General features: G+C 41.9%; 1 protein-coding gene and 1 pseudogene across 1 annotated transcript; one reads left to right on the forward strand and one right to left on the reverse strand.

Moving 5' to 3' along the window:
• Positions 1-31882: 31882 nt before the first annotated feature.
• On the reverse strand, positions 31883-194292 carry LOC126260416 (coiled-coil domain-containing protein R3HCC1L). The gene is made up of 9 exons (XM_049957745.1): positions 194135-194292; positions 80617-80769; positions 80199-80345; positions 72487-72623; positions 65607-65733; positions 54348-55692; positions 35168-35417; positions 32326-32562; positions 31883-32229 (listed from the first exon to the last, which is right to left on the reverse strand). Exons 1-9 carry the CDS (start codon positions 194290-194292, stop codon positions 32165-32167), a joined length of 2619 nt encoding a protein of 872 aa, XP_049813702.1. The 3' UTR covers positions 31883-32164.
• Positions 127012-127128, forward strand: LOC126261409 (5S ribosomal RNA; annotated as a pseudogene).
• Positions 194293-288358: the final 94066 nt, after the last annotated feature.

Genomic DNA, 288358 nt, shown 5'->3' on the forward strand with positions numbered 1-288358 from the left:
AATTTTATTTATTTTAATATTGCAGATGAAAGACACTTGCAAACCAAAAATACTTAAGGAAATTACAGTTTTATTGTGCTCAGAAACTGGTCATCTTATCCTGCTTCAGTGACCTCGAGCATGCTCGGTCATGTGCATTTTCTATCATAACCAAAAAACAGTCACAGATGGAACTGTCTCTAGTTCTCCTTCCAAGTCACCTTCATTTTTGGCACCCGGAACAGCTGAAATTTCAACATTAGTCGGGGTACTGCAGACTTCCTTATGATAATGTTGTAATGTTTGAAAAAATCTGTGCTAATAATCAGTCAGATATTGATAAGATTTGAAAGTGGTGCTTTAAATGTTCAAAAATGTAAAATTGTGCACTTCACAAAAAAAAAAAAAAAAAAAAAAAGTTGTGTCCTATGATTAATACCAACAAGTTACAGTTGGAATCAGTCAACTTACACACATACCTGAGTGTAACACATGTACATGTTATAAGACTCAGTAATAGAGTGCAACTGTTCAAATCATAAATCTATCGGTATCAGACTGAGATTGCTTACAAATCACTTGCGTGACTCATCCTAGAATATGGCTCAAGTGTGTGGTATCCATACTAAATAGGACAACAAGGGATATTGAATATAAACATAGAAGAGAAGCATGAATGGTCACAGGTTTGTTTGACCGGTGGGCAAGTGTCACAAAGGTGCTGAAGAAATTGAACTGGCAGGTCCTTGAAGATATATGCAAACTATCCCAAGAAGTTCTACTTACAGTGTATCAAGAATCGACTTTAAATTATGACTAGAAATTCACTACAGTTCTCTACATGTCGTTGCCACAGGGATCGTGAGGACAAAATTAGATTAATTATAGCATGTGTAAAGGTATTTTGAACAATCATTCTTTCCACATTGCATACATGAATCGAATGATAAGAAGCCATAATAAATGGAACAGTGGGAATCACCCATTACCATACTCTTTACAGTGGTTTGCAACATTTGGATACAGATGTAGATTGTCAAAATCACCAGATGTCCTATTTTCTCCTACCTCTCAAACTTCACAGAAGCATTCCTGCGAATTTTGGAAGGTAGGAGATGAGGTATTGGTGGAAATAATGCTGTGAAGACAGGTCATGAGTCGTTGGGTAGTGCAGTTGAAAGAGCACTTGCTCGTGAAAGGCAAAGGTCCCGAGTTTGAGTCTCGGTCCAATACACAGTTTTAATCTGCCAGGAAGTTTCACATCAGTGAACACTCCAATGCAGAGTGAAAATTCATTCTGATCTACAGTATTTCCTAATTCCTATTACACATTTTTAGCACAGAGGAACTATATTCACTTCATAAGTATTCTCTTACATACATGTACTATTTGACAAACAAAACTCAAATTTGTGTCATTGACAAATGAGTTGAAGTTCTTCAGAGATGTTTGTATAGTGAAGAAGCTTGGTTTTCACAAAGTAGACGAGTCAGTCTTGTGGGAAAAGTTAATGTGTAAAGATTTTTTTTCAGATTTTGTTAACGAATTTATTGTAGCAGTTTGCAGCTCCATTAAACAAAATGGAAAATAAGAACCTGGAGTTCACTAGTCTGCACCCCCAATTGAAACAGACAATTCACCAGCCTCTTGCATTACCGACGTGTGGAACCACTGAGCTAATGAGACGCTGCTGGGAGCTGGTCTCTCTCATCTGAATATTGTTCACTGAGCCTCAGAAGAACAGTTGTCACTTATGTGAAGTATGACAATCCTGTAGTCCACAAATTAAATGTTCTGCCTCAGTGTCTCTTCTTACATGAGGATTGTATAGCACAAGTCAGCGAAGTGGAAGGGAATTCTAAGTGAATTTAGAGGAACAATCCAGAACCACATACGGAAGTAAATGCAACATCACAAGGTTGCCAAATATTTGCAACCATGTTGCCAAGTCTTAAGTTTGCTAGGGACAGATATGTGGTGAACTGCTTGTGGTGTTCGTCTCACACGGGCTCAGAGGGTATGCACGAGCATGTTTAGCTTTTATGCAGCATTACCATCTGACACTTTCTAATGCCGCTTTCAGGCTATCTATATTTAGGGGTTCATTTAGAAATCTAGAATTTGTCATTTTTGAAGCTTTCTGGCGTGGAATGGAGATGTTAATAATCATGTTATGCAATTTCTGCACGGGGACAGCAAAGCTAGTGATATTAGTTTTCGCTTATGCAGCGTATGGCATCTGAAATGTTGAGACACACAATTTTCCATCACAATTGCAGTTTCCTCAAAATAAAAACAAATAAAACACCTATTTTACAGTTTGTGATAGAAAGTAATTGGAAATCAACTTTAAAACACATCATAAAACAGTAAGATATCAAATACTTTGCACCTCGAAATCGACTGAGACTATGTGCAGTCAAGTACCATGTACAAATAGAATTTTATGACTGTCATGAGAATGCCGGAGTATATTGATGGAGATGAAAGCAGGAAGAAACACAGTCAATTAATTATTTGGCGCCATACAGTAATCAACTGATTTGAGGATTCATAGAAGAAACTGAAAATTATGTTAATTAGTGCAGAAACTAAACTGTTAGTGGGGGCAGTGTGCAGTTCTGTGCCTTCACATCCATACCTGCAAGGGTAGTTTGATAAGTCTCCTATTAAAAAAAAAAAACTTTTGAAAAATAGGCTCTGCAAATTCTGCAAAATACTTGTTGTCTGCAATTATCACTTCCTCACTTGATGAAAATATCTTCTCAGCAAGCTAAAGTTTCAAGTTGGGAACAGGAAGAGGTCACTTAGGGCTAAGGCTGGTGAATAGGGTAGATGAGGAACCAATTCAAAGCCCAGTCCATGCACTTTCGCAATTGTCATCGCTGCTGTGTGGGCAGGTGCATTATCCTGGTGCAAGACCACTTTTTCTGTTTGCCAAACTTGGTCTTTTTTCGACAAAGTTTTAAATGATCCAGCTGTGAAACAAAGTAGGGTCCAGATATGAATTTGACTTTTTCCAGGTAATCTATGAGGGCTATTCCTTGGGGACTGCTAAAAACAGTGGCCACCACCTTACCAGCTGACAAAATGGTCTTTGCCTTCTTCAGTCCACTTTCACTAGATTTTGTCCATTGTTTTGGTTGCTATTTTGCTCTGGTGTGAAATCATGGAACCTGGTTTCACCAACAGTCACAAATCAGCGCAATAGATCTTGCGGATTGCGATTAGACATCACCAGACATTCTGTTGAAATGTTGCACCAGATATGCTTTTGGTCGAGTATGAGCAGTTGCACCACCCACTTTGAACACCGCTTCTTTATAGCCAATAGTCCACATAAAATATTATGCACTCACTCAATTAAGATGCCAATAGTTTCAGCAATCTCACAAATTTTTATTACTATGTCATGGATTTTGTCAATGGTTTCCTTTGTGGTGACCTCAGTTGGTAGGTCAGTGCAGGTTTCATTTTTCATACTTGTCCAACAATGTTTAAATTCATTAATCCAAGAGTAAGTGGCCTTCAATGACAGTGCAGAGTCAATGTGAACTTCATCCAGTCTTATTTTGATTTGTGCAGCAGCACAGTCCTTCAAATGAAAATGTTTAATACATTACAAAACGTGGTTTTCTTAATTTTCAATCAGTCATCACACTGGCTAGTTCAGACAGCTGTCAACAATGAACTGTTTGCTGTACATTGTTGAAAATCTTTATATGATCCTTGGAATAATCAAGAATAGCAATCAGAAAGCGACAGCAAAAATATTCCATTTTTTCAGGGAAATTTACCAGATTGTCAAAGCATCCTCATATAGTACATACTAACTCGCCTGTTGATTACTTTCAGAATTCTACCTTCTTTGTTGATCTCTAAAAGATGGAAATAATCCAAATCCTTATCAGTGATAGTTCCTTCGAATCTTCCCAGTGACTTTTTTTTGTGTTGTCGCTTGGTACTGATGAAGCAGACCGCTATACCTGTTCAGCCAGAACATTATGACCATCGACCTACTATTGACATAAACCTGTCCAGGCGATAGCAGTGTCGCCTGGCAAAGAATGACTGCTAGTCAGGCAGACTTACAGTTCATGTAGTATCAGTGAGTATGCTGTATGTGTGTACAATGGGGAAGGCATGCAGTCTATCTAAGCTTGACTGAGGGCACATTGTATTGGCCCAGAGGCTCGGCATGAGCGTTTTGGAAATTACACAATTTGTCAGGTATTCGAGGAGTGCTTTGGTCAGTGTCTTCAGCATGTGGGAAAACCAACATCAAACCCACTGATGTGCTAAGCGTGACTACCCATGTCCTGGCTGTGCTAGTTCACGTTGTTTCAGGGTTCCTCCTGCAGAAATCAGCGTCATTCAGTGAAGCCTATATATTCCGCACTGGGCTACCCTTCATCGGGATTTTGCTGGTTGCTGGGTTAATACCTTCATCGGTTTTCTGGGCAAGGACAAAGCCACATCCTACCTCCTTCTGTTTATGGGTGAGTGTCATTTGTAATGTTTGCCAGAAATTTGTCTTGGCTGGCTGCAGTTTGTTTGAAGGAGTTTGGTGCATGCCTTCTACTTGCTTTTCATTTTCAGATGTGCGGCATTACTGCATTTAATTGGTGATTATTTGAATGATCCCCTAGCAAGTACTCAACTCTCTCCTGTGTGGGAATTGGCCTATCTGTTTATAGTAATTTTTTTTTAATATAAATTTGGGTGCCCAATTTTAAGTAAAAGTTCAAACTGTTGTTTTCTTGTGATTTTGATTTTAAGGCCTTGTGGCTCAATTGTAAGTTTACACTTTATCTTGCCACTGTGTAGAACTTAAGGAAGGAGAGCCTCTTTAATTCGTGGCAGTGACTTGGTTTTTGCAGTCAGCAGTAAATCGCCCTCCTCACTCTTTAGTGGAATATTTTGTATGGTACTCAATACTTGCATTAGATTTAAAATATAAATAACCTCCGATTCTTGGTTACTCCCTTGTTATAATCACTCTAAATGTGATATCTTTCAGAGTTGCACCAAAAGATTTAGTTTTGCTTTATCCTTTCACTGTTAAGGGAATATCTGCTATACATGTTGTACATCCATTTACTCTCACTTACCTTGTTGTCGCTGGGGTTGGGGACCCAAGGTCTGGGCCAGGGGCTGTCGTACAGTCAGCAGACTTGTGCCCCGATCTGACATCAGGCTGTTCAGTTGTAATTCATTAATATTTAATGTGTTTGATCTTTTGTAGTTCTTTTAAAATTGTGAATCATCAACAAATCATCAAACAATCTGATGGTGTCGCCATGGGGAGTCCTTTGACTCCCCTGATGGCCAATCTTTTCATGGAGGATTTTGAGGAGAGATCACTCGACTCTGCCACTTTTAAACCGACAGTATTTTGGCGGTATGTTGACGACACTTTTATAGTGTGGCCTCATGGTCTGGGCTGTCTCCAAGAATTTTTACATCACATGAACTCCATACATGAAAACATAAAGTTTACCATGGAGATAGAGAGAGATGGTTGTCTGCCATTTTTAGACGTCTTGGTGCGACGGAAGAGTGACGGCACACTTGGTCACTCGGTGTACAGAAAGCCCTCTCATACAGACCTGTATCTACAAGCTACTAGTTGCCACCATCCAGCATAAACAATGGGCGTTCTCAAAACCTTGGTCCACCGTGCCCATACTATCTCTGACGCCGACAGTCTTCAAGCGGAACTGGAACACCTGCAAAAAGTATTTTTGAAGAATGGCTTTTCACCTAGGCAAGTGAACAGAGTGATGAAGACCTACAAACGACAGAACAAGGAAGAGGAAGAGGCCTTCAGGTCGACTGTTTATCTACCATTTATTGGGAATATTTCTTCACAGATAGGCAGAATATTGAGAAAGTATCAAGTGAGAGTCATCTTTCGCCCTCCTTCCAAAATTTCATCACTGGTGGGATCCGTTAAAGACGACCTGGGCCTGCGTAAACCAGGTGTTTACAAAATTCCGTGTGAATGCGGCAAATCATATATAGGGCAAACAACACGAACTGTGCAGGAACGTATTGTGGAACACCAACGGCATACTCGCCTTCTCCAACCCACCAAGTCCGCAATTGCCGAACATTGTATTTCCACAGACCATTCCATGAATTACAACGACACAAAAATGTTGGCCCATACATCAAACTTTTGGAGCTCAATTATCAATGAATCTGTGGAAATAAGATTGTCTGACAATGAGACTCTCATCAATCGAGATAGCGGTTATCAGCTGAACTCTGCTTGGAATCCTGTTATAGAGAAACTTCGTAGTCGACGTAGTTATCTGCATAAAGATGGAAATCGACCTGACACCGATACACCAGGCTTTCACAGTGGAGGGCGCGAGGCGCAGTGCACGGAGCCGTTATGAACGCGCGAGCTGAGCAGCACATGCGCAATGTCACCTCAGAAGGCTTTAAATAGCGGAGCTCAGCGCGTACTCGCCAGTACTACTACAGTGGCATTCACCTGAAGATGGCCAGAAGACTCTGCGCCGAAATATCGTGGCAGGAAGTTATTGATATCCGGCAGTTCTCCCGTGTATTTATGGAAGAATCAGTACGCCAGGAAAGCTTTAAACATCACACATTATGTTTACTGCAGACAGGCTGTATCCATGTCTTGTCATACACGACTAGAATATCAGGAATACCACCAAACTAATGAGATGATACGGATAATAAGTCATGGTTATAGAGTAGATACATGGAGGAAAATGGAATTTATGACTATTGATGCAGAAAAGAAACAGTAGAAATAAGCAAATGTGCACTTACACACTTTTTCACTTCTGGATCTACCATAGGTAATAACGGCTAACAACCTTTTTCATTTCTTCTGTGATCTATGGTAGAGTAGTCAAAGAGGCAAAAATTATGTAGAATGGCAATTTGATAAGAAACTCATCTAACAAAATGAGATCTACATGGAGAGTTATAAAGAAAGAAACTTGTAGTTCAGCACCAAAGGAAATTAACACTAGAAGGCTCAAAGATCACAGACCCAAATTCAGTTGTGGAAAAATTCAATGAATACTTAATTTCACTAGCTGGAGACCTCATTTAGGTACACTGTCAAGGACCAGTCTCAAGTTTCTCCAGCAAGTCAGTGATCTTGACTGCTTCTATGTATGTTTATGAAACAAACCCCAATGAAATTATAAGTAAAATTTAATCATTAAGCAATAAAATGTCAAGTGATCTTGATGAAGTACCTGATTTCATATTAAAAGCATGTGCTCACCACATAGCAAACCCCTTGGCAAAAATTTTCAACATATCTTTAAAAACTGGTGTATTTCCAGATATTTTTAAAATAGCAAAAGTTTCACCAATGCTAAAAAAAAAGGTTGTTCTGAAAAAATATCAAACTACCAACCTGTGTCACAGTTAAGTTCCTTGTCAAAAATTCTATATAAACTCTTCTACGGCAGGCTTTTAAGTTTCATAAATAAATATGCACCTCTTACAGTACAACAACGTGGTTTTCGAAAGTCTAAATCTACACAGACAGCAACTTTCGAATTCTTAGACTGCATTTTAAAATCCCTTGATCAACATAAATTAGCTGCAGGTATTTTTCTAAATTTGTCAAAAGCCTTTGATGTCCTGGACATTCTGCTAGAAAAATTACAAATACAATGAGTAAGAGGTGTAGCACATAGCTGGTTGTGTTCATACCTAAAAAACTGCAAGCAGAAAGTATCACTTAAGTATGAATTCAACAAAATTAATAAAACAAGAAACAATTCCTTTTTTTCTAGCAAATTACCAATAAAATATGGTGTACCACAGAGCTCAATCTTAGGTCCACTACTCTTCTTGATTTATGTGGACGACTTAGTTGAATATATGAGTCCCACAAAAACTATCCTGTTTGCTGAAGACACCAGCATATTGCTCACTGGATCCAGTCCAGAAACCTTGCAGTCCACAGCAGAAAGTACTATGAAAAGACTTTCTGAGTGGTTCACAAAAAACAAACTCATTATAAATACTGAAAAAACTGTGTGTGTCGATTTTCATTTAATTCCTCCAACTAATCAAATGTCTATTCAAGCACAATTAAAAAAATAATCCCCTAGAAAATGTAGTTGTCACAAAATTTTTGGGTCTATGGGTTCAGCAAGAATTAAAGTGGTACACACATATAAATAACTTGTCTAGAAAACTATCATCTGTGTGCTACGGCCTAAGAATTTTAAAGGCTACAACAAGCATAACAACAGTACTGCAGGCATACTATGCACAGTTCCACTCACTAGTCCGATATGGGATCGTTTTTTGGGGATACTCAACTCACAGTGTAAAGGTTTTTAGAAGGAGCTTTAAGAATAATTTGTGGCCTTAAAAAGATGGAGTCCTGTAAATCCCATTTTACTGAGATTGATGTTCTAAATGTTCCAAGTTTATTCATTTATGGCACTACCTTGTTCACTAGGGACTACCCCCTGAAAACAGGCAAACTGATACAGAACAAAAATGTACACAACTATAGTACCAGAGGGAAATCAAATATACATCAAAAATATCACAGAACAACCACCTAACAGAGGAGCATAATTAACATTGGTGTAATACTATACAATAAGATACCAGAGGAAATAAAAAATGCTACTCATCCAATATTTAAAGCTAAACTAAAGCCATTTCTAATAGAGCACTGTTTCTATTCTGTCAGAGAATTTCTGAATATGTAACAAAGTTAATTGTAATAGGTACCTATTTTTAATTTGCCTTCTCTTTTGCTAATACTATGTATTATTGTAACTTATCTTTGACCTGTCCAACATCAATTGTAAAATTTGTGCTGCGTGATAAAACTGGACCAATAAAAAATAAAATAAAATCATATCTCATCTTGCTTGATACCTAGACGATGAACAAAATACAGATTCTTGTCACTGATAGTTGCTTCGGTTCTGTTCAGACACTTTCTCTTGTTTTGTTAGTGATATAAGTTGAAATTACAAAGCAGGCAACTAAGGTCACTGCTGCAGGATTGCCAGGAGATGTATCAAATGGAGGATTAAGATTTGTCAATTACTTATATCAGTTAGCAGCTCAATTAAAGTAATAGTGAAAGAAGGTGAGAAGATACAGCTTTTGCAGCAAAATTGGAACTGATTTTGAAATTAGCTATTGCTTTAGATGATGAGCACTTTCCAGCTATATAAGCAACGCATTGCTGCAGTAAACACTCTCTCATTGCCATAATCATAGATGAAGTACATAGTTCACAACAAGAAAGGTGAGAGCAGGGGCAACTTATGCAGGAAATGACCTTTTTGGAATCCTAAAGTTTACTTTGCTAACCTAAAGTAATATCTTAAATGGGAATTATTCAGAATATTTCACTGAGCTGACAAAAACAGGTCAAGTGAATTTAGCAAGATCAGTCAGTCCCTCAACTACAAATTACTATTATGACAACGGAGTTGCCAAAACAGTGCCTTACATATTGTAAAGCCTTGACTAAGCTAGTGGCAATAAGAATGTGTTTTCAGAGTTAGAACTGTGCGTGATCCATTCCGGAAATACTGTCTAGTGTGAGACAATGTGCTACATTGTTTGTCCGGATCCCATCAGGCATGATCCCAGCTACGAAAACGCATTCTTCTTGTCACTATCACAGTCATGACATTGCAATGCCATGGGCATTGTTTGACAACTGTGTTGTCATGACAGGGATTTGCAGGTGTGAGACTGATTGGTCCTGCTTATTCAGTTGACTTTTTTTGTCATCTCAGCAAAATACATTCATAATTCTACTTAAGATACCACATTGGGTTTCATGCATAAGCTACTCATATTCTCACTTTTCATGTTGCAAGCTATTTATCTCAGCAACAATATACAGGGTGTTACAAAAAGGTACGGCCAAACTTTCAGGAAACATTCCTCACACACATATAAAGAAAAGATGTTATGTGGACATGTGTCTGGAAATGCTTAATTTCCATGTTAGAGCTCATTTTCCATGTTCTTCCACCAACGCTCAATGGAGCACGTTATCATGATTTCATACGGGATACTCTACCTGTGCTGCTAGAACATGTGCCTTTACAAGTACTACACAACATGTGGTTCATGCACGATGGAGAGCCTGCACATTTCAGTCGAAGTGTTCATATGCTTCTCAACAACAGATTCGGTGACCGATGGATTGGTAGAGGCGGACCAATTCCATGGCCTCCACACCCTCCTGACCTCAACCCTCTTGACTTTCATTTATGGGGGCATTTGAAAGCTCTTGTCTACGCAACCCCGGTACCAAATGTAGAGACTCTTCGTGCTCGTATTGTGGACGGCTGTGATACAATACGCCATTTTCCAGGGCTGCACCAGCGCATCAGGGATTCCATGCAACGGAGGGTGGATGCATGTATCCTCGCAAACGGAGGACATTTTGAACATTTCCTGTAACAAAGTGTTTGAAGTCACGCAGGTAAGTTCTGTTGCAGTGTGTTTCCATTCCATGATTAATGTTCACATAACACATTTTCTTTCTTTGTGTGTGAGGAATGTTTCCTGAAAGTTTGGCCGTACCTTTTTGTAACACCCTATATAATGAGAGAGTGTTTACTGCAGCAGTGCCTTGTTCACATAGCTGTAAAGTGGTCCCTTTCTAAAACAGTAACTGATTTTGCAGCAAAAGCTGTATCTTATCACTTCCTTTTGCTACTGCTTTAATTGAGCTGCTAACTGTCACAAGTAACTGAAAGATCTTAGCCTTCCATGCCATATGGCTCTTGGCAACCTACCAGGAGTAGCCGTAGCCGTAGCCATCAGCTTTGTGAATACCAGCTTACATCACCAAAGAAACAAAAGCAAGTGTCTGAACAAATCCAAAGCAACTTTCAGTATTTTGTTCACCACATTGGTGTCAAACAAGATGGGATAAATCATGGAACCAATGAATAAGCTTTTTAGTACATTACCTATGGCACATCTCGAGGTAAAAAAAGTGTGAAAGTGCAAAACTGCACATTTGCCTATTTCTTCCATTTTGTTTGTGCATCAATAGTCACATTCCATTTTTCCCTGTGATTCCACAATTTAATGTACTACTCTGTAGCATTGATATCCATAATATATAGATATTTTGGTGGTATAGTTGAGTTCTAGTTGTTCATGACACAAGATCAGACTTAGATACAGTCTGTTTGAGGTAAACATTGTATGGTATCTTACTGTTTCTAGATATTTTGGACAAGGACATTTTGCATACATTTCTAGTTTTGTTAAAATAAGCTTTTGCCTTGAGCCAAACAGGATAAGTGTGCAACTCAGTTGTATTTTTCAGTGGTGTGATCGGTATAATCTGCAGTTGGTTTGAAGCTGTCCCTTAGACTGGCATCGGTAGAGGAGCTCCACTGTGGACTAGCTGGGGAAGGCAGTGAGAGTTGGTGCTGAGTGATCCTGTAAATGCTCACATTTTCTTTTCATATTGACGAAGTAATCTGAATAGTTATCATGTTTACATAGTATTGATACTGTATACTTTATTTTTACTCTAGGAAGGTAATTCTGTGCTTAAATTTCAACTGGTTTTGAATTTCATGTTGTGAACTGTCTGCATTAACTACCACCAGAACAATGGCAGAGAGCTAAAGGAAGAAGTGTCATGTTTGCTCCACGGCACCATGCTTATCTCATGATCTAAGGCAGGGGTAGTTGCTGGTTCAGATCTCATTGTACTACCCATGTATATTGCTTCAGTTTTTATTTCTCTGCAAATAGCCAGAATGGTAACAAAGTGCTAAGGAAACCTTTGCATTGTGGCAACTGAATGATTAGCCTATTTTTATTTTTGTCAACCTTCTCCTCTATCATTACTATTGTTGTAGTTATTCATTCACTCGCAAGAGCTTTCCTTCCGATCCCTAATTGGTGCCAATGCAAATGACCACTGAATCTGGAAGAAAGGAATGTTGGATGTTTCGCCATGCAGAATACACATTTACCTTAGCGTCTCATTTCCAGGGCAACAGGAAAAGCCCAATAACAAAAGATGAAATGGAAGGCTGGTGGCGTAGACAGAACTCTGCAAGAATTTCTGTTGATTTCATAATGTGATGATGGATAAATTCATGTCACAGTATATTATTCAACATTCAAACAGGGTAGTATGGAATCTGCCACTGCTAGAGAGAGCTACAAATTTGTGACCACAACCATGGTTACCATTGGCTGAGCTGTTGGTTGTATTGTTAGAACTGTAAATGGTAGACTGTGTTTGATAACTTTTTTCTGCTGCTGTTCGAAATAAATAATTATGCCAGTGGATAGATTATGGATTCTTCTGCTTTAATTTACACAGTACATAAACTTAACATGGGACTTCTGAGTACTCATGTGCTTGTTTCACTTTTGACATTCAATTCTGTATACAAGTTATAAGCCTTCTGGCATCCTCGATCAAACACCTCTTCAGAACAGTCACAGTGGTCTCCTTTACAACAATCAAGCAACAACACGCAAAAGAAGTCAGTGAAAGATTTAAAGGAACCATCGGTGACATGGATTTGGATTATTTCCATCATATAAGGACCAAACAAGAAGGGAACATTGTGAAAGCAGTGAACAGGCTAGTTGGTAAGCATTACGTGTCGATCTCAAGGTGAAAAACATATGAAGGCGCAGAACTGCACAGTGCCCACATCTACAGTTTGTGTGTTAATGAACGCAATTTTCCATTTCTTCTCTTCTGAATCATCAACTAATTAGTTAGGTGTGTTTCTCCTTGTTTTCATCCTCATCAACATACTTCTGCCTTCTTGTGATAGTTATGAAATTCTATCTGCATGTGCATGTGACTGCACAAAGACACAGTCAATTTCGAGGTGCAAAGTGTTTGATTTATCTTACTTTTTTGTGATATGATGGGGATGGTTGATTTCCAATTACTTTTGTCGAAAACTATAAAATAAGTGTTTTATTTGTTTGTATTTTGGGGAAATTGTAATCATCATGGAAAATTATATACCTAAATATTTCAAATGCTGTATGCTGCATTAGTGGAAATTAATATCATTAGCTTTGGTATCCCAGCGCTGAAATTACAGCATTGTTAGCAGCCCTATTCCACACCGGGAAGCTTAAAAAATGAGAAATTCTATATTTGTAATTGAATGCTTTAAATATAGATAGCCTGAAAGGTGACATTTGAAAGTGTCAGGGGGAAACACTGCATAAAAACTAAATGTGCTCGCACATCCCTCTGAGCCCATGTAAGATGAGCCCATTAGGCATTTCACCAAATAGCTACTCCTAGCACAGGTAAGACTTGGCAATATGGTTGCCAATATTTAGCAACCCTAAGACATTGCATTTACTTCTGTATGCGCTTCAAAACTATTCTAAATTCACTTGGCATACCTTTTCCACTTTGATGATCTATGCTAAATAATCCTCATCTAGGAAAACACACTGAGGCAGAAAATTAAATTTTTTGACTCCAGGAATGTCACACTCCATATAAGTAACAGCTGATCTTATCTTTAACATTGTGTTATAAGCAGTGATCTCTATACTACCTGGATGTTGAACTTCAGCTGCATGAACGTGCCAGCCATAGATACTCATGTTTTGTTTCTTACCAAACTACAACATAGCTGCTACGAAAGTCATTAAAACACGAAAAGAAAATACATTCTGATTCCGCTCCCACATCAGCCTATTACATCACATGTTGACAAAGGTCAAAACAAGAGACAAGTCTGCAATTCTTTGTCACATACAGACCAACGAAAATTTGTGTGCCAAACTACTACATGGTGGATGATGCAAAGCACATTGATCTGCAGTCACTCTGCAGGTTTATACTCAGAGACCAGACTTCTACATCCAGATTGTATAAAGATCACTGGTAATGAAGCTCAGCAACCAATGCTGCCATGAGAGAGGCCAACTCCCAGCAGTGTCTCATTAGCTCAGTGGTTCCATACATCTTTTGATGCAAGAGCAGCATGAGTAGTCTATTTAAAGGAGCTGCAAACTGCTAGAATAAATTAATTAAGAAAATCTGAAGAAAATATTCACACAAGCTCACCTAATTAAGCTGTGTTACTATCATAGACTTATGAATTGTATCACACTTCTTCATTATACAACCATCTATGAAAAACTTTGGCTTGGCTGCCAATGACATAAATTTGAAGTGAAGTAGTTCCTCTGTGCTAAATATGTGTAGCCGTTTGCTGAAACCAGTGTTAGCAACCTCCTTCCACCCTGGGTAGCTTCAAAAATGGGCAGTGTGGTTGGTCTGAATGTAATTCAATACCATACATACCACTTTCGATCAGCATTAAGTCCTTCCTGAATCCATATGGGGACTTTGAAAGGTGCAGTGTGCCTGCATTGTTACAGATCACATACTGCAAGGTATTAACACAATTTATTGCATACATTTACCATAAGATATGAAACAGCAACAGTAAAATTCATTACCCCACAGTTACCCACTGTGGCTTGATGAAAACGTACGAATTCCTAACGAAAAATTGTATGAAGGAAAAAATATGAAATATAAAGCAATTAATTAATAACATTGAACAATGTAGTGAGGTATTCTGATTGGATCATAAAATATAAAATTACAAGTCTTACTAGTGTCTTGCATATTGGTAATATAATACTCATCATATGAAAACGATCTCTGCCATGAAACTTCCTGGCAGATTAAAACTGTGTGCTGGACTGAGACTCGAACTCGGGACCTTTGCCTTTTGCGGGTAAGTGCTCTACCGCCTGAGTTCGAGTCTCAATCTGGCACACAGTTTTAATCTGCCAGGAAGTTTCACATCAGTGCACACTCCACTGGAGAGTGAATATTTCATTCAGGGGTCTCTGCTGCTATCGTGTGTGAAATACGAATCAAAAACATTTCTTTGTGGAGCATCATTTAAAAACATTAAGTATTTTATACTTTCCAAAGTGATGAGAGGTAGCTGATGCTTTCAACACAGGGCGAGGGAGCACAGTTCAGCCACAGCAGTCGCTGCTGGGTGTCAGCAAGTGGGTCCTGGAGAGATCCGTCTCATGTGGCGTTCAAAGGCAAACAGTATGTCAAGAAATCTGATGCAAAAATGTTATTAGCCAGAACTGTTATTACCGATGTGTCAGAAAGATTAAGTGAAGTACATTGTAGCTGCATTCAGGACTTCAGCATTCCAATGAAAGACACTATAAAAATTTAAGCAACGAGCGGTTTTGACTGTGATACATTGGTATAAAAAGAGGCACTGTTTACCACTAGACGACAGGTGTAGATGTAGCAAACACCTTGAACGGAAGAAAACAGCTGCTCCAGGAACTGCCGCAGCCTACAATGTTGCCAGATTGTGCAGACAGCCGAACTTACGGCATTTTCAGTGTGACTATGTTATTTGCCCCCTTGCAACTGGTGTGGACTAAGACTGTGGGAGTCGGCCTGGTTTTATGTTAAAGAATGTACCTAAAATTCATTCTGATAATGAGACTTTGTATAAGGAAACAGATGTTTAAAGAGTGAAGAAGGGAATGATCAACTTCTAGCATGTCTCCACCCACCCTTAATGCTGGTATTGCCTCGTCGGTGGCTCCATTTTTGGGTAAGTCCGGGAAAGATGTTTCTGTCTTGTTTGATAGTTTATATAGAGCCATGAAGTTAACTAACTATAGTAGCAAGCAGCTGTTAAGTGTGGCTCGTTTAAAACTAGTAGGGGATGCTAGAACATATACTACATGCAACACAAAGTTGCAGGTTTCTCAGTCCTTCGTGAACTTTCATGATTGGTTAGTAGATCGTTACAGAAGGTAGAATACTTCTAGGTATTTTTGTGAACAACTTAATGGTATAGTGCAAACATTAGGAGAACAGATAATTGCTAGACTGTATCAGAAAAATCAGTATTAATACATATGAGTTCATGGATGATGATCATGCCAGTAAGACCATTCTGCAGGAAGCAGAACTGCAGGCACTTGGTGCATTTTTTTGCAGTCAACCACCCGAGAGGTCACAAAATGTGCACATAGAAATACCGAAAACCTTGGGTAAATCAGTAGTAACTACAGCAGAATTGTCTGAAATGGACTCCGTAGCTGGGCTGAAGAAGAAGCGAGTAATTTTTACTACTTCTGTGTTACAGAAACGGCTCTCCAGGCTACTTTAAGAGGTTTTGTAGAAAGCCACAGTGTCAAAAGTGCAAATAGGTGCAACACTCCATTCATAAATGTCGGCAGGTACGTGGAAGATGGAATTGGATAACCCTCGCACACCTCCATTAGATGGTAGAGGGTGGTGTGACCAATGCACAATGCTCCCAATAAATGTGACTGCGGGATGCCCCTCTGCAAAATCAGTGGCAGACAGTTGTCTATCCGGCAATGAAAGGGAAGATTGTGTAAGAGTAATTTGGTGTGTGAATTTGAATCCACCATGTCATAGACTAAGTGGTGTGGGTGGTAATAGTTTTCATTAGCTCAGTTCGGCATTGTTGGATTTCTGAGTGAGCTTGAGAAACTCCCGGATGTGTGTGGAAGTTCTCCCTAGCGCAGGCATAAGCATAAGCTGCATCGTTCTTGGGCTGAACTTTCTAGTCAAACATCATACCAAAGCTGATTTACAACAGTGCATAGTGGAGCTAGACAGGACATTGGTTCTTTTATAGTAAAACTGAAACAGTACAAACTGTCACAAGGAACACCCGAGACTTCGGATAAGCCAATTAAACTGCGTATACAATTTCTTGGCCTCAACTATGGGATACAGGTACAGGAAGGCTGCTTTAGATAAATGTAAGAGTTAATATGTCAATTAATACTTTTTGTGTAGTAGAGCCCTTGCCAGATAACAAAGAACTGGATTAGGCATAGTTTTTCATATGAAGTAGTTTATCTTTTGTGCAGGAAATCGACAAAAGCTGCTTAGTGCTCATCAGTGTAGGGAATTTTGGTTTGGAAGACATGAACTATCAAAAGTGTTCTGATAGCCAACTTAGAAGTGTTACAGGAAGACGAATTGAAAAGGGATTTCTTGTAGAATATATGAAGCCAGGACAGTCTGTCAGTGTAACCACACCGAGGAGAAAGGTGTTGCATCTGAACAGATGTGATAAGATGGACATGGAGAGATTATTGGAAGAATATGCAAAATTATTGTATGCTAGATCACTAGTGCAGCACTCAATTCCTACCTGTGTACAAAAAACCGTATTGGGTCCTCTCATCACCTACAACTGGTGATGGAGGAGTTTACTGATCAACAGCTGCAGGACAGACTTATAGAAGACAGCACCAGTCCCTGCTTAGCACCATCTGTCATTAAGCCAAAGAAATATTTGGATGGTAAGAAGGCTTATACGTTCAGCTGCAGCTACAGGTGTTTAAACCAGCCAACAACAACTGACGCATACCCTATGCCGAACATTACAGAGGGCTTTCAACACTTATGGGCAATGCCATTACTTTACCGCCATGGATTTATGAAGCGGGTACCACCAATTCGGAATTCCCCCAGACGATTGATCTAAAACTTCATTTTTGGTCCCATTTGGTAATTTCCAGCATCATTGGATGCCTTTTGGTTTGGAAAATCCACTGGAAATTTTCGAATGCTTATAAGACAAGGTGTTATGGGGGTCTGAAATCTAAACAATGCCTTTTGGTTTGGAAAATCCACTGGCAATTTTCGAATGCTTATAAGACAAGGTGTTATGGGGGGGTCTGAAATCTAAACAATGCATAAAGATAGCTAAGCCAAATAGCCTGTTGAAACCTTCTTTCTTGAAGTTGTACGGTGTCGCCATCTAGCCGCAATAATGAAAAACTCACATCTCCAGCGATATGTAGCTTGTGCTTAAACCTCGCATCTCCAGTAATCGCCATTGTTAGTGTGCAGGGCGAACACATGCTCCGAGATTAAAACGTTTTCCGATCTGATAGTAACCTTTTTGACTGACAGACCGAACACTGCTTTATTGCTACAGGTACGTGTTACTATTTCTAGGTATTTATGTATTGTACAAGGCCTGTTCAGAAAGTAAGCTCCGACTGATTGCCAAATTGAAACCACAGTGAACATCAGAAATGTTTTACTTGTAACAATTAGCTACACCTTTCAGCTACTTCTCTACATAGTCGCCGTTCTGACTTAGACTTTTGTCATAGCGTTGTACCAACTTTTCAATAGCCTCATCATAGAAGGCAGCCACCAGTGCTTTCCGCCAATTCTCCACGCTAGCCTACACCTCGTTGTCTGTGTCAAAATGTTGTCTTCAAAGACAGCGGTTCATGTGACCAGAGATGAAACTCAGGGGGAGAAAATTGCGGACTGTATTGTGGGTAATCTCACATTTCCATTTGAAAACGATGCAGGAGCATCTTCATTGCCCCTGCAGAATGCGGCTGAGAATTGTATTGAAGAAGAAACAGCACGACAGTTATGTAATGTTAGCTGCATAGCTTCAGGCGAAATTTCTCACCAGGCCCTCGTACTTGGCGGCAGACACTATTTTCTAGACATCTTTACGCACTCACTGCGAGCTCAGAAATGAGAAGAGCGACGTGATGCTAACTGGGGTTATACTAGAGACACTACCCAACACATCTGTGCAAAGCTTTATCGGATTTTCATAGTCGTTTCCATTTCGCGACCGATCGGAGCTTACTTTCTGAACGCCCCTCGTATTTTAATATAAAGAATTAATAATGACCTCGTTAAATACAATGTTGATTTACGAGTTTTTCATCGCGCGTAAAGCAGACTGCACTCGGTACATACGAGGTTTTAATTTTAGAACTTTACAGAATCCTCTACATTCTACAGTAACTACTTTGTTTTCAGCTATGGGTAAAAAAAAGTAAATTCACTCTTCACCTTGTGAAACAAGCCGACAACGGGTCATATCGTATAAAATCACCGGAAGAAGATTCTAGTCAGGTTCCTCCTTGTCCTGCACCAAAAGAAAAAGTATACCTACAAAATGAAGGTGAACTGTAGTTTATATTGTAACGTCAAGTAAGATCCTTGTTTGAAGTTGAGGTGATTAAATTATTTAAATACTATTGATGACATTATTGTTTACACTACAGATAATGTGGAGAAAGAAGCCAATACAGAAGCGAATTCCACTTCTGAGTAGGAAGGTCTTTTCAAACACAGCAGCAAGGATGATATCTCCAGTGGCAGTAGTGATGTGTATTATCCAGATAAAAACAAAAATGACCATAGCAGTAACAACAGCACGGAAGACGACGATGACGAAGTTGATGTGGGAGTAAAAAGAACTAAGCAGTGCCGTAAAAGGGAAAGTAATCAATCACTTCAAAGTTTGCAGAAAGAAAAACGTATGAGGGGACAATTATTTAGGAATGCAAAAAGATGAGTTTGGCAAAAAGAGACCAACAATGAGCAGAAGTAGGAGGGAAATGAAACCACGATGTACTTGTAAACATTATTCCTTAAATCGGAACAGGAATTGCAAGGATATTACAGAAGAGCAGAGACAGATAATATTTAATCATTTATGGCAGGATATGTATTGGGGTGAAAGAAAATATTTTGTTAGAAGCTACGTCTTCTACGTTCCAATTAAAGGACACAGAAATAATTCAGAATCTAATAAATCTCACCATTCTAACACACTATATTACAATTTTGTAATAGGACAGAGAAAAACTGTCTGCAAGACTATGTTTCAAAATACTTTGTGCTTACGTGAATGGAGTGTCAGAACATGGGCATCTAGTGCATCAAGAACGCTTGCAGAAAGGGCCTCAAATGCAGGAGAGACCAACGAAAGTTTCAAGTGGACGACAATCAGCATCAGATTATTTTTTTTTTTTTTTTTTTTTTTGCAGAGTTGCCGAATCTGGAATCGCATTACTATTGTCGTTCTTCCACAAAACTCTACTTGGAACCTAACTGGTAGAGTAAATCATAACTACATAGGAAATATAATAGAATTTTGCAAAAAAAAAAAAAAAGGAGGACAAATCCCAGCTGCATACAAACAGTTCTGTGAGGTATTCGATGAAAATAATAACTTATTTTCACCTAAAAAGGACCAGTGCGATCTTTGTTGTTCTCACCAGACAGGCAATCTCTCAAACTATGAATACTCTTTGCATATGGCCCGAAAAACTGAGGCAAGGGAAGAGAAAAATAGTGATAAATTAGGACCAGCTAGAGTGTCTACTATGGACATTCAAGCACTTCTGCTTTCTCCCAGACTAAAAGCATCTGCACTGTACTATAAAAGCAAACTAAAGATCCACAACTTTACCATCTATGATTTAAAAAGTAACGATGGTTCCCTTTGGCACGAGAGTGAAGGTGGACTAACAGCTTCGGAATTTGCCAGTATACTCGTGCATTTTATAGAAACGTACGTCCAAAATGATTCAGAAGCTATTTTCTATAGCGACAGATGCACGTACCAGAATCGAAACTCAGTCAGGAGTAATGCACTGGCTCATCTCACCAATCAGAAAGGCATTATAATGGTGCAAAAATTTCTGGAGAAAGGTCACACTCAAATGGAGTGTGATTCTATGCACTCCACCATAGAAAGGAAGTTAAAAAACAGACACATTTTTACTCCTGCTGGCTATGTAGTAGGTTGTACTACCGCAAGACAACGTCCTAGACCTTAAGTTGTCAATTATTTGGACTACATGTTCTTCAAGTCCTATGATAAACTCTCGTTGAATTCGCCTATTCGGCCAGGATCCAAAATTGGTGACTGATATCCGGTGTCTCAAGTATGATCCCTACGGAAAAATGGAATATAAATTAAAATTCAGCAACACACGGGAACCACTTCCAAGAAGGATGTCAAACATACCCAGCTCATTTACAGTGCCCCCTCTCTACAGTTCACCACTAAAGATCAGTGCAGAAAAGTTTACACATTCGCAACAACTAAAGCTGGTCCTTCCTAAGAATGTTCATTCATTTTATGACACACTGCCTCACATTTGTAATGAGAGAACATGTCCGTGCTTAAAAAAATGCAGCCAAAAATAAACTTGTTTACAGCCACCTATGACTGTGATACTAGCAGTAATAGTAACAATAATAAATGTTAATAAACCGCACAGATGTTTACAGTAATAATAGTTTAAAAACATTGTCACAATGTTGTTAGCTTTAATTAGACACTGTAATTTATTAACATCCAGATTCCAATATTTTGATCGATGTGAATTATTCATTTCATTTTATATCTGCAACAATGTATCATTACACACAAATAATGCATAGTTTAAGTAGGTATTTATTTAAACAAATTTAACATTCATTCATTTCAATTCTTAACCGCGCACTTGTTACATGCCTCTTATCTCCATCACTACCAAAAAAATAACTGTGAAAAACTCGTAACTCCAAAAACAGGCACATAATTTGAAGTGCATAATAAAGTCTTATGTACCAATGACCAGATCCATATAGTGTAGCAGAAACCACTACATTTGACTAATCAGGTCTCCATGTGATTCCTGTAATTATTTTTTTGTTCCTCCACTAAAATTTGACCTATTTGAGTTACGAGGTTTTCATTGCCTAGCGATGATATGAAACTGCATTCCTTGCACTCAAACAGCCAAGATGGGTCATCAGCAAATCCCATTACAAAGGTTACCTGAGGCAGATAGGCCATTCCCAATTATTGGACTGGTCATCTATGACCCCTTCACACAAATGCCACTAGGAAATTAATCATTTGTCAAGTTACTTATACATGTTTTAGTTACATTCTTATGAGGTCATCAATACGGTGGCATTTGCAAATATCAAAATACATTTAGTTTTCAGTAATACAAGGAGTAACTGAGCACCATCAATAATTATGAAGTCTATTTTAGTAAAAAAAATCTTGTTGATTTATAAAAGCACTTGAAATTTCTTATGTATATTATTTTATAATACATCAATGGACTCTTAATCTTTCCTGCTTTAAAATTTGTTAGGTGAATACAGACACATTTCAATTAAGATTTTTTTTAAATTTTTGGTTTGTTTCTACTAAAATATTTTGGTGACTCTGGCAGCTTATTATACTATATCAGCTCATTAATGTATGGGCTCCAGTCTGTCATTTTCAGTTTAGTTCTTTGAAGTAGTTACTTTAGTTGTGGTGGTGTTGTATAAATATCACTATATTTAGTTACTTCAGTTTTCTGAGAGACAAAAAAAGTTCCTACACTCAGTTTGCATCCAGTGGTGGTAGTGTGTGGACCGTCTCGTTGCTACTTTGCTTTCTGTGACATGTTAAACTATGCACTGCAATTGAAAATCCCATCATTTGTGAGGTGCATTCTGTGATTAGGTTTTTGTTGGCAAAAAAATTGAAATTTATCATGGCCTTTATGATGCATATGGAAAAGCAACAATGAGTAGAAGACGGGTGAGGTAATAGGCACTGATTTTAGAAATGGCCATACCAGTGTTTACGATGATGACCACAGTGGTAGGCCTAGCCTTGAAACTGGCGAACTGGTGATGAAAACCAACGACAAAGTTTGTGAAAATCATTGTTTCTTGGAACTTTTGCATTTTCCCCAAATTTCACTGAGTTTGGAGCATGAAACTGTAGCTAAGAAGCTTAGTTACCACAAGTTTTGTGTTAGGTTGGTTCCCAAAATCCTAACACAAGATAACTACTGCCTGCAGCACTGACCTCCTTCGAAGATTATGAGAGAAAATGGTAAAGAGTGGACCGACTTAATATTTACAAAAAATGTGAGTGTAGGCTTCAGTTTAGAATGGCACTTCCCCTCCGGGACTCAGCATTTCCCCTACAGTGCCTTCCTGCAACCCCCATCACTACCGCTCTCCCCATGCATTCCCTGCCCTCTGCACATCTACCAACCATGGTATTCCGTGCAGACTGTGCCAAAGAGCTCGCACGGTGTTTTGGATGGGAGGTGTTTGATCATCCACCATACAGCCCAGATCTGGTGTTGAGCAACAACAACCTCTTCCCAGCAATGAAGACAAGGCTCACTACACGATGCATAGATACCGACACTGAACTGCATAGAGGTATAAGCCAGCGGTTGTAGTCACAAGTGGCAGATTTCTACAGAAACTGTATTGAAAAACTTGATGGATGGGTGCCTCAATTTGAATAGCAATTATTTAGAATAATATCTTAAGAGTATACCTCCAAAATGTGTATAGTAAAATTTGGTTTTTCCATATTGTCAGTTTTTTATTTCAGAACCTCTGTTACTTTCTGGCTAGCCCTCGTATTTGTGCTGTATGAAGACTTCACGGCAAGAATCTTTGTAGCCCAGTACACATATAATCCTTAACCCCCTCTTTTGTAGCAGCAGTACTCTGATAATGTGTACATCTGCAGCACAACCCTGTATTTCTATGTGATTCGGTAAGCATTTCATTTTTTAAGAGAAAGGCTGTGAGCTGTGATAGGATAGCCGTCCCTACTGTTGTTGTTGTGGTGGTATACATTCCAGAGACTGGTTTGATGCAGCTCTCCATGCTACTCTACCCTGTGCAAGCTTATTCATCTCCGAGTAAATATTGCACCCTACATCCTTCTGAATCTGTTTAGTGTATTCATCTCTTGGTCTCCCTCTACAATTTTTACCCTCTACGCTGCCCTCCAATACTAAACTGGTGATCGCTTGATGCCTCAGAACGTGTCCTACCAACCGATCCCTTCTTCTGGTCAAGTTGTGCTACAAATTCCTCTTCTCCCCAGTTCTATTCAGTATCTCCTCATTAGTTATGTGATATACCCATCTAATCTTCAGTATTCTTCTGCAGCACCATATTTCGAAAGCTTCTATTTTCCTCTTGTCTAAACTATTTATCGGCCATGTTTCACATCCATACATTGCTACATTCCATACAAATACTTTCAGAAAAAGACTTCGTGACACTTTTAATCTATCCAGGTTAACAAATTTCTCTCCTTCAGAAATGCTTTTCTTGCCATTGCCCGTCTATATTTTATATGCTCTCTCCTTCGTCCATCATCAGTTATTTTGCTCCCCAAATAGCAAAACTTGTCTACCCTTTAAGTGTCTCATTTCCTAATCTAATTCCCACAGCATCACCCGACTTAATTCGACTACATTCCATTATCCTCGTTTTGCTTTTGTTGATGTTCATCTTATACCCTCCTTTCAAGACACTGTCCATTCCGTTCAACTGCTCTTCCAGGTCCTTTGCTGTCTCTGACAGAATTACAATGTCATTCGCAAACATCGAAGTTTTTATTTCTCCTCCACGGATTTTAATTCCCTCTCTGAATGTTTCTTTTGTTTCCTTCACTGCTTGATAAATATACAGACTGAATAACATCGGGGATAGGCTACAACCCTGTCTCACTCCCTTCCCAAGCACTGCTTCCCTTTCATGCCCCTCAACTCTTTATAACTGCCATATGGTTTCTGTTGTTCGTTGTTGTGGTCTTCAGTCCTGAGACTGGTTTGATGCAGCTCTCCATGCTACTCTATCCTGTGCAAGCTTCTTCATCTCCCAGTACCTACTGCAGCCTACATCCTTCTGAATCTGCTTAGTGTATTCATCTCTTGGTTTCCCACCACTATTTTTTTCTACGGAATTCGAACTGATCTTCCCCAGGGTTGGCTTCTACCAGTTTTTCCATTCATCTGTAAAGAATTCATGTCAGTATTTTGCAGCTGTGACTTATTAAGCTGATAGTTTGGTTATTTTGACACCTGTCAACACCTACTTTTTTTTGGGATTGGAATTATTATATTCTTCTTGAAGTCCGAGGGTATTTCGCCTGTCTCATACATCTTGCTCACCAGATGGTAAGAGTTTTGTCAGGGCTGGCTCTCTCAAGGCTATCAGTAGTTCTAATGGAATGTTGGCTACTCCCAGGACCTTGTTTCGACTCAGGTCTTTCAGTGCTCCGTCAAACTCTTCATGCAGTATCATGTCTCCCATTTCATCTTCATCTTCTTCCATTTCCATAATATTGTCCTCTAGTAGATCACCCTTGTATAGACCCTCTATATACTCCTTCCACCTTTCTGCCTTCCCTTCTTTGCTTAGAACTGGTTTTCCATCTGAGCTCTTGATATACTTACAAGTGGTTCTCTTTTCTCCAAAGGTCTCTAATTTTCCTGTAGGCAGTATCTATCTTACCCCTAGTGATATATGCCTCTACATCCTTACATTTATCCTCCTTTCATTTGTCCTATCCCTGCTTAGCCATTTTGCACTTCCTGTCAATCTCTTTTTTGATATGTTTGTATTCCTTTTTGCCTGCGTCGTGGTCACCTTTGTGCTCATACGGCAATGACTACCAAATCCACCGGTTAGTCCCTCAACCGTTAGGGGTACAACCCAATGGGACTCTGGGCAAGTAAGGCTAGCAACCTGCTTCCCTGGTACTTTAAATATGATGCTGGCAACAATCAGAGCAAAATGCCTCGGACCTTTGGAGGTGACGGAGTCCCACCTCTAACTGACAAACCAGGGACTCCTAAGATACGACTTGGCAAACAAATGGTAATGAGATGGGGAGCTATTAATATCAATGGGGGGCTACTCTGGGAAGAAGGTAGAGCTGGCAGAGGCTGCAAGTAAGATGGGGCTGGACGTTTTAGCTGTTAGTGACATTCGGGTAAGGGGTGAGGAAGAAGAGGAAGTGGGAGAATACAAGGTCTACCTGTCAGGAGTCAAAGCAGGAATAGCACAATGGGGTGTACGGCTTTACATCAGGAAAGAAATGGAACCCAGCGTAGTTGCAATAAGGTATGTAAACGAACAACTGATGTGGATAGATTTGACAGTGTCTAGCAAGAAAATTAGGATTGTGTCAGTATATTCAAATTGTGAAGGGACGGATCAAGATAAGATGAATAGTTTTTATGAGGCACTCAGTGATGTAGTTGTTAGAGTAAAGGACAAGGACAGTGTTCTGCTCATGGGTGATTTTAATGCCAGGATTGGAAATCGAACAGAAGGGTATGAAAAGGTATAGGTAAATTTGGAGAGGATATGGAGGCCAACAGGAACGGGAAACAACTCTTGGATTTCTGTGCCAGTATGGGCTTAGTAATCACAAACTCCTTTTTTAAACATGTGAACATTCACCGGTATACTTGGGAAGGCAGGGGAACAAGATCTGTCATTGACTATATAATAACAGATCAGGAATTCAGGAAGGCTGTGAGGGACACACATGTATTCAGGGTATTCTTTGATGACACTGATCATTATTTAATCTGCAGTGAAATTGGGATTGTGAGGCCGAAAGTGCAGGAGGTCAGGTCCGTATGTAGGAGGATAAGAGTGGAGAAACTTCAGGATAAGGAAATCAGGCACAAGTACATAACAGCGATCTCAGAAAGGTACCAGTTAGTTGAATGTAGTCAATTACAGTCATTGGAAAAGGAATGGACAAGGTACAGGGACACAGTACTAGAAGTGGCTAAAGAATGTCTTGGAACAGTAGTGTGTAAAAGCAGGATGAAGCAAACAGCTTGGTGGAATGCCACAGTCAAGGCAGCCTGTAAAAGGAAAAAGAAGGCGTATCAAAAATGGCTACATACTAGAACTCAGGTAGACAGAGAAAGTTATGTTGAAGAAAGAAAACAAAGCCAAACAGATAATTGCAGCATCCAAGAAGAAATCTTGGGAAGACTTTGGAAACAGGTTGGAGACTATGGGTCGAGCTGCTGGAAAACCATTCTGGAGTGTAATTAGCAGTCTTCGAAAGGGAGGTAAGAAGGAAATGACAAGTATTTTGGACAGGTCAGGAAAACTGCTGGTGAATCCTGTGGACGCCTTGGGCAGATGGAGGGAATATTTTGAAGAGTTGCTCAATATAGGTGAAAATACGATCAGTAATGTTTCAGATTTCGAGGTAGAATGGGATAGGAATGATGATGGAAATAGGATCACATTTGAGGAAGTGGAGAAAATGGTCAATAGATTGCACTGCAATAAAGCAGCTGGGGTGGATGAAATTAAGTCGGAACTCATCAAATACAATGGAATGTCAGGTCTTAAATGGCTACACAGGATAACTGAAATGGCCTGGGAGTCGGGACAGGTTCCATCAGACTGGACAAAAGCAGTAATCACACCAATCTTTAAACATGGAAACAGAAAAGATTGTAACAACTACAGAGGTATCTCTTTAATCAGCGTTGTGGGTAAAATCTTCTCAGGTATTGTTGAAAGGAAAGTGCGAGTATTAGTTGAGGACCAATTGGATGAAAATCAGTGTGGGTTTAGGCCTCTTAGAGGTTGTCAGGACCAGATCTTTAGCTTACGGCAAATAATGTAGAAGTGTTATGAGTGGAACAGGGAATTGTATCTATGCTTTATAGATCTAGAAAAGGCATATGACCGGGTTCCTAGGAGGAAGTTATTGTCTGTTCTACGAGATTATGGAATAGGAGGCAAACTTTTGCAAGCAATTAAAGTTCTTTACATGGATAGTCAGGCAGCAGTTAGAGTTGACGGTAAATTGAGTTCGTGGTTCAGAGTAGTTTCAGGGGTAAGACAAGGCTGCAACCGGTCTCCACTGTTGTTCATATTATTTATGGAGCATATGTTGAAAACAAGAGACTGGCTGGGTGAGATTAAGATATGTGAACACAAAATAAGCAGTCTTGCATATGCGGATAACTTAGCTGTGATGGCAGATTCGATTGAAAGTTTGCAAAGTAATATTTCAGAGCTAGATCAGAAATGTAAGAACTATGGTATGAAGATTAGCATCTCCAAAATGAAAGTAATGTCAGTGGGAAAGAAATACAAACGGATTGAGTGCCAAATAGGAGGAACAAAGTTAGAACAGGTGGACGGTTTCAAGTACTTAGGATGCATATTCTCACAGGATGGCAACATAGTGAAAGAACTGGAAGCGAGGTGTAGCAAAGCTAATGCAGTGAACGCTCAGCTACAATCTACTCTCTTCTGCAAGAAGGAAGTCAGTACCAAGACTAAGTTATCTGTGCACCGTTCAATCTTTCGACCAACTTTGTTGTATGGGAGCGAAAGCTGGGTGGATTCAGGTTACCTTATCAACAAAGTTGAGGTTACGGATATGAAAGTAGCTAGGATGATTGCAGGTACTAGTAGATGGGAACAATGGCAGGAGGGTGTCCACAATGAGGAAATCAAAGAAAAACTGGGAATGAACTCTACAGATGTAGCAGTCAGGGCGAACAGGCTTAGATGGTGGGGTCATGTTACACGCATGGGAGAAGCAAGGTTACCCAAGAGACTCATGGGTTCAGCAGTAGAGGGTAGGAGGAGTCGGGGCAGACCAAGGAGAAGGTACCTGGATTCGATTAAGAATGATTTTGAAGTAATAGGTTTAACATCAGAAGAGGCACCAATGTTAGCACTGAATAGGGGATCATGGAGGAATTTTATAAGGGGGACTATGCTCCAGACTGAACGCTGAAAGGCATAATCAGTCTTAAATGATGATGATGATGATGATTTAAAACCTGGTTGCTAAACCTCTGCCTTACCATTATATAATTATCTGTCCCTAATATTTAACAAAGGTTGGGGATTAGCGTTATCAGTCCATAATTAGAAAACTGTTTTCTTCCTTTCTTATGAACTGGCTGAATTATCGTTATTTCACTGACACATTTCTTTACATTATACTAGACGAGTTTGTCTCAACATTTAGGTCTCCAACAATACTAAGGTCAGTGCGACATGTTTTCCTAATTGCTCTGGTAAGTCTATCAAGATACTATGACATATCAGTATTTGATGAGCGACACATTCGAACAACTTTGCATTTAGCAAATTTGAATGCTGAAGACATGCTGTGCATTTGAGCTACAGGATTCTGCATTACCAGTGTGTGTGGTCTCCCCCCTATACTGATTATTTAAGGCTGAGATGCCTCATTGCTTTGTCCTTCAATTCCTGCTCTTTTGCCAGAATAACTTGCACTGCCCCCCCCCCCTCCCCCGCCCAAGAAAACTCTTTCTCTCTCTACAACAAAATGTTAAGATATATGAAGTTCTTTTACAAAAAATTCTACAATGACAATGGACAACTGCTTATAAATTTTGTTGAATTAACTCAACATACACCGTGTTTTTAAATTCAATGTATAAAGATATATTGTGTAAACCTTGAATGTCCTGGGAGTTTCTAAGTTTCTACACTACTTCATTTAGTGAGAAGGCACAAAAATCGGAAAGTAAGCATCTGAATATTGTCAACATATACAAGTTATTTTCCATCTCTGGATTTGGTTTTTGTTTAGTACATACTAATGTCTTAAATTTTGTTGCAAAATATTGTGTCAACCTTCCTCTGCAGTTCATGAAGGTTGGTAATTCTTTTGTATGAAATGTTAGGATACATGTTTTTCATGTGTATCTAGTTTCTTGGCACGCTATGTACCTGCGCAGTAGATCACCTTCCTTTGAGTGTTCCCCTATAAAACCATTCGGGCAATGCATCCCAGTAAAGGGTATAGGATTCTTGACATCAGGTGTCTTCCTCTTTCAGCTTTACTCTGTTATATTGTTTTAGTTTCTACATCTTCTCACACCACAACACATGAACCTTTATTATCAATGTATTTATACCACTTCTGGTATAATTTTGCAGCTCTATGTACAGAGGCAATGGAGCTTCAAAGAATTTAGGAGTGGTCCACTACAATATAATCAAGTTTTAATTACAAAATTAGAATTAGTTTGACTTTTTCCCACTTGTCTTCCTGTGCCACATAGCTTGATTGCCAAGTGACAGACACTGAACTTTTCCTGCAGTTTTGATGTATACAAACCATTCCTACAAACAGTACCACATGCAGTTCTTCTATATCTACATCTTCCCCCAACTGTATTATTTGCATAAATTTATCATTTAAAGATGTTTCCAGAAACCTCGTAAGTACACCTCCTTGGAGTAGCTTGCATTTATCCAAGTATCTGCCAGTTCAGTTTCTTCAGCACCTCCATGACATTCTGATCAGTCAAACAAATCCTCTCTTCTCTGTATACATTCAATATCCTCTTTTAGTCCTATTTGGTAAGGCTCCCATGTACAAGTGCAATCTTCTGGGATGAGCTGTACTAGTGTTCCTGCTTAGTCAGACATCTGCTTTACCTATAACTGTAACCATATCTAAGTGGATAATATTACATTTCTGAACATAAACTTGAACAGCAAGTACTTGATTGTACTCCAGATAGTAAGCAAAATGCAAATGCTTTTTGGAAGTCAAGAATTCTGCATCCATCTGACCGCCTGGATCCATGGCTTTCAGGACATCCTTTCAGAAAAGTATGAGTTTACTGTTTTATGGATCACTTCTGTTACATATATGTGAAACATGTCTGGATCTGAATACCAGCTGCCAAAACAAAAACCTGATTTACTCAAAAAAGGACAAGTTGCCCTTTCCAGCTTTGACATTACAGACCAGTTAACTGCCACAGGCAAAATTCACTGCAAGATGCCTGAACACTGTACTGGAATTGTTCCTAATTTTGAAGAAATTTTATCTGCTGGTAGACGCAAAGTTGTCACTAGAGTTACATATCTTCAAAAGCAACACAGAACACTGTGTACATAATTTTGTTGACAATTGGGTTGTTCAATGATTGCTAACTTTTCACTCTAATCATAACAAGACAATAGCAATTAACCTTGTTATACCTCAGATCATTACATTAACAATGATAATTCACTTTTTTTTTTGCCTTGGTGTATGGAGAAGAGCAACTTATGTCAGTCATTATGAACATCAAGATGTCTCATATTAAAATATCATGTTATACAACAATTACCTAGTTGACACTTGATGTTAATTTATCAAACCCATGTGTAAATGGGTGAGAAACAAGTTTTAGTACTTACCTTAGGGAATTACATTTTAAGAATCACCAATGGACAAATGCATATGCAAAATTATACCAGCTTTTGAAACAATTAGTTCCTTCCTCAGGAAGGAAAGAGGGATAGGTTGGGAAGGTTCAAAACAAAGATCAGGTCACTCGGACTCCAGAATGAGGAGGACTCACCTGTTGTGAGGAAACTGTCAGCACTTGGGGAAAGGTACGACACTACATCTGCAACATTCTGATAGTTAACAAGTGACTGGCATTTCTCTGGTGATTGCAGTAATACAGGCAAAGGGAGAATTAAATGGTTGGATTGTAAACTGAATTCTGCTCCCTTGATTATGGAACACGTATTTTTGTCATTATGAATTGCTTATACATACAGGAGCTTTATCGGCCATACATTTACGTAACAGTCGGCGGTTCACCAGTTTTGTGGGTAGGAAAAACTTGAGCTGATTGCTGTTTCAAACTTTTCTTTTATACCAATACATCTGAACTGAAATATCATTGCCATCAATATACAATGTAGTGTATGAGAACAATATAATTAACTGGCAACATTACAGAAATGTCTGCCAATACCTTCCTATATTTTACATCTTAAAACTCTGGTCCCTGGTTTCTTTTTCTGAACATTCCCCACTGAACAGTGGACAACTACACAGGCGTTGCTTGCATTTTCAGCATTATTGCCATATTGTGTGAATTCAGCTTTTCACAAAACATATGAGCAATCAGATGATGATATAAAAGACAATGCATATTAACGTGATTCATTCTAGTAGATTGTCCTCCCTTCACCCATACGGGGCCATTTTAGGAATTTAAACCTGCAGTACAAAAGACCGCAGGAAGGACAATAGCTGCTTCAGATTCCATTCCTTAATCTTCAACAACTCTGCAGTAAATATCCAATTCTATATTTATTGTAAATATTTGAAGCTTGTTTATACTGGAATCATGTAACATCTGTTCCAAACAAAAATGTATCAAAATTATTTTATGTCAGGTGTAACAATCAGAAGATGATGCTACTCAAGTTCCAAAATATTTAGTAAGAGCTTCTTACAAAATATCATTGCAGTGAACAGTTTTCATTGATTAATGGCACTTAACAGGTATCATTACCTGCCTCTCAGTAAGGAACATCACTGCATAAATTAACAATATTATTATTATGTAACTATGAACTTCATTTTGTTACATTCTATACAACAGTGCCACAACTCTGAAGAATAACTATTCAGTAAAAACATGTACATGAATTTAGCTTTCATATTAAAATATTATACAAAAATATTTTCTGTTATTTGTCACTTAGTTTGCAGAAAACGTTCCTTCCCATATTTCATCTCTCTGTTTTGCTGCTAACCGTTTCTTCTCTGTAACAAGAAAAAGAATCTTCCAGTTAGTATTATCTATAATATATGTGTGTTTACATTATATAAATTTCAACATACAGCACTCATATTCATTACCTCTGGCCTCCCTTAGAAGTCGTCTTTCAGCTTCACGCTCTTCTCTTGTAACATTTACTTTGACACCCAAGGCTCCAGTAACCAGACGTCGAGCCAGTGCAGCACACGTTTCTGGCCTTACTTTGTAAGGCTGAAGGAATTCTGCTGATCGCCGTGCCTTCATTCGTGATTCATGGCTTGCCTCTCTCAGTGGACGAGTTTTAACAAAGGGATGTTCTGCTGCCAAAACTTCAGCAGCTGTGAAAATTACAGCAAACTTAAAAGAGTAACGGAACACAGGGCGATCAAAAAAGTGACATTACAAAGGTAGAATAAAGATACAACTTTAAAGACATAACTGCCTTTTTCACTTCAAATAAAGAAAAAATAATTAGTTTAATTCTTGCAAGTGATGCTGTGTATCCAAAGGACATAAAAGTTCTTGTCCTCAGACAGATTAAAATTGTTTGAAACAATGATTAAAATGAAAGTTGATCTGTGATAAGTATTTCATTTTAAAGGGTTTAACCTTACCAAATGTAATGTAATAGTAGCGTTCACTGTCAACTCAGTTTGGAAGGGGCGGTGGCGGAAATTTCCAACAAGGGCAACCTAGGCAATACATACTGGGCAGTTTTACTCAAACTTTCACTACCAGAGCCGGTGTAGACAGTAAACTATTAACCAGACAGGTAGCATACTTTATAGAAATGAGGTTCAGACTGTGCACTGCAGGATTTGCATTGTTAGTAGTGTTTGTGCCTCAGTGTGCATTACAATTGCAGATAAACAACAAGGAACTGGATAAGGTGAAGAGGGCTTTCCTCGCAAAACTGCTGTATCAAAACAACAGCAATAGTACTGCTGCTCTTCATGAGTATCATGCATCGAAGGAATACATATTGGTCCTCTTTCTGCAATGAGGTTGAAGAACACGATTAGGAAGTTTGAATTAACCGGCAATTTAGGAATCGCTCCTGGAGGGGGGGGGGGGGGGGGGGGGTCTGACAGCCAATTGTGTCACAAATTGTTGAAGTTTCTGTTGCCACTGCTGAAAGTGCTGGATGCAATGTGTGATCTTCAGGCAGTGCATGAGCTATGTCATGACAGCTGAACATTCCATGGACCACCATTTAAAATAAAAAGTGCCGCAAACAACTGTGGAAGACCAATGACCTCAGCAGTTTGGTCCCTTAGGAATTCACAAACACACACACACACACACACACACACACAAAGAAAGAAAAAGAAAAAACTGTGGAATGGCATCTCTAGTGCGTTTCCAGGCGGTCTTAGATGCAGGTGGTCATCACACTGAGCAATGATTATAACATGGAATGTAAACATGAGCTGTAATTAACAAATGTTGCCCTCTCATCTGAAAGTTAAAATGTGTATATTTCTATGGTTTATTCATTATTTCTCTTCCACCCGTCCTTACAAATGTTTCCAACAAGTTTCATCGTCCTACAATTATTTGTTTTTCATGGGGGCTTCCTCAAGTAGTGAAAGTTTAATTACAACAACCTCGTGCATTAGTTGTGGGATAATGGACAGGGATTGTAGCAGTTACAGGTTAAGTAGATTAGGTGGTGACAACATGCTGGAGGATGGCTATTGCAAACTAACCTGTGAGTAATAATTTTCTTGAGTAGTTTTAGTTACATACACTAAAAAGTTTTTCACTGCACTGAGCAAATGCTGTGATTGAAATTACAATTTTTAGGTTCCATAGAGTCAAATACTTAAGAATAGTGAACTCTGATGATCTGCAAGCTGCTGACAAATATGCGGGTGGCTCTGATTTTGGTACATTGTAAAATATGGTTAGAAAAGTTCTAGCAAAATGTTAGTAAAATGGAGTAAAAGAGACAACTCACTAGATAGTAGAAGTGTTAGGTCGTCAACACGCACAATAAAAATGATGAAACCTTTGCTAGCTTTGGGACAAAACAGCCCATGTGCATGCCGCACCCCCTCCCTTACTCCAAATGACAAAATATGAAAAATGGAGCACACTAAAGAAGTGGCATATGTGCTTCCAAAAGATTGCAAGAAGGGTGGTGGCAGGAGAGTAGTACAATTGTATATTTTAAGAGCGTAATTTTTTTTATTCAGCCACTGTGAGACTTCCCAAAGGAAAATATAGTGGCAGTAGAAATAGCTAAACAATTTTATTTAAAAAACAAAGAAATGTTTATTGCTGCAAGTCTTCAAACAATCCAAAATCAACTGGTAATTAACAACTTATTAAAACAGCATGGTGGATCTCTGATTAATGCATCTGCCTTTGTGGATATTTCTATCAACTGAAGCATCCATGCATGTCTCCGATTACTCACTCTAATTCATGACACCATAGATCTCCAACTAATTGTGAAGGAGAATTGGAATGAAAAGAGCAACACAGAAGCAATTTGAAGCTGTGATTTGATCTGTGAGGCATGTTCAATTAACCATTGTAGATTTTCAGTAATGAGACAAGCCATGTCATTTTCCTAACAACTGGCACTATTTTGCAAGTTGTAAAACTGGTGAGGTCATTTGGACAGGCAGACTATCATACAATCCCATAACAGTGTAGCTATTGTTGACTCAAAAACATTATATATTAACCACTGGTATAGACAGGCATCAACACTGTAAATATGGTACCCAAAGACATGTCAATGAGATGTTAGTAATATTATTATTTTCTCTGTTTTGAAATTTTAGATCAACAGGTTTTGAACATCAGTAAATTAATAACGAAATTGAGACAGGGCAAAATATCAAGTGGTGGCCATTTTTCATACATATAACATTTTGATAGACAGTTTAATCAAGGAACAAACCGTAGTGGTAGCCAATTGCCACTACTTACCAACAAATGAGCTGCTAAAAATTCCTAGTGCATGTGTATTATCAACCCACTTAATTTCAAAGCCACCATTTTTATAAGGAGAAAATATGGTGACAAGATCTTCCGTTTTAAATGCTGCTGGAAAATTATATATTTCAATAACATGAGAAAATTCATCACCAGGATCAAGAATAATTTCTGGCTTATTTTGGTAACCATTGTAATCAGACTTGGGCTTTTCAATTTTCACTGAGCCAACAGCATTTGTAATCTGAGGATCAAAAACAAAAGTAAGTATGTCACTTTTGTCAGAAAATTTAGAATTGTTAGTTTATAACTAGGCATTGTAAAAATAGTCAAAGAAACTGAAAATACAACAAATACAGCACTAAAACACTACTCTTAACACGTTTTACCTAATGTTACTACCCCTTAGAAAATGCTTTGCCGGCCGATGTGGCCGTGCGGTTCTAGGCGCTTCAGTCTGGAACCGCGCGACCGCTACGGTCGCAGGTTCGAATCCTGCCTCAGGCATGGATATGTGTGATGTCCTTAGGTTACTTAGGTTTAAGTAGTTCTAAGTTCTAGGGGACTGATGACCATAGATGTTAAGTCCCATAGTGCTCAGAGCCAAAATGCTCTAATCATATAATGATAAAGTGTTTGAGCTTCTTACATGGTGAATATAAGGCTCAAAATTACTAAAAAAGAAGTATAAAATAAAGTTTGTAGAAGTGCGCGTATGAGTGTGTGGGAGAGGCGGGGGGGTCCTTGGAGTTAACCGCACTCAACGGCTAGGTTATCAGCAGGGGAGTGAAACTCTTATGTGGGACTGCCCATAACATGATGTTTGTTTGCTTCCGTGCCACTTGGAGTGCTACAAGCTTATCAGTCAGTCATCTTGCTTTCCTATTTTCTTCCACGTTTGTTCTTGTTTCATAGTTAACAGAACTGGCTTCATCACATTGTACTTCTCATTACAACTTCTTGTGTGTATTGCTCTCTTTTTGAACTGCTTTGTAAATATGTCCTCATATACTAATTGTGTTCTGCTTGCATTGTAATTGGGCGTGGGAAATGATTCCATATAAAACAGAAGCTGCTTTTGTTGCATTGTGTTCTGTGGATTTGTGTGTATTTGTTACTGCTTACATGCCTGTGTGTGAACTGCTTAATTTAAATGCACTGTAAGTTCACTGATTTTGTTCTTCTTTAATTCTGTTTGCATTTACTTTCCATACTTTCTCGCAATTAATGGAAAACTCCACGTTATCAGGTTTTGTCAGTATTGGTATTCAACTTTATTACATCCTGTCATAGATGCCAATGATTTTACATGTTATTAACAAGTACTATAAACAATACATATTAAAAGAAGTCAATGAAAATTTCGGTGGGGACCGTTAAATGTGAGAGTACAAAAACTGGACGAGAAGAGATGTAACATAGAATATGAGTAATACACTTACAATTCAAATAAATTGAGCAGCTCAGACACAGATTTGTTAACAGTAACAAATAGACCTGAGTCCACAGAATACCATGAGACAAAACCAGCTTCTGTTTAGCGTGGAACAAAAACAAATATGGAATCATTTATCCCAACCAATATTATGGATGTGAGCACAAATTAAGCAAAATATGGAGCAAAATATCTGCAATGCAATTCAAAGAATGCAATACACACAAGGAGCGTGTAATTAGGAACATTATTTCCACTTGATAACAAGCACAGGGTCAAAATTTCAATATTAGGTTTTACAGCTTAACACACTTTCCCACCAGACTCACCCATTTAAGCATACATGAAAAATATTATCATCTAGTACTCTTAAGACACAGCCCAAGAATATAGATAGTTGTGCCTTATTTTCCCGAATTTGATGTCTACTGCCAACCCACTTTGAGCACTGTCAGTCCCTGTTTCCTTACCCTAACATGGGTCTTGCAGTGCTATTATTCTGAAGTTCTATGGTCATCAACACCCTTACACATATTAAAGGATGAATGTAGATAAAATAACTGACACAGTTGTTACACAGTGCGGAGGAAACCTATACAACACCACTCATTCACTCACTCCCACCTCACTCGCATCGATCCACACACTCAGTCTCTCTCACAAGCTACAAGAAAACAGAGATAGGAGAAAGGGGCTATATATGGGATTAAAACGTAAGTAAAATGACAGAGGAGCTAAAAGTAAGACACAGGGAAATGTGACCAGCTGACCACTTATGAAAAACATGGATGAGCCTGTCATCTCGTTAATACATTAAGAACATCTCATAATTTTAGGAAACAAGTTGGACATATCACAAAATCTTAAAACTTTAACCAAATTCATTTGAATATCACTTAAAATAGATGTCAGACTTGTCAGAAAATCTGCCACTGCCTTCAGGTCTGAAAATAAAACACAGTGTAATAAAATGTGATCTGTAGTCATATGCACCACTGGAGGGTCCTCTTCCCAAGCAAGAAGCCACATGTCATAGGGCTGTGGCCTAGGGAAAACAAGTGGAGGACCTCGTCCTGTCTGCATGGCTGGAAGGAGGCACACCATAGCCGCATTGTGCACTTTACTAGATTGAGCTTATTGCCGCACTTCCAGCCACACATCTTCCAATCAACGCACGACTCTACGTCAACAGTGAGACAATAGCCTGCAGTGGGATGGTACACTGAACTAAGTGAAGATCACAACATGCCTCTTTGGCTGCTACATGCACCCTTTCATTCCCCACAAAATCCATGTTTCCTGGCACCCAGGAGAAAGACACCTCCTTCCCCAGCCTTTGTAAGTGGAGAAGGGCATCATGAATATCCTGGACTACTACGTCGGCTGCATACCAGCAGTGCAGAGACTCATCGGCACTCAGGGAGTCTGAACAGATGAAGAATTTAGCAGGCATGGCACAACTCATCTGCTCCAGTGCCCTCAGGATTGTAGATAATGTGGCATTGAATACAGTGAACTCTGGAGGAAACCTCGAGGACACAACTGGGGAAAACAACAGAGCTGTCAATGGAATCCCTGTTTAGACCCAATCATGAACATAGCCACATAGCTCTAGTGATAATTTGAAATGTCAAAATATCACACTTAAAACACAACCAGGAGCGCAGTCTCTCCTGTACGGCATGAAATTTAAAATTACTCTGGGCAACAATCAGTTAAAACTGCAGATTTCAACCTGTACGTGCCTGACACCAAGGGACTCCAACACAAGCCGCACATCGCCAAAATAACCTCACTGCCCATGGAAGACTGGTAAGGAGGCGCTCTGTAGCTGGATGAGCAACGGTGTAATTGCTGGTGAACTGGGAGTGGAGAGCAATGCACACATATGACACAAAATGGGGAATTGCCGTTGGATGGTAAGAGGCGGTTCATCAGCCTCAGCACACAGATTGGGTACAGGGTTGGGCCTTTAAGCACCCATGGACAACCTGATCCCTTCATGGTGAATAGCATCAATTATGTTCAGGTAAGGCGGCCTTGCTGACCTGTGCACATAATTCAGTCGCAATCACACAAATACCCTACAAAACTGGAACAGATTTGCCCTGTCCACTCACCAAGCTCTGGGGCTAAGACACTTCAAAATGTCCAGTGTCCTCTGGGCCCTTGCCTTCAGGTGTTGACAGTTTGGAATCAAAATTGAGGTCCAAAAAAACCACAGAGCATCATTAAAAAAGAAGAATGGTGTTCTACAAACACAATTCCAGTAAACTAAAAATACAATGAGAGAGTGATTAAAATGACCATGCAAGCATGCACGTACACACAAAATGCAAATGTGCACACACACACACACATATTTCTTTGCAGAAATGTAAAACCAGTCTTTGCAGCCCACTCCTCCAACCACTTTAGTACAAGCTACGACTGATGAGTTGCTGCTCTGAGGAACACCATCCGCCTGCTAAAAACTATTCAACAACAAGTCACCAACTTGGTACCGAAAACAGCGCTTTGATAAAGACCAAATGAAAATGGGCCAATGGCCACGGAAGACCTACTGGTGTCGCTGCCATAGAATATTGTGTCTCCAAGTAGTGTCATATGCCTTAGTGATGTCAAAGTATATACACAAACAATGGTGTTTACGTAGGAAAAGCGGCAGCAAAGCTGCCCCCACCAGCAGAGTCAGGTTGCAACAGTGGATCAGCATCCCATGAATCCACACTGAGACCATCTTAGGAGCTCCTTGGTCTACAACATCCAGACCAAAGAATGCATAACTATTCACTCCAAGGCCTTTCCTACACAGTTCGTTAAGGCAACGCTGCGGTAGCTACTGGGACACATTTGGTCCTTTCCTGCTGTATCGGATTTGGTCATGACCAGGCGCAATATCACAAGCCACAGACAGTGCTGACTCCTGCTCCCACAAGGAGAATAGGCAGTTGTAGAACTTCGAACTGTTGGACTTGGAAGTCCAACTCACCCCTTTCCATGGTGGCATGGTAACAACAGAACAATGGATCCTGGCTCGCAGTGACAGCACTGATCACACACTTTTACTTGATCCCTGAGCAGAAGGTGTTGGGAGCGGAAGCTTGCGATCAGCTCATTGCACATTGGCTGCTGGGATGAGCCTGTCTTCTTTTACCAGATCCAGGAGCTTATAGCATATAAAAGAAATGAATGGATAATGGACTAATGTGCCACAGAAATGATATGATAATTTATGGCAAGTGGCTGGAACGACCAGGTACAGCCTCTTCACTTAGATTTGTAAATACATTTTACAACCATTACACAAAATACAACAGACAGTGCTACACTATTAATATCTTTACTATGGCTACTTATTGTTGAAGGTGCACAATACTGTTGGGTAGCTAAAGTTGGCAATGAGCATAAATATTTTGAAGCAGCATGAAGTCAGCAGAATTCCACCGATCATAGAGACGATAAGTTAAAAGTGTGTGACCTGCAGTCATTACAAAATGCTCTGCTGTCTGGGCGATGTCGCCAGGAGTTTTTTGGAGACACCAGTTTCAACAACGTCACTATAAGTAACCAACTGCCTATATTGGAAATCCTCCAGACAGCTTCCCATGCTGTAGTTGTCAAGCAGAACAGTTGATGGAGTCCAGGAGAAATTGTCATCACCTTTTCTTGTTCTCCTTGAGGACGCATCAAGCGTTGGCTCTGCTAAGTGAAAGTCTGTGAGGTTTTCTGATGTTAAGCAGTACTTAAAACAGTCGCACCCACACGTCTGACCCAGATTACTGAACTGCACTCGTCAGTCCACCAAAGGACAGACAGTCTATATGACATGTCAGCAGCCTGGTGTAGTACTTGCGTGATGTGGTCCACCCAATCTTGGATGCTGTCAAAAAGTTCAAATACAGACAGCTGGTTGAACACAGTCCAGTTGGCTCTGCTGATTATCCAACATGGCTGAATACTTTCACGGAGAGCTTCATCCAGCAGGTGAAGTGGTCAATGGAACGAAAGTCATCTGTGACTTCCCACTGAGTCCACAAGGGCTAGAGAGCTAAAAGAGAAGTTGATGGCTGAGGATGACCCAGTAGCACAGAAATGGGTGGGAATTGTTGAGGATGTCATGAGGCTCTCCAAAACCTGACCCCTGGAGCAAGTACAGGTCGAACCCCACAATACATTATGGCCACTGAAGTCTTCCAGTAGCAGAAACTGTCGGGTAAGATCCATGAGAGCCTCAGAGTCTATTACATCTTGCGGAGGTAAGAACAGTGCCCAAGCAAGCAGTGATCCTCTGATACACATGAATTTCAATTACAACTGCTTGTAGGTCTGTAGCCAGGAGGAGAATAGCGGAGTAGTGTGTGTTATCTACTAACACAGTGACTCTTCCCCTGGCCCTATCCCAGTTGGGTCATCCTTGCAATGGAAGGTACAGTCCTGTAGTACAAGGGGGTACCAGATGCTTTAAAATGTATATCCACAAGCAGAGAAGCACAGGGGGTGCTCTTGTGCTAGGAGTTTCAATTCTTCCACATGGCGGGAACCCATTGATGTTCCACTATAGTATGGGAGCCATTTATCATAGGGGTAGCACTTTCACCCCATCTTTCTGATGGAGGGGTGGAAGGGGGGGGGGAGAGGAGCCCACAGTGGGTGGAGGTTTGGTCTCAGGGCAAGATGAGTGCCCCAGGCAGACATCAAGGTCCATCGGATCTGAAGATGAATTGCGAGAGATTCAGAGCAACATCGACATAGTCAAGACTGCTTACTTCCCGCCACTGTCAGTGACAGATTCTTTGCCTCTGACTTCATTTTTTTGCTTGGGAATGCTTGGGAGACAACTACTGAAGTGGTGGTACTGGCAACATTGCACTGCAACATCAACCTTCTGATGTTCTGAGGGGAGGTATGGGTTTCTAAGTAACTGCTGCAACACAAGTTCATTGATAAACACAGGTATTAGTGCTGACACTAGTGACCTCTATTTGTGTAGCAACATTGGTGTTCAGAATTGGCTGTTTAAGAACAGAAGCAAAGTAGTGAACGTGGGGGGCAGCATGGCCTTGTACACCTTTCTGGCCTCATCATACGGGATGTGCTTTGTTCTTCTACCTTCTGTTCTTCAAGATATACGCTGCAATCCCTACACCAGACAGAGATTTTCATTACATTTTGGGTCAACAATGCCTTCTTTGGCACATTCAGGTTTATGTTCGTCTTTGGGAAGATTAACCAGATCCCTGCTCCAAACACTTCTACTGTCATTCAAGGTGATAAGGCGCTCAGTCTTGCTGGCAAATCCCCAACACTTTTGGCTTTCTGTATGTTTGTCACTTTTTGGGAACTTGAGATTTCGACCAAGTGTCCCATTTCGCAACCACTTAAGCAATTTCAATTCATCTGCAATCCCCTCTAAATCCCTTCGAATTTGAAAAGGCGAGACATTTTCAACCTGCCATCTTTGCTTTTAACTAATAAACACATTCTAACTAATAGCATGCATTTTGTTACTATGTACACCAGAGTTCTGAAATATTCCTGAGTCTGGATGAATCGCTACATAAGACCTTTTATTAGATTTGGTACCAGTACTGAGGAGGGGGACGGGGGAAGGGGGGGGGGGGAGCAAATTTCGAGTGTTTCACCTCAGCCTCACAAGCAGCTAGGGCTGTAAGGGTCCACCCAGACAGAGCTCCACTTGCCTGAGTAAGCATTATACAACTGAAGTGCAGCAGTTTCCTCAGAGGCTACCTGCTAATGATTGTTCTACCTCAACAGCCCTACATCTCATAGCAAGCAACACACCTCGAAATCAAGGGATTTTTTATATAGGTTTTTACCCTCCTTGCAATCTCGGCGGCCAAGCCAAGATCCCCATTCCCTGTGACACACACCGTTCCACCATCAAACCACACACTGGTTGCTGAAGCGTGCCCAGAGTTTACTGTAACAGAGGACTCACGGCACTTACCAGTCCCCAGCTCAGGAGCATCAGTGTTGCCAAACCCCTACCCAGCAAATGAATGCTGAGACCCTGAGGATTTTGTAGAAGTGCTGCATCCAATGTCTACAGGAAAAGATAAGGGCTGGGGCTCTAAAATCTAGCAAAGATGCAAAAACCCAACCACAACCATAATTACAAGTATAGTAATCACAGCTGGTGATAAACCCAATCACACTGGCTGTACAACATTCGAGCTGGAGGGAGGGAAGGAGCGGCGGCAGCAGCAGGTGGGGGGAGGAGAGGGCACAAGGAAAGGGATGCGGTCAACTAATAAATGTATCATGTTAGCTGACAAACTGATTACAATACAACAGTATCATGTTAGCTGACAAACTGATTTCAATAAAACAATCACATCAGACTGGAAGTGGTTCAACTGACTGTATTATGCACATCCACGGTGTATTGCCCAAGTTTCCATGGCAGAAGATACTGATATGGCTTCAAGGTGAGAAAATTTGTTACCTTTCATAACAGAATTTGATAGTTACAGACAATTAATATTAGCAGTTTCTTATAATGTAGAAATAAAGAAACCGCTGCTGTTCAAATGAGAGGTTTTGCTGCCTGCAGGCATCTGAATATTGCACATTTCTCTGAAACCTTTCTCCTCCAGAATTCAACATCAGTCCAAAAACTAACCTTAACAATGTACTATCCTGTAAAAGAAAACAATGTGTGTGTACTCCGATTATTACGTCGTGGTAATGTTATCAACTTGGTATTTTCTGTAGTAAGTGCTTTGCTATGTGAAAATCAGCAGGGCAGTGTCAAGAAAATGTAACATGAACAAAGATCATGAATAGTTCACGAGCTTCACTTAAAAGATGTCCAAATACATATCTCAAAATATTAAAGAGGAGGATTTAATGGGTAAAATATTTTGTAGACTATTTGGTATGCATCACATGCACAAATTTGTTGTAGAAACAGATAATCAACCACTTCAGTTGTGAATAGTTTTACAGGTTCAAAACAATGACCGCTCTTGGGTAATTATAAGCCCATCTTCAACTGTACAAGAGCGGTGGTGCGTGTGGCCGCAGCACACACTGCGGGCAGGTGACTGCCACATGTGAAGCCGGCTTCATGTGCAGCGGTCACCTGCCCACAGCCTGGTGTTCACAACGTACAGCGGCCTAGCACCCCACCATTCTTGTACATCAGAAGAAGGGCTTATAACTGGTCATGTTTTTGAACCAGTAAAACTATTTACGCTGGAGCAGTTACTTATCCGATTTCAATAAGAAGCTCAGCTGCAGATGTCCTACCTCCCAATTCTTATACAAATTTATTTTCATAGCAATATGGATGTAGGTTGCAGAAGTTACACCGTGATGAAGAGCTCTGCAAAGGATACAGTAGTACGACGAGCTGTTTTGGTCTGAAGACGAAGATGATCATCATGACAATGAAGACTACTACTACTATTACTATGCGGACACTAGTGTGTGGCTGTTTTGCTCTATGGTTGCTTAACATACTGCTAGCAGTCGAGTCTGTATCACTGCTTTTACAGCTCTACCAACTTATCAAATGCCTTGTGTATATTATACTATGTTTTGCATTGTGCGTTACTTGTTCTCTCATTTTGAAGTGAGTGAAGACACTACTCTAGTTTTATCATGGGGTTCGAGTACGGCTCCTGTGACCCCTAAAAGGAAAGGGTTGTTTGTAATAAGAAGTGGTGCTCATAAAATGCTGTGCAACAAAGGGGGGGGGCTGCTGAGATTGTCTCCTATGTCGTTAATATAGATCAGACACAATAGAGGGCCTATAACTCTTTTCTTGGGGAACTCTAGATATTATTTCTGTTTTACTCGATGACTTCCCATCTATTACTATGAACTGTGACCTTTCTGAGAGGAAATTGCGAATCCAGTCACACAACTGAGGCGATATTCTATAGGCAAGCAGTTTGGTTAGAAGACACTTGTGAGGAACAGTGTTGAAAGCCTTCTGGAAATCTAAAAATATGGAATCAATTTGACATCCACTGTCGATAGCATTCATTACTTCACGAGTATAAAGAGCTAGTTGTGTTTCGCAAGAACAATATTTTCTGAATTCGTGCTGACTACATGTCAATAAATCGTTTTCTTTGAGACACTTCATAATGTTCGAACACAATATATGTTCCAAAACCCTACTGCAAATCGACATTAGTTATATGGGCCTGTAATTCAGCGGATTTCTTCTATTTCCCTTTTTGTATATTGGTGTGACTTGAGCAATTTTCCAGTCTTTAGGTACGGATCTTTCTGTGAGCGAGCGGTTGTATATAATAGCTAAATATGGAGCTATTGTATCAGCATACTCTGAGAGGAACCTGATTGGTATACAATCTGAACAAAAGCACTCAGTATTATTTCGGATGACGTTTTGTGCCTGCCGCCAGATTTAAATGTATAATTTTTCCAGCATATCGAGGTAGATTGAAGTCACCCCTGACTATAACTGTATGAGTGGGGTACCTGTTTGAAATGAGATTCAAGTTTTCTTTGAACTGTTCAGCAATTATATCTTCTGAGTCGTCGGGGGTTGGTAAAACAATCGAATTAATAGTTTAGTCCAATTGTCACGTATAACCTCTACCCGTACTATTTCGCAGGAACTATCTACTTCAGTTTCACTACCAGGTGAACTACTTCTGACAGCAATAAATATTCACCACCAGCTGTATTTTCTCGATACTTTTAGATCATTTGAAAAAATTTCAGCTTAACTTATTTCCAGCTTTAGCCAGCTTTCTGTACCTGTAACTATTTGAGCTTCACTGCTTTCTATTAGGGCTTGGAACTCTGGTTCTTTCCCAACACAGCTACAACAATTCACAACTACAACACCGAAACATTTCTACATGTACCTTACTGTGATTTACCTGCCCCCTTTTAGATGGACGATCTTTCTGTGGTTCCCTAGGACCCTCTAACCTAAAAAACCGCCCAGTCCCTTCCACACAGGCCCCGCTACCTGTGTAGTTGCCTCTTGTGTGCAGTATATAATAATAATAATAATAATAATAATAATAATATTGTTGCTGATACGCCAGTACTACAGGTACCAGAAAAACACCCAAAGATATAGAAAAATTGAATCAATTGGAAAGTATTTCATTTTTAGTGATCGTTTTAGAGTCAATCGAAATATCATTGGCCCAATCAATGCTGGAGTCATCTATGCCATATCAGTTCTTTTTTACTGACGTTAACGGCAAAAAATGCAGATAAAACTGATCTTTACAGCACACAGAAAAACCCAAACAAAAAATTTAAATTTAATGATCATGCCATTCATAATTTTATAGGCACATGCTTCATTAGCTTTTTGGCTCCTCTTTTCTCTGTTTGACAATATGAAGTCACCAGACCCTGAGAATTTATATCATGACAAATCGTACAAAATTAGGCCTATCACTGTCCATGTGAATAGAAAACATCTCGACTGCACTGAGCAAGCATTTGTCAATTGATAAACAAATTTTTGTAACCAAAGCAAGGCACAACATGAAGACGTATAAGAAAGACAAACCACATAAATAGAGATATAAACTCTTTGTTTTATGTTGGCAAATGGGGTTTTCACACAAAACTGAAATCTACAGTGGGAACAAAAATAACTTCAGAATAGATAATGAACGATATATTGGAGCATCCAGAAACTTTGCAGTTCGCCTCTCAAGGGAAATTCCAAGGGACCAAAACTACAAGATCTATTTTGACTTCTTATATCGATACGGACCTAGTTGCATATCTATTCAAGCTAGGGATTCAACGTGTAGGAATGGTACAAAAGAATATAATAGTAAACTGTACATTCCAAAACGAAAATGAGGTGAAAAACAAGTATGGTGAGTGTTCTAAGGACTACAGTACTATCATTGAAAAAGTGGACATTTCCTCCATTTTGTCTGTTTCTTGTATACTTTTGGCAGCAAGATGGAAAAATCTGAATTGAAAAGGATTGACAAACAGGAGAGAGAACACAGAATAGCACCATGTCCTGTTGTTGTAAATGGCATATTTCCCTTGCAACTTAAGTTTTATTTACTTTTTTCCTCATTAATTTTTTACTGCCACAATATTATTCAGCAGTAGTGGGAAACAGTAATATTCTTTGTTTGCGTTTCACTTCTTACCAGTCACAATTACAAAAAAATTTTAGTGAAAACTTAAACAACAAAAAATTCCCAGAATTCTGTAAAATTCGCGGGATTTTTGCTGTTTTCTCCTGGATAAAAAAATTCCCAAGTTTTTCCTAGATTTTCCAGTTGTCACAGGGTATATACACCCTGTAATAGTATCATTTTCTATGCTGTACACAACTGAGAAGTACATTTCTGTTCCAAGCACAACTTTCACTACAACATATTTTATTTTCTATTTTTGTCACTGTCTTATTTATGTGTCTGAAAATCCGTAATGAAAATCGCAAACACATTATCATCCAGCCCTTCTTCTCCTTCATGCCAAACATAACATACAATTGACCAAATAACAACAACTGGCTTGGGTTGCAGATACTAGTTGTATTGCTTCTATATCCATAATAAATATACAACACTTTCCTACTTCAGCTGCCTTTTCATCATTTGAATTGTTCTGCATTGTCCTCTCTTTCTTCATCTTCTCTGAAATATTACGTAACATTAAGAAAAATAGAAAGCACATTCATTTTTCTTTAACTGAAATTAACCAACATTACGTTCCGTTATTTCTTTTACAAATTAATCTCTAAAAGCAACTGGTTAAACATTATTACTAAATCAAATAATTTTGAATGCTCTGTACAATTTACTAAATGTGGAAAATGTGGCTCAAACTAAAGATTACCTCTAGAGACTCAGCAATACTGGGGTGGCAACTTGAGTATTTCATCTAAAAATTTACAAACACTTTCTTTCAGTGTATTACTTCCTTCTTTCCAGTACCTTCCTGTTTTGAAATAAGTATCCTCTTTATTCAGTTTAACCCACCTGGTGAGTGGCCATACATCAATTCCTAAGGTTGAAAGGAACATTTCTTTACATAGGGGTAACATATCATCTTATACTTTATAATTTATACCTAAGATGACCTTTTGTTCCTGATTCTCTTACTTTGGTCTTTTTGTTTAACTTTTTTCCAGTGAACCAGTGTAGCACAATACACTTGCCATTGCTCGTAACCCATGTTGTTGTTGTGGTCTTCAGTCGTGAGACTGGTTTGATGCACCTCTCCATGCTACTCTATCCTGGGCAAGTTGCTTCATCTCCCAGTACCTACTGCAACCTACATCCTTCTGAATCTGCTTAGTGTATTCATCTCTTGGTCCCCCTCTACGATTTTTACCCTCCACACTGCCCTCCAATACTAAAATGGCGATCCCTTGATGCCTCAGAACATGTCCTACCAACCGATCCCTTCTTCTAGTCAAGTTGTGCTACAAACTCCTCTTCTCCCCAATTCTATTCAATACCTCCTCATTAGTTATGTGATCTACCCATCTAACCTTCAGCATTCTTCTGTAGCACCACATTTCGAAAGCTTCTATTCTCTTTTTGTCCAAACTATTTATCGTCCATGTTTCACTTCCATACATGGCTACGCTCCATACAAATACTTTCAGAAACGACTTCCTGACACCTAAATCAATACTCGATGTTATCAAATTTCCCTTCTTCAGAAACGCTTTCCTTGCCATTGCCAGTCCACATTTTATATCCTCTCTCCTTTGACCATCATCAGTTATTTTGCTCCCCAAATAGCAAAACTCCTTTACTGCTTTAAGTGTCTGTTTTCCTATTCTAATTCCCACAGCATCACCCAACTTAATTCAACTACATTCCATTATCCTCGTTTTGCTTTTGTTGATGTTCAAGGTATATCCTTCTTTCAAGACACTGCCCATTCCGTTCAACTGCTCTGCCAAGTCCTTTGCTGTCTCTGACAGAATTACCATGTCATCGACGAACCTCAAAGTTTTTATTTCTTCTCCATGGATTTTAATACCTACTCTGAATTTGTCTTTTGTTTCCTTTACTGCTTGCTCAATATACAGATTGAATAACATCGGGGATGGGCTACAACCCCGTCTCACCCCCTACCCTACCACTGCTTCCCTTTCATGTCCCTCGACTCTTGTAACTACCATCTGGTTTCTATACAAATTGTAAATAGCCTTTCGCTCCCTGTATTTTACCCCTGCCACCTTCAGAATTTGAAAGAGAGTATTCCAGTCAACATTGTCAAAAGCTTTCTCTAAGTCTACAAATGCTAGAAACGTAGGTTTGCCTTTCCTTAATCTATCTTCTAAGATAAGTCATATGGTCAGTACTGCCCCAGGTGTTCCAATATTTCTACAGAATCCTAACTGATCTTATCCGAGGTCGGCTTCTACCAGTTTTTCCATTTGTCTGTAAAGAATTCGCGTTAGTATTTTGCAGCTGTGACTTATTAAACTGATATTTCGGTTACTTTCACATCTGTTAACATCTGATTTCTTTGGGATTGGAATTATTATATTCTTCTTGAAGTCTGCGGGTATTTCGCCTGTCTCATACATCTTGCTCACCAGATGGTAGAGTTTTGTCAGGAATGGCTCTCCCAAGGCCGTCAGTAGTTCCAATGGAATGTTGTCTACTCCGGGGGCCTTGTTTTGACTCAGGTCTTTCAGTGCTCTGTCAAACTCTTCACGCAGTATCGTATCTCCCATTTCATCTTCATCTACATCCTCTTCCATTTCCATAATATTGTCCTCAAGTACATCGCCCTTGTATAGACCCTCTATATACTCCTTCCACCTTTCTGCTTTCCCTTCTTTGCTTAGAATTGGATTTCCATCTGAGTTCTTGATATTCGAACAAGTGGTTCTCCTTTCTCCAAAGTTCACTTTAATTTTCCTGTAAGCGGTATCTATCTTACCCCTAGTGAGACAAGCCTCTACATCCTTACATTTGTCCTCTAGCCATGCCTGCTTAGCCATTTTGCACTTCCTGCCAATCTCTTTTCTGATATGTTTGTATTCCTTTTTGCGTGCTTCTTTCACGGCATTTTTATATTTTCTCCTTTCATCAATAAAATTAAATTTCTCTTCTGTTACCCAAGGATATCTGCTAGGCCTCATCTTTTTACCTATTTGATCCTCTGCTGCCTTCACTATTTCATCTCTCAAAGCTACCCACTCTTCTTCTTCTACTGTATTTCTTTCCCCCATTCCTGTCAATTGTTCCCTTATGCTCTCCCTGAAACCCTGTTCAACCTCTGGTTTAGTCAGGTTACCAGGTCCCATCTCCTTAAATTCCCACCTTTTTACAGTTTCTTCAGTTTTAATACACTACATAACCAATAGATTGTGGTCAGAGTCCACATCTGCCCCTGGAAATGTCTTACAATTTAAAACCTGGTTCCTGAATATCTGTCGTATCAATATATTCCTAAATCTCTGTCTTATCATTATATAATCTATGTGATACCTTCTAGTATCTCCAGGCTTCTTCCATGTACAGAAACCTTCTTTCATGATTCTTGAACCAAGTGTTAGCTGTGATTAAGTTATGCTCTGTGCAAAATTCTACTGGGCGGCTTCCTCTTTCATTTCTTACCCCCAATCCATATTCACCTATTATGTTTCCTTCTCTCCCTTTTCCTACTATCGAATTCCAGTCACCCATAACTATTAAATTTTTGTCTCCCTTCACTATCTGAATAATTTCTTTTATCTCATCATACATTTAATCAATTTCTTTGTTACCTGCTGAGCTAGTTGGCATATAAACTTTTACTACTGTGGTAGGTGTGGGCTTCGTATCTATCTTGGCCACAATAATACGTTCACTATGCTGTTTGTAGTAGCTTACCCCCATTCCCATTTTTTTATTCATTATTAAACCTAATCCTGCATTACCCCTATTTGATTTTGTATTTATAACCCTGTATTCACCTGACCAAAACTCTTGTTCCTCCTGCCACCGAACTTCACTAATTCCCATTATATCTAACTTCAACCTATCCATTTCCCCTTTTTAAATTTTCTCATCTACCTGCCCGATTAAGGGATCTGACATTCCACACTCTGATCTGTAGAACACCAGTTTTCTTTCTCCTGATAACGACGTCCTCTTGAGTAGTCCCCACCCGGAGATCTGAATGGGGACTATTTTACCTCCGGAATATTTTACCCAAGAGGATGCCATCATCATTTTACCACACAGTAAAGCTGCATGCCCTTGGAAAAAATTACGGCTGTAGTTTCCCCTTACTTTCAGCCGTTCACAGTACCAGCAAAGCAAGGTCTTTAAGGTTAGTGTTACAAGGCCAGATCAGTCAATCATCCAGACTGTTGCCCCTGCAACTACTGAGAAGGCTGCTACCCCTCTTCAGGAACCACACGTTTGTCTGGCCTCTCAACAGGTACCTCTCCGTTGTGGTCTCCCCACCAACGGCAAGGTCCATGGTTCAGGGGGGTGGGGGGGTGGGGGGGGCTATTTGATCAGAATGTTTGAAATGTTTTACTATATTTCTCCTCAGATACTGAAGAACATGTTCTCTTCTTCCTTGATTTGCAACAGAATTTTGATAATCATAGTGGTCCACTTTCCCTAGGTCCTTTCGTTATTTCAATTTGGTCTCCTTTTTTCTTATCAACAGCACTTCTATATTCTCTCTCTTTTGGGATCAACTCTCTTCCTCTGCTTTCTAGAGTTAAGTACAGATCATGTACTTCTGAGACATACGATTCCTCTGCTGTGTAGTTTCATAACTTGTACCAAATCTATAAAAACCCTGCCTTCTAAATTATTTACATTTAAGTTAGTAGATACTGTAAGTTCATTTGCTGGCGGGAAAGATGCTCGCAGTACACCTGGAATGTCTGAGCATGAAAATATGCCAGATATGACATCATTATATTCTGAACTACTTACATTTAAGATTCTAAAACTGACATCTCATTTGTTGGTGAGAATGATGCTGGCAGTACAGTTGGAACTTCTGAGCAGGAAATGTCAGATAACTGTACAGCCACCTTCAACATTCTAGCTGCCCTTGATTTGGAGTTATTTACTTGCCTTTGAGTTTCCTCCAACTTCAAGAGCCAATATCAAGAGAAACCTCCAGAAAATTTGATGACTGGAAGTACAAATTATACAATATGTGCTTCTGGACCACACTGTACAATTATTATACACCAGCAGCATGGTATTACTATGATCTACACAGAGAAGTGTCTACAAAATTAAAGTTAAGATTTGGTACAACAAAACAAAATAAGATCGAGAAAAAATAACACAATTCAAATTTAAGTTAGCCTTGTTTTTGTTGGCGAACTCTGTTTTATAGTTAGCATACCTTTTTTTGTGTTCTTACTGAAAATAGCGTACTTCATTATTTGTGCGGTTATCATTTTTGGGTGGTCTATTTAATCTTCTGCGCACATTAGATAATAATCTGCACAATTATTAATTTACTGCGTATTAATTACTACACTGAAACACTGTTAAATTACACAAAGAATGTTGCACAGTCACCAGCAAACTCTTAATAATTATTATATTGGCACTATGAAGGAAGTGTAGGAAATATCCAAGCAGAAGGTTTTGAAACTTTGCAATAGGAGGGTAATCCCAAAAGTAAGTTCTCCTATTTTTTTCTATATACATAGATCTGTTTATTTCTACAATGGTTTACATCAGTTTACAGCTTGAACATTTAGCTATTTTTCGACATAATCACCATTTCTGTTGGTGCTTTTTTGTTTTTTGTATGCCCATGTCATACCAGCTTGCCACCCTGTTGTTCAGAAAATTATGAACCTCTTCTTTCAGCTCGTCGTCGGAGCTGAATCACTTTCCGGCCAAATGTTCTTTTAACCTAGGGAACAGGTGATAGTCACTGGGCACCAAGTCAGGACTATAGGGTGGGTGGGTGATTATGTTCCACTGAAACTGTTGCAGGAGATCAATGGTTTGCTGAGTGATGAGTGCGCGAGCATTGTCATGGAGAATGTGCAAGCTCTTGCTCAACATTCCTCTTCTCCAGTTCTGAATTGCCCGTTTGAGTTTTTTCAGAATATCACAGCACGTGTCAACGTTAATTGTGGTCCCAGTGATTCAGCTCCGATGACGAGGTGAAAGAAGAGGTTCATAACTTTCTGAACAGCATGGCGGTGAGCTGGTATGACATGGGCATACTACAACTGCCACAGCGTCTACAAAAATGCATCAACAGAAATGGTGATTATGTTGAACAATAGCGAAATTTTCAAGCTGTAAACTGATGTAAACCATTGTAAAAATAAACAGGTCTATGTACTTATAAAAAAATAAGGGACCTTACTTTTGGGATTACCCTCGTAGAAGAGCTAAGCATACCTACATGGGCTTTTTCATCTTATCTGAGATACATTTCTTACCTTGTAGAAAGAACCAATTCAAAACTGACAATTTTTGAGTTACGGGCTTTTGCAATCTTAACAACAGTATGCTTTGGCATTTGAGGATTCATTGTCCATACACATACCTGCCAACCTCCAAAAGCAAAAAATCAGGAGACTGAGTTTTACAAACCAAGAGGTAAAAATGATCAAAAACCATGGCTTATTTTCAGTATAATCCCAAGACAATTGATGTTAAGTCTTTTTTTCTAGACATCACAAAACCATATAATGAATAAAAAAAGACAAATGAAAGCACTAGCACTACCTGAAATGTTGATTCCATATTCTTATTTGTAGCATAGCCCAGGTAATCGTCATTAGGTTGTGATGTTCTTGGTTTAAAATAAAAAAAAAAAAAAAAAAATGTGTTTGCATAAATCAGTCTCCGCCATATTGTTTTATGACATACACATAAAATTTGTGCAAAAATAAAGCATTTCAGGGATTCCGGACATGATTTCTACTGATCACAAAAATGTTGAGTAATAAGTGACTTCATTTCAGCACAATGACAACAAACAAATATGCCCAAACAGAGTTCAACATTGAACGATATGAGTATACGTTCTACAATATGTGCAGGAAATACGAAAAATAACAATTGATGTACAGATTATGGATAACTTCCCGATTTTTAGAAACTCTGATTAAAAACAACTAATGAGTAAAGGACTTCCGACCATGGGGGGGAAAGGCTGAAAATAAATGTCTTAGGTTTGATGATAATTAGCTAAAAATCAGGAGAAATAATGGAATAATTGCGAGGCGGAGGAAAGTGGAAAGTTGTGAATGTGGAATGTTTGCATTCATGATCACTGGTGACATTTGTGGCAGAATGATTAATAGATAATTCTATCATGCTTTCATTAAAGAAATCACATACAGATTCATCTCAATTTGTCACGAGTAAATCCTACTGATGCCACTTCACTCAACACCCGTGGCTGACTTTGAAAGGAGTTTCTAGTATTTAGCAACTGTATGGTGAAAATAGTATAGGTAAAAGAATTGACAACTTTGGATACCCCCACCACATACAAACACATGAAAGGTGAAATCACCTGCTAAAGTTAGGACATGTGTGTACCAACAATATGGAAACCACACCCAGGAATGAAAATGAATGAATACAGTTACTTGCAGTCTACATACAACTTCCTTCCTTTATATCTTTCCACTTGTACAAACCACTATTTTAATGCACTGTCCCACACAGTTTCAATACAAAATATTATCAATCTGTGTTTAGAATGCAGCATATATATTAATCTGCATAAATATTTTAAAGTAACCTTAAGTTATAAATATTTAGTATATCTCACCTCCTCAATGAGTTTAGGATCCAGACAGTCACCATTGTCATCAAACATCATTTCCCACGTGCATTCATCAGGATTCAGTCTCACTTGTGTAGGATCTGTTGACACGGAGTTGTCAGCTGAAGGTGTAATTTGCTCAATTTGTTTTTCTTGAGTTGTGGGTCCAGACATATTTCCAACACTGTTGTTACTACCTGATCCCTTTGGATCAAGTGATATACTTGGTTCAAGCAAACTGTCACTGTTGTCTGAAATAATAAGCACATCAGACAAGACACTGCCCTCTGACACAGCAGCATTCTTATCTACATCCTCCACACTGTCCTTTGCAATATTGGCATTCTTGTCTTCTACCTGTTCTTGAGGCACTTTCTGGAAGAATGAATTTTGTTCACTTGTATTGCTACTTGTTTCCAAAGTTGGTTTATGTGAAATGTCTTCCACTACACCCAAGTCCCTACTTTCTTGCCCCAGACTACAATCTTTCATATCTTCTTCTTCTTCTTCTACTGATCTCTCCCCTACATTTACTATACTCTCTTCAACACTGTCTACATTTTTTGGTGAGTCTAAATTAGGGGGACATATACCAACTTCAGAATTTTCATTTATGATGCCTACACAGTTTGAAATATTACAGTCGCACAGTCTTAACGTCCTATTACAAGTTTTACAACAGTCTTCCACTTCTTCATGAAAGTCAGCCACAGTTTTAGCACTTTCCAGTACTGGTTCACTTACATTTTCAGCACATAAACCAGATGTGAAATCTGTTCTGCATCCACTGATCTCACATTCATGTTGTTCTCTTTGCACTTCATCACAATGGCAACAATCTTCTGCTAAACTGTTGGTGTGAGTTCCGGGGACCGCACATCTACTAAGAATCTCAGCAACGCACTCTACTCTTTCCTCGTTTTGACTCTGGTCTGAAATTACTTCTACACCAACGTCCCCACAAATGACTTGATCCCTTCGTTTACTGCTTCTATTTGGAGTACTTCTATCAGCAGCAGCAGATGATATATCAATATTTGTTTCATAAAAATTATCCACATTTTTATTATTGTTCTTGTTATTAGAAGTAATACTTAGGTCCTTTCTTTCATCACTGGCAGGTTGCAACGGCTGGTGGCACGAAGATTTATCATCAAGTTGTTTAGTTTTAGATGGTGTCCGACGAGAATCCTTGTCATCACCAGATTTCTTTGTGCTTGAAGGCTTTTTGTTTTCAGCTGGTGTGGAACGTAATGCAGCTGGTGACCTTTCATTATGTTCTGGAGTTGCAAGAATTCGTTTTGCTCGAGGTACATAAACCTGAATATCTGGCCTACGTTGCTTCGCCGGCCTGGAAATAAGACTGAAATGTTAATGACAATGCAATTAACATCACTCACAGACTAAAAAATGTTAATTTAATTGTATACTCTACTGAAGAACAAAATGCTGAATGAACTGTAGTAAATTAAAATGCCAGTCTCAGTAGGTACCCAATCAAAGAGGTGATAACTGCCAAAACGGAAAATTAGGGAAATATTTCAGATTCCTCAAAAATGTGTTTGGCGGCTTATTAAATTAGGATAAATGATTTTACCATCAAATGTGCTGTACTGTAAATAAAATTTTCATTAATGATATAAAACAGATTAATCACTCCTTTTATCAGTCCTGTCTAAAAATGGATGAGATATTTATTTGTAAGTGATAGTACAAAGAGAGAGACATTTATGTTGTCATACACATCAAATACATGAACACTAAGAAACAACGAACTGGGAAACTATATTTTCAGTATTTTTCTAACAGTACAGTAATTTAAAAAAAAAAACCATGTAGTTACCTGTTCATATTAAGGCAAGGAATCATGTTTCTTGCTCTCAGCTAGACCAGATCCTCAAATCACAATATGAGTAACTTTTTTTGCTTACTAGATAGCCTGTTCTGTGAACTGGGAAGCTTTATAGCCCTTTATTTTGATGTACTCTTTCTGTATTTCTTTACTGGCTCCAGAAAATCTGCCCTCCTCAAATTCACATTAAGGATTTCTGTGATTCAAACTATCAGTAATGGAGATTGTGAGCTCACAAAACATTCTGAGCTTCCAAGACAGATGTATGGCCATTGGGCTAGTAATTAAATATTGGTGTACAATACTGTGAAAATAATATTGTTTTTATTCCATCCTGGATTTTCCACTGTTTAGTACTGGTTTGCAGCCATACATTTTTCCGTGAAATGGCTACTTATCATTCTCTTTTGTAAGACAGCTAAAGCAATTGTGTCTGCTGTAAACTATACCTGGCTCAGAATAACAAAGTGACTGACACCTAGCTGTTCACAGGGCTGCTACCATAGCCAACAGCCAATCAGAGAATGTACTTGGTTACACCTGCTGTTTCATTCATGATTGTCAAATCTCTCTGCTTCTGCAGGTAGTGGATATTGCAGCCAGTTGCAGAAGACACTCACAGCCAGTAACAAACAGTTGTGGACCGTTTCAGTGTGTGCTTTGTTTCTCTGTGTGGCGAATTTATTTTGCGTTACAGAACATCTGAAGCTTGTAGTGGAACTGTGCGAACAAGTGTGATTGCTAAACGGAAAGTTCAGTGATTCATTCACGTATTGTGTGGTTACACACGTGAGTTTGTGCACTGGGTGCGGGAATATTTCTAGAAAGACAAAATATTGTAATCAAAATTTATAAGGAGAAACACTGTGCAGAAGAGAAAGAGCCTGGTTCATCCAAACTGCAGACATCCGAAAAGAAGAGGACAACAGAACCACGTGTAAAAAACTTGGAGCCTTTTAACAAAATGCTGTTTGTCACCAAAAAGAACTTCCAATTATAAAAAAGCTGTGCGTTACTGTTCACAAGGCAATTCAATGGCAGCAAAATATCTTTGGTAATGGTTGTCAGAGCCCCCGGTTTTCGGTATAAAAAAATTAATGCACGGAAAATTATAATGGAGAGATGACAATGTAGTGTGGTGTTGTCAATTTTTAAGAACTATCGTTAAATGCAATGTGGCTCAATGAAACCTGGATAAAGCCTGGTCATTCTGTTAAAAAATGCTGGACAGATGATAGCGTATGTGGAACTTCTGCTGTTCCAGTGGAAAAGGGCACAAGAATTGTCTTGCATGCTGGAACTGCATCTGGTTTGGTACCTACTTGTCTCCTCATTTACAAATCAAGGAAATCAAACGAATAGCTTGAGGAGGTGAACCATGATACGTTTTCTGAAGTGGTTCAAGAGGTAACTAACTACTGGGAAACTTAAATCAGACATCTGTGATTGCAATGGGTAATGCCCAATACCATTCAGTTATTAAAGATAAAGCCACAACAATGGCAACAGAAAAAGCCAACATTGTTAAATGCTTAAAACTCCACAATGTGAAAATTCAGGACGATTAATGCAAGGTAGAGATCATGAAAATATTGCATAAAAATAAGCCACAATTTCAACAGTATGTTGTTGACGCAGTAGCTAAAGAAATTGGCCATAAGGTTGTTAGGTTTCCACCATACCACTGTCACTTTAATGTCATCGAAATGATTTGGGCATAAATTAAAAATTACATGCCAACAAACAACAGAAGCTTTACTGTGGTAGAAATTCCAAGACTATTAGAGGAAGCAGTGGCACAAACAATGCCAGAGAAATGTTTTACATCACACAGAAACCACTGTTAAAGAAACATGGAAAAGTGAAATGACTGTCGAGAGTAATATAGAAAATGTAATTCCAGTGGTTCGTCCACGGACCATAGCTCCAATAAAGAGAGTGTCAAGGAAGTGATTCTGAACAAAGTGGCATTTACCCTTTGCCTTCATTGGTGTTTATTTTTTTATCTGTATTTCTTATTTTTGACTGAATGGTGTGTACTGCAGTTGCACAGTAAATCTCATCTCATAATTAAGGAATACTCCTCTGCACAAGTACGACACTCTGCATGCACACTACAATGATTGGTAAGTACTCAAGCAGTTTATATTATTACAATGGTGTTAGTTATTGTATTTACACGAACGATTCAGATCCATTTTAACACCCCTTACATATTAGATTAGATTAATACTAGTTCCATGGATCATGAATACGATATTTCGTAATGATGTGGAACGAGTCGAAATTTCCAATACATGACATAATTAGGTTAATTTAACAACATACTTAAGTTAATATAACAACTTTATTTTATTGTGTGTGTTCCCCCCCCCCCCCCCCCTTCTTAATTTATATCCAAAAATTCCTCTATGGAGTAGAAGGAGTTGTCATTCAGAAATTCTTTTAATTTCTTCTTAAATACTTGTTGGTTATCTGTCAGACTTTTGATACTATTTGGTAAGTGACCAAAGACTTTAGTGCCAGTATAATTCACCCCTTTCTGTGCCAAAGTTAGATTTAATCTTGAATAGTGAAGATCATCCTTTCTCCTAGTATTGTAGTTATGCACACTGCTATTACTTTTGAATTGGGTTTGGTTGTTAATAACAAATTTCATAAGAGAGTATATATACTGAGAAGCTACTGTGAATATCCCTAGATCCTTAAATAAATGTCTGCAGGATGATCTTGGGTGGACTCCAGCTATTATTCTGATTACACGCTTTTGTGCAATAAATACTTTATTCCTCAGTGATGAATTACCCCAAAATATGATGCCATATGAAAGCAATGAGTGAAAATAGGCGTAGTAAGCTAATTTACTAACATGTTTATCACCAAAATTTGCAATGACCCTTATTTCATAAGTAGCTGAACTCAAACGTTTCAGCAGATCATCAATGTGTTTCTTCCAATTTAATCTCTCATCAATGCACACACCTAAAAATTTGCAATATTCTACCTTAGCTAAATGCTTCTGATTAAGGTCTATATTTATTAATGGCGTCATACCATTCACTGTACGGAATTGTATGTACTGTGTCTTATCAAAATTCAGTGAGAGTCCGTTTACAAGGAACCACTTAGTAATTTTCTGAAAGACAGTATTGACAATTTCATCAGTTAATTCTTGTTTGTCAGGTGTGATTACTATACTTGTATCATCAGCAAAGAGAACTAACTTTGCCTCTTCATGAATATAGAATGGCAAGTCATTAATATATAATAAGAACAACAAATGACCCAAGACTGACCCTTGTGGAACCCCATTCTTGATAGTTCCCCAGTTTGAGGAATGTGCTGATCTTTGCATGTTACGAGAACTACTTATTTCAACTTTCTGCACTCTTCCAGTTAGGTACGAATTAAACCATTTGTGCACTGTCCCACTCATGCCACAATACTTGAGCTTGTCTAGCAGAATTTCATGATTGAATATGTCAACTGAATGTGAGTCACTCTGAGTACTGTAGAAACGGTGCACTTGCTGTTGCTTTTGTTGAGGTATAGAAATAACAGCAACACAGAATCATTTTATACATGGGAGTATGTTTGTTAAGCCACAAGGATATAACGAACCTGTAAAGTGAACTCATTACTGCACATTAAAAGGTGGCGTGACAAGATAGTCCAGTGAAGAACTGCACAGCTGTTACTGCTACAGGCACTGGCAAACTGATATCATCGCCTCCTTCCAAACTCAACTGTGCCTTGCTGTCAATCACTCTGTTATTCTGATCCAGGCATACTTGTAACTGACATGCGAAAGACACACACATTCTAAGATTAGGATCACACCACCACCAACATTTCGCTGCTGGATAAATATCTCCTTTGTAGTTACTAATGCACTACAGCCTTTGGCTACACACATCAATGTCACTCCTGGATTTTGTTCTAATGTTGTGTATGTACTTTCCATTAAGTTGTATGTCATTTTTCACCCCCTTGGAATCTGGCATAGAACTTCTTTGGTCTATCTACCATTCATTTGCCTGGCTATGTGTCATTGTAATAATGCTCACAATTATTTTTTCAACACCAGTTTGTTCTCTTATCTACATGCTGCTCACAGTACGCACCTCTCCATTGCTTACTGGGCAATCCTCAATCTTCGCATCCTTTTTCACATTAAAAGTCCATGTCTCAAGTCAAAACTATTAATACAGAAGATGCCAGAACCTTCGTTTTATCCAAGAGAGAGAGAGAGAGAGAGAGAGAGAGAGAGAGAGAGTTTATTGAGCAAGCACTGTACCAGTAACGGAGCTTCGTGTGTAACAGAGCAGAAAGAATCGATGGTAGCACAGGGTTAATAGGTTGAGACCAAAGCATTGATTTCATGTCCTAGATGTAAATGTATGGCTACAGTTTCTGGCCACTAGCGAGATGTCTCGATGTCCACCTTATCATCCTTTTTACTGCACTTCCAACATACCTTAGCACATACATAATTCGGCACAGACCATAATTTAAAATAATATCCCCTTAAAGAAAGATACTATATGCACACTAAGAAGACTCTTGACAATGTCACTAACAGGAGTTGCAGCACTGAAACGGGCCAAATGATGCTGACCAGTACTGACCACTTTCTGGTCACTGCCTAAGAAACAGATAAATACTGTGTATACATGTGTATTATCTACCATTTGCAAATAAATAAAATGCGAAGGTAACAATTGCTGTAATGCTATCTATAACTGACAATGAAATGAACTTATTAACTGAAATCAAACAATGGAAAAATCCGGGATGGAATGTAACGGTAACAATTGCTGTAATGCTATATATAACTGACAATGAAATGAACTTATTAACTGAAATCAAACAATGGAAAAATCCGGGATGGAATGTAACAATCTCTTTTTATTTTTATTTCTCTCCTTTCCGCTACTTACCCCCTCCCCCTTTCTCGCCTGCCCTCCATCTAAACTGCAACACCTCACTGTCCGCCACTCCCACCGTACTATCCCTACCCCTCCCCGCCCTAGCCTCCTCCTAACTCCCCCCCCCCCCTCATCACCACTCTCACCATGCACTGGTGTTGCCGCTTGCAGTGTAGTTTCAGCTCTCTGAGACTGCAGATGTGTGTGCAAGTTGCGCTTGCGTGTGTGTGTGTGTGTGTGTGTGTGTGTGTGTGTGTGTGTGTGTGTGTGTGTGTGTCTACTGCTGACAAAGGCCTTAGGCCTTAATGGCCGAAAGCTATGATTGTGTGAATCTTTTTATTGCGCCTATCGCGACTCAGCACCTCCGCTGTATTATTAACTGAAATGTTAGATACCATATTTACTTGAAACTAAGCCGCACTCGAATCTAAGTCGCACCTGAAAAATGAGACTTGAAATCAAGGAAAAAATAAATAAATAAATAAATTTCCTGAATCTAAGCCACACCTGAAATTTGAGACTCGAAATTCAAGGGGAGAGAAAAGTTTTAGACCGTACCTCCAAATCTAAACAAAGTTGGTGCATTGTAACATGAGACACAGTTTATGCCGAATGGATGAAGATGCAGCTACCCTTCCTTTTTCATGAGCTTGATCTGGTTTGAATCAATTGCTTTGATCTGATAAGTGCCATTCTCTTTGTCATAGGTGTGAAAATGCATTATTGTACTGTGTCATGCATTGTTTGTCGCATTCTGATAATGAGTGTTTATGACCTGTTGCCGCTCGTGGCATGACTTGCCTTTGTGCGCACTACCACTTACAATAAAAAACCCAGAGAGACAGAGAGAGAGAGAGAGAGAGAGAGAGAGAGAGAGAGGAATTGTCTCATTAGCGAAACAATCGCAATGGCAAGCGACTGCTATTTGTTGTTACTTCACTGCTGCTTTCTTTGATAATGACCAACAAGAACCAAATAATAGACTGTGTATGATAGAAGATGTTCTGAATGAGAGTTGGCGAAAATTTTTCTCACCTTAGATTTAAAAATCTAGTCAGTTGCCATGTTTAATTTCTGACTGTATCACTATTCAGCATAATAATAATACAAATATAAACATGACATGATATGTATATTCCTCTGTGTTTGCTGTTCTCTCACTCTAGTTTCGTAGTTTATTAGGCAGACAGGATTTAAATGAGATAGCAGCATACACGAGAGAATACATTGCGTAATGTTTACATTCATATTATTCTTATGGTGGAGAGAATACTGCATGTGATTCACGATTCATAAAAGTTCCTATTAGCAACCACCTCATCACAGGTAGGAAAAAATTCAGAATGTAGAGTTGGTCATATTGACATATATCCCAAACTGTCTTGTAAGTCATATTTTCATAGTAGATTTTTAGTGATGACTTCAAATGCAGAGTGTATTGTTGTTGTCTTCAGTCTGTAGGCTGGATTGATGCAGCTCTCCATGCTTTTCTATCCTGTGCAACGCAGAGTAGCAACACTTACAGAATAAGAATAAAAATAACTTAGAAATCAAATGCAGAAATTTAATGCTGTACTCCGAAAACCACCCAGTTTCGTTTGCTCGTACAATTACAGTTTTTGGAAACACTTTCGATCTCGGTAAAGTCTTTTGCTTGAAATCTATGAATGGGGTAATTTATGTCAATCTGCTGTGCAAGCAAGCATGACGGACATCCGCTGTTTTTCACCCCATGATGTAAGAACACTTTCTTTCATTTGGCATCAACCACATAATTTGATGGCATGTCAAAATATACGGGAGTTTGGTCGGCATTTCCTATCTGACCAAGAAGATACTGCTTTTCTGTGCACCACCTAATTATGAAGCGCTGAAATTACACAAGTTTTTCTTCATAATTTTTCGGCTGCTTCTGTGCAACTGAAGTTCACCTCCGAAATGAAAAACCCCAGCGCTTCATTAACAGATAAATCCAGCTGCGACTAGCCTTAAAATTTTTGATTTTTTGCTCTCTGGCAATGTCACGTGCCTTAATTTTTAAAATTTCGGCCTTCACAGACAGGAATTTCTGATGCTGTTCCTTAACAAATTAATTTTAAATCACTTCTAGTGCATGATATCGTCCACACTTTGGCCCACTAAATGCTTTCCTGCTACTTGGACTTTAAAATAATTTGTCTCTCTGCAGTCGCCATCGCCTGACGTTGCTCTCATCACTCCCGTATCGCAGGCCTGCAGCACGATTAGAACTTTGTTCCGCAAAAGAAAAACTCCCCTCTTGAATTTGGTACTATAATGAAAGCGCTTCATTATGGTTCACTAACACCAACAAGCACTTCACAAAATTCCATGAAGTGATAGGTGCTGCTATGTGAAATCTTAATGAGCCCCAGCGTATCAACTCTTGCAACAATCCTAAAGGCTTGTGCAATGTTGGTATTTTTGTGTAAAGAAATTTATTTCTGTTGCTACGAATATTTGAAAGGCTGCTACATTCGAAGATGAACAACACAGAATTTCTATTTACTTCGTTGGATAATGTATGAAAATGCAGTGGTCGAAATTCGGGGCGGAGAAAAAATCTCGTCTTCTAACTTTTTTCTTTTTAGGTTATTTACTGACGCAGAGGTTTTGGCGCCAGTATTTATCTTTGTACCTGCAAAGCATGTCTGTGTAGCACTACATATATTCCACGGCAGAAGTTAGTTGTGGCGGCACCTACCAACATTTCTCAGAACTTTGCAATCAATTTTAAGCCGCTGGCGGTTTTTTGAATTACAAAAGCAAAACAAAAAAAAAGTGCAGCTTAGAATCGAGTAAATACAGTATACTAAACACAGATGTGACTATGAAAGTTGGTAGCAATTGCACATCACAACATGTCTTTTTCCAATTTCTAGCTATTCTCCTACTTCCCTCCACTACCTTGCTGAGTCTTTTGAGTTGCCTATGGAAAATGTATTTATATTCCAAGCAAACATAACAAATGTTACATAAAAATATTGACAGAACAACACTGCATCAAAAGACAGACTTAAGAAAGATGAATTCAAGTTTCACATTTATGATAATCTAGATGAACTGTTTCTGTGTTTCTCTCAATGACTACAAGAATTCACTTTTTGTTCACAGTACATATACGGCTATCAGTAACATAAAAATAATTTTGAAAGTGTCAGTGGACAAAATGTGAATAACCAGGAAATTCCCTAATGCATGTAAATACCAGTGATATGCATGTACAAAACTGGTGCTGGGAAAACACGTGAGGGGGGTGGAAAGTACCATCTTACAGTGACAATAGCTTCATTACAAGTACCATCTTACAGTGACATATGGATAGCATTATCAGATGAGGCAATAGCTTCATTACAATGTACAATGATGATGTACCATAGTTTCCAAGTAAGAAGGTGTTCAAAAATGAAGTTACAACATTGCAGTCCACAAATTTGTATGTTAAGACAAGGATTGTTGCTATTTTACTCATTCTAACAGAATGTTGAAATGTTTGGTTCTTTGATCACAAAAACAATCTGGGAACTGGTTTGTTGAATAATACCTGTATCAAGTCACAGTGGTGCTCCAATACATAAGCCCAAGATGAAGACCCAACAAGAGGGATTTGTTTCACAATCACACATCAGCACATGAGTACAAAATAAATAAATAACCAATCTACTTAGCCAGATTTAAAAAAAAGGAGAGAGAGAGAGAGAGAGAGAGAGAGAGAGAGAGAGAGAGAGAGACTCCTCCCTTATAACCCTGATGGTGTCGCAAGAGACTTGAAGCTTTTCCCAAATGAAGACTCGGTTGACAGCAAGCTGTCTTATGCCTCCTGATGGCATGGGACAAGTATTTTGTACAGGTGCTAGAACAGAGTTTCAGAAGGAGAAGGTAAGAATGATATTGTAATGAACTTTTTTTCCAGTGTTCTTCGCTAGAACCAAATTTTTTCCAGTGTTCTTAGCTAGAACCAAAGTAACATAACAGGTATGGCTGAATACAACTTCTATCACATGAAAAATGAATATTACATAATCTTGTATTCACAAAGAATATATACTTGTGTATGATTAGCCATACAGGCTGCAAACAGAGAATAATCTGTTGCTTAGAAACAATTTCAAATTTTGCTTGTATTATTCAATGTGCTTGGACATGGCTTCTACTCTTTAGAGCTCATCATGACCTAAGTATGCTGCATGCTTCTTACATACATACTTTCTTTCAATAAAAACCCATTGACCAGTCATTATCCAACACAAATTTCAGTCTTATTTATTACAAATTTTTCTTATGCCTTCTGAATTATCTAACTGACAAAGTATAAAAAATATTCCTGTAAAATTGTTAGAAAGAATTATCTTCCATTTTCATTAAATATTTTATCTGTAACAATTATCGATACACTCTTGCTATATCATCTATATTTGTTAACAGGAAACAAACTGCGGAACCACCTATCATTAGTGCACGGCATACCTGAGTCTCTCTGCCTTTTGAACAGGAACAATCTCTGGACTAGAATCACAGCTTGAGACCTCCAAGGCTTCATTCCGTTTGCGCAAAGCAGGTGGGCGGTATATATTTAAAGGTGCACTGGACCTCACTGAAATTTATTTTAAATTTATAAAGTTAAACAAGTACTACACAGCCAGACAACTGATGTATCTTATGATTTCTTTTGTTTTTTTTTTATTATTAAAAAAAGCTGAACATATTTTATGGACTATAAAATGCAACTTAACTTTTAAGAATTTTTTTAAAAAGCAACATTTTTTATCATTAGACTGAAAAAACGGATTTAAAAGAAAATCTTAGTTTATGAAATTGAAATGACCTTTTTTGCTCGAGTATCATGTCGTTTTTGGAAACCCAGAATCCACTCTGTAGGAATCAACATGGATTCCGGAAACAGCGATCGTGTGAGACCCAACTCGCTTTATTTGTTCATGAGACCCAGAAAATATTAGATACAGGCTCCCAGGTAGATGCTATTTTCCTTGACTTCCGGAAGACGTTCGATACAGTTCTGCACTGTCGCCTGATAAACAAAAAAAGAGCCTACGGAATATCAGACGAGCTGTGTGGCTGGATTGAAGAGTTCTTAGCAAACAGAACACAGCATGTTGTTATCAATGGAGAGACGTCTACAGACGTTAAAGTAACCTCTGGCGCGCCACAGGGGAGTGTTATGGGACCATTGCTTTTCACAATATATATAAATGACCTAGTAGATAGTGTCGGAAGTTCCATGCGGCTTTTCGCGGATGATGCTGTAGTATACAGAGAAGTTGCAGCATTAGAAAATTGTAGCGAAATGCAGGAAGATCTGCAGCGGATAGGCACTTGGTGCAGGGAGTGGCAACTGTCCCTTAACATAGACAAATGTAATGTATTGCGAATACATAGAAAGAAGGATCCTTTATTGTATGATTATATGATAGCGGAACAAACACTGGTAGCAGTTACTTCTGTAAAATAGCTGGGAGTATGCGTGCGGAACGATTTGAAGTGGAATGATCATATAAAATTAATGGTTGGTAAGGCGGGTACCAGGTTGAGATTCATTGGGAGAGTCCTTAGAAAATGTAGTCCATCAACAAAGGTGGCGGCTTACAAAACACTCGTTCGACCTATACTTGAGTATTGCTCAACAGTGTGGGATCCGTACCAGATCGGGTTGACGGAGGAGATAGAGAAGATCCAAAGAAGAACGGCGCGTTTCGTCACAGGGTTATTTGGTAACCGTGATAGCGTTACAGAGATGTTTAGCAAACTCAAGTGGCAGACTCTGCAAGAGAGGCGTCTGCATCGCGGTGTAGCTTGCTCGCCAGGTTTCGAGAGGGTGCGTTTCTGGATGAGGTATTGAATATATTGCTTCCCCCTACTTATACCTCCCGAGGAGATCACGAATGTAAAATTAGAGAAATTCGAGCGCGCACGGAGGCTTTCCGGCAGTCGTTCTTCCCATGAACCATACGCGACTGGAACAGAAAAGGGAGGTAATGACAGTGGCACGTAAAGTGCCCTCCGCCGCACACCGTTGGGTGGCTTGCGGAGTATAAATGTAGATGTAGAAAATCCCTGAAAATCATCATCCGAACCTCCTTTGTCACCATTGTCCTCTTCACTGACATCGAGAGTGTTAGTTATGCTGTACTTCTTGAAATAGTTCACAATGTCTTCTTTCACTCTAGACAACTGTTTCATCCACTGACATACTGGTTTGATTGTAGGTTGTTTTAAAGCTCCCTTCAATGTGAATTCAAATTTGTTTCAACCATCACCCATTTGTTCCATTCCTCTCTCATTTACACTTCAAATGGTTTATTTATTGAGACATGAAGAAGTTGCAATTGTGAAGTAAGTCCTCCCGGAATAAAAGCAAGCTCTGCATTTCACTGTCTCAAGTTTTTCTTTCACAGAAATCTTCCAATGACTACTGACTGATCTAGCACAAGACAACTCTTCTTCAATAGAACACCTTTCATTCTCTTCCACAGTCATACCAGCCTCATTAATCCGATCCTCGTCATGTACATGAACAACCACCTGGCGGTATCTCAGGATGTTGTGGCATTGTTTTGCACTTGAAAATAATCACTGGATTATGTTTAGTACCGTCAGCACAACATGAAAGGACAACAGTGTAGTGCATTTTTCATGTCCACTAGTTTTTTTAGTTACAATTTAACACCTTTCATGGCAACAGTTTTGTTACTCGGCACATCAAAAATAAGAGGAGTTTTGATCATATTAGCCACTTATCTTAGTTCCGCACTGGTTTTCTTTCAATGTTGTCTAATGAAGCAATGGAAAGCTAATATTTTCCTCTTCATACTCTTGTGGCATTTTCTGAGATATTTTGGTTTGCACACAAAGTCCATAACACTTCATAAACATGTTAGCACCAACCAACTCCATTCTTCAAAGTCTGTTTAAGTACCACTGTAGTACTAGCTTATTTCAATACCTTTTAATTTTGGCCATTTTGCATTCAGGTCTCTATTTGCACATTTAGTCTTCCTCATTTTTTTTTCAGTTCTTCTTTACTAGCCTACCAATTGCAAATGATGTTTTTCTGTTGGTGGAGGGCCAAAATACCACTCAACTGAACTGTTTCCATGTTGTTCTGCATGTGCCATTACTTTCAATTTATAGCCTACATCATATGAATACCTTTCATTTTCTTCCATTATGAACCTAATTACTAACAAAGATATTGTACTGTTACCTATAATACAAATAACTTTCAATTCAAGTTCACTGGCTCCGTAGACTGCAATGACAGGGTGGGAGGGAGACAGTGTTAGCAAGCTCAAAAATTGGATATTTTTATATTAATTTCAAGTATAAGAGATACCTGAATTTTGGAGGCAATTTAGCAAAGAATTCAGGAGGCAATTTTTCAAAGAAAAAAGTGTGGCTCTCTGAGCACTATGGGACTTAACATCTATGGTCATCAGTCCGAGAGAGAGAGAGAGAGAGAGAAAAAAAAAAAAAAAAGTGTGTCTTATAGTCTATAAAATACACTAAATGAGGCAGTTTAGAATTTGGAATTAATGGGATATATTTTAATTCAGCCAAAGATTCAGTGGATACAACAAGCTGCTGAAATCGATAATAGCTAACCTTTAAAAAAACAAATGGAATAATAAAATCTGCTCACTAATCTCAATATAAGGAAGGTCATAACAATTTATGTCAATAATGTATGCAGTATATTTTATAGCTTGTAGTTATCATACAAATTACAGTACAAAGAGAGAGTGGCAGCACATGAGAAATATCAAGGAAGGTGAATTCAGAACTCATAGCAATACAATAATAAATAATTATGACAATACGAACTACATCATTAGATATGACAAACTCCAGTCTCTGGAGGCAAAAAATAGGCACCACCTCTTACACACACTTCAGTAATATGCTAATGAGCATTTAAAGTGTAAAAATACATAAAATTTCTGCAATACACAGGACATGTCGTTACTCCACTGTTATTTATTTTTTCAGAGTTGAGCAATACAAATTGCCAGTTGTAAAATACGTGCCATGAAACACCTAAGACCCCAGCCACATACGCAGCACTTACTGGTCATAGCAATTACTTCTGCCTTACATTTCAGATTGTTTCCTACTTTGTAGAAATTGTAAGTTGCAACGGAAAATATGTTGTGCCACTGTGTGTCTGATTTACTGTTTTTGGCCTCTTTGACAGTCGCGTGGCCTGTCACGTGACTCTCGCTCCGCCTACTGCTCGAGCTTCATCTGCCTCCTGCACTCAGTCTGCCCGTGGCGTCTGTTTTAAGTAGTTGACGTTTTGTCTGTGCGTCGGAAAATGTTGAGTGTACAGAAAGAACAGCATGTTAACATCAAATTTTGTTTCAAACTAGGAAAATCTGCAAGTGAAACGTTTGTAATGTTACAACAAGTGTACGGCGATGATTGTTTATCGCGAACACAAGTGTTTGAGTGGTTTAAACGATTTAAAGATGGCCGCGAAGACACCAGTGATGACACTCGCACTGGCAGACCATTGTCAGCAAAAACTGATGCAAACATTGAAAAAATCGGTAAACTTGTTCGACACTTTCCTTGTCAACTCCTGTTAACTCAGACACTGCTCTGATTGTTAAACGGCGATCTTGTCGAACAAGGAGGCTTTTTTGTTCATGTTTAGGTAGGTTTCAGTCAGTTGCAAGCATTAAGTGGTCAGTGACTGGTGCTTCAAGTACGGAAGACTTTTCTGAGTGAGATTATGTCTTGGAATAAGCTAAGTATCATTTTTTATCGCAAATTATTATACAAGTTATGGTTGATTATAATGTTAAAAGTACTGACATTTATGTTAATGGTTATCTACAAAATGCAATTCTTATTTTTTGTGGCTCCAAATACAGTTTTAATCTTGTACTGCACATATGTCACGCTAGGCAAAACAGTGAAAATAATGATTCATTCTCTTTAGCGGTCTATCTCTCCATGAGATCCTGGTTATTCTTGAAGGGGAGGAAGAAGATGCAACAGATTTATTTATTGAACCTCCTGAAGCTAAAGTGGATTCGGATGAAGATTCTGGGGAAGAAGATGGGGGAGGAAACGTCGATAATCTTGGACCAAGGCAACTCCAGGCTGGTGAAGAAGTGGTTTTAGCAAGTAAAAATAGGTTAGGTAGTGAACCTGAGATTAATTTCTCTCCTGATGATAAACAAGATGAACAGAAAAAGCCAAAGATCTTAAAAACTGTAATCAGAGATTGAGAGAAGAAGAAGAAAAAAGAGGGGGTGGAGTGCTTTGTTCAAGAGTTGCTCAGATCCAAATATAATATATTAAGAGATAAAAGGTTTTCTAGGAATTCTAATTCTTTCGGGCTATAATCCTTTACCTAACAGAAGATATTACTGGGATTCTGGATTGGACATGAGAAATGAATTAGTCCACAGCACGATGAGAAGGGACAGGTTTGAAACAATGATGAGACTCATTCACTTGTGTGACAACACAAAAATAGATGCTAATGATAGAATGTGGAAACTTCGTCCATTAATAAATATGCCAAGAAAAAAGTTTGCTCTCCACTTTCAGCCTGAGGAAGATTTGTCTTATGATGAGAGCATGATAAAGTATTTTGGCAGACATGGATGTAAACAGTTTCTGAAAGGTAAGCCCATTAGATATGGGTACAAAGCATGATGTCTAATTCTCTTCCTGAAAGGAACAAACATCTTCCCTACAGGTTTTATTTTGACAACCTCCTTACATCACAAACATTGTTGATTTACCTGAAGCAACGAGGGTTTGGTGCAACTGTGACTATTCGTGAAAATCGTCTGCCTAAAGAGTGTCATCTCATACCTTCTAACACTGTCCAAAAGGAATAAGAGAGGGGATTTTTATTACAAGAGCAGCAAGGAAAGTGAAATAATCATGCTAGATGGCTAGATAATTCTACAGTAACAATTGCTTCCACAAGCCATGGTATCAGTCCACTCAGCACCATTGCCCAATACTCTAGACAAGAGAAGAAAAGACTACTTGTACCTCGACCTAATGTAATTGGAGAATACAACAAAAATATGGGAGGAACTCACTGAATGGATGAAAACATCATGCTAGATGGCTAGATAATTCTACAGTAACAATTGCTTCCACAAGCCATGGTATCAGTCCACTCAGCACCATTGCCCAATACTCTAGACAAGAGAAGAAAAGACTACTTGTACCTCGACCTAATGTAATTGGAGAATACAACAAAAATATGGGAGGAACTCACTGAATGGATGAAAACTTAGCGTTATATAGAGTGAGTGTCAAAGGAAAGAAATGGAGGTGGCCAATTTTTACATGGCTTCTAGATATCTCTGTACATAATGGGTGCCTTCTTCCTAGAAAGACTGGTATAAATATGCCTCAGCTGCACTTCCGGCGCTACATTATGAAATGTTACCTGACTTCCAATGCAGCAGTACCAAGAGGTCCTGGACGCTCTGCAGGTAATTCCAACCAAGGCAGAGTACTGCACGATATTAGATATGATGAAACAAAACATCTGGTAGCCATGGTGCCACAGAAAAAAAGAAAACGCTGAGCAGCGGAAAACTGCAAAGGAACCCCAAGAACAACATGCTGCAAATGTGATCTTGGTTTGTACATAGAATGTTTTATGCCATATCACAGAAAGTGAGTGCTGTCGCCTGAACTTGATGTAAATCACATACAGTATATTGTTTTACTTGCAGTCATATATTCTGCCTAAAATGTATGTTCTGCCTAGTGTGACATATATGTTACGCTCTTTTTTGTTTCAATTATTGATTTTTTTGTTTTGATTGTTGGATAGCTTTTCTTTGATGACAATAAACACATAAATATCTAACTTGTAGAAATAGCAGAAAAAAAAAAATTCAGGCTGAAATGGGTCAATATCGTGCACCAAACCAGCAACGTGTCACACAGATAGGCCCAGAAGAAAAACCGAATTTTAACTTTGTTTTCTGAGGTATTCTCAAAAATGTTTGTTACGATAGCCGAAACTGCAGGGGCCATTGTCATGGCATCTGCAACTTTGTAGATGGCCCTTTACAGGGGCATGCTGTTAACAGGCTTTCACTCAAAATGAAACACAGCACTGAGATTAATGTATCCATGAGGGTACACTGGTAAATACATAAAGGTACTACAATAAGGCTCAAACAGACAGAAACATACCATAAAAGTATATTATACACTCAACAAATTCCTCATAACTATACATGATTTTTAAAGTAGTCTACTTTTGACTGTAAAACTTCGTTATGTACTTATGTAACAACTACTTGATATTTTTTCTCATCAATAATATGTATATCAAACTGACCTTTCTTGGTGGCAGAAGTGAGTATAGGAGCACCTTCATCACTATTTGTCAAGTGTTGTCGGTCTACAACCATTCTTCCTGTATGGTTGGACAGACCTGTCACCGTTGGTTTATCTGAGGCATTTCTTTCTAGCTTCCTAAATACAAACAGAATTAAATGATATATAAAATTTATGAATTTATGGTCTGAAATCAATGATGCTATAATATCTTATGTTTTTAAAAATGAATTTTGTCATGAGTGACAAACAGTAACTGAATTAAGTTCTTGTCTACTGTGCTGAAAGGAATGCAATTCTACTCCATGGACTTAAGCACTACAAAGTTGCTATGTTAACTAACCTACACAGACAAAATGTGTCAATATTCTGAATTACATGCTGAACATGATTTCTTGTAAGGCACAAAGGAAGACTAGGATTTAATGTACAGGTGATAACACAGTTGTCCGAGATCTAGCACAAGCTCAGTTTGGACCGGTGGATATCGGCAGCAGACTTAAAATCAAAAATAATTAATTTTCAATTTTTGAAACTACAATATAACTAGATAGATAAAAAAATCTACTTGCTAAGTGGAGGCAGCGGCAAGAGGAACACAATGGCCCTCAAGAAGTGCCGACTTCTTATGCCCCTTTCTTGTGGGGATGGACCAAAGAACAGGTGTACCAAACAAACCCACACACTCTGAATGAATTAGAGGAGAGGATCACGTCCTCAGAAATTTGCTTGTAACTTTTCTGTAGAAATCAATTTATAGCATTCCTATAAGTTTACATTGTTTTGTCAACAACGCATGAGCATGTATGCAATTGTAGTGTACTACATATATTCTCTCAGTCATGAGAAATGACAACTTCTTCCACGTGCAAATATTCATTAATAAAAAATTTATGGACATTTAAAACAACAGTGTGACTGCTCACCCACCTTGTACATAGGTTAAGGAAACCTGAAAGCTTTCGAAGCCAGTAGCTCCTCCTTTGGCAGAAGGGTTGAAGGGGAAGGAAGAGGGATGAAGATATTTCGAGTCTTTCCTTCTTATCCCATCCGGTAGGTCTCCCCTGACCCAAAGTTCTGGATGACTTTCCAAACCCTCCCAATTTCCTAAACCTCACCAGTCTTACTTCATCCCTCTTCCTTCCCCATCAAACCAGAGGAGTAGCCATTGGCTCTGAAAACTTGCAAATTTTCTTAACCTTTCTATGGGTGTTTTCTCCTGCTGCCTGTTGGTGAGTAGAGTTTTTATCTATCCAGTTACATTAGATATTCTGAAAGAAACCAATCCGCAAACAAAATATAAATTGCCAGGAAACTGATCTCTGCTGACCCCAAATTGTTATGTGAGAATGAAATAAAAGACGAGACAGATTAATATTTTTAAAATTCTCAAAAAATTGGCTATTCTGTTGATTCAGATAAACAACAGAGAGAAGAGTGTCATTCCACCAAAGCAAAAACCAAGCTCACCAAAAATTAAAAAAAAAAAATAATCCTTGATTATTGTAGGCAAATTTGTTGCAGTGGAGTCAAAACTTGGATACTCTCCATAAAATACACATGGGAACACAGTAATTCCATTGTAATTGGGGATGCAAACCTATGTATCTGTTAATAAGAAAGCAAGTTCTTGGCCAACAGTTTCAGAAAACAGGTTTTTACAGAATGCTGCCATAATTTTTTTTTGCAATTTTTTACTTATATAGTACTTTATTACTAACAAGTAAAATTTAACTGTTGGGCTTTAAACGCAAAAATGCCTATTAATGCATTCAAAACACTGTATATTCTATTGTCCCTTTCTGTAACAGTAAAACAATTAAGTTTATATTATTTAAAAAACACTAATAATATTTTCAATGCAGGTATGTTCCATTAGTAAGAAATACTAGGGGAAATCACATAACAGACAAATAATCAGCAAGATTTTAAGCTTCGAACTAATTTTTTGTAACTTGTCCTGTTCAATCACAGCTTGAGACTGGTTCAAAGGCACATAGTAGATGTTTAATTATGCCTACTATTAATCAACTTCAAGTTGCTACTTTAATAAAACTAAAAGAATAAATTCAAAACCTTCGTACAGTAAGTACTATTTGAAATTTATCAGGCAATTTACTAGTTAGGCAATTTATTAGTTCTACAATTAGAAATAGGTCTATTGTTCTTAAAGTAATACTGTTCTATTTCAAATTAGCCTCAAACATCAATCAATTTCAACAGCTTCATTCTTCATTTCATGCAGCACCAGACACTCTTCCTGTATACTGTGTGGATGCCCCACCCCTGTACAACAACCTGAGTGCATTCCATCAAAAAGTCAATTACACACTTCACAGAATAATTTCTCACAGTAGGCACTGATGAACAAGAAGTGAAATTCATTAGAAAGAAAATTGCAAGCAACAAATTTACATTTAAAGCTGATAGTGTCAATACCACCATCAGCTTTGACTAGTGACATCATCATGATGGAAACACCACTATTTCGCCCTTATACAATATGACAACCGTGACGTCACACATTAATAGTGCAAACAGACAAAAACAATGCAAAATATATTCAACTCGAGAAAAAGCAACTAACAGAACATCTGTCGTAATTAGCATTGGTAGTTAGGGGGTTTTGGGCGGGGGAAAACCAAATATTCAACAATCTTAATATTATGGGCATACCAAAATAAAAACCTGCGCAAAAATCCAAAATTATCAAAAATCCACAATACCCCAATACAAGAAAATGGAGACAGAGTGAACTCTGAGCTAGCAACATAGAAATGAATCTGCAAAAAGAAAAACTTGTATCAGAAATTTCACTTGATCTATATGGTGCAAACATAACTTGACTAAAACAGTGAAAACAGACTCCAAATCCCAATCACAATCTTAATTTATCTTTATTAACTGCCACTAACAACAGAACCCAGAAATTCATTAGAAAAGTCAGGAATGAGCAGCAAAGGCTTCTCGAACCAAGAACACCTACGAACAGATTGTCATGACACACAACCACATATATTTGTCCCTGTTCTGCGAAGCAACAACTTTCGCTAATTTTGTAATTTCAACAAATATGTAACCTCATATATTCAGACATCAACCAACACAACTGCAAAACTTACTAGCAGTCACCATACTGTTGTGCATACATTGCAGCCATTACAGCATACAGCTGGTTGCTGCTAAACTTTGTATTCTTATCCCTAACAAACAAACAAAAAAACTAAATTAACTCTTCAAGCAAGAAACTAATCATTTCAAAGCCAAAAACAATCTGTAGCCAATGGCTACTGACATTAAAATAATTTGTAAATCTACAAGTCAATAACAGTCGCTGCATGCAACAGCCTCTGAATAGAGGGTAACCTGATTAAAATAATTCACTAAATAATCGCCAAACACTTAGTTCCGATATGGATCTCGACAAATGGCACTTCACCAGTCCAATTACTCACAAACATCATTCAAAAACAATTTTGTTACATACACATCCAACACCAGAAATCATCACCACATACTTCAAAATGCCCTCTTCACACACAGCCTGTTGCAAATACACCACACAACCATTACATCACTTAACACAACACAGTTATTAAGTAGTCAAAGCTGATGATTTGTTCCACACTTTTTGATTGACCCTACTCCATGGGTACCAAGAAGTAATATTCTACAAATTCTTGATATGTCTTATACTGACTATTAGTGAACGTTACCAGACACAGACATTCCAATCCATTTCATACGGCCAGTTCTCCTTTTTTTTTTTTGTTAGAATGTCCTATTTTGTTATTTGTTTGTATATGAAATCAGTATTTTACAAAGAAAACAGATTAAAAATAGCTTGTCCTGTTAGCCCTATTCCGTCACAACGTTTGTTCCATTCCATCACTTGAAGAAATAATTTTACTATTAAACTAACAGAAGGAAATAAAGAATTATTTTAATACAGAATGGGCTACTAACTACATGCTCAAAACATTTCAGAACCCAAATGGGTGTAAATTCACAGACTTTTTATACTATATTACCAGAGATGGATTTTATATTCTGCCCTAGTCCTGCTCTGCTAAACATCTATTTTGCTTATTTACACAATACTAAATAACATTTATATACTTTTATTTTACTAAAATTATATTTAGGCTGATACCATTTTATGGCCACAGAAAGATAGCATCTATTCAGTATAAATTAAATTTTAGACCATAAACCATGTTAAAATGTTACACACATGTCCCAGTCCATGCTCCACAATAATGGTCAAAAAAAAGAACTCACACAAGCTGACTGGCACATACGAATCCAATGTTTGTATTATGCACAAGCCATTGTGAAATCATTTAAAATAATGATTACGATCTTCAGGGAAATTAGAATCTGAAGATTTTCTCTATAAAAGTAATTCATAAGAGTATTATAGGAGACATCTTCAAATAATGAAGTTTCCTCCATGTCCGACATACAAGATCAACAATGACTGCACACTACCAGGTTTGCCTAATGACTGTGAGACATGGCCTTAAAATGCAAAAACCAAATTTAATACACTGAGGTTTGCTCACAGAACAATGAAGTGATATACGTTTTGAATATTTTGGATATACAAGAAAACAAATGAGTCAAAATGGAGTAGAAGATGTATAATGATGATGAAATGAAGGTTGGCATGACATGTAGGAAGATGACTGGCTTGTACACAGACCTGATAAGTACTCTGCTGGACTCTGTGACATAAAATAAGACCAAGAAGAGGACCTAATATGTTGGACATGTGGCATTAGAAACTATGCAGGAATAGCACAGTTGGATGTAGCTGAATACTTGTGATGATGCCGGTAATGGATGTCAAATTGCTTATGATAACAGTAAATACAAATAGGACTTTATGACTTTTTGATGTCATATATAATTAGGTGGTCTGTCAAAGAACATATACAAGTGGCCAGCTTAATTCTACAAAGTAATATAACTTTATCTGCAATTGAGACAGGTTTATTACAATAGTAAAAAAATTCAGTTACATTAATACAGAACTGTCAACGACAAGGTGACTTGGAGACCTTATAATTATTCCAAGTTTATGTATGGTAAGTGTGCATAATAGGCTATGCAGTAAAATAGTATTCTGAGATTTCTCTCTTTTAGGCTTACAATAAAATATTTAAAAAAATTGTTTTGTAATTTTAATCATTCATAGAAAACTGTATTAAAAATGAACGAATGTTAGCAACAAATGTTTCTGTTGTAAATAATAAATAGCGGAACCATTCACAAAGCAGGGTTTTCATGTCATAATAAGATGTATATTATGTTGTATTTATCGCACTCAGCCTTTGGTGTATGACAGCTTTACCTGTACACTAGAAAATGAAAACCTGAACCAAATACACCACAGTCACACTTAGAAAAAGCAAAAGAAGTAGTCTATAGGATGCACACTGTAGTGCACATTTGTCTTTTCCAAAAACACATGGCCAGTAAATGAAGCAAGCAATGAAGCACAATAATTAAAAGTGATGTAAACAATAAGATAGCGGAATAGCAAAACAAATGGATAGACCATGCCATGTGAATGGAAGTTGGTAGCTTATCATTAGTTTCAGTATTCAACAATATCATTTGTAAAAAGACAAAAAATGTTAGGTTGATTAAAGAAGAGAGAGACCAAAGACGCAAATCAAGCATATAAAGCATACAAAAGAGAAGACAACTGGCAAATTCTTACTGCAGATTGAAACAATATAATGACATAATATATTCTATGAGCTGAAGAGAGTGTGTGTCTAAATTATGATTGAAAGGGGTGCAGTTTTCATTTAGGAATACATAAGATATGCCTGTACTATGATTATTATGAAACAATGAACTTTGGAAAGGAGTTAGAGCAGAAACAATATTGTCCTCATCTGCCTGTACATCACAGCAATGTATAAAGAAACAACATGTAAGTATTTTGCCACACTTTAAAGTTATTTACTTAGTGCTGACTTGATATAATAAACTAACTTGATGAAACTTATTACAACTATCATTTGTTTAGCACATCTAACGTCATTCTCCAAACTGTAAATGCCAGAAAATACTGGTGCAACGTAGCACATGTCAATTTACTGTCGAATATATTATTCTATATGGGCCTATACAAGCTTCAAATGGTTCAAATGGCTCTGAGCACTATGGGACTTAACTTCTGAGGTCATCAGTCCCGTAGAACTTAGAACTACTTAAACCTAACTAACCTAAGGACATCACAAACATCCATGCCCTAGGCAGGATTCGAACCTGCGACCGTAGCGGTCGCGCGGTTCCAGACTGTAGTGCCTAGAACCGCTCGGCCACTCCGGCAGGCTACAAACTTCAATTGGAGTTAAGTAGAGCCGGCCCCCTTGCAATTTTCATAGCTTGTGTACAATTTATGTTGACCTTATATAAACTAAAATACAATTCAGAGGTTTGTCTATTATTTAATATAGCATTTTTAATTTCCCTTTCAGTTTCAGATTTTGTAACTAAAAGTTTATTAAATGTTTGGTAAATTTATACATTGGGCTATGACACAGGTCAATCTATTATGTCTGCACAAACTAAGCTGAGACCCTGAGCAGCAGCTGAAGAGAGCTACCATAGAGGTATTTCCCATTTACAGCTGGTGCCATCAGCCACTGCGCTGAGTTTAATCTCAACCTGACAAGGTAGTAACAGAAACTATTTCACATTCACTTTTGTTGGTTGTGCCAACTCTCAACCTAGAGATTGGTTTATGCAACAGACAAGTCCTTCCCACCAGCCAAGATTTCAAGGTGAGGGTGGAAGGGGTTGTGGCTCTATCACACTCTAAATCAAATTTAACATCCCGGAAGACTGACCAAGGTAATGCATTCAAATGCAACAATAATCACACATGTAAGATTAATGACAAGGCAATATATGTTTCTGAAATCTATATGCCACATAGAATCAGAAAGATAATCTACTTACCAACAGACATACCTCTAAGTACATACTCAATGTTCATTTTGTTAAAAAAAGCAAATAAAAAGAGAATGGTTTGCCTGTAATACACTGCAGAAGCTACTTTTATTTAATACATACATCAAGATTTCTTACCAAGCCCAACTAATGGTGTTAACCTGGACCAGCCAATTCCAACAAGGAAGATCCTGGTGGGATGTCAACTGAAATAATATAGTAGTTGTTGTTCTGCAAATAACTTGCCAAGAAACAATCTCTTGTCAATGACAATGACAATTTAAACAATACTAATTCTCTACACAATTTTTTAATTGGATGCTACAATATCAGGTCCCTGATGGAATCACATCTAGTCAGTATTCAGCAGGTTAACGATTTAAGTAAAAGATGCATGCAAATTTGGTAGAACTACAGTAAACAAAAGGGTTAACAACTCTTATTTTAGAGAAAATTTTTTGCTTTAAGTGAAACTACACAGTCACTGGAATGAATGCTTATAGAACACACCATAATAAAACTGCTCTGTTTCCCAAGATAGTCCATAAGCGAAATACAAGCACCATTTTAAAGTATCAAGAAAGAGAAAATTCTGACTAGAACACTTATTTCATTCATTTTTAGATACAACTGTAGCTTGGTACAGAAGGGTTAGCTGCACATCTACTCATTTAAAATACAAAAGAATAAGAAGAAAAGTCAGCGACCAACCTGGATGAAAATGTTTACATCGCGGTTTACCTGATTAGATGTTCCTGGAAGCACACGACAGTTCTTCTTGCCAAGCCTTGTCCGACTGAGAAGGTTTTCAGGTTGGTGTACGTTTCCTCGCACAATTTGTGGATTAAAAACCGCCTGTAGTTACTGACCGGCGGGAAAATCAGCACGCTGAAAGAGAATCGAGAGCAAAAGTGGTTCAACGCTTGACGTAAGTACTGCAGCGGGCTTCGCTTGCACTATGAGTCTTTCACTTTCTCTTTCGTGCAAGGCGCTACGCCTCTTCCTGCTCCCCACTATTTTATCCCCTCCAGGTAAACTTCTCCCTCCCTGTCACTCGCTGTTTTTGTTTCAGAAGAGAAGCAATCAAAATGTATAAACCAAACAAAAGATCATTTTACGCAAATACACTCGCCGACAATACTGCTCACAGAAGACATACCTTCGCTGATTTTTATGTGTCGTAACGAAGTGCTGCAGATCTGTTGTGACATTATGAACGAATTCGTTATCTTGTAGATTGAGATATCTACCACCCACTGTGTTATCCAGCTTGGCAAACAAAGTTTTAACTACTCTTAACCACCAAAAACATCAAGCCACTAGCATTCAGTACCACTCACGCAACCACGACCACTGACGTCACGCAGTTGACAAATGAATAGCGCCTCAGCAGTTTGCGACATTTACGGCGACCAGCGATCCGGCGAAGTGGCGCGGAGTTTCATTGATCACGTGTCATAAACATGTTATTGTTGGTGTGTTTGTTGATATATAAACACATAAGTCTTACTGGAAAATGGTTTTTGAGTGAAACCGACGCACAATAAAGAATAAACAGTAGTTCAAGGTGTTACATAATATCATGTCTACTATTTATAAAAGTTATGGAACACAATCAACAAACAGTATTTTATATTATTAACTAACGATAGTTGTAGCCCATAAACGTTTAATTTATAGTTTACTGCTTTACTGCCAATGGCATTCCTTACAAACAGATTTAACCATCGTTGGTATATCTATGGGCGGAAGTGTGTTTGATTAGCGAATTTGCTTAATTGAAATATTTACTTCGCTGTTGCGGCAGCAGTTAATGCCATATACAAAAGTAAAACCAGAAACTTATTTGATATTTGGCAAATTGCAACTTTTCTGAGAAATAGTGTACTATAACTGAAAAAATTAGACGAAGTGCTTAGTGATATATTAAAATGTTCCGGTGTCTCATTCTAAGTAATGCACTACAGAGCCTGCCTTCAGCAGTGACTCTAATAATTATTTTATTGAAATTATTCAGAATGATTTCAGATTTACATTATACAGTACACGTAAAGTAATTACGATATATTTTTCGGCAATTACTCTCAGGTTTACCATAAGCAAACAATGGAAACATTTGTTCTGTAGCGTAATTGTCACGGCAATGTTTCTCGTGACAGATTTTTGTAAAGTGAAAAAAAGTGTACGTCTGAATATGTGACGGTACTGAGCCAGCGTTATTGGCCCTAGCAATACCGACCCGTTGTTTTATAACGTGTATTGCCAAAGTGAGGGGTGGGGATCGTACTTAACGCCCACTCTAAAAAAATTAAAAAGCAAAATCCCATATTTATTATTAACTTACGTTAGCAATATACTCTGTGATAAGGTACAGGGGTGTAAATAGGGAGCAGAACCTGAAAATATGTCTTAGCACACGCTCTCAGCAAAAACCAACACACCCTCATTAGGAAAAAAAAAAAAAATACCCAAGGGCGGAATGGGAGGGGGGGGGGGCACTTTATGACTACTAGCAACAAAATTTTAAAAATACAAATGTCGTCAATTACTGCTGTTGACATTTACTCAGGAAACACGTTTTAAAGAGATACTGATGTGTATGTTGGGTCCTAAACGTGAAAATATTGAAAATGATATGTGCTGTGAACAGTTGTATCTATTACTAAAACTTACATTGTTCGGTTACGTTTACCTGAAAAATTAAAAGAATTTTTAGAATCTGGTCGAAGACTTGACTAAAAAACAATAAATATTTTCTTCAAAATTTTAATATATAAAGTATCTGTCTAGATTATTGTATTTCAAAAAGGTGGACATAAAATACCCTCCCTCACCACACCCGCGCCTAGATTACTATATTTTCAAAAGTTTGGGCTAGCGGGTATAACGAGGACTAATAATATGGTGAAACTGCGTACTTTAAATGATAACGAGACGAATGAGATTGGCTCCAGCTCGGTTTCCAGGTACGAAAGCTGAAAAATTTACAACCAAAATGCAAAGTAAGGTTCGTCTTTGGAAATTACGTTTTTTCTACTTGCTTAATGTACGAGGGCTATATGGAAAGTAAGGTCCGATAGGTCGCTAATTGGAAACGACAGTGAAAATCCGATGAAGCTTCACACAGACATGTTGGGTGGTGTCTCTAGTATGCCTCTTAATGTACGAGGGCTATATGGAAAGTAAGGTCCGATAGGTCGCTAATTGGAAACGACAGTGAAAATCCGATGAAGCTTCACACAGACATGTTGGGTAGTGTCTCTAGTATGCCTGTCGATCGTGTCACGTCGCTCGTTTCAGGACTGAGCTTATAGTGAGCACGTAAAGATTCCTAGAACAATAATGTCTCCCGTCAAGTACGGAGGTCCGCTGCGAGGTTTCGCCTGATTTTATGCAACCCCACATAACGTACCTGTCATGCATTTCCCTAATCATGACAATTCTCGGCCGCAGATAGCATGGACTAAGAGGACGCCCCTGCAACGTTTTAAGTGTGAAGTGTTTGATCGCCCCCCACACAAACTGGCTACATGAACCGCTGGCTTTGAGCTGCGAAGGCTAGACTGCAGCGTTGAAATGCTCTTCTTGTTTTCGTGCCGCTCACACATAATAACAGTTTGGCAGGAGCGGCAACCGGCGTGCTGCACAGGTCCTTGCTGAGTCGTGTCACATCAGAATCCGGATTCGCCGCAGGTCGGAGCTGCTGTTTGCACCTGCTGGCGTATTTGACTGCTGTGTGTCAGCAACGGCGGGAGGTAGCTGTGTCTTACCGCGCTATACATGGGAGCTGCTAATGACATTCCGGCCGCTGACACAATATGATAGCTAATACAGCAGCGGGCCAGGAACACGGACTGATACCTCTACGATACCTGGGGCTCCTGCTGGAATTACCGACTTTTCGCAGGTAAAGGCACAGTAAGAGGTCTAACAGTGTAGCACAGCGAGCTGTAGTCTACGACACGTCGTCAGATGAATGGAGGATGAGTGGATGTAGTTGCATGTCATTTGCCTGCAACTAACATGTATTCGGAGTCCACCCATATACAGGGTGATTCACGAAGATATGCAAATATTTTATTATGTTATTCTACAAGTAAAACATTTGCATATTTATTTATTATGTTATTCTACAAGTCCCCCCCATGAACCATGGACCTTGCCGTTGGTGGGGAGGCTTGCGTGCTTCAGCCATACAGATGGCCGTACCGTAGGTGCAACCACAACGGAGGGGTATCTGTTGAGAGGCCAGACAAACATGTGGTTCCTGAAGAGGGGCAGCAGCCTTTTCAGTAGTTGCAGGGGCAACAGTCTGGATGATTGACTGATCTGGCCTTGTAACATTAACCAAAGCGGCCTTGCTGTGCTGGTACTGCGAACGGCTGAAAGCAAGGGGAAACTACAGCCGTAATTTTTCCCGAGGACATGCAGCTTTACTGTATGATTAAATGATGATGGCGTCCTCTTGGGTAAAATATTCCGGAGGTAAAATAGTCCCCCATTCGGATCTCCGGGCGGGGACTACTCAAGAGGACGTCGTTATCAGGAGAAAGAAAACTGGCATTCTACGGATCGGAGCGTGGAATGTCAGATCCCTTAATCGGGCAGGTAGGTTAGAAAATTTAAAAAGGGAAATGGATAGGTTAAAGTTAGATATAGTGGGAATTAGTGAAGTTCGGTGGCAGGAGGAACACGACTTTTGGTCAGGTGATTACAGGGTTATAAATACAAAATCAAATAGGGGTAATGCAGAAGTAGGTTTAATAATGAATAAACAAATAGGAGTGCGGGTTAGCTACTACAAACAGCATAGTGAACGCATTATTGTGGCCAAGATAGACACAAAGCCCATGTCTACTACAGTAGTACAAGTTTATATGCCAACTAGCTCTGCAGATGATGAAGAAATTGATGAAATGTATGACGAGATAAAAGAAATTATTCAGGTAGTGAAGGGAGACGAAAATTTAATAGTCATGGGTGACTGGAATTCGTCAGTAGGGAAAGGGAGAGAAGGAAACATAGTAGGTGAATATGGATTGGGGGGAAGAAATGAGCACGCATCTCGTGGTCGTGCGGTAGCGTTCTCGCTTCCCACGCCCGGGTTCCCGGGTTCGATTCCCGGCGGGGTCAGGGATTTTCTCTGCCTCGTGATGGCTGGGTGTTGTGTGCTGTCCTTAGGTTAGTTACGTTTAAGTAGTTCTAAGTTCTAGGGGACTTATGACCACAGCAGTTGAGTCCCATAGTGCTCAGAGCCATTTGAACCATTTTTTGGAAGAAATGAAAGAGGAAGCCGCCTTGTAGAATTTTGCACAGAGCATAACTTAATCATAGCTAACACTTGGTTCAAGAATCATAAAAGAAGGTTGTATACCTGGAAGAATCCTGGAGATACTAAAAGGTATCAGATAGATTATATAATGGTAAGACAGAGATTTAGGAACCAGGTTTTAAATTGTAAGACATTTCCAGGTGCAGATGTGGATTCTGACCACAATCTATTGGTTATGAACTGCAGATTGAAACTGAAGAAACTGCAAAAAGGTGGGAATTTAAGGAGATGGGACCTGGATAAACTGAAAGAACCAGAGGTTGTACAGAGTTTCAGGGAGAGCATAAGGGAACAATTGACAGGAATGGGGGAAAGAAATACAGTAGAAGAAGAATGGGTAGCTCTGAGGGATGAAGTAGTGAAGGCAGCAGAGGATCAAGTAGGTAAAAAGACGAGGGCTAATAGAAATCCTTGGGTAACAGAATATTGAATTTAATTGATGAAAGGAGAAAATATAAAAATGCAGTAAATGAAGCAGGCAAAAAGGAATACAAACGTCTCAAAAATGAGATCGACAGGAAGTGCAAAATGGCTAAGCAGGCATGGCTAGAGGACAAATGTAAGGATGTAGAGGCTTGTCTCACTAGGGGTAAGATAGATACTGCCTACAGGAAAATTAAAGAGACCTTTGGAGAGAAGAGAACCACTTGTATGAATATCAAGAGCTCAGATGGCAACCCAGTTCTAAGCAAAGAAGGGAAGGCAGAAAGGTGGAAGGAGTATATAGAGGGTTTATACAAGGGCGATGTACTTGAGGACAATATTATGGAAATGGAAGAGGATGTAAATGAAGATGAAATGGGAGATAAGATACTGCGTGAAGAGTTTGATAGAGCACTGAAAGACCTGAGTCGAAACAAGACCCCGGGAGTAGACAGCATTCCATTAGAACTACTGATGGCCTTGGGAGAGCCAGTCATGACAAAACTCTACCATCTGGTGAGCAAGATGTATGAGACAGGCGAAATACCCACAGACTTCAAGAAGAATATAATAATTCCGATCCCAAAGAAAGCAGGTGTTGACAGATGTGAAAATACTAACGCGAATTCTTTACAGACAAATGGAAAAACTGGTAGAAGCGGACCTCGGGGAAGATCAGTTTGGATTCCGTAGAAATGTTGGAACACGTGAGGCAATACTAACCTTACGACTTATCTTAGAAGAAAGATTAAGAAAAGGCAAACCTACGTTTCTAGCATTTGTAGACTTCGAGAAAGCTTTTGACAACGTTAACTGGAATACTCTCTTTCAAATTCTGAAGATGGCAGGGGTAAAATACAGGGAGCGAAAGGCTATTTACAATTTGTACAGAGACCAGATGGCAGTTATAAGAGTCGAGGGGCATGAAAGGGAAGCAGTGGTTGGGAAAGGAGTGAGACAGGGTTGTAGCCTCTCCCCGATGTTATTCAATCTGTATATTGAGCAAGCAGTAAAGGAAACAAAAGAAAAATTCGGAGTAGGTATTAAAATTCATGGAGAAGAAGTTAAAACTTTGAGGTTCGCCGATGACATTGTAATTCTGTCAGAGACAGCAAAGGACTTGGAAGAGCAGTTGAACGGAATGGACAGTGTCTTGAAAGGAGGATATAAGATGAACATCAACAAAAGCGAAACGAGGATAATGGAATGTAGTCAAATTAAATCGGGTGATGCTGAGGGGATTAGATTAGAAAATGAGACACTTAAAGTAGTAAAGGAGTTTTGCTATTTGGGGAGCCAAATAACTGATGATGGTAGAAGTAGAGAGGATATAAAATGTAGACTGGCAATGGCAAGGAAAGCGTTTCTGAAGAAGAGAAATTTGTTAACATCGAGTATAGATTTAAGTGTCAGGAAGTCGTTTCTGAAAGTATTTGTATGGAGTGTAGCCATGTATGGATGTGAAACATGGACGATAACCAGTTGGGACAAGAAGAGAATAGAAGCTTTCGAAATGTGGTGCTACAGAAGAATGCTGAAGATAAGGTGGGTAGATCACGTAACTAATGAGGAGGTATTGAATAGGATTGGGGAGAAGAGAAGTTTGTGGCACAACTTGACTAGAAGAAGGGATCGGTTGGTAGGACATGTTTTGAGGCATCAAGGGATCACAAATTTAGCATTGGAGGGCAGCGTGTAGGGTAAAAATCGTAGAGGGAGACCAAGAGATGAATATACTAAACAGGTACAGAAGGATGTAGGTTGCAGTAGGTACTGGGAGATGAAGAAGCTTGCACAGGATAGAGTAGCATGGAGAGCTGCATCAAACCAGTCTCAGGACTGAAGACCACAACAACAACAACAATTCTACAAGTAAAACTAAAGAAAATATTTCAAACATCGGACCGCAAATGTTTAGTTACTGTGTTACTGGTAATAAAAGATTTTGCCTGAAATTTAGCAACTTCGCTATTATGAAGCCTTCACTAAACTCCACTAGGTTAAAGTAAAGCACGATTTCCATTTATTTTGTTGTTATTGGTCTGGTGAATCTAATATGAATCTAATAAAACATGCCCCAGACGTGTATCTGCAGTAGTTTTCCAGAACATGAAGAGAAGCAAAGATTATTATCCAAGTAAATTTGTTTACTTTCCATTAAGAATGTAGAAACGTTTATGTCATTGTTGGCAACCGTTAGTGAGTTGTTTCAGTCGTTTCCTAACATTGAAACGAGTAAGTTTTCTGGATTGTTCAGTGAAAGAACATATAACAACAGTGTATTTAAGTGAAGCCACTTAATAGCTGTTGTAGTTTGTAAATTATTTATGAAATAGGTATGCCTTATTTTTCCAAAATTAAATTCTCTACCATTTCTGTTGAAAACTTTGTGCAATTATCTGGAATTTAAAAAAGAAAAAAAAAATTGGGCCAAGTAGTTAATAAATTAAAAATTTTACGAAATTACGTCTCTGCTTCTGTGGATTTTGTGGAAAACTACTGCAGATACAGGCCTGGGAGTTGTTGTATTAGATTCACCAGATCAATAACAACCAAATAAATGGAAATGGTGATTTACTTTAACCATGTACAGTTTTCCGATGACTTCATATTACTAAATTTCAGACAAACTCTTTTATTAGCCGTAACTCATTAACTAAACATTTGCTGACCTATGTTTATATGAACTTTTTTCTTTAATTTTACTTGTAGAATAATATATTGAAATATTTGTATATCTTCGTGAATCACCCTGCATAATTTCGTTTTAAAAATCTCTCAAGGAAAACGTCGCAAAGATTCCATGGAAGAGATGTTGCCTTTGAGACAGTCTTGTCGGTCTTCATTAGCAAATGTTTTACAAATTACAAGAGATATATAGACGACTTTGTGTCGTTTCCAAGGAAAACCACGAGGACTTAATCTCATTTCGTCCACCATCAACGTATTTACAAGCCTGTAATGAGTATGACATGTGTTAAACTACTTCACAGTCCACACAAATGTATGTATGTTCCACATCACCTCCTCAAACAATAGACCGATTTAAACCAAACTTAGCCCGCATCTCGTGGTCGTGCGGTAGCGTTCTCGCTTCCCACGCCCGGGTTCCCGGGTTCGATTCCCGGCGGGGTCAGGGATTTTCTCTACCTCGTGATGGCTGGGTGTTGTGTGCTGTCCTTAGGTTAGTTAGGTTTAAGTAGTTCTAAGTTCTAGGGGACTGATGACCATAGCTGTTAAGTCCCATAGTGCTCAGAGCCATTTGAACCATTTTAAACCAAACTTAGCCGGCCGAAGTGGCCGTGCGGTTAAAGGCACTGCAGTCTGGAACCGCAAGACCGCTACGGTCGCAGGTTTGAATCCTGCCTCGGGAATGGATGTTTGTGATGTCCTTAGGTTAGTTAGGTTTAACTAGTTCTAAGTTCTAGGGGACTAATGACCTCAGCAGTTGAGTCCCATAGTGCTCAGAGCCATTTGAACCATTTTTTTAAACCAAACTTAGTATACACATCACTTATTGTCTGGAAAGAATCGCTGTGGGATAAGAACCACCTACTTATCAAAGAGGTGAGGGTTAAAAATCACTGTAGCACACGACGCGCGAATACTCGTACTTTATGCATCCAGTATTTGAGAAGCGTTGCACATAATTTCAAGTCTTTAAGGGGCTCCGGAACGCTCTATACTTGCAATGTTAAAATAACCTTTATAAATTACATCTTTCCTCACAAAGTATTTGAGGTAGGAAGTTGAACTTTTTACAGATTATTTATTGGAATATGGGCTACAACTTAACACAGGGATTTTACAAAATTTTAGTTCAGTTATTAAAGATGATTTTTTTTCAATTGTAATGAAAATTCACAACATTTTTTTGCAATTTTTTATTTATATATTCAAAAATATACAGTTTTTTGGAAAAAGGCTGTGTTAAATTATGCAGAAGGTACTGTGTAACATTTACTGAAAGTTTGAAACAAATATGTTTGGAAGATCCTTAGAAAACATGTAATTAGTATGAGAAAATAAAAGTTTTGGAAATCGAGCGACAAAGATTGGATTAACTTTTTAGTGCATTCCAGGTCCATAGGATGGATTATCTTCATCCTCTGCAAACTCCTCTTCCAGCTTCCTCTTGTTCCTCCTCCTGTTTACTCTTGCTTGTATTTCTAGACTCTTTACAGCCCTGTCTGCAGCCCGAAGGCGTTCCTTGTCTGAAGCAAGCATCGCTCGTACCATGTTAGAACCTATCTTCATTCCCATATTTCTAAATACCTTGCACCTTACAATGTTGCCATCATTGAAAGTCGCAACAGCATCATACACACCAAAGTGAAGTGTTTCTATTCCAACAAATACAGTCTTGGGGATTCTCGACCATATAACACTATTTACACTTTCATTGGGGTTTTGAGTTTCTCCGTGAATACACTTTTTCAACAGTTCAGGTGCTGCTAAGTCTCTGAAAATAGGTTTTATCACCTCCATTATTGCATGAGGCAGACTATGCTTATGAGTGTACACTTCACCAGTTAGCAATCCTTTGTTATATTTACACCAACTGTCTTCTTCTTTGGGACACAAGCTATGTTGGGGATTTTCATCGTCTTTATTGTTTACAGTAATAACACATACCTTTGGCTTTCCAACATTTCTCCTTTTCTTAAAAGCCTTCAGAGGATTTCTAATAACTTTACTTTTACTCATTATTATACTTCAACAAAACAGAGACTCAAGAAACAGAATTAATTACGAATATTTTCGAGATAACGACAGAGTAAATAAACATGAAACAATCGACAATCACACCAGCGATATATATTGAACCATCACAGGTTAGCCACAACACATACTTTATCTCACATCACTAAAATGTACCTGATGAACACGGACGTTAATAATAACACCATTTGACAGCAGTTTAACAGCGCCACAGTGGGTCACGCCCATGTAGAACACATTTCAAAAAAAAAATTTAAAAATAGTTGTAGTCTTCGGAATTGAATAAATTATATATCTATTAAAAGGTAATAGTCTGCAGATTCAGAAAACGCAAAAAAGTAAAAATTGAACTTTTCATGATTTTGAGCCTTTCCGGAGCCCCTTAAGAAAGTCTTAGAAAATCTGAAAATTCTAGAAAATCTGGAAAGGCTCAGTCTTGATATAGTAGGGTTCAGTGAAGTGAAAATGGAAAGAAGACAAAGATTTCTGGCCTGATGAGTATAGCGTAATATCAACAGCAGCGGAAAATGGTATAACGGTATTGGAATTCATTATGGATAGGAGGGTACGGCAGAGAGTATGTTTCTGTGAACAGTTCAATGATAGAGTTGTTCTTATCTGAATCGACAGCAAACCAGCACCGACAACGATAGTTCATGTATACATGCCGACGTCGCAATCTGAAGATGAAGAGATAGAGAAAGTATATGAAGATATTGAAAGGGTAATACAGCACGTAAACGGAGACGAAAATATAGTAGTCGTGGGGGATTGGAATGCAGTTATAGGGGAAGGGGCAGGAGAAAAGGTTACAGGTGAATACGGGAGAATACAGGTAAATACGAGTTCGGTTATAAATTTCAGCTAGTCATATTGGAATAGTCTGTTCAAGAACCACAAGAGAAGGAGGCATATTTGGGAAAGGCCGGGTGACACGGGAACATTTCCGTTAGGTTACATCATGGTCAGATAGAGATTCCAAAATCAGATAATGGACTGCAAGGCGTATCCAGGAGCAGATATAGACTCAGTTCACAATGTAGTAATGATGAAGAGTAGTCTGAAGTTTAAGAGGTTAGTCACGAAGAAGCAATACGCAAAAAAGGGGGGTTCGGAATTACTAAGGAATGACGAGATTAACTTGAAGTTTCCTAAGGTTGTAGATACAGCAATAAAGAACAGTCACGTAGGTAGTACAGTTGAAGAGGAACGGACATCACTAAAAAGGGCAGTCACAGAAGTTGGAAAGAAAAACACGGGTACAAAGACAGTAACTGCAAAGAAACCACGCGTAACAGAAGAAATACTTCAGCTAATCGATGAAAGAAGGAAGTACAAAAATGTTCAGAGAATTTCAGGAATATAGAAATGCAAGTCGCTGAGGAATAAAATAAATATGAAGTGCAGGGAAGCTAACACGAAATGGCTGCATGAAAAACATGAAGACCTCGAAAAAGAAAAGATTATCGGAAGGACTGACTCGGCATATAGGAAAGTCCAAACAACCTTCGATGAAATTAAAAGCAACGGTTGTACCACTCAATCTGTACATCGAAGTAACATTGATGGAAATAAAAGAAAGGTTCAGAAGTGAAATCAAAATTCAATGATACGACTCGATGAAGACTTTGTTACCCTGAGTGAAAACTAAGAATTTCTGTATCTACTGAATGAAATGAACAGTCTAATGAGTACAGAATATGGATTGAGAGTACATTGAAGAAAGACGAAAGTAATGAGAAGTAGAAGAAATGAGAACAGCGAGAAACTTAACATTAGGACTGATGGTCATGAAGTAGATGAAATTAAGGAAGTCTGCAACCGAGGCAGTAAAATAACCACTGATGGACGGAGCAAGGAGGACATCAATAGCAGACTCGCATTGGCAAAAAGGGCATTCCTGGCCGAGAGAAGTCTACTAGTATCAAACATTAGCCTTGACTTGAGGAAGAAATTTCTGAGAATGTACGTTTGGAGCACAGCATTGTATGGATGTGAAACATGGGCTTTCGGAAAACCAGAACAGAAGAGAATTGAAGCATTTGAGATGTGGTGCTACAGACGAATGTTTAAAATTAGGTGGACTGAATCGGAGAGTATGTGGAAAACACTTCAAGGAGGAAGGACAGGATGATAGGGCATCCTATAAGACATCAGGGAATAACTTCCATTGTACTAGAGGGAACTGTAGAGGAGGACAGAGATTGGAATACATCCAGCAAATGATTGAGGACGTAGGCTGTAAGTGCGACTCTGAAATAAAGAGGTTGGCACAGGAGAGAAATTCGTTCCGGACCTCTTCAAACGAGTCAGTAGATTGATGACTCAAAAAAAAAAAGAAAAAATTCCTCTTTGACAATCCCCACAAAAAGATGGAAGGAAAAACGTTTATCGCTTACCACATTTTACGCTGTTCATACAGTAAAACTGCCGCCTGAAGCATAACGTTTTAATTTATTACCTCTCTGCTACTAACGGTATTCGCGAAACAATTGCAGACATTATTCACGTATGTCACTGAATGTACTGGCAAAATTATATCATTGTATGACACATAGTGCACGAGATACAAAGTCATATACATTGATCTACGTGAAAATGAAAATGCAAGGGAAAACTCGCTGGAGACACGGGTGAAATTTGTGTACAAATATGTATGAGATATGTAAAACATATTTGGCATGTGCGTCTGTGGGCACAGCCAGAGTAAAACGCCCATCCTAAACCCGTGGAAATTTTCAATCAAATTTGGTATACATATTGGTTACGACCTAGAACGAAATACTGTGGCGGTAAGAACCATCAGCCTCCAGTTGGAGTGGGGGTGGTAAACACGGAGATAGAAGGGGGAGAAGGAGACAGACAGACAGAGAGGGGAAGGAGAAGATGGGCAAAGATAGGAGGGAGATAGAGACGGATTGAGCGAGGAGGAGGAGAAAATGGACAGAGAGAAGGGAGAGCAGGAGGTGGACAAAGAGAGGAAAAAAGAGGAGATGGATGGAGGGCGGGAAGAGATGGCATAGAGAGGGAAGAGGAGGATGTGGACAGAGAAAGGAAAGAAGAGGGACAGGCAAAGGAGGGACGAGAAGATGGGCAGGGAGAGGGGGTAAGGGGAGATGGAGGTAGAGGCAGATTGAGCAAGGGGAACGAGAAAATGGACAGAGAGAAGGGAGAGCAGGAGGTGGACAGAGAGAGGAAAGAAGAGGAGATGGACAGAGACAGAGGGCAGAAGAGAGGGAAGAGGAGGATATAGACAGAAAAAGGGAAGAAGAGGAGGTGGACAGGCAAAGGAGGGATGAGAAGATGGGCAGGATGAAGGGGTAAGAGGAGATGGAGGTAGAGGTGGATTGAGCGAAGGGGACGAGGAAATGGACAGAGAGAAGGGAGAGCAGGAGGTGGACAGAGAGTGGAAAGAAGGCGGAGGGCAGAAGAGATGGCATAAAGAGGGAAGAGGAGGAGATGGACAGAGAAAGGAAAGAAGAGGAGGACAGAGAAAGGAAAGAAGAGGAGGTGGATAGGCAAATTAAGTATGAGAAGATGGGCAGGGAGAGGGGTAAGAGGAGATGGACAGAGAGAGGAGGAGGAGTAGATGAGCAGAGAGAGGGAGGAGGAGGAGTAGATGAGCAGAGAGAAGGAGGAGGAGGAGGAGGAGATGGAATTATAGAAGGTTGGTATAAATACATATACAGGCAACGTCGGGTGCTCAGCTAGTACTTACATAATTTCCAATGGTTGTCATATTATCTTCTTCACTGTAATGTCTGTCTGTAGGCCACACAAGTCGAAACGGTTTTAAATTGCCGTCTATTTCAAATCTTTGTAGAAGTCCGTCAGCCTTAATTGCTGACTTCTTTCTTGTTTTCCCATCGAAGTTTAAGACTAATCGGTCAAACTGGTGGCCGTTGTACTCTGCTTCTTCTCGAAGACTGTTTTTACTAATGATTAAACATTTGAATGAACTTTTGATATTAATGTATTTCTCCTTCGGTTCCATCCTTGAGTGACATTGTCATCTTCCTCTGCAGTTCCACATATCTCTTGGCATATGCTTCTTATCGATGCATTGGTTCAGTAACAGTTGTAAAAGTCTTGAAGCTTTTGGTTTTCAGATGTGCTGTCCTGAATAAAAAGCCAACCATCATCCAACATTTCCAGGTGATGATATGCTCCACACATGCTGAACACATTCTTATATAATGGTGTATTTGTTCGTTTCCGTTATACGTAGGAACAAAGCCGCACCACTGAACCTGTTTCGACAATCATTGATTAAAATAATTGCAAACTATAATTTCTATTTCAGGAAACAAACTTCTATCTGAGTGGATGGTAGCAATTTCTAAGTTCATCACGGAGTCGCGAGGTTCCATCCAAACACGTTGGTTTTAATATTTAAAAAGAGATTATATGTTTCTCGCTTTCTCTTTGGAAGGAAAACATAGTGTTTGTTTCCTCCCAAGAACTTCTAAGATCGGCGTGAAGTATAGACAAGATTTTCCCTTTTCGCTGGCAGACACCAATATTCTCTCGTTCGGTGACCAGTTGCCATATGCAGCCGGCCGGGGTGGCCGAGCGGTTCTAGGCGCTACAGTCTGGAACCGCGCGACCGCTACGGTCGCAGGTTCGATCCTGCCTCGGGCATGGATGTGTGTGATGTACTTAGGTTAGTTACGTTTAAGCAGTTCTACGTTCTAGGGGACTGATGACCTCAGAAGTTAAGTCCCATAGTGCTCAGAGCCATTTGAACCATTTGCCATATGCAAATAAAAAATTGCTGCCATCATAGATCATGAAATTATTTTCTGGAAAGAAAACCACAACAACAACAACAACAACAACAAGAATATTACTACAGAATCGGTCGGATCTTGCGTAGGTCCCAAGTATTTTATCCTAATGCGATGCACCTAGTGTTTCGCACTTCTATGTGATGAGAGGGACAGGCAAAGGAGGGACGAGAAGATGGGCAGAGTGAAGGGGTAAGACGAGATGGAGGTAGAGGTGGATTGAGCGGGGGGGACGAGAAAATGGACAGAGAGAAGGGAGAGCTGGAGGTGGACAGAGAGCGGAAAGAAGAGGAGATGGACAGAGGGGGACCAAGAGATGAATACACTGAACAGATTCAAAAGGATGTAGGTTGCAGTAGGTACTGGGAGATGAAGAAGCTTGCACAGGACAGAGTAGCACGGAGAGCTGCATCAAACCAGTCTCAGGACTGGAGACCACAACAACAACAACATGTGATGATATCGATGTTAATGAGCTGTGGCCTCGACTGAAGAGCTGCTGTACTTCGTCAACGTAAACTGATGAAACTGTAGTAGTATTTGTTTCTTTTGCAAGCTTTTTTGCGCTTACAAAATTGTTTCGTATTTCATTTACTGCTTCACCTGGAATACAAGCAAGGCTACCTTCGCATAAAACTGTCATATTTTTAGTGGATAGCATTTCTTTGCATTCGTTCTTTATAACGTTTACACAACGCTAGTAAACTACATCTTCTTTGTTGGTATAGTCCACTGCATTCTGAGCCCGTTTTAAATTAAAGAAAGCTTTCCTTTGGTGGTCACGGTGAACTCCATCCTCACAGCATCTAGAATTCGGAACGTTACTTGCCGGTCAGAGATCAACTGCATTACCGAACTCTGGGAAAAACCAAGTTCCACAGCCGTCTGTCCATAAACTGGTGTGCAGACTGGTTTCTTAGCCCCAGTGATTCGTCGCAGGTAGCCATGGGCAGGCGGGGCCCGCTACCTGAAGTGTCCTGATCTCCACAGACGTGTCACAAAACGGAAATGAAATGATCGTATGGCACTGATGGCCGGAAAACCCACCTGGGGTAGTTCGGCAACCGAGTTGCAAGTTTTTTCAGGTGACGTCACAACGGCCGACTTGCGTGTCAATGATGATGAAATGATGGGGTCCTCTGCGAGGTAATCAGACGCACTGACCACTCAGGTAAGGAGACGAACAGAAATGTCAGGAACTCGGCAGGAACCGCAGTCGCTGCGGCCAATCGCCCTTGCCTGTGTGAGGTTTCTTGCCTCTGATAGCCCCGGCCATCGGCTGCTGCGTTATCAGCACCGCCAGACCGCATTCTGCCTGACCAGGCCTTTAAGGAAAGTATAGTTTGAGTTGCGCAGAGCGACGTACCGCGAAGGAGTTATCCGAATGGAACGGAAGTCGATGTATGTGACGTACATGTGCAGACAAACAAAATGATTACAATTTCACATAATTACAACTGGGTAGTGTGCTCAACAGAAAGAGCATCACAAATTGAGCAAGCAATCACGCGTTGACCTACCTCTGGCCGTCATGCAAGCCACCTCTGGACCTTAGCAGTTAGTCGGCTTGGCACTGATTGATAAAGTTGTTTGATGTCCTTCTAGGGACACTGTGCCAAATCTGCCCAATTAGCGCGTTCGGTCGTCAAAATCCCGAGCTGGGATTGGGGAGAGATCCGGCGACCCTGCTGGCCAAGATAGAGTTTGTCAAGTATGACAAGCAACAGAAACTACCGCCGCTTGCGGGCGGGTATTATCCTGCTGAAGTTTAAACCCAGGATGGCTTGCCACGAACGGCAACAAAAAGGGGCGTAGCATATTGTAGACATACCGCTGTGCTGTAAGCGTGCCGCGGATGACAACCAGAGGGCCCCTGCTATGAAAAGAAATGGCACCTTAGACCATCACTCCTGGATTTCGGGCCGTATGGCGGACAACTATCAGGCTAGTATCCCACCACTGTCCAGGGTATCTCCAGCCACGTCTTCTCTGGTCATCGGGACCTGGAATCTCATTGACTGGAGTAGAATTGTCTTCAGTGATGAGTCCCGCATCGAAATGAGACCCTATGATCAGCGATTTGATTTCTTAGAGTTATCATTTTTACTGCCGAACACAGCCTCTGCAACACATTTCTCAGGATATTATAACTTTAATATACAACTAAAAAGTTTTGTCTATCTTTTTAGATTTGTGTTAATGTGTAATTTAGGCGTGATGCTATATTTCTTAGAAAGCTTTGGATCAAATGTTTTTTTAAATTTTTTATATACGATGTTAATTACTACCACAAGACTTGCTAAAATAAATGCGAAAATAGTGTGACTGAGGTTGGCGAATACAGGTATCGCCTTGTAATTCGTGTTAATCACTGGAAACCGAAGAAAGTGGGGCCTCTGTATGCATATCAGAAGATCCGTTGATCTGAACCGCAGTAATATACACTAACAAAGAACGTGAAGCACCAAGAAGGAGAAGGGGAAACGAAATTACCCACACGGTTGACAGGGTGCGAGGTGTTCTTTCAGTCATTACGATATCAAGTCAAACTTTCAAAGAACTTAGTAATGTGAGCCCACTACCAGTATGACGTAGCTCCCCCCCCCCCCCTCCCCCCTTGTCTTGCGCGGATTCACTGATTTAGTTGGGAAGGGTTTGGTGAATTCTTTGTATCTTCTCCTTAGGCAAGATGACCAACAAGTGTTGTAACTGGTTCTTGATTGTATTGGGATGGAGTTGACATCCGAGATGGTCCCACACATGTTCTATCGCCCACACATGTTCTATCGGAGCAGATATGGGGGTCTTGCTGGTCCACACCATGATGCCAAGAGTAACAGCGCTAACACCACAGCGCCGTTTCCACCATTAAGCAGACTAGGCGGCCGCATAGGTCGGCAAAATTTTAGTGTAGAAAATAGTAACTTCAAATGAAACAGCGAAAAAGTTGCACAAATGTATAGAAAAAGTGAAGAAGAGTAAAAATTAAAATACCGAGTTTTCAAAGCATACGGAATAGTTACGCAAAAACTCTTTACTTACTTTGACGAAATTAGATGCTCAGAATGATGAGATTTATTCCTCATTCTAAAAATATTTCAATTAAAACGGAAAGGAAATAACACCACGACTATTTAAATGACCTAGTTTTATGCCTAGGCATGTCTCCCATCAGTATAGCCTAATTTCTAAAGTCAACGAAAAATTCATTCGTGCCAGAAAATAGATCCACACAATAACTAGTCCATTTTCCTGATTTAAATAAAATAAGTAATTGATGCTGAATTTCGTTGCACTGATGTATTCAGTTGAGTTCTAGTTTAAAATGTTCAACACTTTCTTCCTATTTCAATTACTTTGGGAAATTTCAAAAACTGAAGATAAAAAAATAGGAAGTGAAGGACATTCGTTGTTCTCAATCATTTTTAAAGGAATTGGGGACTTAGCATGAAAACTGAGGACTGTCTCCAGAAATTGAGGCCGTCTGGTCATTTAAAAGTATATTAGGAGATTTGCAGTGTTGTGCCGCTGGTGTATGTGCTGTGTGTGTGTGTGTGTGTGTGTGTGGAGCTTATGGGTGCTCAAAGGCGAGGTTATCAGCGCGCTTACACTCATTAAAACAAATAAATGTGGATAAAATCTCTTAAAATTGTACGTATTGAGCACGAAATCTAAAATATGACGCTCATTCACCCACTCCCACCTCACTCGCGTTGAGCCACACAATCACACTACCTCACACTACTGAAGGCAGCTGTGAAAAGGGTGGAAGCTGCTACACCTGGGATGAAAACAGATGTAAAACCATAGAAGACCCAAAAGAACCACCCAGGGTTATGAAACTGACTAACCGCATAAAAAAATAAATAAATAAATAAAAAAAGCATGGATGTTCCAGTCAGCCTGTTAACACATAATGAATTGTGTCTCTTGCATGTTGATGGTGGTGGTGGTGGGGATATAGGGGAGTCCGATAGCAGTAGAAAATTGGGGGCATCATTTTTCAATTCTAGCAAAGGCCGCAAAGCACCTGGCAACGACCCTGCAGAAACACAGTATTGGAAATTATTTTTACTTCCAATACTGAAGTTGTTATTTTCACAGTTTATCCTAACCCCACTATTATTATTAACTACAAATATCATTAAGAAGCGAATGTGTGGCCACATGAGAGTAAGAAACCCGAGATCGTCAGAGAGACTTCTGCCTAAAGAAAAATAAATATTTTTGTTGTACCTTAGTTGCATTGTCTCACTACGCTATTCCGTGAGGAAAAATGGAGTATATCTATGCAAAATACCCCAGCAATACCGGCTCCAGCTGCACAAAGTGAAGAAGATTCCAAAGTTCAAAAGAAGCAGAACTGAGCATTTAGATTGACTTATCCGTGTGCTAGTACCACCTCAATGTGTTATCCATCTGGATGCCTTGCGATTACACAGAGTTTCATTTAGTGTGTGCCAACAGATCTCTACTTCTGGTACCCGTGAGTCATTTTTTGGCCTAAAATTGCATAGAAACTGATTTTAAAAGTTAAGTCGTTTGCTGTGAACCAGTTGTAAACACGTAGGCAGTTCACTCTGCATTAAAGACTGTGCAACAGACTGCAGAACGGGAACTGTGAGCTTTAGGTTCAAAGTATTTCGGAGATGCTTGGGGAACTCAAATTGGAATTACTGGAGGGAAGGTGACGTTCTTTTCGAAGAGCACTATCTAGAAAATGTAGAGAACCGACATTTGAGGCTGACTGCAGAACGATTCCACTGCCGCCAACGTACATTTCGCTTAAGAACCATGAATATAAGATTAGAGAGATTAAGGCTCGGGTGGAGACCTATTGATAATCTTTCCCTTCGCTCTATTTGTGAGTGGAACAGGAAAGGAAATAACTAGTAGTTCTGTAGGGTACCCTCCGCCACGCATCTTACGGTGGCTTGCGGAGTATTTATGTAGATGTAGAAAGTACACGCGCTAGCTGTTTGTGGAAGGTTTCGCGAACATATGCCAAGGTCTCCTCTTGAACGACTTCGTAAAACAAAGAACACCTCGGCCAGCCGGGTTGCGGACCCATACGAGGCCGTTGCCTTGGATGTGGTCCAGACTGCCATGGCCAGCACAACAGAATACGGGAGATTAAAGAGCCGAAATACCGCTGAAACACTGCAATTCTACGATCACCGTTACACATTACGAAGAAACGTAAGATTAGCAAAGAAAGCGAATGCATCATAGTTATGTTGGTACTACTCACATTGTGTACAATGTTTTACTACTTTATACCATTAATCTGGTTAGTAATGTCGCACTGCGTTTCGAGTCTACGTTCATCCACAGGCGGTCATTCAGACTACGTCACCATTGATTTACAGTTTTCATGTAAGGAGGTTTAAAATAAATTAGGGAACTGCTCTGCTTTATACTTTTGATGCTTCGTAAAGTAAATTATGAGCTTATTCTAGTCCATCGTTACATTATTGGCTCTAAGCACTATGGGACTTAACATCTGAGGTCATCAGTCCCCTAGACTTAGAACTACTTAAACCTAACTAACCTAAGGACATCACACACATCCATGCCCGAGGCAGGATTCGAACCAGCGACCGTAGCAGCAGCGCGGTTCCGGACTGAAGCGTCTAGAGCCGCTCGGTTACAACGGCCGGCATCATTACATTATTCTAGAATCTCTATGATCACTTGGAGATAATACATGCATGTGCTATATTTAGTGGTCGAACCTCTTTCCTTATCCGCGTTTTGCTTCCTAAAATTTAATAAGGAATGTAACCCTACCTTGAGCAAACGCAATTTTTCTTGTTTTACTACCCATACATGTTTCAGAGAAGTTTCTCCATCTTCAGCGGGTTTTATTTATTATCTGTTGAACAACATACGAAGAATTGACGCTTATGACATTTACCAATTTTTGAGATTATAGTGTTTACATTACAATAGGTATCGACAGAAATATTAGCATGAAGAAGAAATATTAGGTTGGTGCCTAAGTTCTTAGCGTTTTTGTTTTACATGTTGGTATTCCGGTTGCTACGGGTTTATTTATCGACTGTCATTTTTTATTTGTAGTTCAGTGTTGCTATTTGAGTTTCCATATTGTCATTTTGTCATTTGGAGATAGCTATTTGAGCTGTGAACGCTAGAAAATATAGTCCCAAGTGGAGAAATCGTAAAATTTCCGACATATTCTTCTGTTTGAGTTCAGTGGAAGAATGACAGCAGCGGAGGCAGCCAGAAACATTTGCGCCGTGTACGGGGATAATACCATTTTAAAGAGCAAAGCAAGAAAATGGTTTTCTCATTTTAAGGAGGATCGTTATTACATTAGGGACTCTCCACATTCAGGAGGACCCTCGCGGTTTGATAAATAAATAGCGTGTGACGAGGGCCTCCCGTCAGGTAGACCGCTCGCCTGGTGCAAGTCTTTCGATTTGACGCCACTTCGGCGACTTGCGCGTCGATGGGGATGAATTTATGATGATTAGGACAACACAACAACCAGTGCCTCAGCGGAGAAAATCTCCGACTCAACCAGGAATCGAACCCGGGCCCTGAGGATTGACAGTCTGTCGCGCTGACCACTCAGCTATCGGGGGCGGACCGCGGTTTGATGAAGATCATTTCAAAAAATGGTTCAAATGGCTCTGAGCACTATGCGACTTAACTTCTGAGTTCATCAGTCCCCTAGAACTTAGAACTACTTAAACCTAACTAACCTAAGGACATCACACACATCCATGCCCGAGGCAGGATTCGAACCTGCGACCGTAGCGGTCGCGCTGTTCCAGACTGAAGCGCCTAGAACCGCTCGGTTGTATGTGTGTTGTTGTGCCTCTCTTGCTCTGCAGTTATTATTATAGGGTGCCAATTATTGAACTGTATTGAACTATATGAAAAAACGTACCGACCATTCTTATCCTGCATCATTACTGGTGACAGGAAATGGTGTCTTTATGCTACTATACGGAAAGGAATGGTTGAGCCCAAACAAAGCAGCAGCTCCCCATACAAAGATCTGCGCATCTGGTGGAACAGTGGCAGTGTTGTGTACTACGAATTGCTTCCCCGGGGTGTAACCATCACTGCTGACATTTATTGTCAATAACTGGGACGTCTTGTACGACGCAGTTCAAGCACAACGACCAGGAAGACTGGGTCAAGTGCTGCTACTCCACGATAACGCCCGTTCGCATTCTGCCAAGCTGACAAAATACGCTATACAGGAGTTGGGTTGGAAATCATTAAAAAAAATGGCTCTGAGCACTATGGGACTTAACATCTTAGGTCATCAGTCCCTTAGACTTAGAACTACTTAAACCTAAATAACCTAAGGACATCACACACATCCATGCCCGAAGCAGGATTAGAACCTGCGACCGTTGCTGTCACGCAGTTCCAGACTGAAGCGCCTAGAACCGCTCGGCCACTCCGACCGGCTGAAAGTCATTGCGCACCGCCTTATTCACTTGATCTTGCGCCAACATATTTTTATCTTTTCTGCTCTCTGTTGAACAATCTTCAGTTAACTTCCTTTACGAATTAAAGTGCGCTCCGAACATGATTCTACGACAAGTGATTTCTACAATCGCGGTATGGAAAAGCTATCTCTGCGTTGGCAGACTGTTGTAAATAGTGAAGCAAAGTATATTATTGATGACTGAAGTCTCTGTCATGTGTACTTATGCACCAACCTAATATGTAACTTATACCTAATATACTCCTTACACCTTACACATGTGCGTCTTCACATGTCCGTTTGGTATCTGCAGCACAGGAAATAATTACGGCTCTGCTGTTAGGCCTTCATTAACTTCTGTTGGCCAGTTTCGGTTTTTCATCGATAAGGCTAAGTTTAGAGTTTTGTGTATGAGCCTGTAGTCCATTCTATGTAGGTGACTGGCGACCGTAAAGTTGTAACCACCGCTTCCTGAGGGTATCTGCTATCTTTTTCTGTAACTGTGATTTTTTAAATCAAATTCCATTTTCCCATTTTGATTTTATGAGAAATTTCCTTTCTTCGTTACCAATAATTTTTATTTTGAATCTGCTGCCAGTTATCATGGATTCAGATGTGTAAAGAACTTCTGTTTTAGCACCTGTGTTGTAACGTAGCACTTTTCCTTTTTGTGATATGGATTTTTCTGTTGTATTTGCTGCACGTGCGTTTTTATGCTCTTTATAGTCTTACAGTTGTGCTGTATAAAGTGACCGCTGGCAACGTATCAAATTTCGTAGTACTGTATGGACTTTCCAAAGTCCTCAACGAGATTTCTTGATGCTGTGGAGATTGAAAATCGGTCAAGACAGTTTCGTTGCACAGTTGCTGACACTCATCACTGGTTGAATTATCGAGTTCGTTATAGCCTACAGTATATGTGAGTAAGATCAAATAAAAATACTGGGAAAAGCAACTGTAATCAGAACCCGGATCGTCCTTCCATAACTACTAAGGCGGACTGGATAAAAATTGTTACAGGTTCACCAACAAAAAATCCACAACAACGGATAATAAAAAAAATAATGTGCAAAATACTTTGACTGTAGGACTAATGAGTGAAAAGCCATGCCGAAAATAAAGTGTAAAAGAAGGAGGTGGATGTGATGTTACTAAAACTCTGGACTTATATGCGAGAGGAAAAAGTCTCAGCTACGCCCATGGATACGAATGAGCGTATGATGGGATGGTTCCTTTGAACAGGTCAAGACCGAGTTCATTCCTCGCTCTTGTATAAATACTTCACAGAACTGTTTACGCGTATGTTATAGCTTATAATATTAAGCATCTTACGTTCAAAATACAGCTCATATTTATACTTGTGAGATGTATATCAGATTTTAAGAGACGAATGAGTCTCAAAAACTGAATATCATGATTTACCTTTTTTTGATTAGATACAGAAAAATAAAATACACTCCCAACCATTTACGAAAGAATGATTTGGTTAATTTGAAAGTTCCCAGTGTCTTTCGAGTTTACACTAGTTATTTGGCGCTGTACATTACACGTCCCACCGGCAGTTCCACGTAACACTTGTAGCTTCGCGAGTACGAGGTCGGAGCAAATTGTGTGTAGGCCTACCTACGTGAAAAAAGGTATTACGACTGTCGTGTGTTTCATTTATATTTTATCTCTTTTTTTCACAGGCGTGGAAAGAGCGCTGCTGTTCTAGCGAACTACAGCAGTCCTGTGACAGTGGGTAGAAAGTCCAGCTCCAGGCTTCAGTATCGACTGGGTCGCCTGGTGAGCGCCAAACAGGTTCCGACGTGGTGTCGTAAGAACCAAAGATAATCTATGCAAGCAGTATTGAGCAAGATTAGTTCCGCAAAAGGGAGAGAGACTTAACCAATGGAAAGTGAATACCATAAACAGCAGAGTACATAGACGAGTTTCTTTTTTCGCCATTGCTGGTTAGCCGTAAAGTAAAGATGCAAGTCTAAAAAACATGTAAGGAAACTTATTGGTGATCACGCTGAGCTTGAAAACTAATTTCAAAGCTGGTTCCGAAGTATCAACAAGTGTTACGATTTGGTCTTTTTCCTTTGCCTTTTCTTCTTTTTGCGCAAAGCAGGAAACCGTGGTGGAATTCTTTACCAGTTCTTTTCTATATCTTGCAAAAATGTAATAATAAGTGCGATAATATGGCTGTGAATTTCAAAAGGGAAGAACTGACGTTTATGATGAAAGGAAATGGAGGCCATTTGAACTCGCTGATGAAGTCATCCGCAAGACTGATGGAGATGTTCGAATCCACGTTTAACTATCAACGAATTTAATGAACAATCGCTAGAAATATACTTAAAAAACTGATATAGATGCAAATAGAGGCAGATTAAGTTAACGGAAATGCCTGTTCGTATATTGCGCAATAGCACAGGAAGTGTTGCAATCCAATGCGTGAGTGGTGCAGTGCTTAGCACACTGTAAGAATGCGTTTCAGATCCATCCTGATTTAGGTTTTCCGTGATTTCCCTAAATCGACAAATGCCGGTATGGTTCCTCTGAATGGTCACGGCCGATTTACTTCCTCATTCTTGAAACTTTCTGAAGTTGTACTCGATATCCAAATAACCTCGATGTTGACGTGACGTTATACCCTAATATTCCATCCTTCTTCAGGTGGGAAGTTCCGGAGCACCCATGGTTCACTCTAGTTCTCGCATCAAGTAACTTTCAATTGTTATCGACGTTGAAAGAATACGCAAGTGGACTAGGTTCAATAAGCGTTGATAATTTGTTTGAGAGAGCAGGCGGAATATTTCTGTGACGAAATAAAAAAGCGCGATGCCAGTCTCATAAATGAACGCAAATACGAGGTGTGGAAAACTACTTAACTCTATGTTGTTCGGTTCTGGCGCTGCAGTCCGGAACCGAGGGACTGCTACGGTCGCAGGTTCGAATCCTGCCTCGGGCATGGGTGTGTGTGATGTCCTTAGGTTAGTTAGGTTTAAGTAGTTCTAAGTTCTAGGGGACTTATGACCTAAGATGTTGAGTCCCATAGTGCTCAGAGTCATTTGAACCATCTATGTTGTTAATGTATGTCATAACAAAAAGAAATTTATTGAAGCGTAACACATACATCGTGCTTTCTACATTTACTGTACTACCTTCCTCGTTAATCTTCACGAATAAGACTCTTCTAATCCAATTAAAAAAATCAGATTTCAGATCTAAAATCAATTACAGGGCTTCGAAAATTGTAGTATTTATTTATCTGCTATAGCTAAGGGATTACACAGATTCCGTCAACGAATTGTGATTTTTTTGAAGAGAAATATCCCCGGCTATCTGTGTGCATAGCGCCGTTACTTCTTGACCTGGTCTTTCGTGCAGCAGATGATGGATGGATTTCTACTAGGAGTAACTACGCCTTGCCGTATGATATGGTCTCGTACGTGACTTTCCTCTAGCGGGGAACGAGTTCAGAGAGGAATAAGTGTGCCCAATCAGTTCTAAATGTGATTTTCCGGGAAGATCTGATACGCAGCATATCTTAATGAAAACGGAATTCTTCAGCTACCTTCTGGATGAGAATCTATAGGAACGCCACTAGGAACACAAAGGTTGTTGACGGACGATTTTTGTCTTTTGCAGAGCTCCCACTTTCTCTCTTTCTCATATCTGGCATGCCCAGCACACATACCTCCTACTATAGCTTCTGTAAGCCGCGTGCTGCCACCAAAGACTGAATTAACAAGCACGAAAAGCAACACCTCAGAAAACAGAAAAATCAAAATGAACATCTCTAAAAAGAGAAAGATCATACCGAGCACTTCCGAAAACATTGCGTTCTCCAATAATGGGTTGATGACTCTTAAAAAATTTCCACAAATGTAATAAAGTGCTTGCTATTAAAATTGCAACTTCAAGAAGCGTAACTAATACAAAATTTTCCGTTTTGTGCTTATACGCTGTAATAGGAAGAAGACATGGTTAATTGCGTGCGTAATTTGGTGGCATATAGGGTTCACAGCGGCACCATCCCTGCTGGGCATTGAGTCTACGTCTACATATACATGAATGCAGTGCAGTTCACTATTAGGTGTCTGGCAGAGGGTTCATCGAACCACTTTCACACTATTTCTCTACCGTTCCGCTCTCTAACAGCGCGAGGAAAAACGAACACTTAAATCTTTCCGTGTGAGCTCTGATTTATCTATTTTATTACAATGGTCGTTTCTTCATATGTAGGTGGGTGTCAGCATAACATTTTCGCATTCGGAGGAGAACGTTGGAGACTGAAATTCCGCGAAAAGATCTCGCCGCAACGAAAAGCGTCTTTGTTTTAATGACTGCCATCGTAACTCGTATCCGTGACACTGTCTCCCGTATTTCGATATAACACAAAACGAGCTGCCCTCATTCAGAACGCCCTTCGACGTCTACCGACGACACATCAGGAACATCAATAAAATTGTGCGTGCCAATCTGAGACTGACTGTCCAAAGGTTGCAGACGAATGGAACATTTCAGTTGGATCATGGTATGAAATCCTGACACAGCATCTTGCGACGCATCGTGTTGCCGCAGAGTTCGTCTCATCACTCATGAGTCAAGACCACAAAGGCCTTCACCTCACAAACTGTGAATAGTTTTTGAATTGCACAAATGAGAATGAGATGTGCCTGAAGAGAATCGTAACTGTTGATGTGACGGGTCTATGGTTATGATGTTGAGACCAATGTTCCACCTTAATAATGGGTCGGGAAATGTTCTCCAAGACCAAACAAAGCTCGTCAGATCAGGACAAATGTCAGAGGCATACTGATAGCTTCCTTTGACTTTGAAGGATTAGTTCATCATGAATTTGTGCCACAGAGACAAACTGTTAATCGATGGTACTGTCGGGACGTGTTGTGATGCCTGTGAGAAAATGTGGTAGCGACCCAAAATGTGATGAGATAATTCATGGCTCCTGCATCATGATAGTGCCCATACATTCTACATCTACATCTACATTTATACTCCGCAAGCCACCCAACGGTGGCGGAGGGCACTTTACGTGCCACTGTCATTACCTCCCTTTCCTGTTCCAGTCGCGTATGGTTCGCGGGAAGAACGACTGTCTGAAAGCCTCCGTGCGCGCTCTAATGCCTCTAATTTTACATTCGTGATCTCCTCGGGAGGTATAAGTAGGGGAACGCAATATATTCGATACCTCATCCAGAAACGCACCCTCTCGAAACCTGGCGAGCAAGCTACACCGCGATGCAGAGCGCCTCTCTTGCAGAGTCTGCCACTTGAGTTTATTAAACATCTCCGTAACGCTATCACGGTTACCAAATAACACTGTGACGAAACGCGCCGCTCTTCTTTGGATCTTCTCTACCTCCTCCGTCAACCCGATCTGGTACGGATCCCACACTGATGAGCAATACTCAAGTATAGGTCGAACGAGTGTTTTGTAAGCCACCTCCTTTGTTGATGGACTACATTTTCTAAGCACTCTCCCAATGAATCTCAACCTGTTACCCGCCTTACCAACAATTAATTTTATATGATCATTCCACTTCAAATCGTTCCGCACGCATACTTCCAGATATTTTACAGAAGTAACTGCTACCAGTGTTTGTTCCGCTATCATATAATCATACAATAAAGGATACTTCTTTCTGTGTATTCGCAATACATTACATTTGTCTATGTTAAGGGACAGTTGCCACTCCCTGCACCAAGTGCCTATCCGCTGCAGATCTTCCTGCATTTCGCTACAATTTTCTAATGCTGCAACTTCTCTGTATACTACAGCATCATCCGCGAAAAGCCGCATGGAACATCCGACACTATCTACTAGGTCATTTATATATATTGTGAAAAGCAATGGTCACATAACACTCCCCTGTGGCACGCCAGAGGTTACTTTAACGTCTGTAGACGTCTCTCCATTGATAACAACATGCTGTGTTCTGTTTGCTAAGAACTCTTCAATCCAGCCACACAGCTGGTCTGATATTCCGTAGGCTCTTTTTTTGTTTATCAGGCGACAGTGCGGAACTGTATCGAACGCCTTCCGGAAGTCAAGAAAAATAGCATCTCCTGGGAGCCTGTATCTAATATTTTCTGGGTCTCATGAACAAATAAAGCGAGTTGGGTCTCACACGATCGCTGTTTCCGGAATCCATGTTGATTCCTACATAGTAGATTCTGGGTTTCCAAAAACGACATGATACTCGAGCAAAAAACAGATCGACGTCAGAGATATAGGTCTATAGTTTTGCGCATCTGCTCGACGACCCTTCTTGAAGACTGGGACTACCTGTGCTGTTTTCCAATCATTTGGAACCCTCCGTTCCTCTAGAGACTTGCGGTGAAGCTCCACGTTTAAACGCAGCCAAAACCTCTCAGACAAACAGAAGCTAAACGATGTCAAAGTTAGCGTAAGGAGGGCTATGCGTGAAGCGTTCAGTGAATTCATCCCTGTTGGTGCGCGACTATTGCACAAGAAAGAAATTACTGTGCTGCCCATCCGCCGTACTCTCCACACCTAGCCCCGGCGAACTTTTTTTATTTCCAAAGTTGAAAACTCCGTTGTAAGGACGAAGATTTGCAACGACAGACGAGATAAAAGAAAATCCACAGACGGCGCTTCCCGAAGTCGAGCAAAGGGCATACCAAGACTGCTTCCGGAAGTGGAAACGGCGTTGGGAGCATTTCGAAGGAGGTAAGTGCAGAAAAATTTTGTAGACAAAGTTCCGGAATTTTTGGAACAGACTTGCTATTGTCAAATTATATTTCACAAAACCCAAATAAATTCTTGTCGTGGCTGTTAGTGGTACCAAAAGGTGAAGTGAATGAGACAGGAACTGAAATTGAGTGTAGAAAACCTAGCAAAATTGCCCGAATTTAATCCTCGTCCCCCTGAAAAGATGGGTGAAATAAGTGTTAATGTCAGTGGTGTTGAGAAACAGCTGAAATCGTTAAAACTGAACAAAGCCCCAGGTCCCGATGGAACCCCTATCAGATTCTATACTGAAATTGCGGCTGAGGTAGCCCCTATTCTAACTATTATCTATCATAGAGCCCTCGAATAAAAAAAATTTTGCCAATTTCTTGGAAAAAAAGCGCAGGTCTCACCCGGCTATAAAAACAGTAGAAGTCGTCCACAAAACTATCGTACAATATCCTTGATATAAGTTTGTTGTACAATTTTAGAACATATTCCGAGCATTTGACTCAGTATCACACCTAAACTTATTGGGTTATCAAGTGAAATTTGTAACTGGATTAAGGACTTTCTGGTAGGGAAAACGCAGTGTGTTATCTTGGATGGAGATTCCTCATCAACGTAGCAGTAACTTCGGGTGTGCCCCAGGGAAGTGTGTTTGGATCCTTGCTGTTCATGTTGTACATTAATGACCTTGCAGACAAAGTTAATAGTGACCTAAGACTTTTTGCAAATGATGCAGTTATCTATGAACAAAGGAGCTGCATAAAATTCAGTCAGATCTTGATAAGATTTCAAAGTGGTGCAAAGATTGGCAACTTGCTTTAAATACTCAGAAATGTAAAATTGTGCACTTCACGAAACGAAGAAAAACGTAGTATCGTATGACTATAATATCAAACTGCTAGAATCGGCCATCTCATGCAAATACCTTGGGCGTAAAACTCTTTAAGGATATGAAATGGAATGATCATATTAACTCAGTCGCGGATAAAGCATTTTTTTTTTTTTATTTTGTGGTAACGTCTTATGGGACCAAACTGCTGAGGTCATTGGTCCCTAAGCTTACACATTATTTTTTAAAAAAAAAAAAACTCTTTATTTCACAATACATTATGATACATTTCAACCCACTACCTTATACAATTAGTGGGTCCTAGTTGATACAGTTGAGTGTTAGTACTACAGCTTACTCTTTATTGGTTTTCTATTGCTCTCACTATGGGCACTACTATTTGTCTTCCTATGTTATTTTATTCTACTTATGCTAAGCTACTTCTACCTGCAGCGTTACAAATGTGCCAGCAGAATATAAACCTACGTTGTTGGCCCTGTTCACCAAGCTAATCCTGGTGAACGTGCCCCTGGCACCGGGCTGGCCGAAGTTGTAGATCGCTGCAGCACTATTATTTAATATAATTAATATAATTTACCCTAACTTACACTAAGAACGACACTTACACCCATGCCCGAGGGAGGACTCGAACCTCCAACGGGGGGAGCCGCGCGGACCGTGACAAGACGCCCTAGGCCGGGCGGCAATAAAGCAAATGGTGGTAGACTTCAATTTTTTGGCAGACTACTAGGAGAGTGCAAACAGTCTACAAAGGGAACTTCTTACAAATCACAGTTCTTCTGGAAAACCTGGAACTCTCAGGGAATTACATTTCACCCGGAAAAATCAGGGAAATCGCAGAGAATTTCAGGAATTTTGTAAAATCTCAGAGAATTCTATCTTTTTAACGTAGCACTGGAATTTAATTATATGGAGCTTTATAAATCACAAAGTTTAAGGTGCTTAACATTTAAAAGCGTGTTAATTATTTGAATATTAGTCCATATAAATTATCGATGTTGAAAAACCGCGGCCGGCCGTTGTGGCCGAGCGGTTCTAGGCGCTTCAGTCCGGAACCGCGCTGCTGCTACGGTCGCAGATTCGAATCCTGCCTCGGGCAAGGATGTGTGTGATGTCCTTAGGTTAGTTAGGTTTAAGTAGTTCTAAGTCTAGGGTACTGATGATCTCAGATGTTTAAGTCCCATAGTGCTCAGATCCATTTGATTTTGAAAAACCGCGGTTAAACTACAGCCGAGAGGAAAGAGATGTCGTTATTGTGAGATGCTCAATCCCGCTCCCCCCTCCCCCCTCCCCATCTCCCGCTCACCGTGATTTCTCAGGAGCTTCTGGAGCTTCTTGTGACATCATCTTCCTCCCCATACCTGGAAAATTTCTTTTTTTTACAGGTATGAGTAGCCACTCTGAGGAAACACGCGGCCTAAATACACTCTTTTTTTCTATTTTTAGGCAAAAAGTAGAACGTTATCAGGAAAACTTAGCCTACTTCCGAACCTTATTTAGCTTGGCATTCTTTACGTAACAGTTGCCGACTGGGACGTGTTGTGATTGTGGTCTCGAGTGCTGTCGACACGAACCGATCTGCAACGTGAAATGAGAGGCCTCGTTATCGGATATGGTATCTGAATTGTCAACACGCTGGGCGCTTGGCCGGCCCGTGAGCAGAGGGGAGCTGCGAGTTGGCAGCCGGTACGCGCCGCGCCTGGCCACCGAGCGCCTGGAAGTGGGTCAGCGCAGACGGCCTTGCCGGCAACTGCGGCCCGGGCCTTGTGGGAGCAGCCAGCCCGCCGGCCGGCCGGCTCTTCCGGAAACGTCGGACAGTCACGCGCGCCGCAGCGTTCACTCTCTCCGCCACTGGACCGAGCGGTGCCGAATTACCCGCCGACCTTAACGGCCTTTGTCGCCGTGACTGGATCCTAGCGGGCGAGCGTTCTTTCGTCCGCACGTTTGCACGTACTCTTCACTCGAATTCTGCATCGTGGTATTCATTCCGAAGACTGGGCTTAAGGCGGTGAGAGGAATTCCTGAGCATCCACACTACACGGCACGTCAACGTCGAAAGAACGTTGTGGCGTTACAGCTAGTTCATAAAATACTCACCAGAGGCGCTACTTCGTAGTTTCCTGGTAGATTGTCTTAAATGACGAAATTTAGTTGAAATAAGTCTGCAATGATTGATGTTGCACTTGATGAGGAACAGAGAGCAAAAAGAGTTTGGGTTAAGAAATCGAGATTGTGAAGAAGAGTTCCACGCTCTTTACAAGGAGCTGGGAGTTATCGTTCTGTAAATATTTCAGAATGTCTAAACAACAGTTTTTTACACGTATTAAGCAAGATACAAATAAAAATTACGAATAGAAATTCGAGATTAACTGACTAATCACACCTGGACAGAAACTGATGGTCTGCGTTCGGTATGTCTAGATGGACCATTTTGTGTATCTACATCTAAATCTACATGGATACTCTGCAAGTCACGTTTAAGTGCCTGGCAGAGGGTTCATCGAACCACCTTCACAATTCTCTATTATTCCATTCTCGTATAGCGCGCGGAAGGATTGAACACCTATATCTTTCCGTACGAGCTCTGATTTCCCTTATTTTATCATGGTGATCGTTCCGCCCTATGTAGGTCGGTGTCAAAAAATTATTTTCGCATTCTGAGGAGAAAGTTGGTGATTGAAATTTCGTGAGAAGATTCCGTCGCAACGAAAAACGCCTTTCTTTTAACGATTTCCAGCCCAAATACTGTATCATTTCTGCGACACTCTCTCCCATAATTCGCGATAATACAAAACGTGCTGCCTTTCATTGAACTTTTTCGATGTACTTCTTAAGTCCTATCTGGTAAGGATCCCACACCGCGCAGCAGTATTCTAAAAGAAGACGGACAAGCGTAGTGTAGGCACTCTCCTTAGTAGGTCTGTTACATTTTCAAGGTGTCCTGCCAATAAAACGCAGTCTTTGGTAAGCCTTCCCCACAACATTTTCTATGTGTTCCTTCCAATTCAAGTTGTTCGTAATTGTAATACCTAGGTATTTAGTTGAATTTACGGCTTTTAGATTAGACTGATTTGTCGTGTAACCGAAGTTTAACGAGTTCCTTTTAGCACTCATGGCGATGACCCCACACTTTTCGTTATTTAGGATCAACTGCCACTTTTCGCACCATTCCGATATTTCTTCTAAATCGCTTTGCAGTTTGTTTTGACCTTCTGATGACTTTATTAGTCGATAAACGACAACGTCAGCTGCAAACAACCGAAGACGTCTGCTCAAATTGTCTCCCAAATCGTTTATATAGATAAGGAACAGCAAAGGGCCTATAACACTACCTCGGGGAACGCCAGAATGTGAATATTTACACGCTGCAGTCTGGAACCGCAAGACCGCTACGGTCGCAGGTTCGAATCCTGCCTCGGGCATGGATGTTTGTGACGTCCTTAGGTTAGTTAGGTTTAACTAGTTCTAAGTTCTAGGGGACTGATGACCTCAGCAGTTGAGTCCCATAGTGCTCAGAGCCATTTGAACCATTTTTTTGAATATTTACATATATTTCTGCTACCTACTGTTCGTCGTTAATTTACTACAAATCTTATTTTAAACTTCTGCATGCCGCATCAGCTGTACTTCTGGTTTTTATTTTCGCTATCCCACTGGAGAAATCTTGAATAAAGCCCACTGAACAAAATATGTATCGTTTATTTAGCAAAGGATTCCTTCAGTGTGTAAAATAAAATACTTTAACTTAGTACTGTCTTACAGTATATATTACGACCTTTTCGCAATAGCAGTCAGTGGGGGCTACTTTCGTATTAGTTGATACTGTTAATGTAACAGGTGTCCGCCAAGAAGGTTACGCTATGACCTGTCGAAACATTCTTCCCGAGAAGCCTTGGCGTGACGCTGATGTGACGTGTCGTGTCGATGACTGTCCACTGACGGCGTGTGTTGATGCCACAGCCGGCCGGTCTGACCGAGCGGTTCTAGGCGCTTCAGTCCGGAACCGTGCGACCGCTACGGTCCCAGGTTCGAATCCTGCCTCGGGAATGGATGTGTGTGATGTCCTTAGGTTAGTTAGGTTTAAGTAGTTCTAAGTTCTAGGGGACTAATGACCTCAGATGTTAAGTCCCATACGTAATACATGTATAGAAGGCAATGTCCCGATTGGAGACTCACAATCGCCCAGCTCAAACCACTAAGGATAGAAACTTTAAATTTGCAGAGGGTGGCCGGCCGGAGTGGCCGTGCGGTTCTAGGCGCTACAGTCTAGAACCGAGCGACCGCTACGGTCGCAGGTTCGAATCCTGCCTCGGGCATGGATGTGTGTGATGTCCTTAGGTTAGTTAGGTTTAATTAGTTCTAAGTTCTAATGACCTCCGATGTTAAGTGACATAGTGCTTAGAACCATTTGAACCTTTTTTTTGCAGAGAGTGTTGACCTTTTACAAAGTTCCACCCCTAAAGGGGGGTGAAATAGGGATGAAATGTTTTTTTTTTAAACATGTCGCTATTAAGGCAGTTTTGAAACTAGACTTAGTAAATCGGTATTTGGTTCCTCGATCAGAAATAAAGAAATAGGTTTTTGAAATTTAGCCCCTATGGGGGCAAAACAGTGGGTCAAAATTTTTCTGAAAATAAAACTTTATTACAGAACTACTGCAACATTTTTAAAGCTATGAAAATTGGTAATTGACTTCCCGATCAGAAGTAAAAAAAAATATGTTTCTATGTTTTGGAAATTCAATTCCTAGGGAGGTATTTTATGACACATTTCGTTACGAAAGCATTTTTACAGCTTAGTCTATGAAAATTTGGATTTGTCTTCTTGGTTAGAAATGTTTCACTTTTTTTTGGAAATTGGACCCCTATGGGAGGTGAAATAGGGGATGAAAGCTTTTATGGAAATATTTCAGTATGCAAGCATTTTTTAACATAAATCTATGAAAATCTTTATTTGGCTCCCCTGTTAGAAATAAAAAGATATTCCTTTCATTGTTTTTGAACACTCAATTCCTAAGGAGATGAAATAGGGCGTGGGGGGAAATGTTTTATGAAAAATTTCATTGTGAAAGCGTTTTTAAAGCTATATCTATGACAATTGGTATTTGGCTTCCCAATCAGAAATTAAAAAATGCATGTTTTGCTGTTTTTGGAAATCCAACTCCTAAGGCGGTGGAATAGGGCCAGACTGATTCACTGACTCATTTTCGCCCAGCACAAAATGCTAAGGGTACAAACTTGAAATCTGGAGAGGATGTGGACCTTATACTGTAGGCATCGGCTAAAAATGGATTGTTCGAAATTCCACTCCTAAGGGGGTGAAATAGGAGATGAAAGGCTTTTTGAAAATATGTATTTTGAAGCTAGAACTACGAAAATTGGTATTTGATTTCTCAGTCAGAAATTTAATAAATGCGTGTTTCGGCATTTTTGGAAATTCAACCACTACGCAGCTAAAATAGGGAAAAAAAATTTAAGAAAATATTTCGATGTATTACAAAAATTTCAACAGCAAAGCTATGAAAATTGGTATTTCACTTCTGGGTCCAAAAGAAACTCCCCTTGAACAGACAATGAAGGCCCAACAGTACCAACCGGCCGCCGCGTCATCCTTAGCCAAAGACATCACTGGATGTGGATAGTTAGACATAAAGAAATATGTGTTAGGGGATGAAGTATCTATGGAAATGCCACCACAAGAACGGCATGATTGACAAAAACCTTGGACTCCACCCACCAGATTCGCTTTTTGGTCAGCAGTACATTGGGCAAAGGCCATGCCTCTAAGACTTTATTTAGCGTGAAAAGTTTAGAAGGTTTTGCAATTTATGAACAACGTAAAAATTCGATTAAAGTAAAAGAAAGAAGTCTGTGCAGGCGAAGCAGCGGTCGCTAGGCTAGCACATAATAAAATGTATACGAAAACAGTGCCAAAGGAAAAGCACAATAATTGTGATATAAAACCTTCTTTGAGGGAGGTCTTCAAGGTAAAATGTCATCGAGACGTTAGCACATGAGTTACGCTCCTCGTGGCAGCCAACGTTAACTTGGCCGGCCTTTGCAAAGTGGTCAAAACATTGAGAGGAGCTAGTCTATCGTTTGTCGATGCGGGAAGTGAAAAATTTAATTTTTTTGCAATTTCTTTCGCGAAATGTAAATTAAACAACAAATACTTCATATAACATCTAATTATATTATAGCTTGACTACGATGTAACGGATACTCTACTAAGTCTAGGAAAGTAATTATCTTTACAATAATTACAGGTTTCTTTTGAAAGATAAGGAGCTAACAAAGAGATGGGTAGCATGAAGATAAATGTGCACTGCAAAAAATAAAAAAAATAAAATAAAAGACGACGTCGATTTTGATCCGATGTCGGCATGTGCCATCTGGGGGAAAGTAGACGTACCGATAATTGTTTCAACGTCGTCCGCAAACAGGTAGCGTAGTGTCATAGCTACCAGAGGGCCATCTGTGCCTACCCTCTAATATGGAATGCTAGAAGCCGGAAGTCTCAGTGTGGTGTAAACGTGTGAAGCAAGCAGGAAACCATGCCACGGAGACGCACTCGTGCCTTCTAGAGCCAAATGAGCGAGTTTGAAAGTGGTCAAATCGTGGCCCTCCGAGTGGTAGGATGGTCCTACCGCACAAGTTGGACGTGTTGCGTCACATGTGCAACGAGGTTGGTATCATCATAGAATGAAGGCTTTCATGGCAGGTGTTGTCATCACTTAATACTTCCGGTCTGAGGTGCCGTGGTCCATAGATAAGACTCTCTCCTGACGTTTCGCCTTCGACTGCGGAAGGCATCCTCCGAGGACAATCGGCGAACTGCAACGAGAGCACGAATGAGCGCCGTATATGTAAGCCATCCAGAGGGCGCCGCTGTCAATCACGTGACGTCGGCTGTGCTGTGATCTCTGTAGAAACATTCTAACCAGCACCCAAGACATAAAAGAGGGGTGATTAAAACATTAATAGACAGGGCCCACAAAACATGTGAACCAGATCACTTAGAGGATGAGATTGAACACCTTAGAGTGACCTTTAAGAAGAATGGGTATTCCAACAGAGAGATAGATCGTGCGCTACGTCCTAGACTGACAACCAAGCCGGACGAGGATGGACACCAACCCAAGGGGAGAGTGTTCTTACCATTCATCAGTAAGGTCACTGATCGCATTGGAAAATTTTTAAGCAAGTACGATGTGGAAACTGTTTTCAGACCCACCACGAAAATAAAAGAATGTTTAAGATCCGCAAAAGATAAACAACATCCTCTAGCTACACTAGTGTCTACAAAATTCCGTGCAGTTGTGGAAAGGTCTATATAGGCACAATAAAAAGAAGCGTCAATACCCGTCTGGGCGAACATAAAAGGAACTGCCGCTCCGGACATATCGATAAATCGGCTGTAGCGGAACATGTGTTTCAAGAAGGTGATCATGAAATAAAGTTTAGTGAGACTGCCGTCATAGCAAAGACGTCGCATTATTATGCGCGAATGTACAGAGAGGCCATTGAGACTGCCAACACTGCAATAATTTTAATAGAAAAGATGAAGGCATTAAGCTGGATAAGATATGGATGTCAACATTTCAGCAACAGCGTGACAATCGATTAGTTTCAATTGCGGAAGTTGGCAATATCAGAGATCATAGCACAGCCGACGTCACGTGATTGACAGCGGCGCCCTCTGGATGGCTTATATATACGGCGCTCATTCGTGCTCTCGTTGCAGTTCGCCGATTGTCCTTGGAGGATGCCTTCCGCAGTCGAAGGCGAAACGTCAGGGGAGAGTCTTATGTATGGACCACGGCAGCTCAGCCCGGAAGTGTTAAGTGATGAGGTTGGTATCAGTTGTCACATGAAAATTCTCGCACCAATAGACGCAGTTCTGGACGTCCACGCAGCACAGACGTTCTACAGGATTGTCCTATTGCAAGGACAGCAGTGGCAGATCGTGCAGCTAGCACAGCACGGATAAAAAAAAGTGGGTTGTGAGCCTAGATGGGCCAACACGAAATGTACAGACACACACACCGCTAGCTCTTCTTTCACTCACGCCGTTGCCTCGAAGTGCCGTCAAGTGGCTTGGAAGATGGAGTGGAGCGTCGTAGTCCTCATTGACGAAAGCAGATTCTGCCTACACGCAAGTGATGGTCGTTTGCGCATACGACGTAGGTCTGGTGAGTGCCGTCTCGTACATACAGGTTGGCCCCATCCCAGATGTTGTGGTCTGCGGTGCGATAAGCTACAACTCCCGTTGCACTGCCGCTGATTCTGCAAGGGACGCTATCCAGCGCTCGGTACGTGCAGAATGTTGTTAGACCTGTTCTTTTGTCGTTCTTGCAACAGGAAGGTGAGGTGATGTGTTGTTTCAAGGATAATACTCGTCCACACACTGCTCGTGAAACTCAACGTGCTCTGCAAGACGTGCATAAATTCCCTGGCCTACGCCATCTCCGGATTCGTCTCCAATCGACTACGTGCGGAATATGTGAAGTGATTCGTGCGACTCGTCAACCAACAACTCCACAGAATTACGTGAACACATCGAACAGGCGTGGAATAACGTATCACAGGACAGTGTGTGCTATCTGTACGATCGACCGATGCTGGAGTCGGCGCCTGAGTCGTCGCCAGTGGAGGCTACACCACGTACTAATATGGGTGTTTCACCATGAGTCGATACCTGGTACCTCAGAATCGCTTGCGCTGTTGATCCGTAAATGTAATCATTTCATGTATTCCATATGCGCTGTTTTAACAATAAATCTTGAGTGAACTAGAAATCTGTAAAAGGGTATACTAATTATTTTCCAGCAGTGTACGTGCAATACAAATGGTCATAGGCGCCTTTTGTCTAAGGCAGTCCCAGCTGTCTTTAATTTTCCGGAACATTTACAACAAAAGAAGAAGATAAAATTTTTCTACCAGCGCCGAGAAAGCGAACTTTTGACAGTTTGGAAGATACAAACTTACCATGTGCTACTGATCACTACTTTAAAGTATTATTAATGAATGATCAGCAACACATAGTACGAAAGCCCGTAATTTAAGTTTTCAAAAGCGAAGCAGATAGCCGGCCGCGGTGGCCGAGCGGTTCTAGGCGCTTCAGTGCGGAACCGCTCGACTGCTGCGGTCGCAGGTTCGAATCCTGCCTCGGGCGTGGATGTGTGTGATGTCCTTAGGTTAGTTAGGTTTAAATAGGTCTAAGTTCTAGGGGACTGATGACCTCAGATGTTAAGTCCCATAGTGCTCAGAGCCATTTGAACCATTTTGAAAGTAGATAAAATTGCTTAGGATGTGTGGCACACTAGTTGATACCTTTTACCCCAGAAAATACGGCAGCTCAATTTCCCTTAAATATGGCGGACTTGTAGCCCCTATTAAATTTAATCTCGTTGACGTCAATCAATGCTGAGTTTTTCAAACATAAGAAACACAGACAATTTTGATTGCGAGAAATTACTTCAGCGCGAAACAAATACTTCGAATTACAATTTTGATCATCAATCACAAATTAATAAAAGAAACATTCCTTGGGAAGAAAACGAATCGAGCGAGTGTCGTGAAAATAAGCTCTACGTCTGTAATGAACACTATGACACACGGCACGAAGTAAAAAGAAATATTTGTCTTAAATAAATGGTAGCTAGTATCGGAAAATACATTTTACTTATATACAGGGTGTTTCAAAATGAACAAACGTTTTTTAAGGCTTTCTAGCATTTATTACATTTAACTTATAAATAACACATCAAATGAAAGAGCATCTAAAATAATTTTTATTACAAGTGTTCAATGTGAGCACCATTCACACATCGAATCGATAGACGAGTTCTTCCCAAACCTTGATAAGTGTGTCTATTTAATGGTTGCAACAATGCTGTTTCTGAGGTCGGATAGATCAGCTGATAGCGGAGACACATGCACATGATCCTTTGTGAATCCTCAAAGGTAAGAATCACATGGCGTCAAATGGTGTGTGAACATGAAGCTCTGCCATCCAGCACCTTGTGGCCAATCCAGTGGTCGGGTATGATGTCGTTTAAACATTCGCGTACTGAGTTATATCAGTGAGATGGCGCACCGTCTTGCTGCCAAATAAATTTCTGTGATTCAGCTTCTTCCAGCTGAGGGTTCAAAAAATGGTTCAAATGGCTCTGAGCACTATGGGACTTAACATCTATGGTCATCAGTCCCCTAGAACTTAGAACTACTTAAACCTAACTAACCTAAGGACAGCACACAACACCCAGTCATCAAGAGGCAGAGAAAATCCCTGACCCCGCCGGGAATCGAACCCGGGAACCCGGGCGTAGGAAGCGAGAACGCTACCGCACGACCATGAGCTGCGGACCCAGCTGAGGGGAAAGAGTCATAGTTTTAGAGCATCAAGATGAGAAACATCAGTTACAGTTGCTTCACCGAAAAAGTTGAGAGCAGTCTCGTTGCAATTGTACCATCTCGTGGGGATTTGCTCCCAGATACACACATTATTTGTGTACATATTTCCATTTAGGTGAAATGTCGATTCCATCACTGAAGAGGACACGATCGAGAAAATCTTCATCGTCATGCAGCAAAATTTCATTTGCGAAGTTGGCACATAAATCGTAACTTTAAACAACTGCGAACGGTAAGGACGAACTGATTTCTTGGGGCTACGTGTGAAACATTCTTGCTCGTTCAAGACGTTCCTTGATCTTCCCTTTGCGCAAGGTTATACAAACAAATCTGTTTCAGTTTCTCTTTGGTTTGATGTGTTAATTATAATTATCAGGTGAATGTAATAAATGCTACCAAGCCTTAAAACCCGTATATTCATTTTGAAACACATTCTATATAAATATCGAAAACGGTTTCATAACATTTTGTGAAGAAACAGTACACCTACATCTACAACTACATTTATACTCCGCAAGCCACCCAACGGTGTGTGGCGGAGGGCACTTTACGTGCCATTGTCATTACCTCCCTCAATCAATTGAAACCTTCCGTTCCTCTAGAGACTTGCGGTACACGGCTGTTAGAAGGGGGGCTAGTTCTTTCGCGTACTCTGTGTAGAATCGAATTGGTATACCGTCAGGTCCAGTGGACTTTCCTCTGTTGAGTGATTTCAGTTGCTTTTCTATTCCTTGGACACTTATTTCGACGTCAGCCATTTTTTCGTTCTTGCGAGGATTTAGAGAAGGAACTGCAGTGCGGTCTTCCTCTATGAAACAGCTTTGGAAAAAGGTGTTTAGTATTTCAGCTTTACGCGTGTCATCCTCTGTTTCAATGCCTTTTTATCATCCCAGAGTATTTGGATATGCTGTTTCGATCCACTTACTGATTTAACGTAACACCAGAACTTCCTAGGATTTTCTGTAAAGTCGGTACATAGAATTTTACTTTCGAATTCACTGAACGCTTCACGCGTAGCCCTCCTTACGCTAACTTCGACATCGTTTAGCTTCTGTTTGTCTGAGTGGCTTTGGCTGCGTTTAAATTTACAGTGAAGCTCTCTTTGCTTTCGCCGTAGTTTCCTAACGTTGTTGTTGAACCACTGTGGGTTTTTCCCGTCCCTCACAGTTTTACTCGGCACGTACCTGTCTAAAACGCGGAAATCACAATAGACAGTACGAATCAAGAAAAAATATTTGTCGTAAATAAATCAACGCTGGCATCTAAAATACATTTCAACTATGTAGCTCAGGTGGAGACTACGATAGCCAACACAAATATATGCATCAGTAGTAAACCGGAAAGGTTATTCCACAAGAACTTTAACAGAATGAAAACGAACCGAGTATCATAAGAAAACACTTCAGTTGTAGTGGAGACCACGACAAACAGTAAGAATTTTAAAAACAATTATCGTAAAGAAAAACACACTAATAATCGACTAAATACTATTAGATTGCTCTGCAAAACTTAAGAACGAGATAGATAAAATGACGTAACGTATTAATTACTTGGTGGAAATGAATGAAAGTGCGAGAGTATGTTCCCAGGGGCTCTCAGTCGTGCAAAGAAAGTACGCCACGTGGCTTGAGGTTAGCGTGACCAGCGCCAAATGGGGGGCTGGCTCTGCAACACGAAGCAGCTGAAGGAACGGCAGAAGACTGTGTTATTCTGCGATGACTGGGGCACTGTGGTATGGTTCTTCAATACAACATGGACCGGAGACAACATCTGGATGACTTTCCACGGGGGAGAGTCATCGGAAAATAGGAAGAAGTGTGACAAGTGCTGCCCAGGAGTGCGGAATTGCTCAGAGCATTGATTCGCGTGGATGGGGAGCCTTCCAGACCACAGGCACTGCCCGAAGGAGACCAGCTGGTCAGCCACGTTCAATTACAGGATCAGATGAGCGCTACATTGTGCAACAGGCAAGAAGCGACCCACGTAAAACAGCGGGTGCGAATGCAGCCTCATTTAACTAGAGTCCAGGGCACGCGACCTCACGCTGCACAGTGGCACGACGACAGCAAGTGTGTGGTCTCTTTGCCCGACGACTGGTACCTTGGATTCTGTTGAAAGCTGCACATCGGCGACACCGTTCGGTATGGTGCCAGGAGCAAGGGGAACGGATCAGCGAGGAGTGTGGTCGCGTGTTGTTCTCGGATGAGAGCAGATTCAGTCTGAGTAGTGGTTTTGGACGTACCCCATTTGGCGAGAGGTGGGAACACGTAATGCAACCAGAAACATTGTCGAACATGGTCGTTTTGGAGGTCCAGATGCTACTGGTTTGAGAATGCATGCCGGCCGCGGTGGTCTCGCGGTTCTAGCCGCGCAGTCCGGAACCGTGCGACTGCTACGGTCGCAGGTTCGAATCCTGCCTCGGGCATGGATGTGTGTGATGTCCTTAGGTTAGTTAGGTTTAAGTAGTTCTAAGTTCTAGGGGACTAATGACCACAGCAGTTGAGTCCCATAGTGCTCAGAGCCATTTGAACCATTTTTTTGAGAATGCATAATGTTGCATTGGCATACTGACCTCTACATGTACATCTACACGGTTACTCTGCAATTCACACTTAAGTGCCTTGCAGATGGTTCATCGAACCATTTTCGTACTACTTCTCTACCATTCCACTCCCGAATGGCGCCTGGGAAAAAAGAAAACGTAAATCTTTCCATTCGAGCTCTGATTTCTCTTATTTTATTATGATGGTCATTTCTCCCTAGGTTGGTGGGTATAAACAAAATATTTAGGCATTCGGAAGAGAAAGTTGGTGACTGAAATTTCGTAAATAGATCTTGCCACAAAGAAAACCGCCTTTGTTTCAGTGAGTGCCACCCCAACTCGCGTATCATATCAGTAACACTCTCACTACTATTGCGCGATAACACGAAACGAGCTACCCTTCTTAGCACTTTTTCGATGTCCTCGGTCAATCCTATCTGGTAAGGATCTCACACCGCGCAGCAGTATTCCAGCAGAGGACGGACAAGTTGATGAAGGCTGTCTCTTTAGTGGGTTTGATGTATCTTCTAAGTGTTCTGACAACAAAGCGCAGTGTTTGTTTTGCCTTCCCCACAATATTATCTATGTGGTCTTTCCAATTTAAGTTGCTCGTAATTGTAATTCCTAGGTATTTAGTCGAATTGACAGCCCTTAGATTTGTGTGATTTATTGTATACCCAAAATTTATCGGGTTTCTTTTAGTACTCATGTGGATGACCCCGCACTTTTCTTTCTTTAGTGCTAATTGTCACTCTTCGCACCATACAGAAATTCTCTCTAGATCATTTTGTAATTGGAATTGATCGTCTGACGAGTTTACTAGACTGTAAATTACAGCGTCATCTGTAAACAATCAAAGGGGGCTGCTCAGATTATCACTAGATCATTTATATAAATCAGGAACAGCAGAGGGCCTGTAACACTACCTTGCGGAACGCCAGATGTCACTTCTGTTCTACTCGATGATTTACCGTCTATCACTACGAATTGTGACCTCTATGAGAGGAAATCACGAATTCAGTCACACAACTGAGACGATACTCCATATGCACGCAATTTGATTAATAGTCGCTTGTGAGGAACGGTATGAAAAGCCTTCTGGAAGTCTAGGAATATGTAATCGATCTGAGATCCCTTGTCGACAGCACTCATTACTTCATGGGAATAAAGAGCTAGCTGTGTTGCACAAGAATCATTAGCACTGTACAATAGCCAGTCAACTTTACAGTGATGCTGTACTTCTTCTCCATGTACGGCTTTTCGGGGGTGCATTCGGCCCGGACTTCATTTTTATGGATGACAGTATTCATCGAACACAGCAGGTGGAGAAGCTCTTGGAACGAGAGGGTACTCGGCGAATGGACCACCCTGCCCGTTCCCCCGAATTAAATTCCATCAGAACGGATGGGGTAACATGTAGCGGCGCGCCCAAACGCTCCAGTGACCATCGAGGAGTTGTCAACTGCTCTGGTGGAGGAATGGAAAGCCCTACCACAATAACTCCTTATCAACACTGTGGCCAGTAAGGAATGCGTTGCACAGTGTGCACTGCTGCCCATGGTGATCACACTCCCTATTAAGAACCATGTGCCGTCTTTTGTAATTTGCAGGGAACCATCATAATTCGCGGTGACTTCAGTGTAAGTCTTTGAATAAAGTGTCATTTCTGTTCGTCTCATTCCGTATTTCTTTCAGTTATCTTCTGTACTTCACTGTGGCAGGTTTTTTTCTGTGTAGGGTCCAAATTTCCTCGAGTTACGTTACTTGGCAATGACGCATCATGCGAAAGTTACTTTCGTCATTAAGTTTTGCACGCCAGTGTATTCTCTCCGAAACAGAAAAGACAATACTTTGTTCCTTATACACAGCAAAGACTTCTCTCGTAACGAACGAAGATATGACAGCAAATACCTCGATACAGAATTTGCAAATCGAAATGGACACCAAGAAGAGACGCCACAGCAGCCATCACCATTACGTCATTGGTCAAAGCCGTTGGTTAGTGCTGCATATTCTATCACTTAGCACTTTCACATTCAGATGTATACAGCTCAAAGACTCTTCACTGTTAAAGTAAACTTAGTTCAATTGCTAAGATAATAGAGACAAGTTGCTAAGATAATACATACAATGAAAGTACAATCTTTTTTATGTACGGGGTGTTCAGAAAGTCTCTCCGCAGTGCCGTATGATTGTTAGCCGCGCGTGCCGTATGATTGTTTGCCTGGCTAGGTTATTTCCCTTCAAGTGGACTCTCCCAACATTCCACTGTTTCGTTTATCTCAGCCAGCGTCAGTAGTATCGTTGGAGTGTGTCGTTATGTGTTGAAGTGAACGTTTAAGTTTAGTTCCTTTGTTCGGATTTTGTCACTGTTAAAATGCTAACCATTGAAGAACGTGTGTTTTTAGTCGAACAAGTGTTCAGAGCTGGCGGTAAATACACAGTTTCATTTCTTCAAACATTTAATTCAGTTTTTCCGGAGACAACACTCTCACATCGCGATACCGTGCGAGATTTGATTAACAAATTTCGAAATACGGGTTCAGTGACAGATGCACCGAGAAGTGGTCGTCCTAGCGTTTTGTCTGAGGATAAACTACTCGATATTTCCGATAAAATGTCCATGAGTCCGAACAAGTCAGTAAGAAAACTGCCCAGTAAATCGATGTTAGTGTCGGAACGGCCCACACAGCTGTAACGAAAAAATTAGAACTTTTTCCCATACAAAGTGACAGTCGTGCAAGAACTGAAAAATACTGATAATGGCAAGAAACTGCATTATTGTCAACGGTTCAAAAATTTCGTTCAACAAAATGGAAGGGATATTCTTAATGAAACGTTTTTCACTGATAAGGCGTGGTTTCATTTATCCGGGTACATGAACTCGCAAAATTCTCGTATGTGGAGTACTGCAGTTCCATTGTGTATTCATGAGGAACCGCTTCATTCTGTGAAAGTAGGAGTTTGGATTGCAATTTCTAGACGTCAGATTGTGGGTCCCATATTTTTCAACGAAACAATAAACGCACAGCGATATTACAGTGATATTCTGTACCTATTTAAAGGAGAACTTGTGAAATACTGAACGGTTATTTTGAAGAAGATGGTGCATCCGCGATTACTGCTCGCGTTTCAATGTCACTGCTTGCTGATCTTTTTGGTGATCGCATAATTTCACAGGGAGTTTGGCCTCCACGATCGCCTTACCAAACATCACCTGACTTTTTCTTCTGGGGTGCAGCGAAAGCAACTGTCTATAAAAACCGTCCAAAATCCATCGATGAATTGAGAACTACAAATCCACTTTCACTGCTTCTGTTACAGAAGTGTTACAACTTGTGTTTGGAAACATGATTAAACGAATTGAATTGTGTATTCAACAACAGGGGGGACACTTTCAACATTTAATGTGAAAATTTGTAAGTAAGAATGAATATTTAGTAAATAAATAACTTGAATTTAACTGAGTTTCATTTCCGTATATTCACTGCGGCATACCGCACGCGCGGCTAGCAATCATACGGCACTGCGGAGAGTGTTTTTGAACACCCCGTATAAATATTTTCATATCACGGCGCTTATTAAATATTATGACTATTTGGTGTGTCTTTGTTATTCAGTAATATGAAGACAACATATTTTTCTCCGCCAACACTCTATATTAATGAAGCAAGCATTCCACCATTGAAACTTCTCTGAAAAAATTTATATCGTCACTGTCCAGCTTATCATTTAGCAACCTGTTACCATGTACCGCGCCATGAATGAAAACTTCTAGTTCTACAAACAAGCCCATTAGGTGCCCCTTGTCAATTTTATGTAGCATTTATTAAGATCATTCACGACAGCCTGGAATGGGTGGCCAGTGTCCTTAATGTAGGCGACTATTGCTGACAGCATGGTTGTTTTTGTGTAGGAATTCATGTATTGTTCTTCGGAAGTGTTTCTCAGTTTGACCTACGTAGAGGGTTTTGTATCTACACTATCTTGTAACTGCCTGATTGTGTGTGTTTATCTGCCTTTCTGCTTATGCTGTATCACAGTGTGCGTTGCAATTTTTTATGTGTTGTGAATGCCACGGTAATGCTGGGCGATCTGAAAATATTTGCTATTCTTTGGAGGAGTTCGCTTGTGAATGGTATGCAAGCAGAGGGTTACTCCTTTATTTTCTGCGTAGTAGTGCCTTCATTATTTTTTTTCTTTTGTCAGTAAGCGTGTGTCTACAGCAATTTTCAGTAGTTATTTGTCCGTCGGATTTAGTTCCCCCTGCTTTGCATATTTATACGCTGGTATATTACTGGCTGCCAACGGCATTGTCGCAGTGTAACACCGGTTCCCGTCAGATCACCGAAGTTAAGCGCTGTCGGGCTGGGCTAGCACTTGGATGGGTGACCATCCGGTCTGCCGAGCGCTGTTGGCACGCGGGGTGCACTCAGCCCTGAGGAGCTACTTAACTGAGATGTACCGGCTCCGGTCTCGGAAACTGACATACGGGCGGGAGAGCGGTGAGCTGACCACGTGCCCCTCCATATCCGCATCCAGTGGCGCCTATGGGCTGAGGATGACACGGCGGCCGGTCGGTACCTTTGGGCCTTCATGGTCTGTTCGGGAGGAGTTTAGTTTAGTTTTAGTTTAATATTACTGGCTCTGTGTACTAACTGTGCACACGAAAGTCCATTTGTCACTCAATAGTCTTATGTCAATCAGTGTCTTCATAGTCTGAATAGTGCCAGCACTGCACGTAGAGAGAGTGTTAACGTGCAACTGTGCCGGTAGCCGGTGCATTCCGTGGGAAGGCAGCACGGGAGACGGCGCATGGGTGGGAGCGGGTCTCACGGTGTCGGGTGTCGGGTGTCGCATGTGAAGTCGGCGAGACGTGAGCGCTTTCAGCATACTTCTTTTGCAACGTATCTGTGATATAACCAGCAGTATGTCCTTACAACCGTTTTACAGAAAACACACTGGCGGAAATGGAAAGTGTTACATTGTGAAGCACCAGTCCCACGTTTATCAGACTTTGTGGAGATGTTCATCACATATCCAGTATTAAAAGGCGTTCATTCCATTAGCAACAGCCACCTAATATCGTCTTGAGAAACTTCTTGCCATGCCTGAAACTCGTACTGTGTCAGTTTGTGAACGTTTCCATCTGGAGAACAGCACAAAAATATACGTCTTTTCATCGCATCCGAAACATGCTGTATGGATGACAAATAAGGGGCCACGCAAATCACTCAAGACTCCGTAGACTCCATGAGGAGTCTGTTGTATTAACTGGGTTGTAGGGTCTTTCATTATCTTGCTTATCCTGCTGGAATATAGCATTTCGTTCCCTGGCCATGAAGGGTATTACAATAGGGCTTACCATCTACAAATGAATTTTCACCTTCCAACGGAGTGCACTCTGATTTGAGACTTCCTGGGCTCGAATCTAGAATCTTAGCTTCGTGGGAAAATGCTCTACCGACTGAGCTATCCAAGCACGAATACGACCCGTCCATACCGCGTTCTCAGAGAAACGAAGTCTAGGTCTTCGAGAGGCCTTCATATTAATTCTGTACATACTTACAGGATTTTCTTTTCTTCTAGAGTTCGGAGTGCGTAACCAACAAAACCTCTTCATTTTGTAGGATCTGTAGACATTGGGCCGGCCGTTGTTCCCGAGCGGTTCTAGGCGCTTCAGGCCGGAACCGCGCTGCTGCTAGGGCACTGATGAATGGCTCAAATGGCTCTGAGCACTATGAGACTTAACATCTGAGGTCATCAGTCCCATAGACTTAGAACTACTTAAACCTAACTAACGTAAGGACATCATGCACATCCATGCCCGAGGCAGGATTCGAACCTGCGACCGTAGCAGCAGCGCGGCTCCAGACTGAAGCGCCTAGAAGCACTCGGCCACAGCGGCCGGCGAGGACTGATGACCTCAGATGTTAACTCACATAGTGCTTAGAGCCATTTGAACCATTTGTAGACATTGTTTGCATGGTATCATCTTCAGCGTTTGCCCAAACTTTTATTTCTCATTCTAAACATGTTTCAGGCCAAGCTCCATTTTTACAAACAGCTGTTTTCGATATATATATATATATATATATATATATATATATATATATATATATATATATATATATATATATCGTGATGCACTTCTTAATTTTGTTCATGTTGTGACTGCTGCTCTTGTTCCATACACACATGAAGACAGAAGACAACGAGGCACCACGAAAGGATTATCCAGATGGTATGCAAATCGGTAGATGTGATTTACATGTATAGACAAGCAATTGATTAAAACTTCAGAAAAAATTGGAAGACCTGTTCATGAAAAAGAACTTCACAAACTGAGCAAGTCAATAACGCGTTGATGCACCTCTGGTTCCGATGCAAGCAGTTATTCGGCTTGGCATTAATGGACATAGTTGTTGAATGCCCTGCTGAAAGATATCGTGCCAAATTTTGTCCTATTGGAGCGTTAGATTGTCAAAATCCCGAGCTGGTTCGAGGGACCTGCCCATAATGCTCCAAACGCTCTCAATTGGCGAGAGATCCGGCGACACTCTGGCCAAAGTGGGGTTTGTGAGCCATGAAGATAAGGAGTAGGAACTCTCGCCGGGGGCGGGCGAACATTATGTTGCTAAAATCTAAGCCCAGGATGGTTTGCCATGAACGGCAACGAAACAGGGCGTAGAATATCATCGACATGCCACTGTGCTGTAAGCGTGCCGCTGATGACAACCAAAGTGCTATGAAATGAAATGCTACTCCAGAGCATCACTCCTGGTTGTCGGACCGTATGGCTAGCGACTGAGGTTGGCATCCCAAAGCTGTCCGGGGAGTCACCAGACACGTCTTCGCTGACTATCCGCGCTCCTGTCAATGAGATTCCAGGCCGAAAACGTGTTTGGTGACGGCTCGGACAGCTGTGGGATACCGACCCGACTGTCACCCGCCATACGGCGTGACAACGAAGAGTGATGGTCTGGGATGCCATTTCTTTTCATAGCAGGACCCCTTAGGTTGTCATTCGTGGCACCCTTACAGCACGGCAGTGAGTCGACGATATACTACGCCCTTTTTGTGGGTCAACGGAAGCGTCGGATTCCACCAGTCTGCTTTGACCCATGACGTAGGGGTGTTGTGGTATGTGGCGTCATTACGGCGCGGAGTTTTTGAGTTGGTTGTGTTTGTAGATGTCGTCTTGTTGCGTTTGATGGCGCCCTTTGTGTGTGTGTGTGTGTGTGTGTGTGTGTGTGTGTGTGTGTGTGCGTGCGTGAGTGTGTTTGGGATGGCCGACCTACTTTGCAGCGCCGAAATTTGTTGGTGGTAAGTAATTGTTTTTTGGGTATATTTTTCTCGAGTTGTAATGTTTTGTGTACTGAATGCGTTTTAATTTACGTAGGGATGTTTGTTGACTTTTGAATTTTTGAAGTGTTGTGGTTTTGGTTTGGTTTTTCATAGTTGTAGGTGTTGGTCTTTTCGTATCAGTAGTTATGGTCAGGGGAAATGACCGATTCCCATTTTTGGAGTTTTATATGTAGGTATTGGCGTTTTGGTATCGCGAGCTATGGTCAAGGCATATGTCTGATTCCAATTTTCGTAGTTTTTGGTGTAGGCGTTGGTGTTTTGGTATCGTCAGCTGCAGTTGACCTACATAGATCAAGGAAAGTGTTCGATTCCGGTAGATTTTGTAATTTTCTTTTCCTGTTCGTCAGTTAGTGTGTTTTGGGATCGTGGTGTGTCTTTTTTTTACTGTTATGTTTAGCTTGTCCCCTCCCTAAAACGCCCAATTTCCCGCGGTTGCCCTGTTAGTTTGATTGTATTTTTGGAGGGAGGTGTTATTGGCTTATTTATACGTATTTTCGTATTTGTTGCCGTGTGTATGTAGTGACATCATATGCGCCACATAGGAGACGTTTGGAATAGCCATTATCACAATATAGATGACGTCATGGGTGAAAGCAGACTGGAGGAATCGGACACTTCCGTAATCCCCTTTTTGTTGCCGTTCATGACAAGCTATCCTGAGTTTAAATTTCAGCAAGATAATACCCGTCCGTTCGCGGCAATAGTTCCTGTTCCTGGTTGCAAAACTCTTGTCTTGGCCAGCAGGGTCGCCGGGTCTCTCCCCAACTGAAAACGTTTGGAGCATTATGGACAGGGCCCTACAACCATCTCGGGATTTTGACCATTTAACGTAACAATATCCATCACGAGGATATCTAACAACTCTGTCAATCAAAGCCAAGTCGAATAACTGCTTGCATAAGGACCAGAGGTGGACTAACGAGCTATTGACTTGCTAAATTTGTGAAGGTCTTTATCCAGCATAAAGTACTCTTTTACTCTGAAATTGTAATCATTTGTTTGTCTGTACATGTACATCACATCCATCGATGTCCGTCCTGTGCGGATAATTCTTTCGTGGTGCGTCGTTTTTCTTGTTTTTGTACTTTGACGGATGTACAGTAGGCCCTTTTCTTACTACGAGACTCTTCAACGCACTGATTTACGATATTAAATCGTACATCTCTACGATAACGTATATCCTCACATCCTTATTCTATCATGACGACTGTTGATAATAGACTTTGGTCAGAAACATATTCATTATGAGAAATGAAAGTTTATAGCGCACAAAGGTGCAAATGAAAATGGTTTCATTTAAACGATATATCCTGACTTTAATTTTGGGTGTAATGTCTGACTTCCTAGATACAGTATAGAAGATTTCTTCTTTCCTTACTTTCCCCGTTCTATTGTCCCTGCGTCTTGGTGTCCTCAAAAATTTCCCCCGTAGAAAAAATGGTTCCAAGATACAGGTAAAATTACTTCTTCGACATTTTTCTGTACCAGTTTTTAAACTATACAGGGTGGGTCACTAAGTATTGCCACCAAGAAAAACTCCTAAAGTATGATAGGAGCTGAAAACTTTGTACGTCATAAGCTGCGTGGGACAACGGGGGCCATAATATGACGTTAGTTTTTTTTGTTGCTATATGGGATCACGTCAGAGATATGAAGGTCAACTTTTTTTTTAATGGGATCCTGTAGTTTGGTACTTATTTTCTGATACCGGCTATTGAGACGGATCCAATGATGTGTAACAGTAAGGTCTTTGAAGGTCATAAAGGTGGCATGAACGTCCATTTACAGAAGGTGTTCGAAGTGATGACCATTGGTATCAATGCAGTGCTGCAATCTCCTTATCATGGATTGAGTGGTATTCCTTATCACATCGGCACTTTCTCGAAGCACATGCTCTGACAATTCTCTCTCACATATCTTCAGGTGTAGTTGGAATGTATTTACAAACTATGTCTTTTACGAATCCCCACTGCAAAAAATCCAGAGGCGTAAAGTCTGGCGGACGAGCCAGCAACGACACGTCTCCTCCGCGTCCAATCCAACGATTTCTAGCCATCAGCGAAAAATGTACCGGACACACATCGTGTTGATACCACATTCTGTTCCTTGTTCCTAAAGGTATTTCTTACTATAACAGACCGAATGTTTCTTGCAGGAATGTGGTGTACTTCCTACCATTAAGATTTCCTTCGATCAAACAGGGGCCTATAATTCTGTCCTCCAGAATCCCACACCATACATTCACCGACCACGGTTTTTGGTGTGCAACTTGCCGCAGTCAACATGGATTTTCAGTTGCCCAATAATGCATGTCATGCAAATTAACATTTCCATGGTTTGTGACTGCAGCCTTGTCAGTAAATAAAATCTAATTAATAAATGTGTCATCCCTCTGAATCTGAAGTTGAGCCCATCGGCAGAATTCAGTGCGAAGCATACAATCCGTACCAGTTAATTCTTGGTGGAGACTGATATGGTAAGAATGCAGAAAACGAACACTACTCTGGTTCATGCCAGATTCCCTTGCGATTTGACGCGAACTAACACAAGGATCTTGAACCACAATGGCAAAAGTACCAATTTCCGTTTCCTCGTTAGTAACTTTCCTTTGCCAGATATGTTTCCGATGCGTTAAAGATCCAGTTGTTCTCAATTTACCATACACATATATAAGTGTACGACGTGTAGGGTGAGTACGTTGAGGATATTTTTCAGCGTATAAGTCTCTAGCTCGCACTGAATTTCGTTGGTATTCTCCATAAATGAGAAGCATATCGGCTTGTGCTTCGAAGGAATACAGCATTCACATAAGTTTGATTCGACGGTACTAGTCTTACCGTTCCTATTAGTGTTGTATTGCGAAACCGTCGAATGGTGCTTACATGTCAGTGGCGTCCACCCCTGGTAGCTGAGTGGTCAGTACTACAGTATGTCATGCCTAACGGCCCGGGTTCGATTCCCGGCTGGATCGGAGATTTTCTCCGCTCAGGGACTGGGTGTTGTGTTGTCCTTACCATCATCATCATTTCATCTCCTTCGACACGCAAGTCGCCGAAGTGACGTCAACTCGAAAGACTTGCACCATGCGAACAGTCTACCCGATGGGAGACCCTAGCTACACGGCATTTACATTTTTATGTTAGATGGATCGATGGATACGCCGTATTCGGCGAATATTTACTATTTTCACGATATACGAGAGAGAATTGTAAGAGCATGTGCTTCGATAAGTGCTGAAGTGGTAAGGAATACCACTCAATCCATGATAAGAAGATTGCTGCACTGCATTGATACCAATGGTCATCACATCGAATACCTTCTGTAAATGGACGTTCATGCCTTTTTTTTACCTTCGTTGACCTTACTGTTACACATCATTGGATTCGTCTCGATAGCCACTATCAGAAAATAAGTACCAAACTATAGCACCCTATTTTTAAAAAAAGTTGACCATATATCTGATGATATCCCACCTAGCAACAAACAACCAACGTCATATCATGGCCCCCGTTGTCCCACGCAACATTTGTACCATAAACTTTTCAGCTACTATCATACTTTCAGAGTTATTCTAGGTGGCAATAGTTAGTGACTCATCCTGTATATCGCATTAGTATGTTGTCAGTTGAAGAAGTATTGGCTTTATCAGTATTAACTTACAGTCCTGTTCCAAAGAAAGGTATTGTACATGTGAAACTTATTTTCAAAGTGTGATATATTTATTTTCCTCGTAATACGTTTCAATTTATTAACCTATTGAAATAATTATTTAAATAAAAATAGACTTTTAGTAGGTTTTTAAAGCGGATTAAAAGAATAAACTAATTTCTCCTAGCCCATTACAGATTCATAACCCCATGCACATGGTCCTGAAAATTTGTGCTTGTGAATTTTTAATACCTGTGACATCACTTGTAAGATTTATAATGAAAAACCTGTGGCGCGTGCAGTACATAACTGCTGCATTGTCTGTTGCATACGCCCCACGTTTTGCATCATAAATCTTACAAGTATTGTCATAGCTATTACAAATTTTCAATCACAAATCTTCAGGACTATCTGTAAAGGGTTAGAAGTCTGTATGGGCCAGCAGAAATTGTTTTGTACCTTTAAGTCCGATCAAAAAATGTGTTATATTAAAAGTTTATTTTCATTGAAATAATTATCACTTCTCAAAATGACGTCAAATTTGTACGGAATATTATCGAAAAAAACGAAAATTTTAACATTAGATTGCGCTGTTTGAGGCAGAATATGCAAAATAAAAGATGCGGGATACACGGCTGTTAGTTTGCGTCTGACACGCTCTGCATGACTGTCTCAAAGCAGGATCGCGCGCAGGTGGCAAAGCTCTTTTAGAAGAACGGTGACAGTGCGCCAGAAACTCTGCAGAAGTTCCGGACACTCAAGGATATGAAGAAAGACGTCGTTCCAATGTCTACCAAGGATCAGGAGAAAATGATAGAAAAATTCTAAAAGACGGGTTCTTTCTAAGAGCAATTCGGCAGAGGGAGGAAAGAAATTGATCCGAAATCAGTAGATGTGGCCACAGCATTGCAAGAGGGGTCGAGCGATGGTGTGCAAACATGGAGTGCACGGGACATTGCCCTAACTTTGGACATGGCTGCTAGTATGGTGTGTAAAGTTCTACGAATATCCTGCATTACTGAGGTGACATCTGTATGATAAATCCCTTCCGTCGAGAATTTCTTTCCATCATACCTCCTCTGTGTTACCACACATGACGTCTCACTGATCTCATTTCTATTAAGTTCTCTGCCGACCTCAGCCAAGGCAGACAACATGTCTGTTCTCCGAGACCGCCGAACCAGCTCTGATCTTACAGCCGAACCACTTCACCGGCCGTACAAGTTACGCGCTAACCGAAAATCTCCGAAGTGCTTCGTCTGCCCTTTCGTTTAGCATTTGTCTATTATTCTGCTGGTAATTAACACTTCTGAAATAGTGGAATGATAGCCTGCTGTTGAGATATGCTTTTTTCTGGAAGGCAAGGAATTCACAGTTTCGTTTTTATAACATTAATAAAAGAAGTTAATCATTTTGGCGCGCTACTTCGGAACGCAGTAGCCAATCGCGGAGGAGGACCACAATTTAGGCGGTCTTTGTCACGGTGCCCTTACCGAACAAACCATCTGTGATCGCTATCTCACACCACATCACGTCATCTTCCCACTGCTGCCTTCTCAACTGCTCTACAAAGCGCTCCTTGTAGCTGAATATTACACAATTCAAATAGCTATGCAAAAAATGCAATAAGTGTCAGGGTGTTCCAGTATTCCATGACACAGTATATCTAGTGAAACAACCACAACACCGGTTCAGGGCTAGTTACATGGCGCACAGTGGCAGTTAAACGGTCATTCTTCCCGCGCTCCATACGTGAATGTTCACGACAGAGGCCGATCCCAGCCGTTCCCCGACTTAAGCCCTAATAATTGGTACAGTGATAAGTAGCCTCTGCCATGAACTTCACAGTGCTTTGCATAGTATGGAGTAATCATTATACAACTGTAGAAGAGCTATTGATAAAATATAGGCATATAGAAATTTTTGCAAATATATATATCGGGGGAAATTTACAGCGATATATCGATGTATCGATATCAGGCCATATCAAGTGTCGATATTTTTAATTTATATTTTTTTACAATTTTCGGAAAATATTTGAAGATGTTTTTTGAAACTATAGTACGACACAATGGTAGTTTCACTGTGTGAAGGAGTCTTACTACTTTTTGCGCTTTCATCACGTCCTATCTTTCTCTTTGACTGTGTGAAGCAAGTATTTGTGGCACAAAAGAAGAGCTCCAATTGCACTGAGGGTTGGCGGTGTGAATGGAATAACATGATTTCCGATTGAAGAAATAACAAACCAGTTACGTCTAAAAACAATTTTTAATGCAACTAGTGTGCCATTTCATCACATCGACATTCTTCAAAAGCAGCTACTGAAAATGATGAACAAAAATCTAAATGACAAGATTGGTCGTTGGATTGTGCGGTGAAGTGTGAGCTGTGAGGGGAAATACTGACGTAATCGGCGCTGCGAACAGAAACTATAACGTTTAACTTCACCATGCAATTTTGACACTACAACTACTAGGTCGCTGTCGCTTGCAGAGATGAAAAAACAAAGAAGTCGCCATGAAGTGCGCAGGAAAAATCCGATACGTGACGGAAAAGAACGACGGACCCATCGGACACCATTTATTGTGCCATACACTTGCAGTTACCGTTGTTAGCAAAGTGGTTATGCCAAGTGTTAACGTGCATCGTCTTCCTTTCAATTCTTGCTCTAACGGGGACAGGCAGGCTGCGAGCTTGTTGGTTTACAGAATACCTAATAATAAATCAATACTTAAATATATAGCTCTAAAACCGGCAATATAATTACAATGTGCAGCCAATAGTCTTACAGGCTGGTACTTGGATATTTTTCCGTCGATATATCGATATATTGAAACTACTTTTCGATGTATTGAGAGCCGATATGATATTTTTTTAAATATCGATATTCGGATACGGCATTTTTTTTAAATACCGGCAGTCCTAAACTGACAGTTGTTTTGCAAACTTCACAATCTTGTATTTAGAATAGGACCCTTTACTGAATAAAATTGAGTTACAAGGTACTACGTAGAGCCGGCCGAAGTGGCCGAGCGGTTCTAGGCGCTACAGTCTGGAACCGGCGACCGTTACGGTCGCAGGTTCAAATCCTGCCTCGGGCATGGATGTGTGTGATGTCCTTAGGTTAGTTAGGTTTAATTAGTTCTAAGTTCTAGGGGACTCATGACCTCAGCAGTTAAGTCCCATAGTGCTCAGAGCCATTTGAACCATTTTTTACTACGTAGAAAAACATTTCTGATCTAAAAGAACACGGTCTTCACTGCCCATTATAGTGAGTAATATATATGTTTTTGAATCGTGTAGCCTAAGCGCAATTTTAATTTGTATATTTTTTTATATGTGAACCAGAAAGATGAGATTAGACCCTGATTCCTCTAAGTAAGAAGAGGAAACCACGTTTTCGTTGAGAGGTTTGTTACGTCACAGGCCGTTAAATTCGGAGATTCGAACAGAACTTGTCTCATCTTCTCTCCCCACACGTTATCATATCATTTTACTCATCTGTTGCATTAACTCACCCGTTTTTCCCAATCTTCAAATTTCAGTACGTAGCGGTCAGATCTGAAGATTTTGCAGCAAGGAAGCCAATCGGAGAACCCCCAGCGGGCTAATCCTGTTTGATGACGTATTACTAAATGATGACGTATTACTAAACGTCTAACCCGAAACCCGGTATTAGTAACAGATTGCCTATCTAACGGCTTCCAGGGGCAACGAAAAATTTGACTTTAAACATGTGAGACAGAAAGCGAGGAGGGACCTCCTGTCGAAGAAATATAATTTTCAGTACAAGCAGAAACGTTGGGTTATTTCTGAAATTTCTGTTTTTGTTATTTTTGTGTGTGTTATAGTAATTTACTTCATTCTGTACACGGTCGTATCGATTTGAAAGTGGTTTGAATCCAACAGTAATCAAAAATGTCATTAAAAGCAATCCATGAAGAAGGAGCCCTTGTCTTGTAGTGGCGAAATAACACTAGCGCATGAAGACGTCCTTTTTCTCAGTCTTGCAGCTGCGGATGCAATGCTTCATAAAATAGTATTTTCTAAGGCATTTTAAGGAGCTCAGAGTAGCTTTGTTTAAAAAAAGAACGTTTTGTGAATACAAAAATGCAAAACAAAACAATACAAGTGGTCACTTTTCATACGAGAGTTACCAATTTGCAGTTGGCAGCCCCAAAATGCTACCTGCAAGAAATGATAAAGGTGAAGTTGCTGTGAATGCACGTGACTGGCTAAATGTCTTGAAGAATGGTAATGCTAATAAAGTACATCACATAACAAAATACATCCACTTTGAGTTCCTCGTTTGCTACAACGGCAACGTACGTTCCAAAATGATAGTGATAGAAATGAATTTGCGCATCGCATTTTTCCTGGGGCGGTAATTCCTGCAGGGATGACAACACAACGAAAAGATTATCTGTTTAAAACAAAAACACCTATTACAAGGTGGAATAAAATTATATTTTGTGACCTGAAGTAGAAACTGAACCAGAACCTCAAGTCCGTAACTATGTGGATCCTAAGGAAGAATCTGACCATCCAGGTATTCCAGAAACAAAGAAGAGGCGGAAACGTTGTTTGTGAACGATCTTGAACCCCTTCAGATGCAAGTATTTTACAAGTAGAAAGCAAATCCTTTGGCCACTATAAGATGTAGGATCTCGGTAATCTATTTTTGGGGGCTTTGTGAATTAAAAATTTAAGGTGGTTTTGGACAGATTAACGGCTTGAAAATTAAAATTTGGTCTAACAGAAATCATAACATTGAGTAAAAATAACAATATTTTGCCAAAAAAGAAAAAAAAATCAAATAAAAAATCCGGTTACGCTGATTTTTGTCAATTTATTTGGTTTTAATTCTATCATTGTAATGTGCTATCGGTCTGAACCACGTAATGTGTCAAAGGACATTTTAAGAGTAATATACGGGCATAATGTGTTTCCTAAATACGTCTATGTCAAATTGAACGATGGCAATAAAGTGAAACTTCAAAATGCATTACCTCAGAACACCTATTTTGCGTCACCAGTATTCAGCCTGTCATAACACACTCAAATTTAGAGATATATATTTATTTTTCTTACAAATTATTCAAAATGTAGTGTTAAACGTAAAAAATTACAGCAGCTTAAAATACGAAATTTTCGACCAGAGGTCTCTTTTCGCTTTCCGTCTCACATATATCGCGTAATTATTGACGGAATTTAAAAGTTTAAAATTCTGTTGTAATCTACTCATTAAGAGGTACAATTTTATGTTAAAACTTTAACTGAGTAAGACAAGTATTGTAGTTAGAAATGTCGAGTCTGTGTAGAGGTAGCGTAACTGACGGCGCGCAAGTATCCGAAGTTTATTCCTCTATTTCAAATTCTTGTCGGGTCTTCAGCCGGATCAAACTGTCATCTGCACACAGTATTTCCGCGGTCCACCTGGTCGCCCTTAACATGTGAGAAAAGCAAAGCCGCTCTCGCCGATAACTGATTCAAACCGTGAAGGACGGAACGTTTATATGTAGCGAAAATACAAAAGCACATGAGCCGAGGTAATTCGCAAGCGCTCAAAAGTTACTGCTGCCCCCTGGCGCAAGAAGAGTTGCAGCGCCTCCAGTTGTGAATAATACTCACAGCTGGCCGATTCACATGCCGTTGTTTATTCATATCTGATAAAACAGGATTCCAAGTTTTACTTAGCGGTTAATAATATTATCTGTTAGTCTGATTTCGACAGATTCTTTTAAAACACAATCCCAGTAACGTGAAGCGTTTGTAACCACTTGTGTCGCATTGTATAGCATCCTATGTCCCTTTGTAAGACAGTGCTCAGCCACGGCAGATTTGTCAGGTTGTAATAATCGCGTATGGCGATGATGTTCAACAGATCTGTCATTGGCTGTGCGAATAGTTTGGCCAATGTATATTTTACCGCATCCACATGATATTTTGTAAATGCAAGGTTTCCTCAAAGCTAAATCATCCTTAACAGAGCCAAGAAGTGCTCTAATCTTAGCTGGTGGACGGAATACACACCTGATTTCATATTTCTTCTAAACCCCACCTATTTGGTAGACACGTTCCCAGCATATGGAAGGAAAGCCACAGAACTTAAAATGTCTTCAGCTGGCTTAGTAATGGTCCAGACTCAACCGCACGTCGGATTTGTCTGTCCATATAGCCATTATGATTAAACTCGTCCTTAGGATGCTGCAGCTCTTGTGGTAAATTCTCAGCATCCGAGATAGGATATACTATTTTGCCCAAGGTCCTTTGGTCTCCTGTCCGTTGAAACGGTGGATGACAGTTGGTAGCATGTAAACACCTTTCAGTATGTGTCGGTTTCCTCTAGTGTTTGAGAACACTTAACGAATTCCAACAAACTTCACAGATAATTTGAAACCTTTACGAAACTTTTTTTTTGCTGCCCCCCTCCCCGTCGCCTTTCCCCCGCACACGCACAAAGTGATGAAAGAAAAAAAGTTTGTTTCTTAGTACATTTTCGCTGTTTGCGCAATATAACATCAGCATCAGACATGACGTTTTAATTTATGACTTCTTTACTGTCGACTATATTCGCAACACTTTTTGCAGACAGTATCAACATATAACAACGAATATATCTGCAAAATTGTATCATTGTATGACGCATAGTTTGGGAGACATGACGTCATAATGAATGATCTGCGTGATAAACTAGCTTTTGCTTAAAAGCAGAGCTCAAGTTATCCAGACTACACTCGTGCAGTATTTGATAATGAGAGCACCTAGCGAATTCCAACAAGCTTACAGGATAGTTTCAAACCTTTTCTGCACTTTTTCTCGCTTACATGCTTAACGTCAAAATTGTAAGACATTAAGTCTTTTGTGAAGTAATCAGACGTTTGAAGCTGTTTCGTACATGGGAGTTTGATTCTTTAAAGAATCGGTTGTTTATTGGTTGCTGACTAAGCTAGTAACAAAACTGTATTCACAGGATAGAAAGCAGAGGAATGGAGGGAGCTTCTACTAGTAGAATCTCACCAAGGGGCACGCTGAAATCACCGTAGCGTCATAGAGGAACCGGTAAAGTAACTGTGGCGGCATTAACCACAGAGGGAGTAAATCAGTTTCGCAAAGGCGAAAGTGCTTGTCAGCAGCAAATTGGCTGCGCCAAGGAAAGTGGCTCGATTCACGGTACTCTGGCCAACCCTAGCTAATTTCATCCACCAACGGAGAAGGCAAGACAAACAAGCAGTGGTCAGCGGGAGCACTCTGAGACGTTCCCAGAGAATACAGATAATTCGGAATTTCTCGACTAAATAGGTCGAGGAGTTCAGTGTGGCAATTAATATTACGATAAATGCATACTGCTTTTATTTTGAAATAGCCATCAGCAGCCTGAAATAGTTTCGTTCTGTTTCTTATCCACACTGCTAACGTTAGTACAACGAATGTTTCGTGATTATTATGATTGCTTGTAACTCGATCCGTTCCCTGTGATTCTCTGTGACACAAATAGTAGTTTTGTCATGCATTGGTTTTGCCTTTCAAGATGTTTCACCTGATTGTGTGTTCTAAAAGTGACCGCAAATAAAATTTCATTTTATGGTTGTGTTGCCATTCGGATTAAATATTTTTCCAACCAATGTGTTAAAGTTTAGATGCACACCACGTTTCTTCATAAAAATTTTTCGTTAGATTCTGGCATATGTTTATAATTTTAGATGTTTAGCTTCTACGTATTCTACTTTCATTTTATATTTTCCTTCATTCCCAAAATTGTATTTTTTCTTAATATTTTAATTTAATGTGTATCTTCGTCTGATATGGCTTGACTGATTTTAATTTCCTGAATTGATCTGTAGCTCGTATTTCATATATTTACGTTTTTTGAATGGGTTATAAAATATTTTATATTCTTATACGCATCAATCTTACATATCTGTTACCTCATATTTTATTTTATTGGTGTTTCTATGTAATCTCAATCAAGAGTAGAACTGTTAATACTTTAATTTCGTAATTTTATTATCACATAATTATTTAATCGCAACTTCTTGGGATTCGGTCATCTTTGATCTTGAAGCTCTATGACTTGTACTGCTGTACATCACTTGCTGCCCTTATGTGCCGTCATTTTTCATCTTGTTTCAATTTTCGAATTCATATTATCTTGGCAAATATGGATTCCGGTGACAACTTATTTTAAAGCATGTATGACATTTGATACATCTGTGATAATTTTCGTGTTTTGATCAATTTTACACTTTTTCTATTTTCCTAATTTCGTTTGGCCTTGTCATACTGTACGTTGTACAACGGCCGTTGATGACGGTTCAGAACCGATACCGCTAGGAAAATTAAATAACTTTACTACAGAACAGCACAGTTTTATGCACTTTTTAAAAATGTGTACATGCTGTTGACCACTGCCTAAGCAAGATTTTCTCATAGGGTGTTGCAACTCTAATCATTTACATACCCGCCGACGTTGTTTACGCGTGAAAAGTTTCATTGACATCCAACCATATCTCCTGTGGGACTTAACTGTTTCTGTCAGGCACCGTAAATATTTAAATAGTTTCACTCTCGGCAGGTCAAGCATTTTCATAGGTGTTTCCTGGTGTAACTTTCAACTAAATCCCAGGGAACAACTTAGTGAGAGTTTATTCTGCATCATTCTTACATGAATGCGTGAACTCTTTCTTCAAAAACTTTTGTTGTGGTAACTAGCCACCGACTATGATGGTCTCCGCTAAAGTGCCAGACAAGTACATTTACAGAATTTCATCTGAATCTTGCCCAAAATTAGAATAGCAACTCATATATCTTCATTCCTGCACTTATACCAATTCCTTTAGTTATTTTTAGTTCTAAGAGCCGTAGCTCCGTAACGATCTTTCCGCCTGTGTCTAAAAGTCATCAAGAGTAAGCTGAAAGCGGCGTTGACACGTGATAGAGATAATATTGGATCTTTTCCAGGCACTGTAGCCTTGCATGTATCCAGAGCTTACCTGAAGCCCGTAAGCGAGCGACTTCGTCGCAACCTGTCTGCGCACCTATTCATAGTACACTGTTAAGAATTTTCAGGCTGATGTGCGTGCTCTGCTTTGGCGCCAGTGGACAGAAGTGTTAAACGACGCCGGCCGGAGTAGCCGAGCGGTTCTAGGCGCTTCAGTCTGGAACCGAGCGACCGCTACGGTCGCAGGTTCGAATCCTGCTTCGGGCATGGATGTGTGTGATGTCCTTAGGTTTGTTAGGTTTAAGTAGTTCTAAGTTCTAGGGGACGGATGACCTCAGATGTTAGGTCCCATAGTGCTCAGGGCCATTTGTTAAGCGACAGTGAAGTGCCGTTAGCATTATCTCCCACTATCAAACGGGTACAGCGATTAGCCAAAATATTACAATATGTGACACGCCCAAAAAGTGAGTTTTTCATGTTAGGTGCATTGTGCCGCCACCTACTGCCAGATACTCCACATCAGCGACTTCAGTAGTCATCAGACATCGTGAGAGAGCAGAATGGAGCGCTCCGCGGAACTCACGGACTTCGAACGTGGTCAGGTGATTGTATGTCACTTGTGTCATACGTCCGTAGGCGTGATTCCCACACTCCTAAACATCCCTAGATCCACTGTTACCGACGTGATAGTGAAATGGAAACGTGAAGGGATACGTACAGCAGAAAAGCGTACAAGCCGACCTCGTCTGTTGATTGACAGAGACAGCCGACAGTTGAAGAGGGTCGTAATGTGTAATATGCAGACATCTATCCAGATCATCACACAGGAATTCCAAACTGCATCAGAATCCACTGCAAGTACTATGGCAGTTAGGCGGGAGGTGAGAAAAGTTGGATTTCGTGGTCGAGCGGCTGCTCAGAGGCCACACATCATGGCGGTAAATGCCAAACGACGCCTCGCTTGGTGTAAGGTGCGTAAACATTGGACGATTGAACAGTGGAAAAACGTTGCGTGAAGTGACAATGCGGCGATCCGATGGCAGGGTGTTGGTATGGCGAATACTCGCTGAACGTCATCTGCCAGCGTGTGCAGTGCCAACAGTAAAATTCGGAGGCGGTGGTGTTACGGCGTGGTCGTGTTTTTCATGGAAGGAGCTTGCACCCCTTGTTGTCTTGCGTGGCACTATCGCAGCACAGGCCTATATTGATGTTTGAAGCACCTTATTGCTTCCCACTGGCGATTAGATCTTTCAACACGGTCGAACACCTGTTCACAATGCACGGCCTGTGGCGGAGTGGTTACACGACAATAACATCGGTGTAATGCACTGGCCTGCACAGAGTCCTAATCTGAATCCTATAGAACACCTTTGGGATGTTTTGGAACGATGACTTCGTGCCAGGCCTCACCAACCGACATAGATACCTCTCCTCAGCGCAACACTCCGTGAAGAATGAGCTGCCATTCCACAAGAAACCTTCCAGCACCTGATTGAACGTATACTTGCGTAAGTGGAAGCTGTCATGAAGGCTAAGGGTGGGCCAAAACCATACTGAATTCCGGCACTACCTATAGAGGACGCCACGAACTTGTAAGTCATTTTCAGCCAGGTGTCCGGATACTTTTGATCACATAGTGTATGATAACCTGCTTAATATCATGCTGGTCCACATTTGGAACAGCAGCGATTCTGCGTGTTGTGGATTCGACAAGTTCTTGGTAGCTTTCCAGAGGGATGTGTATGCGCAGGTCTCGCGAAAACCCTAAAACACTGGCCGGTGGTTTTTGAGCACTGTGCTGGCTCCCTATTGCACCCCAGATGTGTTCCATCTGGTTCAGACGAGGTGAAATGATGGCCAAGACATCAATGCAAGTTCACCATAATGCTCCTCAGAACAATGTAACACGATTCTAGTCTCGTGACATGAACCGTTATCCTGCTGAATGATGCCATCGCAGTCACGCATGAAGAATGCAGGCGGTCCGCAATAACGTTCACGTAGTCTACAGCTGTCATGGTGCCTTCGATTACTATGACATGTCTCCTGGAAGCACAGGTGAATATCCCCCATGTATGTATGTATGTATTACCTAGAAACGACGGAGAGGCTTCATCCCCCCGGAGCCCTCAATGGTTCACAATCCGACAACAGGCCACATCAGTCCAGCCACTCCACCACCGGCCCATACCGAACCCAGGGTTATTGTGCGGGCCGGCCGGGGTGGCCGAGCGGTTCTAGGCGCTTCAGACCGGAACCGCGCGACCGCTACGGTCGCAGCTTCGAATCCTGCCTCGGGTATGAATGTGTGTGATGTCTTAGGTTAGTTAGGTTTAAGTAGTTCTAAGTTCTAGGGGACTGATGACCTCAGATGTTAAGTCCCATATTGCTCAGAGCCATTTTTATTGTGCAGTTTGGCGCCCAGTGGACCCCTGGAACGTCTCCTACCAGTGTAACCCCAAGTGTTTGCGTGGTAGAATAATTATGCTGTATGTGTAAGTCGAAACAGAGTAACTGAGGCAGAATAAGGGAACCAGCCGCCATTTACCGAAGTAGATGGAAGACCGCCTTAAAAACCATCCGCAGCCTGGCTGGCACATCGGACTTCGGCACTAATCCGCCGGGCGGATTCGTGCCAGGGACGCACTGGCACGCCTTCCCGCCCGGAAAGCAACGCATTAGATTGTGCGGCTAGCCGGTCCGGCTGAATATCCCCCATACTACTACCCTTACCGGCCAACGCCGTGAGGCGCTGCATGTTGCGAGGAGACTTTTGCCTAGATGACGACATATCTGGAGACGAACATCGATCTCGTGTAACAACAAACGTGATCCATGCGACCAGGCAACAGGTTCGTACTGATCGACAGGGCGATCACGATTGGCATGTGCGCACTGCAGTTGTAATTGTCGGTGTAGTTGTGTCAGCACGGGAGCACTTAGGGGATGTCTGCTGCAGATCTCCATGCTCAATAACATACACTGAATTGTGTGCCTGCACCAGATGCTGCCAGACCTGCCACAGAGCGCCACATGTCCTACTTTATAGAGCGGTCAAGCCTCTGACTTCACAGTTCTCTGAAGAGGCGTGAACGTAATCTGCTGTCGCCCATTTGTTGTTTCACCGTCCTTCAGCAGTTTTCCATAGGTGCTCACGACAGTAGCACGGTAACAGCCGAGCACTTCGCTCTTTCCTGGATGCTCTTTCCCAGGCGCTGGGCCGTAATGATCTCCTCTTTCCAAATATCGCTTGTGTCGGTGGGTTTCCCTGTTTGAGGGCCGTAGGCCGCGTGGGATTAGCCGAGCGGTCTTAGGCGCTACAGTCATAGACCGTACGGTTGGTCCCAACGGAGATTCGAGTCCTCCGTCGGACATGGGTGTGTGTGTTTGTCCTTAGGATAATTTAGGTTAAGTAATGTGTAAGCTTAGGGACTGATGACCTTAGCAGTTAAGTCCCATAAGATTTCACACACATATGAACATTTTTTTGAGGGCCGTATCGTCGCTAGAATGAGTCGCATTAGTTTCTGCTCCGCTTAACTACGTACTTTCTGTGCAGTCCTAAAGCATCGACTGCACACCGACTAGCGCAGCGACGCGAAATGTCATCAAGAAGGCGCTGATCGGCGCGCCAATCGAAAGAGTGGGCAGCGTCACACCTCCAGGAAGACAGAGTTCAGCGCCCCCTGTCAACGCTGACTTAAACAGCCGCCTATCGCTGGTCGACCCATAGGGTCGTAGAATCGAGAGCATCGGTACTAATAGGAACCGGTCGGTGTGACCGAGCGGTTCTAGGCGCTACGGTCTCAGGTTCGAATCCTGCATCGGGCATGCATGTGTGTGATGTCCTTAGGTTTAGGTAGTCCTAAGTTCTAGGGGACTGATGACCTCAGATGTTAAGTGCCATAGTGCTCAGAGCCATTTTTTGAGTAATAGGAAGACGATACTTAGCCTGCGTTCTGCGAGTGGTAATAGTGACTAAAAGTAATTGCATGTAGGAGGCACAGGAAGCACATCAAGTCACCTCATAAGGAGAAGTTAAGTTATGTTTCTTTCCTTTTTTAGAAATAAAGTGTTCTATTAATCTGCAAGTGTTATGTACAGATCATTTTCGATTCTTGCCACCGGCCATCGCAACTTCTCCCCTTCCTTGTTTGTGTCGGTGCTGACTCCCACAGAACCCAATGCAACACTTTCCGTACTGCTTTCGCAGTGGTCATAATGTTTCGGCTCATCAGTGGGCTTTTTCTATGGACTTTTTCTATGGACTGTGTGCTGCTGCACACTGTCAAGCTTCTTTTGATCACTGTTTTCCCGCATTCTGCACTGATAGAAGTATGAAGACTTCGGACTGTTGGTGTTTTCTGTTTGGGCATTACTATACTTACAGTTCTTACAACAAACAATAGTGTGTAGCACTGCAGTAACCAATCTGTAGTGAATGTTGTGTTGTCTGTTTGTTTTTGGACCTTTTGCGACCGGTTTGCTGAAACCGAATTCCCCCGACAGATTTCAGAAGTTGTTCAAGGATATCTTCCGAACATTTCGGTATAAGGGGCCGGTGGTCCCCAGTAGCTCATTAGAGAATAATTTTTCTTCACTTGATCTCTTACTTCGGTTTATCTTTGTATCTGTTGTTGTTGTGGTATTCAGCCCGAAGACTGGTTTAATGCAGGTCTCCATGCTACTCTATACTGTGGAGAAGAAATAAAAACTTTGAGGTTCGCCGATGACATTGTAATTCTGTCAGAGACAGCAAAGGACTTGGAAGAGCAGTTGAACGGAATGGATAATGTCTTGAAAGGAGGATATAAGATGAACATCAATAAAAGCAAAACGAGGATAATGGAATGTAGTCGAATTAAGTCGGGTGATGCTGAGGGAATTACATTAGGAAATGAGACGCTTAAAGTAGTAAAGGAGTTTTGCTATTTGGGGAACAAAATAACTGATGATGGTCGAAGTAGAGAGGATATCAAATGTAGACTGGCAATGGCAAGGAAAGCGTTTCTAAAGAAAGGAAATTTGTTAACATCGAGTATTGATTTAAGTGTCAGGAAGTCGTTCCTGAAAGTATTTGTATGGAGTGTAGCCATGTATGGAAGTGAAACATGGACGATAACTAGTTTGGATAAGAAGAGAATAGAAGCTTTCGAAATGTGGTGCTACAGAAGAATGCTGAAGATTAGATGGGTAGATCATATAACTAATGAGGAGGTATCGAATAGGATTGGGGAGAAGAGAAGTTTGTGGCACAACTTAACTAGAAGAAGGGATCGGTTGGTAGGACATGTTCTGAGGCATCAAGGGATCACCAATTTAGTATTTGAGGGCAGCGTGGAGGGCAAAAATCGTAGAGGGAGACCAAGAGATGAGTACACTAAACAGATTCAGAAGGATGTAGGTTGCAGTAGGTACTGGGAGATGAAGAAGCTTGCACAGGGCAGAGTAGCATGGAGAGCTGCATCAAACCAGTCTCAGGATTGAAGACCGCAACAACAACAACACGTTTTATGCTCCATCGGACAGATGGCTTTGGCACGTACGGCGTAAAACGTCTGAAAGAAAACACCCTGCAACAACGATATGGTCTGGGGAATGTTTACAAAGAATTTCCTGTGTGATCTCGTCATTCTGTAAGGCGCAATGGATCAACAGAAGAACGCATCTGTCCTTGGGGACCATGTCCACCTCTACATGCAGTTTGTTTTCCCTCGGCACGATTGCATCTACCACGAAGACAATGCAACGGATCACACAGCTCGCAGGGTACGCCCGTGGTTCGTAAAGCACCGGAATGGGTTTACCGTACTCCACTGGCCACCAGACTCTCATAATTTAAACCCAATCGAGTCGATAATCTGTGGGACCACCTCCATCGGGCTGTTTGCGCGAAGGATCCTCAACCGGGAAACTAGCGCAAGCTGACCACGGCACTAAAATCGGCATGGCTCCAGATCCCTGTCGGTACCTTCCGGAACCTCATTGACCATCTTCCTATAATTCTCGCAGAGGTCTGCGCTGCAAAACTTTCAGACTTTTGACAGGGATCACATTAACGTGACTGGTCAGTGTATTTTCGCAACGAACGAAGTTACAAGAAAGGTAATCGTGCTGATTAACGTCACACTGATAGGTAAACTACATTTCCTTGATGCCTTTTTTATTTTCTTTCTGGACAAAAAGTTAGTTGGGGTGATCAAGATAGATGGTACACACTGAATATCCTGAAAAATAAGGATTGCAACATACAATTGAAAAATAAGTATTGCAATGTATAACGATATATGTTTCACATCTACTGTCACAATAATGCAGAGTACGATGCACAAAGTATACAGGCAATACCAGCACTTGCTAAGGAAGGAAGAACATTGCAATATACCCAACACTCCTCCTTATATCCCTCCCTCTTCCACGCTGCTCCTCTCACAGAGGCAGTCTACGAACTGGATGGGGATTGCTTTTGTTTGTTTTCCTTATACTGTTATGTCAGCAGTCAATAACATTTCGATAAATAATAGCTGTGTTGTTAAGCCTTGTTGCAATTATATTTTGTTTTTATGAGAAAGGACACGTCTGATATAACAGTGACATTTATCTATATCTATATAAGTACTCTGCAATTCACTATTAAGTGTCTGGCAGAGGATTCATCGAACCGCCTTCAAGCTATTTCTCTACCGTCCCACTCTCTAACAGCGGCGTCAAAAACGAACACTTAAATCTTACCGTGCGTGTTTTGATTTATTTTATGACGATGACCATTTCTCCACCTGTAGGTGGCTGACAACGAAATTTTCCACACTCTGAGGAGAAAGGTGCTAATTGAAATTTCATGAGAAGATCCTGCCGCAACGAAAAAGCCTTTCATTATTGCCACCCCAATTCGCGTATCGTATCCGTTGCACACTCTCCTCTATTTCTTGATAATGGAAGACGAGCTGCTCTTCTTTGGACTTTTTCGACGTCCTCCGTCAGACGTATCTGATACGGATCCCACACCGCACAGCAATACTCCAGAAGAGGGCGGACAATCTTAGTGTAAGCAGTCTCTCTAGTAGATCTGTTGCATTTTCTAAGTATTCTGATAACAAATCGCACTCTGTGGTTTGCTTTCCTCTCAGCATTATCTATGTGATCGTTCCAACTCACGTTGTTCGTAATTGTAATTTCTAGGTATTCAGTTGAATTTGCACCCTTTACATTTGTGTAATTTATCGCGTAACCGAAATTTACCGGATTTCTTTTGGCACTCATGTAAATGATTTCACACTTTTCATTATTTATAGTCAATTGTCACTTTCCGTAGTATACAGATATCTTTTCTAAATCATTTTGCATTTGGTTTTGATCTTCTGGTGACTTTACAAGACAGTAAATGGCAGCATCGTCTGCAAACAATCTAAGAAGGAAGCTCAGATTTTCTCCTAATTCATTTATGTACATCAGGGCCTGTATCACTGTCTTGGGGAACGCCAGATGGTGCTTCTGTTTTACTCGATGGTTTTCAGTCAGTTACTACGTACTGTGACCTTTCTGACAGGAAATCACGAATCCAGTCACACAACTGAGACGGCAGTCCATAGCCATGCAGTGTAATTAGAAGTAGGTTGTGAGGAATGCTATCAAAAGACTTATGAAAATTTTAAAATTTGGAATCAATTTGACAAGCCCTGTCAATAGCACTCGTTACTTGGTGAGAATAAAGAGCTAGTTGTGTTTCACAAGAACGATATTTTCTGAATCCATGTTGGCTTGTTGACAATAAATCGTTTTCTTCGATGTAATTCATAATATTCGAACACAGTATATGTTCCGAAATATTACTGCAAACCGAATTTAGAGATATGGTTCTGTAATTTAGGGGATGACTCCTATTTCCTTTCTTGGGTATTGGTGTGACTTGTGAAAATTTTCAGTCTTTAAAATGGATCTGTGGACTCGCATAGTTTTAGTGAATCTTTCCTTCCTGTTGCAATCTGTGGATTTCAGTAGTCTCTACAAATATACGCTCATGTGTCACAATTGCTGCTTTAGCTCTCAACTTGTGAGTAATGTAAACAAATGGTATGGCCTCAATCATTTCTACATCTCCTTTGTAGACTGAATGCATTTTCACTTCAAGCATGTTCGACCAATACAGAATATTTTATGTCCGAATTTTTGTAATTTTTTCGACGAAAGGAGCTGAATACAAACTACAACCTTATATATTTTACATTAAACTTTGCACTGGAGAAATGACACGAAAGAATTAGGTATAAAGACATGTCACATAGTTAGAAATGGAATGTTACTCTTCGACAAGTACACTCCATATATGCCCACGTTGCACCGCGAACAATGAAGTGAACAATTTTGTAGGCCATATTTGGATTGTATGCCTGAACTAACATACACACAGATCCTTCTAAGACTCCGTGTGTCTGTTCATTAACTTACAGGACATTTATACTACCCAAATGCTGCCTGGATGTTTGTTATCATGTTTCAGGCAAGAACAGTCGTCAAGATCACAATACCTCGTATTAAATTGGACAACAGATACGGAGACAGTTCTAAGATTCTGCTTGCCTCTTGGCCGGATTGAAATCCTGGTGTATTATCAAGCTGCGCCCATGTCGATCGTTCAGATGTCATTCGTCGCGAAAAGCGGGATTAATCGTGGTGTCGACTTTGAGGGTTCATTGTTCCACTTACTAATAGATGGTTTGTTAGGTCTGGTGAATTCTAAATATTTCAGTCAGTATTTTCTCTGTTTGATTGTATGATGATAAGTAAATGCGTTTAATTTGATACAGTTCCATAACTTTTTCGGTCAATGAACTGTTTTCCTCTTTCCTTCAGACAGGTCAAACTTCCGTTCTCAACCTTATCTTAGGGGAACATTCGGTTGCGAGCATTTAAAATGTACCGATAAAGCCATAAACACTAACATTTGCAATACAGTAGATGGCAAGAAGAAACCTAAAGATCTAACTCACAACGTTCGCCTGACAAACAACAGTAAGTGTGCAGTTACAGAACCAATAACAACAAAACAGGTAGCCTACGGCTTCAGGCATGGTAATGTAATGACCACGAAGTAATAGTTTCACCGCAGTTATTTTCTCCTCTATCAGTTGCTAAGATTATATAACTTGCAAATGTAGAGGCTAATAGACTTTCGCTCCCTTGAATAAATTAAGTTCAATGCTTTTACTGCAGTTCCTTACGACACGGCGAATCATATGCTCGGAAACGTACTAAAAAAACATTGCAGGTTTACCAATCAGGAGACAAACTATGAAACGTCTCCTTTGGAAAATTTATGAATTACTGTGCTGGTAAACCCCTTACGTTATTTGATTTTCAAACAGCTGAGCAAAACTGAACGTACTCAGACATTTCTCTCTTTACTTATTCTGATTATCACTAAACTGACACACAATATTTTTAGCGCAACACAATCTGACTTTCAATAATCCCTACAAAAGAATGGCCCTGACTAACAATAACCTATGCCTTTCATGAATCACTTACCTCACAAAAATCTTCGTTACTCGAACTACTACAATACAGCGAGCGCCAATACTGGCAGCTAAATAAAAGATTCTAACTAGTGAAGGCACTAACTACTGATAGGCATAGTTAGCAAATGAAAGATTTTGATAGAGAACAAACAATGTATTTACCTTAATAGTGTTCAAAAGTGATAATATATATCAGTTCATGATATCCAGTATTACAAATTTACTCTTTCTGATGGACACACGTCCAGATTGTCCGTTCTCAAAATTCTGCCATCTCCCTCCCATCCACCACTGCTGGCGGCTCACCAACTGCGCAACGCTACGCGCTGTTCACATCCAACTATGTAAGTAGGCTGTTTAGGTTTTTATGTTGGTAATGTAACGTAGCGCTCTGTATGAAAATCACTGGCTGTGCTGTGTGCAGTCTGTGGCTGGTTGGCATTGTTGGAAAATTCGCAATTGTAGTGTTGGGCAGTTGGAAGTAAACAACGCGTAGCGTTGCGCAGTTGGAGGTGAGCCGCCAGCAGTGGTGGATGTGGGGAGAGAGGTTGCAGAATTTTGAGAGCGGACGATCTGGACGTGTGTCCATCAGAAAGAGTAAATTTGTAGTACTGGATATCAGGAAATATTGTTTTGTAGGGATTTTTGAAAGTCAGATTGCGTTGCGATAAAAATATGGTGTCAGTTTAGTGATGATCGGAATAAGTAAAGAGAGAAATGTCTGAGTACGTTCAGTTTTGCTCAGCTGTTTGAAAATCAAATAACGTAAGGAGTTTACCATCACAGTAATTCATAAATTTTCTAAAGGGGACGTTTCAACAATATGTCAGATTTTCCGTCGCCACTCCTTTTCATGCAGTTAATTGTAAGGAAAGAGAAGAAATGGTTTGCGATGTGGTGTTATTTGAGTGATTACAAACACGAGTCAAATTTACTAAGAACTTGGCAGTATGAGCCCAGTTTCTAGTATGACGTTGCACCTCCTGTGGCCCGCATGCTTGCACTTATTCTGTCTGGAATGGTGTCATAAAGCTGCTGTATCCTCTCCTGAAACAAGCTTGCTCACAACTGTTATGCTAGTACTGACACTGGGACGCTGTTAACGTCCGAGCTTTTTCAACAAATGTTCTACTGGGCACAGATCTGCACAACTTGCTGGCCATGGGAGTTCTGAACATCACGCAGACAGTTCACAGAGGCATGCGCCTTGTGTGAACGAGCACTGTCCCCTTGAAATGTGGCCCAACGGAACTGTCACGTGAGAACAACACATGAGGAGGCGGGGCGACGTACCGCTGTACTGTCAGAGTCCTCTCAGTTGATACCAGCCGTGACCTGAACTCATACCCGATGGCTCCCATCATAAGGACGCCAGGAGTAACGCTGCTGTGTCTTCCTAAAACACTGGAAGAATGGTACTCCTCCCCAGGTGTTCGCAATACTCGCTGGCGATGGTCTTCAGGGGCAGTGTGGAAAGGCGATTCATCGCTGAACACAACACGATGCCATTCATCAGAAGTCAATGCTTCCTGGTCATGGCACCACTCCAAATGCAGCCATCTTTGTTGTGGTCTTAACGGAAGCCTGCCCAAGGACCGGCTGCTGCTAGTCTCCGACCGACGTTGCAAGGAATCCGTCACTTAAGTTAAAATCTTCTGGGTTATTCGACCGCGTCGTGTTTCTTCTAAAATGATCGACGTTTCGACCCCTCTGCTGGGATCTCCCTCAGGATCTTCTGGTGTCCACTACTGCTAGAACACTGTCAGAAACGATTGTCGCTTCCTCTTATAGAGGGGGAGTTTTCACGCGTTCGTGTTGGAGAATTGATAGTATTGGTTAAGATTCATATGGCTACCATTGGTGGGCCAAAGTCATTGGCTAATATTCCCGCTCTGATGCAGAAGAAGGGCCGTTGTTGGCTCATCTCCTGTGGATACCATTGGCGGTCCATCGTCGTTGGATAGAAAGGCAATATTCCACACTTATGCTGGAGAAGGGTTATTGGTTGAAATGCCTGCTACCGCTATTGGTTAGTCGTCATCAGTGGCTAGATTCGAAACGGACAGAGCTAGAGAGGGGGAATGTTTACCTAAAATATTATTGTCCGCCGAGGTGACTTGCAGCGCGTTGTTTATGCCGCTCACACACCGCGGCCGCGTATTTACTTCCTTGGTGGCAGGGAGCCACGATGCCGGAAGCCTATAGCCGTCCTCTCTATTGAAATTAGACGCATTCTTAGAAATTTCAACCGCTTCTCGGACCTTTCTTCTATAAACGGTTCAAATGGCTCTGAGCACTATGGGACTTAACTGTTGTGGTCATCAGTCCCCTAGAACTTAGAACTACTTAAACCTAACTAACCTAAGGACATCACACACATCCATGCCCGAGGCAGGATTCGAACCTGCGACCGTAGCGGTCGCGCGGTTCCAGACTGTAGCGCCTAGCACCGCTCGGCCACTCTGGCCGGCCTTCTATAAATGTTTATTTCTTTAGCCAGTGCACGTACGTTTTTAAAGTCGATGTCAGAGCCACAGTTCTCATGATGTTCCGCTACTGCCTATTTTGCACTTTGTTTTAGCCGCACGTGCCGTTCGTGTTCCTTAATGCGTTCTTTAACAGTTCTTCCCGTTTCACCTATATACACTTTGCCGCAGCCACATGTCACTTGATAGACGCCTGCATTGTGGAGGCAATCAGGTGCATCCGTTTTCTGTCGGAAAAAGTCTCCTGTTTTGTTCTGTCTAAAGAAAGATGTCTGAATTACATTTTTCGGTCATTTTAGAAGAAACATGACGCGGCCTAATAACCCAGAAGATTTTAACTTCAGTGACAACGGCCACGAAAGCCTGCAGACTTACATAATCCGTTACTTGTTCTCGGATAGCAAGCGCAGTTGTGAATGGCTTACGATGTGCTTGGTGCACAGTTCAATCATTCCCCTCTCCATCCCCAACCCCCCCCCCCCTTACCACCCTTGAGGTGATCTGACGTGGTTGGCCGTAACCTTGACGACGGGTATGCCTGATGATGATGTTTGGTGTGTGGGGCGGTCATCAGCGCTGGTACAAAGTCCCAATTTTTACACAGTCCAATTGTTTTCAAAGTCCAATCTAGCCAATGTCACGAATGATGATGATGATGAAATGATGAAGACAACACAAACGCCCAGTCCCCAGGCAGAGGAAATCCCCAGCCTGGCCAGACGAGTTTGCCTGCCCTCATGTTTTCATGCATTACAACATCGGGCCACATCTGAATGCCCCACAAATCTGGATACTGCACGATTAGACCAGCTGGCCAAATGGAGACTCACAATGAGGCCCTCTTTCAGACTCTGTGGGATGTAGATGGATCTGCCTCACACCAGTACGTGGCATCTCCGTCACCTTCACAAAGATCACTCAACATCTGACTCTCTACGCCTCTTATATATCCTAAAAGGCCAGGTAGCAACACTAAAAGCCAACAACACTAGTGCAATCTGGTGGCAGTTCTACCAATCATAGAGAATTGCAATTCGCCGACGATGTGTCAAGTGCATGAAGTTAGACTGAAATCTAACTTTGGCTTTTGGGTGCTTTATTACTTTTTGTGGGTTTGCGTAATTTATTGCCCGGTACAATTACGAGTACAGTAATTTCAAATGAAATGACCGGTTTTGGTCGACAGCGGACATCTTCAGTACATAAAACACATGGCGAGGTTACCTCTGCACTGCGGAAACCAATTGTGACACTGCTTCCTAAATGTGCGCCATCGTGTATTTTTTGGCGACATGACACTTCTTCCAGCAAGGTTTGCAATACTATAATGAAGAAATCCAGATAATGAGCTCATTTAATCTCTGTGGGGACCACGTATGGCCTTATTAATCTGTTATCAAGAAACCTGCCCGTACGCTAGTCGAGAAACGGCACAGATAACCCCTCTCTGCCATTTCACTGAGATTTTCATTAGTCCACACTTGCTGATAATGAAAATTCACAACACCATCCCTTGTGAACCGCGTCTCGTCAGTAAATAAAATATTAGACGTAACTGTGGATTTGCAGTACACTTTTGCAAGAACTATTGACAGAACTGATATCTTCCATGGTAGTCTATAGCCTTAGGGGATGGAGGTACTGACGATGGCATAGATACAGCAAATGTTCATGAAGCAGTGCCAGACAAGAGGATGACTCACACATTCCGCTGCTGCTAACTGTCGCACACTGGTTCCAGTAGTATTTTCGTCCACTAAATGTAGCACACATTCCTCCATCTCAGGCGTGCGGACAGGGCGACGTATTCTACAGTTTACTTTCTGGGTTGCTAGGGAACTCATGTCCCTAAAACACTTGAGAAACCGACCGAACAGCTTTGCGACGTGGATATTTTTCATCGTAGAGGGCACGTGCTTGGTGGCTACTTGCTATTATATCCACGATATCACTTTTGGAGTAGTAGGCATTGATTGCTAACAAGAAGTGGGAAAGAGAAAAGAAAACGTACTGAACCGTTCTTAAGTACAAACAGCACAGCAAACAGTGTAGATAGAAATGAAATAATTTGTGTGAGTAGGTAAGAGATCATGGTGAAAACCCAAAGCAGCAAGTAATTTACTGTAGCGCGCTCTAAAACACTTTAAACTGCAGTACAACAGAAGTCAAGCCATACACCTGTTGCAAACTACCTAACGGGCTGTGTTACGTAAAAACACTGTCGATCCTGTCGACGGAGCGCCAGTAGAGCAGCTCTGCACCTATCCGCAACCAAACATCGTTCTGCGCCATACTTTGAACAAATGTTCAGGTCTGAGGACGTATGCATTTTCGGACCTACGTGCGTTTATTGGATTAGTTCGTCTCTTTTCGTCGAGTACTACCACCTCTCAAAATATTCAACACTCTTTCTTAATACGCTATGTAATATTGGAATTGCACGAGGGACTAAAATAAATGAGACTTTATGAACGTGCGTAATTTTGAGTTCATCTTGCACGCAAGGAAGAACGTATTTACAATTGTGCTTTTTTGCAGTTTATGTTTGTGAAATTTTTTATACTTCATGCAGGAAATAAACGACACAGCATTCGGTGTTTGACGCCAACTTTCTTCTTATAAAAACAAATTGATGGCGAACGAGCATTTATGGCAAAGTAACTGAAAATTCAATTAAACGGTGTTGTGCGCCTTTAATATTAGTCAATGAATTTAAGTTGTGTCTAAAAATGTCGTTCTTCAAACTTGCGTTTTCCTCAGCCGGTACGTCAACTGAGGACAACGAAGTTATGAAACAGGTATCTAATCAACTTTGTTAGTCATAGGAATTCGGATCTGCCTATTATCCAAACAATGGTTCAAATGGCTCTAAGCACTATGGGACTTAACATTTGTCATCGGTCCCCTAGACTTAAGACTACTTAAACCTAAGGACATCACACATATCCATGCCCGAGGCCGGATTCGAACCTGCGACCATAGCAGCAGCGCGGCTCCGGACTGAAGCGCCTAGAACCGCTCGGCCACAACGGTCGGCGCCTATTATCCAAACAACTATAATTTTTTATACACAAATGTTTCAGCATCTTTCTCCCATCATCAGTGGGTATTTTTTTTAATTGCGGTTGGTCCTATTTATTGCGGAGCTTGCTGTGAACTGCCTGCCTGAGTGATGAAATCGTCATCATTTGGTTTTGTCAGTGTTTATTATATGTGCAATACAAAACCAATAAAAGTAAAACAAGGGTAGTGGAATGTGTGCGAAGTAAATCAGATGAAGCTAAGGGACTTAGATGAGGTAATACGACACTAGAAGTAGAAGATGAATTTAGCTAGTTAAGCAGAAAATTAAATGATGGTTGGCTCTGAGCACTTTGGGACTTAACATCTATGGTCATCAGTCCCCTAGCACTTAGAACTACTTAAACCTAACTAACCTAAGGACAGCACACAACACCCAGTCATCAGTTAATGCAGATTGGGAACAGAAAAGAACTTCTGAAAAAGAGCAATTTGTTGACATCTAATATAAATTTGTGTGTTACGAAATCTTTTCTGAAGGCATTTGCTTGGAATGTAGCCCCGTATGGAAGTGAAACGTGAACCATAGGCAGTTCAAACAAGAAGGCAGAAGATTTGAAGTATGGAGGCACAGAAAAATCCTGAAGATTAGATTGATAGATAGAATAACAAATGTGGAGGTACTGAATTGAACTGGAGAAAAAAGGAATTTGTGGCACAGCTTGACTAAAAGATGGCGTCAGTTGATAGTAAACATCTGAGGCGTCAACGAATCGTCTGACACTGGGAGGGGCAGAGGGAGACCAGGTTTTGAGTAGAGTAGGCAGGTTCAAACGGATGTAGGTTGTGGCAGTTAAGCAGAGATGAAGAGGCTTGCACATAGACTAGCATGGAGAGTTACATCAAACCAGTCTTCAAACTGAAGACCAAAACAACAACAACAACAACCACCTAGCATACGCTTCATCTCATCACATCTTCAGTATTTACCACTACATATCATCATCTCTCTAAGCAGTTGAAGGCACCGCGCTTGCCTACAACGTTACGTCGCACTACTAGCAGAAATGCCCTACTTCGAAAGTACAGATTTTTCATGTAAAATGAAATTTGAAAGGTCGCTCATACCTTTTTTTTTATCAGAATGTCTCTCGTGGATGTGACGGAGCTGTTTACGAAACCTAATCCTGCCGGAAAGGTGACTCTTGAATCACGGACACCATGGAAACCTGTCTAGCGGCCCGCACGACTTGACCGAAGCGACTGGCGCGGCAGCAGCCGCCGTCGACTACGACGCATTGTCTCGGCCCTGTTTGTAAACATGTTTGCCGCGCAGCGGTGCGGGTCAAGAGCGCTGCGCCGTGCTGCGCTATTTGGGACGTCAATGTCCCGCCCGGGCCGCATACGCAGCACAGACGTGCAGCACAGCACGCGCTGACTCGACGTCAGCTCTTTTCGTCCCTACAACTGCAGTGCTTAGGGAATGATGTCCAGGAATCGACAACACTACGGATTTCACTTCGCGCAACTGATAACGTTGTTTTCCTCTCAGCACCTAACGTCTACAGTCTGTGTATTGTACCCAAAGCTTTCAGACGTAAGTATCCACAACCACGATACGTAGTCACACACGACTTAGGGCCACTGCGCCGGCCGGAGTGGCCGTGCGGTTCTAGGCGCTGCAGTCTGGAACCGCGAGACCGCTACGGTCGCGGGTTCGAATCCTGCCTCGGGCATGGATGTGTGTGATGTCCTTAGGTTAGTTAGGTTTAACTAGTTATAAGTTCTAGGGGACTAATGACCTCAGAAGTTGAGTCCCATAGTGCTCAGATCCATTTGAACCATTTTTAGGGCCACTGCAATTTGATACAGCGACCTTTTTAACACGACTAGATGCCACTCGTATGACAGTAGTGGTATCCATTACTGTTGCGACGTAAATTTCTGTAACTTTTGCTTGATTGCTTCAACTCTGTTGTAATGAATATTAATCTTTCTCAACGAAAATATTAAATCGCTGGTGCGAATCTTGTCTCCAGCGCTTGTTTTACCCCTCGATTTTGTTAAGCAACACACTCTTGCCTTGACGTATTGGCGAGCAGTACGTAATTTGGACTGATCTCGTAATTGCACGTATTATTCTACGCACATCAAAAAAAGTTTTGCATCGCCTCGGTTCCGAGAGTTTCGGAACCTGATCAGAAAATTGGAATGGAAATCAACATAAACATCATTTCCGCCCTTTTTATTGCGCATGAAAACCACGCATTGCATGTTGTACCACCATACAGCGAGACGTTCAGAGATGGTAGTCCAGACTGCTGTACACACCGGTACCTCCAATACCCAGTACCACGTCCTCTTGCATTGATGCATGCCTGTATTTGTCGTGGCATACTACCCACAAGTTCATCAAGGCACTGTTGGTCCAGATCCTCTCACTCCTCAATGGCGATTCGGCGTAGATACCTCAGAGTGGTTGATGGATCACGTCGTCCACAAACACCCCTTTTCAATCTATGCCAGGCATAGAATGAAATTTTCACTCTACAGCGGAGTGTGTGCTGATATGAAACTTCCTGGCAGATTAAAACTGTGTGCCGGACCGAGACTCGAACTCGGAACCTTTGCCTCTCGCGGGCAAGCGCTCTGCCAGGAAAGCTTCTGTGAAGTTTGGAAGGTAGGAGACGAGGTGCTGGCGGAATTAAAGCTGTGAGGACGGAGCGTGAGTCGTACTTGGGTAGCTCAGTTGGTAGAGCACTTGCCCGCGAAAGGCAAAGGTCCGGAATTCGAGTCTCGGTCCGGCACACAGTTTTAATCTGCCAGGTAGTTTTATGCCAGGCATGTTCGATAGGGTTCATGTCTGGAGAACATGCCCGCCACTATAGTCGAGCGATGTCGTTATCCTGTAGGAAGTCATTCACAAGATGTGCACAATGGGGGCGGGTGCGAATTGTCGTCCACGAAGACGAATGCCTCGCCAATAGCTGCCGATATGGTTGTACTATCGGTCGGGTGTGGCATTCACGAATCGTACAGCCATTACGGCGCCTTCCATGACCACCAGCGGCGTACGTCGGCCCCACATAATGCCACCCCAAAACAGCAAGGAATCTCCACCTTGCTGCACTCGCTGGACAGTGTGTCTAAGGCGTTCAGCCTGACCGGGTTGCCACCAAATACGTCTCCGACGATTTTCTGATTGAAGGCATATGCGACACTCACCGGTGAAGAGAACGTGATGCCAATCCAGAGTGGTCCATTCGGCGTTGTTGGGCCCATTTGTACTGCACTGCATGGTGTCGTGGTTGCGAAGGTGGACCTCGCCTTGGGCGTCGGGAGTGAAGTTGCAGCCTATTGCGCACGGTTTGAGTCGAAACACAACGTCCTGTGGCTGCACGAAAAGCCTTATTCAACATGGTGGCGTTGCTGTCAGTGTTCCTCCGAGCCATAATCCGTAGGTAGCGGTCACCCACTGCAGTAGTAGCACTTGGGCGGCCTGAGCGAGGCATGTCATCGATAGTTCATGTCTCTCTATATCTTCTCCATGTCCGAACAACATCGCTTTGGTGCACTCCGAGACGCCTGGACACTTCCCTTGTTGAGAGCCCTTCCTGGCAAAAGGTAACAATGCGTACGCGATCGAACCGCGGTATTGACCGTCTAGGCATGGTTGAACTACAAACAACACGAGCCGTGTACCTCCTTCCCGGTGGAATGACTGGAACTGGTCGGCTGTCGGGACCCCTCCGTCCAACAGCCGCTACTCGTGCATGGTTGTTTACATCTTTGGGAAAGTTTAGTGACATCTCTGAACAGGCAAAGGGACTTTGTCTGTGATACAATATCCACAGTCAACGTCTGTCTTCAGGTGTTCTGGGAACCGGGGTGATGCAAAACGTTTTTTGATGTGTGTATATTATTGGTTGGAGTATCGAGTCAGGGCCTGTGTATTGTAACCAAAGCACGACGAAGAATAATTATTAAGAAATAAGACAAAATTTGAAAAGACCTTCACTTATTTGTGACGTATTACTTATAACCCATCATCGTTATACAGAGTGAAGAAAAATTCGCGCACTTGGAATTGGCAGCGCGATTCCTCACATACTAGCAATACAAAAATGTCTGTCACAGAATTTCATCCGGCACATATTTTGGGCAGTAAATGGACGTTAAAGACTGGCAATCTGGCAACACGGTAATTATGTGTACGGTAAGTACCCTGGCAGGATGAAGCAGTAGCGCTGTTCAAAAAATGGTTCGAATGGCTCTGAGCACTATGGGACTCAACATCTGAGGTCATCAGTCCCCTAGAACTTAGAACTACTTAAACATAACTAACCTAAGGACACCACACACATCCATGCCCGAGGCAGGATTCGAACCTGCGACCGTAGCGGTCGCGCGGTTCCAGACTGAAGCGCCTAGAACCGCTCGGCCACCATAGCCGGCGAGTAGTGCTGTGCTTTGCAAATAATTTCGTTGGGACCATTGGGGGAGGGTACACACTAAACAAGGTTGGAATCTAGTAGATGCAGTGATGCGAATCAGTTCGCGTCCACGACGTGCAAAAGGTTTCTTTAAAAGCTGGCCAAAGAAAACGATAGTATTTACGTATCTGTGTTCATTGTACATAACTGCAAATGATTTGTAGAATACCCACTGCAAACGCTGTATGATGATTAAGAATCCAGACACCGTACCACACAGATTACTTTTAGCAAATAAAAACAAATAAACCTCTACCCAGACTCGAGCCAACCACCTCCTGCATGCCAACCAAGAACGCTATCCACTGCACCCTCTGCGCAGCAGTGCTGAATCTGCTGCCAGAGGTGCTTACCGTACACGTCATTGCAGTGTTGCCACATTGCCAGTCTATAACGTCCATTTACTTCCCAAAATATGTGCAGGGTGAAATTCCGTGAGAGACCTTCTTGTACTGCCAGTATGTGAGAAATCGCACTGCGAAGTCCGAGTGCGCGTATTTTTTCTTCACCCTGTATCAGGGTGTAGTTGGGATAAGTGCAGATATCACTGCAGACAGTGTACTGAACAACATTGCATCAGCATTTACTTCTTTTGCAGACTAATCATTGTAGCTATTAGGAGTAGAATGTTTTTAGGTTGGTTAGTACCTGCAAGTACATGTGGCAAGACCAAGTCATTAATTCTCATTTTCCCCTGGGCAGCAGGTCATGTTTTGAAGTGTGGAAATGTAAACGATAAACGGGTAATCTATACTGACTGGCGTCGTGCACTTAGTGGTGCAGTTATGGCCATGCAGAAAACATCAGGTCATAAAGTTTGTTACCTGTTTGTGGGAAGACTATTAGACACAGAGGAAAAACAACCAATACATTGATATGTGTACATATTAACGTAACACATATAAAAATTATCTGCACTAATACCGTTACAACCTGTATATATACTAATACCACGCAGTTTGAAGGCATATTCAAATCAGGTTTAAATCGAAAGTTATTCCACGAAGATTGATGACGACAGGGTAAGTAACGACAATCAACGAGCATATTGAGGAGATACCTTGCCAACATGGGTATTTATATTCTGCAGGACTGAACACAAGAATATTGCAGAATTGTGCCAAAGAAAACTTATGCAACGATATACATTGAAGACCAAATAAACTGGTATAGACATGCGCATTCAGATACGGAGATATGTAAACAAGCAGAATAAGGCGCTGCGGTCGGCAACGCCTATACGTATAAGACAAGTGCCTGGCGCTGTTCTTAGATCGGTTACTGCTGGCAGGTTATCAAGATTTTAGTGAGATTGAACGTGCTGTTGTAGTCGGCCACGAGTGATGGGACACAGCGAGGTGGCGATGAAGTGGGAATTTTCCCGTAGGACCATTTCACGAGTGTACCGTGAATATCAAGAATCCAGCAAAACATCAAATCCTCGACGTCGCTACGGCCGGGGAAAGATCCTGGAAGAACGGGACCAACGACGACTGAAGAGAATTGTTCGACGTGAAAGACGTGCAACCCTTCCTCAAATTGTTGCAGATTTCAGGGCTGGGTCATCAACAAGTTACAGCGTGCAAACCGTTCAACGAAATGGGCTTTCACAGCCGAAAGCCCACTCGTGTACCCTCGATGACTGCACGACACGTAGCTTTACGCCTCGCCTGGGGCCGCCAACACTCACATTAGACTGTTCATGACTGGAAACATGTTGCCTGGTCGAACGAAGCTCGTTTCAAATTGTATCGAGCGGATGGACGTGTAAGGGTATGAAGGCAACCTCGTGAATCCACGGACTCTGCATGTCAGCAGAGGACTGTTCAAGCTGGTGGGGGCTCTGCAATGGTGTGGGGCTTGTGCTGTTGGAGTGATGTGGGACCCCGATAGGTCTAGATACGATTCTGACAGGTGACACGTACGTAAGCATCCTGTCTGATCACCTGCATCCATACACGTCCATTGTGCATTCCGTCGGACTTCCGCAATTCCAGCAGCACAGTGCGGCACCCCACACGTCCAGAATTTCTACAGATTGTCTCCGGGAACACACTTCTGAGTATAAACTCTTCCGCTGGCCACCAAACACCCAGACATTAATATTATTGAGTATATCTGTGATGCCTTGCAACGTGCTGTTCAGAAGAAATCTCCACCCCATCGCACTCCTACGGATTTACGGACAGCCCTGCAGATTCATGGTGTCAGTTCCCTCCAGACTGCTTCAGACTTTAGTCGAGTCCATGCCACGTCGTGTTGCTGCACTTCTGCGTGCTCACTGGGGTCCTACACGACATTAGGCAAGTGTACTGGTTTCTTTGGCTCTTCAGTGTAAGATTGACTGAGCCCTAAATATAATGTTAAAACAATATAAGCTAACGAGAAAGATTTTGAAATAGCATGAAGTTTTTCTTCTTCTAACTCACCATTAATTTAAGAAACAGAAGTGGAAACACAAGTCTAAAAATACTTCACGCAACGACAAATGATATAAAATAGAAACAATGCAGTTCGAATAAAATGTGATACGCTTTGAGATCGAAGTACCTAAAATTAGCTTACGGCATTTCTTTACAGTATGAATTTAGCAGTATTCGCTTCAACAGATAGTTATTTAGACTCATTATGAAGTATTTATACAGTGGCACGTAATATTAACTTCAACATAGGCAGATATTCGTAAAATGATTTATGCATTTACCGCTTAAATAGGTGCAATAGTTATTTATATTTATCATGAGATATGGATGCGTTGACACCTAATACTAAATCCATTGTAGGCAAACATACACAAATATGTTACGAAAACTCTACTAGGGAGGAAGAAAGTGTAATGAAGAAGGACTACTCCTTGATATCTGATACAGAAGAAGGAGAATTCGGTTAATAAAATGTCAAGCACACGCCTATGAAATTTGCCTAGTGGCTTCGCTCTGAACCACGAGTCAATAGCAAAAATGTGTTAAAGCATTGTTTAATCAGATGGGCAAGCTGCCCACTACAGAACTTAAGTTTAAAAATAAACAAGACCAAAGTACAAATAATGTGTAAAGGAGGAACCATAACCTACCCAATAAACTCCCGGAACAGAATTTTGATTTCTACGAAGAAATAACGTTTGGTGCCTGACGTCCTGTTGACATCCAACGTCATTGCAGGCGTAACACTGTCTCTGTTGCAGTCTACTAGGGAGGAAGAAAGTGTAATGAAGAAGGACTACACGTTGGTATCTAATACTGAAGAAGGAGAATTCGGTTAATAAAATGTCAAGCACACGCCTATGAAATTTGCCTAGTGGCTTCGCTCTGAACCACGAGTCAACAGCAAAAATGTGTTAAAGCATTGTTTAATCAGATGGGCAAGCTGCCCACTACAGAACTTGAGTTTAAAAATAAACAAGACCCAAGTACAAATAATGTGTAAAGGAGCAACCATAACCTACCCAATAAACTCCCGGAACAGAATTTTGATTTCTACGAAGAAAGAACGTTTGGTGCCTGACGTCCTGTTGACATCCAACGTCATTGCAGGCGGAACACTGTCTCAGTTGCAGGAAATCGGTAGCATATTTCTGAAGAAGCAATCCTGCCGATCGCGTGAAATGGCTTAGGGCAACCACAGAAGCGCTAAAGCACTTGATTTGAGGACCGTTCCTCCTGAGTACGAGTCCAGTGTGTGGTACCCATTGCGCCACCTCGCCCGCTACTGTCTAAGAAGTAGGGTTACAGAAAAGGAGCAAAGAAGTTGAAGCATAAGTAGGTTACTTTTTCGGGTAAAAATACTTCAGCTGAGGAAATTTGTTGGTGTTAAATATTAGTGTAGACGTAGGAAAGAATTGTGAAACTATAGTGGGAGTAAAACATAGACAACGAGAAAATTAGAAGACAACATAGTTTTCGGTGTTAAATATTAGCTTAGTTGAAGGAAAAAATTGTTAAACTATAGCGTCAACCAACTTGGAGTGTGGGAAAACTGGAAGATAACATGGTGGACTCATTTGGAAAGTGTTATTGCAGAGTGACGTTAACTACGGAGAGGTATTAGACAGAATATTGAAATAACTAAGTCTAAGGGCGAACTCTTGTCAGAAGGATTGGCAAGAATATTTGTTAAGACCTGCAGGGTTGGTTAACATCGCAGTTAGGCAGTGGTAGAAGGGAAACATTAAAAATAAGACATATTTAAAAATATGCACAAATATGGACAAAGTTCGATTAACTGGTATGTGGACTGAGTAATTACAAATGTTTTGGAAAATGTTAACATATGAGCGTCTGACTATGGGAGCCAGCGCGAAACTAATATTGACAAGGAAAGAAAACATTTCGTAAGAAATTTCAGCTAGTTAGATAAGAGCCACGGAGTTCCAAGCAGTCCACCATTGATAAAACAACGTTGATGAGATAGACACTGGTTGGAAGATCTCGGTAAGTCGCTTGACCATCTCCACGTACGACTCTAAAAATAGCTTGTATGTGGTGAGTGGCACGGATGGAAGATAACTTATCCACGATAAGTCAGAGAATCACAAGATAACAGCGTGTCAGATGCGACGCTACTGTTCGAAAACGCCGCACTTTGAAGTCCGTCTTCCACGACGTAGGAACGAATGAAAGAGAGTAAGCTTGCCAATAAGCTCACAAATTCTTCTGCATCTACGTGGTCAATTTGTACCAGTGTGTAATGTGTAGCCTCGCTTTTCAAATAAACCGCTCATTTAATTTACGTTTCTATAAAGTCTTAAAGTACTGCACGACAGCCATGAGCTAGAAATATTCGCAGCAGCATTTGCAGATGACCAGCTACTCCTGTTTGTCAAGTACTAGGTTTGACTGTCTAAAGAGCAGTGAAAAAAGAATGACAGTGTACGAACGTTAGTCCTACACACACTACTAGAGATGTAATTGCTTCTGCGCATGGCACGAGATCGGAGTGACAAAGTACAAAGGTATAAACTAGCAATTAAGAGGTACTGCCAGTTGTTTATAAGAAAACGGCAACGTGGCAAGAAAAGCTATTGCGTCTGCTGCCACTTGCGAAGTGCTAATCCATTGTTCACGTGCTATAGGAATTCCGTAGTAGGCTGTGTCAGCAGACACATGACTCTGATGTATTAGATTTCTTCGGCGTGATTGATTAATGGTATGCCTTCGGGTGTCCAGCAGAGCTGTTGATGCCGTATTTCTGTACGATAATTCGACACAGTCGTCTTCCTCACCTTACAAAGAAGACTTATTATTTGTTAGCAGGAGCGAAATATACTGGAAGCCGTACAATTTGGTCAGTAATAGGCTAAAAAGCCTGTAAGGATGTTGCAGGGTAGGCTGTGCTGAGAAATAATATTAAGAAAAAAAAAATCTATACGTTGTACTATTTCCGAGCCTATTAGCATTGAAGTTAGCCAACCAGACCGTTATGCGCGAAATTCAAGCTGCCTGCCAGAGACGGTGTCGCCAAATGCGTTTCTTTGATTCCCTACAACCGAACAACAGAGCGATACAAAAACTGGACATGGGACGGTAGTAAGGGTCGAACCCAAGGCAAAGGCTGAGCAGTCTCGTGCGCTATCATTTAATGCATCTGGCGGGCCGCTTGAATTTTCGAGGGAAACGACCTGACTGTACTGTACCCTTGGCTGCCGCATCGCGGTCGCGAAATGGGGCCGAGGCAGTTTCAGATACGTTTTTACAGTCTGGCGATAATTTATGGGTTTGTAGTTTTAGCTTGACGATGTCCACTATGGACAAACGGTAGTTACTTTTATTCTGAAGGAGGTTGGGTTATTCCGACTGAAACCTGGGTAAATCTAGGTAATCTGTGCCACTGAGGCTGTTGATTTATAAAATTAAAATTAATCTTAACACATGTCTTATCATCCTCCACTTTTCCTTATCAGTGTCTTCCACATATTCATTTCCTCTCCGATTCTGCATAGAACCTTCTCATTCCTTACCTTATAAGTCCACCTAATTTTCAACATTCGTCTATAGCACGACATCTCAAATGCTTCGATACTCTTCTGTTCCGGTTTTCCCACAGTCCATGTTTCACTGCCATGCAATGCTGTACTCCAGACGTAAATTCTCAGAAATTTCTTCCTCAAATTAAGTCTGATATTTGATATTAGTAGACTTATCTTGGCCAGGAATGCCCTTTTTGTCATTGCTAGTCTACTTTTGATGTCCTCCTTGCTCCGTCCGTTATTTGTTATTTTACTGTCTAGGTAGCAGAATTCCTTAACTTCATCTGTTTCGTGATGTTAAGTTTCTTGCTGTTCTCATTTCTACTGCGTCTCATTATCTTCGTCTTTCTTCGATATACTCTCAATCCATATACTGTACTCATTAGACTGTTCATTCCGTTCAGCAGATCATGTAATTCTTCTTCACTTTCACTCAGGATAGCAATGTCATCAGCGAATCGTATCATTGGTAGCCTTTCACCGTTAACTTTAATTACACTCCTGAACCTTTCTTTTATTTCCATCATTGCTTCCTACAGATTGAACAGTAGGGGCGAAAGGCTACATCCTTGTCGTACACCCTTTTTAATACGAGCACTTCTTTCTTGATCCTCCTCTCTTATCATCCCCTCTTGTCTATTGTACATATTGTATATGACCCGTCTCTCCCTATAGCTTACCCCTACTTTTTTCAGAATTTCGAAAATCTTGCACCTTTTTACATTGTCGAACGCTTTTTCCAGGTCGACAAAACCTATCAACGTTTCTTGATTTTTCTTTAGTCTTGCTTCCATTATTAACCGCAACGTCAGAATTGCCTCTCTCGTGCCTTTAGTTTTCCTAAAGCCAAACTCGTCATCTAACACATCCTCAATTTTCTTTTCCATTCTTTAATATATTATTCTTGTAAGCAACTTGGATGCATGAGCTGTTAAGCTGGTTGTGCGATAATTCTCGCACTTGTCAGCTCTTGCCGTCTTCGGAAATGCGTGAATGATGTTTTTCCGAAAGTCAGATGGTATGTCGCCAGACTCATACATTCTACACACCAACGTGAATAGGGGTTTTGTTGCCACTTCCACCAATGATTTTAGAAATTCTGATGGAATGCTATCTACCCCTTCTGCCTTATTTGACCGTAAGTCCTCCAAAGCTCTTTTAAATTCCGATTCTAATACTGGATCCCCTATCTCTTCTAAATCGACTCCTGTTTCTTCTTCTATCACATCAGACAAATCTTCACCCTCATAGAGGCTTTCGATGTATTCTTTCCACCTATCTGCTCTCTCCTCTGCATTTAACAGTGGAATTCCCGTTGCACTCTTAATGTTACCACCGTTGCTTTTAATGTCACCAAAGGTTGTTTTGACTTTTCTGTATGCTGAGTCTGTCCTTCCGACAATCATATCTTTTTCGACGTCTTCACATTTTTCCTGCAGCCATTTCGTCTTAGCTTCCCTACACTTCCTATTTATTTCATTCGCCAGCGATTTGTATTTCTGTATTCTTGAGTTTCCCTGAACATTTTTGTACTTCCTCCTTTCATCAATCAACAGTAGTATTTCTTCTGTTACCCGTGGTTTCTTAACACCTACCTTCTTTGTACCTATGTTTTCCTTCCCACCTTCTGTGATGACCCTTTTTAGATATGCCCCTTCCTCTTCAACTGTACTGCCTACTGAGCTATTCTTTATTGCTCTATCTACAGCCTTAGAGAACTTCAAGTGTATCTCGACATTCCTTAAGACTTCCATATCCCACTTCTTTGAGTATTGATTTTTCCTGATAAATGTCTTAAACTTCAGCCTGCTCTTTATCATTACTACATTGTGAAGTGAGTCTATATCTGCTCCTGGGTGCGCCTTACAATCCAGTATCTGATTTTGGAATCTCTGTCTTACCATGATGTAATCTAACGGAAAAGTTCCCGTGTCACCCGGCATTTCCCAAATATACCTCCTTCTCTTGTGATTCTTGAACAGAGTATTCCAATATGACTAGCTGAAATTTATAACAGAACTCAATTAGTCTTTCTTCTTTCTCATTCCTTGTCCCAAGCCCGTATTGTCCTGTAAACTATTCTCCTGCCCCTTCCCCTACAACTGCATTCCAATCTTCCACGACTATTAGCCGGCCGGAGTGGCCGTGCGGTTCTAGGCGCTACAGTCTGGAGCCGAGCGACCGCTACGGTCGCAGGTTCGAATCCTGCCTCGGGCATGGATGTGTGTGATGTCCTTAGGTTAGTTAGGTTTAATTAGTTCCAAGTTCTAGGCGACTGATGACCTCAGAAGTTAAGTCGCATAGTGCTCAGAGCCATTTGAACCATTTTTTACTACGTAGAAAAACATTTCTGATCTAAAAGAACACGGTCTTCACTGCCCATTATAGTGAGTAATATATATGTTTTTGAATCGTGTAGCCTAAACGCAATTTTAATTTGTATATTTTTTTGTATGTGAACCAGAAAGATGAGATTAGACCCTGATTCCTTTCAGTATCCTCATACACTTTCTCTACCTCTTTATCTTCAGCTTACGACGTCGGCATATGTAACTGAACAATCGTTGTCGATTTGCTGTCGATTCTGATAAGAACGACCCTGTGACTGTTCACAGAAACACACCCTCTGCTCTACCTTCCTGTTCATAACGAATCCTACTGTTACACCATTTTCTGCTGCTGTTGATATTACCCTATACTCATCTGATCAGAAATCCTGTCTTCTTTCCACTATACTTCACTGACCCCTACTATATCTAGATTGAGACTTTGCATTTCCCTTTCCAGACATTCCACGCCCCGACTCTTAGAACGTTATCCTTTCGTTGATTATTCAATCTTTTTCTCATGATAACCTCCCCCTTGGCAGTCCCCTCCCGGAGATCCGAATGGGGGACTATTCCGGAATCTTTTGCCAATGGAGAGATCATCATGATACTTCTTCAATTATAGGCCACATGTCCTGTGGATACACGTTACGTGTCTTTAATGCAGTGGTTTCCATTGCCTTCTGCATCCTCATGTCGTTGATCATTGCTGATTCTTCCGCCTTTAGGGGCAATTTCCCACCCCTAGAACAAGAGGGTGCCCTGAACCTCTATCCACTCCTCCGCCCTCTTTGACAAGGCCGTTGGCAGAACGAGGGTGACTTCTTCTTCCGGAAGTCTTCGGCCGTCAATGCTAACTATTAATCAAAATTTAAGCAGCGGCGGGACTCGATTATGACTCAAAGGCGCTACCTCTAGACCACGGGTGCAAACCTTCTCTGAGTTACCAGTTGTCAAATTGTTGATCCATCAGCGTTGCGAAAAACCTTTGTTATTGAAGCTAGTATACTGAAATACTGATTTTGAGAGCTAAAACAATGCATTGCAAAACAAGAAGTGGAAACATTTTGCACTACTTCTCCAAAACATCACGACTAGAAGAAACCCTGTTCTCTCAGGTCATGAAAATGGATGATATACCACAGTTGCCGCAGCTCCTGTTTTCAAACAATAGAAGCATTATTGCTAATTCAGAATTACCTTTTACGGATCCTGAAGCAAAATCAACATCTTTCACTAATACATCAAGCTCTGACAGTACACCACTAGGCAGTAAATATGACATAAGTGACTGTTTGCTATCAAATAACGAACAAGTAGATGACCGCATGAAGCGACAACATTTCTAAAACCTTTTTGTGCCCGACGCAACTTACAAATTTCCCCTCACTTTGCAAAGTCGCCAATATCGTAAGTTCAATCTAAGTTGTATGGGGAAGAAATATTTTTGGTTAGTATTCTGTCCCAAAGAGGATGGTGCCTTCAGTAAGTACTGAGAGTCCTAGCTAAGACAAGTTCGGGTGAAGTTTTTGTATGTCCATGTTGTGGTTGGAGATCTGAGAGACTTCAGCCATATACTTATGTAATAAAATGTAACGCCTGCAGCCGTCCTTGTGATGACATTTATTATATCGCAACCAGTTTCGGTGCTTCAGTGCACCATCTTCAGGCCTTAGCTGACGCCGAGGGAGTTAACTCCAACCGTATACATGATGCATCAGTGGCCAACATCTATAACTGGCTTTCGCAGACGACCTGTAACAGCGATGTTGTCTCTCCAACCATCAACTATAGTTGACAGCTGTAGGCGTTCCATTTTATTACAGTTCGAGTGAATGTAGTCATCAAAATGTTGGAGCCCTAGTAACCTCCAAGTTTTCGAAGTAGAAGTACGCTCTTGCACATTTCAACATCCATGCGAGCAACAATTATCATAAGGCTGCTGTAATCGATGGTGACAATTTTGTTTATATAATGATAACAAGACAAAAGACATAAAACATTGCTTGGACCAAGACTTGGTAGAGCAGATGGAAAAAAATAGAAAAGGCATGGTCCCTATTATCGAGGTGGTAATTCTCTGTGGACGTCAGGAGATTGTATTAAGGGGACTTTGGGCCAGTGAAGTTGACAAACAGGGTAACAACAACATGGGTAACTTTCGCGGCATTCTAAAACAGCGCGCAAAGGGTGACGAAAATCTATGAAGTTTGTAAGGGACTTGTAAACGCGACAAGTACATTAGTGCCCTGTTCAAAATCACATCGTCAACTGCATGGATAACCAACTCCTGGGAGAAACAGTTCAGCAGATTAATGACGCCAAAGGTTTCACAGTTCTTGCTGATGAAACTGCTGATGTTGCTGGAACAGAGCAATTGTCTCTTTACGCCCACCATATTTCCATGGATCTCAAGACTCCTGAAGATTTCCTGCAATTTTTTGCAGTGTATGATGCGATTGGGAAAGGATTAGCTGGCTATATGAGGATGTACAATTGAAAATTTGGTAACATTTGGTCTTCATGTGTCATTTCTACGAGGATTTTGGACTCGTGCATTCATGCAACAGGATTACCCTTTAGCTCTGTATTCTCATTGCGCAGCTTTTAATTTCACTTTGGTAGTCACTGACACATGCAACATTTCGCCTATTACAAATTTGCAAGGAACAGTGGAAATCATACATAATTTCTTTGGGCCACCAAAGCGTATGAAAATATTAAACGATGCCCTTGAATCATTAGGTTATGTTCGAATCAGGCATTTGAAACATACCACACTCCCTAGATGGACTGAGTGTCTTTTCAGCACACAAGACTTTAAGGAAATTTATGGTTGTGTTGTTTCAGCTCTGAGGAAGGTTCATGAATTTGACAAAAAGACCACATTCCATCAGCAAACTCCAAGGGAGATTTTGCCGTCTGCTAGTTATACGAGGGTGAGTCAAATGAAAACCTCAAATTTGTAATAACAAATCGAAATTTCGCGCCGTTATCCTGTAAGTTGCTAAGCGTGCTACAAACAGCGTGCAGAATGTCCTGTAGGTAGCAGCATAGTGCAGATGCACACACGCCGTCGCAGTATCAGTATAAAGATGGCCGACCCACTTGCGACTTGCACCAGGGAAGAACAGCGTTCTGTTATTCGGTTCTTACGTAGTGAAGGTGTGAAACCTATTGAAATTCATCGACGAATGAAGGTTCAATATGGTGATGCATGTTTGTCACAGCAGCAAGTCTACGAATGGAGTAGGAAGTTCGCAAATGGTGTGACTTCAGTGGAAGATGCTCGTCGTCCATGTCAGGCACAATGAGTTGTTACTCCACAGAACATTGCAGCAGTTGAAGCCATAGTGAAGGAAAACCGCCGAGTGACACTGAATGACATTGCAGCATGTTTACAGATTAGTCAAGTGTCAGCACACCACATTGTGCATGATGTGCTCCAGTTTCACAAAGTGTCTACAAGATGGGTGCCACGGCAGCTGACTCCTGAAATGAGAGAACGTGTTGATGCTTGTGAAGAACTTCTTCGACACTTTGAACGAGAAGGTGATGGCTTCCTTGCAAGAATCGTTACTGACGACGAAACCTGGGTTCACTTCCACGAACCCGAAACGAAGAGAGCGAGCAAGGAATGGCGCCATTCCTCGTCACCAAAACCAAAGAAGTTTCGAACAGAACCATCGGCACGGAAGGTTATGCTGACTCTCTTTTGGGACGAAAAAGGCGTCATTTTCGAGCATTACATGCCTAGAGGGACCACTGTCACCAGTGCATCATACACAGATCTCCTAAAAAACCATGTGCGGCCTGCAATCACATAAAAGCGACGTGGATTGCTGTCAGCAGGTGTCCTTTTCCAACATGAAAATCAAGGCCCCACACTGCCCGTACAACAGTTACAACAATGACAGACCTGTATTTTGAATGTCTTCCTCATCCACCATACTCACCAGACCTTGCCCCAAGTCATTTCCATATGTTTGTACCACTCAGTGACGCAATGGGAGGAAACAAGTTCCGTTCTGATGAAGAGGTACGCCACGCGGTGCATGAGTGGTTGCGCGGACTACCAAAAGAATTTTTTCTAAAGGAATTTATGCACTTTGTAAGCGCTGGAGGACTTGCATTGTGCTTGGGGGAGATTATGTTGAAAAGTGATACAGCTTTGTACCACTTCTGCACAATAAATAATATTTAAAAAAATATTTAAGGTGTTCATTTCACTCACCCTCGTACTTTATGAACTGTTTGTGTCAGGTGAGTCCACCCATTGTCAACTTCAGTACCAAGATACAGGTTTTGCAGAGTTTATCGGCACTGCCAAGTGTGGTATTGCATATCGATACCACTCCATGGGTATGAAAGTGGACACAACAGAATAGCAAGTTACCGTCAGAGGCTGACAGCGGTCACACGACATCTGGCGAACTAAACGGAGCGCGTCCGTTGTGCCACACCTCTAGTGGCTCCATACCACGAGTAATAGAGATGGGGCCCCTCCACGCCCGCACCAACGTGGTGACCGTACCAAAAGTTCTACTGTCACCTCCGTAAACATGTTAGTTATCTAGTAAGTGGATCACAGGATGCTGGGCTGTGATGTTGTCCGTGCGTCTGGGTAAGGCTACGCATTAACACGGTCCATCAGGTGATAGATAGTGGACGAAACGCGAGTGAGGGTAGCGATCTGAAGAGCAGAGGGAAAAAAGTGCCATGGCTCGTGCCGTGGGAAAAAAACCTCTGCGACAGTGGGATGGGTAGTAAGAGCAGAAGTGGCTTACTAGCTGCGATAGCTCATGCAAGGTTGGATTTGTTAGTATAGTTATCATGCATCATTACCGTGACAAGCGATGGCGATGTGTCCCAGTTGCTGCAGCTGCTACATTCCTGGAACAATCAAGATCGTTATACAGTAGTGGGAGATCGGCCATAGATCACCTCACTGTGTGGGGGATGTGTGGAGCTTGTTTGCATGCAGTGTACGGTACGGCTTCCCTGTGTGGTGCCAGTTATTCGGCAGTGTATTTCAGCTGGATATCCAGTAAATGAGTCCGATTAACAGGGGCTCGCCTGTGCCGTTATGTTTGCGTATGCTTGGCCATAGATGTTATGTCCTTGCAAGTATGTCTTTTGGTCTTTTATGTTTCCATCTATGGTTGTGGTCGTAGTTCCCCAGATTCAGAATAAACGGGTTCTGCGAATGTCTGGAGTTTCTGTATAGTCTTGTGGTGAGTTTGTGGATTACCTCCGTGAGAGTCTCAAGTCGGTATTCCCGGTGAAGGTCCGCGATGCGTGTGTATCGTGGAGCATTGCTTATGATTTTGAGTACTTTGTTTTGTATGAGCTGCAGACGGCGCAGGCGTGTAGGCGCAGCGTATCCCCAGACGGGAGCTGCGTACGTCATCAGGGGTCGGATAAGTGTCATGTACATGGACCTCGACACCCTTCTGTTCAGTGTGCTACGCCTGTTGAGCATAGGATAGAGCTGTTTGAGCCTCGCGCTAGCTCGGTTGGTCATGTGTTGTATGTGGTCCCCCCAGAGTAGTTTCCGGTCCAGCCAGACGAGTGCTGTCTGCAGCGATGTAGGGCAGCCAGTGGCAGCCGCACAGCCCACTCGCACTTAGAGCCTCTTCGGTATGTGAGGCTATGCAGACGCCGCCTAGAAGTGGCTCTGACACTATCCCTTGTGCATTAGTACATACAGCCTCATCCTTGTTGACATTGAGAGCTGGACTCTATTTCTTGCTGCATTATTTGTAATATGCCTGGAGAAATACAAGTTAAGTGAATCTTCTGTCTATTATATTAACTTGATCACTAATCATATCTGCTCCTGTCCAGTTTTTCTAGGATGACTGCTGCTGCACCACTCTGTAGCCCACTTCTTCTTACTATTGTGTATGAGTTGTACACAATACGAGGGATCTCTAGCAGTGACAGAAAATGTTGATGATACTTTCAGTCTGTTTTTCTAAGAAGCCAGGAAATTTGCTTCAGCTGATGGAGTTCAAACCGAGTAACCGCGTTTTTCTATCAAGCAAACACATTGTGCAAATCAGGATATCAGTGATCATACTGAGAGCTACTACAAAGTGTCTGTATTCGTACACTTCTGGATGCCTTCATTAATTCAATGCAAATCGATTCTTGACACATTATGAACTTTTCAGCAGCTCGAATTGTCTTCTATCACGAAAAACTGAAGACATGGTATCGTTGATGTAGTTACGAAACTCCATTAATTTTATGCTTCAGGTCCGTCAGTCGCCGACCTAACAACGACAATGGTTGAGTTGAAATTCATCAACGTCTGAGTCAACTGGAGCAGTTGCCGCAAAACGCAATGGAACCTTTGTCTGTCTGCGACCGTCAGATCTATCCGAATTTGTTTCGATTTCTACAGCTCTTTGCAACTCTACCAGTGACAATGGCCACCAATGAGAGGTTTCTCCATCTTAAGTGAATCAATACATACCTAAGGAATACAACTAGCGAAGCATGTGTGAATGGGCTCGCCATGAACACAATTCATCGAGAAGATAGAGATAAGTGATATGACAAAATAAAGAGGCCACTGTCTTGCTTTCTTACTTTAAATTTCTAGTAAACGGTTTAATCATTTGTTCTCTATATGTGTATTAAAGTATCAGATAAAAGCAGACTTCATACACTTAAAAGTAAATTAACACGGCCCTGAACTATTAAAATAGGCAGAAAATTCTCTTGGCAACTGAATTATGTTTTATTAAAAATTTTCAAACTTCGTAAACTTATAAAATTTATTTCATGATATAATTCATAATTTCAATAAATGGTTTTTGTAATGTAATTAGTGTCCCAATTAAACAAATGTAAGCCAATGACACTTTATTTTTATGATTTTGGATATTAAATTCGTATGAATTAATAAAATTAATTTTCAATTTGCGTTATTATAAAGTGAAACAAAATTGTAAGTAGACCACTGACTGCATTACTTGTCTTATTGCGTTAAACCTTTAACAAGAGGTATGTTTTTGGATAGGGTCGGCCTTTAGCAAAACATAATTTTTTTAAACCCAAATATGTTTCTCTGCAGTTGCAGCATCTTCAGTGGGCTTTTATTTATCATCTGTTACAGATAAAGAATGTTCATTACTGTTTGTATACATGTAATTGTTAGTTTTTAAATCGTAATTACAGATATTTGAAAAAACACATAAATTATGAATTCATAACTTTTTACCACATGGGGTGGCTTTTCTGATGTGTCGTGTTTCTACAGTGACTGTTTGGTTCCACAATTTGTCATTCCAACCACTTACACCTTAAAGTAGATAAATTGTTTAAGCCAAAATTACGATTTGAAATATGCTTGAAATTAATTAATTCTTTGTGTATGTGTGTGTGTGTGTGTGTGTGTGTGTGTGTGTGTGTGTGTGTGTGTATGTGTGTGTGTGTGTGTGTGTGTGTGTGTGTGTGTTTGTGTGTGAAATATGCGTGTGTGTGTGACACATATGATTATAACAGCATTTTAAATTTTTAAATTCTGTCAATAATATATGAAATACTGAAAATCAAAGTTTTGTTGTTCCTGGAAGCCGTTAGACAACCTGCAACCGAGACCGTTAATCATAACGATGAACATGAATTATAATGAGTAATTTGGCAGCAATCTGTGCTTTCACACTTAAGTGGCGCAGTTTTATAATTTTTAAGTGATTAATACTGAGTTTTCTGAGTATTGCTCATATTTAAATTCTTTGCAAACATAAATAATATTAACTTTGAGGTGTCTCAAAATCTTGGCGGATCATACCCTAGTATTTTAATTTTAGTCCATCCCAGAACAATGCACTCATCCCCAACACAGACTTTTCATTCATAAAATCTTAGCTCAGGACTGATGAGTATAAACAGCGGTGCGACATCAAGAATACTAATTTAAGAGTCTGGTAGAATTCAAGTAGCTTAAAAGTGGAAGTAACAACTTGACTGAACTCCCTGCGACAAGCCATTAAACAGATGATTATGGAAACCTATGGAATAATGAAGAATTGCAGAGTAAACTAGTTTTCGTTGTATAGCTCGACATGGTTAATTTTTTGACAGTGTCATAATTGTACAGCCTCCTCAAGAACTTTGTAACAGAAACGAAGGTTATTATTTAACGTTCTTTCAGCACCTAGATTATTAACTGTAATGTCTAAAATCATGAAAGACCCTGGTACGATATTTATAGACATAAAATTAAGCACAGCGGAGTGTCATTCAAGGTAAGACTTACAGATTTTTGCAGTATTTTCTGATATCAGTGAAGATACAAGAAACCTGATACATCCTAAGACGAGTTAGTTTTTTTAAAGAAGGGTGAAAATAATCAAATCGTAATCGAATTCATAATTATAACCAGTTCCCTTTGTTGTTCCACTTTAAGCAGCCGATTGCTTCCTTGTGGCTCTTTTTTGTATTAACATCTATTGAGCAGATCGTCCATGATCTGAGTCTTCCTCTGTCCTCGCTTTCTCTTTCCCTCTATACATCAAACTGTTCTCATACTTTCCTCAGGCTTACTCATTATCTGAATAATCCATATTATTTTCATATATTCAGTTACAGCCAGTAACTGCCTTTCTTCTCTCTCACACACACTTCTTCTTTTGTTACTGTGTCATCCCATTTTATTTTTCCCATAGTCCGCTAGGTTTCTAGGATAAAAATTTTAATTACCAGCTCCATAAAAGTGAACTTACGATATTAATTTTTTGTTTGTTTGCAGGAGCCTGTCTGAAACACTGGTACACGTTGTAATCCCCATGCCACAGTACCCTAGTAAGCCACTAGAGGATTCAAAATAAAGCGCCTCAAGAGTGGAGATGGGTGGTGCCATTTTGTTTGGACCCCTCTAGCGACGTACTACTGTGCTATGGTGCGTGAGATTTCAAGGTATAAAAGGGCTGCAGACACTGTGATGCAGTCTAATGCGCGTTATGAATTCCCTGATACCGATGAGTATGTATTTCATTTATAAAAAAATAATCTCAAAGAAACTATTTGTACATAAATGTCATATTTTGTGCATTACTGCATACATTTGATGAGAAGAGAAACATAACTATAAATGTTATAAAGTTATTTATAATATTCTAATGTTTTTTCATCTTTATGAAATGAATATATTTATGAGTGAATGTAAATACTATCTTTTCCAGCCATTTAAATAATTAAATTCCTTACCTACAAATTTATTTATTGCTCTTTCTCACTTGGTGGGAAGAGTAGTTGTAACAAAGAGTCATGTTAAGTCTTTTTATAAACACTAGGATGTTTTAGTCGTTGTTTGTAGCTCATAGAAGTACATGTAACTTTTTTTTGTTAACCGTTTGTTTGAAGTGTTTAGGAATACAGAAGTTAAAAGTGTTAACTTTATTATTTCGTAGTTACTGACCCACTGAACTTCTTCATACAGAAAAATTCGGAGACAACAACCACATTCCAGAGACAACAAAGTCCTATATAAAACGAGCTAAGTACCTTATACAAAAAATATTCAGTGTAAACATGTCCACTTTCAAAATTCGGCAAATTGACGTACTTCTATAGCTAGATTTATCAATGCTCATTTGACCTTACAACATCTACCCGTAAATAAAGAAAAATTAATTTGATAACTTTTTCGATGTTATGTTTATGAAAACCCCTTGAATATTTCAAAAGCCGCAGCCATTTCCTTTCTTCCTTCTACATGATCCAAGTTCTGGCAGCGTACAGTGTATCTTTATAGACAAAGCACTTCATCAGCTTTTTCCTTAATCCTACTCTAGAATGCCACTTTGGCATTATTATTCTCGATTTAGTGCCTGTGTTGCACCACCAATAGCTTTCTATACTGCTTCCCAGGAACGTAACATATAGTACATATTCCAAATTCTCTGTATTCAAACTTATTTTTACCTTTTCGTTCCCATGTCATTATTTTCTTTTCCTTTTCGTTTATTTGCATTATATAACCTTTTTCGGTAACTTCAATCTCCTGTACAGTCTAGTGGAGCTTTTTTCGTTCCCGCGCTACAATAACTCGGTTCCAACACTTATGCAAAATGACACTTCTGCCAAGAGACATGAACTTGTGAAACATACCTACATTTTTTAGAGCACAGTAATTTCAGAAATTCGAGTAGTTCGAGTGGCAGGAGTTTACAGTTTCAGTGGCTATAGTGCAGTCAATATCTTTCATACGTGCGGATGTCAAGGTCGTTGTCCAACGCTGTTGCAAACATATAATACCAATTATTAATACGTATTAAATATAATACTACAACATAACGTAATTTTCGTACGTATGTGTTGTAAACGTACGTTAAACTCCGGGAACGAGTAGACAGCGGTGTGGTGATATGGCACTAAGACAAAAGGAAAGAACAGTCGTGAAGACACGCAACCGCCTGTGGCATTATGGTCTCCATAGTTTGCGTGCTAAGAACATATTCTGTTCATACGCGGCTGTGCGCGGTTACGTAAGTTGATATCTGTAGGTTGTGCGCACGTCAATACTGAAACCCCTAACTGTAAGTAAACCAAGCAGTTGTTCGCAGAAGTTGTTTACCTAATTTTGTTTATTTATGCCCAGTAGTTGTGAGAAGTAGCTGCCTGCTGTTCGTAATCTAGCGACGGCGCTTCGGCGACCGTTGAAGTTGCGCGCTCAGCGTGTACAGTATCATTTAACACAAACTTGCGAAAGTGTTCCGGCGCGTAGCGTCATCTAAGTGAAACGATACACTAGCAAGGCATGTGAAACGTTTGCAGAGGTGGCATCATCTCCAGGAGAGCAATGATCGTCTAGCAGTAGAGCAAAACGCGGCTACATCTAGATCTGTATGGATACTCTGCAAATCACACTTAGATGCCTGACAGAGGGTTCATCGAACCACCTTCACAATAATTCTCTATTATTCTCCTCTCGAACAGCGCGCGGAAAAACGGAACACCTATATCCGTGCGAGCTTCGATTTCCCTTATTTTTTTTATGATGTTCGTTGCTCACCATGTAGGTCGGCTTCAACAAAATATTTTCGCATTCGGAGGAGAAAGTTGGTGTTTAAGCTTCGTGAGAAGATTCCGCCACATCCACAAACGCCTTTGTTTTACTGGTGTCTACCCTAAATCCTGTAGCATGTGCGTGACGGACTCTCTCCCGGTTTCTCGATAATACAAAACGTGCTGCTCTTCTTTGAACTTTCTCGATGTACCCCGTCAATCCTCTCTGATAAGGATCCCACACCGGACTGCAGTATTCTGAAAGAGGACGGACAGGCGTAGCGCAGGCGGCCTCTTTAGGAGTAATGTTACATTTTCTAAGTGTCCTGCCAATAAAACGCAGTCTTTGGTTAACTTTACCAACAACACTTTTTATGTGTTCCTTCCAGTTAAAGTTGTTCGTAATTGTAATCGCAAGGTATTTGATTGAATTTACGGCCTTTAGATTTGACTGATTAATCATGTAACTGAAGTTTAACGGATTCCTTTTGGCACTCATGTGTATGACTTTTCGTTATTGAGAGTCAATTGCCAATTTTTTCACACTACTGATATCTTTTCTAAATCGTTTTTCAATTTGATCACTTAATTAGACGATAAACGACAGCATCATCTGCAAAAAACCTAGGACGGCTGCTCATATTGTCTCATAAATAGTTTGTATAGATAAGGAACGACAGACGGTCTATAACACTACCATGGGGAACGCCGGAAACAACTTCCGTTTTACTCTATGACTTCTCGTCAATTACTACGAACTGTGGCCTCTCAGACAGGAAACCACGAATCTAGTCGCGTAACTGAGACGATATTCCATAAGCACGGAAATTGATTACAATCCACTTCTGGGGTACAATGTCAAAAGCCTTCTGGAAATCTAGAAATACGGGATCAGTTTGAAATCCCTTGTCAATAGAACTCAACAGTTCGTGCGAGTAAAGAGCTAGTTATATTTCACAAGAACGATGTTTTCTAAATCTGTGTTGACTGTATGTCAATAGATGGCTCTCTTCGAGGTAATTCATAGTGTTAGAACACAATATACTCGTATGTTCCAAAATCGTGCTGCATATCGACGTTAGTGATATGGGGCCGTCATTTTGTGGATTACTCCTATTACTTTTCCTGAATATTGGTGTGATATGTGCGACTTTCCAGTCGTTGGGTACTGATTTTGCATCGAGCGAGCTGTTGTACATGATTATTAAATATGCTACTATTTCATCAGCATACTCTCCTGCGCGGGTTGAGGAGCGCGGCTCCCCCCCCCCCCCCCCCTCCCCATCGGAGGTTCGAGTCCTGCCTCGGACATGGGTGTGTGTGTGTTGTACTTAGGTAAGTTAGTTTAATAAGCCTAGGGATCGATGACCTCTGCAGTTTGGTCCCATAGAACCTTACCACAAATTTTAAAAAAAAAGAAAACAAAAAAGCATACTCCGAAAGGTACCTACCTGCTATACAATCTGAAGCGAAATACTTGCTTTTATTAAGTGATTTAAGTTGATTTACTACTTTGAGAATATCTACTTCTAAGTTACTCATTTTGGCAGCTGTTCTTGATTTGAATTCTGGAACATTTGCTTCGGCTTCTCTAGTGAAGGAATTTCGGAAGGCTGTGTTTAGTAACTCTGATTTAGCAGCACTGTCATCGATACTACGTCCATTGCTATCGCGAAGAGAAGGCATTGATTGTGGGGTGTTTGTATTCATTTAAATTTCGCATGCTTTTTCCATTGTTTCTGCAACAGTGTTCTGATCTGTTTTGTGTACCATGGGGTAGGCCCTGTCGTTTGTCAGATTATTTGGTATGAATCTCTCAATTGGTGTCGATACTATTTCTTTGAATTCAAGCCAAATCTGGTCTAGACTTACATTGTTAATTTGGAAGTAGCGGAGATAATCTCTCAGGAAGGCGTCAAGCGAATTTTTATCTGCTTTTTTGGATAGGTATATTTTTCGTTTATTTTTGGATGATTCTGGCGTTACGGTATTGTCTCGCTACAACAATCCCGTGTTCACTAATACCTGTACCCGTTTTGATGCTCGGTATTGGCTCAAGACTATTTTTTGCTGATAGGCCAATCGTGTTTCCACAACCGTTTACTATTCGAGTAGTCTCATGAACTAATTCCTCGTAATAATTTTTAGAGAATGCGTTCAGCAGAATTTCGGATGATGTTTTATGAGTACCTCCGGATTTAAACATGTATTTTCGCCAACAAAAAAAAAATGGTTCAAATGGCTCTGAGCACTATGGGACTTAACTTCTGAGGTCATCAGTCCCCTAGAACTTAGAACTACTTAAACCTGACTAACCTAAGGACATCACACACATCCATGCCCGAGACAGGATTCGAACCTGCGACCGTAGCGGTCGCGCGGTTCCAGACTGTAGCACCTAGAAACGCTCGGCCACTCCGGCCGGCTTTCGCCAACATATCGAGGGTAAACTGAAGTCACCACCAACTATAATCGTACGAATCGGGTACATGTTTGAAATTAGACTCAAATTTTCTTTGAACCTTTCAGCAATTGTAAGTTGGACGCTCGATAGAAGGATCAAATTATTATTTTATTCCGATTTCCAAGAATGACCTCTACCCACACTAACTCACAGGAATTATCTACTTCAATTTCGCTACAAGGTAAACTACTTCTAACAGCAAGAAACACGCCACCGCCATATGTATTGAGCCTATTTTTCTGAACACCGTCAGGTCCTTCGCAAAAATTTCGGCTGAACTTAACCCCGTCTTTAGCCAGCTTTCAGTACCTATAACGACTAGGAGTATCAGTGCTTTCTATTAGCTACGATAGCGGTCACCAACTTACACATGTTTATATGTAAAATAATATATTTGTGTGTGTGTGTGTGTGTGTGCGCGCGCGCGCGCGCGAGCGCGCGTGCGCGCGTGTGCGCGCACGTAAGCTCAGATTGGAGAAGGATGGGAAAGGAAATCAACCATGCGCTTTCAAAGCTTTGCCTTAAGCCATTTAGGAAAAACGCAGAAAATTTCAATCTGAATGGTTGGGCGGGCATTTGAATCGCTATTCCCGCGCATACGAATCCAGTGTCATTCCAGCACCTCGCTTGCTTGATTACGACACTGAGCAATCCTGATACGAATTAGGCCCTACTGGTGCTGCGGAGATCCGCTGGTAGAGGCAGTGTCGATGCTTATAAACTGGTTGCGGAAAGGGAACACAATCAGGATCTGGAAATCAACTGGATATTGACAAACACCAACAGGAGGAGGAGGAGGAGATTAGTGTTTAACGTCCCGCCGACAACGAGGTCATTAGAGACGGAGCGCATGCTCGGGTGAGGGAAGGATGGGGAAGGAAATCGGCCGTGCCCTTTCAAAGGAACCATCCCGGCATTTGTCTGAAGCGATTTAGGGAAATCACGGAAAACCTAAATCAGGATGGCCGGAGACGGGATTGAACCGTCGTCCTCCCGAATGCGACACCAACAGGAAATTGAACAACTGTATGCTGACTAAATGGCAGAAAATGTAAGAGAACTTGGCAGAAGGCAGGCATATGGAAAAATGATTGTCAAGTGTAATAGAAAGAAAGCAGAATCATAACCATTACTTTCAAAAAATGGGTGTGTGAAGGGGAGAAGTTTTCGTACTCATTTAACAACACACTTGTTCATTAAGGCAGTCAGTATTCTCAGAACACAACAGCGAAGTCTCGCACAATCAATTTGCGAATGTAATAGCTTCGCTTCAAGATATTTTAAAAATATATTTTCGGTTGTCTTTGCTAGGTATGTACAGAACACTTGTTCTTCTCCGAGACTTAAATCGACAGGTTTATCATAAGTGCATCCTGATTAATTGGCTTCATGGTTAACCAATTCTTAGGCTGGACACAATGAGGGCCTGTCACGACAGTTACTATCGTTTACAAAGGTACATTGTTTTTGGCGCACGGGGTCCCGGGTTCGATTCCTGGCGGGGTCAGGGATTTTCCGTGCCTCGAGATGACTGGGTGTTGTTGTGTCGTCTTCATCATTGATTCCCATTACGGTCGGAGGAAGCAATGGCAAACCACCTCCGTTAGGACCTTGCCTAGTCGGCGGTGTGGGTCTCCCGGGTCGTTCCCTACGCTCCTCGGAGTATGGGGCCTCATCGTCGTCATCACATTGTTTTTAATTAGAGGATCATAAATAGCGTTCACGTTTCTCAGTTTGTCAAAATTATTTTAACCTTTTCAGGTGCAAAATACTGGTACAACAAATAAGTGAAGTTAATGAGTTGAGGTATTTGTGACACGTAAATGCTTGTTTTGATCACCGGATGAGGTGACGCTGAGCTGTGGGTTATATTGGAGTTACCGGAAAAAGTTATGGAATGCAAATAACACGAGACGCCATTCGTCAGCAGCCCATGCTTCCTGTTCACGGCACCACTCCAAACACAGCCGTTTGTGTTGTGGTATTAACAGCAACCGGCGCATGGGACGATAATTCCCTACCCGGCTGCGGCTGGTCTCCGACCGTTGGTGCGGGTTGACATACAATCTTGCAGTGGGTCCTGTTCTTGTTTTCGCATGGCAGGCGCAGATGTGAAAAGGTTTCAATGTGCTTGGTGCATAACACGGCGATCCTTCCTTGTGGTGGTCAGACGGGATGGACCGGAACGTTGACGACGACTATGCTGACCTCCCGGCTAGCCGTGCGGTCTAACGCGGTGTGTCCCGAGCGGGAAGGCGCGCCAGTCCCCGGCACAAATCCGCGCGGCGGATTAGTGTCAAGGTCCGGTGTGCCGGTGAGCTTGTAGAGGGTTTTTAAGGCGGTTTGCCATCTACCTCGGTGAATGCGGGCTGGTTCCCCTTATTCCGCCTCAGTTGCACGATGTCGACGATTGCTGCCCAAACACTATCTCCACATATGCGTACACCATAATTACTCTACCACGCAAACATTTGGGGTTACACTCGTCTTCGTCTGGTATGAGACGTTCCCGGGGAAAGGGGGGGGGGGGGAGGGGAGGGGGGTCCACTGGGGGCCGAACCACACAATGATCCTAGGTTCGGTGTGGGTCATTGGTGGGGTGGGTGGACTGCTGTGGCCTGTCGTTGGGCTGTGAACCACTGAGAGCTACGACGGGACGAAGCCTCTCCGTCGTTTCTAGGTCCCCGGTTTAATACACACAATGCTGTCCTCACGAGTTTCCATTCAGTCTACCAACAGGCCACTGTTACAACCGATTGCCGCACAAATCTGCATATTACACGATTCGACCATATGGTCAAATGGAGACTCACAATGGGTTACAATTCAAACTCTGAGAGCTACTGATGACACAGTCTCGCACTAGTATGCGATACCTCCGAGTCCTTCACAGTTATCATTCAACATCTGACCCCAAGCATGTCCCTGATGCACCCTACCAGGCCTGGTAACAGCACTGAATACAAACAACACTAATGCGCTCTGGTGGCCGTTCTGCCAGTCACGGAGAATTTGCGTTTACGTACCCACCGATGATGCGTATGTGTACCTGATCCTGTCTTCTGGTTGCTTCACTCTTCTTTTTGTCAGGCAGTGTATGTCAAAACCAGTTCTTAGTAGCACGTACTGTAGAATACAACACACTGTGCTACAGTGAAACACCGGAAACAAATTCTTAGTGCGTCTGTACGTTGACTGGGAAAAGCCAATTATCCTAGCAAGCACCCCACACCCCGCAGAAATGTCTGTCCGCAGAAACGTCACTTTGCATATGTGTTCCAACTATGTTCTTGTAGTCAGGAAATGCAAGGGTTCCAGTAGATGGTTGAGGAGACTAAAGTTACCGGAAAAGATTTCGGAGTGCAGATAAATGTAAAGAAAAAGAAAATAATGACAAGGAGACGAAATTCTTATGCTCGTTGTTCCTAATTAAATATTTGTGTGATTGTATAAGTTACCCGACTTGTTTCTGCTCAACTTTGCAGTTCACATATTTTGCAACAGACGGCATTGCACTACTATGTCTGTTTCCTTCAAAAGTCAAGACTGCTTATGTTATTTTGTTAGCTGTTCTACGCTAAGTAAAAGTAGTAAATGGAGTTTGCTAAATCGTTTGACCTGATATGAGTGTGCCCACGTTTGTTTGTGGGTGTGAGTATGTGTTCAGGGGAGGGGGGGGGGGTCAGTGTGCGAATGCGTATTTGTATTTCTGCATTATTCTCCAGCGTCGAGTTACGTGACTTTGATCTGCGTCACACTGAAATGCGTTCTACTGAGTGACGTTAAGACGGTACTCTGTTGAGTGTAGATAACGACTACAGCCGGAATTAGTCGACTCAAGCAGATACCTGGATGTAACTGTCTGTAGGGGTATGAAACAAACTTATCGCACAGGCTCAATCATAGTTGAAGCAGGCGACAGACTTCGCCTCATTGGAAGGTTACTGGGAAAATGCAGTAATTCTACAAAGAAGATTACTAGCAAACCAGTTGTGCGACCCACCCTGGAATATTGCTCAACTGTGTGGGGCGCGTACCAAATGAGTTCAAAGCACAAAAAATTAGTCACCCTTAAAGAAATCATTACAAGCATCATTTAATACTGCGCAGTTCCGTCCAGGACTTGATAACCGTCTGGATTCGGTTACGAAGTGAGTCCACTAGGCTGTGCTGGTACGTCGTACCCAGGTTAAGTTACTCGCTGAGTATTTGAATGCCCAGTTCCACCAAATTGCTGAGGTGCTCATGTTGGCCTTTTGCCTTCTGTTTCAAATGTCTCATAGTTTCCTGTGGGGTTCAAGTCAGTTGATTTTACAGCGTTGGCAGTGGCATTAAAACGCAGTTGGGAATGGTTGGTTCTCCACGAAATAAGAGAAGTACCTTATCGGTCCCAACCCGCAGACAAGATGGAAGGACGTCATTTGAAAAGAACGTGCGTAGTTCCAGATGATTTCAGAATTTTGATAGCAAAAAGTTCTCACAATATCGTCAGTTTCGTAATTTATACGGTATAAAATCGAAGTGTGCAGAGACCATTATCAGTATTTCACTTATCTCCAACCGTAAATAATCATCATCACTTATCTCGAAGACTGCGGCTGCGCAACAGTCTGCAGACTTCGGCTACGCAGTAATGTAAATAGGGGGAGCGCAGTTTCTTTCAGTCGTTTCCGTCTATCTTCGAGAAAGTCAGTCTTTCTGTTTTTCTTCTTCGGCCGGCCACGGTGGCCGAGCGGTTCTAGGCGCTTCAGTTTGGAACTGCGCGACTGCTACGGTCGCAGGTTTGAATCCTGCCTCGGGCATCGATATGTGTGATGTCCTTAGGTTAGTTAGGTTTAAGTAGTTCTAAGTTCTAGGGGACTGATGACCTCAGAAGTTAAGTCCCGTAGTGCTCAGAGCCATTCGAGCCATTTTTTCTTCTTGGGAAGTGCCATTCCCAATCTGTCTTGCCGTACTCATCTTCCTCTGGTTTGCTTATTCCATCTATGGACTCACAAACTGTGTTCAGTCTTATTGTTGGCACCAGTTATGGCAAAACTGTGAGTGGACGAGTTTTCGTGGCTGGAATGTTATCTACAGCCCGTCAGACCGCAAACCAATCCACATGGCTGCTCTCAGAAAAGCAACTGAAACGTATCTTATTCTAAATGAAGCTTGTGATGCTCTAGAATTCGGCGTCTTTTCGAGACTTTTAGTTTTCATGCTACTTTATTTTCCGAAAGTTAGCTGATGAATATAAGAATTAATGTATGTATGTATATGAATAATTTTAGTAAAATGTTGTTTAGTTGGCAGTTCGCAACTCTCACAGGCCCCTACCCCAACTGGTTCCTCGCCAGGTGGCTAGTTTGTAGGAAACTGAGTCTAGAGTAAAGTTTGTGGTGCAAGCCCTGGACTGGGCCACTGGCCTGGCTGCAGATAGAGTGCAGCCTTTGTTCGCCACGGCTGTAGAAGGGGCAGGGTGGTGGGCCAAACGCCCCAGCCATCTATCACTCTTGAGAAACAACTCTGTTACTTATTTGATACCTTCAGTGTATTTGGTGCCATCCTGGAGAGACTGAAACGAGGAAATTCCGCACCATTACGTGGGACTGAACTCAGGGTATCTGGGTCCAGAGTTTACCGGTGTATTCGCTCTATCACCACGGCCAAATGATGTAGGAAGCTAAAGCTGCCAACAAAAGCTTTTACTACACTCCTCCCACTTTCAGTTCTAACAATTTCTCCCCCGTAGAAATGAGGTGCTGAGTTCTTTCTGCTAAGAAGTCAACAATGCAGTCACAAAGCTAGTTCAGTATTTCCGGTATTGCTTCAGTATTTCACCATGCACCACCAAACCTTGTGAAATGGCTCGTAGCTGTCGCTTATAAATCTATATTACTAAGTGGCTAACCTGGTTTATAGTGTACAATTTCAGTTGCAGGTGGCATTATCTACGGGCTTCCAGGGCCAAAATGATTTTTCATTTTCGATATTTCATATGATTACTAGCCGAATTTAAAAATTTAAAATGCTGACATAATTTGCTCATTAAGAAGTATAATTTTGTGTCAAAGGTTCAATATAGTGAGCGAGTATTGCAATTACAAACGGTGTCTACTTTTCGAGGCAGCGTAACTGGTGGCGCGCAAGTTACTCACGTCAGACTATTCATCCAGCATCAGAGAGCAAGAGACTTTCAACAAACTTTACTCATGATTCCAAACATTTACGAAACTTTTTCTCGCTGATACGTCCACCAAACGACAAAAGGAAAAAAAGTTCATCGCTTGTTATATTTTCGCCGTTCGTGCTCTATACTTCAACATCAAGCACGATGTTTTAATTGATTACGCCTTTACTATTAGCGCTATTCGGAACACACTTTGCAGACGATATCTGTATATATGATTGAACGTGCCTGCAACATTGTGTCACTGTACGACACATACTTCAGGAGATATGACGTCATAGAAATTCGTGAAATAAGGGCGTGTTTACTGGTTAAGGGCTACGACAGGATGAGAGAAATGTGGTACGCTTTTAGCGTTGTACATGTCTTATATATTAAAAATTTTATTATTTTATCTATATGACATACTTGTTTTACATTTACATACAATTTTTGTATAATATGTGATTATATTGTGTACCCTATATTACTGGTGCGTCATAGATACACACTAAGACTAAAATAAACGACGCACCACGAAGCAATATTCCGAATGGGATGGAAATCGTTATGTGTGATGTACAGACGAACAACTGATTACAATTGCAGAGGAACTGGTTGATTTATTCAAGAGAAAGAGCTTCACGAACTGAAAAAATCAATAATGCGTTGGTCCATCTCTGTTCCTTATGCGAGCAGGTATTCGGCTTCGAATTAATTGATAGAGTTGTTGGATGTCTTCCTGAGGAAAATCGTGTCAAATTCTTTCCAATTGGCACATTATATCGTCAAATTCCCAAGTTAGTTGGAGGGCCCTGCCTACAACTTTCCAGACGTTCTCAACTGGGGAGAAATCCGGCGACTTAGCAGTATAAACACTCGCTGTTTGTGGGAGGCTATTATCTTGCTGATATGTACAGTCATGGAAATAAGTATTCATACAGTGCTGACAAACTACGATGGTGTGTTGGGATAGTAAATCACCCACAGTGCCGATACGAATAAGTACGACGATGTAGCGTCACATAACCATGTTATTGGTAATGAAGCTACCGGTATGCCATGAATCTATTCTGGGAAAATAAAATATACTCCGCGCGGTCTACGACAGGGCAAAATGTATTCATACAGCGGACTACTTTCAACCAAACAAACGGCTGACGCAGCCCCGGAGTGCATGCCACACTTGTGTAGTCGTGTGGCGGCCGTGAAGCAACAGCACGTCGGACGTGGGTACCGTGGAACAGCAGAATGGGCCGCAAGGGGAAGGAAACGACCATTGAGGAACGAAACATCATTGTCGCCCAATAACTTCTACACAAGTTGTATGCCGAAATTGCGAACATCGTAGGACGAAGCAGAGCGACTGTGCAATCTATCATTAAGCGATATAAGGACAGACGAGTAGTAATAAACAGTGAACGACACGGTCGTCCACAGAAGCTTACAAGAAGAGAGAGCAGAATGCTACTAATAATCATCAAGAAAAACCCGAAAACGACAGCGTCGGCACTATCCGCATATGTACATGACCACTTCCGACAGGACATCACTCCAAGGGCAGTTCGTACCATTCTCAATCGTTCGGGCTACAGAGGCAGGGTCCCGAGACGAAAGCCCTACATCAGCAAAAAGAACAGGAAGTGGCGGATGGAATTCGTGAAACAGCATGTATCCAAGACAGCAGACTCTGGGATACTGTATTGTTTAGTGATGAAAGCAAATTTAATATCGTGCATAATGATGGTAGGATCTTGGTCTGGAGAAGACCGAATACAGACCTCGACCGATACAACATTCAACCCACGGTGAAGGACGGAGGTGGTGGAGTGATGGTATGGGGCTGTACGAGGTGTGGCTAGAAAAAAACCGAACTAGTACTGGTGAAACAATAAAACGAATGCAATAAGGCTGAAAGTCGCGTGGCCTGTCACGTGACTCTCGCTCCGCCTACTGCTCGAGTTTCATCTGCCTCCTGCACTCAGTCTGCCCGTGGCGTCTGTTTTAAGTAGTTGACGTTTTGTCTGTGCGTCGGAAAATGTTGAGTGTACAGAAAGAACAGCGTGTTAACATCAAATTTTGTTTCAAACTAGGAAAATCTGCAAGTGAAACGTTTGTAATGTTACAACAAGTGTACGGCGATGATTGTTTATCGCGAACACAAGTGTTTGAGTGGTTTAAACGATTTAAAGATGGCCGCGAAGACACCAGTGATGACACTCGCACTGGCAGACCATTGTCAGCAAAAACTGATGCAAACATTGAAAAATTCGGTAAACTTGTTCGAGAAGATCGCCGTTTAACAATCAGAGCAGTGTCTGAGTTAACAGGAGTTGACAAGGAAAGTGTCGAACAAGTTTACCGATTTTTTCAATGTTTGCATCAGTTTTTGCTGACAATGGTCTGCCAGTGCGAGTGTCATCACTGGTGTCTTCGCGGCCATCTTTAAATCGTTTAAACCACTCAAACACTTGTGTTCGCGATAAACAATCATCGCCGTACACTTGTTGTAACATTACAAACGTTTCACTTACAGATTTTCCTAGTTTGAAACAAAATTTGATGTTAACACGCTGTTCTTTCTGTACACTCAACATTTTCCGACGCACAGACAAAACGTCAACTACTTAAAACAGACGCCACGGGCAGACTGAGTGCAGGAGGCAGATGAAACTCGAGCAGTAGGCGGAGCGAGAGTCACGTGACAGGCCACGCGACTTTCAGCCTTATTGCATTCGTCTTATTGTTTCACCAGTACTAGTCCGGTTCTTTTCTAGCCACACCTCGTATGTCAGCCTCCGGTGCCGGCAAATTAGTGTTTGTGGAAGGTACCATTGACAGATTTGTGTATATGAACATTCTCAAACAGAACATACAACAGAGTGTTGACGCCTTGGGTCTTCCTAGAAATTATTACTTCCAACAGGACAATGATCCCAAACATACGGCGCAAATTGTCCGGCTGTGGTTGCTCTACAACACTCCACACACTCTTAAAACACCAGCTCAAAGTCCGGACCTGAATCCTATCGAACACTTGTGGAGTGAGCTGGAAACACGAGTGAGAAAACACGACATCCGTAGTAAAGCCTCTTTGAAAGAGGCTCTCCTTCGAGAATGGGAAGGTATCACGTCGTAAACTACAAGAAAATTGGCCCATTCCATGCCACGGAGGTTGCGAGAAGTAATACATCGGAAGGGTATTCATACGAAGTATTAAACATGTTCTGACTTTGTTAGAAGTGTCATTTTCTGTTGGTGTATGAATACTTAATTCCCAGCGCAGTAGAGAACTTGGCAGACTTGTATTTTATTTCGTAAAGGCTTGTTCATTCTCGTTCTATGTAACAGCATAGCTGCATTGGCGACTGGCCAATGTGTATAGCGCATATCCAATTAGTGTTTTTGGTTTCGTATTGTCAATAAAGGCAGTTTACTTTTCCACACTCTAATGTATGAATACTTATTTCCATTACTGTAAGTCCAGAATGGATTGCCATGAAGGGCCACAAAACGGGGTGTAGAATATCGTCGTATGAACGGCAACCAAAGGGGTCTAGCTACGAAAAAAAAAAATACATACAATCATGACCATATCTAGCTTTCATTCTTCTATGGATTTCAGTTGGAGGCACGTTTTGTGCGTTCCTCACACACCTATGTGGTTACGTTTCAACCCGTCATGTTATACGATACAATTCAGAGCCCTCTAGCGGCAGAGGATTGCAACTTGCGAAGCGGGAAAAGTCGACCGAGTGATAAGCATGGCACAAAATACCTCGACCGATATTGGGAATTTGATTCTTTGAAGAACCTAGGGTGGAGAGTTTACTGGTTAAGGGCTACTACAGGTCATTTTTCATTTGAGGTCACGAATTCCTTAATGGCAGCTGTTAATGGAACAGCTCGCTATGAGGAGTGAAAGTGGCTTCAGTCACTGGGGTGCATTCAGGCGTCATAAATTCCACTGAGTCACTGCTACGAACTAATTAGCACCTAGCGGTATGTTACTCTGTTTTGCGTACCTGTTGGGCGGCGTGGGCGGTGCGGCGTCCCTCGCGAGTGTGGCTCCAGGGAGATGTGGGCGCGGGGCCTTGCCGCCAAGGCCGCGTCCTTTCCGAGCCGCCCGCTTATGAGGCTGAGGTCGCGCCGGACACGCCGCTCTCTGCACTGCGCGCCGCATGTCGCATTTCACTCCGCACTCTCCTCCCGCTCGCTCGCCGCCTCTAGAAATGCCACCGAGCCGACGGCCTGTGGCTGCTTTCTGAAGCGTGAAGAGGGGTTACTCTGTACTCCATCAATATTCGCCGTACTTAGTAAATCGGATAACTAACACTGTAAGATGGCAAGAACTATGCTCCTTACATGAAGTCATTAAAGATCACCGAACTCACGTTGAGCGAACAGTAGGGCTGAACAAAAATGACTGACAAGGCACAATGCATCTTGTAGAGGGTACAGTATGGACGTATTGGAATAATTAATGTTGGGTGATGGTTTTAAAGTAATTCACGCCACATGAAAACTTTGTGGAAACGCGTCGGTTTACTGGAGGCTAGTTTATCCCAGGGAAGTATTCAGAGTTGACCGCAGCCGGATGGCGGTGCGCAGCTGGGGAGTGGCGAAGGGAAGTGACAATAGGCAGCTTAGGGCGGCTCAAACTCTGAGAAAGCGGTAATGGGGCGCGGTCTCCAGCTACTTTAAGATGAGTGACAGTGAGGGGGTGGTTGACCCCATGCTGGTGTACTGGGAAGCAGACGGAGAACTTGTATTCCTGTTGATAAATGTCCATTGTCCCGTTTTCAGTGAAAAATGCGAGAAAGCCGCGCAAAGCTATGGTGGAGTGGTCAACAGAGGCCGAAATATACGTGTTTGTGACTATAGCAACTTCACGCTGAATTCACGGTCCGCAGAGTCTGAAGTAAATCAGGTGAAGAGCGACAGAATGAAATACGCCGGCCTCCAATGGGAACGTAGGACCGAGGAATTTGAAGTACTCTCCTGGGAGTCAGAATTTCGGAAAAATGGGTGTTTTATGCAGATGCTAACCTCGATGGGTGGCCTGGGAGGAGCTAAATAGCAGAAGTTGAGAGGAAGGGAAATTTTGTGGGAATTTGTTCACTTCCCAGAGCAGGCATTGGTCGGCGCTGGGAAGCGACGCATAATTAACGCGATTTTCTTGAGGGGAAACCGAGTCGAAGAGCAGACTGGCAGAATTGTCGGTAGAGGTTTTCCGTTCCCAGCTTGCCTAAAGTGTGGACGTGGCCTTCTTTATTCAGCTTGCCTGAGAGAGAGTGAGCATCTCTGCAGTTTAGGACTTAGCAAATGGAACAATTGAGCTTGGAGATAGAAAGTTTTCGTTTAGCTATGTACTGAGCAAGATAGCTAGGAGTGAATAGACGAGCGCAGCCTTGCAGCACCACGAGGCCGGCCGACATCCGCACAACGACGCCACCCCGCCACGCTGAATTCGGTGATATTGCGCCCGCTTCGGCTTGAGTTAGGCCATCGATTAATTTGTTGGATCACGTTGGCAAAGTTTCCACGAGGGTTTCATGGGCCGTGTATTGTAGAATTCTTCTCGCTCTTCGCATTACGCCTGGGTCAGTTGATAGGATTTATCGCGCTTTACTCCACGTAAACGCAATTTATTTCTACTGCCTGTTAGGAGAGTCATGTAATGTGATGATTGAAGGTCGTGAGTTAAAATAAATTTGTGCTAATCGACTGCTTCTGTTTTCAATCAAGTAGTTGAAATCCCAAGTTACTTTCTTAAGTAATTTAATGTTCAACATTTGCATCTCGTGTTCAACAGCTGAATATAACATCAATTTGCACCCTTTTTTAAATAAAAGGGATCAATTCTGAATCAATTAATGTCAACACTGCCACCACAGTTCAATCAGGAGTCACAGGGCCTTATTACTTTCTTTGCGTTATTCGATATTGCAGCAATTTTGCCCTCTCTTTTGATGTGTTAGTCAATTAACTGGGGTGAACACACACAAAAAACCAGATAAGTGACGGGTGGGGTGTTACAACAGTAGGAGACTAGTACAACTTCTTAGCACTCTCTTGTTCAGTAGAAATTTCTTTTCCGAATACCAACACAAGACGCAGCGCCCCGCGTGTGTGAACTAAAAGGTCGTTACTATCTAGAGTCCGAGACACCCCTCAAGACCGACTGTTGATACACTTTACACAATGAAAGTACGCTCTCTGAAATTCGCCCTAGCATGAGATCAAATGTTCAAATGTGTGTGAATTCCTAAGGGACCAAACTGCTGAGGTCAACGGTCCCTAGACTTACACACTACTTAAACTAACTTATACTAAGAACAACCATGACCGAGGGAGGACTCGAAATTCCGGCGGGGGGCCGTGCACTCCGTGACATGACGCCTAAAACTGCGCGGCCACTCCGCGCGGCGCATGAGATCCTAATGTGACGAAGTGCTATAAAATAAATTAATAATCATTTTTTAAAAGCAGTTGATAATAAAAACGAGATGAAGCGAACGCTACCTAATTAAAATGAAATTAAAATCAAAATAAACCGGTAATTTATTACAGAAGTTTGACTTCGTACACAGGGACACCAACAGATTGAGAAATACGAATCGGACATTATAAACAGTTAATCAGCACAAGTATAATGTGCAGGGAAGGATAATGCATTGAAGCTCCACATTCCTTCAATAAACCTCACGAATCTGAATTTGACTATGCAGTGGTTGGTTGTCCAAACTTAACTGAAAAGAACATACTTTCATAATTGGAATCTAACTACGTCTACATCTACATATATGTCTACATCGTTACTCTGCAATTCATGATTAAGTGCCTGCCTTTAGATTTGTGTGATTTATAGTGGCCGCGCGTGACTAGCCGAGCAGTCTAAGGCGCTGCAGTCATGGACTGTGTAGGTGGTCCCGGCGGAGGTTCGAGTCCTCCCTCGGGCATGGGTGTGTATGTTTGTCCTTAGGATAATTTAGATTAAGTAGTGTGTAAGATTAGGGACTGATGACCTTAGCAGTTAAGTCCCGTAACATTTCGCACACATTTGACCATTTTTTTTTGATTTATCGTGTGAATGAAATTTAGCGGATTCTTTTTAGCGCTCAAGTGGATAACTCCACACTTTTCATGACAGCGCCACACAGGTATATTGTATAAATCATTTTTCAATTCTTTTTAATCATCCGATGGGTTTACATGACTGCATCATCTACAAACAATCGAAGGGGGCTGCTCAGATTGTCTCCTAAATCATTTTTGTAGATCAGGAATAACAGAAGGACAATGACACTTCACCGGTCACTGTGGCCGAGCGGTTTAAGGCGCTTCAGTCCCGAACCGCGCTGCTGCCAAGGTCGCAGGTTCGATTCCTGCCTTGGGCATGGATGTGTGTGATGTCCTTAGGTTAGTTACGTTTAAGTAGTTCTAAGTCTAGGGGACTGATGACCTCAGATGTTATGTTATGTTAACCGGGGACCTAGAAACGACGGAGAGGCTCCGTCCCTGCCTCAGCCGCAGTGGTCCGCAATCCCACGACCTCTACCGCAGTCCACTTCACCCCTCCGCCGCCCCACACCGAACCCAGGGTTATTGTGCGGTTCGGCCCCCGGTGGAGCCCCCAGGCAACGTCTCACACCAGACGAGTGTAACCTCTATGTTTGCGTGGTAGAGTAATGGTGGTGTACGCGTACGTGGAGAACTTGTTTGCGCAGCAATCGCCGACATGGTGTAGCTGAGGCGGAATAATAGGAACCAGCCCACATTTTCCGAGGCAGATGGAAAACCGCCTAAAAACCATCCAGAGATTGGCCGGCTCACCGGACCTCGACACAAATCCGCCGGGCGGATTCGTGCCGGGGACCGGCGCTCCTTCCCGCCCGGAAACACCTCAGATGTTAAGTCCCATAGTGCTTAGAGCCATTTGAACCATTTTTGAACTATGATACTTCCTCGGGGAACGTCAGATGTTACTTCTTCCGTTTTACTCGATGACTTTCCATCAATTATTACGAATTGTGACCTTTCTGACGGAAATCACGAAACACTGAGACGATACTCCATCGGCACGCAAGTCTCTTGTGAGGGATGGTGTAAAAACCCTTCCACAAATCTAAAAATATGAATCAGTTTCACGTCCGCTGTCGATAGCACACATTAGTTCTAACGACATTGTGGCGAATCCTTATAAAAATGGTAAACTTCCACCTAACGAGCCGGTGGTGCACAATATGCTCACCAACTCTTATTGTCTTGGCGGACGTGAAGATGTGGGTCAGCACGAGATCTGCGGATCGGTCTATAAGTCGTCGGCACGACGTCCCATCGCAGAACACTAGAATGACCGTCCCCTCAGCGATATGAGACAACCGACCCAAGAGCCTTTTCAGTCGTGCATCTCTGCACTCGACTGCCCTGTTAGCGCCGGAAGGGCAGCAAATACGTCAGGCAAAAGGTTATTTATTTCTGTCCATCACGGAAAATATCAATAAAAGGAACACTCAGGGTATACTCTCCTCTCAAAATCTGTTGCAGAAATTCCCATCTGAAGTCATGAGGCGATCGGCGAATCAGGGCGTTGCTCATATCTACGTCTACATCTACATGCATACTCTGCAAATCACATTTAAGTGCCTGGTGGAGAGATCATCGAACCACCTTCACAAAAATTCTCTGTTATTCCAATCGCGTACAGCGCGTGGAAGAAACGAACACCTATATCTTTCCGTGCGAGCTCTGATTTCCCTTATGTTATTATAATGATCGTTTTTCACTATGTAGGTCGGCGTCAACAAAATATTTTCGCATTCGAAGGAAAAACGTTGGTGGTCGCAATTTCGTGAGAAGGTTCCACCGCAACGAAACACGCCTTTGTTTTAATGATGTATACCCCAAATCCTGTATAATGTCAATGACACTCTCTCCCCTATTTCGCGATAATACAAAACGTGCTGCTCTTCTTTTAACTTTCTTGACGTGCTCCGCCAACCCTGTCTGGTAAGAATCGCACACTGCGCAGCAGTATTCTAAAAGTGTAGGCAGTCTCTTTAGTAGATCTGTTACATTTTCTAAGTGTCGTGCCAATAAAACGCAGTCTTTGGTTATCCTTCCCCACAACATTTTCTATGTGTTCCTTCCAATTTAGGTTGTTCGTAACTGTAATCGCCAGGTATTTGGTTGAATTTACGGCCTTTACATTTGACTGATTTATCGTGTAATCGAAGTTTAACGGTTCTTTTTAGCACTCATGTGGATGACATCACACTTTTACTTATTTAGAGTCAATTTCCAATTTTTGCACAATACAGATATCTTTTCTAAATCGTTTTGCAATTTTTTCTTTCATCTTCTGATGAATTTACTAGTCGATAAACGACAGCATCATCTCCAAACAACCTAAGACGGCTCCTCACGTTGTTTCCTAAATAGTTTACATAGATAAGGAACAGCAAAGGGAACGCCAGAAATCACTTCTGTTTTACTCGATGACTTTATGTCAATTACTACGAACTGTCTCTGACAGGAAATCACGAACCCAGTCACATAACTGAGACGGTATTCCATACGCACGCAATTTCACTACAAGCCGCTTGTGTGGTAGTGTTATAAGCCTTCTGGAAATCTAGAAAGACGGAATCTGTAATCCCTTGTCAATAGCACTCAACACTTTGTGTGAGTAAAGAGCTAGTTGTGTTTCACAAGAACGATGTTTTCTAAATCCGTGTTGACTGTGTGTGAATAGACCGTTCTCTTGGAGGCAGTGCATAATGTTCGAATACAATGTATGTTCCAAATTCCTGCTGCATATCGACGTTAATGATATAGGCATGTAATTTATTGGATTACTCGTACTATCTTTCTTGAATATTGGTGTGACCTATGCAACTTTCCAGTCTTTGGCTACGGATCGTTCGTCGACCGAACGGTTGTATAAGTATGGAGCTAGAGCATCAGCATACTCTGAAAGGAACCTAACTGGTATACAGTCTGGACCGGAAGACCTGCTTTCGTTAAGTGATTTAAGTTGCTTCACTACTCCTAGGATATCTATTTCTACGTTACTCATGTTTGGAGCTGTTCTTCATTCGAATTCTGGAATATTTACTTCGTGTTCTTTGGTGAAGGAATTTCGGAAGGCTGTGTTTAGTAACTTTGCTTTGGCAGCACTGTCGTCGATAGAGTATTTCCATTGCTATCGCAGAGAGAAGGCATTGATTGTGTCTTGTCGCTTCACATACCACCAGAATCTCTTTGGATTTTCTGCCACGCTTGGAGACAAAATTTCGCTGTGGAAACTATTATAAGCATCTCGCATTGAAGTCCACGCTAAATTTCGAACTTCTGTAAAAGATCGCCAATCTTCGAGAATTACCAGCATGCCAAACGGACAAAACGGGATCTCCACCATGTCCCCTTCTCACAGCAGCAATGCTGGTCTCTTCAAGAATGGTGAGGTTTCTGCAGGTATTACCTGGTGGCGGGCCAGCCATCAAGCCTCAAACCCGCTAACCGGGCACTGGACAGTATCGTACGCTACAACGCCGACAATCCCGCCCTTCTTTGAGCGACACGAAAGTCCTGCAGGCCTGACTCGAGTGGTTCTACCGCCCTCGTAAGCCAGGGGTCTCTGAGCGGCGAGGGGACTGCCCGTTACTCCCAGTGTTGTGTGCATCGGTTGTTTCTCAGCTGCTGGGGAAACGAAGTGCAAGTTTCTCACAAATTCCCTTGACCGAAGCGACATAAATTCAGATTTTTTTATGAGTCGTCACTTCATCACTCTGCTGACTGGTTTGATGCGGCCAGCCTTGAATTTCTCTGCTGTACCAATCTCTTCACCTCAGGGTAGCACACGAAACACACGTCCCCAATTACTTGCTGGATGTATTCCAGTAAGATCCGTGGTCTAGGGATAGCCGGCACGGTAGCTCAGCGTGTTCGGTCAGAGAGCCGGTTGGCATCTTTAATAAAAAAACTGAGTGGAAGGATCAACCACCGAACTTGAACAGGATATCTTGTGACGTCCGCAACGACCAAACACAAAGATCAATAACGAACAAAAGTCCGCAGCTCGTGATCGTGCGGTAGCGTTCTCGCTTCCCGCGCCCGGGTTCCCGGGTTCGATTCCCGGCGGGGTCAGGGATTTTCTCTGCCTCTTGATGACTGGGTGTTGTGTGATGTCCTTAGGTTAGTTAGGTTTAAGTAGTTCTAAGTTCTAGGGGACTGATGACCATAGCTGTTAAGTCCCATAGTGCTCAGAGCCATTTGAACCATTTTTTTTAACGAACAAAATGCGCAAAAAAGGGGGGCAGCGTCTATGATTCATAATCAAAAACGTCTTCGGTCCCGCGTTCGATCCCCGCCACTGCCTAAATTTTGATAAATAATCGGCATTGGCGGCTGAAGACTTCCGGCATAAGAAGTCAGCCTCATTCTGCCAACGGCCTTGTTAAAGAGGGCGGAGGAGTGGATAGAGGTTCAGGGCACTCTCTTGTTCTAGGGGTGGGAAATTGCCCCTAAAGGCGGAAGAATCAGCAATGATCAACGACATGAGGATGCAGAAGGCAATGGAAAACACTGCATTAAAGACACGTAACGTGTATCCACAGGACATGTGGCCTATAATTGAAGAAGTATCATGATGATCTCTCCATTGGCAAAAGATTCCGGAATAGTCCCCCATTCGGATCTCCGGGAGGGGACTGCCAAGGGGGAGGTTACCATGAGAAAAAGATTGAATAATCAACGAAAGGATAACGTTCTACGAGTCGGGGCGTGGAATGTCAGAAGCTTGAACGTGGTAGGGAAACTAGAAAATCTGAAAAGGGAAATGCAAGGTCTCAATCTAGATGTAGTAGCGGTCAGTGAAGTGAAGTGAAAAGAAGACAAGGATTTCTGACCAGATGAGTATAGGTCAATATCAACAGCAGCAGAAAATGGTGTAACAGTACGATTAGTTATGAATGAGAAAGTAGGGCAGAGAGTGTGTTTATGTGAACAGTGACAGGGTCGTTCTTATCAGAATCGACAGCAAACCGACAACGATAGTTCAGTTATACATGCCGACGTCGTAAGCTGAAGATAAAGAGGTAGAGAAAGTGTATGAGGATACTGAAATGGTAATACAGCATGTAAACGGAGACGAAAATATAATAGTCGTGGAGGATGGGAATGTAGTTGAAGGGGAAGGGGCAGGAGAACAGGTTACAGGAGAATACGGGCTTGGGACAAGGAATGAGAGAGAAGATAGACTAATTGAGTTCTGTTATAAATTTCAGCTAGTCATATTGCAATACTCTGTTCAAGAATCACAAGAGAAGGAGGCATATTTGGGAAAGGCCGGGTGACACGGGAACATTTCCGTTAGATTACATCATGGTCCGACAGAGATTCCAAAACCAGATAATCGACTGCAAGGGGTACCCAGGAGCAGATATAGGCTCAGATCACAATATAGTAGTGCTGAAGAGTAGGCTGAAGATTAAGATATTAGTCAGGAAGAATCAATACGCAGAGAAGTGGGGTACGGAAGTACTAAGGAATGACGAGATACGTTTGAAGTTCTCTATCGCTATAGATACAGCAATAAGGAATAGCGCAGTAGGCAGTACAGTTGAAGAGGAATGGACATCTCTAAAAAGGGCCATCACAGAAGTTGGGAAGGAAAACATAGGTACAAAGAAGGTAGCTGCGAAGAAACCATGGGTAACAGAAGAAATACTTCAGTTGATTGATGAAAGGAGGAAGTACAAACATGTTCCGGGAAAATCAGGAATACAGAAATACAAGTCGCTGAGGAATGAAATAAATAGGAAGTGCAGGGAAGCTAAGACGAAATGGCTGCAGGAAAAATGTGAAGACGTCGAAAAAGATATGATTGTCGGAAGGACAGACTCAGCATACAGAAAAGTCAAAACAACCTTTGGTGACATTAAAAGCAACGGTGGTAACATTAAGTTTGCAACGGGAATTCCACTGTTAAATGCAGAGGAGAGAGCAGATAGGTGGAAAGAATACATTGAAAGCCTCTATGAGGGTGAAGATTTGTCTGATGTGATAGAAGAAGAAACAGGAGTCGATTTAGAAGAGATAGGGGATCCAGTATTAGAATCGGAATTTAAAAGAGCTTTGGAGGACTTACGGTCAAATAAGGCAGAAGGGATAGATAACATGGTGGCTGCAGCCGGACAAATTGCGCGACTACCACACTCTATGTCTACTCCACCGACTCCTCGAGGCGCAAACACCCCAGTACCTTGCTTCAGAGATTAAAAACCTGTCATGTCATCATAATCGAAACACGAGGTCACTCTTATTTGGTATCCTAACTGTGCCCACTCACAAAACAAAAACTTTTGCAAACTCCTTCTCAGTTGCCGCTGTCCGCCTCTGGAACAAACTGCCCCTTACCTTGCGCAAAATTCAGTCTCCTCCTGCTTTTAAGAAGAAGTTGAAGCATTTCCTACTATCATCCTCATAAAGTTCTCCACAAAATTAATGTACAAGGACAATCCCCTCATCTGTCAAATAGCAAAGCTAGCGTCTCCTATGTTGCTCCTGAGATGCCTTCCTCTTCATCTATCTCTATTAGCCACGCAATATTCTTTTCCTTTATATTTCCTTAATTATGTTTCATCATGTCTCTCTATTCTTCTCCTCCCTTCACCATGAGTCTCCCTCATACTCCCTGCTGCCAGCACTCCTATCTCAAATCTGTCTGTTCAATAATGTCTAATTATAACAGTACTTGTGATCTAAGAATATAAACTCTATATTTATGTATTTTTCCAGGTGTACCTTTCAAATTGTTTATTTCACTTTTTGTACTAGATGTAGTTTAACATGCCTACTAAAACATATGAATGTAAAATAAGTAGAATGCCTGGTTAGATGTAAGAGAGGGCCTGATGGCCCTAATCTTGCCAGGTTAAATAAATAAATAAATAAATAAATAAATAAATAAATAAATAAATAAATAAACATTCCATCAGAATTTCTAAAATCATTGGGGGAAGTGGCAACAAAACGACTATTCATGTTGGTGTGTAGAATATATAAGTCTGGCGACATACCATCTGACTTTCGGAAAAGCATCATCCATACAATTCCGAAGATGGCAAGAGCTGACAAGTGCGAGAGTTATCGCACAATCAGCTTAACAGCTCATGCATCGAAGCTGCTTACAAGAATAATATACAGAAGAATGGAAAAGAAAATTGAGAATGCGCTAGGTGACGATCAGTTTGGCTTTAGGAAAAGTAAAGGGACGAGAGAGGCAATTCTGACGTTACGGCTAATAATGGAAGCAAGGCTAAAGAAAAATCAAGACACTTTCAGGATTTGTCGACCTGGAAAAAGCGTTCGACAATATAAAATGGTGCAAGCTATTCGAGATTCTGAAAAAAGTAGGGGTAAGCTATAGGGAGAGACGGGTCATATACAATATGTACAACAGCCAAGAGAGAATAATAAGAGTGGACGATCAAGAACGAAGTGCTCGTATTAAGAAGGGTGTAAGACAAGGCTGTAGCCTTTCGCCCCTACTGTTCAATCTGTACATCGAGGAAGCAATGATGGAAATAAAAGAAAGGTTCAGGAGTGGAATTAAAATACAAGGTGAAAGGATATCAATGATACGATTCGCTGATGACATTGCTATCCTGAGTGAAAGTGAAGAAGAATTAAATGATCTGCTGAACGGAATGAACAGTCTAATGAGTACACAGTGTGGTTTAAGAGTAAATCGGAGAAAGACGAAGGTAATGAGAAGTAGTAGAAATGAGAACAGCGAGAAACTTAACATCAGGATTGATGGTCACGAAGTCAATGAAGTTAAGGAAATAGATGAAGTTAAGGAATTCTGCTACCTAGGCAGTAAAATAACCAATGACGGACGGAGCAAGGAGGACATCAAAAGCAGACTCGCTATGGCAAAAAAGGCATTTCTGGCCAAGAGAAGTCTACTAATATCAAATACCGGCCTTAATTTGAGAAAGAAATTTCTGAGGATGTACGTCTGGAGTACAGCATTGTATGGTAGTGAAACATGGACTGTGGGAAAACCGGAACAGAAGAGAATCGAAGCATTTGAGATGTGGTGCTATAGAATGTTGAAAATTAAGTGGACTGATAAGGTAAGGAATGAGGAGGTTCTACGTAGAATCGGAGAGGAAAGGAATATGTGGAAAACACTGATAAGGAGAAGGGACAGGATGATAGGACATCTGCTAAGACATGAGGGAATGACTTCCATGGTACTAGAGGGAGCTGTAGAGGGCAAAAACTGTAGAGGAAGACAGAGATTGGAATACGTCAAGCAAATAATTGAGGACGTAGGTTGCAAGTGCTACTCTGAGATGAAGAGGTTAACACAGGAAATGAATTCATGGCGGGCCGCATCAAACCAGTCAGTAGACTGATGATCAAAAAAAAAAAAGTATTCCAGTATCTGTGTTCCTCTACAGTTTTTGCCCTCTACAGCTCCCTCTAGTACCATGGAAGTTATTCCCCGATGTCTTAACAGATGTCCTATCATTCTGTCCTTTCTTCTTTCCGATTCTGCGCAGAACCTCCTCAATCCTTACCTTATCAGTCCACCTAATTTTTAACATTCGTCTGTAGCACCACGTCTCAAAGCTTCGATTCTCTTCTGTTCCGGTTTTCCCACAGCTCATGTTTCACTACCATACAACGCTGTGCTCCAAACGTACATTCTCAGAAACTTCTTCCTCAAATTGCCTATCTTGGATACTAGAAGACTTCTCTTGGCCAGGAGTGCCCTTTTTGCCAGTGCTAGTCTGCATTTGATATCCTCCTTGTTCCGTCCGACATTGGTTATTTTGCTGCCAAGGTAGCAGAATTCCGTAACTTAATCTGTCGTGGCCATCAATCCTAATGTTTCTCGCTGTTCTCATTTCTGCTACTTCTCATTACTTTCGTCTTTCTTCGATTTACTCTCAGTCCATATTCTGTACCCGTTAGACTGTTCATTCCATTCGGCAGGTCCTGTAATTCTTCTTGACTTTCACTCAGGATAGCAATGTCATCAGCGAATCTTATGACTGATATCCTTGCACTTTGAATTTTGATTCCACTCCTGAACATTTCCTTTATTTCCACCATTGCTTCTTCGATGTACAGATTGAACAGTAGGGGCGAAAGACAACATCCTGTATTATACTCTTTTAACCCGAGCGCTTCGTTCTTGGCCGTGCAGTCTTATTATTCCCTCTTGGTTCTTGTACATATTGTATATTACCAGTCTTTCCCTATAGCTTACCCCTATTTTTCTCAAAATACGAACATCTTGCAGCATTTGATATTTTCGTACGCTTTTTCCAGCTCGACAAATCCCATGAACGTGTCTTTCTTTAGTCTTGCCGGCCGAAGTGGCCGAGCGGTTCTAGGCGCTGCAGTCTGGAACCGCGCGACCGCCACGGTCGCAGGTTCGAATCCTGCCTCGGGCATGGATGTGTGTGATGTCCTTAGTTTATTTAGGTTTAAGTAGTTCTAAGTTCTAGGGGACTGATGACCTCATAAGTTGTCCCATAGTGCTCAGATCCATTTGAACCATTCTTTAGTCTTGTTTCCATTATAAACCGCAAGGTCTCAATTGTCTCCCTGGTGCCTTTACCTTCCTAAAGCCAAACTGGTCTAACGCATCCTCAATTTTCTTTTCCATTCTTAAGTTCAGATAGACAAACCGCGATTTTTTTTTATCAAATACAATACTCAGAATCAAGTGCGGTAATCAAAGTTAAATTAAGGGTTGAGAATCATGTGTTCCATGTATCTCCAGTCATGACAAAGGGCAGACACTGTTAGCTTATTAATGGGAGGAGGCAAGTCATACAGTTTGTGACCTTTCAAAAAGAAGAAGACACGAAGAAGAAGTTGCCGCAAGGTAGTGAGCTGACGGCGATGCTGTTTTTATAGAGTGTTTAGCAGTCTTTGAATCAAACTTCTAGGGGTGATATATCACCTCATGGAGAAAAATTTTTGACAGGGACAAAATGTTCCCTGATGCTTTCCGGCGACACTAGGGGTGTTTTTATTGAATTCGCCGGCCATGGAACGACGAGATTTCACTGAACTAGCAGGGTGTCTACTGACCACGTATGCTCCATCTGCAAGCTACATACCCCAGTAAACTAACACAGTGATTTTCAACAAGAAAACCTTGAAAATTAGTGTCCACCAGAGCGCCTACGCTCTGCTGCCTCTCAGGGGCATAACCAATACAAAAGATGCTTAGTATTGCTGGGAAGTTTTAGCGAACATTTTCTCTTGAATAAAAGATGTTCCTCCTGATGTGATCTATCAGCCCTACACGTTTGATGCAAAGACACTGAAACACCTTGTAGACAGCGTTACTAATACTGTCACCTCTCAAAGTATGTACCTTTCCTCCTGAATCTCTCTATATACACGAATGACCAACCTATTAGGAAAAAGACAAAAATCTTTTATTTACACATATGATGTGGCAATTGCGTGCCATAATATCCTAACGAAACTGAGAGTGGTCGAAGCAAGGAGCTACTGATCCTCGGAAACTACTACAGAGTGAATCAACTAACACCGAGTCCTCGCAAAACCCAATTGTACCTTGTATCTTTTCCACTCTGATAAGAGAGAGGCAAGAAAGATACCAAAAATCCTCTGGAATGGTATATCCCTTGAAAACTTTCTCCACTCAACATTCCTGGGCATTGTAATCGTCAGAACATTAACACATAAGAAACGTATTGAGAAAACCAAAGCAAAAATCAAAACACTGAATGGCATACTAAACAAATTAACATCTACAAACTGGGGTACCAATGCAACTGTATTACGCTCATCTCCTTCCCAGTCAGCGAGTATGGATGCTTGGTTTTGGAGAGCTCTAAGCACTCCGAAAAAATTGGTCGGTCTTAAATGATACCCACAGACAGGTGACTGGCTGCCCGAAATCTAGTTGAAGGCATCATTTGAATTCATGATCAGGTATTGTTACACCACATATCAGAAGATCGTGTCTGAGTTCAAAAGAATGTAACAAACAGATAAATCACAAGCGTCACCCTACTATACAACCATCATTCTGTGACCATACGACTTAAATACAGGCAAAATTTTATAAATTAATCGTAACCATCTGAGGCGCCTATAAAATCACTCTGGCAAACGAGAATGTCCAAAAGCACTTTACAGAGTGGTGGTTCTGTTTTCAAGTTGTCATCTGGACAGGTGGTACTGAAGAACTTTGAACCACCTTTGTATGGGTCCACCTTTGTATGGTCCATCAAAACAATTTATGCACTGATAAGTGAGTGTGGTGAAATTCAGACCATGGAGCACCTTCTGAAATGCCCGTTAGTGGTACGCCCAGAGAGTACACTCAGGTAGATCTTATAAAATACTGTCAGACTTCTGCAATGTAGACTGAGTTCTGGATGAGAGAAATATACGTTTATAGCGGTAATATATGTCTTATATATTTTAATAGCCATTTACTGGGGCAATGCGCGTGCGTCTGAAAATGGCAGGCGTGTGTTGCACTTCCTAAGTTCTGCAGACTCGCAAGAGAACGTATTTTCTATAGCAGCAGCCGTGACCAATGCAGAGAGACACTGTGGGTGATAAAACTGAGCCTTTAGCGGAGATCAGCAGACTGAAGGAACGCCAGAAAATTTCGTTCGCAAAAAATCATGATTCTTCGGAGTGCGATGGCAGCGAACATCTTTTCCAGAATTTCGTGACGGCACAGAACACTTTAAGTTACATCGTCTTTTTTCCGTCGCTCCTCAGTTGCTTCAAAATTCATGGAAGTAAGTTTCGTCTTTGCGATTTAATGAAAATCAGCTTGTTTTTTGCCCTACGTGTTTCGCTTCTTTTGTTTATGAAGCATCTTCAGTGGCCTGTAATACGAGTTTCACTTTACGTAAACAAACATGTTCAGGAAAAAACAGAAAACCTTGAACGACTAGAGACAGGATGTTCATATTCACAGGACATATACATTAGTACCTTCTGCAGAAGCCCGCCCGGCTAGCCACGCGGCCCAATGCGGTGCTTCCAGAGCGGGAAGGCGTGCCGGTCGCCGACACGAATCCGCCCGGCGGATTAGGTCGAGGTCCGGTGTGTCGGCCAGCCTGTGGATGGTTTTTAAGGCGGTTTTCCATCTACCGCGGCGAATACGGGCTGGTTCCCCCCTCTTCAGCCTCAGTTACACTATGTCGGCGATTGCTGCGCAAACACTGTCTCCACGTAGGCGTACACCATAACTACTCTACCATGCAAACATTTGGGGTTACACTCGTCTGGTATGACCGCACAATAACACTGGGTTCGGAGTGGGGCAGCGCTGGGGTGGGTGGACTGCTGTGGCCCGTTGTGGGGTTGTGAACCACTGAGGGCTACTGCGAGACGAAGCCTCTCCGTCGTTTCTAGGTCCCTGGTTTAAATACACAATACCTTCTGCAGAAATGATTAGCATTTGAACCATGTCTGCCTGCGGGTTCAAGATCAACATCGATACTGCGACACAATACCGCCTACCGGTGAAATGTGCCTGCGGCTCTCGTCGCTATAAACGGAAGGTAACGGATCAGTGTGACTTGAGCAGATGTGCAGGATGCCTCGCAGACATATGCCCGAACCGTACCATCAAATTATTGGGATGAGAGAATGTGACGCATCCATTAGGGAAATTGCTGGTCGTGTGGGACGAAGTTTCGGCAGTTCAACGGATGTGTGCAGCATGGTTCACGGGAGACCGTACAATCCAACCAGATGTGTCAGGCTGCACCACCCAGACCACAGACCGCTTCCCCCCCCCCCCCCCCCCTCCCGCCACTCTGCGAAGATCGACACCTCATCCAAATGGAATTGCAAGACAGATCGGCGTCCTCCTCATCTCGGGGTGACAGTCCATCACCGTTTATTATGGCGTGGATTACGTGCACGTCTTCTACATCTCCGCCTATCTTTGACGAATGTTGAGAAACGTGCTTGACAGCAATGGTGTATGAAACGACGTCACTGGATACAGGAATGGCATCAGATAATGTTTTCGAACGAATCCAGATCCTGTTTGTTTGAAATGACGGCCGGATTTTGTTTCGCCGTAGACTGGGGGAGGGGCGACGGCATCACAGTAACTTAATTCGCACAAGAAATACAGCGGGGCACAGGGGGCCGAACTGCACAATAACCCTGGGTTCGATTTGGTGCAGTGGTGGGGCGGGTGTGGACTGCTGTGGCCCGTTGTGGGGTTGTGAACCACTGAGGGATGCGGCGGGACGAAGCCTCGCCGTCGTTTCTAGGCCCCCGGTTCGATACAAGATACAAATACCCGATTGTTGTTGCACCTGCTGGCACTCATTGAAGACGTGACACTGTAGTGTCCGCGCATCGTTGATTGGCGTGGCGTAGACCAATTCGTTGAAGTGTCCCTATAGCCAAAATTCTAGGGGATTGAGATCCAGGGAGCGAGCAGGCGAATGTGTGGGCTCCGCCCCCCCCCCCTCCCCCTTCTTCGCTAATCCATCGGTCCTGAAATGTCTGCGTCGGATATTCACGCACACTGTGACGAAAGCGTGCTTGTGCGTCATCATGCATGAACCACATTAGTATTAGTTGGTACAATGGTACAGATTACATCTACATCTACATCTACATGATTACTCTGCAATTGACATTTAAGTGCTTGGCAGAGGGTTCATCGAACCACAATCATACTATCTCTCTACCATTCCACTCCCGAACAGCGCGCGGGAAAAACGAACACCTAAACCTTTCTGTTCGAGCTCTGATTTCTCTTATTTTATTTTGATGATCATTTCTACCTATGTAGGTTGGGCTCAACAAAATATTTTCGCATTCGGAAGAGAAAGTTGGTGACTGAAATTTTGTAAATACGTAGATCGCGCCGCGACGAAAAACGTCTTTGCTTTAATGACGTCCATCCCAACTCGCGTATCATATCTGCCACACTCTCTCCCATATTACGTGATAATACAAAACGCGTACCCTTTCGATGTCCTCCATCAATCCCACCTAGTAAGGATCCCACACCGCGCAGCAATATTCTAACAGAGGACGAACGAGTGTAGCGTAAGCTGACTCTTTAGTGGACTTGTTGCATCTTCTAAGTGTCCTGCCAATGAAACGCAACCTTTGGCTCGCCTTCCCCACAATATTATCTGTGTGGTCGTTCCACCTGAAGTTGTTCGTAATTTTAACACCCAGGTACTTAGTTGAATTGACAGCCTTGAGAATTGTACTATTTATCGAGTAATCGAATTCCAACGGATTTCTTTTGGAACTCATGTGGATCACCACTCACTTTTCGTTATTTAGCGTCAATTGCCACCTGCCACACCACACAGCAATCTTTTCTAAATCGCTTTGCAACTGATACTGGTCTTCGGATGACCTTACTAGACGGTAAATTACAGCATCATCTGCGAACAACCTAAGAGAACTGCTCAGATTGTCACCCAGGTCATTTATACAGATCAGGACCAGCAGAGGTCCCAGGACGCTTCCCTGGGGAACACCTGATATCACTTCAGTTTTACTCGATGATTTGCCGTCTATTACTACTAACTGCGACCTTCCTGACAGGAAATCACGAATCCTGTCGCACAACTGAGACGATACCCCATAGGCCCGCAGCTTGATTAGAAGTCGCTTGTGAGGAACGGTGTCAAAAGCTTTCCGGAAATCTAGAAATACGGAATCAACTTGAGATCCCCTGTCGATAGCGGCCATTACTTCGTGCGAATAAAGAGCTAGCTGCGTTGCACAAGAACGATGTTTTCTGAAACCATGCTGATTACGTATCAATAGATCGTTCCCTTCGAGGTGATTTATAATGTCTGAATACAGTATATGCTCCAAAACCCTACTGCAAATCGACGTCAATGATATAGGTCTGCAGTTCAATGGATTACTCCTACTACCCTTGTTAAACACTGGTGCGACCTGCGCAATTTTCCAATCTGTAGGTACAGATCTATCGGTGAGCGAGCGGTTGTATATGATTGCTAAGTAGGGAGCTATTGTATCAGCGTAATCTGAAAGGAACCTAATCGGTATACACTCTGGACCTGAAGACTTGCCCGTATCAAGCGATTTGAATTGCTTCGCAACCCCTAAGGTATCTACTTCTAAGAAACTCATGCTAGCAGCTGTTCGTGTTTCAAATTCTGGACTATTCCATTCGTCTTCCCTGGTGAAAGAATTTCGGGAAACTGCGTTCAATAACTCCGCTTTAGCGGCACAGTCGTCGGTAACAGTACCATCGGCACTGCGCAGCGAAGGTATTGACTGCGTCTTGCCGCTTGTGTACTTCACATACGACCTGAATTTCTTCGGATTTTCTACCAAATTTCGAGACAATATTTCGTTGTGGAACCTATTAAAGGCATCTCGCATTGAAGTCCGTGTCAAATTTCGCGCGTCTGTAAATTTTAGCCAATCTTCGGGATTTCGCGTTCTTCAGAACTTCGCATGCTTTTTCCGTTGCCTCTGCAACAGCGTTCGGACCTGTTTTGTGTACCATGGGGGATCAGTTCCATCTCTTACCAATTTATGAGGTATGAATCTCTCAATTGCTGTTGCTACTATATCTTTGAATATGAGCCACATCTCGTCTACATTTGCATAGTCAGTTCGGAAGGAATGGAGATTGTCTCTTAGGAAGGCTTCTAGTGACACTTTATCAGCTTTTTTAAATAAAATTATTTTGCGTTTGTTTCTGGTGGATTTGGAAGAAACGGTATTGAGCCTAGCTACAACAACCTTGTGATCACTAATCCCTGTATCAGTCATGATGCTCTCTATTAGCTCTGGATTGTTTGTGGCTAAGAGGTCAAGTGTGTTTTCGCAACCATTTACAATTCACGTGGGTTCGTGGACTAACTGCTCGAAATAATTTTCGGAGAAAGCATTTAGGACAATCTCGGAAGAGGTAGGCAATACATTAATGAGAAAGTCCAGCTGATGCGCCGCTGTTGCCTTATTGATAGTACGTATGGCTCAACAAATCTATCGCCAGCTACGCCTCCCCATACGTTGACTGAGAATCGATGTTGATGCACTCTTTCCTGAATTGCTAGGAGATTTACATCTACCCATACATGCTCGTTATGGAAATCTCTTGTGGACCCTGCCTCATGGGTAAATAAAATATTGGATGTGGATCTGCGGCATACTGCTGCAACAGCCATTGACAGACCCGCCGCCTGCCAGGATGATCGTAGGGCCTTAGGGCCTGAACACGCTGTAGATTGTAGACGATATGGCTACAGCAGTTGTTCATGAAGTACCTAGCAGCTAAGGGAGTGAGACAGGCCTTCTGCTGCTGCCATTCATCACACAATGGTCCCAGGGGTTTCTCCCAACGAACGTAGCACACGCTCCTCCATGTCAGGCGTGGACTCTGCGGGGCCTTCCACTGTCAGTCTTCCGAGGTGCAAGGATACTTGTATCCCTCAGACGCTGGGAAAGTCTGTCGAACGGCTTATCACAGGGCACTCTGTGCCATGGGTACTTTTCAGTGTAGAGGGCACGGGCTCGCAGGCTACGTCCTTCGTTAAACCATAGCAGAATATCATACTCCCCATTCCACTTGTAACTCGACAAGTGAAATGGCCATTGCTAACAAGTGGTTGAATAGAGGAAATTACTACACCGTTTGTATGTATAAATAACGCAATGACAGTAAACACATAAGTGAATCCGCATTTGGAAGAAGGTAGAACACTATGATACGTACCAAGGGTTGACAGTACTGTACAATAAGGCAGACAAACACGACGAAAACTAACATAGCCTGCAGCACAACTCGAACCACACAGCTGACCGCAGACCACTTTATGGTGGTTAGAGCACTGTGAGCAAGACGTCATAATACCCTGCCGACACATTTGGCGCAATGCCAATGCAACGACTGTGCTAGTATCTGCAACCAAGCGTCGCGCAGCCCTTTCTATAAACATGTGTTTATCTCGGAAATTATGCGTTCCAGGGCCTATGTTTATTGGACTTACTTTTCTTGTTTCGATGAGTACTACCACCTCTCAAAGTAATCGACACTTTTTTTAAAACACCCTGAATAATAAATGCGTTACGTAGTGGGTACAAGTGTATTACTATGTTACGTTTTCTCATGTTACTAGTCCATGTATATCGTCGTGGATATTTATTTACTCTGTTCTCATATAACAGATAGCCAATTTTCGGAATTTTTTCACTAACATTATATTAAAGCGCTGCACTTGCACGTTTCACTGTGTATGGATAGTTCAAATGGCTCTAAGCACTATCGGACTTGACATCTGAGGTCGTCAGCCTCCTAGACTTAGAACTACTTACACCCAATTAACCTAAGGACATCACACACATCCATGGCCGAGGCAGGATTCGAACCTGGGAGCGTAGCAGCAGCTCGGTTCCGGACTGAAGCGCCTAGAACCGCTCAGTCGCAGCGGCCGGCTCACTGTGTATGGAACGCGTGTTTTAAAGTTTGTAGGGTTGCCAAACGTCGCTTTGTGTTTATCTTTCAACTTTTGTTTGTGTTGTGGTGTGTGTGGTTTGATATTTGTTCAGTTGTTTCGTGTGTGGGTGTGTGGGTGTGTGTGTGTGTGTGAGAGAGAGAGAGAAAGAGAGAGAGAGAGAGAGAGAGAGAGAGAGAGAGAGAGGAGAGAGAAGGAGGGAGGGATTACTTAATTATTTACTCTGGTTGTAATTTACATTTCTGTTTGTTACTGTTTTAGTCGCTAACATGATCACTGAGTTATTGATTGTATTAACTTCGTCTTGATGTGTAATAATTTTCATGTTCTGTTCCGCGTTACCCGCTACACGTCCATGTTTTATCCGATGTTCAGCGGAGCTAGAATGTCTGTAATAAGCTGGAAGCATGAAAGTAGCCATTCTCCCTCTGCTGAACACGTGATAGAACATGGACCATCCAATATGGAACTGCCCATGAATATTAATAGAGCGAACAAGGCAAAATCGATGTAAGCAATAACACACATCATGTTAGGCCCTAAAACAGTACCAAACAGAAACATCTCTCTCTCATACGCACACACAAAACAAATGAACAAATATCGAACCACACATTCACATGACAACCAAAAGACGAAAGACAAACACAGCGACGGGTGACAACACTACACACTCTAGACACACGTACACGTTCAATACGCAGTGAAAATTGCAAGTGAAGTCTTGTAATAAAAGTAGGTGAAAAAACGCTGAAAATCGGCCATCTGGGATATGGGAATCGAGTGAACACATGGGCTAGTATCATGCGAAATCGTATTTAATACCAAACGTTAATTTAACCTCATGAAACTTGAGCTGAAAAATCTGTTTCTAACCTGAAAAACAATAGTGTAACATGAGAAAACGTAACATAGTAACATGCTTGTAACTACTACACCATACTTTTCATTTAGCTGCAAATGTGGGACAGTCCTCCATGAATTAAAGTTACATGTTTGGCTTTTGACTTAGATTGTTGTAGAGGAGAGACTCGACATCTACGTAAGAAGCCGGAGGGGTGAGTCAGGCGGGAGAGTATTAGATTGGCTCTCCTGTTCAGATTGCTCTGGTGGGAGTTAAATACGAGGGTCACTCCAAAAGAAATGCACACTATTTTTGTAAAAATACAGTTTTCATTCTGCATTTGTGAAAGTTTTACAGTGTGTAGATACATCCTTCCCGCTTGTTTTCAAACTTAGTTCAACCTGTTCCCGTGAGTGGCGCCGTCACAGCATGTCTTCAAGATGGCTGCTACACTTGACGTTCCTCAGGAGCAACGTGCTGTCATAGAATTCCTGTGCTGTGAAAACGAGACACTGGGAAACATCCACAAGAGGTTGAAAAAGGTGTATGGAGATGCTGCTGTCGACCGCAGTTCAGTTAGTCGGTGGGCAAGCAGGTTAAATGATGAAAGCGGGCACGGCAATATTGTGGATTGTCCTCGCAGCGGCAGGCCTCGTACTGCACACACTCCAGACAATGTGCAGAGAGTTAACGAATTGGTGACTGCTGACAGACGCATCACAGTGAACAAATTGTCACGCTACGTTGGGATAGGGGAAGGAAGTCTCTGCAGAATACTGAAAGTGTTGGCGTTAAAAAAGGTTTGTGCCAGGTAAGTTCCCAGGATGTTGACAGCGCCTCACAAAGAAACAAGAAAAACAGTATGCAGCGAACTTTTGGAACAGTACGAGAATGGTGGACATTAATTTATTGCAAGAATTCTGACAGGTGATGAAACATGGCTCCATTATTTTTCACCATAGATGAAGAGACAATCAATGGAGTAGCATCATGCAAATTCACCCAAGAAAAAAATTCAAAACCACACCTTCTGCTGGAAAAGTTATGGCTACGGCGTTTTTCGATTCCGAAGGACTCTTGCTTGTGGACATCATGCCAAGTGTAACCACCATAAATTCTGATGCATATGTGATGACACTGAAGAAAATTCATGCTCGACTGAGTCGTGTTCGACCACATCGGCAAAAGCAGGATGTTTTGCTGTTGCACGACAATGCAAGGCCACATGTCAGTCAAAAAACCATGGAAGCGATCACAAAACTCAGATGGACAACACTGAAACACCCACCTCACAGTCCTGACCTGGCTCCATGTGACTATCATCTCTTTGGGAAACTGAAAGACTTTCTTTGTGGAACAAGGTTCAAATGGCTCTAAGAACTATGGGACTTAACAGCTGAGGTCATGTCCCCTAGACTTAGAACTACTTAAACCTAACTAACCTAAGGACACCACACACATCCATGCCCGAGGCAGGATTCGAACCTGCGGCCGTAGCAGCAGCGCGGTTCAGGACTGAAGCGCCTAGAACCGCTCGGTCACAGCGGCCGGCGTGGAACAAGGTTTGAAGATGATGACTCCCTTGTGCACGCTGCCAAACAGTGTCTCCAACAGGTTGGTCCAGAATTTTACCGTGCGGGTATAAAGGCGCTGGTTCCAAGATGGCGTAAGGCAGTTGAGAGGGATGGAAATTATGTGGAGAGATGAAAATATTGTTCCTAAAGGATGTATCTACACACAGTAAAACTTTCAAACATGTAGAATAAAAGATGGATTTAAAAAAAATAGTGTGCATTTCTTTTGGAGTGACCCTCATATTATTATCCATTCTTGTGATTGAGAGCTGCCTCTCACAGTTGTGCCATAACTATCCATGGGGGAATAAAAGGTACAGTGGCCTGAACGTAGGTGGAGCCACGGAATGCGACTCAAGCTTATTTCGCAATGAGAAGTCATAGAGGTGCTCGTACTCGGAGTTACGAAGTTCTCGGTGAGCAGTAGCTTGCTTTGATTCGAGTTAGAAGTTTGCATCCAGCTTCGGGCGATGCAGTAACTTCGACCATCAGCACTGATGGCTTTCGTAGGCATACGAGTACTAAGGTAACAGCGTAATTTGCACACACTACTCGCAGTCGAAGCGCGAGCACGACTCGCAACAGCATCGCGTCGTCTGCAGTCGTAAGGGCTGAACCAGCAGCGGTGAGAACAGCGTGTGCTGCGCAGTTCTGAATCAGCAATGAAGGTTAGGACAGTTAAACTTCGGATGAGACAACGTGGGGCATAGATTAACAATAATATGTGTTTGTGCGGACCACAGAGCTTAAATGCGTAGTTCATGATCTTCCAGACATCTAGTTTTATATTGCCTCAGTCCAGTAATCACTCATCTTAAAAGTTAAAGTTTTCCCTTAACCACAACCTTCACGGTCTTTCCTCCACAGATTTCAGGTAAATAATAGGTCACATGTTACTCGTTATTAATTCTGTGTCATTTATTGCGTTAGAGAGTTTAATATACACTGAAGCGCCAGAGAAACTGATATAGGCATGCGTATTCAAATACAGAGATATGTAAACATGCAGAATACACGATGCGGTAGGCAACGCCTACATAACGTAACAAGTGTCTGGCAAAGTTGTTAGACCAGTTACTGCTGCTACAATGGCAGGTTACCGAGATTTAAGTGAGTTTGAACGTTGTGTTATAGTCGGCGCACGAGCGGTGGGACACACCATCTCGGAGGTAGCGATGAAGTGGGGATTTTCCCGTACGACCATTGCACGTGTACCGTAAATATCAGGAATCCGGTAAAACATCAAATTTCCGACATCGCTGTGGACGGAAAAATATCCTGCAAGAGAATCGTTCAACGTGACAGAAGTGCAACTCTTCAGCAAAATGCTGCAGATTTCAATGCAAGGCCATCAACAAGTGTCAGAGTGCGAACAATTGAACAAAACGTCATCGATATGGGCTTTCGGAGCCGAAAGGGCCACTTGAGTGCCCTTGATAACAGCACGACACAAAGCTTTACGTCTCGTCTGGGCCCGTCAACTTCGACATTGGACTTTTGATGACTGGAAGCATGTTGCCTGGTCGGACGAATCTCGTTTCAAATTCTATCGAGCGGACGAACGGATATGGAGACAACCTCAAGAATACATGGACCCTGCTTGTCAGCAGGGGACTGTTCAAGCTGATGGAGGTTCTGTAAATGATGTGGGGCGTGTGCAGTTGGAGTGACGTGGGACTCCTGATACTCTGACAGGTATGTAAGCATCCTGTCTGATCACCTGCATCCATTCACGTTCATTGTGCATTCCGATGGACTTGGGAAATTCCAGCACAACAATGCGACACCCCAAGCGTCCAGAATTGGTGCAGAATGGCACCAGGAACACTCTTGTGAGTTGAAACACTTCCGCTGGCCACCAAACACCCCAGACATGAACATTATTGAGCATATCTGGAATGCCTTGCAACGTGCACCCCCTCGTACTCTTACTGATTTATGGACAGTCCTGCAGGATTCAAGGTGTCACTTTCCTCCAGCACTACTTCAGACATTAGTCGAAACCATGGCACTTCTGCGGGCTCGCGGGGCCCTACACGATATTAGGTAGGTGTACCAGTTTTTTTGGCTCTTCAGTATAGTTACTCGTTCCAATCGTGTTTCTCGCTTATGGTGACCATGTTTTCTTCGTGTTTTTGATTAATGAATTAATGTTGCTGGATCGTCGATTTTCATTTAGTTAACAGTGTGACTACTGGATTATTGTACTAGCGAACCCACCACCATAGCTTTGTTTTGCGGCCTTTACAATAATTCATCAGGTTATCTTCCATTGAGAAGTTGTTGCACTCAGCGACTGTTATACTGACTAGCGGATTATAAATTGCAGCAATCAGTCGTACTATTTTAAATTTTATTGTGCAGATCTAGATTTCTCTGCTAGCCATACTCAATGACTATTATTTTCGCTCAGTGTATATAAGTCTCTGTTGATCAGACCTCACCCACAGTTCCGTGGGGTATACCCGACGGTACCTTGAACATTCACCGTCCACTGGGTTCTACTGTTCAAATGTCTTCCAGCCATTCACAAATCTGAGAAACAGTTCCATACGGTAGGGTCTTTTTAACAGTCTGCAGTGCTGTGTGGGTGCTTGAACGCACAGACATCGGCTCATGGCACTAACATGTGAAGTTAACAGATGCAGAATACTTCTTTCGTTGACAGTAGCTTTTGGTACTGTGTCATTTGAGGCGTTGCTTGTAGTATTTCGAATATGTCCATTCCCTCTCCAGATACGAAAAAAGGCAGCTGAAGGAAGAACTACATCATTAAATTATGAATTTAATAGGAACTCATGCCACAAGCAAGCAGGAAATTCACAATCAGATCGATGGGATGATGCACCTACGGTTTTGTCCCAAAGACAAACCAGAGACTGGGAGTAAGGCACCTGAACCCTTCAAGAGGCCTGACTCACTCCTTGACGAGTCACGGGCCTTACGCCACGTACTGGCACCGAATTGGTCGAGCGAGCGAGGTGGTGCAGCGGTTAGCACAGTGGACTCGCATTTGGAGGAGCGACGGTTCAAACCTGCGTCCAGGCATCCTGATTTAGGTTTTCCCTGATTTCCATAAACTGCTTCAGGCAAATGGCAAGGTGGTTCCTTTGATAGGGCACCACCGATTTCCTTCTCCATCCGACCTCGTTGTCGACGGGACGTTGATCTCCTCCTCCTCCTCCTCGAATTGGTCTAAGACGAAGTTCGGAATGTGCCTGTGGTGGAGAAGGCACGGCAGAACATACAGGGTGATTCAAAAAGAATACCACAACTTTAAAAATGTGTATTTAATGAAAGAAACATAATATAACCTTCTGTTATACATCATTACAAAGAGTATTTAAAAAGGTTTTTTTTTTCGCTCAAAAACAAGTTCAGAGATGTTCAATATGGCCCCCTCCAGACACACGAGCAATATCAACCCGATACTCCAACTCGTTCCACACTCCCTGTAGCATATCAGGCGTAACAGTTTGGATAGCTGCTGTTATTTCTCGTTTCAAATCATCAATGGTGGCTGGGAGAGGTGGCCGAAACACCATATCCTTAACATACCCCCATAAGAAAAAATCGCAGGGGGTAAGATCAGGGCTTCTTGGAGGCCAGTGATGAAGTGCTCTGTCACGGGCTGCCTGGCGGCCGATCCATCGCCTCGAGTAGTTGACGTTCAGGTAGTTACGGACAGATAAGTGCCAATGTGGTGGCGCTCCATCCTGCTGAAATATGAATTGTTGTGCTTCTTGTTCGAGCTGAGTCGATTTTCCTGGGCTGCGAACAAATGCTTGCTGGATGCGTGCTACATTTTCATCACTCGTTCTCGGCCGTCCAGAACTTTTCACTTTGCACAAACACCCATTCTCTGTAAACTGTTTATACCAACGTTTAATACACCACCTATCAAGAGGTTTAACACCATACTTCGTTCGAAATGCACGCTGAACAACTGTCGTCGATTCACTTCTGCCGTACTCAATAACACAAAAAGCTTTCTGTTGAGCGGTCGCCGTCTTAGCATCAACTTACGCTGACGCCTAGTCAACAGCGCCTCAAGCGAACAAATGTACAACTAAATGAAACTTTATAGCTCCCTTAATTCGCCGACAGATAGTGCTTAGCTCTGCCTTTTGTCGTTGCAGAGTTTTAAATTCCTAAAGTTGTGGTATTCTTTTTGAATCACCCTGTACTATCTGGGGATGTCCGCTGTATGCCGATGCTACTGACACTGATCGTCAGTAACTGAGTCGGTGCAGAAGACTCGATATCAAAGAGATAAAGCGTTACGAGACAGAATGGCAGATCCTGGATAATATTGCAGACGCTATTTCAAGAGAGCCTTGGGTAGCATGTTACCTTATCAACCGACTCCCCTCTACTGCAGTGCAGGAGGTTGTGACAGAATATCGAGAAGCAACGCAGTGAAGACATCAAAGGTCATAAGTTGTGGCAGACGAATAGCTTACAGCGCATACACAGCGGTCTTTGTAAAACTAGAGTGGAAGCGCAGACGTATGCCGTATATTGTCACCCAGTGAACTAAAACCAGTTTGACGTGGGCCGGCATGTTACTGAACTACTCACCGGCAGCACCGATGCTCTTAAGGAACAAGGGAGTGGTCCTCTGCAAGGGACCGAAAGACATCGGAAGAGGCAGATGCAACCACGACGCCTCCACAAAGCCCAAGGAACCGGCAGGATGTGCCTACGGAACGATGAGCGATGGAGTGCGCTGTGGGATACGGCAGACAAGAAAGAACAGGTGTTATTACTGCTGCATTATAATCTATTTCAAATAGTTATAGTGTTTATTACTGACAGACAGAAGTGTAACTAAGTTTAAGCGGCTCCGGAAAGGCTCAAAATCATGAAAAGTTCAATTTTTACTTTTTTGCGTTTTCTGAATCTGCAGACTATTACCTTTTAATAGATATACAATTTATTCAATTCCGAAGACTACAACTATTTTTAAATTTTTTTTGAAATGTGTTCTACATGGGCGTGACCTACTGTGGCGCTGTTAAACTGCTGTCAAATGGTGTTATTATTAACGTCCGTGTTCATCAGGTACATTTTAGTGATGTGAGATAAAGTATGTGTTGTGGCTAACCTGTGATGGTTCAATATATATCGCTGGTGTGATTGTCGATTGTTTCATGTTTATTTACTCTGTCGTTATCTCGAAAATATTCGTAATTAATTCTGTTTCTTGAGTCTCTGTTTTGTTGAAGTATAATAATGAGTAAAAGTAAAGTTATTAGAAATCCTCTGAAGGCTTTTAAGAAAAGGAGAAATGTTGGAAAGCCAAAGGTATGTGTTATTACTGTAAACAATAAAGACGATGAAAATCCCCAACATAGCTTGTGTCCCAAAGAAGAAGACAGTTGGTGTAAATACAACAAAGGATTGCTAACTGGTGAAGTGTACACTCATAAGCATAGTCTGCCTCATGCAATAATGGAGGTGATAAAACCTATTTTCAGAGACTTAGCAGCACCTGAACTGTTGAAAAAGTGTATTCACGGAAAAACTCAAAACCCCAATGAAAGTGTAAATAGTGTTATATGGTCGAGAATCCCCAAGACTGTATTTGTTGGAATAGAAACACTTCACTTTGGTGTGTATGATGCTGTTGCGACTTTCAATGATGGCAACATTGTAAGGTGCAAGGTATTTAGAAATATGGGAATGAAGATAGGTTCTAACATGGTACGAGCGATGCTTGCTTTAGACAAGGAACGCCTTCGGGCTGCAGACAGGGCTGTAAAGAGTCTAGAAATACAAGCAAGAGTAAACAGGAGGAGGAACAAGAGGAAGCTGGAGGAGGAGTTTGCAGAGGATGAAGATAATCCATCCTATGGACCTGGAATGCACTAAAAAGTTAATCCAATCTTTTATTTTCTCATACTAATTACATGTTTTCTAAGGATCTTCCAAACATATTTGTTTCAAACTTTCAGTAAATGTTACACAGTACCTTCTGCATAATTTAACACAGCCTTTTTTCCAAAAAACTGTATATTTTTTAATATATAAATAAAAAATTGCAAAAAAATGTTGTGAATTTTCATTACAATTGAAAAAAAATCATCTTTAATAACTGAACTAAAATTTTGTAAAATCCCTGTGTTAAGTTGTAGCCCATATTCCAATAAATAATCTGTAAAAAGTTCAACTTCCTACCTCAAATACTTTGTGAGGAAAGATGTAATTTATAAGCGTTATTTTAACATTGCAAGTATAGGGCGTTCCGGAGCCCCTTAAGCCGTTAGTAATGGTAGACATAGGTTTGGAAGTGGATATACGTGGGTTGCCCAGAAAGTAATGCATCGCATTTTTTTTTCTTCAACAATTCTGTATTGAACATAATGAGAATTCCACACACGAAAGAATGGTGTTTTATCAACACATCCTATTTTTCCATGTAATCTCCATCCCGTTCTATGGCATTCCGCCAGCGCGAAACAAGGACGTGTATGCCCTGTCGGTACTAATCCTTGTCATGGTGGCGGAGCCTGTGCTTCTCCGTGTGAACTTCCTTTGATGATTGACAGATGCAGCGTCAACTGCCGAGTCGTAATGCGTCTGTCCTCGCGAATGACATCAGCAGCTCGCTCTAACACGTCAGGTGTGACAGCCGTGGATGGTCTCCTCGACCGCTGCGAATCGTGGAGCTCCGCCGAACCGCCTTCTGATGACCTCACCCTCCGTGGCCAGCGACCTGTTCTATCGACAGGAGATGCTCCATAGACTTTGCACAAGCGTTTGTGAATATTCCCTGTTATGGCGTAACCACAAGTGCCAGAACGAAGAGGAAGAACGCAAGACCAGAGAAGAGGGTGAGGAAACGTCAGCCAATAGCCCGCTGACAAGGGCCGCGCCGCGCCGCGCCAGGAGCGAGCGACCTCTGCAAGAAGTGAGTACAGGCGCCGCTCCTGCCAGCCTCGGCTGCTCAAATCGGCTCAGTATACTGAAATTAGTGGAACGTATTCGCGGAGCATAGCACGGCTCAGCAGAGAGTGCTACAAGAACAATTAGTAGTGAGATGTGTCAGACTTGCAGGAATATTGCATATAGCCAAATACTCAGATTTATGTTGTATGTCGCCCATCGCTTGCGACACCTTTGTAAATACAAGTTAAATATTGTCAATCTGCTTTATAAAAATGAAACTACTAATGGCTCTGAGCACTATGGGACTCAACTGCTGAGATCATCAGTCCCCTAGAACTTAGAACTACTTAAACCTAACTAACCTAAGGACACCACACACATCCATGCCCGAGGCAGGATTCGAACCTGCGACCGTAGCGGTCTCGCGGTTCCAGACTGTAGCGCCTAAAACCGCACGGCCACTCCGGCCGGCGAAACTACTAATGTTATTTATTTTTCAACCAATAATATCATACATGATAACCACCACGTCATACATTAGTAGGTCTTAAGATCTACAATACATTCAATTATATTTGGCAGCATTTACTACTTCTAGTTTTAACCTTCTTACATGCTACAGAATGTGAGATGTTAGTTATTCAGTGGGTAAGAACTAGTCTATTTACTCTAATCTAACTATTCTAGAAGCTGCCTCCTGCAGCGTTACAGGCGTGCCAGTGAATGTATAAACCTACTTTTTTTTTGACCATGCCTACCGAGCTAATCCCAATGGGTGTGCCCTTTGCACCGGGCTGGCCTTTACAGAAAATTGCTGCAGGTACTGTTTAAGGGTATCTTAATCTACTTTCTACTTAAAAATTGCCTACTCACTAAGTCATTATCGGTGAGCAGTTGTCAAGTCCGAGATACTTGCGCACCTTCCCCCTGTTCCATTCCAGGACGTGGCAGATTCCTACCGTTACGGCGATTAGCCAATCCACGCCCTGGCGGAATGGGATAGGTCGCAGTCTGTCATATAGTGATCAATAGTTCATATACTTTCCCTACGATATTTCCGCAGGACCTTTGCCGATACCTCGCTGGCAAGACGGTTTATAATCGCGAATGTGGTCTGGTTCCTAATTAGGTGATAAGTGTTGTTATTTGGTAGCTGGTGTCTTAGATCAGTGGCTACATCTTCGAAAATGGGACACTCGTAGATCACGTGATTCGGAGTGCCTATTTCAGCTCTGCAGTCACACGAGGGGGGAGCCCTTTTCCCGAACTGACAAAGATATGCCAGGTATGGTCCATGACCTGTGAGGAAGTGCAGCAGTCCCTTGCTAGGTTGGAAGTACGAAAGTTGGAGCCGTTCTTTAATGTTTGGCAGCAGCTGGTGAGTCCTTCTACCTGTTTCTTCTCTGTCCCAGAGTTCCTGCCACAGTTCTTCTCCTCTTCTTTTAATTGCAAACTTATCCCCCACCCGCAACCCCAAAATGTTTTCAGTTTTTTCTACTTCCCCTCTTTTTACCCAATACCAGGTCGCCTGTTCCCGAATTTTGATATCCAGGGGACACACCCCATGAGTATTAGTAGTGCCTCCACCCCCCCCGGAGATGTTCTGTATGCTCCAATGTAAAGTAAAAGCATGTTGCGCTGCACCCTCCTCACGGCCATGGCAGGCATGACCCTCGTGAGCCTGTGTGCCCAGACTCTGGATCCGTAACCTACGATGGAGGCGAGAATGGTATTACGGTATAACTTTATGAGTTCTGGTGGAAGTTTAGCAAAGCTCCATCTCTCATCAATGATCACACCCAAATACTGGGCCTCACGACGCCGAATTACTGGTGAGCCCCTGATCCTCACCGTCGGATTTCTGGCCAATTGGCCTTTCAGTAGTAGGTATGTTGACTTGTTCGGCGCTATTGTCATTTTTGTCCTGTGGCACCATTGTGTGAGTATAGTTAATGCCCTTTCGATCTTAGGTTCCAGATCTTTGCGACTCCAGCCACCCACCAGCAGGAGGTCATCTGTGTAGGCTATCGCCTCTAGCACATCAGCACTGCTCTCCAGGCTCTCCAGGAGAGGCTCCATGTTTATGTCCCAAAAGAGCGACCCCAGGACAGAGCCCTGTGGACACCCCTTTGTAATCTTGTTACCAATTCTCCCGCTAGGGGACGATAGCCAGACCTCCCTTTCCGTACAATAGCTCCTGAGACAGCCGTATAGTGGCCCTGGACACTCCTTCTCCCGCAACAGTGCAAACAGGTTGTCAAAGGCGCCACTGATATCGACCATGATGCCAACTATGTACTTGTGCGGGGACGACCCACAGACCTCTGCTGCCAGGGTAATTACATCAGACGCAGATCGCCCTTGCCGAAAACCGGATTGCCTGCCGCTCATCCCACACAGCACTCGGTGTACCGTCAGTCTGTCAGCTAGCAACCTCTCCAGCAATTTACCCAACAGGTCCAACAGACAAATTGGTCTGTAGGATTTTACTTCCTTTGGGTCTTTATCCGTCCTTTCTTGATGATAACCACATTGGCCTGTCAGATGGAAAGAAACGTTCAGAGGCGCAGAGCCTCATTGTAAATTCTTGCTAGAGGTGTTACCAGTTGAGGAGCGAGGTATTGCACCACTTTCGCAACAATGCGTCTGGTCCTGGGGCCTTGCATCTCTTTGATGATCTTATGTGCGCCGTCACTTCCTCTTCAGAGAATGGATAGACCATCGTGTTATTCCTATATTCTTCCTGCATTGCCTGCCTAATTAGGCGTTGCTCCATTGTATCTTCTTCGACTCTGTCATCAGGGAGCAGCGACTGGAGAAGGACCTCAGCAGTTTCCTGCCAAGACCCTGTCACCCGGTTCCCATCCCTGACCGTGGAGAGCACCATTGGCGACCGAATTTTCTCCCTTACTGTCTTATAGGGAATGTCCCAGGGATCCACAGCCAAGTGGTTTTGCACATATTTCCCCCAGCTTTGGAGCCTGACTGCTCGTAGTTCCTCCTGGAACTTCTCCTTGGCTTCTCTGTATATTTGCAGTCAGCGTTGTTTTTCCTCCCAGACGACACTTCGCTGGTAGTACCTCTTCGCCCTCCTGACAGACTGACGCATCTGTCCTAGTTCTGCAGACTATGATGATAGAGAGGCCGCTACGGCTCTCCTCCTGGTTGACGTGTTTATTGACGTCTACGTCATCCTCTGGCCATGTCGCAACGTCTAACTCTCCTGCAAGGCGCTCTCAGTTAGTTTTATTATAGTTTAGCTGTACTTCCCACCCTATGTGCCAGTGGCAACTCTTTATCGGAAATCGTAAAGGTAATTAGGTTGTGGTCACTAGTTGTGTCTCTGTCTCCAACAATCCAATTTTGTACGTTGGCAGCGATATTGGCTGTCATCAATGTAACATCAATGTTGGCCCCTTCGTCCCCGCCGCCCGTGTAGGTGGGAGAGTTTCCAGGTCTATTGGCAATGAGAAGCTGTAAAGACATAATAGTCTCTTCCAGCTTACCTCCTCTTTCATCGAGAGTGCCACTGTGGCGTAGGGGGGATTTGGCATTCACGTCAGCCACGACTACAATCTTGCGCCCTCTCAGCACCGTAGCCACCTGCGAAAGTTGGTCAAGATATACTTCTACGTCTGTGCCGTACTGAAAGTACATAATTATCAGATATATGATGCCAGTTGGTGACTGAAGTTCTATGACATTGCAATGATCGTCAGAAATGTGTGCGAGCACTGTTAACCACAGTGCCCAATTGGTTACTATAATGGTGGCTTTCAGGTCATCTCCGAAACTAACTACCTGCCAACTCATGGCAGCAAAAGCTATGTTCCCTGCAACAGAGTACGTCTCCTGCAAACAGAGCACGTCAAGGCTCTTCTCCTCCACCACTCTCCGAAGCTCCTGCATGACCAACCTGCTGTTGTGTGCATTCAGCTGTCGTATCTGAATTGCTGGAGTCTTGGGAAGTATGTGTGTACGTAAGATTCCGGAAAGGTCTTCCTCCAGTCATAGGCTATTCTCCCATTTGACAGGACAGACTGATTGTAGATTTTCTTTAGATCAAAAGTTTCATTTCGTCTTTCAAATACCTTCTTTACAAGGTCACGCAGAGTGCCAAAGTCGATGGTCGATTCATAGCCTTTAGCTGTACTCCATGGCCGAGAAGGTGACTTTATGCCCATATTTATGCCCCACCCGCACTAGGTGTCGCAGTGCCGTGGTCAGGACAGCCGGATCCTCTGTTTCAGCAGATCATCAATATGTTTTCTCCGAATGCAATTTCTCATCAATGCTCACAGCCAGAAATTTTGAATTTTCTGCCTTAGCAACATACTTCAGTTCATAGTCTCTATTTATCAATGGTGTTATCCCATTTACTGTACAGAATTGTATGAACTTTTTACCAAAATTTAGTGAGAGTCCATTTGCAGAGAATCACTTAATAATTCTCTGAAAGACATTGTTTACAATTTCCTCAGCTGATTCTTGCTTGTTGGGTGTGATTACAATACTTGTATCATCAGCAAAAAGAACTAGCTTTGCATCTTCATGAATATAGAGTGGCAAGTCATTAATATATATTTAGAACAGTAAGGGATCCAAGACTGAACCCTGTGGGACACTATTCTTGAAACCTCCCCAGTTAGAGGACTCTGCTGATATTTGCAGACTATCTGTAATGTTAATTTCAACTTTCTGCATTCTTCCAGGTAAGTATGAATTAAACCATTTGTGCACTGTCCCACTCATACCACAATACTTAAGCTTATCTAGAAGTTCACTGCAACTTGCTTTGTAATAGCAATTTCTCTATTCCTCTCATGCTCGCTTAGCGGCGGTTTTAATAACCAGTTACTCATGGATCGAAACTAATCAATAATAATATCTGCACAGGTCGGTTTTCTGTACATGCTAAAACGGTGTTTAACCGCCTCTCTTGCAACTGAGATGTCGAGATAGTTGATGGCTCTTTATTTTCGTGCTCAACTGTAAACCTAATTTTTGGGTGAATGGCACACATTCTCTCCGCTATGTCATTAACATCTTTTTGATCTCCTTCAACTAGCAAAATAGCATCTTCCACATAACGATAAGACTAATAGTAGAGAACTTTGCGGGCCACTGCAGGCTTGTTATTGAAAAATTGGTTTTCCTAAATGATCACGGAAAATTACAGCCATAATGTCAGCTAGGGAATTTTCACTGGATAGTCCTTCAGATTGGATCTTACCATTAAAAGTGAAATATTTACGGGATAACGTCAGTTCTAGGAGCTCCACCAATGTCTCAGAATAGGCACGTTAGTATACTATTTCACAACATCTAGGGATGCAAAGATGGAATCAGCTGGTACGACTGTATCCTTCACTTTGTCCGGAAACTCTTGTGTATTTCCTTAAACTATACTGGTCGTGAGATGTATATAGCGTTTTCAACCTTTGTGCTAGCGTTGCACTTATTAGGGCATTAGAACACTGTCTCCTATTGGATATAACCGTCATGGATTTGTTCTTTTTATGACGCTTAACCTGTGCATACGCGTCTGGCGTTTGTGGGTTCATGTCTAATATACCGTTTTTTTTCCCTGTCACAAAACAGAAAATCTGAGAATTGAATTTTACGCTTTAGTTGTGCATGGAACTTTTTTGTAGGATCTCTAGTCAGTTCGTTAATCCCGTTTTCAGAGAAAAGTTTTTCTGTTTTGTTTACATAATCTTCGTCACTCCTGAGAGTGACAAGTGGTTCAAATGGCTCTGAGCACTATGGGACTCAACATCTGAGGTCATCAGTCCCCTAGAACTTAGAACTACTTAAACCTAAGGACATCACACACATCCATGCCCGAGGCAGGATTCGAACCTGCGACCGTAGCAGTCACGCGGTTCCTGACTGAAGTACCTAGAACCGCACGGCCACTGAGAGTGACAACTAGGTCATTGGAGATGGAGTACAAGCTCGGACTAGGGAAGGATGGAGAAGGAAGGCGGCAGTGCCCTTTTGAAGGAATCATCCGGGCATTTACCTTAAGCAATTTAGGGAAATCACGGAAGACCTAAATCAGGATGGCTGGACGCCAATTTGAGCCGTTGTCCTCCCGAATGCTTCGTCGCTCGTCAGGGCCACAGTGCTGCCTTTATCTGCCCTTGTGATTAATGCTTTGTGTCACTTTAACTTCTTATTTAAGTTATCTATAATTCTCTTTCCTTATTACAACTACTTTTTGACTGCAACTGTGTTTTTAACGCTATGGTGACTGATGGCGAGGTTATTCTACGGGAAGCTTTGTTACATCACTAGCGCATTTCGCCATTGAAATAAATCTTTTTATGTGTTTCTGTCCTAATGTTGGTTTAGGATTATATTTTAATTTTTTTGATGGAAGAGATATCTCTTCAACTGTAAGAGGAACATCTGTACGATTCAAAAGCTTGTCGAAGAACTCGTGTTTTTCAGGCACCCTCTCTCTCTCACGTTTCCTTCCATCTGTCATACATAATATTTTCTAATGATGTCTTGCAATTATTTTTGTTCATTCATTGTCCACTGTATTATAAAGGAAAGTACATAGGTTGTCAAACTGTACAGGAGACACTTTAGCTACTTTTAAGTGCAATAAGTATAACTCTTAATTTTATACGTTCTTGGTCCTGTAGCCCTCCCTGATCTCTGCTTTTAGCCATGTAATTCACTTTCCTTTTTTATTGCACGATCTGTTGCTTTTTTATTCCGGATTTTAACTTTTGCATACCTTGGAATCATATTTTGATATAAGCATTCCTTTTTAAATTTAATCTGACAACAGTTTTTCATTCATTTTAGTTTCAAGTTCAGTAAAGTAAAACAGTCTCTCCCCACATGACTAGCGGCTATTTTCACTATGGTCAATATAATTCAGCTACTGTATACAACTAGATATTTAAGATATTTCTCGTTTATTGTTCCGTCTCGATTACATGTTCCGATCACTCTGCATCATCTTCATATCTTTAGACTTTGTAAGTCTGACTGTTAAAAACCCTTTTTCTCAGGAACTGGTGGATGTATGAAGTTGAAGTTTGTGTCAGGTCTACAGTCCCTAGGCGGTAAAAAATTTAAGCTTGTACGTCAATACAGTTAAAAGATACGGCCATTTATACCACATATTTTGATTCTCACATACTCTCCTATGAAAATGTATAGGGAACTTCCAGTTGACCTAGCATCATGAAATTTAGCAGGAAGCAAGGTTCCCATTTTTTCGTTATCTGACGGTCTGTCCGTCTGTCAGTACCATTCTTTCTCAGGAACACGTAAACGTATCACCGAGCGAGGTGATCCTGATTTAGGTTTTCCGTGATTTCCCTAAATCGCTTCAGCAAATGCCGGGATGGTTCCTTTGAAAGGGCACGGCCGATTTCCTTCCCCATCCTTCCCTCCCCCGAGCTTGCGCTCCGTCTCTAATGGCCTCGTTGTCGACGGGACGTTAAACACTAATCTCCTCCTCCTCCTCCGTAAACGTATCAAGTTGAAATTTATGTTGCATTGTACCGTCTGTGGCTTCTTGGCGGTGTAAGGAATTCAAGATTTTACGTCAATGCAATCAAAAGATACGGTCATTTATAAGACTTATTTTGATATCTTGCCAGTATCGATAACAGGCAAAAATCGTCGAAATTCTCGAGATAGATGGCCTTTCTGTATACATAATTTAGTTCGTACGAAACTCTCGGTGCATGTGAGTCCTACTCACAATAATCCGGATTTTTTTTTTCAGCCTTTCGGTCTTTACTCTGCGCGAGAGATCCATGATATGAGCAAAATAAGTAAGAGGCCAATGCCGAAGAGTAAAACCGAATTGGGATTCATTTGGACCTGGAGACGTGTTTGTTTTCAACTCTTTCAGTTGCTTTTCCAGGCCAGGGATGCCTATTTATATGTCCTCCGTATTGAAATATGTGCGGCGGTAAAATGATGATATGTCTGCATGGTACACCTGCATGAATGATTTTTTAACGCGAAATTTCGTTTTCGTTTTGCTGTCCTCTATTGCCGTTGCAGATTGGTCTACGAGTGATTGTAAAGAGAACAGCTTCAAGCAGATTACTAGGGGAAACAATCATGTAGTGTTCGAATATAAGAGGAGACCGTGTTCAGAGCGCTTATACGACCCACTCTTGCTTGCTGCTCAAGTAACTGGAGAGGAATTATGCAAGGCAGAATTCCTCTTCAGTTTTTCTTAGTAATCACAGAAAATAAGAAGAGCCACAACATCCAGAAGATGATTACTGCTCGAGTGCTTGAGAACCTCTCCAGGCTAAATTAAAGGAAGACACCGACGCAAATTCAGAGGCGTGCTGCTAGATTATTTAACGGTAAGTTCCTGCAACTCGTGTGTGCTACGAAAATGTTCCGTGAACACAAATGGGAATCCAAGGAGGGAAAAACACAATATTTTCCCGAAACACTATCGAGGAAGTTTACGGGACAGACATTTGCGAAATACTGCAGAACTGTCTTACTGCCACCATCTTGCGCAAGGGCCGTGAAGGTCAGATGAGAGAAATCCGAGCACGAACAGAAACATTTAGATAGTCGTTTTTCCTTCGCTCCATTTGCAACTCCTAAAGAAAAGGGAAAGAATGTCAGTGTACATGGTACCCTTCGCCATGAACCGTATGGTACTTGCGGAGTACCTATCTACATGCAGATGAAGCTTGGCATATGTGGTATAGATTCAGAGACAGAAATTATGCTTTTCTGTTTCATCTGGTGCTACCTGACTGCAGGAGATGGATGCAACATACACGTAGAACTCACGATTCTACAGAACTAAGTTGCCAGCAACGACTGTCTGTCTGAAGACCGGCAATCGTTCTGTCGATGGTGCTCCGAGTCATCAGTATGTTACTGTAGAACATACTGTTTTTACAGATGCTCACTCTGATATTTCAATTTTTATTAGTGCCGTGAATGGCGGTAGCACTTCGACTACTGTTCGTACGCTAGCTAGAATTCGGATGGAAAATTGTAATAGGTTTTCTTCATCAAATTTTTCTGGTATAGTAGACTTCTGATTTGCAAGAGTCAACAAATTTAAAAAGGTAACCTGCGGCGGAGTAATATCAGCTGACAGACCAACAACCGTCCGAACAAGAAGAAGGGGAAGATTGAATGAGATTTTCACTCTGCAGCGGAGTGTGCGCTGATATGAAACTTCCTGGTAGATTAAAACTGTGTGCCGGACCGAGACTCCATCTCGGGACCTTTTCCTTACATGGGCAAGTGTTCTACCAACTGAGCTACCCAAGCACGACTCACGCCCCATCCTCACAGCTTTACTTCTGCCAGTACCTCGTCAAGAGTTCGAGTCTCGGTCCGGCACACAGCTTTAATCTGCCAGGAAGTTTCATATCAGCGCACACTCTGCTGCAGAGTGAAAATCTCATTCTGGAATCACCCCCCAGGCTGTGGTTAAGCCATGTCTCTGCAATATCCTTTCTCTCAGGAGTGCTAGTTATGCAAGGTTCGCAGGAGAGATTCTGTAAAGTTTGGAAGGTAGGAGACGAGGTACTGGCAGAAGTAAATCTGTTTGGACGGGGCGTGAGTCGAGCTTGGGTAGCTCAGTTGGTAGAGCACTTTCCCCCGAAAGGCAAAGGTCCCGAGTTCGGGTCTCGGTCCGGCACACAGTTTTAATCTGACAGGAAGATTTATATGCCTTCATGACTAAGTTTGGTAATAACAACACCTTATGATCAAATAATACCTTATGATCAACGAATTAAAGGTCGAGGCACTGTTATAGAATGTTGATGAGCCACAATACAATGATGATCTGCTTGATAGCGTGATGATTCACCATTGGAACGAAATACTCAGCGATTCTGTTAGACATGGATTCAACAAGCACTTGATAGGTTTCCGGAGGTGTGTGTTACCAGATGTCTACCACTGATCCGGCATATCCTAAAAATTACGGACTGGCGGTTTGTGGGCGCGTAGCTGGCGCTTAAGAAGTGTCACAGCTGAGTTACACCATTGTCTGCAACTCTTAACTACGATTTTTGTTTCAAAACATTTTTATTCTTGTTGGGTCTGTTCTCTCAAGTTCTTGGTACACTACTGCCCATTAAAATTGCTACACCAAGAAGAAATGCAGATGATAAACGGGTATTCATTGGACAAATATATTACACTAGAACTGACATGTGATTACATTTTCACGCAATTTGGGTGCATAGATCCTGAGAAATCAGTACCCAGAACAACCACCTCTGGCCGTAATAACGGCCTTGATACGCCTGGGCATTGAGTCAAACAGAGCTTGAATGGCGTGTACAGGTACAGCTGCCAATGCAGCTTCAACACGATGCCACAGTTCATCAAGAGTAGTGACTGGCGTATTGTGACGAGCCAGTTACTCGCCCACCATTGACCAGACGTTTTCAATTGGTGAGAGATCTGGAGGATGTGCTGGCCAGGGCAGCAGTCGAACATTTTCTGTATCCAGAAAGGCCCGTACAGGACCTGCAACATGCGGTCGTGCATTATCCTGCTGAAATGTAAGGTTTCGCAGGGATCGAATGAAGGGTAGAGGCACGGGTCGTATCACATCTGAAATATAACGTCCACTGTTCAAAGTGCCGTCAGTGCGAACAAGGGATGACCGAGACGTGTAACCAATGGCAGGCCATACCATCACGCCGGGTGATACGCCAGTATGGCGATGACGAATACACGCTTCCAATGTGCGTTCACCGCGATGTCACCAAACACGGATGCGACCATCATGATGCTGTAAACAGAACCTGGATTCATCGGAAAAAATGACGTTTTGGCATTCGTGCACCCAGGTTCGTCGTTGAATACACCATCGCAGGCGCTCCTGTCTGTGATGCAGCGTCAAGGGTAACCGCTGCCATTGTCTCCGAGCTGATAGTCCATGCTGCTGCAAACGTCGTCGAGCTGTTCGTGCAGATGATTGTCTTGCAAACGTCCCCATCTGTTTACTCAGGGATCGGTACGCGGCTGCACGATCCGTTACAGCCATGCGGATAAGATGCCTGTCATCTCGACTGCTAGTGATACGAGGCCACTGGGATCCAGCACGGCGTTCCGTATTACCCTCCTGAACCCACCGATTCCATATTCTGCTAACAGTCATTGGATCTCGACCAACGCGAGCAGCAATGTCGCGATACGATAAACCGCAATCGCGATAGGCTATAATTCGACCTTTACCAAAGTCGGAAACGTGGTGGTACACATTTCTCCTCCTTATACGAGGCATCACAACAACATTTTTCCAGCCAACGCCGGTCAACTGGTGTTTGTGTGTGAGAAATCGGTTGGAAACTTTCCTCATGTCAGCACGTTGTAGCTGTTGTCACCGGCGCCAACCTTGTGTGAATGCTCTGAAAAGCTAATCATTTGCATATCACAGCATCTTCTTCCTGTCGGTTAAATTTCGCGTCTGTAACACGTCATCTTCGTGGTGTAGCAATTTTAATGGCCAGTAGTGTAGCCTCTTCGGTTTTGTAAGCAGAGTTTATAAACGGCAACACACTACATGGACAGTTCAGAGAACATGGATGGAATACTAAGCAGCTGAGACTAGGCCAGTTCTTGAGATGTGCTGGGGAAGCTACGTTCTGGCCTCGGTCGTGTTGCATATCCGTCGCTGCGCCAGCCGTATCGACTCAGCACGCTGCGTGAGATAACGTAACAGAAACGGAAGATACGCGGGAAGTACCTGCTACGTTGACAAGCGTGCCTTATCGCGGGCGCCGTGGCAGCTCTTTGACGTCGTGGCGAACATATCACCCGTCACCACGAAGGCAATCAGTCCGCAACGATAGCCGTGGCAGCCACAGTCATGTTACGCTGCCCGAGGCACCAGCCCGAGTTGTACGTGCGATAACGGGGCGACGCTTCTCCTGAACAGCATTTGCTCCACAAAGCAAGGAGCGAAGTGTTGGTATGCGGTACTCAACCAGTAAAACCTCGTCGCAGGATCTTTAAAGAATCGAACTTCCATCTATAAGACAACTTCAACCGTCTGATTACAAATGAGTTAATGCGTTAATATTTGACGTTAACCGAGAGAAATTTTAGAAAAGGTTTGAAATTATGTTTAAAGTTTGCTGGTAGTCGCTAAGTGCTTTCATTATCTAACGCTCGATGAATATGATCTGAGTAATTTGCGCTCCTTTTCAAGCAAAATCTGGTTTTGCACGCGTCTCTGTGTTTATGGCGTCATGTAGCCTGAGCTCGTGGTCTCTGATAAATACAGCCTTAAGCTCACGTCTGCGTGTCGTCACCAGTGTAGTGTTACCAGTCGGCCGACACTAACGCATGCTTTGTCAAAGATTTTGTAAAACTTCTTTGACCAAACTACTTGACTGGAGCTATTACAAGAGCGTAAAATTTTTCGTCATAGTTGTTCTTGAGCGGGTGCCGAACAGTTAAAAACGGCATATGTTGGTGGCGAGCGCATTGCTGGGAAAGACAGAAATGAAAACGATTGTGAGTTAAACCGTGCACAGTGAGTGCAGAAACTCGAAGTGCTCACCAGAATATGCTTCGTGAGCTACAGTGCACGGACATAAAGAACAACGAAAATTATTTGAGAATGAGCGAACAAAGATTTCAATTTGTCCTCATGATAGTGGTTCAAATGGTTCAAATGGCTCTGAGCACTATGGGACTTAACTTCTGAGGTCATCAGTCCCCTATAACTTAGAACTACTTAAACCTAACTAACCTAAGGACATCACACACATCCATGCCCGAGGCAGGATTCGAACCTGCGACAGTAGCGGTCGCGCGGTTCTAGACTGTAGCGCCTAGAACCGCTCGGCCACTCCGGCCGGCCTCTCATGATAGTGGCCTCTCATTTTTGCATATACGATATTCATTTAAGAAATCTCAATTTTTAATTTCTTTCATCGTAATCGATGTTTTTGCAAAGCCTGCAGCTGTGTTATTCATGTTTTAAATAATGAAACACTGAGCTGCTTCAGTATTTTTTCATGCTTAATATGACGCTTTTAGAGAATTTATTTTCATTACCAAAAGGAAATATTCACACAGGTATTTTATGTGATGTTTGTATGTGTGTTTTTCTGCCTCTCTTGTTCTGCAGTTTTTATTACAGGGTGCCAATTATTGAACTATATTGAACTATATGAAAAAAACGTAAATTAGTTACAAACTATGGCATGCACACACTTTATTCAACATGTAAACGTCACTACAGATACTCGGATCTAGATTATGACATGTTCAGTATGGCTGCCATAAAAAAAAAAATGGTTCAAATGGCTCTGAGCACTATGCGACTTAACTTCTGAGGTCATCAGTCGCCTAGAACTCAGAACTAATTAAACCTAACTAACCTAAGGACATCACACACATCCATGCCCGAGGCAGGATTCGAACCTGCGACCGGAGCGGTCGCTAGGCTCCAGACTGTAGCGCCTAGAACCGCACGGCCACTCCGGCCAGCTGCCTGCCATCATTGGTGATGATGTGGCGCAGATGAATAGCGAAATTCTGCATGAGCCAATGAAATGTCGGAACATCGATGCTGTCGATGGCCTCCTGAATGACTGTTTTCAGCTCAGCAATGGTTTTGGGGTTATTTCTGTAGACCTTGCCTTTAATATAGCACCACAAAAAGGAGTCGCATGAGTTCAGATCCGTAGAATATGGCGGCCAATCGAGGCCCATGCCAGTGGACTCTGGGTACCCCAGAGCCAGAATGCGGTCGCTAAACTGCTCCTCCAGGACATCACTCTCCTGCTTCGTTGAGGTCGAGCTCAGTCTTGCATGAACCATATTTGGTTGAAATCAGGGTCACTTTGGATAATGGGGATGAAATCATTTTCCAAAGCCATCACGTATCGTTCGGTAGTCATCCTGCCGTCATGGCATATCGCATCGATTATTCCGTGAGTGGCCATTGAACGCCACACAGTCACCCGTTGAGGGTGAAGAGACTTCTCGATCGCGAAATGCGGATTCTCAGACCCCAAATGCGGCAATTTTGCTTGCTGACGAACTCATCCAATTGAAAGTGGGCTTCGTCGCTAAACCAAGTCATACAGCCCCGGGCCAGTCGTGCAGTTTGAACATCCTAATGCAAACCGTTCAGAAGTTATGACGATCTTATTTCATATAGTTCAATAATTGCAACCGGATAGATTTCTTTTGGTAAATTTGGAAGTTTGTGGTAAAGTCTTATGGGACCAAACTGCTGAGGTCATCGGTCCCCAAGCTTACTCACTACTTAATCTAACTTAAACTAACTTACGCTACGGACGACACACACGCCCATGCCTGACGGAGGACTCGAACCTCCGACGGGGGAAGCCGCGCGCACCGTGACAAGACGCCTCAGACCACGCGACTATCCCGCGTTTCTTTTGGGCGATTTTCCAAAAATCACAAAATTACTTACGTAAATATTTGTACTTGATCATGAGAGTAAATTCTCGCAAAGTCTTGTACAAATCGTAAAAAAATACCTAACTGGTGCAATATTTCATTCTTTAAATCATGCAGGCTATTTCTTCTAAAGATGGTCTCATGGCTAATTTCAGGTTTTTAGGAACAGGCGAAAGCTATTCCAGCTTTCAATATAGTCCTAGGATCTTACAATGTACCATTTTATGTATTATTCCAGGAACATGTGAATCAACATATAAATCGTCCAATGAGGAATTCACGAAGGTTATGTTAGGTTATTTGGAGTATGATAAACACGCTTATTCCACTTACGTATACTTTGAACATACTTGGCTCATCCATCTCCTTCCACATCCTTTCTTTTTATATGTAAGCTTAACATCATCCACAGTGAAACAAATACGAATGCTGCTGATTGCTCCAGCTATTTCTTTGCAAGACTGGAATGGCTTTTGTAGGCTGCGTACTTTTTTGGTATTGAGAATTTCGTAGCCACGCACCAAAAATAATTCATTTCATAAAACGCACTAAAGCAAGCGAAGCGACATGTAAACAATCGCCTCACTCTAACTTATCTTTGCTAAGAGCTCCCTACTACACTGTCACAGATTTGATCAAAGGGATTTGACAGACATACACATGTCTGTGGGCTTTGGTAAGTATTTATCGTTGGCCACGAACACTACATTGCTGACGTCACACAGTCGTGCACTCAGGCATGTATTTATCACAGGCCACGACCTAAGCTATATTTCGGACAATTGTATAACTTTGTAGGCATTTTCACTAATACATGTGGATACTTTCTGTCAAATGTGTAACAAATAGAGCTAGTAGTAAATAAGTAATAAATTAAAACGTCATGCCTGATGCTGATGTTTTACTACGTGAAAAGCGAAAGAGGTAGTAATTTTGTGTGTGTTTGTGTGTGGGGGGGAGGGGGGGCGGCTTTAGCTAGAATAAATGTCAAAAAGGTTTGAAATTCTGTTTAAAGTTTGTCAGAAGTAGTTAAGTGCTCTCATTCTTCTGTACAGAAAGAATGTAATCAGGGTTACTCGCGCATTGTTAGACTCTCTCTTGAAATCTGTTCACAGTTTCTAACTGTAATACTTGCCTTACTGTGCTGAACCTACAACAAAAATTGTACCCATTAATAAGTATATCATGAAAGTATTTTCAATTTTTAATTCAGTCACTAATTACATGTAATATTGAAAACCAATTTTTTGCTGTCCTGGGTTTTAATTTTCCGTGACAGACTTATTAGTGCAGGAAGCCACCATTGTAGAGTAACAACTCGAATAAAGATTACCTTATCCAAGATTAAACGTGTTAGTTTAGAGGCCCCCATATCGCCTACTGTACATAGGCTCCTGGCTTTGGTGGAATCTGAGTGCTAAAGCGATCCTGATGTACACCGAGGTGACAAAAGTCAGGAGGTACATGCTAATATCGTGTCGTACTTCCTTATTCCCGGCGTGGTGCAGCATCTCGACGTGGCATGGACTTAAGAAGTCGTTGAATGTCCCCTGCAGAAATACTGAACCATGCGGCCTGCTTCCTCTCTAGCCGTCCATAACTGAGGAAGTGTCGCCGGTGTTGGATGTCGTAAAGGAACTGACTTTTCGATTATGTCACATAAACGTTCGATGGTATTCATGTTGGGTGAATTCGCCCGAATCGTCCAGAATGTTCTTCAAACCAATCTCGAACAACTGTGGCTCGGTGACATGGCGCATTGTCATCTATAAAAATTTCATCGTTGTTTGGGAACATGAAGTCCGTGAATGCCTGAAAATGGTCTCCGAGCCGTCACACATAACCACTTCCAGTCAGTGACCGGTTCAGTTGGATCAGAGGACCCAGTCTGTTCCATGTAAACACAGCCTGCACCTTTAGGGAGCCACCACCAGCTCGCACTGTGCCTTATTGACATTCCGCATTCGAAGTCTGTTAGTTCCCGTCGTCCGGTCATAAACACGTCGGAAACCTTTTCACATGAATCACCTGAGTACAAATGACAACTCCGCCACTGCACTGCCCTTTTGCACCTTGTGTACGTGATACTGCCGCCATCTGTATATGTGCACATCGCTGTACCACAACTTTTAGTCCGCTCATTGTAGGCGTAGTTTCTAAATGTAATACTTCTCCTACTGTGTTAAACCTCCAACATAAGATTATACCTCTTAATCAGTAGATTACGACAGTATTTTAAATTGTTAAATTCGGTCACTAATTAAACTCAATATTGAAACCAAGTTCTTGTTGCCCAGAGAAGGTGTTAAACAGGTTACCTGCAACTAGGACTCTACAACGTGCACCTGATTAGCAGTTTAGTAATATAGACCAGAAACAATCTCCCCCCCCCCTCCCTCCTCTTTCCACCATTCTGCCCACCCAAATGCGGTTCTTTAAAGAATCGAACTCTCAGTCATAACATAGTTTCAGTACCTCGTCTTTAAGAGACAGCTATTTTTTCACGCATCTCATTGTTTATGACGCCACATTTTCTGAACTAAGGTCGTACATGACAATATTTAGTGCTGTATGTTGATACCGTGTGAAGCGTCTGCCGCGATCTGAGTTAGAGGTAGAAAAATAATGAATTGAAACGTGGAGCCTAATGCTGAAGAACATGAACGACGAAATGTAGTAAGGGACAAACTTTGTTCCTTTCATTATTTTGCGTGTGCGGGTGTGTGTGTGAGGGGGGGGGGACGTCTTGTGATTGGTTGGTGCCTTTTGGAAGAGTGCTGTTCTACCGGGAGGTGCTGTCTGTCCACGAGCATGATACTTCAAAAGCTCCTCTTTCCTGGACGCAGATAGGCGGTACGGACAGACATTTGCTTCTCTTCACTGGAAGCATCTAAATAGTACAGACGGATTGATAGGTCGTTTTGGTAACTGAGGGGCGAAGACAGAATTTGATTCCAACTAACCTTTTCTTTATTATTGTTTCTATTGGGGTATAAACGCTCCTGAAGATCCTTTGTTTTAGCATGCGTATGAAACACACAGCTGTGGCTTTTTCAGGCGAATCCATTTCCCTGTGTCGCAACCATTACCGACAGAGGCAAAAACAGCGGCAGTGAAGGAGTAGTATTATGTAATATTCCACATATGTCACGGGCGGTTCGCTTCTAGCAAGGTTATTTATATTCTGTTCACAGTACTCATGTAGCCTGTAACTGAAACATTGCTTTCACTGAAACAATGTTGAATAATAATACTTCTACTCTTATACTGAAGGTGAACTCGGCTATATATGCAGGAATACTAACCTTAAAGAGTAAGTTTACTGTCGAACAGCATGATGATGCCAGACGCACAGCCTTGAAAATTAGTGACATTCACACCCGTATAATAAACGAGAAAAATATTTACAACTGTTGAACATAACGAACTGTCGTACCAGCAAGTGTTAGATTTTTCTTGTTTTAGATTTCCAACAAATGAACTAAATTTGATCCTCATGTCAACGATCATGTAAAGTGCATCTGGAATATACTAAAGTTTATTATCGTCCTTTACTTAAATTATGTGTGTTTTGCTCCGCTTTAACTTTCATCAATACATTTACTATACAGTTTGATTCAGCTGCCTCTACCTATTGGTTTTATGCAACCCACAACACCTTCAGAAACCACTTGCAGGATTTATGTATTATCTCACTCGCTACGCACAAACTACTTGTCCTAAAGAAAAAATTAACAGGACCTTTTTTGTAAGAGATTTAATGTACTTAAATTTTGTACTAGTATACATTTCCACTGCAGGCGATAGTTTTGAGTTTTTAGAGAAGGCCAATTTTGTACGTTTGTCTTGAATAATTCGAAAACTACACCCTCTAGCGAAAACATATCCCAAAACAAAATTTAACTACATTTTTTTGAAGGACCTAATAGTTCGAGTGTAGCGAGCGGGAGAATATGAAAATCTCACATGTGGTTTTTGTAGGTGTTGCGGGTTGCACAAAACCAATAGTTAGGGCCAGCTGAATCATTCAGTATAATTGGGAATGTTACACTTAGTCTATATTCGGTGAACCCGAACTCGCCCGACAAAATTTCGGAGGTTGTTACCGTATGTTTTCTAAGTATTTTCGTATATGGGATATGTGGTCTCCGGTGGCTCCTCACAAAGGATTGATGCAATTATGATTTATCCAGTTTCTCACCACAATTACCTATATTTATGGGAAAATACGTTCAGAAGAGTGAAAAAGTATGTAATATGACAATGCAAAACACAGAGTAAAGCAACAACTCACAAACAGATGCAAAAGTAGTGTAATGCGGTTGCCGTCGATGGGAGAACATCTCAACATAATAGTATCGTTTTGCTGTTCTGCCATGTTGTGGTGTGCTCAGTAATGACTGATATGGTTGGTTGGTTGGTTTGGGGAAGGAGACCAGACAGCGTGATCATCGGTCTCATCGGATTAGAGAAGGATTGGGAAGGAAGTCGGCCGTGCCCTTTCAGAGGAACCATCCCGGCATTGGCTGTTCTGCCATTGCATTCAATGAACCGAGGTGCATTTCGTCAAACTCTACATTCTGAACCTATCCGTACTGCTGTGTACCAGAGCTACTCACGAACAACTAATTCAGCTGGAAAAAGAAACGAGACAGAACCGAATATTACTGAAAATAGTGTTCAAGTCGAAGAGTAAGGTGGTCTTTATCTTCGTCAACGTTTGCCATGAGTGACTGGAACAAGTGTTTTCACACAACATAGTCCATATTTGCAACGTTATACGTGTATTTTGAGTGCAATACAAGTACAAAAATAAATGAGGGCATAAATTGAATGAAATTCAGTGACTCCATAACGAACCACTGGAGACCATGAGTCTCTTATACCAAAAGCCCTGAGCAGCCTCTGAAAGTTTGCCGGTGGAGTTCTGCTTCGCCCTGAGTATTTGTGCCAGCAGAATAATTCGTCTTACATCTACATACATACTCCGCAAGCCACCGTACGGTGCGTGGCGGAGGGCACTCTTTACCACTACTAGTCACTTCCTTTCCTGTTCCACTCGCAAACAGAGCGATGGAAAAATGATGTCTGTATTCATCGGTATGAGCCCTAATTTCTCCTGTCTAATCTTCGTGGTCCTTACGCGAAATGTATGTTGGTGGCAGCAGAATCCTTTTGCAATCAGCTTGAAATGTGGCTTGTCTAAATTTTCTCAATATCGTTCCTCGACAAGAACATCACCTTCTCTCCAGAAATTCCCATTTGAGTTCCCGAAGCATCTTCGTAATACTAGCGTGTTCAAACCTACCGGTAACAATCTAGCAGCCCGCCTCCGAATTGCTTGGATGTCTTCCTTTAATATGACCTGGTGCGGATCCCAAACACTCGAGCAGTCCTATATGCGGCCTCATTTACAGAGGAATTACACTTACCCAAAATTTCCCCAATAAACCGAGTCGACCATTCGCCCCCTTCCCCTCCCTCCCCCCCCCCCCCTCCCCTACCAGAATCCTCACATGCTCGTTCCAGTTCACATCACTTTGCAACGTTACGTCCAGATATTTAAACGGCCTGACTGAATCAGGCAGCACACTCAGAATGCTGTATTCGAACATTAAGGATTTGCTCTTCCTACTCATCTCCATTACATTACATTTTTCCACAATTAGAACTACTGTAGCTGCCATTCATCACACCAACTAGAAATTTCGTCTGTCATCTTGTATCCTCCTACAATCAGTCATCTTCCGCACACCACAGCGTGATCACCAAACACTGCATATTGCTGCCCATCCTGTCTACCAGATCATTTACGTACATAGAAAATAATTCTATCACACTTCACTGGGTATTCCTGACGATACCATTATCTCTGCTGAACACTCGCCGTCGAAGACAACATACAGGATTTTATTATTTAAGAAATCTTCGAACTACTCACATATCTGGGAACCTATTCCACAAACTCGGACCTTCGTTAACAGCCTGCAGTGGAGTACCCTTCGAATGCTTTTCGGAAATCTAGGAATATGGACTGTTGCCCTTCATCCAAAGTTCGTAATATATCATAAAGAGAAAGCAAATTTTTGAATGAGCGATGCTTTCTAAAACCGTGCTGATTCATGGATATGAGCTTCCCGGCCTCAAGGAAATTTGTTATCTACGAACTGAGAATATTTTCAACCGATGTTAAGAAGATTGATCTGTAATTCTGTCGATCCGTTATTTTACCCTTCTCATATAAAGGAGTCACTTACACTTTTTTCCAATCGCTTGGGAATTTGCGGTGGGCGGGAGATCCGTGATAAATGCAAGCTAAGTATGGGGCCAGTGCCGTAGAATATTCTTTGTAAAGCCGAATTAGACGCCCATCTGGACCTGACGACTTATTTGTTTTCAACTCTTTCAGTTGTTTCTCTACGCCAGGGATGCTTATTACTAAGTCGCCCGAACTGGAGTCTGTTCGATGGTGAGACGACGGTATGTTTATACGATTCTCCTGCACGAACGATTTCTTAAACGCGAATTTTAAAATTTCATCTTTCGTTTTCCTATCACAACGTGATGCAACGTTAAGAGCAATAATTTCGTGCGTTATATCCTTGCAAATCAATGAACATACTTCTTTCACGTTGTCCCAATCATTTGTGCGTAGACGTTGCCATGATTTTCTTGAAGAACTCTTGCATTTGCGGATGCGTATAGGGAAATCATAAAAAATCGGTAATCTCTATACGCTACTTCTCGAACAATAGTCGAGTTTCGTTAGAGCGCCAGTTCTTTTCGTGTCTTCAGCAGTCTGTTGACACCGAGACAACAAAGGGACAATTTAAGTAGAGTAACATGACAGTTGCATTAACCAGTAATTTCCACATTTTAATTATATTTTGTTACGTCACGGTAATTTTATCCACGTGTATAAGCCGAAAGTTCGTAAACAAAATAACTGAGTTGTGGACCAATATATCAATCTCGTCATCAAGGAAAATCATTTGTGTGCTGTTCAGAACACGGTCGATCGACTACTGTATTGGAGGTAGTAATGTCATTATCGTGTGCTTGGCACTGAGTGAGTTTGTAAATGGATTATCGTATTGAGGGTAGCTGTGTCTGAAGTAAATTGTATGCTTACATTTCTGAAATGAGGCGGAAATCGTGTCAATGTTAGCCACATACTGGGTCGCATACCAACCGAAATGAGCCCGAGATTTTATCGGGTACCGGCTTCACGGTCCAGTGGGCTAACCACCTGATCGTATTGCATTGAACCCACGGAAAACTGTTAGCTGTTCGAAGGAAGCTGACAAGCATCTGACAGAGCTTAGTGGTGGGGTACAAGAATCAAGCTTCAAACTTTGGAAATGAACACATCTTGTACGCCGCTATCGTAATGTAAATAATTTCTTGTTCCACGATGACCAACTTCAACAGTCTTTTATGCTGCCGTCATCTCATCTAAGGGGAAAACATAAAGATAATATGAGTGGTGGGTGTAGGGAGACTACAATTCATGTCACGGATTATCGTAGAATAATAAAATTGTTTATACTGCGATCACAGAGTACGAAGCGTGTTCATTTTCAACCATGGCAATCGCTCCACAGCACGGCATATGTGGTTTACAAAACCTGTAAACTTTGTTATTTTATTTATAACTCGACCACTCTAAGCAAAACAGCTTTAGTGTGTGACTTATATCTGACTGAACCAAGCCGACAGCGATGTGAGACTGTAGTGTGATGAAGGCACTGAGAAATTCAGAACTATTTTGATGTCAGGTGCTGACTGCCATAGTAATGAAGCAGACGAACTGTTGACTAAGAATGCCGTGGGTATCGTTTTTTGGTTTCTAGGGTTTCCCTTCGTTTATTCCATAGGGCAAGAGATCTTCATATTAAATAACACACACTCTGACGTTATTTATTTCTCTGTCCATGTCCACTCGGCAGGCTATGCTGGTGCATCCTGTTATAAAGGAACTTAATAATATTTTCTTATTGATAAATGTATATATAATAATTCGACTCTCGTACCAAAGATAAGTTTGAAAAGTACACTCCTGGAAATTGAAATAAGAACACCGTGAATTCATTGTCCCAGGAAGGGGAAACTTTATTGACACATTCCTGGGGTCAGATACATCACATGATCACACTGACAGAACCACAGGCACATAGACACAGGCAACAGAGCATGCACAATGTCGGCACTAGTACAGTGTATATCCACCTTTCGCAGCAATGCAGGCTGCTATTCTCCCATGGAGACGATCGTAGAGATGCTGGATGTAGTCCTGTGGAACGGCTTGCCATGCCATTTCCACCTGGCGCCTCAGTTGGACCAGCGTTCGTGCTGACGTGCAGACCGCGTGAGACGACGCTTCATCCAGTCCCAAACATGCTCAATGGGGGACAGATCCGGAGATCTTGCTGGCCAGGGTAGTTGACTTACACCTTCTAGAGCACGTTGGGTGGCACGGGATACATGCGGACGTGCATTGTCCTGTTGGAACAGCAAGTTCCCTTGCCGGTCTAGGAATGGTAGAACGATGGGTTCGATGACGGTTTGGATGTACCGTGCACTATTCAGTGTCCCCTCGACGATCACCAGTGGTGTACGGCCAGTGTAGGAGATCGCTCCCCACACCATGATGCCGGGTGTTGGCCCTGTGTGCCTCGGTCGTATGCAGTCCTGATTGTGGCGCTCACCTGCACGGCGCCAAACACGCATACGACCATCATTGGCACCAAGGCAGAAGCGACTCTCAGCGCTGAAGACGACACGTCTCCATTCGTCCCTCCATTCACGCCTGTCGCGACACCACTGGAGGCGGGCTGCACGATGTTGGGGCGTGAGCGGAAGACGGCCTAACGGTGTGCGGGACCGTAGCCCAGCTTCATGGAGACGGTTGCGAATGGTCCTCGCCGATACCCCAGGAGCAACAGTGTCCCTAATTTGCTGGGAAGTGGCGGTGCGGTCCCCTACGGCACTGCGTAGGATCCTACGGTCTTGGCGTGCATCCGTGCGTCGCTGCGGTCCGGTCCCAGGTCGACGGGCACGTGCACCTTCCGCCGACCACTGGCGACAACATCGATGTACTGTGGAGACCTCACGCCCCACGTGTTGAGCAATTCGGCGGTACGTCCACCCGGCCTCCCGCATGCCCACTATACGCTCTCGCTCAAAGTCCGTCAACTGCACATACGGTTCACGTCCACGCTGTCGCGGCATGCTACCAGTGTTAAAGACTGCGATGGAGCTCCGTATGCCACGGCAAACTGGCTGACACTGACGGCGGCGGTGCACAAATGCTGCGCAGCTAGCGCCATTCGACGGCCAACACCGCGGTTCCTGGTGTGTCCGCTGTGCCGTGCGTGTGATCATTGCTTGTACAGCCCTCTCGCAGTGTCCGGAGCAAGTATGGTGGGTCTGACACACCGGTGTCAATGTGTTCTTTTTTCCATTTCCAGGAGTGTATTTAGCACTGACGGACAAAAGAAGATTTACGCTCTTCGTTTATTGGTTTTAGTAATAGTTACCTTTCGTTGTTCTCTTGTCCTGGTGACAAGAAATGTAAACGAAGTGCTCGTCCAATTCAAGTGAAATTGTGCTAAATAATGAAAGTAACCTCTGAAACAATATGACTTTCTCATTTACGAAACCAAGGATCCCAGCTCCTGTAAATATGGAAGGTTATTATTAGTTTAATTTTGTACGGAGAATTTAGATGGAGGCGACGATCTTCACGACGGCGCTGCTCAACCACAGAGGTACGTGATGTGTTCATCTCTTTCCCTTCGTGGTCGCTAATGTCAGTTTCAATATTTAGTTCATATTTGCCGCGTCACTCAAAACCTGTAACCTTTGTTTTCATTTAATTACAAAGTCTGATTATTTTCTTTTTTACCCAGGCCTCGGGCAATGATAGTATTTAGAATGTACGATCAGGATAGATCGTACGTTCGCCTACAACTGAGTGTGTATCGACGTAACCATGCTTATGACCCATTTCCTTTACAGTATTAATTCTTATTTTGAACCACTCACTCCCGAATGTACGTGCCCTCTTATTTTGTGCAGTCAGTCGCGTGCATTCCTTAATAACGTTACTTATAATACTCAGTGGCTAAGTTTCCACAACGACCTTTGCCCCTGTTACAACGGCGCTTCACGCGAAATATTTATTACGAACTCTCATTTCAAAATTACGACACCGGCTAACTACGTTTTTAACAATTTAACAGGGCGGGTTACACTCTGTAAATGAGCAATTTGCTATCCCGCCTAAACTTCAACACTGCACACTGGGTTCTCTCGAACAACTTCTTCATCATTGTTTATACTCGTTCTCGCCATCGTCAGCCTCCTACTTCCCTCTGCACCACATTTCCTCCGTAATTTCTGTCCTTAAGAGTGGACTGTTTGAAGGACCTTCGATGTCATTGTTGTATTTGAGTTAATTTTGCTTTTCGTTAAATTCATGTTGACGCAACGTTCGCTTTGCAAGCGGGTAAAACATATCGGGACGAATTTGTGTAGTTTTAGTATGAACATTATCTCATTGGCGAAGAAAAACTACTCCTTTAATTGTCTTCCGGCTTCTCGTGACGCAATGAGTTGACGATTAAAGATACCAACAAGCACATAAATACTCACCAAAGTAAAGCTTGTGGAGGGCACGCATCTTTTTAAGGCACGTCTCTCATAGAGTCATCATAGACAGAATAGACTTCAAGAATCGATTACTCGAGGCTTTCCTATTTCTGGAATTTCTTTAAGAACTGTACATGCTCTCATTAAGATTCTTCACAGCCAATGTTTTGCAGGGAATTCACTGTTGGAGGTCACAGGACCTACGCAGTACCAAAAGTTAACGTTGGCCATCAGATAAGTGGTTCAGAAACCAATAAATGACGCTTCCTCTCTTACATCATTGGAGGTATTACCCCCACACGTTTCCTATGACTTACTCGCACATATCCGTATAAATATGTTTTGTGTGTAGAGATTGTCATCAACCGGTATGACCTCGTGCCAAGACACTGAATTTCCATTTGAGGGGGTGGCAGCTCAAATATCTGGCCACACAGATACCGGAATGGTTGTATTTGAAAAAAAAAATCCTGGAGGTGGCGGAAATGTATCTTTGAAGCAAAAAATTCATATACTGTGAATGGATTCCGAGATGTACACTCATAAATTATTGCTGTCATTATGAAATAGTTTTATTTTGTTATTATTTTTTATTTGGTGATATATTTATTTGCCATGTTACAAAATGACAGTTCATAAATTTCCAGTGGTTCACAATTTTCGGAAATCAACAAAAATAATTTACAATAGTTAAAAATCGATTTTGAGCCGTTGGAAATAGATTTTCATAAGGCATATCCATCGACTTCACCACACATTTGTTTTATCAGAACATATTGCATTGTTTATCTAAGAGAGTCTGTACATTTCTTTATCAGGATACAATCCTCCATGTTGCGACCAAGAATTTCAACGTCCGTAAACTCCTCCCCGTTCTACACAATAATAAACAACGTAAATGTCTTGGTAGTTAGATAACAGGGCTGCCACTGCCAGTTTACCAGTTAGGGAAGTCCGGTTGAGATGGTGCCTCGCACGAAAGGAAGAGCGTGGAAGAGCTCCATCGTACTGGAAGTACACAGCATTCCTTGTGGTCAAGGGGCGTTTTCTGATTTGCAACAAATTACCCGAACAGAAAGGTGAGTAACTGTGTTTTATCATGAATTCCTTTAAAATATAAGTGCAATTAGCGAAAAAGTAGTGTACATGAAATACCTTCTGCCTCGAAAACCATTCGGAATACATTATATGTCTCAACGACTGTTGTTATGGTCTTCGTCCTAAGACTAACGCAGCTCTCCGCGCTAATCTGTCCTGTGCAAGCTGACTCGTCTCCCAGTGACTACTGCAACCTACGTCCATTTGAACATACTTACTGTATTCGTCTCTTGGTCTCCCTCTACAACATTTACCCTCCCCCCACCCTCCACATTTCCCTCCATTTCCAGTGTGTCCGCAGCTCGTGGTCGTGCGGTAGCGTTCTCGCGCCCGGGATCCCGTCTTCGATTCCCGGCGGGGTCAGGGATTTTCTCTGCCTCGTGATGACTGGGTGTTGTGTGATGTCCTTAGGTTAGTTAGATTTAAGTAGTTCTAAGTTATAGGGGACTGATGACCATAGATGTTAATTCCCATAGTGCTCAGAGCCATTTGAACCATTTCCGGTGTGACAATTTTTGGTACCTCAGGTTGCATCGTGTCAACCGATCCCTCCATTTGGTGAAGATGTGCATCGACTCAGTACCTCCTCATTAGTTATTCGATCTCCAGACCTTATCTTCAGCATTCTTCTGTAGTACCACATTTCAAAAGCTTCTCTTCTCTTCTTGTATGAAATTTTCACTTTGCAGCGGAGTGTGCGCTGATGTGAAACTTCCTGGGAAATTAAAACTGTGTGCCGGACCGAGACTCGAACCCTTTGCCTTTCGCGGGCAAGTGCTTTACCAACTGAGCTACCCAAGCACAACTCACGACCTGTCCTCACAATTTTACTTCCGCCAGTACCTCGACTCTTCTTGTCTGAACTGCTTATCATCTACATTTCACTTCCATACAATGTTATCCTCCAGACAAATAACTTCAGAAAGAAATTTTCTAACACTTAAATTTACATTCGATGTTAACAAATTCCTCTTTCTCAGAAACGCTTTTTTTTACTATAGCCAGTCTGCGTCTTATGTTCTCTCTTCCCCGACCATCGTCAATTATTTTGCTGTCCAAATAGCAAAACTCATCTACTTGTTATAGTTTCTCACGTCTTAATCTAATTTCCTCGGCGTCATTGATTTAATTCGACTGCATTCCCACTACTCTGGTTTTACTTTTATTGATATTTATCTTATAATCTCTTTTTCAAGACACTGTCCACTACCACTTCAACTGCTCTTCCAAGTCCTTGACTGCCACTGAAACAATTACAACGTCATTTCCTAAGCTCAAAGTTTTTATTTCTTCTCTTTGAAATTTAATTCCCTTTCCAAATTTCTCCTTGGTTTCCATGAATGCTTGCTCAACGTACAGATTGAATAACATAACGGATAGGCTCCAACACTACCGCACTCCGCTCTCTGTCAGCTCTTCCCTTTCATGTCGTTTGATTCTTACAACTGCAGTCTGGTTTCTGTATAAATTGTAAATAACCTTTCGCTCCCTGTTTATTTTCTTCCTAACACTTTCAACTTTCAAATAATGTGAATCAATTGAGCGTTGTCAAAAGTTTTCCCTAAATCAGCGAATACTATAAACATAGGTTTGCCTTTCTTTAATCTATCTTCTACAATAAGTCTTACTGCTTTGCTTCAAATGACCATTCATGTGATTCATGGAATGCTGACCTTCCCTCCTGGAACACCACGCATCGCTGATACGCTGCGGCACATTGTTTTCTCTGTTGTTAAGCCTACTGACGTGGAGAACACGGCAAGTGCCATAATTCCATTTCTCAGGAATTTCCCTGAGTCTAAGAGGAGCCAAAATAAGCAAACAAGTGTTTCCGCTTATCTGGAGATACTCGACCGTTTCCGGGAAAACGACGGTCAATGTTTTTGACCCTCTGGGTGTGCCTTTTAGTGCGACTGAAGCGGTGGCGCAGTTTCTAGTGTCGCTGCTTTACAGTTTTACATCCTGTTTTCGAAACCCGAGTGTTGTTTTTATTTTTGTTTTTTATGTGCCCATGCCCATATGAGTTTATTGCACGAATGTTTTCCACTGAAAATGTTTGAATGACTTTGTTCTTATTCATCTAGTAATTGTATGACTGGTGAATGGACTTAAAAAATAAAAGAATGAAAAAATTATTTGAAATTGATTTCGGTGAAATTCGTGTAGTGTGGCTCATGGTATCAATTGAAAGCGCCAGTTTTCAGAAAAATTTATCCGTTATGCGTGATCTGCCGCTAAATTTTTGTCGATGCGTGAAATCTTCCGCGGTGTTAACGACGTTTCTTCCCAAATGAGATTCATACGACGAAACGTCACTGCGCTAAACCTGCCTTCGCGCGATGCTCATGGTGTTCGAAATTTCTATGTTTCGAATGTTTCTACGATCGGTGTGATCCAAGGGCCTGCATCAAATCTTCCTAAGGAATAGACATAAGAGTAAAATGTAAGAATTGATATAAGAACTGATGTAAAACTGAGATATAGCAGTGTGAGAATTTGAAGCGATTGTAACCGCTGAAAATACCATACACACATATATTATATAAGAAATATATGACACTTATTGTAAAACCTAGTTGTAATATTTCAGTTAATATAACGCCCCTGTGTTCCCTAATTTGATATGAAACATTTGTGTAGTAACCTTCTATGAAAATGGGTAGATAAATAAAAAAATAAAACCGAATCACTAAGCAGGTTTCGAAAACACGGCGCAGAAGTACGAATCTGCAAAGCTACCCCTCTGTGCCACCGCTTTATTTCAACTTTCGGCCTGCTAAATGGCATATAAATTACGGCGTTTTCTCAGAAACGGTAGAATATCTACGGATAAGCCGAGATACGTATTCACGTATTTTGACTCTTCTCCAACTAAGCGAAGTTACTGGGAAATCGAGAGATGGCACTTGTCGTGTTCCTCACGAGTGTGGCAATAAATAACTATAGAAAAGCGAAGTGACCGTATGTTAACGGGAATCGCTGTGCTCTGATTATGGAGTCACACTAGGAAATGGACCAGTAGTAGTGAGACATATGCTCTTCGTCGACTTCAGTTCCTGCAGTAGATTTTGTTTTTGGCAGTGAACGCTCGTCGAAAGCCACGCTCGCCTCTTCAGCGCCTGCGTCCTCAATTCGCAGCGGGTTACCCCGAGAGCGCAGCTCCGCCAGTTGTGACATCATCGTGTTTGCTTGCCAAGCAGGTAGGTGAACGTGTGCGTGCAACGGAAACACCAACTGCCGAAGCGATGCTGAGCACTGACAGCGATCGGAAAGAAACGGTGCCGTCTGCAGTGTTACAAGGCGGACGAGTCGCCCTGCGAAATACTCTGAGCCACTTTTCTCAGGTCGTTTTCTCTCTCTCTCGGATAAAAGCCATGCAGAGGACAGTGCCAATATGGACGAAATTCTAAATTGGTTATTATAAATAATAATTAAAAAGTTAATTGCATGCTGTGTGACCAAAAAATCATTTTCTTCTATTCTATTAGATCATCAGACTTCGTATCGTATCGCTTTCATATTAATTTACTGCCACGACGAAAACTGAAGACTTTTCGTCATCTTTTTATGAAGTTTTTTCATTACTTTACATATGATTGTATGATTTGAATGCGTACGCCATTACCTGCGAGTATCCAACTTTTATCAAACCGAAGTCCAAGTTTTAGTAATGGGTGATGTATTATCACGAGAGATTCTGTAACTGTTCATATTTTTTAAAATATTTATTATAACAGTTTCAGTTCCAAACGGTCGCACTTGATAACTAGTTTCGACGACATGTCATGATCGCCTTTGGATCTGATTAACCTTAAGTTGTGAAAAAGCAAAAATTCTTTATACAGAAATGTTATGGAATAGGCCAATGAGCTTGCCACAGTGGTAAAACCAGTCCCCATCAGATCACCGAAGTTCAGCGCTGTCGAACTTGATGAGCACTTCGATGGGTGACCGTTTGGGTTTGCCAAGCTCTGTTGGCAAGTGGGGTGTACTCAGTCCTTGTAAGGTCAACTGAGGAGAGACCTGAGAAGTAGCGGCTCCCGTCACGAAAACTGTTAGGACGCAGAGAGAAATGGGAAGAAGAGGGAAAGAATGGGTGGGAAACTAACAACTTCCAGCCGCACACGGCACTGTGGAAATGCTACGGCGAAAATTGAAAATTTGTGCCGGACCGGGATTCGAACCCTGATTTACCGTTTCCCATGAGCGGTTGCCTTAACCACTTTTCCTTTTCTTGTTTCTTTTCTGTCGCATGTGTGAGACTTTTAATTGCAAATTGTCAAATATCTCCTAGAAACATATGATGCTCTACCGCTTCGGCCATCCGGACACAGTCCCTGGCTGACCGGAACTTCCAAAACTATCACACGCTGCAATGCAGCATCCCTAGTCCATTAACCCCCTACTCACAAATTACTGATTCCCGTAGGAGTTCGACAGAACAGACATTACTCGTATTTATATTCATACATTTCTTTATATGTAACATAATCAAAGCTGTAAAATAAAGGCAAGGACACAATAGAACGCTTGTGACAACAGTCCCTGGTATCCAGCGTTTTGCTCGGTGTCTAGCATTTTAACCAGCGTTTTGTACCTAGTATAATGTGACATCCACAGCTTTTGGGTAGCACTTCAAACTCTGTCTCTTCGTTGCAGATGCTTCAACAGTGAATCACTAGCAATTTAATGCTCTTGCCTGTGGGAGAGGGAAGGAAGGTACTTATTTGGATCTTAAGTTGACATTTCCGGGTCTCTTACATCTACCGGTGCCTGGACTGTATGGAAAGTCGCCTAATACCAAAAACCTTTACGTGCACTGCACGCACTCAGCTACGTGGGTAGCAGTCTCTAACGTGTTGTGCAACTCAAACCATTTAGTTTACTGGGTCCGTGCAGTTCTCAAGCCCCAGCGCAAGTCCAGGGAATCGCGTCCTAGCTTGTGACAGAGCTTTCGAAGTCTCTGGTTCGGTGCTTCCATTCGACTCAGAATCAGCGAGACACGATTGATCCCGTGGACAGTGCTGCAAAATGTGAGCTTCGTTCATGCACACTGAGTGCAGCTGGTGTTTATTCTCATACCTTACTGCCATTTTCCTAAGGGGTGCCATTGTTCGCCATATGTTCGAACTGACTGATCCATCCCCTTTTGCGTTTGCCCCCTCTTCACACAGTATGTAGCTAGTTTCCCAAGAGGTTGCGTGCTTTCAAATAAAAATGAAACGTGTGTGGCCCTCAACTACGTACCCTCAGACTGAGAGTTGAAATATTAAAAGTTTTGGCTGGTTTCGGGTTGTCTAGGGGCTGGGATACGTAGTTGCTGCATTACAAGCCATATACTGCTGATTCTACAGTATGCAGTATGAATATACACATGAATCGAATGGTTGAAGGTTCCTGTCACTCGACAATTGTGAATTTTGAATGTGACATAAATTCATAAATGAAAGACTGCAATTAAATAAAATCTGCAGGTACTATTTTCACGACCATAACGAGGAGTACGGTAGCAGAAGTACCTTTAATAATGCCATTTACTACTGTAAAACACTTATTGATGTCGCTGGTCCAGCAATGAAAGTCCGCAGCTCGTGGTCGTGCGGTGGCGTTCTCGCTTCCCGGGTTCCCGGGTTCGATTCCCGGCGGGTTCAGGGATTTTCTCTGCCTCGTGTTGACTGGGTGTTGTGTGATGTCCTTAGGCTAGTTAGGTTTAAGTAGTTCTAATTTCTAGGGGACTGATGACCATAGATGTTAAGTCCCATAGTGCTCAGAGCCATTTGAACCAATTTTGAGCCAGCAATGAAATAAACAATAGATTCCTACTTCACGTAATTAGTTATGAACAACAACATAGCTCGCGAGATATTCACTTCTAAACGCATACTACGTTTTCACTGCAGAAGCCACGGAAATCTCACAAGTGCACAAGTCGGCATTACGAAATATTTCTATCTCCCGCGACCATGCGCAAACTGCTCCACTCTCCAAGTGGTTCCTGCGACCGTACGTCACTGCTTTCCGTCCAGCACACCCTGTGTCCTGTGCGACCGTCCGTCGCGCCGTCCAGTTCAGTACCTACCTGTCCTATCCAGCACTCCTCCCCCACTTCCATCCAGTCTCTCCATTAACGAGCGCTGTGACTGGCTAGAGCGCTCCCGCCATTTCTCCAAGCCAACGCACAGACATATTGAAATACACACGAAATACTGGATTTACATTTAAATAACTTGAAATAGATAGATACTGCCTACAGGAAAATTAAAGAGACCTTTGGAGAAAAGAGAAGCACTTGTATGAATATTAGGAGCTCAGATGGAAACCCAGTTCTAAGCAAAGAAGGGAAAGCAGAAAGGTGGAAGTAGTATATAGAGGGTCTATATAAGGGCGATGTACTTGAGGACAATATTATGGGAATGGAAGAGGATGTAGATGAAGATGAAATGGGAGATACGATACTGCGTGAAGAGTTTGACAGAGCACTGAAAGACCTGAGTCGAAACAAGACCCCAGGAGTACACATTCCATTAGAACTACTGACGGCCTTGGGAGAGCCAGTCCTGACAAAACTCTACCATCTGGTGAGCAACATGTATGAGACAGGCGAAATACCCTCAGACTTCAAGAAGAATATAATAATTCCAATCCCAAAGAAAGCAGGTGCTGACAGATGTGAAAATAACCAACAATCAGTTTAATAAGTCACGGATGCAAGATACTAACTCGAATTCTTTACACACGAATGGAAAAACTGGTAGAAGCCGACCTCGGGGAAGATCAGTTTGGATTCCGTAGAAATATTGGAACACGTGAGGCAATACTGACCCTACGACTTATCTTAGAAGGTAGATTAAGGAAAGGCAAACCTACGTTTCTATCATTTGTAGGCTTAGAGAAAGCTTTTGACAAAGTTGACTTTCAAATTCTGAAGGTGGCAGTGGTAAAATACAGGGAGCGAAAGTCTATTTACAATTTGTACACAAACCAGATGGCAGTTATAAGAGTCGAGGGACATGAAAGAGAAGCAGTGATTGGGAAGGGAGTGAGACAGGGTTGTAGCCTATCCCCGATGTTATTCAATCCGTATATTGAGCAAGCAGTGAAGGAAACGAAAGAAAAATTCGGAGTAGGTATTTAAATCCATGGAGAAGAAATAAAAACTTTCAGGTTCGCCGATGACATTGTAATTCTGTCAGAGACAGCAAAGGACTTAGAAGAGCAGTTGAACGGAATGGATAGTGTCTTGAAATGAGGATATAAGATGAACATCAACAAAAGCAAAACGAGGATAATGGAATGTAGTTGAATTAAGTCGGGTGATGCTGAGGGAATTAGATTAGGAAATGAGACACTTAAAGTAGTAAAGGAGTTTTGCTACTTGGGGAGCAAAATAACTGATGATGGTCGAAGTAGAGAGGATATAAAATATAGACTACCAATGGAAAGGAAAGTGTTTCTGAAGAAGAGAAATTTGTTAACATCGAGTATATATTTAAATGCCAGGAAGTCTTTTCTGAAAGTATTTATATGGAGTTTAGCCATGTATGGAAGTGAAACGTGGATGATAAATAGTTTGGACAAAAAGAGAATAGAAGCTTTCGAAATGTGGTGCTACAGAAGAATGCTGAAGATTAGATGGGTAGAGCACATAACTAATGAGGAGGTACTGAATAGGATTGGGGAGAAGAGAAGTTTGTGGCACAACTTGACTAGAAGAAGGGACCGGTTGGTAGGTCATGTTCTGAGGCATCAAGGGATCACCAATTTAGTATTGGAGGGCAGCGTGGAGGGTAAAAATCGCAGAGGGAGACCAAGAGATGAATACACTAAACAGATTCAGAAGGATGTAGGTTGCAGTAGGTACTGGGAGATGAAGAAGCTTGCACAGGATAGAGTAGCATGGAGAGCTGCATCAAACCAGTCTCAGGACTGAAAACCACAACAACAACAACTTGAAATTAAAGCAATATTCCTACGGCTGGACCATAAACACGCTCTAACACACATTATTAAATCCATAAACAAATCAAATAAACATATATCAAAGGAATAGAAACAAAAACAGGCCAGCACCCTAATGTCTCTATGCTTTCTAAAACACAGTAAATATTTGACCAATTTCTTCCTGAGTAGTATATATCGGATATAAACAAAGATATGGACGAATAAATACATTTATAAGCATGCAGCTACCGATTTTTCGTGTAACTGTGGAGTACTTTGACCTCCAATAATTCATGTACTATTCAAGTTACATGCCTGTGATTCATACTAGTTTAGGTTTACACTAACAGCTTTCTAAAGACATGTCGATCGACAAAATCGGATGAACCGTTTGGATTTTGGAAATTCGTTGCTCGGTGTTACTTGCATAATTTATACAGGGTGTTACAAAAGGATACGGCCAAACTTTCAGGAAACATTCCTCACACACAAAGAAAGAAAATATTTTATGTGGACATGTGTCCGGAAACGCTTACTTTCCATGTTAGAGCTCATTTTATTATTTCTCTTCAAATCACATTAATCATGGAATGGAAACACACAGCAACAGAACGTACCAGCGTGACTTCAAACACTTTGTTACAGGAAATGTTCAAAATGTCCTCCGTTAGCGAGGATAGATGCATCCACCGTCCATCGCATGGAATCCCTGATGCGTTGATGCAGCCCTGGAGAATGGCGTATTGCATCACAGCCGTAGACAATACGAGCACGAAGAGTCTCTACATTTGGTACCGGGGTTGCGTATACAAGAGCTTTGAAATGCCCCCATAAATGAAAGTCAAGAGGGTTGAGATCAGGAGAGCGTGGAGGCCATGGAATTGGTCCGCCTCTACCAATCCATCGGTCACCGAATCTGTTGTTGAGAAGCGTACGAAGACTTCGACTGAAATGTGCAAGAGCTCCATCGTGCATGAACCACATGTTGTGTCGTACTTGTAAAGGCACATGTTCTAGCAGCACAGGTAGAGTATCCCGTATGAAATCATAATAACGTGCTCCATTGAGCGTAGGTGGAAGAACATGGGGCCCAATCAAGATATCACCAACAATGCCCGCCCAAACGTTCACAGAAAATCTGTGTTGATGACGTGATTGCACAATTGCGTGCGGATTCTCGTCAGTCCACACGTGTTGATTGTGAAAATTTACAATTTGATCACGTTGGAATGAAGCCTCATCCGTAAAGAGAACATTTGCACTGAAATGAGGATTGACACATTGTTGGATGAACCATTCGCAGAAGTGTACCCGTGGAGGCCGATCAGCTGCTGATAGTGCCTGCACACGCTGTACATGGTACGGAAACAACTGGTTCTCCTGTAGCACTCTCCATACAGTGACGTGGTCAACGTTACCTTGTACAGAAGCAACTTCTCTGACGCTGACATTAGGGTTATCGTCAACTGCACGAAGAATTGCCTCGTCCATTGCAGGTGTCCTCGTTGTTGTAGGTCTTCCCCAGTCGCGAGTCATAGACTAGAATGTTCCGTGCTCCCTAAGACGCCGATCAATTGCTTCGAACGTCTTCCTGTAGGGACACCTTCGTTCTGGAAATCTGTCTCGATACAAACGTACCGCGCCACGGCTATTGCCCCGTGCTAATCCATACATCAAATGGGCATCTGCCAGCTCCGCATTTGTAAACATTGCACTGACTGCAAAACCACGTTCGTGTTGAACACTAACCTGTTGATGCTACGTACTGATGTGCTTGATGCTAGTACTGTAGAGCAATGAGTCGCATGTCAACGCAAGCACCGAAGTCAACATTACCTTTCTTCAATTGGGCCAACTGGCGGTGAATCGAGGAAGTACAGTACATACTGACGAAACTAAAATGAGCTCTAACATGGAAATTAAGCGTTTCCGGACACATGTCCACATAACATCTTTTCTTTATCTGTGTGTAAGGAATGTTTCCTGAAAGTTTGGCGGTACCTTTTTGTAACACCCTGTATTCAGATACTAAACTATAAACTAATAAAGATATTGAAAATCTGATTACACCATCAGAATCGTCATGCAAATAATGGTAATGTACATGTTTCTTATTAAGGTATCATGATTCCTCTGGCTATCATTAACTTCTACATGAGCTGTGAAATGTCTGCTGTTATGGTTTCACAACATCTGCCAACTTTGGCACTCCGCGGCATACAAATCTCCTTCATCGACACTAAGCCCATTCCGCGACACAGCGTCAACAAGGAATGGGTCCCAGCCACGCGTTCGGCCTGGACTACGCGCTTGGGCTACCCCTCTTGCTCCGGCCAATGTCCGGCACCATGCGGCCTCCGACGAGCCCCTGCCCGCCGAGCGACCCGTGCGGTCACGGCAACTCTGAACTTAGAATATTTTCAGGGCGGCACAACTCGCCCGTTGCCTCACAAGGTGAAGTAAGTCTCTCGCGTTCAGTTTCGGTGCCAGTGAAAGACAGCACCGCGAGCTTCTTGGTTTGGGGGATCGGTATAACATCCTGAGGGCTCTCTGGTCCCTGTCTCCCCAGTAAAGTACGCCTAGTCCCTCTACTTACACGCCGTTCACAATCAAGTGGACGAGTTGTGATAGACCCCAAACTACACTCCGGGAAATGGAAAAAAGAACACATTGACACCGGTGTGTCAGACCCACCATACTTGCTCCGGACACTGCGAGAGGGCTGTACAAGCAATGATCACACGCACGGCACAGCGGACACACCAGAAACCGCGGTGTTGGCCGTCGAATGGCGCTAGCTGCGCAGCATTTGTGCACCGCCGCCGTCAGTGTCAGCCAGTTTGCCGTGGCATACGGAGCTCCATCGCAGTCTTTAACACTGGTAGCATGCCGCGACAGCGTGGACGTAAACCGTATGTGCAGTTGACGGACTTTGAGCGAGGGCGTATAGTGGGCATGCGGGAGGCCGGGCGGACGTACCGCCGAATTGCTCAACACGTGGGGCGTGAGGTCTCCACAGTACATCGATGTTGTCGCCAGTGGTCGGCGGAAGGTGCACGTGCCCGTCGACCTGGGACCGGACCGCAGCGACGCACGGATGCACGCCAAGACCGTAGGATCCTACGCAGTGCCGTAGGGGACCGCACCGCCACTTCCCAGCAAATTAGGGACACTGTTGCTCCTGGGGTATCGGCGAGGACCATTCGCAACCGTCTCCATGAAGCTGGGCTACGGTCCCGCACACCGTTAGGCCGTCTTCCGCTCACGCCCCAACATCGTGCAGCCCGCCTCCAGTGGTGTCGCGACAGGCGTGAATGGAGGGACGAATGGAGACGTGTCGTCTTCAGCGATGAGAGTCGCTTCTGCCTTGGTGCCAATGATGGTCGTATGCGTGTTTGGCGCCGTGCAGGTGAGCGCCACAATCAGGACTGCATACGACCGAGGCACACAGGGCCAACACCCGGCATCATGGTGTGGGGAGCGATCTCCTACACTGGCCGTACACCACTGGTGATCGTCGAGGGGACACTGAATAGTGCACGGTACATCCAAACCGTCATCGAACCCATCGTTCTACCATTCCTAGACCGGCAAGGGAACTTGCTGTTCCAACAGGACAATGCACGTCCGCATGTATCCCGTGCCACCCAACGTGCTCTAGAAGGTGTAAGTCAACTACCCTGGCCAGCAAGATCTCCGGATCTGTCCCCCATTGAGCATGTTTGGGACTGGATGAAGCGTCGTCTCACGCGGTCTGCACGTCCAGCACGAACGCTGGTCCAACTGAGGCGCCAGGTGGAAATGGCATGGCAAGCCGTTCCACAGGACTACATCCAGCATCTCTACGATCGTCTCCTTGGGAGAATAGCAGCCTGCATTGCTGCGAAAGGTGGATATACACTGTACTAGTGCCGACATTGTGCATGCTCTGTTGCCTGTGTCTATGTGCCTGTGGTTCTGTCAGTGTGATCATGTGATGTATCTGACCCCAGGAATGTGTCAATAAAGTTTCCCCGTCCTGGGACAATGAATTCACGGTGTTCTTATTTCAATTTCCAGGAGTGTATCTGTAGGGGACACAGGATCCACAGGAGACGATAGTACTTGAGGCACCTTTGATATCCTTTGGTACACGATTCCCAGGCGCTGTCCCAACACACTCATTCGCAGCAGCTTCCAGTCGTTTGACAGTACTCATGGCGATTTTCAGCTGCTTACGAATGTCAACTAATTCATCCCGTTCTTCAGAAAAAGCATACACAGTGAGGCAGCATTTTATCTGGCGAAAAGCTTTCCGAAATAGTAAACAAATACACTACTGGCCACTAAAATTGCTGCACCATGAAGACGACGTGCTACAGACGCGAAATTTAACCGACAGGAAGAAGATGCTGTGATATGCAAATGATTAGCTTTTCAGAGCATTCACACAAGGTTGGCGCCGGTGGCGACACCTGAACGTGCTGACATGAAAGTTTCCAACCGATTTCTCGTACACAAACAGCAGTTGACCGGCGTTGCCTGGTGAAACGTTGTTGTGATGCCTCGTGTAAGGAGGAGAACGCGTACCATCACGTTTCCGACTTTGATAAAGGTCCGATTGTAGCCTATCGCGATTGCGGTTTATCGTATCCCGACATTGCTGCTCGCATTGGCCGAGATCCAATGACTGTTAGCAGAATATGGAATCGGTGGGTTCAGGAGGGTAATACGGAACGCTGTCCTAGATCCCAACTGCCGCGTATAACTAGCAGTCGAGATGAAACTCATCCGCATGGATCGTGCAGCCACATCTCGATCCCTGAGTCAACAGATGGGACGTTTGCAAGACAACAACCATCTGCACGAACAGTTCGACAACGTTTGCAACAGCATGAACTATCAGCTCGGAGACAATGGCAGCGGTTACCCTTGACGCTGCATCACAGACAGGAGCACCTGCGATGGTGTGCTCAACGACGAACCCGGGTGCACGAATGGCAAAACGTCATTTTTTCGGATGAATCCAGTTTCTGTTTACAGCATCATCCTGGTCGCATCCGTGTTTGGCGACATCGCGGTGAACGCACATTGGAAGCGTGTATTCGTCATCACTATACTGGCGTAACACCTGGAGTGATGGTATGGGGTGCCATTGGTTACACGTCTCGCTCACCTCTTGTTCGCATTGACGGCACTTTGAACAGTGGACGTTACAGTTCAGATGTGTTACGATCCGTGGCTCTACCCTTCATTCGATCCCTGCGAAACCCTACGTTTCAGCAGGATAATGCACGACCGTATGTTGCATGTCCTGTACGGGCCTTTCTGGATACAGAAAATGTTCGACTGCTGCCCTGGCCAGCACGTTCTCCAGGTCTCTCACCAATTGAAAACGTCTGGTCAATGGTGGCTGAGCAACTAGCTCGTCACAATACGCCAGTCACTACTCTTGATGAACTGTGGTATCGTGTTGAAGCTGCATGGGCAGCTGTACGCGTACACGCCATCCAAGCTCTGTTTGACTCAATGCCCAGGCATATCAAGGCCGTTATTACGGCCAGAGGTCGTTGTTCTGGGTACTGATTTCTCAGGATCTATGCACCCAAATTGCTTGAAAATGTAATCACATGTCAGTTCTAGTTAATATATTTGTCCAATGAATTTATTACGTTAATTATAGTGCTCTTCAAGCGTACCATTAAAGGTTTTTGTCTCACCCGCGTATTTTCACAGTAATCACGTAAAGTGCGTTTTGTTTACATATCGCGACCAGGCCGAAATTTTGAGCTTTCAGATTAAACTTCATTCCGCAATTTTAATTGCATTTACTGATAGTTTAGTGTGCTAAATACGTTTGCTGCCTCTTTATATCTGTTGAGTATCGTCATCTCTTAAGTAATTTCCAGTAAAAAACTTCTGAACCACTGTTTACATAGTCGAGAGTAGGCCTAATTTTTCGTACACGTATTTTCATTGTTTTCCGATAACTTAATTGTCTTTCTGTCACTAAAATCGGTTTGTACCATGAGTGTAAAGTGCCTGACGTGCCGTAGAATCGTTAGCTCCGGGGTCTGGTGTAACGGATGTAACTTTTTTCATTGGGGCGATTGTAGTGGCGTGGGAATTGGGAAAATGAGCGAGACTCATCAGTGGTTCTGTAGGCTATGCAGTAGAGATAGAAAGATTGTGGAACAGGACGGGAAAATTGCTACCCTTCAGGCAGAGTTAGATGAGGCTAGACGAGAACTGGGCAGGTTAAGAGGGGAGAAGGGTAAACAGGGGTGGGAAGTGCCAACAGGCATAAGGAACAGGCCAAGAAATTCTTCTGACAGCTTTGTTATTAATGTACAAAATAGGTTTGACCTGTTGCCTCAGTCAGAAACTGATGAGCCTCTCACAGAAGTAGATTTAGACTGGGCTCAACAAGCTTTCAGCGGCTAATTGAATAAGAATGTAGGGAAGTCTGCAAAGAGAAAGAAAGTCTTGTTGCTAGGTAGTTCGCATGCTAGGGGTATGGGCCAACTTCTGGAGGATGAATTAGGGTCAGAATACCAGGTCACAAGTTTTTTCAAACCTAGTGCTGGACTGGGGCAGGTTACAGAGGATTTAGGTTCACTACGTAAAGGCTTTACTAAGGAAGATACCGTGGTGGGCCAGGCAACAGTTTTGACAGAGATCCGGGGTACAGCATAGAGTGTGACCTGGTAAAGATTGCATCAACATCGAGTCATACCGGTGTTGGGTTTGTGTCGGTTCTGGAGCGCCACGACCGACCTCATTTGAGCTCTTCTGTCAGGAGAGTTAATTTGGAGTTGGAACGGCTACTTGGATCTGGTGCAGGGTCACACATTGGTGTGGTTCCTGTTGATTCACTCTGTAGGTGGGACTATTCTAGACATGGCCTACACCTCAACAAGAAAGGGAAGGGTAAACTGGCTGGGCTGATAGCAGGAAATTTAAAGGGGGGAGAAACTACATCTCATGGTGGAAACACTTTTTTAGTGTAAGATCAGTGTCCAGTGGGAAACTCAGCCAGGCAAGTACTAAAGATGTTAAAAAAGTTCAAGATACTCACGAAAGTAAAGTGAAAAATAATGTGAGTATATTTCATCAAAATATTGGGGGATTGAAGAATAAAACTGATGAGCTTCTGCTTTGTTTAGAAGATATAGAAACTGAGAATGTAATTGATGTACTTTGCCTGTCTGAGCATCATATTGTCACTGATATGCAAAAGGTTAGCATCAATGGGTACAAATTAGCTGCAGACGTAAGTAGAGATAATATGATGAGAGGAGGAGTTGCCATATTTGTCAAAAGCTTCCACAGTGTAAAAAATTTAGAAACTAAAAATTTTTGTGTAGAGCAACATATGGAAGCATGTGCCACGGAACGTAAACTAAATGATGGCACTTTCATAATTGTAACAGTATATAGGTCCCCCTCAGGGAATTTCCAGCTATTTCTAGAAAACTTGGATGTTTTGTTGTGCTATCTGTCAGACAGGGGGAAGCAAATTATCATTTGTGGGGATTTCAATGCTGATTCCCTGAAACAGTGTAATAGGACGAATGACCTTGTAGTATTACTCAGTTCTTTCAATTTGAGCTCCGTTATTGATTTTCCTACTCGGATAACAAAGAACAGCAGTACATTGATACATAACTTTTTTATAGACCAAGATAAGTTTAAGGACATAAATGCTTATCCTGTTGAGAATGGTCTTTCAGATCATGGTGCACAGCTAGTTACAGTACATGACATAGCTCCATTCAGTATATCAAATCAGACTTTCAAAGCAGTGCGTTCAATTAACAATATAAATATTGCAAACTTTAGCGAAAGCCTACAGCAGCTAGACTGGGATGAAGTGTATAAGGAACTCGATGCAAACTTGAAATATAACTTATTTCACGATACATTTTTAAGGGTATTTGAAAATTGTTTTCCCAAGAAAATAGTTAAACATAATTCCAAGAAAACATATAAAAAACCTTGGCTAACTAAAGGAATAAGAATATCTTGCAACCGTAAAAGAGAACTGTATCTAACAGCAAGAGGGAGTACTGACCCCGAAATTGTTCAATATTATAAAAACTATTGTGCAGTACTAAGAAAAGTTATTAAAAAGTCCAGAAGCATGTGTATCATGTCTGAGATCAGTAACTCTGATAATAAAATTAAAGCAATTTGGAATATTATTGAAAGGGAAACAGGGCAACCAAGAGCACAGGAAGACTTTAGTGCCATAAAACTGAATGACAAGTGTACTAACAAGCAATCAGAAATTGAAAATATTTTCAATAATCATTTTTTAAATGTTGTGGAGAAAATAGGATCTAGATCTTCACTAGAAGAGGCAAGGCTACTAATAGAAGAGGCCATACCTGTGCAGTTTGAACAACTGTAATTCCACCAACCTCTCCCTCTGAAATCAGTAAAATAATAAACTCACTGAAAAGTAAAAGCTCTTACGGAATTGATGGCATTTCCAGCAAGGTACTTAAAGCTTGTTCCCCACAGATAAGTAGGATTCTCAGCCACGTATGTAATAGCTCTTTGGAGCAGGGTGTTTTCCCTGATAGACTGAAATATGCCACTGTAAAACCATTGCATAAAAAGGGGGATACGTTGTATGTCAACAACTACCGCCCAATCTCTCTTCTGACAGCTCTATCAAAAATTTTTGAGAAAGTAATGTATTCAAGAGTAGCCTCCCATATTTGTAAAAATAAAGTACTAACAAAATGTCAGTTTGGTTTTCAGAAAGGCTTTTCAACAGAAAATGCTATATACACTTTCACTGATCAAATATTAAATGCTCTGAATAACTGGACATCACCCATTGGTATTTTATGTGATCTCTCAAAGGCCTTTGATGGTATAAATCACGGAATTCTTTTAGATAAGCTAAATCATTATGGTTTGAGTGGGGCAGTGCACAAATAGTTTAATTCATACTTAACTGGAAGAATGCAGAAAGTTGAAATAAGTGGTTCATGTAATGTTAAAACAACATCTGATTCCTCAAACTGGGGGCTATCAAGTACGGGATCCCACAGGGTTCAGTCTTAGGTCCTTTATTGTTCTTGATATACATTAATGACTTACCATTCCACATTGATGAAGATGCAAAGTTAGATCTTTTTGCTGATGATACGAGCATAGTAATAACATCCAAAAACCAAGAACTAAGTGATGTAATTGTAAATGATGTTTTTCACAAAATTATTAAGTGGTTCTCAGCAAACGGACTCTCTTTAAATTTTGATAAAACACATTATATACAGTTCCATACAGTACATGGCACAACTCCAGTAATAAATATAGACTTTAAACAGAAGTCTGTAGCTAAGGTAGAATTTTCAAAATTTTTAGCTGTGTCCATTGATGAGAGGTTAAACTGGAAGCAACACATTGATGGTCTGCTGAAACGTCTGAGTTCAGCTACGTATGCTATTAGGTGATAAGAATCTCAGTAAATTAGCTTACTATGCCTACTTTCATTCACTGCTTTCGTATGGCATCATATTCTGGGGTAATTCATCGTTGAGTAGAAAAGTTTTCATTGCTCAAAAACGTGTAATCAGAATAATTGCTGGAGCCCACCCACGGTAATCCTGCAGACATCTATTTAAGGATCTAGGGATCCTCACAGTAACCTCACAGTATACAGGGTGAGTCACCTAACATTACCGCTGGATATATTTCGTAAACCACATCAAATACTGACGAATCGATTCCACAGACCGAACGTGAGGAGAGGGGCTAGTGTAATAGGTTAACACAAACCATAAAAAAATGCACGGAAGTATGTTTTTTAACACAAACCTACGTTTTTTTAAGTGGAACCCCGTTAGTTTTGTTAGCACATGTGAACATATAAACAAATACGTAATCAGTGCCGTTTGTTGCATTGTAAAATGTTAATTACATCCGGAGATATTGTAACCTAAAGTTGACGCTTGAGCACCACTCCTCCGCTGTTCGATCGTGTGTATCGGAGAGCACCGAATTACGTAGGGTTCCAAAGGGAACGGTGATGGACCTTAGGTACAGAAGACACTGGAACAGCACATTACGTCCACATGCTAACACCTTTTTATTGGTCTTTTTCACTGACGCACATGTACATTACCATGAGGGGTGAGGTACAAGTTCACACGTGGTTTCCGTTTTCAATTACGGAGTGGAATAGAGTGCGTCCCGACATGTCAGGCCAATAGATGTTCAATGTGGTGGCCATCATTTGCTGCACACAATTGCAATCTCTGGCGTAATGAATGTCGTACACGCCGCAGTACATCTGGTGTAATGTCGCCACAGGCTGCCACAATACGTTGTTTCATATCCTCTGGGGTTGTAGGCACATCACGGTACACATTCTCCTTTAACGTACCCCACAGAAAGAAGTGCAGAGGTGTAAGATCAGGAGCACGGGCTGGCCAATTTATGCGTCCTCCACGTCCTATGAAACGCCCGTCGAACATCCTGTCAAGGGTCAGCCTAGTGTTAATTGCGGAATGTGCAGGTGCACCGTCATGTTGATACCACATACGTCGACGCGTTTCCAGTGGGACATTTTCGAGCAACGTTGGCAGATCATTCTGTAGAAACGCGATGTATGTTGCAGCTGTCGGAGGTTTCAAGCGTCAACTTTAGATTACAATATCTCCGGATGTAATTAACATTTTACAATGCAACAAACGGCACTGATTACATATTTGTTTATATGTTCACATGTGCTAACAAAACTAACGGGGTTCCATTTAAAAAAACGTAGGTTTGTGTTAAAAAACATACTTCCGTGCATTTTTTAATGGTTTGTATTAACCAATTACACTAGCCCCTCTCCTCACGTTCGGTCTGTGGAATCGATTCGTCAGTATTTGATGTGGTTTACGAAATACTTCCAGCGGTAACGTTAGGTGACTCACCCTGTATATATTCACATATGAAATTTGTTGTTAATAATCCAACCCAGTTCAAAAGTAATAGCAGTGTGCATAGCTATAACACCAGGAGAAAGGATGATCTTCACTATGCAGGGTTAAATCTGACTTTGGCACAGAAAGGGGTAAATTATGCTGCCACAAAAGTCTTTGGTCACCTACCAAACAGCATCAAACGCCTGACAGATAGCCAACTAACACTTAAAAATAAATTAAAAGAATTTCTAGATGACAACTCCTTCTACTCATTGGCTGAATTTTTAGATATAAATTAAGGGGGGGAACAACAACTTAAACATTAGTGTCATGCAATATTTTGTGTAATGTAATATCTTGTACAGACATCTTTTATTAACCTGACACGTTCCACATCATTACGAAGTGTCGTATTCATGATCTATGGAACAAGTATTAATCTAATCTAATCTACCCGTTTATCATCTGCATTTCTTCTTGGTGCAGCAATTTTAATGGCCAGTAGTGTAGCTTTAAAATAAGCGTGACGATTCTCTTTTAATTTATGAACCTGTTAAACTAAATGTGTTACTTCTTCTTTTTTAAGAACCGAAGCAATTACACTATACGACAAAATTAAAAGATCACTTTATCCGAAACTTCTAAAGTGTCTCCCATTGCGACGTAGAAGTTTGAAATTTGGCACGGAGATATCGACAGACTTCCTTTGTAATGGTGCAGAAGCATGTCGCCCTGTGACGTTACTCTCGGGCTCGGTGACGTTTCACACAGCAAGGTGTCGATACACGTGAAAAAGCGGCCGGAGCTCAGAAGTTCATATGGGGCGTAATGTATGTTACCGATGTCGCATTGGCACCAAATGTCACCCACAATTCTGCCCAACGCCTCCGTTGACGTGTCGCGTGACGGAAGTGTCATCACACCCTCTCTTACATACATTTTACCCCTTCTTTTGACCAGCGATGGAGGCCAGAATCGCGACGCCCAGCATTGAAACCACACCATTTTCTTACGGGAGACCGACGAAAACATTTGAGGCACACTGTCGCTCAGAATCGACAGGGAGAGGCCGCACGGCAGGAGGTTCCGTAAAGGGCGTAAATGAAGCCACTCCATTCCTTGTGGGGGCGCTGCAGTCTGGAACCGCAAGACCGCTACGGTCGCAGGTTCGAATCCTGCCTCGGGCATGGATGTTTGTGATGTCCTTAGGATAGTTAGGTTTAACTAGTTCTAAGTTCTAGGGGACTAATGACCTCAGAAGTTGAGTCCCATAGTGCTAAGAGCCATTTGAACCATTTTGAACCTTGTGGGGGAGGGGGTTGATTCCCACACGTTTCACAGTCGACAGTTCTCAGTGCTGTGAGCAACAAGACGACGGGGGAGACAACGTTCTTGAAAACCTGCAACACTCCTGGCATCCCCCGGACGACTGAACCCTTCTCTAAAGACACTGTGGGCCGGCAACCCCTTTAAAAATGGTAACATTGCTTTGGAGTGTAATGCGATCACAATCCTTGCTCTGATGTGAAGGGTGGAACCACGACAGACTTTTCAAAACCATTTGACGCATTTTGAATGTGATCCAATGCGACAAAGGGTGTTTATGCTTTTTCACCCTCCTGTGGTATGATCGCGGGGGAGGTGGGGGTGGGGGGAGGGTCACATTGTCATCTGTGAGTAAATAAAACTGCAAAAGGTCCCTCTAAGATCACTCAGTTTGGTAACAACACCCACACTGCCAAACGCCCTATTTTGTTGAGCACTTTAATAATGTCTCTGTACAGAGACAACCTGTGAGTGAGAGTCACCTGCAGGCAGGCTATACTGGTTCTGTAGCCCCTCCTAGCTGGCATGTGGTATCAGAGAGGTGTCAGGGGATTGCCTGCCTACAGGCGCCTAGGACTCGGTCACGGGTTGTCTTTGTACTGGTACATTTTTAAAGTGATTAACAAAGGAAGTCAGGTGGCACTGAGGGAGTTGCAGAGTTAGGAGGTCTTAGAGGGACCCTTAGCCATTTTATTCACTTATGTGTCAGTGTTGCAACCCATGATCACGCCACAGGAAGGCGTGAAGCAGGAGGACGGAAAAAGCGTAAACACGCTTTGCTGCTTCGGATCACATTCAAATGTCGTCGAATACTTTTTAATGATCGCTACCGGTTCCATTTGTATGCCAGAGCAAAAACTGTAGTCGCACTATGCTCCAAAGGAGTCACATCGTATTCAACGGGGTTACTATCCTTAGAACGGTTGAATCGTGCCAGGGTGTCAGCAGCTTGTTAAGAACGTCGTTGGTTGCTCATTGGTAAACCGTCACTTTCGACTGTGAAATCTGTGGGAAACAACGTCCCAAGCGAAGGGGTGATTTCATTGACGCCTTTTATACTACCTTTTCGTGTCAATTCTGAGCGGCGGTGTGTCTGAAATGTTTTCCTCGGTCACCCATAAGTTAGTCGTGTGATTTTAACGCTGTGTTCCGCAGTTCTAGCCTCCACCGCCGGTGCGTCAATAGAGAGGGTAGAATGTAGACAAGAGGGGCTGTGACAAGCTTATCATCGCGTGACTCGTCCACAGTGGCGTTGGGCAGAAGTGTGGTGAAATTTGGTGCCAATGTGACATCACTAACCCACGGTACACCTCACATGAACTGAGTTCACGCCGTTTTTTTCCATGTGTCGACACTTCGCTGCTTGATTTGTCGCCGACCCGGAGGATGACACCACTTGGCGCCACGCTTTTGTACCGTTACAGAGGAAGGTTGTAGGCGCCTTCGAGGCAAATTTCAAACTTATACGTCGCAATAAGAACAGTTACGAGTTTTTAAAACGTGACCCTTTAACTGTCTTACGCAGTTTAGTACGCAAAACGGGATTTCTATTAAAGCAACAGAAGAGACCTAGAATAAAAGTTATTAATTTTCTGAAACTCTTTTGAAGTTATAGTGTCTAACAAACTTGGAAATAGCGTTAATTTACCATAATTACAGTAAGTACACCATCAACAATGCGGAATACAGGTACTGGTGAAGTGACCGAAATTACTCTGGAAAAGGCCCCAAGTGACGAAAATAGCTACACCAAACAATTATATTTTACAAAAAGACAAAGAAACAAGCACGAGGCACTCTGGAAGAGCATAATATATTGCACTGAAGCAGAAATAATTCTAGGAATGATGATGAAACTGGATTAGATATACTCGTTCCATTAACCGACAGTGAGTAGATCTCAGAAGATGTCGAACATGCCAGAGAAAGAAAAACATGCAATATATACTTAATAAAGGTCTTACCTGTCAATGTTCCTTTCACAGATCCTAAGTGAGGTGTTCCTCAAGAATGCAAAAAAAGTACATTTTGCTATGTGAGTGAAACAGTCATAAAGAATGTGGAAAAAGTAAAAAAGGTACATTTTGTCATTTAGACGTTAATTAAAAAGCTTACCACAAAACATTTAAATGTACATGTAATTCTCTATGAAAATAGATCTGATTCTTTGCTATTGAACTGAGTCGACGTCTGAAAGAGAGATTTATTGCAAACACACTTCTGGGATTTGCCTCCGTATAACATGCGAAAGTGCTTTGTTATGTGGTTGTAGTTGCTGTCGTGACTGCTACATGGCGCTAAAACTTTAATTAACAAATAAATTTACCCAGAATCAGTTGTTACAGCAACCAGTTCTTTGAAAAGGAGTCTACAAGACGCTCTCGAATTTACACCACAAATAATTTGTATGATACCCTTTTCGACACGAAAACTTATGCTTGGCTTGGCAAGTTACCACTAAAACAAATATGATATTATCGAATGAAATCAAGCAAGGTACGTTAGAGTTTTTATTTTTGTGTCACCTACGCCAGGCAACATCCACATTGCAAAACAAACATTATGAGATTCGACACGTTTCATGTCATTGTGAAGAATCGTACACATTATGTTGAACCCAAAGAGTGATGTATGTCCAAGGTAATGTGGACACTGACGATGATTCATAACGATCCGAAATATGGAAAGAAGGTTTAGAGTAAGCATTAGTACACAAAGCTGTGAGTCTTTTAACTAAGCGAATGTTATGGAAAATGTGCTAAATGTATAGCCGGAGTTAGGCCTTTGTCGACTCGTACTTGTCAATGGAAGTGAAACTGCTACTTTCTAGCTACCTTAGGTTTCAAACTTACTACATTTCCTGGCTGTTTGTGGCAAAAATTAAACCACAAATCGTAGCTCTTACGTCGTTGTAACTCATTTACACGTATTTCAAAAATAAAAGGTAAAAAACTATCTTGTATCATGATCAGTTTTAGACTTTCACGAACAAAACATTTTAAGCTACTCGTTTCTGAAAATCAGTGTGGTGGGAAACGTGCCCTCCGAACCTAACTAGGTCCAGTTGAATCTAGGATTTTTCAGTTATATTTTTGTTTGTTGAGAAGACAATAGTATCGTATGAGATGTCACGCTGTCGAAGGATGTTGAAAATTAGATGAACTGTTAAGATAATAAATAAGGAGGCTCTAAGCAAAATCGGTAAAAAAAGGAACATACGAAAACCACTGACAAGAAGAAGGGACAGGATGACAGAACATCTGTTAAGACATCAGGGAATGACTTCCATGGTGCTCGAGAGAGCTTCAGAGGGTAAAAAGTGTGAGGAAGACAGAGAATGGAACTGTTAATTGAGAGCGCTGGGTGCAAGTGGTACTCTGAGATGGAAGGGTTGGCGCAGGACAGGAATTCGTAGGCTACCGCATAAAAAAGTGCTTCATCGGGATGGTAGATACGGAAAAATTATAAAAAATCAGTACCAAAACATGTTTTTTCTCATGACTAAGAAAAACATGCCCATGCCATTGCTTCGCCCACCTACTCGTTAGCCAAGTTTTTGACTACGCTATAAAACCACATGTGGGCCGTTCGGGCTCTTATATAAAGAATTCGACACATTTCATCAGCAGATTGAATGGCATAGTGGTCCAGCCGGAGGACATATCGGTCAACTTCGATGTGGTATCGCTGTTTACTATGGTTCCACTTAATGATATATTGGTACAGCTGGATCGAATTTTTCCTGCCGATATTTCAGAACTGTTTAAGTGTTGTTTGACGACCACATACTTCAAGTGGAATGAACAGTTTTATGAGCAAACGGATGGCGTGACTATGGGAAGTCCCCTAAGTCCCGTAATTGCAGACTTCTTTATGGAGAAATTCGAAGAACAGGCCTTAGGTACTGCCAGCAAAAAACCAAATGTATGGTTCCGATACGTGGATGACACGTTTGTGCTGTGGAGACATAGCAGGGAGGGACTAAGCCGGTTCCACGAACATCTGAATAGTATCAACTCGAGAATTCAGTTTACAATGGAGGAGGAGGTAGACGGCAAATTACATTTCCGCGGTGTGCTTGTTTTTAGAAACGAAAATGGTAGTTTGGGCCACTCAGTATACCGCAAACCCACGCACACGGACCGTTATTTGCACCGGGATTCGAACCACCACCCACAACAGAAGCGGGGTGATCAAGACGTTAGCGGACAGAGCTAGAAATATTTGTGAACCTGAGTTGCTCGACGCTGAGATGGAACATCTCCACAATGCACAAATGAAGAACGGATATTTGTCCGCCGAAATAAAACGTGCATTGAGGCAGCCACGCAGAAATCATAGTGACGTACAGGCTACTACAAAATCTAAAGTTTTCCTGCCGTTTGTTAAGAATGTAACGGAAAGAATAAGGAGGATCTTGACGAAGCGAAATATTACCGTAATTTACAAGCCCACCAGGAAGATACAGGAATACCTTAAGCCTGCCAAGGACGCTCACAAACCATTGAAAAAAGCTGGAGTGTATGGGATCCCATGCAGCTGTGATGTTTATGTGGGTACCACTAAAAGAACTGTTTAAAAACGTTTGGAAGAGCACAAGGGCAATTGTAGAAGAGGAGAATCGGAACGATCAGCTGTTGCGGAGCTTGCTTTCCAGCCAGGGAACCACCATATTCGTTTCGAGGAGACGCAAGTACTAGCGGCCACAAGCGGATATTACGAAAGGCTCTGCAGGGAGGCAATCGAAATCGCCAAACGCCCTAATAATTTCAATCGAAAGGAGGAGGGCGTGAAATTAAACGGTATATGGATGCCGGTGTTAAAGAAGATGTGTACCACCCGTCCACTACTGGGTGATGGCAACGGCGATCGACGGCAGCGGACAGCGGCCAATTGCACTGACGTTTTCAAAACACGTCACGCCGCGGCGCGGGAGCGCGCGGACACGGAATTTAGCGGCAGTCAGTAGCGAGCCAGTGGGTGTGTTGGACCTTCCATCGAGCTACAGACCCCCTTGAAGATGTCTCCCGCAGACGAAACGAAACTTTGGGAATTAACACAGAATTCATCAACCGACCACTGCATAACAACCCGGATAATTATAATGGACATGACATTTTCGGCCATGAAAGCCTACATTTTAGTAAAAGAAAAACATGTAATATCGTATGCAAATTTTCAACATAAAATTGGTTTTGACACGTCGCATGCCAATGATTTTTACACTGTGTGAAATAAACTGGAGCATATGACTCCCACTAACTACAGATGTACAATACAGCAGAATTATTGAGGAGTGTTGTAATGTTTCAAATGAGTGTTTATGATGTGCAAGGAAACACAGTTACTCACCTCGGACATTTTTACAACGGAGAAAATGATGACTTGATTTGGTTTCCGTAAAACAGATTTATGATGTGAGCTATAAACACCCGCCGCCCCACTTGATTGCTTTCGTTAGACAGACACGGGAGTTACTACGTCCCGGTACTCAAAACTGCATACTGCTGAAGCGGAACGTACGTGCCCCTTCAAACACAATGGGGTTAACGACGATACGTAGAGCTTTTCTTCAACAGCTATTTGATGTCGTTAAAAATTACATTAATAAATTAGAAAACGAAGTTGCTGCAACCTCACCAGATAAAACTCTGGGGTGACATCTCGCAGCGAAACTCTCAACTGTTACATATTCTGAGACGTTAACAAACCTGTTTAGATAGTCTGTACCTCTTTACGAAACACTAGTCGGTCTGTTTTACACGTGACACCCCTTACCTGAAATGTGGGAGAGAAATGCTAGCCGCGTGTTTTAGCTGCGGTTTTCCGAACGAACTGCGGACGGAGAATGCAAGCGCCGCTCGATTCTATTCGAGAGTCCGGTGAAAGTGGTCGTCCACAGCGAGAGGAGAGGAAAAAAGCGCGGAATTCCGTTCGCTGTACACCGAACAATACCACGCACCATTCCGCAGACACCGCAGCACAGTGAGTTTGAAAGCAAAGTCTCGTTCTTTTCATGGAATGAATGGCAAGTTTATTGGTATCTTTTTATTCTGACCGTTGACAAGTTTCAAGAGGAAAAAATGTTCGTCAGCAACAACAAACACTTTCACAGAGGACACGAAACTACTAACGGACTTTCAAATCTTGTTCATTGATATTTCATTGGTGAAATAATGTAAGGACCCCATGGGCGTTTTAGAAAGACATGACGTTTTTATGTATTTAGTTAGTTTTGTTGGAGTTTTATAGCCTCCAGGTTATATGCAACCTGTCCGATATCCAGCCTTAGTTTATCTTAGATACTGATGGCAGAGCTCCATCGCTGTTGGTTAAATTAGTTGATGAAATCCAGAAACCATCCATTTGATAGCTGGGCAGCACATAAAGGAAAATAATCTCTTGGCAAGAACGTCCAAAAAGTAAGAGCAATATCACATACTTTGCATACAGCTAATAGATTGACATGTTGTAGTAGCTTTAGGAATGAATGGAGCTTTAAGGAAATGAGATAATTTACACAGGGTGAGTCACGTAAGACTTTACTCACCTTTTATTTCTTGAACGATTACGCACATCGAAACGCGGTTTTCGGAAAATGTTAGAGTGTCGAGGGCCACATATCTTTTGTTTGGTTAATGTTTTTAACGCTGGTATCAACCGAGATACTGAAGAAAGTACGTTTTTCTTTAAATGGAATCGTATAATTTCTACTACTGCACCCGACAGCTCTTGAGAAGACAATTACAGTAATATAGCGTTTGTAAATTTTGACTTTGAAATCTGTCTTTAAAAAAAATCGAGAAATGTCCTAGAACGTGAGCGCGCGGTGGCCGGAATCGGTATTAGCGATGCAAACACAGCCAAGCTGTGTCAGGATGTCAACACATTTGCCTCTTTACTTGTCTGCACCGCAACATTCGTTGCGTGCAGTCTTGTATACCAATGAGGAGAAGTTGGATGTACTGATTTTATACGATGAATGTAAAAGAAATGCCCTAAAAACAGTACAGCCAATGTCCGATGCGCCAGGCAATTGCGCAAATTACTAAGACGCTAGTGCGGATGGGCTGCTTAAACGTCAGAAAGAGGACAACAGTGCAACTGACAAAGGACACGAAGAAGCTTTTCTGGCTACGATGGTGGTACGAGACATATTGCCAAAGAATGTGGAATCAGCCAGACGAGTGTCATTCGCATTGTCCATCGACAGAATTTTCATCCCTATCATCTGTCACTGCATCAGGCACTAGACGACCGTAATTTCGAACGTCGTACAGAAGTTTGTCGATTTGTCCTTCAGCAACTGAGAGACGAACCTACGTTTTTCCAATGTGTGCTCTTTATCGATGAAGCAACGCTTACCAACCAAGCTAGTGTAAAATTTCATAAAGTGCACTACTGGACAGGTGCAACATCAACGGCCGTGAAGCGTAAAGGTATGATGCGGCATCATAGGAAATTGCATTGTGGGACCTTACTTCATCTCGGGCGTTCCAACTGGACATTCGTTTCTGACGAACATTCTGCCGGTTCTTCCAGGAGAGGTACGTGTAAGTGGCTGCAACACGACAGTTGTGCAGCTCACTCGTCCCGTGTTGCAACGCAAATGCTGAATGAGCGTTTACCTGGACGTTGGATAGGGCGAAATTCTGTTGTCAAATGGCCAGCGACGTCCCCAGATTCGATTACTCTCGATTTCTTTCTTTGGGGAGCACTCAAAGGTACAGTTTATGACGAAGCCATAACTACGCCAGACGATACGTGTCGTCGAATCGCCAATGCATGCTCTGCTATATCATCCACTGTAATTACATCTGTTCATCGTTCTTTCAAACGGCGATTGCAAACATACCTTTCAGTCCATGGTCAACAGTTTGAACACACGCTTAAATAAAGGATAAAGTTATTTTTTTGGAAGACAAAATTTATGTTACCTGATTTGGATGGCTATTAAATCATTGTTAGTAAATTCTTTATTTCATTTACGTGTGTATGAAGTTGCACTTCAGAGTCAAATAAGTTGACAGCGTGATTTGTACGCAGCTTGTAACGCTGTCATTACGCGCTTACGTCCAGCATGAAACGACGTTTTGTTAATAAGACTATTTATTTACAGGTGATCACCAAGGTATTTTTAATAAAACATTTATTTCAATGAATGTACTCAATATGTTATAACTTAGGGCAGTGTAATTAGAGACAGTTGTCCGGCAGCATGTATTTTACCTCTAAGAAGCACACAGCCACATACAGGAAGAGATAGGTCAAATCTTCCTTGAAACATTAAGATATTTCATACAGTAGTTGCTTTTTTAGCGTATAAAACATCTTTATTTATGAAGAATGAACAGCTGGTGTGTCCGTTTCAGCTCACGTAATTCTGGGAAGATACGCAAATGTGAAATATTTTTCCTCTGCCCTTTGTGATAAGCTACTTTCTAGCCTATGTCAAATGGTTCAAATGGCTCTGAGCACTATGGGACTCAACTTCTGAGGTCATTAGTCCCCTAGAACTTAGAACTAGTTACACCTAACTAACCTAAGGACATCACAAACATCCATGCCCGAGGCAGGATTCGAACCTGCGACCGTAGTGGTCTTGCGGTTCCAGACTGCAGCGCCTTTAACCGCACGGCCACTTCGGCCGGCTAGCCTATGTCCTATTTCCGTATACAACATTCATAAGTGAACCTGCATCTAGGTCGTAAGTTGATTCAAGGGGAAATAAAGAGCTATCTTGTGGCATACAACTATGTAGCCTGGTTCGGGACGCCTGTTCAGCAGTGTTTGCACCGCAAATTCTGTTTCCGGCTACCGTGCTCTCACAGTCTAGGACATTTCTCGATTTTTTTTACGACAGGTTTCAATGTGAATATTACAAACGCTATATCACTGTAATTGTGTATCGAATGCAGTTACAAAACATACGGTTCCATTTAAAAAACCGAGCGAGGTGGCGCAGTGGTTAGACACTGGACTCGCATTCGGGAGGACGACGATTCAATCCCGTCTCCAGCCATCCTGATTTAGGTTTTCCGTGATTTCCCTAAATCGTTTCAGGCAAATGCCGGGATGGTTCCTTTCAAAGGGCACGGCCGATTTCCTTCCCCATCCTTCCCTAACCCGAGCATGAGCTCCGTCTCTAATGACCTCGTTGTCGACGGGACGTTAAACAACACTAACCTAACCCAACCATTTAAAAAACTTTACGTACTTCAATATCTCTGTTGATACCAGCGCTAAAAACATTAACCAAACAAAAACATACACGCGCCTCGACGCTCTAACATTTGCCGAAAACCGCGGTTCGATATGTGTTGGGCTTTACCTGAATCACCCTGTATACAGTACAAGGGGAATTGTGGTATCAAAGTTCGATACCACACTTGTTAGGGGTTGCAGATATCGACCGCGATCAGTAACAGATATCGCTGGACCCACAAGTCGCGACTAGCGCCTCTAGCGCCGCTCCGCGGCTCGTGACAAGCATCTAGCGAGCTCTCGTCCACTCTTGCTCGGGACGTCAACTAAGAATGTGGCATAGCCTTCAGCTGATAGGAAGCAACCTCTAACAAGGAGCTTAGTCAAGTACGGCATAAGTAATGCCTCTCTAGATATCTGTTTGTAATTACATGTATCCAGCATATGAAGAAGTCTGTAACACAAGTTAAGTACAATATATATTATTTTCTTACCAACGACTACTATTTGTTTCAGTCGTTGCAGATACCGACTATGCAGCCAGCTCCTTACCGACTTCATTGCCAAACCTGCAGTATATGTTTCTATTTAGCATTGGCCACCTGTCAACATAACAACTGACGACGAGAATCATAACAGGAATAACTTTTGGGAATGAGTAAAGCAGTAAGTAAAATGACGTTCTTTATACATATAGTACGGCGGGACATCAAAGAGTGAGTTACACAATATTATGGCGGGGCCAAGAAACTTTTATTGAATGCTACACTACACTACACTTCAGAGTGACACAAACACATGACACTACTTTTCAACATACTCACCAAGTCTCTGTAAACAACAGTCGCAAAATTCTGCTAGTTGTATAACTGCTTGCCAATAAAAATCCGCTCTTTGGTTGCGGAACCGTTCGACAACCGCTGTGCAAACATCCTCATTGTCGGAAGATCTGCGAATCAGTTCCTTGATTGCCTGAACATTGTCGTCTGTGGTCGATGGTCTTCCTTCCCGATCAGCATCACCGACATCTGTGCGGTCGTAGTCAAATTGTTGGCACCATTTCACCGCTCTCACAGTCCAGGACATTTCTCGATTTTTTTTACGACAGGTTTCAATGTGAATATTACAAACGCTATATCACTGTAATTGTGTATCGAATGCAGTTACAAAACATACGGTTCCATTTAAAAAACCGAGCATGTTATTAATGTGTTTGCCTTTATAAGTCTTGTGTGTCATACTGGAATTCATGGCATGCTCTACATGTGAGACTTGACCATTATGTAAGTAATGACAGATGTGATGTTTCGGCTTAAATTGTCGATATATCGCCAGAATATCACTGTGATTCTGCGTGCAATTTAGACGTTTTGCCCACGAGAATCGTACTGTTCCATGTACTTCAAGTTTGGAGTACGTTTCCAGTTGTCGCGGAATTTCAGTCCTACGCTGCGATGCACCTGGTATCCGTACCACACCAGAACTGTGTTCCTAGGAAACCTAGAACATGTACCATCCTTTGAAAATGCGCCCTACTATATAGTATATGGGAAAGAGTACGTTCTTTTTTGGTTATGGTAACTATTTTCTACAACTACACTTGGTTAGTAAGTTCTATGAGTAATTTATGAAAATAATTTGGGAGCACTGCGTTACATAACTCTGTCTGACTGTAACACTACGCTACAGCGCACGATACGTATTAAAGCCTGTACTATGGTAAGTTGACGGGCTTCACCTTATAAGAAAGGATTTTGGGGTAGATATTGACCGCATGTACCCGAATGGAGGCAAAATCAGACTTTCACCCACTCAGTAACAACAATGATGCGTCAAGCAAGTCTGAAGTGCAACTACACGTTAGGACGGACAAGAAACGACACAGCAGATGCTACCAAATTGTTAATAATACGGTCGCCAGCCTAATTAGGCATTAACTGAGTTTCTTCCCAGTACAAGTTGATGTATGTTCATACAAAACAACACGTAATAGCACTGCATAATGTGGTAAATTTTAGAACCAGAAAATCTACTGAACTAATGATTTCATTTTCTGTACTAATGTGAACAAGCCATAAATACACAACAATACACTATAATGTTTACTACAAACTTCGTACTGTCTATTGATCTGATTAAAATCGGGCATAGGTTACCCTAGAAATAGCACTTTCGAAACATACATACAATGTCAATTTTGAAAAAGGTAAAACACTAATAAATTTTGGTTTTATATTGACTTTAACTTTGCTAGTCAAATCAGTTCAGTACACTTCAGAATTTAAATGAATAGAAAAGAAAAAGGGGGGGGGGACCCTGAAACTATTATGATCACTGTATTGGAACTATTAACTATTGAAAGCATTAAGCACTCAAGATTTCCAATAAATGAATTACTACTCTTTTTGTCTTATTTCCTGCTCATTTAACTACCATTATTTTTGTCTCAAATTAATTAAACTTCATTACTAAACCAATTTCAACATTATCTTCCAACTTAGTCAGACCTATATTATTTGACTATATATTCATTAACAACAAAGTTCTTTAAACAACATTCTAACATAGATAGGTCTGCAGGTAATTATTATTAACAAAAACTTTAACCTTTCATTTCGGGACACTCGGATTGCACAACATGTGGAAAGGACCCTGTCTAGGTTAGTGATGAGGATAATTAAATGATAGGACAGTTCTGGTAAAAGTTAAGTTGTTATTGAACAGTCAGGAACAAAAGTAACACTGGTCCACACGAATACAGTACTAAAAGTTTCAACCTGTTCGTGTCGATGCGGCGGTTGGCGGGCGGCGAGATGGCGAGGCGCAAAGCACACATACAATCACAGCTATGGCTCTTGATGTATCGGCACTTTGCTTCTTCTTAGCGTCGCAATACTTTTCCATTTAGTGCCTATGGAATATAGCCATACTGTATAGTCGTCGGAAACGGCACATCCGAGGCTCAATGAAATCACGTTTTCCAGGACAGCCTCCTCGATCCAGAGCGTGTTTCTCAGACCGATGCCCAACTCCGACTACTACTGCTGAGCCCGTTATGCCGTGCCGCGCCCGTGTGCATTTTCCCGCTCTCGCCTGCCATCCACCTCTTACCGCTCCCCTACAGACAGGGTATTCACCAAAGGTTTTGCATTCCACATATCCTAATACATTGCCTACGTATGGACCAGGCGCACAATTACAATTTTAAACATGTTACAATAGATTCAACATGGGTTACACTTCAATTCTGTTATAGCTTTGCTTGAAATTTGACATAAATATTAATATTCACATCGAAAGTTGCTTACAGTTTCTTTAACATAATGACACGAAAAGAAAAAGAAATGAAATCAAAACATTTCTTACACTAATTTATCGAAAATCAGAAGAAAAAAATTATTATATGTACAGTTGTTGTTGCTACATGACCAACTGTGAATAACAATAAAAACAGCTTCTGAAATCACCTCATCGTTCTTGACTTTTTAACTGTTAAAGTTTTTATGATAATTTGAATGGTTATTGCGTATTGAGTGTCGTTACTGTTATTCATAATGTCTCTGAGCAGTGGGTGCCCTTCCCAGAAAGTTGTTTGTGTTTGATCTTCTGTGATATGATTTGGGGAGTGCACTTGTGAGAATAAATTTCTTTTACTTCGAGCAGATTCATTATCTTAACTTTGTAGGACGGATGCCATATTTGTATCTATAGAATTAAAATAAGTGCACTTAACTGTAAATTATACACGCAACACATACGCATCAGGAAACGTAGCTACTGTATTTTGCACAAGGCAGCTGCAGATGAAGAGACTTATATAGTGTAGTCATAAACTTCATAATGATGTAGATATAAGTGCAATAAAGGAAACGAAGGAGAAACTTCGAAATGGAATTAAAGTTCAGGGAGAAGAAATAAGAACTTTAAGATTTGCTGAAGACACTGTAATTCTGTTAGATTCGGCAAGAGATAGTGTCTTCGAAAGAGGGTATAAGATGAACATCAATAAAACAAGGGAAATTTCACTAATAGAAAGGATAGGATATACCGCACCCGGGGCATCAAGGAATAGTTAATTTGATAATGGTTACAGGACAGAGGGGGAGGGGAGGAGGGGGGTAAAATACATGCTTTCCTCTAAAATATAGTCGATATTTTGCAGCAATGGTTCATTACTGTAACCTAGTTGCATATGAACACTGGGTGGCAATTTAATCCATTTCAGAACGCTGTATTTTAACTTGTTTTTATATTATAGACACTATCTTCATTACGTTTATGATATAATTGACGTTTGTTTATATACATTTCATGGAGTATATGCGATGATGATGCTACTGTTTTAACATTAGTGTTTTATAATGATTTCTGCCTTATATTCTGATATTATTCTATGATTGGAGATAGCAACTTCGGTTCTCTGTTTACATGTGAAACTATAAGAATTCAGCAAGAAACTTATCATCGAAATATTTTTGTACCTTAAAATGAAAACACTTTGTAAAGATCTTTGACCAACTCCTGTATATTTTGTAGAATTGTACCCAGTTACACCTCTGATCTTCTCCTCAGTACTGCTCTGTTTAAGCATGTTAAAATGTGTTTGCCTTTAAAAGTTTTGTGTGTCATACTGGAATTCATGGCATGCTCTACATGCGAGACTTGACCATTATGTAAGTAATGACAGATGTGATGTTTTGGCTTAAATTGTTTTAACCCTGTGTATTTTTCACTTCCGTGAAAAAGATTTTGTAACATTTCCTGTATACTACATGTATTTTTTGTATCTTTGAATAGAATCCGTGAAGATCGTCGATATTTGGGTTTTAAATAAAAAAGCAGCTAATGGTCAAATACGAATTTTATACATAAATATATAACAGGAGACAAAGGATCGACTGTAGTGAGGGAGGTCCAAATGGATGTAGTTTTCAGTAGCTACGCAAGAGGCTTACGCAGGATAGAAAGATATGGAGAGCGGCATCATATCAGCCTTTGGACTGGAGACGACAACAACAACAATAACGTAATCTATGTCATTGTGAAAATTTCGTCGTGATAGTAAATATACACTCCTGGAAATTGAAATAAGAACACCGTGAATTCATTGTCCCAGGAAGGGGAAACTTTATTGACACATTCCTGGGGTCAGATACATCACATGATCACACTGACAGAACCACAGGCACATAGACACAGGCAACAGAGCATGCACAATGTCGGCACTAGTACAGTGTATATCCACCTTTCGCAGCAATGCAGGCTGCTATTCTCCCATGGAGACGATCGTAGAGATGCTGGAAGTAGTCCTGTGGAACGGCTTGCCATGCCATTTCCACCTGGCGCCTCAGTTGGACCAGCGTTCGTGCTGGACGTGCAGACCGCGTGAGACGACGCTTCATCCAGTCCCAAACATGCTCAATGGGGGACAGATCCGGAGATCTTGCTGGCCAGGGTAGTTGACTTACACCTTCTAGAGCACGTTGGGTGGCACGGGCTACATGCGGACATGCATTGTCCTGTTGGAACAGCAAGTTCCCTTGCCGGTCTAGGAATGGTAGAACGATGGGTTCGATGACGGTTTGGATGTACCGTGCACTATTCAGTGTCCCCTCGACGGTCACCAGTGGTGTACGGCCAGTGTAGGAGATCGCTCCCCACACCATGATGCCGGGTGTTGGCCCTGTGTGCCTCGGTCGTATGCAGTCCTAATTGTGGCGCTCACCTGCACGGCGCCAAACACGCATACGACCATCATTGGCACCAAGGCAGAAGCGACTCTCATCGCTGAAGACAACACGTCTCCATTCGTCCCTCCATTCACGCCTGTCGCGACACCACTGGAGGCGGGCTGCACGATGTTGGGGCGTGAGCAGAAGACGGCCTAACGGTGTGCGGGACCGTAGCCCAGCTTCATGGAGACGGTTGCGAATGGTCCTCGCCGATACCCCAGGAGCAACAGTGTCCCTAATTTGCTGGGAAGTGGCGGTGCGGTCCCCTACGGCACTGCGTAGGATCCTACAGTCTTGGCGTGCATCCGTGCGTCGCTGCGGTCCGGTCCCAGGTCGACGGGCACGTGCACCTTCCGCCGACCACTGGCGACAACATCGATGTACTGTGGAGACCTCACGCCCCACGTGTCGAGCAATTCGGCGGTACGTCCACCCGGCCTCCCGCATGCCCACTATACGCCCTCGCTCAAAGTCCGTCAACTGCACATACGGTTCACGTCCACGCTGTCGCGGCATGCTACCAGTGTTAAAGACTGCGATGGAGCTCCGTATGCCACGGCAAACTGGCTGACACTGACGGCGGCGGTGCACAAATGCTGCGCAGCTAGCGCCATTCGACGGCCAACACCGCGGTTCCTGGTGTGTCCGCTGTGCCGTGCGTGTGATCATTGCTTGTACAGCCCTCTCGCAGTGTCCGGAGCAAGTATGGTGGGTCTGACACACCGGTGTCAATGTGTTCTTTTTTCCATTTCCAGGAGTGTAAATTAATAAATTACTCATTACGTTGTAGTAAATGAATATCCATTGTATAGAAACAAAGAAACAGACTACCCACATATGCTGTTATTACACTATTGTTCACTTAATAAACTCACAAGAACATAAATCAGTGACGTAGTAACTGAAGCGCAACCCTTTTCCACCTTTCACGAGGTACCGAAAGCTTTCGGAATCTACGCCTATCCTTGAGTACTCAACTGCCGACCGCAACACAAAGAGACTGATCAGACCTGAGTAGAAAGCGCGCGCATCTAGCTCATTTGCATCCCACATGAGCTCAGTTCAAGAGGATTGAGGTTACGTAACAATGGCGAGAGAGAGAAGGCGTGGAGGCGTGGGTGCACACAGTCACTCAAATCCATGGAGCTTTCATGAAACGATTTCCCGCAAATCAGGAGCGATGGCGTGGAGACGAGTCTTGCTGAGAGCACATGCGTTAAAGGACAGTTATAGACGAAATAGCGGACTGTAAACTTCTGTGCCATTTGCCGCTGAGAGACAGGGCTGTCATATAAGGGACCCCACTTCATCCCATGTGAACATCCTCCACACCTGAGCATCTCCATCACCTACCTTGTCGGCAAGCGGAATGCATTGTCTCTTTAAGTTTCTATACGTGGCATTCACGTGTACCGAAGTGTTCCACGATCCGTCAGTCGAGGCGAGTTTTTCTCATGTTTTATCAAAGAACGGCGTGTCTGTGCCCTGTGACGTGTGGTGTGGTGGCTTCTGTACCATGGAGGGAGAAGTATTTTGGATGGATTGCCTGCTCAATGATTGTTGACCAACACGGAATCAAAGTGTCATTTTTCTGCAATGTGACTAACGTAGCAGCTGTTAATCTGCGCTTACATCACCGAAACAGCGCCGCGCAACAGTTTCGTGAGGCGTCTAGCGTTGTGTAAATGCTGTCCCCATCATGAAACGTGTTGCACGAGCCTGTTTTGCGACGAGCCAGACCCCTGTCGGGTTTTGGTCACAAAACAGAGTGTCTCGTTTCTCTTGTTTTGAACAGTGTAAACGTTGTTCCATGCTCCACAAAAGACAATGAACCGTGAGGAGACCATTTGTCGTACTGAATTTTAGAAAAGCTATTGGCTTTTTCTTTCTGAGTACGCTAGAACTACACTTCCTGAAATATTGTTAAAGTATGATCAATAAAAAATAAACATACAAGTAATAATTCTTGCTTTTATGTACAGGTTATTCATAAGCATATCTAGGGTTTCAGAAGATGACTGCAAGACGTGCAGAAAATCTCCAAGCTTTTTACTCACATTCTAGATGCCCAACATGGGCATGTCTAGCCTTCAGCCCCTCAACCATGTTCCTGCTCAAGGCACGGTTCATGTCATCCCCTTCATTTTAACTATAGACTACCGCTTTTAGCGCGCTATTTTTTTATAACTTGATGTGAATGATTGGGAGCGGCTTCCCGCTATGCTTTGTTAAAAAGAATCTCTGTGACCTGAGAATGCGCCTTCAATTGACGCGAAAGGGGTAGTGACTTTTAATAAAAAGTATTTTACTGCCACTGCGGATCACTTCATTCAAAATGCTGAGATAATTTCTGATATTGTATGCTTTGAAATTTTGAACAGATACTGTAAACTTTTTTGTGAATCAGCTGTTGCAAGGAATCGCAGTGTCAAAGCCAGTCATTCTCGAACAGTCACTGCTTCTCTCAGCTTCGCATCCATCTCTTCGAATTTCGAACCGAGCTGTGACATAAGACATTCAAAATATTCTCCAGTTGTTCGGATGAAGTTCATGATGGATTCCACTAATATTTCCCTCGTGAACTGGATCCCACGATGAAATCGCTGACGAAATAATTTCTTGCTCCATCAGATTCGACCTCGTTTCGTTTTTTTTTTTTTCTTTTCTTTTCAAATACACCATCGTCATGAGGGTGAACACAGTTGCAGCAGCTGGAGGTACAACAGAGGGCGCCGCTGTCGCCGCAGTTTTACAATCAACGATATTGTTGATCGTGGCAGATCAAGCCGACAGCGATAGTTTTTGCCGAATCACTGAATCGAGATATTGAAGGTATTGACTTGTACCCTTGACAGAATAGTACACGAAGAATTTAGAAACTCCAGTGTCTTGGATGCCGTGTGTCCCATTCATCGCATACCCACTGTCTATCCATGATCACATGTGCTGATATCGCGCGTTTAAGCCACGCTGCATTCGATTGACAGGTAAACGGCCAATACCGGGGGACCTGTTCTGTATCGTTCATACCGATCGGTGTAGTAGATTAGTCTCGGTAGTGACGCCATTTTCGGTTCTTTATCGAAATATCCTATTCAGTAAGCTTCTGAGACTTCTTACCAAACGGTCCT

The sequence above is a fragment of the Schistocerca nitens genome, chromosome 5, assembly GCF_023898315.1.
Source record: "Schistocerca nitens isolate TAMUIC-IGC-003100 chromosome 5, iqSchNite1.1, whole genome shotgun sequence".
In the NCBI taxonomy this organism is placed as follows: Eukaryota; Metazoa; Arthropoda; class Insecta; order Orthoptera; family Acrididae; genus Schistocerca; species Schistocerca nitens.

Excerpts from the sequence above, each read along its gene's own strand:
- LOC126260416 (XM_049957745.1), bottom strand. The coding sequence starts at position 194,292 with ATGCGGCGCGCAGTGCAGAGAGCGGCGTGTCCGGCGCGACCTCAGCCT. Across the intron at positions 80,346-80,616 it reads ACACATAAAAATCAGCGAAG|CGTGCTGATTTTCCCGCCGG; the intron begins GTATGTCTTCTG and ends ATTCTCTTTCAG. Across the intron at positions 65,734-72,486 it reads CACTTCTGCCACCAAGAAAG|TGAGGTCCAGTGCACCTTTA; the intron begins GTCAGTTTGATA and ends AATAAATTTCAG.